This window comes from Bombus vancouverensis, chromosome 6 (genome assembly GCF_051014615.1).
Source record: "Bombus vancouverensis nearcticus chromosome 6, iyBomVanc1_principal, whole genome shotgun sequence".
Taxonomy (NCBI): Eukaryota; Metazoa; Arthropoda; class Insecta; order Hymenoptera; family Apidae; genus Bombus; species Bombus vancouverensis.
In genome coordinates, this window is record NC_134916.1 from 9,805,471 (window position 1) to 10,080,613 (window position 275,143).

A 275,143-nucleotide genomic window follows, 5' to 3' on the forward strand; every position below is an offset into this window, starting at 1 on the left:
GCCGTAAAATCGAACGGCGGATCGGTATCCCAACACCTTAAGGTGTATTCGTCGTTGCAAACTGTCGGCTCTGATCTGCAAACATTAGACCGATCGACTAAAGACGCTGCTGTATCGATTATTCTAACGATTATTAAGACAAAGATGTAGCAGCTGGTATACATAGCCAGACAAAATAAAAGAGTAAAAGATAACAGAACACACGCCACAGTGTCCACTTGCTAATCAGAAGTAATCGTTAGAACCCTGTTGCTTAATATAATATTATAATTTTATATTTAGAGGAATGTTTGATCAGTGAGATTTATTAAACGTTATCGCTTGTTGTTGAGACCGTCGAATATATTTAAAATAATGAATTAGTATAGTATAGTATAGCGTATAAGTCGTAAAATAGGATCGCTAATGACTCGTTAATTAGATCGCTGATAATTCGTTGATAACTGATCGACAACTGACCGTAACTCCTCTAATAACTATTTATACCATTTACTATTAAGCATATTGTAACTTTTAGCCTAAATTTTCGATCGAGACATTTCACACTCTAATGAAGACACGCGAGATATGTTGCCCATAGCGTCGCATAAGCGACATTGCAACGCAGGATATTTCGTCCGTAGCGTTGCACAATCGGCGTTGTGGCAGCGAGATATTTCGTTCGTGATGTCGCATAAACGACGTACGTATCTCGAAGTAGCGAGGCATCCCGTTCGTGGTCACGAAACAATTAAATATCGTACATCGATGGAATCGCATTTCGAGTTTTAATACACCGTCGATCAGTTCTTCGACAGGTAGTTAAAATGTACGATTTGCCGATTGCCTAAGAAGACGATAAGTACGCGGGTGACTTTCGCGCGTTAGTTGAATATTCCTTTGTTTCTACAAATCGGTTGGAGCGTGCACGTACGTACGAACGACATATACATACACGTGATCGCTGGTTTCCGCGAACGTGACAATTTCTGTTCGTGGTCGCGTTGTTAATGGCTTATTTGCCTGCGATAAACGTATCGATGGAATAAGAAGGTGTCGCGGTAGTCTCGACGTGTGCAGGAATTTTTCATAGGTCTAGCGACGTCGAGACGTCGGTAGGACGGTTTCTCCGCTTTTGTGGCGCCTTCTAAGTTCTAAACCCTTTTCATTTATCTTCGCCTAGCGCAGCTTAAGCAGCAATTTTGTTGCGCCCTTTGCATATAGTTGTTTCAGCTGCTCCGAGCAATCCCCTTAATGTATACTTTTTCTCACTGTCATAATTGAAGACCTGGAGTGTGGGGTCGAGCACTTTCCACGAATGTTCTTCGCTCGTAAATTTTCCACTCACGGGAGAACGCTCGACGAGAGGCCACGTGGCCATCGAATCCAGCGGCACATCGTGCATCGAATCCAGCCAGCTTTCGTAACGAAGCGGATCTCTTGTTCCTCGGAGATGCTCCGTATCGTGAACGACACTCTGTTACAGTGCGTTACGCTCGAACGCGATTTGCTCTTTCACGGTTTCCCAGACACGGTTTGTCGATTATACTGCACGGTTTTTACTCTTTCCACGGTTTTTAAAAACCGGATTGTTTACCTTGGCGTAAAACATCTGGTGATTGGCAAATATGACGTTTGCCGCTCCTCTGAACGTATTCGGCCATGCAAGGTGTAGCGTCACAAACGAAACGGAAAAACCGACGGTGAACGCTTATTTTTCTACTAATATTTGCTGGCCATTAACGGAATCCTGGCTTATACAAAATAAAAACAAAATAAATGTTATTTCGTACAAAATAAATGTTATTTCATAAGTTGGGCACGTGGAAAGTCAACTTCGCTCGGTCCACTGGAAAAATTCCACCCCAAGAGTTTTTGGTTATACGTTCGGTTCACGATGGGGGTGGGGGTTGGTAATCGAGATCACGGGAATCTTTCGAAATACGATTTCGGAAGAACGTATCGAAAGCGGAAGTGGGCGCAGGCGCGAACAATATAGTGTCGGTTGCTTCGATCCCGAGGCTCCTCCTCCCCATTACGGTTTTTTTCCTTCTTTGACATCGCGATCAACGTTTAGACTCTTTTCTCGTTTACGGGTCGTCAAGCGATCGAACGTCAGAAAGCGCGAAGCTTCGTGGACCGCGGAACGCTTTTCGACCAACGAGCGGCAAACTCGTGCCGCGATATCGTTTCGGTCTCGAACGATTTCTTCCGAAAATCCCGCTTTTCTCTCTCGCCCTTTATTTTCCCGTGGTCCACGCTGGCCGTTCACTCGCGCTCTACCTCCGCTTCCTGTTCTTCCCTCTTCGGCGACGACGTTCCGCGTGCATCAAAGCTACATAATAAATTGAATATTATATCCAAGGGTGGTGCGTGGTGTGGCGTGGACGGAGCGAGCGAAAGAAGGAGGAAGAGGCGGAGGAAAGAAAGAGCGAAAAGAGGGAAAGAGGAAAGTGGAAAGAGAGAAGAGGGAAGAGGAAAGAAGGGACAGGAGGTCCTGGACCTGCGCTATGCGAGGCAAGCGTTCCGTGACGGAGCGTTCCGACGCTCGACTCGCTCGACGGCTAGCTCGACGCTGTCAGTACACGCGTCTCGACGCCCGGGGATGCGTCCCTTGCCAGAAGCATAGCGTGACGCTTGGTTCAAAGGTTCGAGCTCGATCGGACGAACGCGTTTTACCTTTTCTCGTACACCAGTTAACAAGAAGTGTGTCGTATCGAAAAGAAAACAGATACATATCGATCATCCATCTATGACGCGCCGCGTACATTTACGAATATAATGCTACACCTTTCCCACGAGGTAATGTCAGAACGGCGACGTACATAAGTTTGGAACCAATTGGTTGACCAAGTTGCACGGCTATCGTTAAGCGCGTACGAATCGGTTGGGCCAATAAGGACGAACAAAAGTAGAACGTGAAACGCGAGTGTCCATCGATCGTCAGGATCGTTCGATAGATCACCGTTCGAGGCATTCGATTCGCAAATTCCCAGAGGATTTAGCAGCGTTCGGCTGGTGGTTACCAACGATCACATAGCGTTACGAGCGGTGATTTTCCGCCGGGGCCATACATCAACGTGATATTTTCCAACGGAATTCCCTGGTGAATTCCAAGTGAATTATAAGGATCATAGGTACGCGTGGACGGGCTTCTAGCTGGCCAGAATCGAACGGACGTCGATTAATTTTGCGATAACAATTTGCGAATATAACGGGACGATAATCCGAGCTGGGAAATTCAATTTTCGATATCGGAGAAAAAACTAACGACTACCGTCGATTCCGCGATGTATACCCGAAACGATCGGAAATCGTTGCCGCTCGGCCGATCAACGACGATCGACGGCCACGGGATCCCTCCTAGAGACGAGTAAAAACAACCGGCGATATTCGCATATGACGCGTTTTTATCGAACCGGTCACCGTAGATGGTCATAGCTAATGGCCTTGTCGTTGACTTTGATAAATTCGTCTCCCGAAGGAGATTCATTACGCGGTAATATCGGACGAGTATGAATTTTAATATTGTCCCGAACCTACTCTCGCGTCCGAGCGTTCAATTTGTTTAGCCGCCAAGAATTCGTCTGATTCGTCCGAGCAATCGTTACGTAGAAGCCGAAATTACGTTTCGATATTTACTTGGAACAGGTTTCATGGTCTTTTCGCGAGTAAGATTAATCGATTGGATATGTGCGCGCGAAAGCCAACTTGCCGTAACGATCTCTCGTTACAACGGTAACCGTTCGTCTTCGATGGAACGTCTGTTCGAAGGGAATGGTATAACGATCGTGAGACCCGAAACCCCAAGGACACGTTAATTTCGCGTCTAATCGGTTAATCCTGGATGAGGTAGGTACGATCGTAATCGTCGGTCGGCCAAGGCAGAGGCGAAGTCTTTCGCAAAAACGGATACTCACTGCTTTCAACGGCATCCTAGATAATTAATCTGTTTCTCCGCAGAATAGTCTCGTATTTGCATAGTTACGCGTATGCAAATGATATATGTACCTTTCTGCCATCCTGTTCCAAAATTATTCTTCGGATTGCGAAACGGCGAGAGTAAACGGTCGAGTCGAGTCGAGTCGATGCGATTCAACGATCGCGATCGCGCGAATAAATCTTCCCGAAAGCGTATAATCGCGTACACGGTGAAACTGTGTCGACGGTCGACACAGGATTTCACCGGGAAGACAGGTGGAGAAAGGAGGAAGGGAAAGAAATTAAATCCGCGCGACATTCGTTGAGATACGTTCTCGCAAGGAAAGGGAAACGTTCGTGGAATAAAATTTCCGGTCGTCCGACAACTTTTGCAGGAAAGTACGCGCGCCTCGGTCCTTTCCGTGAATCCGTGATTAAGAAACGATCGGTCTCGGCGCCGATCGATCGCGATAATACGCGTCCTTCTCTTTGATGCGAGTAATTAACGATCAACGAGGATCCTCGATCCTCGATAAAGCTCGGTAATAAAAATTACAAGTTCGCATTTTCCTTGATTATACGATCGTACTTGCAGCAAGAGAACGGAGCAAAGTCGTTCGAGTTGCTTGGCCGTACGAAATTTAAGCCGCGCTTAACGCCGTTTCACCGTAATGAAGACAAAACGAGGATTCCCAATTTTTCGGGATTACTAAATTGCTAAAGAAAGACATCCCCCGGGGAACTCACGCGCGCGGGATAGCCATCGTCGAATCGAGATCAACTTATTTCCAGTACAATGCCAAGCGAGCCATTAAGGTTTTTTCCTTCCTTCGTATCCTTCGTGCGAGCGAGCGCTCGCAAAGACATTTCCGACCATTTCGCCGACGAGGCTTTTAAATCGATCATAACGTTTGCACGATTCTTTTCTCAACGGACTATGTTTGCGGACAAACAGCTCATCATGGTAAACACACGGAAGACGCTCGGAAATGGAATTTTGCTTCGAAAAGTGAAATCTCTTTCGCCCGGATCCTTGTATTATCAATCTGTTCGAAGAAGCTTTTAACGACGACGAAAATCGAATTTTCTTCTGCTTCGTGTACCTTCGTACAAACGTTCGATTCTATCAAGTGACTAGCTGGAATCGATGCTTGGAAATTAGTATCTCGCGGGTAAATACAGCGATATCATCGGCGTGCTTATCTCGTCCAATTAAAAATCGTTTCTCGCCGAATTAAAATCGTTTCTCGTCCATCGTCCGGTCTTCTACGCGACGTTTGTTAATTCCGCTAGGAAATCGTCGGATTCGCCGTCTCGTTGCTACGCATAGATTCAGACGTGCATTCTCGCGAAATACCGCGTGTAGAATTTTCCTTTGCCGCGGATATCCCCGAGGATCGGGAACGAAGGTCTCTGCTGGATTTTCATCGAACCGGCGGATCTTTCGCCCGCTTCGCTGAAAGCATCGATCACGCGTCAACGAGATAAAACAAAGAACGTATAATCTGACATCGGTTCGAACGAAAAAGATACGACAGGCTGTGTCGATGTGTAAAAGTGCGGGCGTGCGAGAGTCGTTGTTTACCGTGAAAAGAAACAAGAACCGTATCGCGGTAGAATAGGTGGGCCGCCGGTGGTACACGCGACAGGAAAGGAGAAACTTTTCATTTAGTCCTGCCGTAAATAAGAAGGGGCGGTCGTGCCGTTCGCACTCATACCATGTGTATACGAATTTTTCGTCGGACGGTGGTAAATTCTGCTCGCACGCCGGCTGAAATCTGTGCTCGTAAATGGTCGAAATAGTTATTTACGGGATAGCGTGGAAAAGATAATTGCGTCCTGCCTTGGACAGAGAAGAAATCGAGGATGTACGAGTAATACCCTGATACCGTTTCCCCGATTTCTTCTCCACCAAATGTGCATTACGTGAAATTGCGCGAACTTGCAGCTCGTACCATCGCCTGACAAATGTATCGATTGAAAAATGGGAAGAATGAAAGGAATAATAAAAAAAAAGAAAAGAAAAATAAACAGGAGGCCGGTGTACGAAGAAAAGAAACAAGTAGTAAAAGGAGTTTGGGGTAAAGAACGGGGCAATGGGTACGAGTTAGGCGAAACAGAGAAAGCAGAGATTGGAGAGAGGGAAAGATAGATAGAGAGAAAGATAGTCATTATTATTGTTCAGGTTTCTTTTTCTTCCACTTTCAGAATGAGGGTGGCACGGCTATTACTGTGCTACGTACTTCTCGAAGACTACAGTACCAATCTCGGCGGGGCTGCAATTACTAGCGACGCCGCGCGCCAGGACGCCTCTGCGACGAATCCTACGCTACCAGGTATATATTTGTCGGTATATGCTCGTTCCCGTATATCGAAAAGCATTGTTTTCTTTTTCGAACGCGTGCCACCGACTGACAGAAAACCGACAGAAAGCCGACAGAAAACCGACAGAGAACCGAACGAATCTTGGCGTTGATGCCGCGGATATAGCACGGTGCACGCGACGCGACGTCTTCAACGCGGCTCGCCTTCGTTCCCGACGTTAATTACGAGGCCGGAAACGAATCAACTTTCGCCTCTGCGTGGTTACGCAGTGACCGTAATCGTCCTGACGATTAAGCTCGAGAACGTCCTTGAAAACTTTTTCATCTCGATTTCCTGCTCCGCGGAGCGGTACGGCGTTTACGCCGTACGGAGCGCGAAATTAATTTTGCGCCCCTAACGGATCGAAACGAATTACAACTATTACGGCAGGTAACAACGAGCGAAACTGTACAAACGATTTCGCGGCTCTGGCTCGCGTGTACATCGGTGATAACTAACTTGGACCAAATTCCCAAAGCCGATGACTCTGTCGTCCGACCGCGTATTATTCCCGAGAGTCTCGTCGTTTCCACGACGCCTCTCTCATCCGCTCCAATATTTTTTTTTCTCTTTCTTCCTGTTTTTTTTTGTCCTTGTTTCCTTTGTCTCCTCTTGTCCCCCCTCCCCCTTTCTCTTCTCTCCTTCTCTTTTTTCGAATTCAGGACGGTGACAGAGGTGCTCGAACTCGTCGAACTACGCACGTCAAAGGGTTTAATTACTGCGGTGACTTCGCGTGGACAGTGCCCAGTTCGAATCACCTAATCGCGGTTTTCATCGGTAGCTTCTGTGTCGTTCTATCGCATTCGTTCTGTGCCGCGTAGCTTTTATTTCCGTGCACGAAAAGACGCATCAGGATTTTTGCCATGAAAAACCCGGTTACGTGCATCGTTATCAGCCACGCTCGTTCTCGGCTCGTACTTTACATGGCTAATCGTCGACTATATACGCAAATATATTCGCAAGCGTGGAAATGAACGCGTATTTTTGGCAAATGTGTCTCTTCTTCCGCCGGGATATAACGCTGTAGCAGGTTTACTCCTATCGTTAGATAACAAAGAGAACAGTGGATCTATAGAGCTTCAAAGCGGAGAAATCAAAGTATACGTGGTGAAATCTCGTTACCAAGAACGAATGAATTCGCGAGAAACAACATCGAAGAATAGATGAATTCCCAGTGGAAGAATGATTCGTCCCCTGCTGTGCAGATTTCGTGGATTCGACGTTCGGATACATCTGTATTAGTAGCTTCGCGATGATGGCCGTCGATGGTTATCCGATCTTTTGTTTCCCGGAAATCGTTTGTTCGCGACAGAAATTATACAGAGTGTAGCAATCTTTCTAAACGAGTCTTCGGGTTATTTTATGGATATGAATAAAAACGAACGTTACACGAACGTAAGTTTGTTTAAAGCTCTATTAACTCTCGCCTGGCGGAAACTTGCCCGTCGTTGTTACGAGTCTCGAACGTTTTACAGCGAAGAGTCCGACAAAAAGAATCTTTTCCTCCGTGTGGTACTAAAATTCGCTTGAAACTTGAAATTATTTATATCGTTTGATATTTGAATAATAACTCGTTGATGAAGTTTGGAAAGTAATAAACGTGAAATACCGGTATGTGCCACATGCAATTCAGCTTTCATCGTTTGAACGTTAAAAGATGACAATAAAAATAGGAAATACGAATCGCATCGTGACTTGTAGTTACTATATTATTCAAAAAAAATAGAATAGATTTCATAGATATTTAATTAATGCAACCAATTAGCTTCGTTAACTGTCACTCTTCCATTTCGGCTGCATCTCAAAATTCCTATCGATGCGAAACTGACGATGATAAATAATTCGCTTTACTACTCTGCGAATTTAATTTCGATCCTTTATCTCGATAAACCAATCAACCGTTTTATCGATTCAATATGACCATTAATATTTATTAGAATTGTTCATAAACAAAAGTTCGACGATGTAAGTACTTAAACTCGCACTATATCGGACAGCAAAGCATTATTCTCTCCGCGTTTGTGTATTTTTATTGCTATTTTCAATGAAAGCTTCAATAGCTCAGGAATTTCAATAGCTGAGAATGTAACGCAACGTGTAAAATTTATTCGTTTCGATACAAAACGACAGACTTTGAAAGTTCGTCTTAAAATATACGTGAAATATATTATCTTCTTATCGTTGTTACGAGTTGCAAATTTGCCGTAAATATAAAAAAAAACCGGTTAATAATCGAATCAGATAAAGGATCCTATCGATGGTACTACGAGTTAACGCGTTTTAAATAAATGGCAAATAAATGGTAAATAGTTTAGAAGACATTAGAGGAGATAAATTATCACCTCGCTGATATCTGTTATAAAACAAATAAAAAATGGCACCTATTGGTATCTATGGGAACCGAAGGATTAAACGACCTATCTTCGTGTAACGTTTGTTCGTTGTTTATGCTCGTAAAACATCCTGACAAAGTTTGACCAGAAAAACCTACAACTATACCCTGTACATAAATACTATATATTTTGCATACACGTATACCGTGTGCATTATATATACAGAATGTTCACGATATATCGGGGTGGCGTTTTTCTCGAAAACGGCTTTCGAAAAAACACGACGGCGGGAAAATTTTTAATGTCCTTTATCGCGAATATGATAGCGTACGGGAATTTGTCATATCCGCAGTATTGACCTTGAGGGTCACAATACGCTGCGTGTTTGAATTCTTCTCGATGCAGGTTTTTGTACGATATAAACAAATTTATAGCATTCCATTTAGAAAAACTAAAGTTCGTCATCAACGTTCACCCGAATAACACGGTACAACACATATGAAAAATTGGCGTACGCTATCACACGTTCGCCGTAAAAAGCATTAAAACCTCTGTCATTTTTCCCTAAAAACTTACCATTTTCGAGAAAAACGCTGGTCGACTATACCGCCAATGTTACGTGTATTTCTGTACATGTTTTGCCCGCTGGCAAATCGCTTTTGATCGAACAATGTTCGTTCAACGATTCGATGATTTCCAATTACGTGGCACGATTGATTCCCTTCTTTGGAGAGCTTGGAACGCTCGACAGTGCCAGGGATACCTTAAGTTTAATTTAAAGTTTGCCTAAGTTTAATTTAAAGCTTTAACTATATCGCGTTCATCGTGTTTAAGAGAAAGTTGTGCCGGCGCGCGAGAACCATCGGCGTTCGATGTGTCGAGAGAAAGCAGTTAACGCGTTTTAATTTCATCGCAAGCCGCATCGAGCTTTGTTAGTTCTCTCACTGTGGCAAGCCACCAATCGTCCCAAATCTATTTGCGACGTTAACAATGCGACGTTTCGTTGATTACTCATTAGGGAGGGTGTAACAGCACGAGATCAGATAAGGGGTTACCGCAGTGGTTAGCGATTATACATAGCCATGATGGAACTAGGTAACGCCTTACCGGAGGCCTGCACGCCGTTACACGAGCATAATGTCCTTCGAGAGCTGCTAAGTTGGCCGTGGTATGTCGCTTAAACGGATAGATAACGGGAAAGCGGGGTGACTGATAACGGTCGCCGACAGGCCAAGAATAAACAAAAGGATATGATTATCACGGAATGCAAAAAGAGAAGATCCGAAAGCTGTTCGACGAACGATCAAGGCCACCTGTTCGTAATTAACGCTGCAACTACCAAGACGACGTTTAAACCATAAATTTTCTATCAAATAGATGAAAACGAGAGGTATATGAAGGTGATATAGATATTAAGGTTCGTAAGTATGGCCGAATACTTTATCCAATTTGTAACAACGGTACACGAATGTTGGTAAAATGTATAAATTAACGAGAAGAAGGTCCGAGACTGAAGATCAAAAGCGATACTTACACAATCTTCTTATGTTAAACTGACGTAGAATCAACAGATAATACGATATAATTATTTCCTTTAACGATTTGGCGAGGCTGTATTAAAATACGTTTATGGTTAAGGTAAAATTACCTGCAACTACACGCGCGTTGTTTGTAATTAACGGGAGGAAGATGTTGTATAAAAAGCTATAGAATAAACAACAAAATATGTTGCAGGCAAAAGTAATACTGAATTATAATTACGACTAAAAATATTAACGTTAGTCGAACAAAACCTCTTATCTTTTAACCATGGTAGAAGTTCGATGCTGGCAGAAAAGTACGGCCGTCGAGCTGTCATTGTGCGTTTCGCTTTTCGTTTATTACGTCCACAATGACGTGAAACAGCAAAGTGCTACTAACGAGTCAAATAGGCCGTTTGGAAACATAAATCGGCGAAAAATTGTTTATAACTGAATTTGACGAATTAGGCTGTAAATCGTTCAACTCGTGTCAAATATTCTGTATCGATAGAACCGAGTGATATTACGTGTATTTGTCTGACATTTAGAACGTTAATGTGTATTTGTCTATTCGTGTTTCAAATATTTGCGTAGATTTTGCAAAGTGTGGAGCATTTATCAGAGATAAATATAAAACTTGGACGATAATATGGAAATATGGAAGATGTCTGGTATTAAATTCAGCAACGTCGAATCCAGTTACAGCAAGAGCTAAAGAACTAACGGCAGAGACAGCTTGATCGAATTAAATCAGATTTCCAAACACTTATGCACGGTGGCGTACTAGCGAACGAGGCTGTACGTATATAATGCAAAATAAACTTTTATGCATATATCTCGCAAGAAATTATTCAAATTCCCAAAAGCGCACCGTGGTAAATCTAATCTGGAACTTGCGTGAAAAATGATAAATTTCCACTACTGCGACAGTTTCGACGTTAACCATGAAGGCTGCTTACGTAATTGAAATTGATAACGCGATACAGCGAGAACGTAGGGAGAATAAGACGCGATAAGAAAGAAGATTCATCGGTGAATACAAAGAAGGTCTGACTAACTCTCGGGGATCTTCCGCAAGATCTACCCAGAGTGTGCAAAACGGTTGTCGAGTTCCCTTTCGTTGGCACGAAACTGCCCGAGTTTCGTGTCCCGGAGCCGCCTCGCGTTGGGCTCATTGACGCGCGAGACCATCGAAAATAGCGGAAAACGACAAAGTTTGTTCCCAAGGCTGGCGCGTAAAGCGACGAAAGCTCGCTGGAAGAAGAAAAGGAGGGGCGGTTGCGAACGACGACGACGACGACGACGACGACAACGATGGTGGTGAATGTCCCTGAAGTTGAAGTAGCTCCACTCGGCTTGCCTCGACTACCCCACTAGCTCTTTTCTCTCTCTCTCTGGCCGGGCCCGTGCCGGTTACTTCACCAAGTTTTTCCTTTGAGGATGAAAGATATTAATTAAACTGTCACAGACACGGTAGCAGAGAGCTTCTAACTTTATTTCGCCACTTACAAGTTTACCGCTTAAGCGGTTGCCGCGCGTGCGCGCTCCTTTGCTGCCGATCTTATCCCGCAAGCATCAGAACGCCATGGTTCTGGTTATGAATGCGAAGTGACCCCCAGGGCGCAGCGTGCAACGCGTGACTAACGCGTTCATTTCCCTGACATAGTGCCGCTTCCTCCTTGGCTCGTCTGGCCTCGGCTGGATCCGAAACGATTCGACTCGGTTTCCCGTTAGATACTTTTACCCTCCAACGGAATCGATCACCGCCGCGGTAGGATCGTTCCGACGATTTGTCAAATTGTCCATCGAAACCGAACGACCATTTCACCAGCGTGATCGTAATGGAATCGATGTCGAAGTTCGCGTAAGAACAATGGCACGGCGAGGTAAAAACGGTATCTACGAAAGCTCGAAACCGACGTAGGTCCTTTTTTCCGGGTCAAACCGCTCGTTTCCGAAGACCCACAGGCTCCTCGGTAAATTCCTGACAAATGAATCGATCGGGGACACCGAGCTCTCGGGGTTCCAGCATATCTGGCGGTCGCTTTGAAAAATATCGTTCCGTCGAGTCATCCTAATGATATTTATTATCAGCAACTAAGTTGATTGGCGAGAAAGCGCGCAGACAGGCTTTAACTTGTTCGCGATGTATATCGACGCGAGTAAACGCTTTTCCAGCAGTTCCCGAGACCCGCCGCGAAAACTTAAACTCGCTTCTTCGGAAAGATAAATTGTGAGAGGTTAACCGATTAATAAAGCTCTCCGTTAATCCATCGTAACGTCGCTCCTCTGAAATTTCACGGTTCTATCGTCGCCACCGTCTACAACCTCTCTTCTCCAACTTGTCGTAACTCCGCTACAAAGTCAAGTTCGCCGTTTCCAAGAATCGGCTACTTCACTGACGAGGTACGCTGGTTATTAAAAAATATTCGGTCGGAGCGAGGCCCGGCAACGAACCAACGAACGAATGATCGAGCCGGAGGTCACCGGTCAATCGTTCTTTCTCGATTATCGTCGACGACGATGGGCCGCTTATCTCGCTCGAAACTCCTAATTAAACCGTCAAAGTATAAGCAGCGCGCTCTCGTCCCCATACCTAACGCAGCCTAATATCGCAAACATCCGCGTGGTTTGCGTTAGGATGGCGCCTAGGAGGTGGAGGTTACAACGCCCGGAGAAACGCGCTGCAAGAGCACGAGATTGACGTTAATTACCAGCCGGTAATGCAGACGCACGTGACCACGCGCGCCAGGTATGCGCACGGTGGGAGTCACGATACTCGCGAGCCTTCATCGAGGAAAGGATAGTTTGGCAGACAAGGTTCCGACGCTTGGCTCGCATATTAGATGTAATCTCCTCGCGCCTCCAGCTTTAAGGACACGCGCCGCTGCGGTCATACGTGCGGCACGCAGGCTCGTATCAGAGGACGAAGAAGGCGTGAATGGAATAATCGTGCTACGCGTACGATGACGCGTGTGAAATGCACGCTATTCCGGTGAACATGCGGGAGTAAGGGGGCCAAAGTTTTAAACGCAATTTCGTGTTTGCGCGTGAGCGCTGCGGCTGATCTTACTCGGTGTACCGCGTTCGTCGCTAAAATAGTTTCGAAAGTTGGCGCAACAACCTGGAAACCTTAAGCACGCCCTAACGTAACACGCGCCAGTTCCGCTTCTTTTGTTTTCTCAACGGCTTCTTCGTTCGACTTGGTTAATTGCAAATTGCACGGCTCCCGCGGTTATTTTTCGAAGCGACTCGAACGTCCGAAAACTTGAGGACAACTTAGCGGAAGTGGAATACGCCGAAATTAGATTTTCGGATGAGCGCCTTCGCGAAGGCTGCCTGTTCCCACACCTTCCACTTCGTTCAACCACCCCCTAGGCATCATTCTTCGCTCCACCCCATTTTCGTTCCATTGAAAACGATTCAACGGCTCGGAACGCGCTAATATTTCCGTGGTTCCGATCCCTGGTAAAACCGGTCGCGATATTTCAATCTGCTAAAGTTGAATCACGTTTGTCGTGCGACGTACATACGTACATTATATATATGTATATATATATATATATATATAACATATATATATACGGTATTTAGTTGCAAATTTCCCTGGCTCGACTTTAATAAACCTTTTTTCCGCTGGCAAGGATGGAGAGCATCTAGCTGCGACATATTAAGGGAGCGTGACGCGAATCGCGAGCGCATAATGCGCGTCCCCAGCTGCTCTGGTCCGCGCCTGTGAGCGCGCGTGCAAGCTTAAAGTATGTGCACGTATACGAGGCGCGAGTGGTCGGGCGGTTGAGTGGATGTGCAGCGTGCAGTTAGGAAACCTTCGTGTTCCGCATGTGCGATCTTACTAATTTCCGGGATCGAAACTTGTCCTAGAAGGAGGAAGGGTTGCGAAAGGTGGCGGAGGGTAGTTGGTTGGCAGCCGCGGTGGGGCGGACAGGTCCCAGGGACATGGGCGCGAATTCGATTAATTAAAGTACGAATTCGCGCCGCTTCGTGGAAATGGAATTATCGCGGCGTAGTCGGTGACGACAGAGGCGACGGTGGTGGCGGCGGCGACTCCACGCCATCGACGTTTCTACGCGACCGAGAGGGTCGAACGGAGCTTCCCGGTTCGTTCTGTCGCTCGCCTCGGCCCACTACCTCCTCCTCTTACGGTCGAGGTGAGAGCAAGTCCGCCGACAGGGCGGCGATTCCAGAGAGGGAAAGGGACAGCTGGGTGCAGGTGGGTGCCGGTGGGTGCCGGTGGGTGCCGCGCGGTGTAACAGCTTGCGACTTTGAACGCGTTGAAGCGAGAGCAGGGAAGGGGGTTATATATTTACGGTGCTCCATCGCGGAGAAAAGTTTCGGCAAGGATTCGAGCCGTGAGAATTTAAAGTCCCTGGAATCTGGGTAAAAGAGCGACCAACTTTTCCTTCGACTTGCACTGGCGTTTCGATAATCCGCTTTGGTATCGTTCCGTTTGGTCCACCGAGAATACCCGAAATCGCTCGGTCGGGCGTTCCGGCAACGCTCCGTCAGGATTGATCAAATATTTATTAAGTGGCCGTCGAGTTTGCGTCGTTTACGTCCTTTTTTTGCTGCGGTGACTTTAACGCCTTTTTACCCTCCTGATAAATGCCGCGCACCTACCCATTATCCCATCCACCAGCCGCCTCGATATTTACGTGGCGTACTCCTTGCATAATAATCGTTAGGAAAATAAGACGAAGAGCGTAATCGTTGAGGTTGTTACAAGGCGTGTATATGCAGATTAACGCGAGACGATGAAAAAGTTGAAAGACATCTTCGTTGTTTTTCGTTGGCCGATATTTTGCTTGCATTGGCGACAAATTTTAACGATTTCCACTAGCTGAGAGCTGACGTAATATTCGAAGAGCTATACGAAGCCGCGAATGAACTCGTTCGGGTGAATCTCGTGCGCTCTCCTTCTAAACTCGACTGTTATTTTAGTAATCGGCTTTAGTTTTGCCTGTTACGATCCGACGCACAATGAAGTTTCAGAGAAGCGTTTCTTGAACAACGAAATTCATCGATTGGTTGAGGTGGTCGGAATTCGAGCTCAGCTGCAACATCTAGACACGGAGGAGTAGGGCGATCGTTCGATAACGCGGAATTGTCTACGAGTACGCGGATAAGATTAAACGAAAGGCCAGCCGGTGAAGATTACAACGGTGGTTACAAAGCACGGGAAAAATTACTGCGATTAAGATACGCAAAGGAAATTTACGACGTAGCGAAGCCGGAGCGTAGCTGCGCAACACGTAAAATCTGAGATTAACATCGACGTTGAAGGCAGAGAACTAATTTCCGTTCTCTTTGAAATTTTGTACAATTCCAGAGGCGCCGTTTGCTTTTCCGCATACGTCGTCGGCGAAATACGGTTTTGGTTCCTGTTCGCGATAACCGCTGGTGCAACGAAACGCGAGTTCAGTGGATCAAGAGCAATCTCGGATCTCGTGACTACGCGCGATGCAAAGAGGCATCCTTAATGTATTTCTACGCCGCGGTGCTTTAATCCGCGATTTGCGGTCCACTTAGTTTCTGCAACCCAATTGTTTCAAGCCGCGCGATCTCTCGAATCGTCTCCGTTCGAGCGGCGCTCCAGCCTTTCGGCTGGCTTATGCCGGCGGCAACGCGTCACAGACGCGGACAGACGACAGAGAACACTCGTGTCATACAACTTGTATACCTTCTTTTCCCCTCCACGACAAGGACAGCTACGATGATAAAAATCTTTTTGCATCTGCATAATATCATAATAACTATGTAAATCAGAGCGACGAACCAGTCCACAAACACAATTGGGCATTCGTATGCTAACTTTCCATCCCCCGTTTCCCACCTCCTGGCCTCCATTTCACTTTGCTAGGTACTATATATACACGTGTATAATATATATATATGTATGTATGTATGTACGTAGCTGGTTACCTAACTCCGATAACGAGTTCAGTGCTCGAGAAAAAAAAAAAGAAAGAACCGCTCCAGCATCCACTTTTTAACTATTATTCACGCGTATAACAAATCTTTTGTCGGAAAAACTTTCTTCCCGAATGAGTCGTGTCACTCGCGTACGTGAGACTGGCCTTGTGTTTCCTACAGGTGAGATCCAAGTTGGCGATAATCGAAGACAACTCGCGAAAGTTGGACACAGCCGGTTGGACGTGGCGAGAACGAGAAACAACGAAAGTATTCCTTGAGATTTTTATTTGGCTGTTGGACTACACCGGCAAAGGACGTGCATTACGAACGAAACGATTGGAATAAAAGAAACGGCGACGATTCGTGTTTGAACGAGTACGTGGAGCAACTCGCGCGTCTAATGAATTTAATAAGCATCGTAAACGCGTTGCAACGAGGTCGATTGCGACTTTAAACGGGCGGTACGCAGATGGTGCCCCACCTTTCGCGAGCCGATGCCGCATTTATTAATCGTAATGGTTATATAATTGCGCCTTGTGTATCCATCGTCGCGGTAATAGCTTTTATTATTCGTTGGCTCGCACTGATCCATTTTACACGTCGATTCCTACTTTTCGCGATATTAACGCATCAAATATTATCTATCGCGTGGCACGCTGAATTTATATTGTATCACGGGAAATGTAATTAAATTGATCGAATTACATCGCGAATCGTGATTAAAAATTGTATTATGAAAGCGGCCGACTGGTCGAACTGATGCGCGATTAATTAAAACGGCAGTCGAGTACGAGATTGATTTTCTATAGATGTAATACGTAATCTTTTACTCGACCGGAATACATCAACGGCCATCCACGTTGTCGCTGTGTTTTACTTTTCTCCATCTATGTAACTAGCTCAAACATTGATACCGTTCCTTTAATAAATGAATGGTTCTGCCCTTTCGTTTCCTTCTCTTTTTCTCTCTTGCTCATTCTTCGGATACCCCCTCGTCTCGATTTTCTTTTTTTTTCATCCTTCACTTCGGACGAAAGGAGAACGACGACAGTGACACGACAATTCTCAGATTTGCTCGTCAAATATGCCGGAGGATTTAATAAATGCAGCGTCTCGCTAAAGTTTCGCGATGAAACTTAAATATCCCTGAAATGCGAGCTAGAGCAAGGGGAGGCCGCGACCGTGCCGCGAAATTCCTATACTTGGCTCTTCTCTTTTTTCTTCTTTCACTATCTTTTTTTTTTTCTCTCTTTTTTTCACAAATTAATGCTTTCGCCGGGATAAAAATTTGCCGAGCTCTGCCTCGAGAAAAAGGAACAGAGAGATGTTTGCTCTTTTGGAAGCGAAGTTGCCTTCCCTTGAAAGTCAAGCTTCCTTCTGTACTCCCTCTTATATTCAAAGTTCGCTGTTCTATCGTAATAACATGGAACTTTGTTAAACTCTCGTTTGAGGAAAATCTTCGTTGCCGTGGATCCTCAACGTTAATGGCCGATTCAATCTACTCTTACCGATTTCACGCGAAATACATCGATTTCGCAACTTTTCGTTATCATTGGGATCCCCCGCTTGGAAAATGAAGCATTATTGCCATCGATAAGGACCGATCGAAGCAGAAATTCCAAACAGTTGCCAACTTTCGGATCTTCCATTGGAAGCGACCGTGTCTCCGATAAGATGACAGGAAAATACAATATTCATTTTCGAAGGTCGCGTAACTCGCGATAGCGGCACGTTACCGCGATATCGCGTGGAAACGTAAAGTATCGACGTACGATGTTCGCGAAGGTTTTTGTACGAGAACCGGGGCCTTCCGCGGCGAAAGGAAAAAGAAAAACACGGGCCTGCGCTTCTTCGTTTGAGCGTTGCTCATATTTTCGTTCCGGCGGTGTCGACCATTTCTCAGACTGTCTTTCCACCGGAGAACGATTACGGTGTACCCTCCGGCAAAGGTAGCAAGCCCCGGCTCGAAATAAGAGAGTAATTTGTCGAAGGTGGAAAACGTATCGTGATACGCCCGGTGATATGTATTTTTATGATAGGTGCGGAAGACGCGTCGACGAGAAATACGTCGAAGGAACATCTGTACGGTTCCACGATTCTTTATTCACGGTAAGCGATGCGAGGGCACCGGCGACACGTAAAAACATTCTTCTTTCGGCCGCGTCGATTCGTCGTGACGGGCACCATGGCCGGCACAAAGCTCCACAGGCCATGGTATCGTCGAGTGCCGCTACCAATTGCAGTCCAATGTTCGTCGACCAAGTCCCTAAGATCTCTGAAATACGTCGAGCGATATTTTATCCTGTCGCTGCCGATGCTTCCCATCCCCACGCGCTACGCGATAGATCCGATTCGACCTTAAAGCTCATTCTCTTCTATTTCGCTACTCCTTCGTCGCTTCCACTTCCAAGTATCATAGAAAAATTTCCAAATTTACGACGGCACGAGAAAACTGCTTCATGGATATTATTGTCGGACGGGAATTCCGCCTTTTTTTTTTCCTCTCGACATCTCTTTTCCATTCTTTCTTTATTTGCGAATATCCGCCTATCGATCCTGTCGTGTTTACTCCCGACGTTGTACTTGTGCTCGACAAAATATAAAAATAACGACCGTATCGATGGTATATAAACGTTAAAATCAAACGGAGCGGAGCGCTTCGCCTCGTTCCGCCCTCATTAATTTTATTTCGTTGCGTCCATTCGTTTCCGCGATACGAGATCGCCGATTCCACGCACTCCAAGGTACTTAGCGATTGAAATCGGAAAACATTTTTGACATCGATGAGCCGGAGCAAGATTGGCTCCGTAACGTATCGCGCGTACACTGCCAACGGCAGATCCGAATATGCATTTACCAAGTATTCGTATCGCCGTCGCCTCTAATTATCCTCCTGTTGGCGCGTGTATTGAAATCGCAAAGTAGAATTCCATTCGCGACAGCTGGACCATGCTATCGCGGCTATTCGGCGGTAGCTTCACTCGATAAGATGCTACGGTAATCTGTACAGCGGCGGAGATTGAATTATTTTTCTGCCAGAATAATTTTGCCATAAAATAAAAGCGGCGGCAGCGAAACTGGCCTGGGTGAAGTCGCTGTAGACGCACCCACGCCACCGACTCCGAATACGACTCCAGTTCCGACTCCAGCTCCGACTCCAGCTCCGACTGCGACTCCCACTTCGAAGCGATCCGCTCTCCCCGCGCCGCTCCATTCTCTTTCCGCCGTTTCCTCCCGGTTCCTTGGAACCCCCTTTTTCTTCCTTTTCCTTTCAGCCTCGCAGCTCACCGGTCGCCCGTTCACCGTTCGTCGTTCGCTGTTCGCATGGCCACTCAGCTCCGTTGCCTCCGCTATTTTCCTCCACGTTTCCTTATATTACATTCTAGATACGGCTGCGAAGACTACGCTGCAACTTGAAAATTCCTTCCCTCTCCTGTTTCTGTCAGTGAATATCTTATCATAATAGCTACCGAGCTGTTTTCTTAGGTCCGCCGGGCCCAAACTCTTTCCTCTATCGTGCCCGCACTGCCAGTTGCTTACTGCCACCCCCGTTCGCTCGACCCTTGCTCTTCGAGTAGCAAAAACCTCGCAAAGCTACAGCGTTCTCTCTTCAACTTCCATAAGCAGTTACGACCCCGTATCTTCGAGTATCGCGCACACGTCCACACACAGCTGCAGCGCAGCGTTTTTCCGTTCGATGCACACGATGCACACCGGTCGAATGCAACGCTGGAGCGTCTTCCGGTCTCATCGGGCAGACTGGTCCACGGGTACGCGTACCGTTCATGCCATTTCCAAACTTTGACTCGTTGGGTACGCGATATCGCGCCATGTGGCCACCGTCCGATAGCACCGCCACCGCTTCATTTTCACCGAACCGTTCGGCTCGTTCTCCGTATCGAAGAATCTTTCTCTTTTTTCCTCTACCTTCCCCCTGCCCCTTGCCCTCCGCCTCAGCTCGTTTCCAGCTTCGGATTATTCCAACTTTTTTAAAACGGCGCCAGAAAAGTTCGCCCGGCCAGAGCGCGCGCAGACACATCGCGAGATTACCGCGATCTACGCTCGATTCAGTTTAGATAACTTTATACGGAATTTTTAATTTTAGGATCTATTCGGTCGCATTGTAGGAACCGTGATTGGTATACACGCAAGAAATTTGATGAATCGGAATAATCGTTAAAAAATTATTAGATGAATCGGCGACGTTAACATCTGGTTTTAAATCTCAGAGTATCGGAAACTCGTATCCGCGATCCGATCCAGAAATAACGAGTAAATGTAGAAACAAGAAACAGCATATTTTGTTCATTGTCGATGTGAAACTAGCCGGCTGGAAACTTGTAACGTTAAGATCATTTCTTATCTTGGTGAACAAGAAGAACCGCGGCACCGAGGTCTGCAGAATAAAGGAGTTGCAGCACTGGGTCGTGCAATTTTCTTTGCTACGAAAACTTCGTCGGGCGATAATACTACGAGAGCAGGTGCAACGTCGTGATGCAGCATTTTCATGACATGCTCACCAAACACGTAATTACTTATCTGGTAATTATTCTATATTAACGAAAGCAATTAAAGTGTACATAATCCGCTACTTTAATAAGGTTCGCGGATCGCAACAGTTTATTTGTTTTTTGTCAGAACTACCAATTTGAGTTATGTAGGAAGCATTCTCGTTATTTCTGAACCAGATCATGCATATTAAAGTGATAATTGCATAATGTTATAACGATAACCTCGTTGAATATAATTAAATTTCTTTCTCGTATATTCGACGGGTCTCTGTTTCAGCCAATCTCGATACTCGTATCGTTGATTTTCTTTCTTTCTCTGTTGTTCGCTATTTAATTTCACGAATCAGATGCGAGTTTTAGCCAGATCTGCCTACCTAATCTCGTTGCTAAACGCTTCAAACGAGTTTCAGCCACAGTAGACTGTGGAGTTGACGAACGATTGATAAGCCGTTAGTTTTCTTTACCGCGAGCAGACAGTTTCTGTCAGTTCTTCTCGTTGCACGTTTCGGGATGTTATTTCGTATTCGCGAACAGTTTATACCCTACCTTTACGAAAGAAAATTCTTTCCAATGGTAGTTATCGTTGCGCGTATCGTATTTCTAAAAAAAAGCATGTTTTTCGAAAGAGATTTTTAATTTTCGGATTGAAAACTTGCTACTATATCCTTTACATGTAGAAGATAAAATAACGGTGACGTATTTCTGTGTTCTAATTAACGAATTTTCTGATCGCTTTGGTTACCTTTTACATCAAAATGTGATAATTGGAAAGGGAGATGTTATAAACGCAAGCATATCGTTTCTGCCTTTCCGAGTCCTGAAATCTCTTCTTTCGCATTTTATGCATTAAAATCATAATTATTTTGTTTCCATGGAACAGTGCGGTGTCTTTCGTCAAGAGACGCCGCAAGTTTCTACTTCCCTGTGCTATTTTGAAGATAATTTATTCCGACACAGAACCATTCCATAGATTCCCCTTAACGTATAACAAAAGTTAGATTATGAGAAACTATGAAACTTCGATTAATATGACTGTAGAAACGGACGAAGTATTTAATTATACAGACAGAACTCGAACGCGACAGACTTGCAATTATTATTCATAAAAGTGTTCGCATATCCTAGAAAACAAATTCTCATCTACTATATTTATTTATCAAAGCACAAAGTAACGCATGCTAATTATCTTTTATGGCAAAACGTGATATTATATGAAAACATTCAAACAGGTAAGAAGCAAAACGTATTGCGTTTGTACAGTGTTGCCATATCCCGTTACAAATCTGTCAACGGCCTGCTCTTCGGAAACAACGAAAGAATCTCTCTCTCTCTCTCTCACACACACACACACACACTTTCGATTAACGTGAAAGGAATACACAACGCTAACAAAAGCGACAGAGTCCTCGTCTTTCCGTCCCAATCTTTAAAATATCGATACAGCATCTCGATTACCGTGTCTGTAAACAAGAGCGAGTATACGCGTGTTGTCGATTTCCGCGATATAGACAAATACCAAATTGAAGTATCGAGTAATATGATCGATACGGGATCGTTGTAACGTCTCAATCTTTGCTTCAATGGCGACTAGTCCAACGGGTGAGGTATGCTCGGTTGGCAGCCCTGACTAAGGCTTAGGGACCTTATCTTTTCACGTTTCCGTCAATTCGCTCGTTCGGCATACTATTCAGCGCATTTTTCACAGCGAAACGTCGGTGTCCTTTTCATCGGTGATAAACGTTCGTTCCCGAGGAATGTTTACGGGGGAAAATTCTCTCTCTCTCTCTCCCTCTCTCTCTCCTTTCTCGATCCATCGGCTTAACATAATGCACACCAGGCCGGCGTATCATCTTTGGCCATTAGCCAGTGACAGTGCATCCGTTGACAGGAAATTGAAACTATGCTTCACCAGCGACTGTTCGATATTATATGCGCCAACAAGCTGTTAATCGCTGTCATTGCGCCATCACGTACGCTTTAACGAGGGCTACGAATCACTGCTATCGAATCCGCACCCGTTGTAAACGATGTGAAATATGTTTCCAGCTACACGAAATATACGCACCTTTCTATTTTACCGGGCTGTCGCGATTTTTCCATACCTTCCCTATAAATCCGTCGCTGTTTTTCCTCGATAGAGGATACATTCGAGTAAAACACTCACGAGAGACAGAGAGACAGAGAGAGAGAGAGAAACTAATTCTAAACGCAGTTTCGTTACAAATTTCGTTACAAAAGACTCGTTGTGGCGAACGTCGCGTATGCGACGGGTAGAAGCGTTGCGTGTAACGAGACCGCCTTTGACCGAAATTAGAACGAGAAGCACGCGAAACGCGAGAACAACGAACGAAACGATATGACAGTCGGAAGTTGGAAACGGCTAGTTTCGTTCGTTGCAGGTATCGGCCGTCGTAACTCCTTTTTGAAAATGTGCGATCGTCGCGGTACGTTTGACAATAACCAAACGATATCATACGTTATACGAGGATGAAACGCAGGATACTGGTTTTTTGCAGATCTGCCGAGTTTTGTGCAGCCGATCGGTAATGTGACAGCGGCTATTGGTAAAGAAGCCGTTCTACCGTGCACGATCCGGAAACTAGGAAATCACAAGGTAAGGGATTTGACGATGGTTTTATGGGAGGAAAAAAGGAGGGGTGGGAGGAGTTGGCGTGGCTGTGGAACGTTAATTAGCCAGGCCGGCAGCGTAAGAATATAAACGGGTTCGTTGGTTCACGAGTCGGCGAGCTCGAGTTGTTCACGGGTCACGAGGCGATAAAGGAATTGGAGATTTTCGGTAATCTCGTCGCAACAAATGGGTCGCGTGGATGCTCGTGGCACATGTCAGCGGCTCGCGTCTTTTTGCCATTTCTCGTCCCACCACTGTTTCGCTATTCACCACATACACCATCGTCACCTCTCCTACTCTCTAGCTCCTTCTTCCAGAATAACTTTCCAACGGTTTTCCGCGTGGAGAAGGTCGCGCCCCGCTCATTCACCAGGTGGAGATAAACCGAAACTTCGTCATCCGGTCGTACAGGGTTCGTCCAACGCGCAACAAAGTCCCGCGGAACTTCTCGCCAGGTACACAATTCATTAAGCTTGGCACTGGCTAACGAGGGGAAATTAAGCGGCGTTCTGTCGCGAGTGATTAACTCTTTGCGTGGCCGATGTACGTGTATTCGTATTTGAGCTTCTTTCGCCGTGGTATTTCAATTTCATGCGAATTAACGACAATGTGGCCGGTAACTATGCGCGGCCATCGACGCTTCCTGTGACAGATTAAACTTTAATCGACGCAAAATTTGAAATACCGTTAAACCTCGAAGCGGCGAGTGGTTCGTTTCGACCGGTTCTCGTTTCTCACCGTAGCCTCGTACCCCTTCTATCCATCTGTACTCGGCCGCGTTTATATTAATACCGGCTGTTCCTTTATCTTACGGTAAGGAATATTCCGATTGTCGGTTAGAGAAAAACGGGATTAGCCGGAAAGAAGGGCGCTCGTGAAAAGTTTTCGGTGCTTCGATGTGGGCGGCTGCCGTCGCTTTACGCTTTTTGCACAGCAACAACGCAAAATATCGGAGAAATTTTCGAAAGTTTATTCGCCGACGAGACTGGTGCCGGCGTCGGCGCCTAAAGCAAGTCTACCGATAAAAACTACGGAAAACAGTTAAAACAACGGTACCGCGATGAAATTAATATTCAACGGTTGGTACGGAAAGCGTCGTGAAAATTTCAAGCCGATTTGTCAACGGGAATGGGCGAATTTCGCGGCGAATCGCCGAAGGAGGGAAATTGCCACGAATACAACGTGGATCGTACACTTTCATCGCAAACGTTTAAACGGGGAATTTGCGGCACGGCGACGATTCTGCTGGTTGCCCGGGGCTGTTTCGCCAACGAACGCAAAATAAGACGGCGTTTCATCCCGCGGCCCGAAAGCAAGCTATTAATCGACCACGAAGTTTTAGTCAGTTTATATCAACGAGATGAAAAACGTCGACGAACGGCGCCCCGCGACCAACCTCGAAATATCATTGCACGGAACGTCCGATAACTTTTCTAACCCGATTTGTTTTCGACGTATTCGATACACGTTCATCGGTATTCGATGTTACATAATCGAATTTCTGGCAGTGACGCGCGCACGAATGTTTGCATCAGCCGGAACATCGAGCTCCGTTTCGCCATCGAATCCTTTTTACTTCTCCGCTCTCTGTGACAAACGTCGCTCGAACGACCCAGTAATTAGAAACTAAAGTCGAGTAACGACGATGTTTTGCGCGCTGCTGGCCGTTTCGCTCTTAGCGTGGAGATTTTCCCAGCAAACTCTCAACGTACGATCGAACACGCGTTAAAATCCGTTTTTGCCCGCGCGTGGTATGAGCCGCATCGCGTCGTGTCGCGTCGCGTTCCTGTTATTTTACATTATTTTCAGAGGGTACGCTTTTAACGCGTTCGTTCCACCTACGTGGTACGTTCGCACAACGTCGCGGACACCAACGCACCAGTACACCAACTACCGAATAATACTCGACAACCGCAGGTTTGTATTCACGCGAATCCATTCTGCGAAACTACCGTCCTGGAACCGTAGTCGCGTTACCCTTCGACGAAACGACCCTGTACCATTTGGCCTTTAACCCAGTCCGATCGGTGCTTTGCAACCAGATCCACCCGCCAAGTAATATCGACTCTATTGTATACGCGACTTATTTGCCTCCACCTGTTTCACACCGCGTTATGGTTAATTTTTCGATGGTCGGCGACCATATTTCGAAATTAGAAGCAACGATTCGCTAAATAAGTTTAGGCGGTGGCGATCGAGCCGGAAACCACGGATCCCGACGTACTCCGATGAACCGCGTAAATGAATTCGTTTCGCAAACGACTCTGCTCCGCGCACGATTTTTACCAACATTTACTTTGGCTGTCGTCCACCACGCGCCCATCACGAGCGTTTCCTTTTGCCTGTGCGGCGGCGTCGCTTCGTCGGTGACGCGAAATAAAATAATTAAAGGAATTTCTCTTCATTGTTTCGTTGAACGCGAAAATTCTAATTTGTGAAACACGGTGTCGACGGCGACGCGTTATTGAAAACACGACGGATAAACAAGCGCGTCGATGAGATGAAAAGCATTGTTCGTTCAGAGGGAAAAAGAAGATGACGGAACAAGGTCGCTGTAGATTGTTAAAAGGCTGGCGAACGCTATATGCGAAAGAAAATTTTCACATATTTTCATTTTTAGAGGCAACGGTCGACCGACTTCTCCCGGAAACGTATTCTTCTCATGCAAATACACGGGCACATTGTGTCGCTGAGTTTTCACGCGCGCGTTAACTCGCGAAATATCGCCGTACGTCGGCAGGCAAATAAACAAACTTGCGGGATCGGAGAACAATCTTCTCGCAAAGAGTCGCATGCATCGCGACTTTGCCGGGGCGACACAAAAGCCCGCACGTAGTCGCAGTTACCTCGAAGAAATCCAATTCGCAGGAATGCTGGCAAGTTTGCCCGAGCAACGCGTCGCCTCTGATCAAAACTTCACACGCGGCGCGCCGTTGCACGCCTTCCCTTGTAACGCGTTTCCCGCGGAATTCCTTTGATCCATTGTTGTGCTAACACGCGCGAATTTAAGGCGCCCCTATTTTCCCAAGAACGTTCCCTCTTTCTATTTCTTTCATGCTGCAGCTTCCTCCTGCTAAACCCCAGTTAACCGTTCATGAATATATAACGCGGATTTGCCGTGGGCCACGCTTTCCAGGATTCGCGAGAGAATTTTCTTGCGGCTTCGAGTCGAAAACCAAACAGGTCCGGAAGAAAAAAGAAAAGTCGACCGATCAATCCGTTAAACGAAATGGACGACTGGTTTCGTCGCGAGCAGAATAACAGGGGTGGAGGGGGTGAATCGAAATTCGCCGCGGGGAAAACGTTTATTTCTAATTTGTATTCCGTAACACGCGGCGAAATAAAAGGAGAACGTAACGAATGAAATCGATAAAGGTTGGTTCGCCAGCTGGTCGGCAAGTTGTTCTTCTATTTACTTCGTGCAGAGTTCCTCCGCCGTGTTTTCTTATCCCTGTCGCGCTAGTTGCCGTCGATTTTTCTAAAGTCCCGCTCTGTCTGGAAGAGGAAGGAGCCTCGAGACGAGTCCGAAAGCTTTTAGTTTTACGCGACACTGTTTCGACCAAGTAAAACGAGGCGAATCGGCGAGACGCAACCAGCCAAACCTTTCTTTCCCTCTTTATTCCGGCTTTCTGAAAGCTGGATCAAGGAAAAAAATGGAAGGGGATGTTCCCTCTGAAGACCGAGGCAACGTCGCGCGAGGATACCGATCGTCGAACGCAGTCGTTTACACCACCACCACCATCGCCACCGACGAATTTGAAACGCGTGTGCGCGACTTCAAAGCGATTCTCTTCTACTCTGCCAGTGGGAAAGACGTCTGACGAAAGTAGAAGATTTATGGCTTCTGAAACTTCATCGGACATATTTGGATAGAGTTTCTCGCGTCGTGAATTCATAAAGGAGAGCGAAACATCTTTCTACGACCGTCTTTTGTCGACCAACAAATATTATGCAGCTTCTAACGCGAGATATAGTACCTGTATAAATGAGAATCGTCCGAGGCACAAGGAAATGGTAAGATGGTAAGCCGATTGTGGCTGCTGCCTATATATATTCGGCAGTTCGTCCAAGTTGCTATAAATTGGACACGTTCGGATCGGGACTCGCTGGATATTTCCTGTTTGGCGGATCTTTCGCGTGCGAGCAGCACGGCCAGAAAAGGGAAAAGCGAAGGAAACGACTGTGACGTCTACGAGCGAAGATGAAAACAAAGAAAGGAAAAAAGAAAAAAAAGAAAAGAAAAAAGACGAGGAAGATCGAAGGTCGAGGCATTTCGTCGACGTGATTGTAATCGGAATCGTTCTTATTCCCTTATTTATAGGCGACAAAATCCTCTCGCCGTCTATAACGTTTGCGCATAAAAAGCTCGTAAAAAAGGGAAAAAATACGACAGGCCGGTGGAGGTTCCCGGGGGAAATAGAATTGGTCGTGGCGCAACGAGAATCGAAAAGTGACCGATCGCGTGGAGATCCTCGGCGTCAATAAAAAATAAAGTTATCGTCTGTAGACGTTTGGCGCGGAAAGATTTTCAATTCAGCTGGCGATTCTGTCGAAACGGTTATCGCGCATGTTCCTCACGTTCGATTGACGCATCGTACGAGCCGTGTAATGATTCGAGTTTCAAGCAACGTAAACTGACAATGACGGGCGAAAAATAAATTAGCATTTAAAATGCAGAAAGCGACGGCTGGTTTCGACGCAACGACTAATACGCGTACACGTTTAACGCGCCACGCCACGACCGATCGTTCAACGCGCACTCGTTTCAACGTTGATTCAATTTCCGCGATGGAACGCGAAATGACGATTCCGATGACGATCGATCTTCCGGCGGAACGAGCGACGGAACGTTTGCCGCTCGAATAAAATAAATTACCATAGGAAAAGCCGCGAGAAGAATCGTGCGATTCGGTGAAGCTTGGTGGGCTGGTCGAGGATCTCGCTGGAAAGATGCTGCAAGTTTAATTGCCGTCGCGTCAGTTGACTCGTCGTCGTTTTGTACGAATCGGTCTTTCACGTTATGAAAGAACCGCGAGAACGATCGACTCGGTTCCGTTTCATTCACGGATACGGAACTTTCACTTCCATAGGTCTGTCCTTTTATATCGTTGGATCTATCTCCGGATAATTCCGGGCCAAAGTAGATTCCTCCTCGGTGCTCGTTTTCTCTCCGCCCCCCCCTCTTTTTTCTTTTTCATTTAATTACGTTCCACCGCCGCGTCACGTTTTCGATGACTCGCAATTAGATCGTCGCGAGATCTCGACGCGTATCGGTTGCTCGTGGATCAACGAACCGCGCGAACGCGATTTCCTTCTCGCTTTCTGCGCCGCGTATTTCTCGAACGGCCAGATAAAATATATCTACTTTAGATCGATTTCGTCGTAGGTTTTCACGGCCGATTTGCCCCGCAACTCGCCGTACATCTTAGTCGCGCGAAACGCGAGTGCGCGGAGCGATACGACTCGACGCGACTCGATGGATCGTCGAACCGGTGCAGCGATCGGCCGTCTCTCGTTTATCCGATCGTTTCGTGTGGATTCACTTACACCTTACTTGCCATCCATGACGTTCCATTTCTGATTAACACCGAAGTCTCGTCGACGGCGCGACGACTTTGGCAACTCCGTTTCTCCCTTTCCCTTCCTCTAGCCGCCGGTTTGCCGAAGCCTCTTCCTCCGCAGCCTGGTTCCCATCAAGCATCGATGAACCGGAGTATTTTCGGGTATGGAGTCGCTGCCAGACCGATCGAGGGTGTAGGAAGCAGAATGAAGAGAGGCAGAGAGTACAGGGGGTTGCTGTTGAGGGAATGCAGTCGGGTGGGGGCGACGGCGGTGAGAGAGACGATGGGTGTGAGTTGGCCGGAGTGGTGTTTCCCCGGGGTAAGCACGAGCATATACTTGCCCGGGGCTTATTCAGACAAATCGGTGATTGCTGCGGAGGCGAGCGAAAGGGTAGCTCGCCACACCACCAGCATCGCTACTACCACCAGAGTTGTCGGCGGAACCGCACGCCACCTTGCTGGAGCAACGAAGACAGGGGTTTTAGCCCGAAATTCGCGATGGAGCCGAAAAGAGAACGAGAAAGATGAACGGATATAGATAGGCAGAGCGGTAGAGGGCGGGAGAACGGACCGAGTTTTGGGAGACGGACGGAGAAGAGTATATATCTATATATATATATATACTGTGTGTGTGTATATATATATATATATATATATATATATACAGAGAGAGAGAGAGAGAGAGAGAGAGAGAGAGAGAAAGAGACGTAGACGGAACGAGATCGTCGAGGTTAGAACGAAGAAGCATCGGAGGGAAGGAGAGCGAAGAATGATTGTTTCCATGATTACAATGGAACGGAAGAGGAAAAGGGACGGAGGTTGGCCTAGGAAGAGGGTATGGGGAGCAATCTCTTAGCGCTAACGTAGATTCGTGGCCCAGGGTCTCTGGAAATATTACACCGGAGGGGTACGAGAGTCCCGGCCGTACCCACCGGGGAATTTCGTAACTCCAAGGATAATGTGTGTCAGCTCCGTCGAACCAGTTCCGCAATTTTCCAAAGAAATCTCGCGGTTTGTTTGCCGACAGGGCAAAACGCAAAGGGCAAAGGGAGAAACGCGTACGGCCTACCAGCAGGCCCGTACGTCTCCGCGGATGCAATTTGAACACAGAGAAGACGATCTTCGATGATCGCGCGCGGCGTATTACGCGCGAAACAAAGGGATGATCGTGGCTGGTGGTGGATCGCGTACGAAGATCGAGCAACTTTTCGTCGGATAAGAAGTCGCGTTTCCTCGTGGGATGGTCGAACGTTATCCTGAATTAGCGAATCGAACGAATCGTTATCTTTGTCGTGGAGATAACGATTCTGCCGGCGACGTAATAGTTTCCGTTCTCGTTCTGCGCGGCGCAAACTGTTGTTCCCCAGTGACAAAGTACTTAAGACATTATCGATTGTCCTCGCAGAAGGAAGGAATTCAAACTTTTGCCCCGTTCTTCCCCGTCTATTCTTTTCTCGTCCGAAACGGTCGAAAGCACGACGATAGGTTACCTTCGTTCGCAGATTACCTCCGACAAAGACCACGTTCGATTCTACCGGTTACATTGCACGAAAAACGTGTTTCGAGGAACGCCGTGCCGAGCTATCCTAATTAGACTCGCAATTGCCGCTGAAAGCAGCGACGATGGTCCGGCTCGTGCGACTCCTCTCGATCTCCCGTTCGTTTTCCCATGTATCTTCCTGCCTTCCTTCGAGCTGAATAATTTCGAGGAACCGATCTTGTTACCCGAACGAGAGGATATCGACCATCGAAGATATCGTGTCGCGACCGTACATCCAGACGAGGTGTATAAGGCCAGAGGCGGAGGAAGGCGAAGAACGCAAGTGGAATTCCGCGAAATTGGCGCGCACGCCTTCCAAGGTAAACGCATTAGCTGATTCGTAGATTGAACGAGCTAGTCGGGTTAGTCGGTTCCTCGAGCAAGGTACACGGTCGGATCGCGCGCGTACGAATGGTCGGTGTCGCATGACATCGTGTAACCCGACGCATACGGGCGCATAGGTAGACATACGGGATGTGCACGACAGTCACTTCGGATTAATTACCAAGTGCAGCGTTATAGATAACGCGTAGGAGATGCGGGAGTGGGCCGCGGGGCAAAGGGGTGCGCGATACGACGTTAAATTGAACCTTTCGTCAGGTTGATTCCCGCGGTGCCAATGGCACACCGGGTCGAGCTCGCCTAAAAGCAATTACCGCTACCGGCCATACGTGCGAACACGTATCGGTCGTGGATATACGTCGGTGCACATAAACACACGGCAAGACAGCAGGCTGCTACGCGCGATATAATATTGACTCGAGCTGTCCTCTATTCCGCGGCTGATCGCTGCCTGACTCTGTCGCGTTCCCACGTCGCTGCTTTCCGATCCTTGCCGCCAGATGTTAATCTCCTTCGTTATCCTGACGCGGTAATCTCGACGGAGATTCACGTTTTTCCTTAAAAAAAAAAAAAAAAAGAACAAAAAGAACGCGAACCCGTCAAAAGGAGAACGACTCCTGCGTCTGTCAGCGATTCAGTGGCGCGTGTGCCGTCGGATAAACGATTTTTGAATCGGCTCGGCAATTGTTTACGTCGTTGGATGCCCACCAGTCTGTTTGTCCGCTTTGTCGTCGCTTATTTAACCATCCCTGCCTACCCCTTCCGCGCAACGTTCTACGTATTTGAATAGAAACGTCGATATAATTAACTACATTTACGTTAGGGGTCGTGCAAGTGTACGTTTATTCGGGATGCGGAATATTATACGCACATATACGTGCAGATCCGTTGGTGGTAATATCGAAGCAATTAGGATGATAGAGAGGGATAGCGGATTATCTTGGTCGCGCGGTGCAACGTTTCGCGAATGTATAGACTCGTTCCGAAACGGGCTTTCCATTCGACTTTTGATTTAAAGGCACATCCGCAGACGGATGGGGTTGCGGGAGGATCCGCTTTTCATAAAAAATTGTGTGTTCGCTGTCTCAGGTGGGATGGATTCGTGTGGAGGATAAAACGATATTGTCGATGGGTCAACGAACGGTGACTCACTCGCCCCGATTTCTCGTCACGCTGGAGAACGCAAAGTCGAAGAATCAAAGCCAATCGAGAGACGAGGAGGAAGCCACTTCGCGGCTTCATATTCGCCAGCTTCGGGAAGCTGACCGAGGCTGCTACATGTGCCAACTGAATACGAAGCCCATGTTGAGCCAGCTGGGATGCGTGGATGTCCTAGGTATGCCTAATTGCGCGTTATACCGCATTCCTACGGCTAGATACAGTTGGGTGTTTGCGGTCGGTCGTAGAGACGTCACGTACGCACGCACCGGTTTCGATTAGCCTACCTCGAGAAGGGGTGGAAAATATGCGCGCCTCGCCGCTAGAATACGTTTCAATGGGACCCCGACACAGAACACGGGCCGTAACGTTACGTTGCTGCTCACCCGCCTTCTATTCGTTCCACCCGCTAACCCTCCCTTCCCATTACTATTTCCCTCTACTTCCTCCCCCGTACGCCATACATGCGAGCGCGTATATTACCAAGCGTCGTCCGCGTCTGGCAGACGCGTGTACGGTACTACGTGTAAGCGCGTACGCTCGCGGTACGTTGTATCGTGCGTATACGTGGACACCGAGGGAGAAAGAGAATTCATGGAGAGTGTGCGTGTTTGCCTCGGCATTCAACTCGAAAGAGCGATCGGCCCGAATGGAATGAAATTCCTTTGTGGCCAAACACAGGAAAGGTCCCGTTTCCTTTTTTCTCGCCCTACCTCGACCAAACCTCGGCCCTATCTCGCGCTGAATCTCCTCCAGCCGAAGCTTGCCTGCCGCCCGCCCGCCCGCCCGTTCGCTCGCTCGCTCGTTCCACTCCGCTCGACGTACAGAATATTTGTCCAAGCTGAACGCGTGTAATTGAAATGGCCCCGTGCTCCTTCAAAAGAAACGAGATTTCATTGCGAAAATGTTCCTTCTCTGTTACCCAGGGATAGATGGTATTTAATTTTCCTCGGGAGCGAAGCGTTTTAACCTGATTTTGCCCAGTCAGACCCGCCGACAGACGAGTCGGTCCAATTTCCATGCCGGCTTTAGTACCGTCCCGTTACATCGTGCTCGATCTTTACGGCGGTCCGTAATTTCTACCGGTGCCACCCTCCACGTTTCCACGCGCGTCTCTGCAAATACGCGACTCGCAAACCCCGTCGTTACGACTATGCACCTCAAAACTTCGACTTCGCTTCGCTTCGATTCAATCTTCGATTTATGCTCCCATATGGAAACGTCTTGGAAATTTCAATCGACGCGATCTTGTTCTCGAACTGTCTCGTTTAACGGCTTTCTAATTATCAACCGCAGCCGATCTACAGAGCCACGCGAATCCAATTTTGTTCTTTCAGTACCGCCGGATATACTTAGCACCGGCACATCGGAGGGCGAGGTCTCCGTTCTAGAGGGTGAGAACGCCACCCTCTCGTGCAAGGCCTCCGGAAGACCGACACCTCGTGTGCTCTGGCGACGCGAGAAAAGTGGTTTCATACTTATGAGGGGTCTTCACGATCCGCTGATACCAGGTAAGATATTACATTTTTATCTCGACTCGAGCACCCTCGCCACCGTCGTTCCCGATGACAAATAACCTTCGATTCTCTTCTTCGTTTTATTAATTCTTCGCTGCCCGAAACGTCCGCCGTGCGCTTCTCGAATATCGCTCTTTAAATATTGGCCATTCTCTTTCTTTCCGTTATTTCCAAAAAATTCCAAGCTTCGAAGAAATTCGAGAATAAGACGAAGTAACAAAGACGATCGGTTAAACCGGCATGACGGTAATTAAAATTTCGATCGCAGATTCGTCGTAGTTGCATCACTTTCGACGACTAATTATCCAAGGTGTCTACGCGACTCGATTCGCCATCACGATCCGCTTAGCGGAACATGAAGACATCGTAAATTCGCAAACCTACGTGATGCCGATCGAAAGCAATTACGGTGGAACACGTCTCATCGAATGGAGATTAGTCTGTTCGGAACGACTTTCGATATATTTCCGTATACGTGCCTGTGCTCGTCGATTCTCCGAGTATCGTAGAATTTGGCGGTTTCACGCCTCCCTCGCTGTCGACGGTCGCGGTGAATACACCGGATGCCAAATGGTTCGCGTCGGACGCATTTTTCGCTCGGACGCGCGGCAAATTCGTTGATCGGTCGAGAGATATTAATGGGAACAAATTGTCGAGCGGTGTTGATAAATCGATACGCGATATTTTGAGTACGATCGACGCGACGCCGCCTGCGACGAAAATATTCGTAGACCGAACGATAGGTGGATCACGCAAGCTGCATCTCGTTAGGAGACTGACGCGCTTTATCGGAATAGCGAAACGGCGCGTTTGCTCGATAATAATCTAATCCGACGCGGTTCATTGATTTCGAAAGCGTTGAAAACGTAACTTGAAAACGCGTAATTAAACGATAATACGATGTACGTATAATAACGTCGTAACCGATAAACGATTAGAAAGTTTCTCGGCCATTTTCCCGTAATTTGCCCAGGAATTTTACGATACGACTTTCGCGGTTCGGCCCTATCGATCATGAAATTCGCGACAGTAGTTGGCGAATAGTTGTCGACTATGTTTCGAGTTACCACGCCTTCGTTCGATACGAACATCATACGGCACGGGGTACAGGTCGCGTTTCACGATACCTCGTCATTCCTTAAATCTTTCGTCCCGCTGTTCGTTAACGAATAATCGTGTAAACGATTTTCGAACGCGAGATTTAGCGTTGTAGTAGGCGGTGGTCTGGTTGTTTTAACGCGAACGACGTATTTCGCGTGTAATTTGGTATGCGTGCGAACGTTGGCACGCGGCCAGCGATATGTATACGAGACCTTTCAACGAGATATTCATACGACGCGAGATTTTATAGTGGACAACCAGTCCGGTGAGAAGCTGGAATTAACCAGGGTAGACAGGAGGCAAATGGGAGCTTATCTTTGTATAGCCAAAAACGAAGTGCCCCCGGCAGTCAGCAAGAGAGTCTATCTAAGGGTAAACTGTGAGTATATACTTACAAATTCCGGCTAATCGATTATGCTTTAGCGAGTATCGTTGGCCCGCGCTTCGGTAAACGGTTACACTCTGCTTCTTTCGATTTATTCGACCAACGACATAAACGATATTTCTTGTCGCCGGAAAATTCAACCACGTTTCGCCGAGCTAACCGTCTTTCTGCCCGCGCGATGTTTACGGCATTCGAAACTCGATAAAGCCAACGTGGTTATAGATTTCTGCGCGACTCGATAATTCGTTTCTTTATTCGTTTGCATAGGTTGGCAAACTTGTTACGTATTAATCGACTTTTATCATCCGTTCGAATTTCAGTTCCACCTAGCGCCAAGGTTCCCAATCAATTACTGAGTTCCCCTTTGGACACGGACGTATCGTTGATCTGTTTGATCGAGGCATATCCAAAGACGATTAACTTGTGGACTAGAAAGGAGCAAGTTATTATGAGCGGGTATGTATGTACACACGTCGAGCTGCCGATCGTTCGTGTTTCTTTTTCATTAACGCGCGTCGCGTTATCCCTCGGAGCTCGTCTAGATATCGTACGATCGCAAAATGAAATCGATTGTACGCGCACGCCGGATGGTAAAGTTAAGCAACGTGTCAACAGTGGTAGATACGAGATCGACGAAAGGGGACATCCGGACGAGGAATGGAAGACAACGAGCGAGCTGAAGATAAGACGTTTAGAGAAAACGGATTTAGGAGAGTACACGTGTTCAGCGTCCTCAAGCATGGGGAAAGCCGAGGCTACCCTCAGGGTGTACGGTGAGTCGACATATGCTATCGAACGTGTCATTTTTCCACGCTCGCTAGATTTCGCCTTCCATTCCAGTTATATACGTGAACATTTTCTTTGACATCCGTCACTCGATGTTTCTCGTCCCAGCCAGTGTTTGCGTTCTTGCGTTCGCCTATACCAGTCACGGACAACACCGATTTCGTCGGCCACGATTTGTCTCTGTCGACCGTAAGATCGTTCACGCTGGCCGACGAGGTAGTTGAACCGGTGGCTGATTTTCCTCGTAAAAAATTGATACAAAGCTAGGTCTTACACGGTATTCTCTTAGATTAACGAAGTCGGATTCTTCCGCCTGTTTTCGCTATACGACTCAAGGGAATTGTTTTCAGAAATTGAACGAGCAACTCCACCCACCCGGACTACCTTGGCGAACTCGAACAAATCGAGCAATCGAGGGAAATCAAAGTTCGCTCAGGTCACGACGATAAATCGAATTTTTCATCAGATGAGCACACCGGCGATGCAGAAGAGTACCGCGAGAATCGTTTACAACAAGCACATGACGACCTCGACGACGGTGGATCCACGGGCGCCTTTCATCAAAGACAAGAACTTGTTTAAGAATCACGACACCCCGAACGTGAGAAATTGTGCCAACGCGAAGAAACTCAGCGATACGCGGATTTACGCGGTCTGCTTGCTGTTCTTCCTGACCCTACGGTAAACGTTCGCAACGAACGTATACGCGGCGAAAGCTCTGTTAACGGATTGAGCGAGCGAAAAGCTACTGCAAGTTGTTCGCTCGCGGTTCACGCGTGATGGCACGCAAGGGAAACGAACGAACGAATCGGAAATCTTGCGGCTAGACAAACACCGTGATCTGACCACGATATCTCTGAACAAACGATAGAGAGAAGAAATCGTGACTCCCAAGTATTAATCGAACGGAAGCAAGTTCTTATTGCGTTTGAAACGAGCACGAATTGCTAGTAAATAGACGATACAGCGAACAAATCGATCTCTCTCTTGTCGCGGACAAACACCGCGGTGAATACTGTTGCGAATTTTAAAAGATAAATGCTTACGAATGTATTTTTTATGACCCTTTTATCCGTTTTGGAATGCGGGGAAAAGAGTAAAGTCGTGAGCGAAGTGTGTTCTTTAGTTGAACTAAATGTAACATTGTCGAGTATTTTTTTAACAACGAACGAAGCAAAAGGAATACAAGGTTTCCCATTGGAATTATTATTTCCGATTTGTGGAGTTATTAGGAGTAACGATGTAATTTTTATAACGTTAGCGTCGAAAGCCTTACACAAGCAGGGTGTCTATCTCAAGTGGGCCACCAGTGTCATTCACGAGATCATCGTTCGACAAAATACGACTAAAAATTGATACTTTCAATCGATTACCCACACTTCGAAATTATTTCAACAATGGCATTGGCGATCCAATTAAAATGAACATCCCTTATGATATCTTTACGCCGTAATAATTATTATCAACGATTAATTGTATCTCCACGTTCTGCGAGACTCGCGGTTTGTCGTGAATCACCGCTCCTTAATCAACTATTCGATTATACTCGAACACAGACAAATAATTAGCATACTAATTTGTACGTAAGGGGTAATAAGATAATATCTTTATTTATCGGTACGATAACAGAGTGAACTGAGATCGTAAGTGGCATCTTAACGAACGTTACACACGTCATATCTAAGATTCATATCCGTAGGGCGTATAGTACCGTACTATATATTTTAGAAAGATACTAGACCTTACTTTTCTTATTTTGCGTATTTTTTTAATTACCCGTAGGCAAGTAACGTACCTCATATGCCAACGATTAAACAAGACCACAATTATAAATATAATCGATGTGGTTAACTGCGAGGAATCAACTGACGCGATCATCGAATACATTTCTGAACGTTCTACGTTATCTATCGGATAACGATTATTCGTTGCATTATTTAGCGTCTCTTCGTTTTCTTTTCTTTTCTTTCCTTTTATGCAAACGTGTATATAAACGAACAACGCAGTCTCTCTTTAGCGTAACGGTCGTTTGCGATAATATCGAAGAAATATTTTTCTTTCAAGGAATCGACAATAATCGTTCCTAATAAGTTGTGTGTGCTTTGCATCATTTCTTTAATGTTCCTCGCAAAACCGCAAATCATATGTTACTCTGTAATTACAATCTGTGTACGAAATGGTGCGACTAGAAAGGCTCGATGTTCTTTAGCACATAAAATTTTCAAACCGAGAGTGTCGGAGCTTTCTTCTGGTACTATTACTGTCATAAATGTCTTCTATTACAGAGTACAAATTTTAGTCACGATGCGTGGTTTATTGTCATTGAAATAGTAGCATATCCGCGAAATAAACAGAACGACACACGTGTTAAATATATCTATTTAACAAATATTGTATATCGTAAAACACTGCTCAATATAACGACTCTACAATAACTATAATAAAAGAATGTTGTTGTTTATAGAAAAAAAAAGTATATTATGAAAATATGGTGAGAAAATGTGCTCAAATTGGATAATTATATAGCTTTGGAGAAACCAACATGTTGACAAATAAAACATACCGTGCAAGTAGCCAAAATATTAATTATTTCCTTTCATTTTAGGTTAAACTTAAGCTTATTTACATTAAAATCCATTACATCTGTAATTAGTATAAAATTATATGCAATTGATTGGAATAATTTTTGATAGTTTGTAATCCCTATGTAAATATTAAGACCAAAATAAGATATTGAAAGCCATAAAAAGGCAACCCACTGCCACGTATGGACTTTTTCTCTCACCAATCCTGGCACACTTCCAAAGAGTACCTTGAAAACTAATTATTACACTTTAGTATCAATGCATATATACATCATATTTTTTAAAGTCGACAAAATATACATACCCAACTTTTCCTAATCGACTGTCCAATAAACTGGGTACGATAGATCTAACGTAAGTACAGGTACATATCAATAGCAAAATAACTGTCAGCAAACTCTGGAAATTAAATAGGGCAGACTGCATGTCCAACCCCGTAAATAAACTTTAGAAAAAATCGATTTAGAGAACTCTGTATAAGTATCAAAGAGGTTATGACAAAAGTCACCGGTTGTTTATAGTCATGTATTCGACTATTCACAATATATACATTTTATATTTTACGAATCCACGATCTTACCATTACGATTTATGAACGGTGATAAATTGTTATATAAAATTGTTATACAAAGTCACTTTCCATACGAATGACATTTACTTTAACTACTGACTAAATGCAGACCAAAACTACGATCAAAACTACAACACAAAAATTTGCTATGATAAAAGGCGAATACGCAACAAACGAAAAAGATTCAAGAAGGAACTAGTAGCTGTTTGGTGAACAAATGTAAAAAGATCTACCAAAATTTATTCTAAATTAAATTGTCTTCATGTTACGATTTACAGAAAAATTGACATTTATTACGAGAATAGTGTTATATTTAATATAATACGAACAATTCTTATTATCGAGACATTGGCTATCTATATCAGCGTATTGTCAATGGTATATTATTTATAAAAGTGCTTTTAAGAGATTCGTACCGTGTCCGATATATAAAGTTATCATCCAATTAGACGATAAACGGATAACTGTAAAAACATGTTGCCGGTATTTAAAAATATTTAAAAACTTCATACGGTAAAAAGTACTCGCTTCATATCTCTATATTCCGCGATCAACGCGTGCAGTAGTAAAATGGCTGCCGAGAAACGTCAATACATTTTATATCAATAACAGCTTACTTTTGTAAATAATCGTGGTAAGGAGAATCGCAATAAAACGGATGCCGTTCAATTAATATTATTAGTTTCTTTTTCATAATCGTGTGTATGAAGGAGTGCATGTGAACCGAAAATGGCAGAATTTGTGCGAGGAGGTCCAAGCGTGTCCAACAGTGCTAAGGTACTTACGGGTATTATTCATCATAGATTATTCATCCGTCATCGTATTATCGCTGAAAATACCAATAGTTAAATAAGAAGAAATAAATTGTAATTGTATGTTTGGAAATCTGTAATAGCTTGCAGAGTATTGCAAGTTTTCATAGATTAATGATTATTTTTTAAATTTTTCGACGGAAAGGTGCTTAAGGTATTATTTATAGACAATGTTTTCGATAAGTATCTGCACGTATTAAAGGAAGATATAAAAAGCCATAGATATGGGGGGAATTATAAGTAAATATTTGCATATGATATTTATGCCTTGTTGACAGAAATATATGCTATGTTTAGAGTAGTGTGATGTATAATGTGACACTGTAATAGAAACAAAGATATTGTCGTACTATTAAGTTATGATTATTATGAAAAATAATTATTAAATATTCTTATTATAGAATTGATAAAAGGAAAGAAATGCTTATAAGTTTTTGCATGAAATATTTAATATTTATTTATATATAATTATGTTTTTAGATGGATCATAATAGCAAAGGTGGTTCTCCTAGCACTGGTAGCGAAGATGGTGGACAAAATGAATCAATGAATGCAGAAAATGAATTTGATCCTTTTCTTGAAAATATACCAGATGATATTCAAGACACTGAAGAGCCGGATAGTGCGAATGCAACGCTATTAACAGCTCCACCAGAGAATCAGTAAGATTTAATATCAATAAAAGATTTTAATTTCTAATGAAAACATTATTTTTTAAATTATGTTTAAGATACAAAGAATAGAAAGTTTAATACACGAATAATTTGCAGATGGTATCACGGTAGATTAGATAGATTTACTGCAGAAGAAAGACTGTGGGATGCAAGTAAAATGGGTAGTTATTTAGTACGTGAAAGCGATAGGAAGCCTGGAAGTTATGTATTGTCCTATCTGGGCAGAACTGGCATTAATCATTTTAGAATTACAGCTGTGTGTGGAGATTATTATATTGGTATGGTAAACATGTAATTGAAATGAATAATCATAATCGTAACTGATTTGTAAAATAATATGTATCTTGTTATAGGAGGCAGACAGTTCAATAGCTTGTCAGATCTTGTCGCATATTATACTCATTGCTCTGATCTTCTAAAGAGAGAAAGACTTATACATCCTACTCCACCTCCTGAACCAGTGAACGATAAAAAACGAATAGTCGCAATACTGCCATATACAAAAATGCCTGACACAGATGAGTTAAGCTTCCAGAAGGGTGACATATTTTTTGTGCATAATGATATGGGAGATGGTTGGTTATGGGTTACTGCGCACAGAACTGGTGAACAGGGCTTGATTTTTCGCGAATTAGTGGAAGATTTAGATGACTCCATTGATCCCAATACTGTATTTTCCTGGTTTCATCCTAATGTCACTAAAAGCGAAGCTGTTGACATGTTGGTGAAGGCAGGACCTGGTAGTTTCTTGGTAAGTTATATAGCTTCTTATAAATATTTAATGTTTAAAAATAATAATTCTTTATTTCACACTATTCAGGTCAGGCCTTCAGACAATAGCCCTGGTGATTATTCCCTTTTCTTTCATATAAACAATCAAATTCAAAGATTTAGAATTGAGAAGAAAGGTGTACGTTATCTTATGGGTGGTAGAACTTTTGAATGTCTTGATGCTGTTATAAACAGGTATGTCTGTTATAAATCTTTAGGATTTTGAAATTCTTAGATTATTACGAAAATGTTGTTTCTAGATATCGGAAGGAGCAAATAGTTGAGGGTCACACTTTAGTTCAAGCAATGGTGACCGAGCCTGATGGTAGTGTAAGAGTCAACAGAGAGGTGCAACACGCGGAAAAGATATATGCAACTCTCAGAGAATGTCGTGAACAATCTGGAGCAAAGAAAAATAAAGGGATAAAAATGCAAGGATATCTAGAAAAAAAATCAGAGAAGAATAAAAAGTGGAAAGCATTGTATTTTGTACTTTTAGTAGATGCAACTGATACTCATTTGTATTTATATGACAATCCAAAAAGAACCAAACCTAAAGGTCTTATCGACTTAAGCTGTGCTTATTTATACCAGGTAAATCGAGTTTTATAATTAAAATAAATTTCATTTTTCTACATTATCATGTCAGTTTTCAGACTGTCTTATCTTTGAAATATATATGTTCTATGTATGTAATTGTACTAACATTAACAGCAAATCACCTTAAAAATTATATATTATGTAAGAGTTATAATAACTAAATTGTTGTTAAAGTTCATTTCTGAGATGTAGATTTTTTAGGTTCACGAAAGCGTCTTCGATAGACCTCATTGCTTTCAATTAGTCGAACGTGCTTTACCATGTTTGGCCACAATAACATATTTGGCTGCTCCAAATTCAGAGAATGCTTTAGACTGGATTAATGCCTTGAAACCATTATGTGTATCACAACTTACTCGTGCTCCAAAGGTTGCTCGTCTTCGTGAATTGCGTTCATTACATTTGCATATTTTAGACGCTCATAGACTTCCATATAAGCTAGTACCGAATCCATTCATCATAGTGGCTCTAAATAATGTAAAAGTCGCCCGCACAAAAGTTAAGACTGGGTTACATCCAATTTGGGATGAAGAATTCATTTTAGAGTATGTATATGATCTGCCATTTTAAATATTTATATGTTTGAATGACATTTACCATAAATTACTCTACAGGGATGTACCACCGGATGTTATGTCATTTTCTTTAACATTGTACAATAAAGGAAAACGAAGCAAAGATACGGAAGTTGCAGAATTGACAGTTGAATTGGCGAGCTTGACGAATGGGGAAGAAATGGACGAATGGTATCCGTTGTCAGGACTTACCCCGATCGGTGAATGGGGTGTACTTCGCCTACGAATAAGGTAGAAATATAATCAAAATATTTATCAACTGTTTTATGTATTACGTATGTTATGTATTATGTATAAAACGTACGTTTTATGTATTTGTTACTTTGCAGGTATCGACACGATTTAGCGATGCCTCCTGAGGAATATAGTCCATTACAACAGCTATTATTGGATCCAGAATTGCATGTTGTTAGGGCATTAGCAGATGTGTGTCACTTGGATAGAGTACCATTGGCAAATAGTTTACTTAGAATATTTAGGTATAAACAAAAATGTACAACGTATTAAATATTTCGCTTCCCATTTAATGGATAACATTATAATTTAAAATGTATGTCTTTAGGCATGAAAGAAAAGAAGCAGACCTCCTGAGATCGTTAAACCAAGCAGAAGTATGTTCACCTATATTTATACTTCATTGAAAAGGTGTCTTTCTTATTAAAGGTGTTTTATTTAGGTGGACAAAGAAGATGAAACGCCAACACTTTTTAGAGCTGCTAGCCTTACGACTACTTTAATGGATTTATATATGAAATCTGTGTGCACCTCCTTTTTGAAAGCCGCGCTACGTGACACCATCGTAAAATTGATCGAAAGTAAACAGAGCTGTGAATTAAATCCAACAAAAATGGATTCTCCTGAGGATGCTTGCAGTAATGCCGAATTTTTACTACAGGTATATATATGTATATATAAATAAATATAATTTAATATAATATTACAATATAAATATAAATTATTCCAAGTGATTATGAAATTTGCAATCAATATTATTTTAGGTTTTAGATGAAGTGACGTTAAGCATTTTTACAAGTCCTGATGCATGTCCAAGGACCTTGAGATATATTTGTGGATGTTTGCAAAGAGCAGTTGTTGCCAAATGGCCACATGAAAGACTAGTCAGAACGCGAGTAGTCAGTGGATTTATATTTTTACGTCTACTTTGCCCTGCCATATTGAATCCTAGGTCATTTAATTTAATAGCTGAACCACCACCTCCAGCTGCTGCAAGGTAGGGTAGGTCTATATTAAACGTAAGAAATTTTATAACTGAATAAATTGCTCTTTAATTCTCATTAAATAATTTTACAGATCACTTGTGATGGTTGCAAAATGTTTACAAAACCTGGCTAATTTGGTAGAATTTGGTGGAAAAGAACCATACATGGAGGTAGTTAATCCGTTTATTCTTAAAAACAAAGAGAGAATGGTTGTTTTCCTGGATCAGTTATCTGTAAGTATGCATTTAAATGTTGCATAATATATAAGTAAATATGAATTTAAAATAATTTGAGTTTATATTGTAGAATGTAACCGAAAAACCAGAATCTGAAGGTGCAGATCCAAGAAATAGGAGTTGCGTTTCAGATACAGCAAGAGATTTGGCAACCTTGCATCATATTTGTGTTTCTCATTTAAAAGAACTTCAAGTTTTATCGAAAACCCAGGTGTGTTTTATGATTTATATGTTTAGACGCTTTAGACGCTTACGATTATATCAATATTCATTTGTAAATGAACAATGCTTCCTTTTTCCAGCCAACAATAAAGCAATTAGTGACCGTGACTGAAATGTTAAGCAAACATAAACAAAAATACATGGAAATGATACGGTAGTGCTAAAGCCATCCGCCATGAATAATGCCAAACGTAACAAAACAATTCATAAGATTTGTCGACAGATACATGGTAGTATTTAATAATTACTCATAAGTGGTTTAAGTAAACGTACAGACTGATGTGCCATATATATATATGTATACATACACACATCCAAACACACGTTCATTCATACATATACATGTATATGTATATATATATATATTACTGTATACACACAAGCCTATATTTACCATTTCGTATGTAATTAGAAGATAGCTTTTACGTATAGTAAACAGTACCATGACAGTGATATAGTTACATACAAAATCATATAGGCGTATAACGATTTTATATTTACTTAGGTGCTCGAAAATAAATGCAAATTAAACCAAAAATATTGTGTTCTACATATAGTTTCCCAATTTCTTAAAATAAATGCTATCTTGATAAATTTTCTAATAATTAATGGTAATTGAAGCAGGTTAAGAAACTATATTTCTTATACGTATAAATGATTTTTTATTAATTTTAATTATTTTATAAACTAATTATTACATTTGTATCGTTGCAATAGTTTTACCATGCCATTAAATGACGAATATTGTGTTAAATTTAAGACCCTAATCAGTTAATACAAAAATTCTTAGAAAATCTGTTAACAAAAATATATATTAAATATCAAGTTAAAAAACTAAGATGTATATCCACAATGACATTGACACATTAAAATGTGTTTTAACATTCGATTAATGTATAAATGGTGGTATTATGTTACGATTATGAAGTATATGTTTTTGAATAAGGCTATTTTAAATAATGGGTGAAATATATCGAACCATTATAAATTTATTTTCTGCCCTAACTTTAAAAGTGAATATCATACCGAATCCGTGAACATTGGAGTTCAATCATACTCTTTTACGTTTACGTTCCTATCCACAGATATATGCGGTCTGTTGAATTAGTACACTTTAGTGTATGTATTAAATAAGAAAGAAACATTGCTTTTTATAATTTGTACTTATTGTGTATACTTATATGATATTTTTTTCATTGGACAATGTGTTTTGAATAAAAGAATAAAAAAATATTAAACAGTGTTACGCGTTTAATGTTTCCCAATACGCGTGAGCATCAAAATTGACACTAAACATGCTACATATGATAAAGACGCATGAATTTTGATTTAGAAATTTAATTTTTCAATATTAGTACCATTTGATTTGAATAACATTATTCGATATATATACACATCGTAAGAATAAAATTGATCAAACAACGATTTGTCGATTGCTCTTTCAATGTTATAAAACCAAACAGCATAGATGACTTATAATAATTAATATTTAATGACAATCATTCAAGATAGAATGAATATAAAGAACACGTTTTGTACAAAGTTTTATTACGAATTTGAACTACATAATAACACCTATGCTGTGCAATTTTATATATTCATATGTTCGACATTTGAAAAAGCTAGTATTACAAATTTGCGCGTTTACATATATATAAGAATATTTGCAAATTGTACTATTTAAATCATTCAGCAAAGTATTTAACCCTTGATTGTTCAAAATTCAGTTAGACCCGAGACACGATCGTACAAGTATGATCTTAAATATTCCATTAAATATTTCGATATAGATTTTATAGAAAAAATGGATCCTTTATGTTATACATACATGTCTCGTTGAAATGTGATGGCATTATTGTCTGAACAAATATTAAAGTTTATGATTACAATAAAAGTTTACAATTGATATTTATAATGCCTTAAAATTATACGTTTCTCGTAATACAATCGTGACTAAGATAACATGAAAATGATAAGATGAAGAGATAAAAAGATGTGGCAAAATGCGATATCTCATTACTATTACATACAGGCGATAATAGACATTCAAATATCAATGGAAACTTTCACTCTGGTTTGCAATATAATCCCTAAAAAAAATTATAGTTTTTATAGGTTTTTTTTATTATACATGGAAACAACAATGATAGATAAAAATGACGCTTATATTTATACAATAATCAGAATAACTTCATATCTACCAATCATTCCCTACTGCAAACGTATAAAAACATTGCTATAGAAATTAACAACTTATCCTGTTAGTTTCTATAGATATAAGAAATCTCAAGTATACGTTTTTAATTGCACTAAAAAAAGAAAACGCCAACCATCTACTATTAAAATAGTAAATAGGCGTTTTTGTGAAAATTGCATACTTAATTACAGTAATATCTAACTAGCATGGCATGCTTAAAATTACTTCATCACAGCACAAAATGAGTTATCCACGTTTTAGTTTTTTGAGTTTTATGGCTTGTATCTTTTTGTTTAGGAAAGTGTAATCTTTTATTATGCACACTAAAATGAAAAAATACACAATAAAAACATATTTAATTAATAAGTTAAAAAATTATGAACTATCTGAATAAAATATATAAAATGGAATTTGTTAAATTTAACAAATAAAATATTTTTTCCACCCATAATAGTAATAGAATTCTTTGATTAGATAATACTTTTTTCATGTCTAATATAATAAAAGAAGTGGATGGCCTAGAAAATATTTTTTTGATACTGACTATTCTACGCAATCAAGGGTTAAAATTTTTCTGCTAATGGAATATTAAGAGTTATATGGCAGACTGTTGAACAAATAATGTATTTTATGAAATTTATCTTCAAGAGTAAAAATGTATGCGATATAATACAATACTATTATATATTTTGTTCTTTATCCCTCCCAATGTATAGAAAAAATTGTGCCTGTAATTTATTACAATATTCTATAGAGGAAGCTGCAAAAATGTGCGTAAAGTGAACATAATCTAATGTTTTTTACGTTCTATTTCCATATTAACGTACCAAATGAGAGAATTAACATTATTCAGTGATTTAAAGCAAACAGCACCGATGTTTCCTACGGCTTGAGTTACCTGTCTTCATCCGTTTCTTTTTTTCTTTACCTCTATGTTCTTTATCTTTCCGTATTTCTCTCACCTATAATTTATTAGTAGCAACCCAATAAAAGCATAGATATAGTATAAATTTTTGTTTATTATATTTGTTTGCTGTATTTATCACAAATACTGTTTCTTTTTATTTTGCTCGTAAAATATGTAATTAATCATGTAACATTACTTACCAAGGTATAAAAAGCATCATCTACTCCCATTCTAGTCTTAGCTGAAGTTTCAACAAAAGGCACACCATACTGACGGGCAACTTCTCTTGCTTGTGTCATATTTACTGCCCAAGATTGCTGAAGATCACATTTATTCCCCACTAACACCATTGGTACTTCTTCTGCATCTTTAACTCTTTTTATCTGTTCCCTATACGTTCCTATATCCTGTAACATCAAACATACGCAAGCATTTTTTCATAATTTTCATAAAAAAAAACATAACAATTTTAAGAAAGCAGATCAACATACTTCGAAACTTTTAGCCGAATTTACAGCAAAGACTAATAAAAATCCTTCTCCAGTCCTCATATACTGGTCTCTCATTGCACTGTATTCTTCTTGACCAGCTGTATCTAATATGTCTAAAAGGCATGTCTCTCCATCTATAACTACCTGTAGGTCACAAAATATTTTATATAAATATATTCTCAGATAACTATTTCCATTGCTTATAATAAAAACTTACTTGTTTTCTATAAGAGTCTTCTATAGTAGGATCATATTCGTCTACAAAATGATTTTGTATTAGTTGGATTGTAAGCGCGGATTTGCCAACACCTCCAGCTCCCACAACTACAAGCTTATACTCTGTCATTATGTAATTTCTATTCCAATGAAGGTTGAAGCTTTTAACTTAAAGCTGCAATCTCTTTTCCTCTACAAAATAAAAGTTTGCTTTTAAATCAACCGCATAATGAGTGCAAAACAAAGTGCATAGCCAATTAAACAAACAAAATACTAAATGTGGGGTTAACAAGTATTAATTTTTAGCAGAAGATGCAAACTACTTCTTACAACAGACATAAAAGAAAAGTTCGCATATTTTCAGGAATTTCGCGCGATGATTCTTTGTTGAGTCATTCATCAGCATCGTTTTGATAGATTAATTCTCTGACTAGATCGTTACGAGTAATACGTACTTTGTGAGCAATAATTTTGTGCTAAGTTTGTATGCACTCTAGCACGATCGTTCCTTAAATCATCTATATTTTTAATTCACCGATCAATATCGTAAGTTCGAGTGTAATGCACTTAACTTAAGTGACTTAATAACTTAAAAACAGAATGAGTGTGTCAAACAAGCACACCCATAACAATATCATAGACATGTGAGTGGATGTGTAACTGATGACCAAACACAATTGTAATACATTCTACACACACACTGGATGCATTTTTTCGAATGCAATTTAATTAGAAGAGAGAGTGTTTAACAATTTTTGCTTTAAATTCTTCGAATTATTGATGCTTAACGGGAGGTGTGTTTTCAAGTAAACATCGGATAAACGAGTAATATTATCGATGTGAAAATGAACATTGTTCAAGTACAAAATCTCTTCCGTTTTCAATCATACCCTTACCAAAGTTTAAAAATTCATTTCAGGAACATGCACCGGCTTAAAACCACTCTTTTCCAACTTTGACTATTACGAATTAGTCACTGGAGAAACCATCTGGAAAGAAGCATCAGTGATGCCAATATATAAAGATATAATGTCATATCTGTAGGGTGTGGATCAAGGGATAATCAAACTTTTATTATATCGAGAAAGATAAAGAGTTCAATCATTCGCATTAGATCTTGGTTTTTGTTACGAATATGCTATCAAATGTAAAATTTGGATTCAACGAACTCGATTTTGAGAAAAGAAGTACGATCGGCTTCCTTACAAAGTAGACTCGATAGAAAAATTAAAGTTTCTCCTTCGCCCAATCAAAAAACAGCTGTAGACTTGCGATTCTGCCTTGTGCGTCCTCTATTTAGTCGCTTCGAAAAGCAGGGTAGATGAATTTATTGAAAAGTTTTAATAGTTCCAAACACGAAACCTGAATTGAAATATTTTTGTGATCTTATTCTTTTCGGAGTGTTTTAAATTAGTTTAGTCAAATGCCGCGTAATAATTGGTTTTATAATTCTCGTAGCTCTTAGTTGCAAATATAGTTTTATAATGGACCATTTGAATTTTAGAAGTCGCTATTATTGCGCTTGATTTGTGAAAGTAAAACGTGTAAAATGATAACAATCAGTTGTGCAACCAGTATTATTATGGTAATTTGTAAAAATTGTGCGTATTATGTATTGTGACAATTTTACAGTGTAACTGAGAACTGAAGGAAAGAAATATATGCTACTTACCGTTCGTAGGTAACCTTAGAGATGAAGTACAGAAATTTTTAATTCAAATTCAAATTTTCGAATTCAAATCCAAATTTATATTTCACTATTGAAAAATCTTGTTTTAAATTTTCACAATTTTGTATTGTTATATTATTTGACATTGCATCATATTATATATTCATATTATATAGATAATATAACCACAGTTATATAATATTATTATAATATTTGCTGGAACACTTGACTTTTCCAAATAATCGTTTATTCGTGTACGTCTTGTGTCGAGCAAGAAACAAAACACTACAAATTTCTTACGGCTATTTGATCCGAGGTTGCCATATTTCGTTAATCGAGGAAGTTTTCACGGCGTACAATATTTTGAATTTGCGCGCTGCTTCAATCAAACGAGAAACCATTCTGTTTCAACCAATAGGAAAGCAGCTAGACGACGCTACGGCGCGAGACACACTCTGCTGTCGAAAATCGAGACGTCAAGAAGTATCACTTTTTGAAGTCATTTCTACTACGAAATACTGGATAGTATTCTCCGTGCAATTCTATTTTTGTTTGCAATCTAGTATTAGGTTTGTTTCATTATCACGTATTTATTTAATCATTTGTTAAATACTATTATAAAAAAACTGTCTAATTGCTATCGTACATTTTTGTGTTTGGATTTCGTCGGTCTCTTATTGAATAATTCAGTACTACCAATAGTTTTGTATTATTATGAGTTTTTGAGACAGAATTTTAGTTCAGTTATTGCTTTATTTTAATACAATTGGTTTTAATTTTACATATTTATTTTAAATGTTTGGTTTTCTTTTGTACAGATCATTGGCTGATTGCACTAATGGCTTCGAAAGAATGGGGGTTTGCAGTATACACATTACGAACGATGAATAGTTAATTTGACCATTTTGAATACAGATTTCACAACGCTTGATTTATTACAACAAAGGCAGACGTAAGTACGCTTTTATATTAGTTTTTTATTGGACCATGAGCAACAAGTACATACTTAGAGAATATGCAATATATATGCTATACATATATAAATTATTCATATACAAATAGTCTATATGTAATACAATTAAATTATAAAATATAAATTATTTCAAATTTTAATAAAGCTCGGTCAAAACACCAAGGTGAAAATGAAAACGATTACATAAATCACTCTATTAGGTCGAATATATTTATTAGGTATACTATTTGTGTAACTTTGTTTTAATCTATTCTTATAATCATTTTTACTATAATCTTTTATGATTATCTACATATGTAAATTCAATTTATATACGATAATTTAGGTCTTTAAATTTAAATCTAATCTCAAATAATTACGCACACAATTTAAATAATATTATCTGCAGCACTTTAAAATTTTATTCTCAATTATAACTTCAGTGATTGGATTAAATATATTACACCCATTGCATTCGCTTAAAACACCTTACATGAAATCTTATAAAATATCAGTACCAACGAAGTACAGGAATAATAATAATTCGTTGTTCCATATCGTATCTTATTCGAAGTGCAAGTAAAATAGATCTTCCGTGATCTGTACTTATCTCCTAAGGATATGGAAGGAACTATCGGTCGATAACTTAGTTCCCACTTTGCTCGTTACGTTATACCTGGATAAATATCTTTTATCCTTTTTACCGCAATATGGTGTTAACACGATGGTTAACTAAATGTAATAGCTTTTGACTGTGTTAATATTTGTGTTCGAAAATTATATTTCACAAGTTTAGTGTACGCAAATATTCCATTAAATTATCTCGTATATCTTTGGAAATTCTATCAAAGAAAAACTAACATAACAGTATTATTACGTGTTAATAAAGCGAAGCTTTCCTCGAATTCCTGGGTTGGAGGTAATAAACTTTAACACGGAACGTAATAGCGTAAATGTTCTGGTTGAAACATTTTGTGTCACCATTATTCGAGATATCTCGGCGTTAAATGAGCTACTCGGTAAGTTCATATACGCGTAAAACGTGCATCATACCATTGTCCAAAACGGTCCTATTTCGCGTTCGTTTCCGCGAGACTTGATTCTTGCAGGTTTCCTTAATCTTTGTTACAACGTCGATAATAGTACGTTTAACACGAACTTTTTCAAGTGCATAAACTCGTATTAGATATTCTATATCTATACGTGTGTATGTATTTACGATATATTATAGAGCACTTGGGAGGATATCTCGAAAATTAAAAGTAACAATATTGTATTTATAATCTGTTGTATTCACCGTTGTAACAAAGCGATTTTTGTTTTCCCGTATGTTATTTAGTCAATTTCATTTAATTTAATTAAAAATCTCGAATCTTTTCCGGAAAATCAGTTAACCGAGTCGTATGTTCGAAAATTATAACTGCGTTAATATTATAAATTAATAACAAATTCGTTAGAAACGAACGTTATCCCGTTCTATCTTTTTTTAAAAACATTGTACATCACACGCGGAAAAATTATTTATATTTCACAGTTTTCTCGTATTTCGAAATTTAACGAAACCCGATAGCATATTCTCGTATCATTGTTTTATCTTTCATCGTTTCAACGTTATTTGATAAATCGGAACTGCATAACGAATGTTATCACGCATTTGCTTTTGATGAAAAACTACGCATTTAATATGCTATATATATTGGTTTTATCGTTACGTAGGATTCCGTTGGTTACAACTTGTGCAATATTGTTAATGAGTTTTACGTCTGCATCGCGTAGTTTAATTAAGCGGTGATCAAATATCATGGTTCCTTGCATCGCGGCTATCAATTAGCTAACGTCGAAATACGAAGATCGAATTTACAAATGGACGGTTGAACGCGAATCCTCGACGCGTGGTTCTGCAATTTCGTTTTAATATCAAACGATAGCCATTAACAGCGGATTCGCAAACGACGATCGTCATCTATCGTCAGACGATAATCGTGGAATCACTTTCCTGGAAAGATGGTAGACACCGTGGCCTAGATAGGCAAGGATCAAAGGCGTGCAAGTTATACGAGACTTTATTGCGGAAAAGCTCGGTAATTTTACGAGTTTTCTAGTGAGGCGAATTAAGATTTGCATAACGTCGGTGCGCCGCTCGGACCTAAGTGTCGAGAAATGCAAATGTAGCCTCGTGCTTAGAACTTTCCTCTCCCTCTGTTTCACCGTACCGTCTTTTCGGCCCTGTTTCCCTAGCCGTTAGAAGCGACGACGAAATCGTAAAGGATGTGGAGAAGACGAAGGACGAGAGGCGAAAATAGGAGCCACTATAACATTGTGCGAACGTAGGATCCTAGATCCTACACCTTCTTCTGGCAAATTTTCAACCAAAATTTCACCAGACGATGCTTGGTCCCGATAGAACGAAAGAACCTTCTTCCATCTGCTTACATCTCTGCTGCGATTCTTTTACAATTTTCATCGAATTTCCGTTCTTTTCGGTTTGTGCGCGAACGATGGAAAATTGGAACGAGATTCGATCCTTTCCACGACTCTGTACAATCTTAGTATCGTCGTTGGTAGACTACTTTGCGGAGGATCGAGGCTCGTCCCTTTTTGCTTTCACGGGGAAATTACGGTAATGGAGCGTGCGAATCATCGCGTTGGTTCGCGCTCGTTCCCAACGATATCGATACCTTTCGCAACCGTTAGCGTAAACTGGTCGCGTTGCAACGTATTCATGCGCGGCTCAGGTGCACCTGATTACGTTAATAATGAACGCAATTGGTGCTCACCTGCGTGACTCGTCGGACGCGCGTTTAATCTGTTTACCGAAGCTCGTTGCTGCTATCGCGTAGTCTCGCGTTTGGCCGGCAAAATTGCCGATGTTGGCCCGGTGCTGATTTCAGCAGCTGGATAATATCATCGCTAGATTCGAAGATAGTCTTCACACTCGAATTAAATGGCAATTTGTCCGTCATAGTACACCAGTATACACGTGTACCTACGTATAACAAGATTTTTAGCATCGACAGATGAAAAGAATAGATTAGAGGAAAATTAGGGGTAAATCAGGAAGAGCTTAGGGAGAAATCAGGGTTTCTGTAGGTTGTTGATAATTATAGCGTGTTTAACCATAGGGCGGAGATTTGATCGGAAAAGACGGGTCACGCAATGCGGTAACGTTTTTCCAAGGCACGTAGCGAACTCGGTGTATAGCGGAAGGTGGAAAAAAGGAAGAAAGAAATAAAATAGAGGAAGTAGAGGGTTGGTGTTGGGAGGGTAAGAGTGGAGCGTATTTACGGTATATTTTCGTATCGCCTACGGGCTGGTCAAACGTCAATTCAGCCCCGGTTCAACGTATTCCCGGCACGCCGCAGAATCAGTGGGTCGTGTATTTTCCGCGAGAAATCTCGTGTCCGGATAAAGTTGGTTATCGCGCGACCCGACGAATACAACGGATCGGATATTCTTTCGTTTCTCTCTATTCTCGACGTTCCAACCTTCGCAAATCTTTGCTTTTCGTCCACGTGTAGCTACCGATCTTTCATTTCGATCGGCATCTTTTTTCGTGTATCGATTAAGTTTCGAGTGATCGTGTTCGTCGCTGATAACGAAAGATCGAGACTACAAGAACCTTTTGCTTCCTAGTTCGGGCCGCGTGAAATGCAGCGTTAACGATAAATTCAAATTTTATCGAATTATACGGTATACCGAGGAAGATCGTTTAAAGTACAAGCAAATGCTTTCACGATCGAATTCGGTGCGTGGTTTCTACCAGGATTCCTCGTTCTTGTTTGCGCATAATAAATATTTATAAAGGGGAACACGGACAGAGAGACGGATTTTGAGACGAAGGAGAATCCTAGCTGGTTTTTCAATCGGTTGCTCCGTAAATTACTCTAATTTTCCTTTCCAACGTTGCCCGTGGATTCTCAATCGCTGTTGCGCGAGAAGTTGTCTTTGCAAAGAATCGTATTCGTTCACTCGCAATTTGGTAGAGGACAACCATTCTGGGGTATCATTTGACACTCGTTGATGCGTAATTAAGCTGTTTAACCGGGATACAAAGCGCAAAGGAAACGCGATTTCGGTTTAATTTCGAAGGATAATCGGGAGCCGTAGCGGAGGAAAATTGGCTGGAATCGGAGCGTCGGGCGTCGGAATAACGAGACCATCGAAACGCAAGATCGTTATGTCGCTGTTCCTTAGTAAGACCGCTAGTAAACAGCGATACATCTGCTCCGGTTTAACATCGATACGTTGGCCGTGTAAATTGCAATCTCACGAGATTTGCCGAACGAGTAGGTTCGATGATAAGCTAGTTACGCGACGATCGAGGAGGTCTCGTTAAACGCGATAACGAATTTTCTAGCCCGAAATTGCTGATAATTTGGAATTAATCGGGAACGGCGTAGATTAAGAGTTCGTTTGGATATAGGTTTTTCAAGGACATAATAATTATCGACATCGATCTCGCGTGTTTGTTCCTCGATGGAGAATATATTACGGCATTGGGAACATTTTCATTAAGCGGAACACGGGACTCGTGGAGGAGCGTGCAAACATTTTTATTTCGGTTCTCGTTGATGCACTCTGAAAAGAGCGTATTTTATTCACGCGCTGCATGACGTAGATACGTTCGATACGTGCCACGATGAAATTTTACTTCCGTCAACTGTGCGTATATTTCGTAGATCTCTCTTTTGAAATTCGTTGGAAATTTGTATAGCAACACGTGGATGCATGCAAAAAACAGCGTACGTATGCACTCGGGCACGCACTATTGTATCTGTCGTTGCCAACTTTTACAAGGGTTCGATTCGCTTTGTTCTCGGAGTATATTTCGAATCCATTGAGAAACGTCGTGTTCCGACATCGTAATCGCTGAATTTCCATGAAACTTTCGTCGAACGCGATTGTTCCATTTCCCCTGCATCTGCATTGTTCCTTGCCCGCCGATGTTACATCCGCATGTTCCACGCAAATATACGTCCCCGTAAAAACAAGCATCCGTGCTGGTACTTCGTTTACCCGTGGATCGTAGATAAACTTTAACGACCTATTATCGCGAATCTTCTGTGTTAAGGTTGTTAATCAAACCGAATTCCAGCGAACAGGCAAGACGCTCTCTATCTCGTAATGGTTTCGCCGTGGCCATTATCGTAATTGAAACGAACTTCCCTCGAAATTCAACGCCTGCCACCGAGATTTACAGGTTTTTCGTTGCTCTCGCGTGCGCAGTTAGCGTTACGCTGATTTGCTTTTAGCTTGTACACCGGTGTCGTCCGCAGCTTAAAGTCGAAGCGGTACTGTTTAATCGTGGATACCTGTGATTCATTGAAGCGGATGAGACGCAATGCAGGACTTAAAAAGATCCCCGTTGCCAGCAGGCAAGACAATGGCTGCGAAAACGTTTAATACCGGCGCGTCCGTATGCCTTCGGTGCGCCGTATGATTTATCGTTTCCCAAGATGCGCAAGAATATAATGCTAGTGATTTATCGTTCCATTATTCGGTCTCCCGGTTCTGGCCTTGCGCTTACGACAAAGTGGCGAACGCTTTAGTTTCGTGTCACTCGTAAATCCCTAAAGAGGGCCGATTTTCTGCCAAACGTATCCCACCATCGAGGTAAACCTCGTTTACCTAAAAAAAAACCAGGCACGATCGAGGCATATCTTGTTTCATTCGGTGCGTCGAACCTAATAGACCAAATGTCTACCTACGTTACTCATCCCTTTACACCTACATATATCTATATACATACACGTACATGTATATACAGGGTGGTTGGTAACTGGTGGTACAAGCGGAAAAGGGGTGATTCTACGCGAAAAAAGAAGACGAAAATATGGAATAAAAATTTTTCGTTCGAGGCTTTGTTTTCGAGAAAATCGACTTTGATTTTTCGCTCGGTACGCGTGCACTTTATCGCGTCTCGTTATAACGGATCTCACTGTAGATCGTTGTCTCGATGGAAAAATTAAAAAAAAATTTTATTCTATATTTTCGACTTCTTTTTTCGCGTAGAATCACCCCCTTTCCGTTTGTACCACCAGTTACCAACCACCCTGTATATATGCACTTATGTACCTTTGTCTTACTTTTTCCTACTCGAGCTGCAAACGTTCTCGGGCGACTCCAAGTAGCGCACGAAGCGTAATTGCGTTCTCTCATGGCGAATCTTACTTGTTCCTTTTGCGCTTGGCCTTACCCCTTCTCCGTATAGGCTGCTTCGGTACAATTATGGGAGGAGTTGGTCCGAGTTCTGGCAGAGGAATGTAATTTCGCGGCGCCTTAAATTCAATTTCGAGAGTGTTCTTTAGGTTGTCGTTTGGCATAATGTGCCTTATAGCCTTCAACGAAAGTATCTCCTCCTCGGGTTTTCTCGCCGGTGGATTCTGATCCGGTATCACGTGCACTTTCGTACAGCCTGGCTTGCATTTTTCACCTGTGCAACACACGCTCTACTATCCAACACGTATCCGTACGAGTGTACCTCTGAATAGATATTGGACGAAATAAAGGAAGAAAAGGACAAAGGACAGCCGCAGTGTACCTTCGGAATCCGCGCAATTAAAGTCGAAGCTCGATTTGTCTTGTTGCTGCCGTGTACCTTCGGGTTCGAATTTCCCTCTGTTTTTCGGTATTTTCACGGATATGAAGTTGTTGTCGATTTCGTGCGCCACTTCGTCGTACGGCGGTTCCGCGTACGGTAGAGGACACGATGGATGAAGGCATCGCGGACAGACGCATCGGTTATCCGTCATGTTATTTTCGATTTATCGATTATTTTTCGGCGTCGTGCTCGAACGCGCCGCGCCTTTTGCCTTCTATAATCTCGAGGTTTGTTGGTCGGTCGCCATTCTGCCCAGACGACTGAAGCAAGTTGCGATCGGTAATTGAGATACGTACACATACACGTGCGTTTCACGTCAGCGAACGTCTGTTATTCGTTTCGCGTTGACGTTCGATTATTAAGTTTGACAATTGAAATTTCCGATCGATCGAAAATTGCGAAAGAAAAGCGATGAAATTCTCCAGTTGGACTTTGACTTTTCGAGTTTAGAATTCTAATTGGGAAATTAATCGTTAAACAGAGAGCGAAATCGCTCGTTGCTGCAAATGACTTCCTGTCTTTCGACGCGAATTACCAACTCGTATAATATTTCCGGCGAGACTGGCAACGTGATCGAAGCGAATATGTTGCGTGAAGGCTAATCGAGATAGAAGGTCGTATCGATCGATCTCAAACGTACGGAATCAGTCCGGCGTGCAGCCAAATTACGTGCCACGCTAGCTTTCGACGTACTAATCTGCGCGAATGTACTACTGTATAATACTCGTTTCAAAGCAGGCTGTATCCTTTTTGCGATAATTTCCCGTGCTCGGTTTTCGCGGTCAACTTGCAACGTATATAAAGTATTAATTAAATTAGCTTTACTGGAATATCTCTGAAGCTCCTCCATATTAAGAGGCGTGTTTAATTAAAATTTATATCATAGGATATAGTTGGTTTTATTTTTGTTTAGCTGGTTTTGGGTCACCCCCACCCGCCTCGCGACGAAACTAATTTTTAATCGCGCTACCTTTCCACGGACTTAAAGAACGAACGATATCTGTTAGTGAAATCCACTTTGTTACACTTTTTACCGTGCGATCAAAGTTCGGGGCACCGACTACAATCGAATTATCGGTTTTTAAATGAAATTCTTCGCGAGGGTCTCGCCACTCTTCTCGGAAACTTTTCAAGCTAACGCAATTTCTCGTATAATTGGCCGATTAATTTGATGAATTAAACGGTCTGCTTGGAGTTCGTTTAAGTCGTTACACCGAGTACGCGTATAATCGCTTCAGCTTCACTACCTTCTCCCTCTTTTTCTTTCGTCTCGTGCTTTTTTTTCTAGTGTCTGAAGCGACGCGTTTATTCCAACGACACGCCACTCCAAAGTATCGCGACTGTTAGTTTGCGCGTCTACCCTTTCAACTCATTAACATAAGAACGTCTACTCGGGAAAATTGCATGCAATTTTCTTTAGGAACATGCTTCGCGATTCTGGTAACGCCGGGTTTTCACTTTGTCCTTTAAACTACATTCTGCCATAACATGTAATGTACGAGCAAGGAATTCAGCTGGCACGCGAACCCCGAGGCGGGCAAACAACACGGTCCGCTTAATATTTTTCATTCCCTACTGCTGAAAATAGAAGACGCGACTCGGAGATAAGGGCAAAGAAAGTAGGGAAAGCAGCATGTAGATGAGCAAGAACTGTTACTATTTCTGAAGAGGGGATTGGGAAGTTTAAACGAGACAAGGGTCGACGGGACAGGATCGTTGCTTTTCTCTGGAAAATTTCTTCTGGACACGAAGGCTGCAATGTCGGGAAAGCTCTTCGAACGCTGGCGGTTTCATTGTTTCCCGTTCGTGGCTCTTTTCTTTCCCGATTCCTCGCGAAGTGTTTGCGTCATCGTGTTGAGTGCACGGATTCATATTTTACAGGCAAATATACAAGAATTACTTTCGTTCAACGACCTAACGCGTCGCGTTTTTCGATACCAGGACCTTCCTTCGTCGATTTTTCACCCAAACACCCAACATCTCGTTTCTTTCTCTTGCATTTTGTCGTAAAAAAAAAAAAGAAAGAGAAAAGAGAATGAGAGCTTCCATTTCTTCTATCAGTTCTCGATAAATATGATTGATTTCACGATTTTATATTTTCTTTCGATTCGCATTAATGTTTTCCCTCGAACGGTCACTCGATTAACTAGTTTAAACGAAAGTTTCGCCAATACGTAACGAACGATCTTTATCGGTTCTCGTATCGGACATTTTAATCTCGAGTTTAAAGTGGTTTCTAGAAAGAGAGACTCGAAGTAAAAGAGATTCGAAAATTCCATCAATCTCGTCGCGTCGGCCGACCGATATTTGATGCGCTCTATCATGGAGATATACCGCGCGCAAGGCCGATGATATGCTAATGCCATGCGCCCCTTTCATAACGACGGCAAGTCGTGTTTTACTTTCATGAACTTCTTCGAGCTGTTAATAGTTCCTACAAAAAAAAAAAAAAAAAAGAAAAGGAGAAGAAAGAATCGACCACGTTCTTGCAATGGCCGACTCGTTTTCCTCTACGTCTAATTTCAGTTAACGCTTAATTTCGTTTATATATATGTAGGATCTTCACTACAATTAGTTTATTTAAAATGAAGTAAAGAGATGTTCGTTAAACAGGAAATGATGGTTGTTTAACGTCAAGTAAATACAACGAGATACTATAATTAAGACAACTAAATAATTAATTTGCAATTCTCGTCACCACGGTTCCAACGCTCTCTCTCTCTCTCTCTCGACAACGCAATTCGCACTCTTTGACTTATCGATTCACACTCTCTGACTTCTCAACTAACGCTGACCATTAATTCGTCTTTCTCCCTTAGCATCCTCTTGTCTTTTCTCTTAGCCTAGTAACTATTCGATCGAAGGACCATTGTTGGGCCTGTCGGCACTTGGGCTTTTTCGCGACATTGTTTATGGTTCGTCCGATATCTCTTACGCCCTTCGTCTACGATACTACATATACATATATATAAATCACGAGTATAATTATCGGCCACTCTTATATTCGTGTAAGTTCGCAAATTTCTACTATTTTTTGCCTTTTCTAATTTATTCACGAAATAATCATTTTGTGGCAACTTCAAATTTGCGTAATGTAATCCTCGGATGACGCAGGATACATAGAACAGTGTGTGAAACGTGTACAAAAATTACCATCTCTCGAAAGTTCACTTGAAATTTCTGAAAAAATGTTAGAATATAAAGTAGTCTGAAACAAGAAAAGTTTTTATCGCGTGCATATAATGAAATTTACTTTGTATAGTCAAATATGGTATCTCCGAGAATTGGAATCGTCTCGTACTACCATGGAAATTTTCAAGGTAACGGTATTTATAAATTCTTGACAGGTTCCAAGCCACCGTAAGTGCCACTGTAAAGTATCGTCAGATCAAAGACGGTTGAGCGGCAGAAAGTTAAAATACGTTGCGAACAAGTTTTTTCGCTGCCGGAATAGCGCAAGGAAAATTGATTTCTCGAATGTTCGACGGGGTCGGAGGATTGTTGGCGAATGTTCGTACATGGAAAAAGAAAAGGTTTTAATCAAAGATTGCCAGATTAAAATTAATTTCAGCTTTCTATTCGACAACGTTTTTAGAAAGTATGACATTTTTGCGCCAACTCGCAACTTTGTTCGTTTTAATTTCTCGCCGCTTATTCATTTCGAGTACTTGAGTTTGTCAAAACATAAGCGAGCTTTATTTAACAGGCCTGTGGTTCTCCGGGGTATAATGTCATTGTACATCGACGTAGCTATCCATTCTACCGGCTAACGAGGTGGCCGTAATATCGTTGCGAGAGTTGGCAAGCACTAAACAATTTTAATGAGATATCCGAAAGAGAAGAAAGTTACCAGTCTAATTTCGTCCGGCCTTGCTAATTTCGCGTCAACTTTTTCACCAGCCGCCCAATTAACGTTATTTCACCCGCGTCAAAATAATTCGTTTCACCGTTACGCTGTAACTTAGTATCGGGAAATCCGGCCAAGTTGTCGGTACCAGGCATTTTCCAGGAACGCGGAGAAAAATGCCAACTTGGGTTAGAATCGACGTTAACTCTGTTACCGTAGGTTAAATAGCAACCTACACTCGATGCTGCTTATTCCATTTGGCTAATAACTCGAAGGCTAATGTTTCAAGTTGAACGCGTAACGGTTCGATGGCTTACGTACATTGGACGGTTCGCACTCTGAAATCATCGAATGATGTATCGTGGGATTAATGGGTAATCAGAATATCGATGCTGCATAATGTTGAGTAACATATCGCGGAGTAATGTATCGGCCGCGATCTACCTATTAGGTTGATGCACGTGAAATATCGTTTTCTCAAATAGGACTTCAATCACGTACAAAGTAGAACCGTACGATACAAAGGAATATCTTTCGCTAATTCTTTATTTTCATATTCGCAAGAGACGCTATTTATTCGACGATGGAATCGCATAAATCTTTTCATATCGTTCGAAAGGATGGATTACTAGGGTGGCAAAAATAATCTAAAAAGATGCTATCGATTGGATTGGTTTCGGAGCTAGGTATGTTTTTGTGAAAATCAGCCAGCGCCAGATGCGAGTTTTCGTTACACTGTCTCCTAAAATATTTGTCAAATCGAAGGAAATGTAACGGAAAGTAACTACATCGTATTTCCACATCTCGGAACAATAATTTATATAACAAAAGAAATCGTGTACACGCGTAGACAGAAGATCGGTTGAGTAGGCGAAATATGTCAAAATTTCATGTAGGTATTTCAAATTTGATTTCCGGATAAAGGAAATACAGCGTATAGCAGAGGAAATGGAGGAAGGATAGACCATCGACGATCGTTACATCATCGCTCGCATAGATTAACGTAAATGCGATCCAGATTATCGTACTGGCTGGCGTCAATAAAATCTCAATTTCAACTGTCGTTATGCGAGCGTGCGCGCAATTGGTATTTGGACAATTTGCCTTTGCTAAACTTCAATTCCATTGCGTCGTAATGGCCGAGATAAATAAATCAACGGAGAACAAATAATAACTAATAAAAGGGAGGATGTACCGTGAGTAACGTGTACGATAATCGATTCATAAATCTCGATATAGTTTAATGCCATGCATTGTTTACAATCGATAATAATGTGGCATAATCGTGCTGTAAACGCGTCACTCTTTATAATCGCATTATCGATTCTATCGTTTTAATTGCGGTGATCTTTGTTCCGTTGATTACTTCGATATGCATGTTTATTATCGTAAATCGAAATAACGCCTCACTCGTCCTTATTTCCTACAGCAAATATTTAACGCAGTCAAAATCCCACCAATTAAATTATGTTTTCCACAGTGGCTTAATCCATTAAGTGAATTTTCAGTTTTTATTTAACACTTAATCGTATTTCCGAAGTGTCACGTGGCTGTATGCATGTTTTTGTAACGATTCGCTTGTTTTGTGCTATTATTATTATTACATTTTCAGTTATTCGGTCAATTTATTTAATGATACTTTACAATGCACAGTGTACGTTAGCTATTTATCGCAAAAGGTCGCTACGTGCTATATTTAAATGGTGTCGTTTATATTACACGCAATTTTATTGAATTTTGCAGAAATCTGAAATATTCGTCCTTTTTTTATTGGATATATCTGCCGGTCAAAAGTTTTGCTAATTTTATTATTAATTCGAAATTAGTTCTAAACAGTATAGTGACAATAGCTTTTAACGAATCGTTTGTTCTTCTTATATTTACAAAGCAAACAAAAGCTTTGTAATAATTCGAATATTTGGCTAGAAAATACACTCGGTGTCGGATCTTCGGATCGGATCGGATCGGAAACGTACAGGAACCTCGAAAATCCCACAATGCGATCGTTCTATTTAATATTCATTTCTGCAATATTGATAGATGGAAACCAATCTTGCCCTACGGTATTACGCGCATAAACAAACAATCGAGGATCAATCTTGAAACAACTATATACGTTTACATATAGCAAGATTTCCTTTAAAGTTGCAGCGATGCTGCGGTTTCAATCCGCTCAAGGGTTAATTATCATTTATAGCGATCGATAATAATTCCACGATTCGACAGATTCATCTGGTTCGGACGAAAGTTGGACACTTGAAAAATACACTCGTCCTGGTATTATTACCGACGTTTGTCACTCCCGTCGTTCATTTATGGATCGAAGTTATTGTGGCTGGCTTACCACAAACGAGATTGCGTTTGAAATATGTTTGCCGACCAATCGAATCAATTTAATTAAGAACCTAATACATTATCGCCGTCTATCGTCGATTTGGTGGCGTGGCATCGTTTATAGAAATTTCAGGGCATCGATCAGTCGGCCACGCTCGTCTACCTCCTACGTTTGATTTCCAAATCTATATTATCGATAGACATTTTAGTTGAAATTGACGTTTAATGACGCCTCAAGGTACATACTACGAGGAAATTGCTTGTAAACGAAACGCCTTTACGTTCGCTGTCGGTTTATGTCGCTCACTTAAGCAGACGATATCGAAGATTTAAGCAGGTTTAAGCATATTCCGGCTCGAAGAACGCACTTTTTATCCGTTCGTTCAATTCAACCATTCAATAAGTGTCACACAGTATCGACTATTTTAATATTACGTAGTATCGATTTTAGCAACCATATATCAGACTTAACGTACCAACAACTAGCAATAGCAAAATACTGACATTTGCGGACGACACAGCTGTACTAGTCAGGCACACTAACCCTGTAACAGCAGTCACATTACTGCAAGAACATATCACAAAAATAGAAAGTGGCTACAAGTTAAACGAATTAAAGCAAACCCCAATAAATGCAACCACATTACATTCACACCGCGGAAACAGATACCACCAAACATTATACTGAACGGCACGTACATAATACAAACAAGGCAAGTCAAATATCTAGGACTCCGCTTAGATACACGATTTACATGGAAACAGCATATTAAATCAATAATAGACAAAATACAAACAGCAAGGAGACAAATGCATTGGTTAACAAGTCCAAAATCCAAACCAAGCATAGAAAATAAATTAAAAATATATAAAACGATCATAAAACCAATCTGGACGCACGGAATACCACTATGGGGAACAGCAGCAATGAGCCATATAAGCAAAATAGAGACAATTCAAGCAAAAGTTCTCAGAACAATAATAAACGAAGGACATACATAGAAACGAGGACATACGGAAAGATCTTGGAATACCAACGGTCAAGGAGGAGATTAGCAGATCCGCAAGAAGGTACAGAGAAAGAATAGCAACGCATCCGAACCGACTGGCAGCGGAAACGATCAACACATCAAGCATAGAAAGAAGACTAAAAAGGAAACACCCAGCCGATCTCATAAAGGATATAACCTAACAAACACGAAGATGGTACCTCGCTGGGGGTAGCCACCCACGTGATAATCAAACAGCTAAAAAATTCTACCGAATGTCCAAATTGGACAAATTGTGAATGTAAAATATTAAATAAAAAAAAATATATTAGATTGTCCGAAAAGTTTCTTTTGTTTCATAAGGTGATAATAGATGAACAATAATTTCTGTTTTATATTATTTTATTGAATTAAGTATGAATTAAGTATGAATTAAGTATTTCGTTTTATTTCTACTATCATATTCGTGCATAATTCGATAAACTAATATAAACCAAAAAACACTGTGCGTCTATAATTTCCTTATAGAACGAAAGAAACATTTCGGACAACTTAATAATAGATGATCGACTTTAACCGGGTTCTCGTATATGTTCTCGATCGGTGCATAGATTTTTGGAAACATTTGTTTCGCGCAGTTTCTATTCTATTTGCGATATTTCGAGTTGCAAGGCAAGCTGGAATAGTTCTCTGCGTAATGTAAATTACAAGCGAGTTATCGGGTTGCCAGATAAAACGGTCGTCCATTCTGTACATTTACGATAGGTGGTACAAGCTATGCAGAGTTATTTTAATTTCCGGTTGGTCAGTGTCTCGGAAAAGCGAGTTGGTGATAGAGCATTATCGCCGAACCGCTTTTCTACCCTGACGAAAGTTTCCACGAGTGTGCAGGTTTACAAATGAATTCGTTGGCGTTTCAGTCGATAGCACGGATGAATCTCGAGTTCGATGAATAGCAACTTTGACGACTTGGCGACGGTATTTAACGTAATATCGTTATTGGCTGCTAGGCGAGTTCCAGTTTAATTGGAATATTCCTCGGAGCTTAAGAAATTACTTCCTTGTAATTGTTCGATACGAACTGTTCGTTAAAATGGGACCAAGGCTTGCTTCTCTAGACAGGCTACATTTATATTGAACGAGCCATTAGGAATTTTTTTTTAATCGCTCGATTCAATAAAAGCGAAACCGAAATCGAGCGGAAAATCAAGAGAGCCGGACGAAATTAAAAGTTGTTTTCTATCTGGAGAACACGACCGTATCTCCGTATTCCACTACGGTTCTCTTCTCTCGAAAGGGGATTCACAGGGATTCGCGAACATACACAGGAACGAAATTATTCTCCGCGAAAGCTCGGCAAAAGCAGAGACGGTTGCCAGGCACGTGCCGGTATCAAACCACTTTTACCATTTCCTTCTTTAACGATCCTCGTTTTTTCCCGTTTCATCGCATCGTCATTTTCTACAGTAGGATATTGCTATCTTTGCTTCTGGTTTTCAAATAACGCACGAACTATCAGCCAATAACGCGATGTCGTGATAGACGTTTCTTTCTAAGCGTTGACAGGACAGCGAATTTTTGACTCGTTGTAGATCGATCAAGTTCAATAGTCAAGAAACGAAGAACAGCTAAACCGAGTGATTTGTAAACATTTTGTCAATGTCTTCCAAGGAATCCCAATCACCAGGAATTTTCCAGAATTCGTTTCAGTTTCAGGAATTCTGTCGATACATCTTCTTAAGCGATAGAAGTCTCGCCTCGCGTTTCGTTTTCGCTTCGAACACAAGAATTGAAAAGGTTTTTTCGACGCGTAGACAGCAGAGACCGAGGGATGAAATTAGCAAGCGTCAAGGTCCGGGGTTTTTGGTTGGCTGACGTTTCGGCTGACTGGATTGTCAGTAACGCACAGGCGAGGCAAGAGACGGCGAGAAGAGACGAGAAAGGAATATAGGAGAGAAGAAGAGAAGAGAGAGAGAGAGAGAGAGAGAGAGCGAGTGGAGTTGGGTAAGGGAAAGGAAGGGAAGAGAATGGAAGGGAAGAGAAAGGGTGGAAAGGAGGAAGGTCGGCGGGGAGGTCAGCGCGTGACAAATGAGGCTGTTTGTCTGAACCTCGTACACACGGATAACGAGCCCCCTCAGAGGTCTCCATAGGTCCTCTTTGCCCGTCGAGTCTCGAGCTGCATCTCTTGGTATTTCGTCGCGCCTTCCCCCTCGGCTAGCCGAGAAAATTGCGTACTTTAAACACACCTGGCTGCCTCTGATTCTCGAGGATGTCGTTGCATCTAATTGATGCAGTAATTAGCGATGAGACGGACGGTTTCGCAATCAGGAACAACGGCAGGAAACTGGGCTGCCGCGTATCGCATCGGTAAAACGCGAGGCCAAATACGATTCCGGAAAGAAATTCGCTGACGGTCGATGCTGGTGTAGCTGGCTGGTCGTGTTTTCGGGATCGGTAAAGTGTACGTGAAACGCAGCCGAACCATCCACTACACGAACGTGTCTAGCATCGAGGAAGCTCCGTTAATTAGCAGTTGTTTCGCCGGTAGATCCTCCTCTAATTACCTATTATGTGGTCGTCTGATCGAACCGGTGACTTAGTCGCGCGTCAACGCTATCTCGCGACCCTTAATTAGCCTATCGATAAACGGAATCGGGATAAGGCAACTACTCCGTTGCTGCTCCGTCCTTCGCGTCAATGTTATGAAAAGTAGCGGAACCAGTTAGACGCGGAAAATGAGCTGTCAGTCGGACGCCGCAGTATGCTTCGCGTCTGTCGATTAATTTCTCCTTTCGCCAATCATCGTGAAAATTCTTCCTTCGTCCTGTCAAACTGAACTTGTTTTCGATCGACGTAAAATTCGTGGGCCACAGAAACCGATGGTGCAATATGCCTGTACCTTCCAATTTTCTCAAAGATTCGCGTTTAAGTCTCTTACTCTCAGTGTTCATTCTGATATTTAAATATTCGAAGTACGTGTATCCGAGTATGTCTGTAAAAACTATGGCGATTAAAATCGCTACGATCGCGTACGAATTTTTATACGAAATAAACGATGGTCGAACATCGAGGGGACAGAATCGCTGACGACAAAAATCACACAGTGGTGGTCGATAGCATCAAGTTTTAAGACTATCCTACAGACTGCAGAGGCATTTAAACGAGTAGCTTTCCGGAGCTTCGTGTCGTTCCCCGTTTTAGAACATCCACTGACTTCCACTGACATTCCAGCGAAATGTGAAAAACGGTGCAGATGTGGGATGAATGGACGACGAAGGAGGCTAACGGCGGTCGGTCGGTCGAACGATAGATACGAGTCACGAACGATCTGTCGTCGGGAAATTGAATGTGCATACTGCGGCCGATTCGATTCTCTTCGATCCTTAAATTCCACGTCCTTTTCCCTCTTGCCATTCGCCGACAAATTTTAATAATAGCACGTCTTTATCTAAAAACCGGACTCAGAGAGGCGAACTGAAACAATGGACCGACTAGGAAAATGATGCTCGAAAGGAACTTGACGATAATCCGGGAATAAATTCAAGCGGTTCGCGATCTTCTTGGCTTCAGGGTAATTTATTGCCCAGGCTCCGATTCGCGGGCTGCACGCCGCAATTTTCTCGACCATCGTAGTACCAGTTTTACCCGGTGTTCGCTAATATCTCTTTCCCTTTCTCTCCTCCCGTTAGAAATTCGTCTCAGTTGATTTACACGCGACCAATTCTCGTCAAACCATGCTGAATTTCATCGTTGATACCGCACATGAATCATCACCGGGCTTACCTCATTACTATCGCCAAATGTCGAACACAGCGCAGCGCTCGTCAGCCTTTGAACTTCATTGCGATAATTATTTTCCGAATATCGTACGGTGACACGATATTAATTACGTTATAAATTACCGCCGCTGATATAAAATACATAATGCGCGTATTGTCGCGGGAGTTAGGATCAGGCTCGCGGTGGACGCGCGGCGTATAGTAGCCTATTTGAATTGCAGATAGAAACGAGGCTGGTATCGGTGAAATTAGCGTCAAATCTATCGGCATTAATAAAGTGCAAATAGACCAACTCCGAGGCCGTTAGGTCATCGTTGTATGCTCTCGTTCGATGTAACGCGTCGATTAATTAACCGCTGGCTGTTATTTCATCCAAAAGGGAAAACAAATTATCGATGATACGTAAACGTGGATTTTTTCTGAAAGTGAAACGATCCGATCGTATCACGTGGCAATTGTTCTCCGCCAGTGCGCGTTCCTTTATTCGATCCATAAAATACGAACGAAAGCGACGAGAAGGTAAATCGATCGAAAAAAAGAAAAAAAAAAGGAAAATAGGAGAGAAATTAGGAAGGTAACGGTATAAGCAATAATCGATATCGGTGAAGGATAAAAATGGTACTGATCGTAACATATGGCGCGATATCGTAACGGTGGTGGCAGAAAGGAAATTCGAGATCGTAACTGGATCGGGTCTCTTTTTTTACTTTCGCGTCCCTTTGTCTTTCCCAGCCGAGACAGATAAGAAGATGAACTCTGATAACGATATCTGGGACTTACGATTACGATACTTTGAGTGACTGTATCTCGTTGGTTGTTCGATCTCTCGCAAACCCCGGAGTTCGGTATCCGATTCTGCCTGATTCTCCTCGTACATTTTCTTCTCTTCATTTAATTTTCACGAGCACTCGAACCGCCGTGATTTAAAGCGGCACGAAAAGGAAGCGGATCGATATTTACTCCGAGTTCGATTAACGTTGCTCCGTAAAATTTTTATGTCTCATTGAGAAGCTAAAGTAAGAAGGTACAGTGGCAAATGTTTCACGACTCTTTGCAGGAAAAATCCACTTTTCCTTCGTTTATCACATTTTGACTAGATTCTCGGGTGCGCGTATCACGCGTATAGACGCTGGGATATGCAAATTGGATCGTGGTGTCTCGGTTCGAGCTGCATATGCAGACGGTGGATATTGAAAGAAAAGGTAGTGCGGCGGCGTAGTTGGTTGAGAAAACGAGGAAAGTTTCGCGAGAAACGAATTTTCTCTTGTACCCTTTAAAACGTTTCTCTTCGATATCTCGAACTGTCGTTCCAATAACCGCGAGAATACGCTGAGTAACGATTTTGATGCAGCGTCTAAACAGCACCGGTGGATTAGTTTCCGTTTCCTCGAGGAAAAATTTGCATCGTCGATCAAAGGATATTCTCGTGAACGTTGCGAAAGGTGCGAGCCATCATAGAGAATTCATAAATATAACGGTCGCGTCGATAGGGAGTTGGCTCGAAATGGATGAACCCGAAGACAGTGTGTGCCCTAAAGGACGAGGGACATCGTATTATGGTGGCCGATCGAAACCAATAAATCACTCGGTGGTCGGTCCCCGATGACGTTCGCCATCGATCATTCGCAATTCGCAAGAAGGGATCGTTGACCCACCACGAAGGGGCGTACCAGACCTAGACTGATCGATATTCGACCATTAAGTAGAGACACTTAATTAAGATCAATAAGGCTTTTGATACGACATTAACGTTATATGACGCTTCTGCTTTGACACACCGACAGTGCACAATCGTAGGACACGTTGCACGATCCAATCGTGTTTGCTTTAACGAGTTTCCGCCTGACCAACAACGACCATCGATTTGGATTACCTTATCGTCCAACTATCCAATGACTTTATTTCAATTCGCGTTACTAAACGTGTCCCGTATGGAGATACGTGCAGCGAACGAACGTAACATTTGACAAGCCATGCTTGAAACTCATTCGCGTTAGTTGCACGCGTATCCCGTAGAGCTTTTAATGTTTCACGCGCAAGTTACTTTTATATGACTCTCGTCTGCCGGTGAAAATACGTTTATACAGGTACGTACATTGATATGCGTGTGTGCGCGCGCGCGTGTGTGTAGGATTTCCGGAAGGGAGACATTACTTTGAAGAAGTAAGACGTCAAGCCGATATTCTTGAAATAATGCGCAGACGGTGCGCTAGTTTATCTTGATATTCGTGGCGTTTTCTCGATACATAAAATAGTAGCGACTACTTATGGCCACGGTAGGCGGGCATTTCGAATGTATTCGCTTTGGATGATAAATCTCGAATAAACAAAGTTACGTTTCGCTGTAAGTATTTTCGACAAATGCGACGGAAACGTAGTTTGCGTGAAATTCTCGTAGGATAATTTAAGCTCTTCAAAGGAGCGTGTTTGCTAAGGTACTTTCGGTCGAGGACATTAATCACACAGAGGCATTAATCATTACAACTTAAGCCACTTATCGACGTATCCGAGAGAAATTACATGGATCTCTGGACGAGTTATATTCGAGTTTATCCGCGGCAGATGGAACGACAAATTGTTCGCTCGACAGAGATTAAATTTTATTTCAATGTGTTTTCGATTTTTCGTTGAAACTAACACATTCGTAAATCCAGGTCACTGATTCGTAGCTTTGATTTTTGCACCAGTTAACGGGCTACGATCTCGCCGGCCCGTGGATTTCACGTCGAAACGAAATAACGCCGAACGGTAAACGGTGATGCATTAAAACATGATCTTCGGATTTAATGTTCTACCATGAGCTAACGATACCGAGTAAAAGCTAATAGATACTAACGTACTACCGGTCCGAGTTAATCGATACGTTTACGTTGCCGCAGCTAGTAACTCGTTCGTATATTTTCGCTAGGAAGTGTCTGCTATCCTCCGTCGTATTTCAAATCACCTTCGACTGATATCGCGTAGCGTGATCTAACGAAACAGTTCTTGCATTCACAACGGTGAATATGGAGAGGGTCGTTAAACGGTAGGATCGTTGTAAGTCTGCGAAAAAAGGTTCTTATCTCGAACGTGCCGCAACTGTAACTCATCCCCAAAACGAGAATATTATCTCAAGTATAAATTCGAGAAACGCGGCAATTTCATTGATTTATCGAGCTACAGTCGAGATGGGTTGCTCGAGGGGTGGAGAAGAAGGTAGAAGAACGCGTGCCGGACAGCCGCATCTCTGAACTTTATTTATTCGCGGTGAATCGAGGCTAGCCACGGGCTCGTTACAACGGCACATTACCCAAATTGCGGGCATTTCATAGGGCCATTTGCTGGCAACCCCTTTCGCCACCGAGCCACGCAATTTATAGCGTTCTTGCATGAGATCACTCGCGAACATAATCCTTACCTCCTAAGACGAATGTTTCTTCCTGAAAGTGTGTTTCTCGTGCACGTTTCCCATTCCCCTTTGCTCTCTCGTTTCGTCGTTTCGCTCGTGCTTTACTCGGTTTTCCGCTCGCTCGATCGTCCTATCCTTTTGCCGTGTTCGCAAATCATTTGTGCGTCGTTACGGTCGTGGATCCGCAACCGGGCAATCGGCCAGAAACTCCAAGTTTCGGCAGCCATGGTTTTTGCCCTATGATCCTGTTGAAACAGACTGCCAGCCACGCAACGCGTTTAGGTATTTGTTCTACGGCCGAACGAACGAAAGGGGTTGTTTTCCTTTTCCAGGGAAAATATCCACTACATAGCCAGACTGTCGATCAGGTGGCGAAGTCGAGTCGAAAGAGTCGTTGATCCGCGAATGTTTACCGATCGGATTAAAAGAGCAGGCGTCGGTTGGATGATCATCGCGGCCGGAGCCATCGAAACCGGCGCTTGTGTCGCAAGTATCGACGCGGCGATTTAAGCGACGTCCAAACTATCGAGACGTACGGGCGTGACCTATATGAACGCACCGGTGCAACTAAAGTTACGGCCATGGAAATAAATCCGGTTTAGTCCCACGGGAAGAGACAGATTTATTTGCAGAGAAACATTGTACCATTCGCGGTCGGCGAAACCTCTTTCCTTCGCGCGTTCATGATAAAAGTACCGATTACGAGAGGGTGGGACGCGAATCACGCCCTTATTTTCACGAACAGATAGCGTCGACTAGTTCTTATCGGCGACGGACGAAGCGAGCACCGATATCCGAAGAGAAACGTTTTCCTCTGCGTTCTATGCATACGTACGTATAAATTCGATCCTCTTTTCTCTCAAATTCGGAGCAATGCTCGTCTTTGTTTGAAACGCACCGAAGATAGCCTTTGTGGATAGCGGATCATGGAATCACCGCGAATCGAAGTATCGTTTGCTTTGTCGAGGTCGCTTTGAAGGCCTCTCGTGGAAATCTCTTCGATACAGTGTCCTCCTGTGAACTTTTTTGTATCGAGAGTACCGAAACATTGGAGATGCTCCAGCTAACGTGCCTTTAGAGATCGCTTAAAGGGATGAGGACCGCACTCGATATCCCTCGACTTGTTCGTTTGCTTTTCTTTGGGATCGTATGAAGACGTAAAGGTAGCGACACTTCCGAGATAGTTGCAGGCGGTATACGTGTATTCGGTAGGGAACGCGATTGTTCCGCGATAATCGTTGCCCCGAAATCTTCCTTTACCTTGGCTGGAATAACGAATCTACGAGGTGAAATCCTACGTGATCTTGGGATGACGCCGGCAAACCTCATAGATACACAAAGCAAATACATATGTACAGGGTTATGTCTGAGCAGGAGAGGCCGCGAGGCGTAAGAGGACGAGACACGGAGAAACGGAAGGAGGTGCGGCTATGTAGACACGATTATCCAGCCACTGGTTATAGGGAGAGCTAACAAGAGCAATGGTATGGGAAGTTTGGTAAGCGCGAGCTTTCCTCTGACGCTGCTTTACCGGACGATCTCCGCTCGGTTCGGCTCGGTCCGAGCAGGCTACGTGTGATTGAAGTTCATCCGGTGAGTGAAGCAAGTCCGCGAAAGAGGAGGCGGAAGGAGGCGGAATCCTCCACCATCTTAAGCCATCCACAGTCTATGCTCGAAGATAAATCCCTCGACGTGCTACTCCTGCTAACTAACTGGATTGCTCAAAATAGCGCGCTTAGTTAGGAGAGGGGTGTTCGTTGCTCTCCGGTTATCCTCGCGTACTCCTCCATTCGTTCTTCCATTTTTGCTAAAATGCTCCCACGGCGATACCAAAAGGTTTAGCAACTGTACCGAAGCGAGACTGTCTTACCTCGTAGCGCAACCGGGCAATTCATTTTCGTTGGATAGTCCGTCGAGCTTGACGAGTCGGACGCACATATTTTATCGTTCTGGCCCGACGTTCCGCTGCCACGAGGGTGTAATTAATTATTTCAATCTCGTTGAATGGGAATTTTCCTTGGGACTGAAAGAGGTAAAGTGGAGGAGCTACAAGTTTTACAGAATACGCGTTGCGAAGATACTTTCAGACGATTGCTCTCTGTTTAACCGTGGGAGAAGTTAAGTGGTAAGGCCAGGCGACCTCTCCAGGAAACATCGAAGCAAATTTGCCGTTCTAAAAGCCCAACCGGTAATTACGTCATACCATCTCGCCATAGCAATCTCTTCGAACAACAAAATGCTTTTGGGACGAAGCGCCCTGTCTTGCTGGGTTTTCGCATTCTGGCCAAAGTAACATTACGTCTCATGAAATATCCAATGTTCGTGTTTAACTCTTGATATTGGTCGGTCTTCTAACGATAACCGGTACGTCGTTAAAAGCGACGATCGTCACGTATAGGCGTGGAAACGCACGTTAACCGGTTGATAAAGCAAACGAGCGAACGACCAACTATCCGACTAGCCGTTTCGGCTGCTTGTTTTATTTTTAATCCGCCGTTCCGTGACAAGCGAAAACGCTCGTAAAAATGTAAATTTTAACGGGCGATTAAGTTCGCGTGGCTACGATTAACGCGATGAACGTCGCCACGTGAATTTATTCCCTCGTAATTGCGATTTATTTTCACGTGGGGACGGCTTTCGTGTTCTTCGCTTTGAGCATCGAGTCGGTTCTCGATTGGAGCACGTGCGACCACTGGAAAGAATTACGAACACTTACGCGATGGCACGATTTAACGTTAAACTGGCAATTAGTTGAAGAAGTCGTTCTTAAACCATCGGTAACTTTACGAGAGAGTTGCCGGCTAGCCGGGTTAGTATAATACGCGTTGTTTAATGGATCGTTTAATCGGATATCGGAACTTGCGACTTTGAGAACTTCTGTCTGTCAGAAAATTTCCTATTGCAATTTCCAAAGCAGCTGCATCTTTACGCGCGTCGATGTCGATGTTTTCGTTTCTCGTCTATAACCTTCTCCAAGAATATTTCCCAGCGTGCCAAGAATTCCTACACGAGCGGCCGATCTCTGAGAAGTTTGCAAGGTGCGCTGACTAGTCGAACCGAATTGCGTCAAATCTAGCGGATATTTTCATTCAGATGTCTGATCCTTCGGCAACTCGTAGGATGACGGATTATCTACTGGATAATTAGATCCAGGAATTTGTAATTTTTCATACACGTTTCAAGAGGATACAGCGTGATTTGTATGTAATCATCTCTGTTACTATCCGAGTTTGTTGGACGTTCTTTGCAGTCTGTTATTTTGAATGATTTTCATAATTCAAGTCGTTTTATTCGTTCGATGTAAAAAAGCCAAAGATAATTCTGAGACTGATTTTCTTCTAACAATGGTTACGAAAGTATAATGTACTACGGTCTATAATTCACTCAAAGAAGAAAATAGATTAAGCATAATTTTAAAGATGAGATATGCAGTTCCATTTATTATAGAACCCTATATCTGAATAGATTCCGGCGTCAGAAAAATTATAACAATTTAGTAGTCTTTCTAAAAGTTATCTTTGATATATTATGCCATTAGTTCTCGAAAGAGTTAAATCGAGTCGCACGTGCTTCTCGTTTCTCCTCGCACCGCAAGAATCTCGCGAATAAAACGTATGGAACCGAAAATCCGAAACTATCTGGTCGTATTTAAACGCAAGACAAGCGTGAAACAAACAGCGCGAAACGATGACTCACCGATTAAAGAGGAACAACGAACGTTTAAACCGCGGAAGGTTCATCCGTGGCGCCATCGTAAAAGCGAAGTCGTTGCTACGTTTTACGGTGGAATGTCTGTTTTTACATACGGCGTGCTTTCGCGTTTCTCATCCACAGTGTGGATATAGTCCGTTGCGATCGTACGAGCCACCCAGCCAAAGGTAAACCGAGCCGAATCGAGTCGAATCGATGCGATGCACGACTTTTATAGATATTCTGAGCGTATATTTCTCGGTTATGGTCGGTTACGATTTCGTCGTGCATGTAAACTATCTGGTAAATCAGTGAACGCGCCGCGTAACTTGCTGCACAGACGGAGATTTCTCTGTCGAAACGTTATTGTTTCGTTGAAAGCCGTAAAATCGCACAGACATTGTCGCCACTGTAGGTAGATGCGACGTCGTAGACACGAACGGGTTACTGTCAGCGTTTAATTATTCTGTTCGGTTAAAGCACGCTGTTCATCTCCAGTTGCGATGGTTGCGCAAGATTCGGACGGTCTGCTGGGTTCTACGTCCATACGCTGTGACCTCCCGCAACGTAATTATTTACGCAGAGCGCGCAATGTGTCGCGACCTACGTGTAATTCCCTTGGCCATTTTTCTGCTCTCTTTCGGGGCAGTGCGCGCGACACAGACGACGCGTCGAGTCGCACCAGGGAGGATTGCTCCGCCGGGAGGGTTCCACTGACCACATATGCAAATGTAAGCTGAGTTAAGCGCGTTTTAATTATATGCAGCTGTGGAAAGGCGCACGACCCAATGGTACTGACACACTCATGGGCCAAAGCGAGCTGCGTGTCGCTCCGCCGGTGTTAATTGCTTTAAGATTTATCACCGATACTATCTTGCACGTGTCGCCAGTCAGCCTATTGTTCGACTATACCACACCTATAGCAAATATTACACGATAGAACGTCCATCTTGTTTGCCAATTCGATCGTATCGAGAAACATCGAAAATAAAATTCCTAATGGAAAGTTGACGTTAGAAAATACGCTAGGAGGGACAAGAGTTAGCGAAATCTTGGACACAACGGAACAGACAAAGTTTTAATAAGACATCGGTAGTTTTCAAATATACAGTCAGAGAGAGAGAGAGAAAGAGTTTCAAGCCATCGAGCAGAATTCTAACGATATACCGGAACACAAAGTTACGATCAAACAATCAGAGTTGCAACCAACAATCAGAAAGTTTGGATAGAATCGCAGAATATAGTTTCGATAAACTATCTAACATCTATTGACTACAATACTCGTTATTTTTTCATGCTTCGAATTCTCTGAAATTGGGTGGTTTTTCGAAGGACCTAGAGATTTTTAGACGTCATCCTGCGATGTTCAGGAACGATAGTCGAACCTATCGTAACGTAGAAATCCAGCCGTATCGACTTCTCTCATTTCTGAAAGGAAATTAAATACATTTTGTGAAATGCGAGAAAACGTTTGAATTCAGAAATCGAGCGAAGAATGGCCAGTGCCTTCAGGGACGTTACCATGTGCTGCGCAATATATTTGGTAAAGACACCATTTCTTTTCGTCGAACCAGGACACAGAACTCGACCAATTTAATCGCGTAATTTAATTACCAAACTGGTAGAAGTTATTCCTATTGCTGCTTTCCACTACCTTTCTCGATAGAAATAAAACTCATCAAACTTGACTTTAATGAAGATCGTCTTTCGAAAGTCGATATGTATCAGACGTAATGTCTGTTGTTCAGAAAATGGCATTTAAGTCGGCACGGGGATAGGAACAGCGTTCAATTCGCTTGCTCAGCGTCGCATGATTCTACACAACTTGTAACTTCCAAACTAATGATATTTTCGACCCACGTTTATCGAAATTGTTTTGTTTCTTTTGATAAATACTACACGCTCCTGAAATTTGATCTCAATTTTTTGAAATACTCTCTACGGTAATAATTATTTGTAGATACGAAACTTTCGGCCAGTACAAAGTACGCGTTACAAAGTAACTCGGTATCCTTAAATTTTATCTTTATCCGACTTCCATCTCCTTTTATTTACTTCATCCGGCGGTTTATTTTTCTTTCGTTGTTCTTGTTGTTCCACCTGGTTGTTTGTCTGTCGTCAAGCGACACGACGGTGATTCCACTTTCCTCCGCTTCCTATTTCATTTTAACATCGCCGGGGGAAAAATTATACGATTCTTTTGCTCATTTCTCACCATCGTTCCATGGCTACAGACGGCAGCGTGGCGTGGCGTTGCTTTGCTTCTCTGTATCTCACGTTGTAATCGTGTCTCGTCGTCTTTTCACCTGTTCTCACTGACAAAACACGTCATAGCTGGGATCTACGCGACTATCGTCGCAAACGCGGCTAAGCTAGCGTTCGTTGCATGTATGCATAATTTTACTCCATTTTCGTGTAAACAGGAAAACTTTCCCCCGAGGAATCTTTGAGAACACGGAGCTGCTCCGGTTTCCCAGCTCCTGTATAACCGTGTAAAGGTGCTTTATTACTCGCGAAAGTCTCGCGAACAAGCGCGGATATAATGGATAATAATGGATATTTCGCGTTGAGCTCGGTAACGGTCAAACGTTGCTTTGTTTGAGTTTACGACGCGACGTAGGAAACAGAAGCGTGCATCCTTCAACTTCCAACAGCAAGAGTGAAATCGATGAAAATACCACTTGAAGGAAATCTCTTCCGTCGCTATACAATTTCGTCGTTAGCGTCCAGTTAGATTCGCGCGACCATGGAAACGGCGAACGTTATGCCTTCTTGCATCGCTACATTACATCGTTTTTCTTAGTTAAAATGTCTTATCTGTTGTTTCGAAACATCTCAGAGAACTGAAGTTTTATTGTTTCCCTATGCAGTCTTTGTATTCCTTCGTTCGATTCTAGGTAAGAGAGAATCAAACAGGAGAATCTTAATATGACATAACTGAAAATGGAAATCAACCTGTTAGGCTCAAAGATTTAAGCTTACATTCTAAGAAGAAAAGAATCATCGCCCTGATCACGGACGTAAAATTCTATAGACGCAGCTGTAGCTGGTTCTACGCAATGCAACGTAGCGCTGCGTAAGACTTATCGTCATGTTTACGCATTTGATGCATTTCTGTTATTTATTTGTTGCTTTTTTCTCTCGGCACTGCTCGACAAGTTCGAGTTGATTCCAGTTTTTCCTCGCGAGAAACGCTTTACACGGCTGTATGTATGGAGCACGCGTATATCCTCGTTGGTCGAAATTCACACGCGAGAAAACGTTCCGCGGGAAATCTTGGAAAGCGATGTCCAGACTCACGTGCCCCGGCACGTTCTCGATGCTTCTCTTTAAAAATGTTCAAGATCACGCAAATAAACGTAAAACTGGTATATTGGCCGTGTCCTGTCACGACCTTATTATACTTTTAATAAATTTTCTCCCGTGTTCTTTCGGTCGAGTGTATAACGCTTTTAGCAGCGCGTGAACGGCCTTTTCACTCAGCATCCATTTTTTGACTTTCAGATGAGCGCGGCCCATGAATATTTTCCGTGGAACTACGTTATTGAACGCGTACAGCTTTCGCTGTCCGCGCATAAACTCCTCCAATGATTTGCCGCTGGTGAAAAAAAAAAAAAAAGAAGAGAAAGAGCAATGGCAAAGGTGGAATCACGTGTACGCCGACACCGGTGAGTCGATTTTTAATTTAACGCGTTTTTTCTGCCAATTGTAAATTTCGGTATCGATAATTCATCGACGAAACGATATTTTCGATAGGAATAATTTCAGTGAATTTGTTACGGGGAAACGTCGTGCATTCGAATTCGATCGTCGGATACTTCGCACCATCTGACGATAATCGACGGTGATAATATGAAAGATAAAACGGGCGGCTTGAAAAGTACAAACAGAGAATGTCGATTATCTTGAATTTCTATAGAAGCCTGATACAAATGTGGCTGTTTTCATTCGTTTGCGGTTGAACCGCGAACGAACGAAGAGCTACAAGTGGAGTATCGATATGAAGAAAGTTGCTGCGTATTCCAAGCTCGTTTTCGCAGAGAGTTTATTAGACGCGTAAAAAACGAGCGAACGGTAAGGAAAAGCCGGACAATTACGGAAATTTTAGTGTCGCAATAAAATCGCGCGCCGTTAACGGTAAAACTCTCTGGCGTCGCGTTCGCTTTCGAAACCACCGGAGCACAGCAAAGATAAACGCGGAAAGTTTCCGCGTAATGTTCAATGGGAACTTTACTACCGGCTGGATACTTTTCTTCTCGCTGTTCGTTCGTTCGCTGCCGGGTGTTTAATGTGCTCGGCTCCAGAGGTTAGGAGAGTAGGTTGTCGGTTGCTCTCGGTTCTCGGAACAATATATCTTATCGATTATACGGCCTGCGCATACGGAGAAGCGTTAATGAACCGCTGCAACCACCCTTTTGCAAATGGAACCATATATTATCAATGACTCGTCGAGGCGGTGGTTGCGGTCGAATAATCCAAACCGCGCCGATTGATCAGGTTGCACTGTAATGCCGTGGTTACTGCATCAACGTTGTAAAGTATCGCGAGCAGCACGACTATGTGGCACTAGCGGGTGACTTTTCCTGACTGAAAACTTCCGGGAATGCACGCGTCTTGGGTCAAAAGTGGTTTGTGCGTACGTACAAGCCAGTCGAGAGCAAGCTCAAGTTCGTACAAGTGGAGTTGATGTAGGGCAAGTCGATCGATACTCTTCGCTGATGATCTTTCGTTCGTACGATGGAAGTTCGTACGCGGATAAGGCAGAAAGTTCATTCGAATCACGTGCGAATAATAGCTTAGGCGTAGAATACGTTCTGAAGGGTTGTGTCTAATGTTTGAAAGAATGAAAAATCAACACAGCGCCCTGTTGTTATTAATTTCCATCGAGACTTTTCTTGACAAAGCCACTCTGAAACTGTCCCGAAGACGAATAACATCGTCACTCCTTTCGTAAGAGTAATGCACAGCCTCCATCGCTCCTTCCGACTCCTTGCTAGTATCTTGACACGGAATTCTCGAGGTGAAACTACCCTGTAACCTCGATTCCACCGTTTCCTCCTCTCGGCTGTTCCATCTGACCGTTTCCGCTTCCAGCTTCGTATTTCATTCGTCGACCTCGACGCGTCTCGGTGTGTGTAAACGCGTTCTAGTACGCGTCTGCGGTCATAATTCGGTTTAAGAGGATCTCTCGGGTAGCGACAAAAGGAGGCCGATGAGCCGAGAACGACGACTGTATCCACCGCGGAGCAACCAAAATCTCGAATACGGCGCCTCCGGAGGTCGAAGCTCGTTTCGACGTTCGAGCGGTCGAAAGAAGCGAAGAAAAAGATAATTGTATTTTATGAATTCAAGATAAGCCGAAAACTGTTTTCAACTTGAACCTCGATGAGGGCCGCTGGTAGAAAGGGAGAAGGAGAGAAAAAGTCGAGGAGGTCGCGGAAGCGATGGTCGAGAGGAATGTACGAAGAAGGGGTGTCCCGCATAACATCAACATAATTTTCAAGAGCCGCGAGAGGTCGCATTTCCATAATGGGATGCATCGAAAGCTGGGAGCTTGGCTGGTTTGCTTCCATTCTACCCTTTCTCCATCGTTCCTTGGTTATACCGCCTACACCTATCTACCTTTCTCCCCTTCCCTGCCTTTTCTCTTCCTCCCTTTCTCGTTTCCTGCGATTCTCCGTTTCTCTTTATCACCATAATCCGCTTTCAACCTTGCATCTGGGAGCAAAACGCCGAAAAAGGGTTGCTGGAGCAACGGCCGACACCGCAAAATGCTATCCATGCGATTCCTCGTGTTTCGCATGTGATGGATGAGACTCGTCTCTATTCTATCTTTGTGCGTTCCTCGTTCTTGGTTTGTCTCCTTCTTTTCCCCGACTTTGTCTCTCGTCCTGTTCGTTGAGTCTTCGTTTCGAAATGCGCGGCAGTCAGACACCCAGCCAGTCAACGTAGCTTTTCTTGGTCCAGTGACTCAACGGCTCGTGTTTAGCTCGCGTTTCGGCGACCGCTGGTCGAAATTAAGTTCCGTGCAAAAATTGCTCGATCGGTGTCGATACGAACGATATGAATGTGCCATATGGCGGTGCGCTTTACAGATGTCCGTTCGCTGCCGGTCGGACCAGGTAAAGTCCAGTGCAGTTGCCGCGTCAGCGCGACCACCGTTTTTATGTGCAGATTAAATTTATTTCGCGCGTACGTTTATTACTCTGGACGTTTGCACGCCCGGAATTTTACCGCTCTGTTTGTTTTTCTCATTTTAATTCGCTAGTAATTGCCAGAAAAAAGACAGAGAGAGCGAGAGAGAGAGAGAATCGAATTTCATCTTGATAGCCTGTAGTAGATACATCAATGTCAAAGTGGACGGGTACTCGATCGAAGAGCCTGTCGCCTCTCTGTAGCTTGCATTAAACTAAGTTCCGTCTACATAGACTACTAACTACTTCCAGACAAGAATGACGAGCTTGAACTTTGACAGTGATAACTAGCTTTCTGAAACAATGTCCGAGATAAGCGAATACATAGCGTGATTTGCGATAGCGTTGGGCAACGTTGAATTTCACCACGCACGAAGTATTATACTTGCTAAGTTCGAAACAAGGTTACAGAAACGAAAGAACTTTCGCAGAAGATTTTCGCTCTGTGGTTATCGCATTGGCATTCCGCGTTAACCCTGTTACGTTCTGTCCGTCATTTTTCACCGTATCGTATCTCTGTATCGTTAGAAAATTTCTTGAATTTCTGGAAAATAAGAAAGAATCGTTACCGATATCCGTTATTCATCGTTTCGGCTCTTCGCTAAAAATTGTCTTCTTTACCTGCAAGCTGTTTATCGGATCAAAAACGAAGGTGAGAGTAAAATACAATATGTATACATAGAGAATACGAGGCGGAGTTAAACGCGCGCGTACGTATATTACTGACGCGTAGTACCGCTGGTCTGGTTTGTGTCGTCACATTTCACTGCCATGCGAGGCTCGCGCACGACCGTTTACGCGCGTAACGATTAACTTTGCAAATGGCTGAGCCGGTATACGGATGGCCGAATGCGAGCACTCGTTTATCTTTCGAAGCTGCAAGTACGGTTGTTCGGAATCAGCGACGATCTCTCTTCGGGAGGCTGAAAAACCGATTGGTTTTTTCAAAGCAAACAAAAACTTTCTCTCTGTACGAAGTACGAGCAGAGAAATTCGCGGAATTTTAATTGTAGAAATTGTATGCGCGCCGGTGTAAAGGTATTAGAATTTGTGAGAATGAAACAACTGGTAAAGGCAAATCTATACATTCGGATCTTGGATGTTCAGGGCGGATGATTCATCCGCAGAGAATGAATGAGAAAAATGAGAGAATGAATGAGAATGAGAAAAATGAAAGTCAAAGTATCTGTGTCGGTTCAATGGATGAATTCATTTTACTAGCTTCAAAGTATCGGTGATCGAAACATCGAGTATCGGTATTGAGTTAATATATTTATTTCTTGCGGAAAAATATCATGAACGCTTGTTTACTCGTTAGCAGATCAGTTTCACTCCGCTACGAATGAATCGTCTTTTCAGTTCATCGACGGTACAGTCTCGTTCTATCTTATTCGCTGATCGTTTCGAACGTTCACTTTGGATATAAACCGGCACGATCGGACGAGTTATCTACTTTATCGATAAATAGTTTGCCATGCAAATGCAATACGTGAAATCTAAATTCGTTTTAAGAGAGCATCGCAGGGCAAACGCGATTCGTGGTGGCTAGCGAGAGATCAGCGACGATCATGAAAGGGATCGTGTGTTTGCACTCTCGATTACGAAAGGGTCATGGAAAACGATCGATTGATAAATCTCTTTCGATTCGCGGTTAGTGTTCCAACGACTGGGATCCATTGTAGAGGTATCCCTTTAAAGGGGATCGCATAGAGGTAACAGAGCCAATTGCCGAGATCGTATACGACTGCGGTCTCGATATCACGTACACCATTGAAATCGGACCTACCTATTGTAGTCTTTCAAACGATGGAATCATCATTTTGGAAGACGAACAGGTTCCCTTATACCTGCTGTTTCGGTTGTGATATCCGACACGATGCGGGCGCGAGTACCGCGACGGGGAGAAGATAAGGCACGAAATGCAAATATATGGAGAGAGACGCGTTTGTGCGAATGAAATGTTCGATTTGATCGAAGTTTATACCACGATCGTGGTAAATCCCAGAATGTACACTCCGTTCGTTTAGGTAGGACAAGAAAGACGAATTTTCTTTCGACTTAAATGGCGAACAGTCTCGTCGAATAAACCAAAGACGGCAACGACAAGGACGATCCTTGAAATGCTCGATCATCGAATGGAGTCTCAGCAGAGCCATAATAACGGTTAAGTTCTATCGAGGTTCAATTACTTTGTTTCACGTCAAAATCTGTCGAACACAGTTGATGCTACGTTGACTGGAAAATACTAGTCCTGCGATTACTCCGGTATTCGCTTTAAACGAGATTGCGACTCATTATTCTTGTACAAACAAGAGACCGGGAGAACCGGAGCAAAAGCGGATAGGGAGACAGAGAGAGGCAGGCGAATGGAAGAGGACGATGAGCATCGAAGCTTTAACAACGTAGCCGCGCGTACTCTGTGGAATTTTAGAGAGGCGGAATATATATAGGGTGTAGCCGAAGCAAGAACGACGATGGAAGGACGGTGAATTCTCGCGGCGCAAAAGTAACTGGAAGTTTTAAAAGGAATTTTCTTGGCTCAGGGAACCGCGTGTTTTCGAGAGGAGAAAGGAACTTATCCTTACGTATGCGAGAAAGGTGGAAGACAGAAGGGGAAAACTCATTTTGCGCGCACGTATGTTCGTTCGACGGCTGATGGTGCTCGATCTCAGAGACATTGGAGAGTCTTCTCCGCTTTCTACGTCGAACCGCAGCCGAGCAAATAAACTGTCGCACTTAAAAGCCTTTAGAGAACGGGTTGACCCAGCAAGGGACTTACAGTTTGCCCAAGGCGACAGATAGGACGAAGATGAAAGAGAACTGAAGTAATTACGTTCGGGTCGTGGTGAGACTTTAATCTTCGATCCTGCGACAGCGAACCGAAGGTGTTTCGACAAGAAAAAATTGGCCAGAGGAATCGAGAGTTTGGCATCCTGCGCATTTCCCTTCTCACGCCTTCGTCCTCTGTTCGTTGCACTTGCCTCCTCCATTTTCTCGCTTTGAATTTTGCCAACTTTTACGCAGAAAATCTTAACCTTCGTTTGCTATTTCTTCCACTGTCTCGGTTTCGTCGACTCACCACGCATCACCGCTCTCGCATATTTTTCCTCGCAATGAGCACGGATCCATTCTTTCCGTTTCTTATTCATGACCCCTGTCGACCCGAGGCGAACATACTCCATAGGCGGTGTAATACGTTGCGTTTGCGTGCATCCGAGGGAACAATATTCCTGTTGAGTTTCGAAGGACGACTGAAAAAGTAAGCTGGCAATCAAGAAATAAAGAGAGAGAGAGAGAGAGAGAGAAAAGGAGAAGAAGAAGAAGAGATACGTCGGTTTTTGTCGCGTCATCGTAAGACAGGAAAATTTCAACGGTATTAAATGGAAGGAAATTCTGGAAAAAGAAGTCGGCAGCTTGAAGGAGGACGATACAGCGGAATGTTCGTTTTTTGCGTAGCGCGCTTTGCGTGGCGAATGCTTGGAGTTCTTTTAAACTATAGGTCTGCCGAGAATCGTCGAAGGTATTCGCAGTTGGACCGCCTAAGAACGTGGAATAGAGGGATTCGTTTGCTCGATCGGTTCGTTTAATCCGGCAGAAGGGAATTTCTCGCGGCGGAGCGTTGCGCTGCTGTGTTCGAACGGTTTCGACGATCGGTCTGGAAACTCGGGGAAATTCCGACGTGTGTAGGTGTAGAAGTTGTTAGCCGAACGTATCGCGCTTTCACGAACAGTCGCAAATGCAGTCGAGGGACCGTAAAAGCGAACCGGTAGCGTGGACAATAGCGTAACGGGGTTCGATTCGCTTCAAAGCAATTAGTTCCGTGCACGTGCACGTATATTAATAACGAATGGTGACTGGATTTGTTAACCTGTTGGGAACGCGCGCGATAACACGAGCAACCGGGAAAGCCCGAGATTACACGGTCTGTTCCGTACTCAGAGACTCGAAAGGGTTTGCGCGGGCATGAAAATTAGTCGTGGCTTCTTGGTCAATTTACGGGCTAAGATAGCATGTCGAAGTTAGTCAAGTTTATGACTTACCGGAGGATTCACGAGCCTGCCTATGATAACGTTCGCTGTAGCGCTTCGGTGCTCCAGCATGACCGAGAAGCCGAGCACGACGAGTAGGAGGTGAGGTGCTTAGGTAGCCGGCTTCATTAACAGCCGCGGATATTATCAAATAATAACACGAGTCTCGTCATAGAAACGCGTTCGTTGTTCCTAAGGGCTAGAGTCGTTAAAGTCCATGCCACTTTTGACTAAGATTCTCGATAGAGTCGCGTCAAGTACGCATATACGAATAAAACGTGAAATACTTTTCCTCTGTTCTCTAAAGTTGTAAGATTAATACTACGCGACGTGTGTTCGTAATCGTAACAATCTTTTCTTGAAAATAGGTTTAGCTATATCGACTGGATGAAACGCTCTTGTGAAATTACCTCGACCAGGTTGATTCACGCTGAAACGGGATCTCGATCGCTGCGCTAGATTATCTACCGAAGCAAGAAAATCAGAGGAAGAACGTACAACGGACGTTTTTACGTAACAGCGAGTCTCGATCCTCGAGGCGGTCGACGTACACGAGGAGATATGAAATTAACATGTAGCCCGGTGGGAACGGGCGTGTTTTTTCGCTGTTCGATAGATCGATGAAACAGATCGCTTTGACGCGTGAACATTTGTCCAAACATTGGACAAACGTATGTTCATAAATTGATATTTTGTCAACATCATCGGCTATTTTTATTTTATCGGTGTTTCGAAAGACGAGCGGAACGGGAAATTTTCATCGCGGCAGAATCCTCGATGAGACGAGGTCGAGATGCTCGCGCCACGAGGCAAAGGATCGCTAAGCTCGTTTAATACTCGACGCTGAACAGGTTCAGAGTAGGCTCGGCGAAACGTGAAAACGTTCCCTAAAGTCGTCTTCTGTCGAGTCACGAATACGCTCGTTTGCATAGCTCGGAAACATCGAGAAAAAGGCCGGCAAAGAGGCAAGAAAAGAGGATGAAAATAGAGAACGAACTGGATGGATAGGGAGCGGAGGGGAGGAGGGTAGAAGGCCACTCGCAAGATTTGCCAAGATTTACGTGCTCGGAATTTCTCGCATGAATGCTTCGAGTGTAAGAAATTCCTCGTGCCTTCGAACGAGCTGCGACGACACTGGAAACCCTCTTTCGTGCCGGGTCGCATGGTGTCGAATCGTATCGCGTCGTATCGCGTCGTATCGCGTCAAGTCGTTTCATCCTCGCCATCTCACACTCACTCCGTGTATCGCGCGTACTGTTTGGCGCGGATCGGTAACTGCCTGCTCTGTACTTGTGTCCGGAAGCTATTTCGTACAATGGCGCGACGAAACGCAGAATCCCTGAAAGCATCGAGAAATACGATTTTACGTTGTTCGCCTTTTCAATGCAACGACCAAACCAATGCAACGATCAGTTCGCGATATCAGTCGATTTACAATCTGAATCGCGCAAACATTGTCTTCTTCGCATGATTTACATTTGAATGCGGGAACTGTACACTAACGGCGTCTAAAAATACGTAAAATTTGGAAATTTTTGTTACACGTAATTACAAAATGAAAAGACGATCGATGCTTTTTACGACGATGTTAACGTAGCTTTTCGTATTACTTTACAATCGAAGATCACAGATGAAAAATATGATAAGTCGCATTCCTTGTCTTTTCTTTTTCTCTTTTCTATGTAGAAGCATAGTTCTAAAATTCAGCTTATAATCCGTCGAGATTCTCAGGATGGCGTATTTTCTTGAAATCTCGGCACCCTTTCCTTCAACAGAGAAATGCGATGGCAAACCATAAAATTAGCTGAAATTGAGCGATAATGGTTCAAGTAGAACGGCATTCGACGTCTGGAATTAGCAAGATCGTTAGCCTAAATACGCTCTCGTAACTCGATCAATTTATACAGACTGACCCAGGATCGAGACGCAACACTTCTCGTCCTTAGCTTTAATTTATTCTCGTCGTACATATTCCTGGACGTTCCTCTACGACGAAACGAAGACTCGTATTACGTTCGTCCAGCGTATCCATTCTGATAATTTTCGTCGAACGTGTATATTGTTGTTCGTGAGTGAGTAATTATCGCGGGACAAAGTACTCCCTGGCGAGGAGCGAATCAAATCGACGCGGCGACGTGGGCATAGCCGAGGGCAGTTATTCGAGCATGGCGCACCATTAGTTGCGAAGTAACTTGGCGCACGTAATAAGGATCGGTTAATTGCGAGGGTAATCTCTTCTGCTTGTCGTTATCTGCTGCCCGTTATGCATTGCTCGCTAGAAGGGAAACGATAAGTTTTCAAGCGAACTCGGCTAGCTATAGTTATCGGTCAGTGCGCGATATTCGGTTTGTATCGCAGGGCAAGGTGCGCGTTTCCCCCAAGTTCCGTGCAATTTCCCTCGATCGTTCGATGAGTTAGCACCACCGATTTCCTCGATCGTTCGAACGACCCTTCTAATCGTCACACTCTGTCAATGACCTTGTGCAACGAGAACGGCCAATAATGGAATAATTGCTGTAAATCCATTCGTAATTGGATAATATCCGATGGTATGGACTAGAATCTATCGTTTGGGCGATAATTGTTGGATGGACGATGAAACAATGGATGGGAAGCGGAGAGGGGATAAAATATCCTCGTTATTCGAGATATTTGCTAGAAATTGGCAAACAATGTCGGCTCGCGGTCGTTGCTTCGTGTATCCGTCCATACGTACGGGAATCTTCGAGGCAAATGGTGATTGGGACGAATTCGAGAGGACGATGTTGCGTTAGCGTTGGCTTACGACGAAAACGTTTACCGATTACGCTTATTTATCGATACAGTTGCGCTGAGATCTCTCGAGAAGGTTTTATACGTTGTTCTTGTTTAACAAGGAGCAGGAAAAAAGGTAAAGAGACAACGAGTTCGCGGAATACACGATTCTTTGGATAGCTAACCTTCTTGCTTCAACGTGGGCTAGATAAATAGGTTTTAATTTGAAGCTCATGGCTGAAGTTAAATTAAACCACACCACGGAACGTTTCTTCTTTCTTTTTTTTTTTTTCTTCGTAATATCATTTCGTTGTCACGGATAAACTTTCCAAGCTCAATTTATAGTTAAGGTAATGTGAAATGTCGGAGGAAATGTCGACACTTGGCAGGTTCATTTTTGTCTCCATATTAGAAGCCTAATATATTCTCGTTACGTTTCCGACCCCTTTGTAACGTCTCCCCTGTTAACTAACTTTGGTTTAATGCGTTAGCCGGCAAACGTTTCCGACAAATTGAGTTCGTCGTCGGAGCGCCAATGAGTTTCGAGCTACCGACGATTAAGTGGCACGACGCGACGGGACGAGTCAAGGTTGAAGTTAAACCCCTCGTTTCTGACGTAGAAACATGAATTGCTTGTGTTCGCCGGTTGCTCGATAATCGTCGAAATCTAGGAAATGACGTGGTCGCTGCAAACAAATCGTTTGAAGCTGGAAAGTTACGTCAGAGAATTATATTAAACTTTTGCTGCGTAAATTTAACTTTCATATTGGCAACCGAATACACGAGTACCCGTTCCCGCTTTTCCTCCGTCAATTTGGCATATTTTTCTTGTTACGTAATTATGATTTTATATTTTTAAAATAGAATTGTTTGGCACGAATCGTTTTTTACTGTACCTGCAGGATTATAGAAGTGGAAAACTGAAAATTTCGGGAAAATAAAGTATGCTTCTTCGATCATAATGTTAGAAACAAAAATATCATCCTTTCGCTCGAAATGCATTAGGTGTTCAGATATTTATACGCTCCAATGTACGTCATTTAATGGTCAGAACTTTTGTTTCATTGAGCGAATATGTTAAATGCGACAAAAAAAAAAAAAAAAGGGAAGCGTATCATTCGAACACGGAGAAGGTACCCAGGTGTCCATCGGAGGCTCTCGTCGACTGTAAAATGAAAATTCAAGCATGACGTGAAAACACCAAACCGCATGTCAACGAAATAAAACAAAAAGAAAGACGAAGAGTATTTCGATTCGATTAATATTCCATTTTGAAACGCGATTTGAATTAATATTCGTTCCGTGCAGATGGATGTGATCTTCGCCGCGGGCTTGTCACGTTCCTCGTCGAATCGCTCTTCGTTTTATTTGACGAAATTGAGGAACGAGCGAACGAACAATTTAAAGAAAAAAGAAAAAAAATGCGGAAAATCAAAAAAAAATTGATAAAAATTTTGCAGCGTGTAATAAAAGTTGGAGCGAGACGTGCGAGCAGAAATGGAAGTTCGTTGGCTGCGCCCTAACGATCTATCAACGGCTAATTCGTCTCGCTTTGATTTTTTCCCCAGCTTGTTACGCACGGCCCATCGGTTGTTGATCGTAGATGAAATTTTTTCCCGGAATCGTGGCAGGCTATAATTTTAATCGGCCACTACATACATCGATATTCCTCCGCGAAAGGGAGAACGAATTTTCCGATTCAATTAATATTCTGTTCTGCGGTGCGATTTGAATTAAATTCACTTGGACGTTCGCCGATGTGGCCTTCGATCTCGAGTCGTCACGTTCGCTGTGAATCGCTTCTCGTTACTCCGCACCCCTCTCCCCGATAGTTAGAGGGCGATAAATTAGAATTGTAAAGGTTCCCATGCCTCGATAAATCGCGCAAGTATAGACATTACGGGAAGAGCAGCCATTAAAATTACATGGCAATCGATCGTATCGATCGTCGCGTAATAAAAACGCAATATATAAACGCAGTGTCTTCTTTCTCTCTTTCGTACGCGTCAGTCTTTTCACTTGAACCACCCGAGTCGCTCGAACGCGTTTAAACGCACGTGTTTTTCGGCGCGAAGCAGCCACGCATGGTCGATCGATATCGATAATTGTTACCAGGAACCTTCTCCTTATTATTAAATCATAGCTTCGAGGATATGTATCAGCAAGCATCCTAACGAAATAGAACTTCGTTTATACGAACAGGCACACGCGTCCACACGCACAGTGGAGTAAATAGGCTCAGAGCGCATGGTAAACAATTTTTCGGTACTAGTACACGGGTTTATAGCGTTAAAAGACGACGTAATTTTATCTTTACCATAAATCCGACTGCAACGGACAAGTTAATCGAGGAGCAAGCGAAAAGCAACGTTTTGTCTGACGTTTCATCGAGCGATTCCGCGATGGTCGATGAGCGAGATTCTGTATCATGGTGTCGACGCGTATACGAGAATCTCGGTCGAATGGAGGCAGATCAGAGTACGGATCGGTCATCCGTCGTTAGTTCACGACGTGTGAACTGTAAATTGTGGCGATGTAGCCGTTCGAGAGCGGCATTCCGCTCGAGTTCCTAATGCAAACGTAATCTAACTAAGGTCAGCGCGCGCTGCTTTGTAAGCCGTCGGTCGTTCGGAATTAATGGCGAGCCCGCGTGATCCGTCGTCCTTTAGGCATTGTGTTACGAACCCTCTCGTCCGTGTTTCGTTTACTCTCGTATCCCACAGAGTGGAAGAAAATGAAATTTCGCCAGCATCGCGTGCTAAAGACTCTGGCGCTTGCGCGTTTCCGTGGAATCAGTTTTACCAGATTTATAGGAAATTTGCTCCGCTCGATTCGTCGTTAAACGTTTTGCAAGCAATGTCACTCGATTTGGTAGCACGCAGTCGAATATCTATCGATTCCAACCGGTGAATCGCGAATCTAGCGCATGCTCCTCGCGAACCTCTTCTGGATCGTCACCCCTAGATTCGCCATGAATCGTGTAATTTCATAGTGCAACGACAAGATTGGAATTAAACGCCCTATGTTGCTCGAATTCAAGTCACTTAACGATCAAGGGTACTTTACGAAGACTAAACAGGAAGCAATGCGTGAATGTAAAATGTCAATTACCACGTATGACTGTACGCATGGCAGAGATATTACATATACGAGATATGATAAGACGTAAAGCTTAAAGAAAGTCATGTCGATTTAGGGCGTCGATTTCGGTAACTACGAAACAAGCAACTGCTAGGTCATTTAACACTTTGACTGCCACGTGGGTCATATATGACCGGCCACGGTTTCTCCTGTGACGCCACGGTGGTCATTAGTTGACCTTGCTACAGCTTGAACTTCCTACAATTGTAAAAATTGTATAAAAATTGACAGTTAGGGCATTTTGAACACAACCGATAAATAGAAGATACTTTGAAATAAAAAGTGTCCCATTGAACGATTAAACATTTTTATTAGAACATCGATAAAAAGAAAATGAGAACAAATCTTGCATCTAACGGTGCACTGTGTTAGCATCCATATCTTTGAGGGGTAATCTACGAATATTATTATAAACACAGCTTAGAAAATAATCGTAAATGCTGCTTTATAATCATATAATTGAAGTTAGAAGCGTGAACATACCTTACTATTACATATAGAACGAGCAAATACCGTTTACCAATATCTTCTACACGTTTCAACAATATATTCTACACGTTTTGCTTACGACGAAATAACGAACGCTAATGGTTTGTTGAAATAAACGAAGCCTTGTTATAATATGTCGCTATCAACTGTTACCAAGGCACCACGGTGGTGACCCGTGACCACCAATAAGATAAATGGCCCATTGGGGAAGAATGTTGTCTTACATCGTCAATTTAATATTATTTCGCCATTATATGCTTTGAATAATAAAAATACTCCCGTGGCGTCCTGAGCGAAACATGTGATTTCGGTGTGGCAGTATCAATTGCCAACAGTTTCACTGATTTAAGCGAAGCTCGAGCTGCCTTTAATCGTAGAAACTTGAAAGAATATTTCGATTCGAGTAAAAATGACAATCTAATACTCAAATATTAATATGTTGTTGCTCAATTTTGCTTGCTTGCTGCTCAAATTTTAATTGCTTGAATTCAGCCAACTTGACTAATCTGAGCAAAGCTCTATATTCGATAATATATCGTAAGCCTAAAGAATGGAGAAGAAAGGATGGCTCGTTACAGTTTGCGCAGAAATCGTAAGCTGTAAACCGTGCAAATAGACACACAGAATTATCCTAAGCTTTATTTGCTTACGTCTGCCGCTTGTTTTCTCCGCTTCTCGTGACGTCTCCCCTCATGGTAGCTTCAACGACGTTTATCTCGACGGCCGTAAAACCGTTGAAACGGTGGCGCGGTTGTTTATAAAAAAAAAATGTTTATCAGGCAGAAACAAAGGTCTGTTCTCGTGGCCCGCAACGTCGCTTTAATGTTCAGTCGAATTCACTGCCTCGGTTTCATCCTCGTATCTCGTTAAGTAGTTCGAATTCGACTGATTCACGGCAGATTTCTCGACTGTGAAATTCCGGGCAACATTGAAACATACTAGAATGCTGGGAGCAGTGCGGTAAGATGCCTCTCGACTTTGCGGTTTCGCGTTGCAGAGAAACGCGGGTTCTGCCATTACATCCGGCATGGAATTACCGTAAGCTGGTCGGTGATGTTTATAACTGTTACGGATTTAAGCCGGCGTTATATCCGACATCCTGAAGGGTTTCGAAGTTCCACGAGATAGCCGTATATCTTTTGACCGTATCAGGAGTTTATACAGCGATAGCGGTACTATCCTTTTCAGTTTTAATACGCGATCGAGCGACGTTTTAGGAAGAAAATTAACGAATAGCTTCCAGCGTGTTTTGTTCTTCACACATGATATGTAATTCAAATTTCAATCGCTATGCAGTAGACTCGTGAAAGCGAAAATTTAGGACCCTAATCGCGTCGTTGGAAGATGCGTGTATAATTTTTGGTTGCCGAGAATGAACTAGATTAGATTACCGTTGACTGGAAAAATTATTTTCTATCATTCTGGAAAATCTTTATGCCGTTTGTCAGAGCAAAATTATATCTTTCATTATGTTTCTGCTAGCGATGTTTTAATAGTTGTTGTTGTAAACGACGGTTCTATCTCCGACAGTTAATACCATTGCGGTCAATTCAAAATTTTGAAAGAGAAAAATCCGCGTTACAATCGCATTGTTTAAAATGGCCATCTATACACGCCTGGATACGTAAATCGAATGCCACGCGAGGTCCTTTTTATTTAATTTTTTCGTAAATCGCACGGTGACTTTGAAAGTTGGCTGGTTAGCAAATATGTGCGGGGCTTTGTTCCAGTGGCAAATCGTTTCGATCATACAAGCGCGTTAAAAAATCCAACGATCGTGCGAAGCGACAGAAGTTAACGAAACGTAATGTTGGCTCTGAAAATTCCATATCACTCGAATCAAACCGATTTAAATATCGGTTGATCCACAGCTATTATACTATAAACGCGAACGCGAACCAATCCACCGCGAGTCGATATATTTTGGATATTTTCGACTTGCCAACGTTCACGCTGTCGCTCCCTTTCCACGATTGTTACCGATTTCCAGCGAATGAAAAGTTTCGTCCCGTTTCCGGATTCCGTTCACGTTGCTTCCAACTAAATCGAACCTCTAATCGAACAGCAAAATCTCGAACCACCTCTTCGAAGTTTCACCTTCTATTTTACCTACCACGTCTCTGTAGTTTCCTTTTCACCAGAACTTACCAAGGCTTAAATTCGCTCGAAAGTCGTCATATACCGCCTCGAGATCGTTCGTGTTTCGCTAAAGTTCCTTTCAAGAATATCGATCATCGTTAACCATTGCGTTGGTATTATCCGAATAAATTCGATACGCCACTTTTCTCTATAAATCTCTTACAAACTTTAACCCGTCGACTGGATAGGGCGAGTTAGTTCGTCATCTCGATAATAATAATAATCTCGTTTATTTAGAAATTTCCTATCATTTTATGGATAGTTTCCTACCCTTCGTCGTGCTGTCATTAGTTCAAGGTGATTCGTTTCCTACTGCCAGGATTTTCGTCTCTCCCTTGCACCGTCATTCGCTTCGACACTCGCCGCCGTTGATTCGATAGTCGCCCCGCTACAATTGTTATATTACGACGACGTAAATTATTCGACGGTTGTACGGCGAAGTTGTCACGAAGGGGCCAATTAAAACTTCCGTATTATTATTCGCTAGATTATTTCTACTTTAAGAAGAGGATTACCTTTCTCGACCGACCAAATGCTTTCGATTAATCCTCTGCGGACAAACTTCGATCGTAGGAGAAAGTTAGTTGGCAAAAAGTTAACGAGGTATTAACTCTCGACGAAATCCGGCTGCCCCAGATAGGTCTATTTCTTTCCTCGACTTCTCGGTTTGCTCGACGTTCGCGCCGCTCGAAACTTGTTTGAGAAATAGTCGGTCGTCCGATCGAACGTTCGATATCGAAACAGAAAGCGAACGTATTTCTCCAGATGCGTTAAATCGCGTCGCGTTTCACGCGGCCTGGCATGGCGCGAGAAAATTCGATCGCGTTGAAGGCAAGTAGGTTTCGACTACGGCACAATATATCGTTTCCGGCGATCCTTGTTCATTTTCAAACGCAATCTGCTAATGGAAGCCGCGAAAAAAAGTTAATTCCGGCTGTGTATCGAACGAATGCGAAAGGTACGTTCGCGAAGCTGGAATTCGTTACGCGCGATTCTTGTAGCGTAGCCACAAACTTTTACGAGCTACATACGCATCGGTTAGCTCGGAAATCTTCTTTTTTCTTTTTTCTTTGTTTTAGTCGCGCGCAGGAAACTGGCACACGTTTTTCATTAGCATAAAAGCGTTTGCGTGGATGGAGCGCGGTGTAGATAGGTGTAGCGATTAAATCACACCGTCGACGCTTATTTCGACGTTGTTCGTCTTTCGGCCAGAGAAAGGTATTCAATTAGAATGCGAGCAAGGATTTTCAGGTGAGACTTATTCGACTTGAAATACAATCGGCTAATGGAAAAGAAGCGAGTAGATCGGTGGCGGGGATTGGTGGCGCGAGGTAACGAAAATAGAATTGGAAGCGGGTCGAAAGGCGGCATTTTCTTCCTGCTCGTTTCTTCTCCTTCGACAAAGCTTCGAGTATATATACCTACTTACCGGCGTTGTGTTGTCGGACTAAAAACGAATGGCTGGATTTTCGAAGATTCCAAAGGCGGACGAGTATAGCGGTGCCTCGTTTAAACTATCTTTCTCTCTCCTCCACCTCGTTCCTTCCTCGCTTGGATTAAATTCTACCTGGCTCGAAGCACTTGGCGATAAAGTGCGATCGTTTTTTCTTCGATCGACCGCCGCGATTATCGTACAGTTTCGCAACGCCGTCTTCTCCCTTTAAGAGCGGTCGGTCTGTTTGTTGGGATCGGCTCGGTCGACCGGTCGACGAAATTGTAATTGCAATTCTTTTAGTAAGCTGTAACGAGCAAGCGAATTAAAAATACTAGTCAGGGTAGACTCGCATCGAAGATACCGATCCGACTTTGCGATACGATTTCATAGAAACTATTACGGTTACAAAAGTTCTATACGTGGCAATCTGACTTTATCGAAATCGTAACGCTGGAAGAGAGAAAACGCTAAAATTATTTTTTTCCTCGGGTAGCTCTAAAAAAACATCCGAGAAAGATGTGTTTGTACATACAGGCCGGAATTAAAATTGTATAAATTATATCACACATATAGAAAAAACGAATGGTTCAGAAAATTAATAGAAAGAAACGGTTATATGATGACGGTTTAAAAATATTTAACTTGTTAGTTTTGTTATGCAAGACTTATATCGTCATAGATAAAAATGGGCTTGATCGGAGTAATGCGTAACGAATCGTTTGAATGTAATTTTGCAATTTGTTCCTACAGCACTGGAATCGTACGAAACAAGCAGCAATCAACGTTTTTCCTTCACACGGGTTTCGCGTTCCGTGTTCCGTGTTTCTCGGTGATGGAGGACCTCGCGTAAACAACCGTAAAGGACACGCTGGCGCCGCGCGTATACACGATAGGCAATCAGAAAGCCGAATTTAGGCCTGGATTTGCCTAGTTTCAGAGGCTTAAACGAGGTTTACCGAATCCAGTTGGCTTACACAAGTTAGAAACGATCTCGTCTTAGACGTATCATGGGTTTCATCGTGACAGTTTCTCACAGTTTCAAACGTATCTTTCGCCTGCTAAACGCTGCTCGATAACGCCGCACGTTATTCGAATACTTAGCGTGAATATGGCGAAATCTCGTGGCATGCACTTAGGAGTGTAACGCGAGCATAGCAGACTGCACGAACTGCTACCAAGAATACTTGATGCATTTCGAGAAAACCATATACAACTACAAGGCACGTTAAACTGAGAAAGTCCCAAGCGGTTAACTAGCAACTAAATAATTTAAATTGCGAAACCAACGAGCAGAATTGAGCACTTAGCAGCGCATTTTGCGTTCTCCGCATCTTCGACTATTGTACGGCATAATCGCGCCAATTGCGCTTCCTGTATTCGGTGAACAGCACGCGCGCCGGTTATAGATTGACTCCGAGGCTGCTGCTAGTGCTTCGACGCACGCGAACTAGTTACGCGAATACGCTCATGCACGTTTATGAAAATTTCCGTGCGGTTGGATTTTTCGCTGCTACGAACTGCGTTCGAACAATGGGGCGGATGAAACGCGATAGCCCGCAGAGACGAGGCGACATCGATCCTCGATGATAACGTAGGATTCGATCCGGTGTGTCAAGGCATGCTGATGATTGCGAGGGATAGAGGAAGAGAGAAAATGTAACGCGTGACGTACGTACGATGCTGAAACTCGGAAAAGGTACGAGATAGGGACGCGTTGTCGAACTGTGGCGGAGCTTGCTCATTTGGGACGAGGACAGCGTTGCTGTGTGGCAGGCAGAGCGAGAACGAGAACGCTACATCGACGAATCTTTTTCGTATTCAAAAGCGTTTCTCTGTCCCGTCTGTAGTCGCTATTTCTATCCCAGAGAGACGCTTAAATTCGATTCAAGAGACAGTTCCAAAATTGATTTACAAGGTGGTAGAAGGCTCGCGCTAATGTATAAAATATCAGCCGGGTCTGTCTGGACGGATACGGATATGTCGTGGCCCTTGCCAGACTTTATAGGATTCGGATAAACTCATGAGCGCAAGCTGTACGCCATTAGCCAACCGATGCGAAATTGCCGATCGAATCGATTTGTCGGTTGATCCTGCGGTGTTTCGCTGTGAATCATCGTAAAAGTAAATAATACGAACGGTTCGAATCGAATCTGCTTACATTAGCAGGCCTATTGTTGTCTGTAATTGCGATAGGAACCGGTCCTCGCACCGGTACGACCATAGTTAGACGATCAGACGATCAGACGATCGCCTCCAGTATATGTCGGTTTATTACGCAGCTACCGAATGCATAATGTCGGCATATAATCGACGTGATGTTCCTCTATGCCGGCCACGTACATCTGTTGGAACAGGGAAATACCGTGTCCGCATGACTCGGAACTCGGTACCGTTCCTGGTAATTCATCGCCCATTTGCTTACTAATACATCTTTCAAACTCCTATTCGTCTTTCAAAAGACTATTGGTATTTCCCCAAACACGAAGCAAATTATTTTCTAGCTAACAAAACTTAGTTGGTCGTACGTGTTTTCGTTATGTAGCCGAATCAGTTCAGCACCGATTGCAAAATGTCTCGCGACGCTCGTTTATTATACGCTGTTTGTTCTGTTAAAAATGACAACGTGAGTTCGCGTTTGCCATTCATATGCAGATTCGTTAGTTACAATAAATAGTAACTAGAAGATAGTACTAGATACAATCGATAGATTTAATCGATAGGTTTAAGATGTTCTTTTGTTTTTTATCCCTAGTCCATGTAAGAAAGTGCAATAAAGGTTTTTCGGCTCAGAACGGTGTGATAGGTTTATCCAAAGAATAAAATACTAGCTAATATGATCCTACCTCTGAATACAGAAATAATCTTAAATATCTTAATATCTTAATCGAAATTATCTTAAAATCAAAATGCAAAATCCTACAATCATTTATTTATCATTATATTATCTATTACATCTTTCAAACTCCTATTCGTCTTTCAAAAGACTATTGGTATTTCCCCAAACACGAAGCAAATTATTTTCTCGCTAACGAAGCTTAATTGGTCATACGTGTTTTCGTTATGTAGCCGAATCAGTTCAGCACCGATTGCAAGATGTTTCACGACGCGCGTTCATTATACGCTGTTTGTTCATTACGAATAATTTATCATTCTTAATGCAAAATATACCAATTTTAATCGAAATTATCATAAAATCAAAATGCAAGATCCTGGAATCATTTATTTATCATTATATTATCTATTATCGATTACTAGTAACTTTAGATCGCGCGTTCAAAATATCTCAGACGATATTTAGGGAAACGATTACGTAGCTTCGATATTAATTGCCTGCAGTAATTTTGCATAAAATAGCATCCCTTGACTCGTTAATAAAGCAATACGTGAAGTCACGGTAGCATCGATATTAGACGCTATAAACGCTTTATCGTCTTAACCAAGTTTCTCCTGCTACGAAATTCATAAATCATGTTTGTTAAGAATTCTTCTCTTATAATTCTCCTGTATATAATCCTAAATAATAAATCGTAATAAATCCTATATGAATCTCGTGTACAGTTAGAAAAATTGGAAAAGGTATAAAATGCTCGTACTAATTGTTTACCTCGTCCGTTTTCACCGTTTCGCTACTATTCGCATGGAATTTCGTTGTTTTCGACGGGATGCAGAGAAAGCTGACACTTTCGCACGTCGGTACTGTGTCACGTGCAAAAATCACTGACTCGTTTCGCGAGCGTAGCCGCAGTCACGTTCGCGTACATGTTGCCCCGTTTTGCATTTTGATCCATTCGCCAACGATGCTAGTCCTCTCAGTTTTTTTTCCCAGACTAGTTGGATCAAGTTGAGTCGAGCCGCGTAGCTACGAATCCACGCGAATCTGCGTTACATAGCAACTCGGTTGTGTACGGAAGACTTGGCTATACGAGCCGAAACTATGGTCATCCTGTTTTCGTAACTACATTATCGTGCACCTTGTCCGGTCTTTCTCGACTCAGCCACGGACAATAATAGCCTTGTGCCGTGAACGAAGAAATACCGCGTCTCGTTTGTTCGCTCATTACTGTTTCAAGAATCGTTTACGTTATACGATCGAAATTGTTGAGACGCAAGGTTATATCCGAAACGATCGTCAGAATTCTTTGATGTTGCAGCAACGATCGCTCGAGACTGTTACATTACCATAGATAATTTTTCATTGTCAGTTCTTTATCACTCGTTATCCAAATAGATTCTCACTACCATAATGTTATCTCGCTCAGTATGACCAAAGCAACCGCCGAAAATGTAACAAATTTGGAAAACGTTCGTACAGCATCGACGGTCGTGGAATAAATTAGGGCGGCAAGATGGCACGGTCGTTCTAATTTCTCAACGTCGCGTCGGGTAGGTCGCTAGGTTTCCTCTCGTTTCCTCTGGCGAGTATCGCTGTACGTGATCTTCTCTCTGCGGACGTTGGTTCCGGAAGTTGCCACAAAAGCCTGACGAACGTACAGTGCCAAGTCGTGGCGAAACGCAAGGGGAAAAAGAGTTGCCAGGAAATACGTGTTCTTGGACCGCTTGTCCTCCAACCGTCCCTATCGAGCTTTCAACGTTAAACACTCTGCCGGTGAATCGAAAGTTGGAGGGCTTTCGAACAACTATTGTCGATTTGCGTTCGTTAAAGGTGCGAAAGGATCGAGCGGCAGGAATGGTGATTTTTCCATGGTGGAAAATGGGTTTCGTGCTACAATGAAAGCAGGAAAGTAGTCGAAGGGGAAAAAGGAAACCGCGGAGCCCGCGGCAGTGCGCGGGTAACCTGGCGCGGACAGTTGGACGAATTGCGAGTGTGTTGCGGTACGGTGCTGCTGGATATCACGGTCGAAAGGTCAGTCGGTGATAAACGAGGTCGTTTGTCTACGCCCCGGATGTAAGAAAATGAAGTTTCCTTCCCGTAAGCATCGCGGTGCTTTGTTTCACCGGACACGAGCTTTATCCCCGGTAAATTACCCCGACTGGAAACGTGCGTAGAGGTAAAGTGGTTACAGCGACCCGTACACCACCCCGTGTGATTTATCCGACATCGTTAAACTCGATAGCAGGCCATCGGACGAAATTGATATCGGCCTCGTAAACCGCGTACAACCGCGATTTCGCCGCGATCTCGCCGCGATCTCACCGTCAGTTCCGCTCCATCTTCGTATCGTTGCAATTTACGTTGTTTCGATCGCATCCATCGCGAGGTTGATCGATCCACGTCGAATTCCATCGAATCACGAAGCTCGAGATTCTTGCTGGTAGAATCTGTTAACGACGATATATTCTCAACTCTTCCTTCGCATGGTCGCGACCGTCTTTCTCCCATACTCTCTACGCTATACTTCACTTTGCGTACAAAAAGAATCGAATAAAAATGTAACCTCAAAGATCGAAGGAACGAACAGAACCACAACGAGGACGTCGTCTAACAATAGCTGGTGGCTTCGAGTCACGTAGTTGTCGAGTATCAAGAGTGCGATTGTTTGGAACGAGACAATTTGGGCACGACAAACGACCTATTCTTGCGTTGCCTTAAAAAAGGGAATATTGTTCCTAGAAAGTACTTATCGTGGAATAGGAAAAGAAATGGCACCTTCTGGCAAGAGAACTGCGAGCAACTGCTAGTCGCTTAACTCGCAACTTCCAAAACGAATGCGTACTCGAATAATTCGTACGAGTAGTGCTTCGTATTTTGTTATAAAAATTGTTAACAATTACGCGAATTACGATGCAACCACACCGCTACGTATCGCGAGTCCATATTATTTCAGATTACTCTGCCATGTGACATTGTTACGACCTGATAGATTTGTCCTCTGTGGGTCCTTCTTCTTCCGATTGCGACGATTTTGCGATTTTACTTTGCTACTCGAGGTGACGATCGAATGCTTCGTCACACGATATCAACGTATTCCCAACGAATCGATAGAGAAATGGGAATGCTACGTTTTTTTAGAGAGAACGAAGAACCAGCGCGATTCGTTAGTCGATGGTTGGTTTCTGGCACTGGACGAAAAAGAGAAGCAGTTTGAGTATGCAAAAGCGAGAAATTATGTAAAGCAGTGGCAGGATTTGACGCGACTAGTCGTATAGAAGCAAACTGGGGTGGTTAGCATGGTGGCGGCAGAAGGGACGGTGCAGACGGAAAGTGAAGAACAGCTAGAGGGTGGTTAAAGAGAAAGAGAGAGAGAGAGAGAGAGAGAGAGGGAGGGCCAGCGTCGGAGGATTGTTTTTGCACGGCGGCTTATTCGGCGCGAAACTCTGACGCCACCTTCGTCGCAAGAGCCTTGAATTATCGAGCCACGAACCAGGATTCCGAGGTTGAAACACGTTAAATCTTAAGCTCGCTTAATTCCAGTCGCAGACGCGGAAGCGTTCCGATTCTGACCCGACTGCCGACGCCGGACTATGTAAATTCTTGCCCGAAAATTTTCCTCCACCGATAGCTCGTTCCGCTACGCGAAATGAAATTCCAATTTACGGACATACGAATACTTGTCTCGCGATTAAGTCTTGCGTCGGCATTCCACTTTTTCTTTAATAATCGCTCACCCAAGAGATAGAACATCGCGCATCTGTTTTGTATTTCCATTTTCTTACGGGTTTACGTCGATCTCTGTCAATGGACAAATCGCTTGAACAATACATATTTACGATGCGTACAATGTCTAATTAATAATAGGATGAAAGTATTCAACTAGTATCGAAGAACGTTAACGAGGAATTTTTACTTAGATTTTATGATAAAGGCAGAAAGGTCGTTAGGAGTGCAACGACGTATCATAAAATCGAAGCTTTCGATCACAAATTCCAAATGGCTTATAACCGTTATTTTTTTGAAAGACAAATTTTCTTTTATATATGCAACAAATTCTGTTTTGACGAGAATTTGTTTAATAACAGTTTTACAGTTAATTTTTACACGATCTAATTCAATTTAATACGGTTGAAACGTCGCTTTTTACGATAAAGGTAGAAAGAAGCGTGGCATGAAACGCGCGTCGTCCGAATAATTACGAACAATACTATACGTAAACTGAATTCTTTGAAATTTTAGAAAAGCTACTGTGTGGCAATTCTGTACTTGAGTTTTTTAAACGAAGTCAAATTCCAGCGCAGCAGAATCTTTACGACGTGACACTTTTCCGAAACGATTAATCGGCTGATGAGATCTTGACGAGAATTGACCATCGGGACATTAATCGCGTTAGCGCACTGCAATACGTAAGTTTAAGCAGTTTATTTCGGAACTCGGCTACACAGAAAAAGGAACGTAGGCATTGCCAGTAGCAGAATCCGGTTCGACCATTTGTAATTTTCCGCTCAATGTAGCATAAGCTTCCTGGCATGATTCAGAGCACTTTTAGTTATTTGCCGAAGCCCGCCAAGAGATGTTTCATTTCGTAGCGAAAGGAAAGTTCTGTGAACGGTTGAAAGCGATATCGAGGAGGCGGACAAAGAAACTCCGAGGAAAATTATAATTCACCCCCTTCGATTTCTTCCTACGTAATTCTTTTATCGAAACTTTTCCTAATATAATTCTATCTAACTGTACCTATTGCAATCCGATATTGGAATCTTACATTATTTTTTTCTTTTTTTTTTAATTTTGTTTCCTTCGGTGTCGTTGTAACCATAGTTCCATTTGTCATCGTTAGGAGCGCAACGATGTATCATAAAATCGAAGCTTTCAAACACAAATTCCAAATGGCTTATAACCGTTATTCTTTAGAAAGACAATTTTTTTTTTTTTAGATATGCAACAAATTCTGTTTTGACGAGAATTTTTTTAATAAGTTTATTTAACGTCTTTCTAACGCAAGCTAATTTTCACAGATGACTTTTACACGATCTAATTTGATTTAATGTGGTTGAAACGTCGCTTTTCTAAAAATGTTCATTTGAATTCAAGTCTTTCCACTCAGAACTCTTGGATATTTCCCCTGGAATTTAATTACCAGCTGTCGGTTGCCTTCTCTACTTTATTCTCTATTTGTGGAGAAATTGTACAAAATTAAAATGTACTCTGTTCGGAATAAAACGGTAACATTGAGTTTCAGGAATTCCTGGCAATAGATTGAATTACGCAAAATTCCCCTCAATTCCATTTTCAGTAAATCTCTCGATCCCTCATTTCGTTCCCCAACTTAATATTTATACGTTTAATATAAGAAGTCGACAAAGCTTTTCTTACGTTTCTCTTAACGATACTTGCGTAACATCGATTCGTTAAATTTCACTGGTTAACGATCAAATAAAAAATTTGATAAAGATCCTGATACTTTTCGTATCCAAACGCTTTATCGTTTGTAGTTAGAGTTTTCCCATCTGGAACCGATGCTCGTATCGCGAAGGAACGTGTGGTTGCGAACCGCAACTCTAAACGAAGCTTTTGATTCCGTGCCTCAAGAAGTTTTTCAAATTACCTGCTTCTCGCAAACTTCGCCTTCCGATCGACTTTAAAACGTTACTATCTCGTTTTTACCGACGACACCGCCGCACGTTTCGATGTTTCGATATAGAAAATTCACGAAGGATCGAGCCGTATCGTAACCTTGGTCATTCCGGTTCGGAATCAAATATAATCGGAGACAAAATCGGAGCGTAGTTTGGTCGAACGGAACGTTATGGTAAAGCGTAACTCGTCGGAACTCGTGGTCGTTCCGTTTGCATTTCAAAATTTTTCAATCCTCCGGACGCGAAACTCGTTTTGGGTCCATCAACGTGATCGCGCTACCGATCGCGAATAGAAAACGGGATCGGTTGTTTACCGTGTAATTTGCATTGTAAAAGGAAAAGCGGTCAGACGATTTCTCATGAAAACGTCCCATACGAACAACGAAAGGTCGTCTGTGGCACACCATGCCCTCCCGATCCTGCATAATTCAGGTCTCTGTCCCTCGACCGGTCTTCTCTTTCCCTGGTCTGTTTTCCGTGCCTGCCGCGATCTGCAGCCTGGCAGATAAACTCGAGCCAGTATTTTATTGGCTAGTTGACTCACGCCGTTGAAAGTAATTTATGTTTTGAATATGCTAAAACTCCTCTCATAAATATGAAACAAGCGTCACGGTTAGCCTCCGCGAAGATAACGAATTTTACAAACGGTCTCGTCTCCAATAATACCGTTTTTTTCTTCGGCTTCGTTTTGTTTCTTCTTCCATGGTTCTACCGCCGTTGCAGAGTCGTTCGCGCTCGTCCGACGATATAAATTTCGCCGGTGGATCGAGCGGCGATTATTCATGCTCTGATCGATCACGCGTTCGTCGTGAATTTTGCAACGCTCGGTCGGCTCTCGAGCTTCGAATAGCTGTGGTACTTGTGTTTCCGTTAATTTTGAGAATAAGTAAAGTAGAGAGGGACGAGAAAGAGGTAACGAAACGAAGCGACGATTCATCGGTGCGTAGATGGAGAAAACGAAGAAAGATGAATGGCCGTAGTTGGCCTCGCAGGCTGAGGTAATAATTTTTGCTTAGGATCAATGCTCTCTCCGATTTGCGATGTCGGGATACAATCGATGACGAATGCAGGATACGGGTAATCGGATTAAATAAATTGATGGATGGAGTCTGCGGTGGTTTCTAAATCCCAACGGTACGCCTCTGTGATGTACGTTGTAAAATAAATCCGCGAGACGGATTACATTGTGTGCTGCGGTGCCGCGTTACGCGGCACCCGCGGTCTTCCGGTTTGCGTTAATTCTTGGCCGGATCCTGTTTACGATCATCTCCCTGCGATGCTTCCGATTCTATCTATCGCAATTCGATGTAAACGCCGTTTAGAAACTTCTCTTTTCATAGCCGGTTTCTCGCAAAACGTTCGGATGATGTGACAATTTATTGCGTGGTATACGTACAAATGACTGATCGATGAAGAAAATTGCCTATTTCGTTGATCAATTTCAAGAAAAACGCTACGTTGTGTTAGCGACTTTGCTGTTGTTACGTAAAATTAATGATCAAAAAAAAAGGAGTAGCTGAGCAATAATTTAACTTGACTGTGCTTTTATAATTTTGTAGGCTTTTATTCACGAAAATGATTAAATATGATATTAGAATGAAGTAGCGAAGTTAAAATAATTGTTCAAATCATGGCCAAGACTGTACACAAGACTAGTCTCGTGATCGAATGCTTGTAGTTTGTAGGTGTTGAGGGGCAAGGAGAGGATCCTGATTGCCCTACGTAATGAGGAAAATGTAATGTTGGACCATGTGCAAAGGTCAGGTCAAAGCCAGCGGTTCACTGTCAGGTAGTATGGAATGACGTGAATTTGTGTATGGTCGTTGTCACACTGTAACGTTCGCGTCTTGGTAACGCATTCGTTTAAAAAATGGCTTAATTTAGGAAACCATGACAAACCGGCACCAAAAGTTGCGCCGTGTGTGAATTTCCCCATGATATAAATACACGTAGTTGCTGCAAGGATGCAACGTAAAATTGACGCAATTGCAAAAATAACACGTACGGGCTATGTGCAACGTGTCTAAATCGCTGAGATTGTTTCGAGTTACACCTCGTGTGTGTTGCAGTACTATAACATAGCAAAAGAATTTTGATCGCGATCGACTCATGTACGTTTTGGTGATAAATGAAATTTGAAAAACCAAGGTTTCGCAATTTCGTATTTCATGCTTGCGGTCTACTAAATCAAAAGTAGGCGCAGCTGGCTGTTACGCGCATGTGTCGTTGACAAAGTCGAAACTCTACAAAATTTATAAATTATCGTTCTTTCGATTTTCTCTCTCGGTGGATAATTGACACGAATACGGCAGACTAATCTGACACAGAAAGATCGTTTGTAGGAAAACAGAAGCACGTTTCAGTGCATCGATATAAACGCGTTTTATAGAAAATTGTTTTCATCAGAACAAACTTGTCTCCACGAAGATGTTACCATCTAAACCTTATGGATAAATTTCTAAAATGTTATCGTTCAACCGGTGCGCTTCATCGAACAAGCAAATCTGCGTTGTCAGGGGAACGTAACTCTGGTGTAATAAGCCCGTATAATATTCGGAATAAACGCAACCGCGTATTTCGCCCGTTTTCATTGCTCCATAAAACACCACTAGGTTGTAAGTGCAGTTGCACCGCTAACACGATGCATCCCCACGATAGAACACGTATTATTTCGTTGCGTGGGAAAAGAATTTATCCGCAGCGTAGCATACGCTGTAACATTCCCTGTGACGTATCGTGGAACAATGAAAAGAGTAAACAAAGAAAATTACGAAACAAATAACGACGTCGGTGAGTTTGTTGTTTAATTTATCAGTTGCTCGGTTTATCGCGCGAAATGATAAGAAAAGACGATCGGATAATTCCTGTTGGAAATATTTCTAACGCGACATATTACAAAAGACGAAATAAAAAATGAAGAACAGAAAGAGAGAAATAAAAGATTGAAGGTATCAAGGGATAATCCATTAGATGTTTTTTACGATCGCGCTGGATGTCGAATCGATTCATCACGCGTGTCCAATGGAATATCGGTGCACATGTTATTCCATACAATACTTGCTGCGTGTTCATCAGAGCGCAGTGAAAAGCCGAGGTAACTATAGATTTATACGCCTTACACGAATATCCATCATTGGTCTTTTTTAATATATCCGTCGGATGTTCGACGGGTCTACATATCGTTGTTCGTGATACGAATTCCGCACCTGTGTAACGACCCTCGTTGGTTGACCGCGACTATGCAGTCCGTGATAATCCAACGTCCTCCGCAACATTGTTTTCCACTGTATACGTTTACCATTATACGAAATGTTCAAAGCGGGCTATAACCCGAAAAGAGATGAATCTGCGTGAAAAGATAAGCCGGTTTTGCTATCAAACTCTACTTCCAAATAAATTGACGTTGAAGGTTGAACAAATCGTAATAAAACGAATCTTGTTCGTTTTTGTCTTTTTCCATCGAATGGATAGCCTTCGTTTCTGCTTTTTAATCTTTTCTAACGCATCAACGACGCATTGGACGACGAAGGTTATCTTCGTAGGAGGATTTAACTCGTCGGATTAGAAAATTTTTTTTTCTCAACGGAAAGGCGCTGTCTCTGCAAAGTTGTACGTATAATCCCGCAGACGAGTAGCCGGCGATGTTTTTCGTAAGACGGTTACGAAGATCTACGAACGTTGTAAATCTTCGTCCATTTTAGCCTCTCGACTTTCTTTTCCACGCTTGTACATTGTTACCGAGAAGAAACGGCGTGTTGATAAGATTGCGAGACTGGCGAAAGTTCTTGCAGTTGGCAAAATTCGCCTGTTCGTCCAGTGTCCTGGCGTTTGCCATTTTCGATGTTTGCCATATTTCCGCATCTGCTTTAAATTATTTTCGACAGCGGATGTTGCTGGCCGTCCTTTTTATAATTTCGTCACGCACTCCATGCTTGTGTCACGTAGGAGACGCAAGAAATCACGAAATTGACAGATCATGGATGATCTCGCGTCACGCTTCGAACGTTTCACAAATAAGTTAAAGAGTTGAACTTTAAATATAGTAACAAAATTTATTGTACGAATTCAACAGAGTGACGGTTCAGAATGTTAGAACAGAGAGTGTCGAGAGCTAATTTTAGGAAGGTTTATATACTAGGTCGTCCGAAAAGTTTCTTTCGTTTTATAAGGAAATACACTGCTTCATCGTTGAATCTTGTATCTTGATACGACTCTAAGTGCTTTAATCGGTTTAGTTCATCGTGAAACTGAATCTTCCGTTACGACTGGATTGCACGTCACGGGCGTAAACGCCGATACAATAATAAGCGTTCGAGAACTATTGAAAGTATTTCTTCCCATTGGCATCTCTTCCGCAACTTATGCAAACTTATGCGTTTCCAGCACGTAATCCTCTCGTATGAAATCCTTCGTTTTATCTCACTTTACTAAATAATTACGCGGTATAACTTACTTCTATTCCGTGCAAGTAAACTACCAGTCACAAGTATTTGAACAACTAATGCAGTTTAATCGGGCGATTTATATTTTTGCTACATTTTCCAAGTTATAATAAACGGACGGCTCTGTGCTGTTAATACCAGAACTGCGAACAAATGTCCTGCCAAGTTCAAACTAAAACAAGAAGCATTTCCGTGCATCGCTGCAACTTCGTGTTTATCTATAATGAATGGTTGACGCTTCGCAAAATCTATGTACATAAACCAGAATGTAGCTACAAACATTGAACAGACGTAGTTTTAGAACGGTTAAAGTCATTGAACTCGGATGTCTGCGCGGGATCAATTTTCAGCTAACTTCAGATATACATATGTCGAGTTCTCGTTGGATTTACGGGTGTGTAACGTTGTTGTCATATAATATAGATGATATTTACTGGTACATCTTCCCAAAAATTCCAAAAAAAGGCCCCGATATCCTTTCATCTCCGATATATATGTGTTATGACAAGAGAAAAGTATATAAGTGCAGTTCCATTTAGACTGAGATTCAGTCCGATAAATTCTACTTGTACAGTAGACAAATACGTTGAGTCACACCAGAATCATGGATCAAATTTTGCATTCGTCATCCCGTTGATTGTGGATTCGTTATCGAACCTAAATTCATTTGTCATCGACATCTCGATTATCCAATCGCCGCTATTACTTGTTAAACTCTGTAATAGTCACATTTGCAGCAACAAATATCATCTATAGTACATAACAACGATGGTCAATTCACGCGAAGATTCGTTATACGCCCCTAACTCCAATGATAACCCGACATATATACAGGGTGGTTGGTAACTGGTGGTACAAGCGACAATATTTTCGACTTCTTTTTTCGCGTAGAATCACCCCCTTTCCGTTTGTACCACCAGTTACCAACCACCCTGTAAATAGGTATATAGGTATATTTCATTTGTATAAAACCTACTATTTAGTAGACACCATTTAGTATGCGTGTACGATTACTTGAGACGAAATCGGAGGTGAAAATTCAAGTTGTCTCGATTTACACGACATATAGCTGCGCAAACCACACATTAGCAAAATCAATTTACAAATCACAAATTATAAAGCTTCGACGGAGGTACAAAATGATGGAAGATAATTCGATAGAGAATTGTTTTGACGAATGTCGTACAAGGCGATCATTTTAACGGAATATTTTCTCGAGAGCCTATCCGCCGCGTTTATACGTGGGTTATCTACAATCCATTCTGATAGCGAACGTTTCCCCTGGACCGTAGCTTAATAATAATCGAAGAGCGCACGATTTCGGACGTACGAGTCGCTCGATGAAATAAACAAAATCGTTCTTTAGTCGACTACAGGCTTAATTCGTACGGTTTAATTATCCGGCATAGATCGTACGTTGTTGAAATATCGTCGTTTCGCCGTGAGCGATTTTCATTTCGTGTTAATCACAAGCTCGGCCAGTCTTTGCTTTAGTTGAATCGTTATTCAGGGGAATCGATAAACGTCGGTTATTGAGCGACGAGCAATTTCGCTTAGCAAACCAACAAGTGAATCCGCGAACGATGAAATAGAAGTCTGAGTAGATTGATTTTTCCCTGGAGCGTAGTCGGACGAATCGGCGGAATCATTTTTACATTCAAGACGGTTTCATCGATGCGAGAAACTATCGATTCTTATTCGAAATATACCGAGATGAAATTAAACAAGCCGTATGCGTGTACGTATATGAGTTCGAACAATACAACGTGTACGTGGAGCGATTCTTACGGTTGTTGTACGACGTATCGGAATAAGCCATCTGGTGAAAATATATAGAGTGGCGTATTACGCTAGAATATCCTTTCTCCCGACGAATCTGTCTTTGCCACGACGACCGTGTAGTACAATGGCAAACGCGACGTCACTGCGACGTCAGGTGCACTCTCTGGATTTTATCTGTTTTTCAGATCACCCATTGTTCTTTCTTTCTCTGATCATAAGGAAAGAAGAAAGATAAAAAGATATTAAATTCGATGTAAAGCACGGACGAGTTCTGTTTTCGACGTCAAATTAGCCCAAATAAACCGGTTCACAGAACGAAGTAAATCGTACTCATTAGCGGTAAATAGTTTAACGTAACAAATTCGTGTAATGCAACCTCGGCTGTGATTTTATTAGAAAATGATACTATTTTAATGACTGTGCGTGGTTAAATGCAAATCAATGGAATAGGTTCGTTAATGAACACAGCTCGTTTCAAATTTGCTTCGTTACTTTGATGTTTGGAGAGCGACCAAGCGAAGAGCGATTTCGGGCAGAATTTTATTGACAAACTCGAACCAGATGAATGCCGGTTGCGGCAAGTCGACGTGAAACGATTTCGCGTATTGTAAAAATGTATATACCACGCTTGTGATTACTTTGTGCATTCATTTATTAACTTGAATGGGCTATTCTTCGGCGTTGATGGGTTTACGGATACGCTTGTAGCGGATGAAAGATTAAAAACGAAAGCCCGGTTCGTGAAACGATTTCATCGTACCGCCAGTACAGCGTATAAAATTCAACCGAGCTTATTGCGATCGTTTGAACGGTTGAATAGGCTTTTCAGTCATTCGTACGCAATCCGTAATTGAGTTCGTACATTTCAACGAAGAATATGTAGATACGTGGGATATACGCGGTGTAGCTCGTATCGAATTCAGTTCTGATTAATTTTAGGACCGGCCGTCTGTCTATCAGTTTTCACACCACGGCACCTACAACTCCCATCGTCTCCTCTAGGTATAGATCCGCTAAATATTTGGTTTAGCAGCCGGTGACGGTTTCGACGAAGGCAACCTGTACATTTATCGATTCCCGCTCGGCGCCTAGATGTCAACTCAGATTAATTGATCAACCGGGCAAAGAGGAGGGCCACGCCGTTTGCTAGAGACGTTGTTAGGGTCTTCTAAATTCGACCTCGTCTCCTAACCACCTTCTCTCCCTCTCTCATTCTCTCTCTCTCTCTCTCTCTCCTTCATCCCTTCGGACCTCGACGTCGTTGACCGAACGTCGTTCACCGACGAGAACGCTGCAACATTGTAGCAACTTCCGGCGAATTTGCACATTGCCAGGACGGTTCGGTCGGTGAATAGCAGTTTGCGAACATCGCAACGCGGAGATTCGCGACTGTCGAGCTAATGTATTGGATTTTCTCGGTGCGCTTGGAAATCGAAAGCATTTCTCGCTCTCGAAAAGCAGAAAGTAATTAACTTTGATAGATGTCACGAACTGAGAGGCTGACGTGTGAAGCAGGACATGCATCTTGTATCCAATCTACCTGGCGCACTCCTCAGGGATCGTGTAATATATATTGCAGAATTTAATTAAAGCTGTCGTACCTGCGCGCCTTGGTTAACTGGCATCAACGTCAGTTTTAGGCATTAATCGAGTGTCGCGAGTGCATTAGAACGTATCGGTAGACCGATTAATTTATGGATGAAAGAAACGGAAAATTGCCGGATAGGGGATCGATCTCGATTCTAATATTGCGATAGCGGCACTTGTTTCTGACGTTGATAGCGGTTAATAGGGGGGTTGTCTCTCTAACGTTGAAATCCTCTCATTCTTTGTGTGTCTCGTTTAAAAGTGGACGTCTAGAGACAAAGAGTTTGTATTTTAACAATTTCGAAAATCCTAACAAACTTGATTTTTCGTTACTTCATAAATGAAAAATCAAACATTTCAACGGAGAGCGTGATCGTTCCGCACCAATTGCAAATCGTAATTCGCAATGTGTTTAACGTTTCGTACTCCTGCAATGTACAGAATAAATTATTCGTCGAATCGGTGGAGATGTGTGAAAAAATTGACTTTGGGCAGGATCTTTGAGGTTGAATTTTTTTTTATTGCATCGTATAGTACTCGTCACGAGAAACAAAAGCCGCGAAAGAACCGTAAGAGATGTGTCGTTAGTTCTTAAACTGATTTTATTTATTATATTGCAACGATATATTACAAATAGAAAACAATATCGTGACTTCGCCTCCATCTTTCTCGAAATCATGATAGATATTTTTTTCACGCCTTGTACATACACATAATCGAGTAACAAGTATCGTTCCGTGGAAACTGTTTACCAATGCAAATTGTCAAGTTCGACGACAAGGGTTCGGTCTTTTGTCTTGGCCAGCTCTTTCGCAATATCTTTTATCGCTTTCCAGATACTCGACGAGAAAGAAAATTTTAAATGTTGTTAAAGGCGTGATTTCACCCTTTGAAGCTCACCACAGCACGGAGAAAAAGATAAGATTGCGCGAACTATCCCGCTTGTACACAAAGTTTGCCAGTTTCTAAAATTTCCCGGTTACCTAACTTTCCTTGACAGTTATCGAATTTCGTCTCAAACTATCCTCTACTTTTCACTAAAAATTTTATTGCGCTAACTTTTTCCTTTTTCTCTCTTCCGTTGCTGCTCGGTAGGTAATTTAATTCTCAGTTTCGAACCTCTACCCTTTCATCGCGATATTTTGGCTTACCTCGGCTAAGCGAATGGTCGCAAACGTCTTGCTTAGCTTTTTCAGAATATTCGACGCGTTGAACAAATTCTCTTCGCAGAAATATTTTCGCGATATCCTATCGACGAATGCATTTTCGTTCGGAAGCTGTTGGAATTCCACGAGCGACACTTTCGAGACCTTCCTCTTCCGTTTGTTCCATTTTCTCGATAATTCGCCGGTATCGTGAGGTAGTTGGCGCCGATGGTTTTCCCTATTTACCCTTTTTATCGTCACAAATCGACCAACGTTCGTCCTTTTTTAATCGTGTTTTATCACGTTAATACACACAGATAGCTGATAATCGCGAGCTAGCTAACGTGTATCGACGGTCAATTTTCAAGCAATGCAGCTCTCGTCGAAGAATAATATTTATCGGCGGATATTGAATCACGGCCGACACATACATTCCGCATTAATGCACGGTGCCCGGTGAAAATATTTCGACGATGTAATCGGATTGCCTGATAAATTGCGCCGACAGATCCGTTTCGAGTTGGTGCTTCCAAGGTATTATTTACTTTCGCACAACGACTCCTACAACCATTTATTAAATCCTTGTTTCCGTATCGCGTAGCACTCGAATTCGTTGTATCGTAAACACTCGTTTTGGTTACCATTCTGTAATTGACTTTGCGATTAAGGCTGTATCGTTAGAAAATAATAATAAGCAAAAGAAACACAGCGAAATAACAACGATGATCATAATAATAATAATAATAATAATAATAATAATAATAATAATAATAATAATATCAATGCAGTTCACGATTACACGTAGAAAAGATGATATCGCTATTTTCCGAAAGAAGATACGTAATGCACATCGACGTGCTTTAGATAAAAAAAAAAAAAAAAAGAGAGTGAGACGCGCAACGGTCGCTCTTGTTTTTCGCGTTCCATTTTCGTCTCGGTGGTAACGAACCCTTAACGGAGTATTCCACGGGATTCGGGCAATAGATGGGCTGGTGTTGCTGGCGCGATAAAAGTAATGCCCAAACGCGTTGTAAACAGCGCGTAAATGAAAAAGATACGAGACGGTAGTTGGATAGTTAGAGGAGCCTCTTACTTTGCTCTCTGTTCCAACCTCGGTGCCGCGTAAACTCTCATAAACTCATAAAGTTTTCCTCGTACGTCTCGCCCTCTCCGTTTCTCCTATCTGTCGGTGGTCTGTTTCCTTTCTCTCCGCTCGTCCGCTTATCCTCGTGCCCTTGCTCTTGCTCTTCGTCAAGCCGCTTTCGTCCATCCTGTTCCCTCGTTTATACGGCGGTTTGGTTTGGCTCGTAGCAAGGGGCAGTTTGTTCGACTAGAAATAAAGGTTGCGAGGCAAAAGGATAGTCGTAGAATGCAGCAGCGACTACTGGCCTCGTCTGTCAGCTCGATCGGCATCGAAAAGCCCCGTTCGCTCGTTTATCGATGAAATGCACGCGTAAATACCACGATCGGCAATCGTGGCACGACACAGCGGTGGAAATATTCTTGAAATATCAGTCGTACGAAACAGAGGGCCACTGGAGAATAGAAATTGCTGGGAAAAGGGGGCATTAAATTGGAAGCCAATAAATCGGACGGTCGTGTTCGAAGTGGAAAAATCCAGCAGCTAGGTCGGAAGCTCGTTAATTCGGAATGCCGTTGTTCGACGGTGAGCACGAAGAAGGAAGAAAACGCAGCCTGGCTACGTCCGACCTAATGAAAAAGTTAATTGGCTTGTGTTCGCGAAATGGCCGATCGCGACGCGATACCCAACTATTACGTTGCATCGTTTTGTAGGTATCTGGTAAAGCTTCTTCGTAATCGAGTACATCGAGGTCGATTATGTCGAAAGAGCCTGTTCTGTTCGTCGACGTTCGACGATGAAGAAGAAGTCTTGCGCTATCATCCACTGCGATCAATTTGCCTGACCTACTTCGAAAGTCAGTCGGTTCGAAGATCTATTCGAACGTATTTACCAAACGCCGTTCGAATTGATCGCTTCAAGACGAAATATTTCGGAAAATGTACGAAGCCAAGAGCCGGGGCGATCTCTTTGCTTGGCTAGCGTCAGCGATAAAGATTAATCGTAGCTAGTAGCGTTTTTAAACGACGCGACGTTAAACCTCCGCTTTTGGTATCGTCCTCCAAATTATCGACGCAATTTCGTGGCGGACGAGAGAGATTCATAAAAATATACGAGCCCTATTTGCGATACCATTCCCTGATTAAGCTCGTTAATTCGGCACTGGTTAGAGGATTTTGCCTGGCACGGAAAGTTCTGGCAAAAGTCAGAGAGTCGGGGATGCTATGGAGGGCCACGTTCACCAGAATGGGAACGAAAACGTTAATTGAGCCACGAAGCTTGCCAGATGAGAGACGAGGAAAGGATGAGCATAGCGTGGCGAATTAAGATCGCGTGTAATTCTGTCGATTGTTTTGGATCCATTTGATAGACCGTTTTTTCATTTTTAGATCGCCTACTCTTCTGTTTCTCATCGACACGTACTGTAAACGCGTGCATTCTATCAGCTCTCTCTCTCTCTCTCTCTCTTTGTTCTTTCGTGAAACGTGATTTCAATCCGTTTACCCGTGTTACGATTCGCACGCAAAGTAGATCTGTCGTGTTCGAAGGATGTCCAGGGAAAGCTGGAGCTTCGAGCGACTAGTAACTGTTTTCTGATCAATTTCGAGACGCGCTGTTCAGCATAGAAATGGGTAACAGTATGCATTGTTAGACCTCGATGGTATTCACGTTCTATAGTGCACCACGGTTCGTCGCGAGGCTCTTTGTCCGGCGACAAAAACCACGATTGGAAATCGAAATCGAGAGGGCTATCGGTAAAACGGAAAAGAGCGAAGCAGCCAAGTAGCGAGAACGTCACGAGGTAATATCCGCCAACTAACGGGAAAATATAACGGTGTATAGCGATCGGTCATCGATGTCTTTCAAAGAGAAGCGACTTCTACCTCGTAACGCTCGCAATTTTTTATCTACGATTTGTGATTTTCGTCTCGTTTGTTTTTCCCTTTCATCCGATGGTGTCATTCGATCCACGAGTTTCTTTCTCTAGCGCGTCAATCGTCGCCACGCCCTGTTTCCTTCGCAACGCGATTATTACAGGTGTTACAAATATTCGAGATCTAGCGATCGTCGAACGTTTCGAACGATTTGCCTCGCTCTTTTCACTGATGTTGTTTTACCGGTTTATCGCTATGCAAAGCTATCAATTTGAACGTAAAAATCGTCGATCGTAGGTTGGCTTTTAAATCAACTCCGACGTCGTCGAAAAAAAGGAGACGAATTTTTTTGCCGCGTACCTTTCGCGCGCAATCGCAAACAATGCTTTGTTTCGAATATCCGGTGCTTGGCCCTTTTTGTTATCGAGTGTACTTACATACGCGGCCGGCGAGCGCCGCACGCCGTACGATAGAAATGGAATCAGGGAATTTTTCTGTTTGACGAGCGCAACGATCGGAAATCGATGTGGAAGGATGGATCGTCGATATCGCAGAAAGTAGCATAGTCGAGTACAATAAACGCTATATCGTTCTCGAATAGTAACGATTGCGAGTCGAACGTAGGACGTTGATCGATGTAGATGGTGTTGTACAGCGTTCGATACAGATTTCGGTTAAAGTACGTCGTAGAAATTGCTGGTTCACACTTTGCTACGTGAGTCATATATGACCGGCCACGGTTTCTCCTGTGACGCCACGGTGGTCATTAGTTGACCTTCCTACAGCTTGAACTTCCTACAATTGTAAAAATTGTATGAAAATTGACAGTTAGGGCATTTTGAATATAACCGACAAACAGAAGATACTTTGAAATAAAAAGTGCCCCATTGAACGATTACACATTTTTATTAGAACATCGATAAAAAGAAAATGAGAACAAATCTTGCATCTAACGGTGCACTGTGTTTGCATCCATATCTTTGAGGGGTAATCTACGAATATTATTATAAACACAGTTTAGAAAATAATCGTAAATGCTGCTTTATAATCATATAATTGAAGTTGGAAGCGTGAGCATACCTAACTATTACATATAGAACGAGCAAATACCGTTTACCAATATCTTCTACACGTTTCAACAATATATTCTGCACGTTTTGCTTACGACGAAATAACGAACGCTAATGGTTTGTTGAAATAAACGAAGCCTTGTTATAATATGTCGCTATCAACTGTTACCAAGGCGCCACCGTGGTGACCCGTGACCACCAATAAGATAAACGGTCCATTGGAGAAGAATGTTGTCTTACATCGTCAATTTATTATTATTTTGCCATTATATGCTTTGAATAATAAAAATACTCCCGTGACGTCCTCAGCGAAACATGTGATTTCGGCGTAGCAGTGAAAGTGTTAAGTATCGCGTTCATCGAAAGTGCAACGAGTTTCCGGACCTATCTCACGTTCGTTTTTATTGTATATTTTACCGTACCACGAATTACAATCTATGACGCGCGATGCTTTGGAAAGGAAAAAATCTTCTCGAACGATCCGATACTCGCGAAGCGTATAGGAGCGTGTCTCGCAAATAACGAACTTGAATACGATCCGATCAACGATTGTCATTACCGTCGTGATTAGAGCGGAAAGTTGTAACTTTGTTACAACGGTATTTATCCTTAATTGGTGTAAATCGGTAGAGAAATATTCATTGAGACGTACGCGTGTTCGCAGCTATATAGGTAATTAAAATTACAGACAGTGGAGGCGCGAACGCGAACAGAGTCGGCATTTCGCACGCGCGAATCGTCACGGTTTTCGCTCGAGGGGTTGCCGAGTGTCTGTTACATTGTGCGAAGCCAGTGTCTCGGGCGCCATCACGTGGCAAACGAAGGAAGAAAGGAAGGAAGGAAGGAAGTCTATCGGCATTCCATTTGGCAGAATCAAGCTCAAAGTAGTAGAATCGCGCATACGCTCGTACCGTCCGTTTAAATAAAGAAAAAGGAAAAAGAGGAAAGGAAATGTGGCGATTCGAGCGGATAGAAAGAAAGGGAAGAATGGCGCGGAGAGAATAGCACGGAGCGTTTCCAAAATGTCAAAGGAAAGCGAAGACACGCCAGAAAGAGCTTTTCATTCTGTTTGCTCGCTCGTGAGCAGTGTCACTCGCATGCTCGTGCAACATGCAGTGCCGCTAGTCGCTTACCCGTCCGTCTGACCGAACCTCTCGTTCCTGCCTTTCATTTCCACCGACGCGGCGTCTTCTCGGCTTTGGAACGACCGCGTTTCACCCAGCAATCATGCATAAAATAAGCGTTTGCGTTTCTACCTCGAGCTTGACATCCAAGAACCGTTTCATGGCCGTGTATAGTCGGTCGTTAGTACGATCATTTTCATTCGCGCGAAATGCATTCTCATGCTTTGGTTGTTAATACTTTAAATGGGTTATACTCTCAGGTGGTGTAAGATTCGTACGGTTGTCCTCAATTTCTAAGTGCAGTTTCAATTTAATATGTTGTCGGATTTCTAGAGCTACATTTGTACACCGACTTATTCGTTTCATTTTTTATACACGAGTTTCTTTAAAATACCGAGAAGATATTTACGTCGTTATTATATCTTCATATATTATAATCATATTTGTAATTGTCGAGGTTGACTGATAGAGGAACGAGTGGATGAATTTGCAATAGAAAAATATATTAAAATAAGTAAAGGTATAAGTACAGGTATAGTGAGATCTCCACACTTACAGTATTGTTACGATACAATAGGGAGAAGTTATGATAGGGAGCACGTCCATATATTTATATTGTAGCAAAGGACATTATCAGAAAGTTAAGCCTGTAGCTCTTTTGTTTCTAGACCTTGTAACCTAAAACAAAATTTATATTTAAGGGCACAATAATATGAACCCCTCATTATTTCGAACTAAATTCTCTTCTCTTCGTAACAACGGTGTCAGCGTAACAATGGATATACAAAAGAAAAGATGTAGAGTTTTTCTTGAAGTAATTACTTCAACAATAACGAAGACATAAAGATAAATAACGTAAAGTACATGACTGTTTTTTATTCCAAACAGCTATCGTTTATTTTTCAATGTTCCTCACATACATTTCCATTGCATTTTCCAGCAAATTTAAAATATTGGTGATTTCGTAAATAGCAAGTCGAACCTTTGATTCTTTACTCTTGCTGTTTCATAGACAGCTTTCCGATAACACACCTTCTTTTTCTTGCAATTGGCACGGATGTTGCTTTCTTTATTTCGTTTATAAATTTTATCAATGCAACAAGTATAAGCTTTCTTACGTGGCTTTGTTAATTCCTTAATTAATTCTCGCGGTAAAATACGATTAAATCATTTGGGAAATTCACGGCACGCTTCATTGTGTATCTAAATTTACTTCGAAATTCCCAGAGATATACGTAGATTTCTTTAGTAATATCTAAATTGCGAAAACAGTTTTCACGCTGCGAGCTGAATACACAATGAAACCGCAGTAGCCTGGAAAGTTCAACTACGTAATTGTTTTATTTAACGTGTTTCACAAAATTTGCAGATGGTACTTGATTCTGCGTCACTATGTGAAAAACATAATGAGATGATACAAAATTACGTAAATCTTCAAATATTAAACAAAGTTGAATTTCAGTGACCATTGCTTTAGCATCTTTCGTTAAGGAAGAAGGCAAGTACACGAGATTCTCTAAATATATTCCCTTTAGCGCGTACCCTGGCAAACTACGAGATCGCAAGTCTGTGTACAACTATTTGGTACCCGCAGTGTGTTAGTTTAAGGTTTGGGAGAAATATCGTCTCGATATAGCTGCAATATTTATTACGATGCAAGCAGCGACACAGCAGAGCTACGCAAACACGACGATAGTCGAACTGCTGCATGTGTCCCCTCTCGAACCGTTCTCCAGCTCGTGAAGTCTCTCGAGGGAGATCTCTTCGATAATTCCGGTGATTCGAGGGTCAACGGAGCTTACAAGAAGACGCGATAAGTGAAGTCGCTCTCAACCCAGTTGGGAAGTTTCTGCGACCGTGGCACACGCGCAGCTGACTTACAATTTGCGCGAGACCCGTTTAAGGAGCGTGAGATATCCGCTTCCGCGAAAGTGAATTGATTAATTAATCCTGTGATAAAACGGCGCCGAGTTACTGTTCGCGAATTATTTCTCCAACCGCAGTTCTCTCTCTGCGATAATTCGTCGCGACACGTCCTGCGAGTTTTTGCGAAACGACGATCTCCAACGCAATACGTTCGTTCTACGAGCTGCTCGGAACTCGTACGCGCTTCTCTATACAAGACGCGATCCTCCGTACGCGAATTGATTGCACAAACGAATTCATCCGGCGTTTCAGTGCTCGAGAACGTTTGTCCTTCTCGTGCTCATGCGTTCCTTCTTGCCTGGTTAGTTTGCTCATCGAAATTGGCTCGATGACCCGGTTTCGCGACACAGAAACAGAATTCGCGTTAATGCGAACGTTTGACCTTTGCCTTGCCCCTAAATAAATAGGAGCAAATAGTTTGAGAAGTATGCGAGGCAAAGACGCTTGGATACAAGGGACAAAACGTCGTTCTAATTTCCGCGTGCTGTGTTAGCGGTTAAACGCACGATTTGTTTGCCAATTATCGTAGGAATCTGGTGATGGAGGAATCGACGTGGGTACGTCTGTGTGCACCTGCGGTGTCTGCAACAGGACACCACGGCTAGCTAAGCTAGCTCTTTGGCGTCCGAAAGGCCGAATTGAACGGGCGCGCGAGGGAGTGCCGGTCGTGGAAAGAGGAGCTTGAACCGGGAAATTAGCTGTTCCCACGATAAATTGGAGTTTCTGATTTTCGTTTTGCGGTCGTCAACGTCACGTCCCCAGTGGCCATCTCTTCCAACCACCCCGTTCCTCCCTTTCTCTCTCTCTCTCTCTCTCTCTTCTGTCTATCCTCTTACACGCTCTCTGCACCCTCCGCTATCCTCCAGTGCCCTCTCCACCTTCCAAAGCGAGCACTGCACGCTCCACCACCGACCTATTTACCAATTTCTGATAAATTGAGTTTCGTCCTCCGTATTCCCTTTCTCTCCGTATCAGATCCGCTTTCTCTGTATATCCGTGGCAGCGGACCCGTGGCTGTTTGGATCGACCAGCCGAACGGACATCCACACTGCTAGAGAATCAAACCCGTTGCCGGATGACGCACGCTCCTCTCTCCACCTCTCTGTCACTGCAGCAAATGCCTGCCGTTTTCCATTTATGCTGGAATAACGTGCTTTAAACGAATCTTTCCCGAGCGATATTTAGCCGCTCCGCCGAGTAATATTATTAGTTGACACGATAACCTTTCATTGGTTTCGGGCTCGAGTTGCGAGCAAAATAGGATTCCATTTTTTGCTCAAGTTTATTCGATTCGATGCGAGACAAGGGCTCATCCTGATCTCGTTCGTTCCCCCTGTTTCACCGTTACGACGTATCGGTTAGAAAATTCAATTTTGCCTTGTACGGCGATCGTATTACTGGAAATAAAACGCTGTCCAACCGTTTTGTATCTGATTTGTTCTCTTATCGTTTCTTCGTAGCTGGCCCGAGTCTCGAACAAACAATCGTTCGTAGTTTTTGGTGTCCGAACGTAACACGTTTTCGTTGAAAACCATCGAAACTCTCGTTCGCGAAATTTTCGAATGTCACGCTTGACAGAACGATATATCGTTTCAGTTCGTGTCCGGAGGGAAGAGACGCAGAAAGTGGCGGGATTAGTAAAGAGAGCGGTGAGTTTACCTTTCACAGAGAATCCAATTTTCGTGATGCCTGCTGGAGTAAAAAAAAATCGCGCGGCACGTGCAACATACGCGAACAACGTCACGCGCGCCATTCCTTTCTCACCGATTGGCGCGATCTCGGCGAAAATATCGACGGTTTCGAAACGATCGAACTCGTCAGTCGGAGATTTTTGCTGGCTCGACGATTCTCGTCGTTGAAAAAGAGGTAGCGGCTGGTGAATATTCACGGTATACAACTTATTGGCAATATCGGCGAATTGGTTATTGGTGCCGACGAAAATGCAATTTTAGGCACAAGCTTGGATAGGTAGTTGGCGATTTTATCCAAGTCCGTGATCGCACCAGCATGCTTATCCGTTCCACGCATTCGATCGGTATCTTTTGTCGGAACAGACTCCCGCCGCGTGTCGGTTTAATTTCGCGCGATCTTGATAAGCTCGCCGCTGCATGTTTTACGCCCGCCGTCCCAACAGCTTCATAATTTATACGACTTGGTAAAATTACTCGCGCTTGAAATTTGCCGACGTTCGGAAAAATTCGATCGCAAACCGTATTTTCATCAAAATCTTGGAGTTACGGGACCTCTGCGGTATTTACGATAAAAAAATGGATAGAAATTTCGTCTATCGTACAGGGGCTACAAAAATGATTGGCACGTCGTTTTATCTATTTATTAGAAAATCTACGTGCTAGTTAATTAGATATACGAAATTTTGGTATAATTTAGCAGCACTCCCGTATGACAGCAAAAAGAATAAAAGTATAGAAATAGAAAAGAACGAATACTAAAGGTGTAGAATATAAAAGAATATTATAGAAGAATGAAATGTAGAAGAATCTGATAGAAAAGGAAAGGAAAAAAGATTGGCTGGAAAACAAAGGCACGCTTTAATAATTTTTCCAGTCATTGTACGAGTTTTTGCTCCTGGGTCCACTATCTGTCGACGTTTCATTAACGCAATATTGCCACTCGCTGTTGATAACAATGATCGACTAGACTAGATTTTTCCCTTATACTTTCCAGAAATTACTAGCCTCCATTCGGAAGCCATACTCGAATATAGGGAAACTCGATGCAGCAAATTCAATGCGGGAAACCTTTGAAATAGCCGGTGTACATACGCGAAACGCGAAATTCCTGCAGGACCGCATCATTCAATTTAACGCGGTATATCAGGACCCGATGATTTAATGTGCCCCAATACATTAATATATTGACAACCAGCTCGATTAAGGAAAATTGAATTCCCCCGGCGCTAGCTTAATTTCACGTCAACGGTTACAATGAATGCGACTCAGAGATTATGCAGCCGACAATTTCTATCGGTGATAAAATTCAAATTCGCGGTAATTCCACGCCAGAAAACTGTGTGAAATTTGCTAGGCAGATCGATCTTCCCCTTTTAAACGACGTTTAATAAAACGACAAAAGCTGTGTTTTATCGGTTGATATAGGGCGAATTTGCGAAAAAACGCAATTGTTTTTTTTTTCTTTTTTTTTGGTTGACAAATTATCACGTGCATCGTATCCAACGTGTACAGTACCGATTATCGTAAATTGGTACAACAAAGTTGCCGCTACCAGTTCGGTGCGTCGAGATCGCTATCGTTGAAGAATCGATCGATAGTCGGGCCTCTAACTGAGTAGCGAGTCGATGTACAGCAGGTAATACGATGTAAATAAATGCTCTGTTTGCACACAGTATGTTTGTATCGGGTATTTTGAAGATATCGAGAAAATTTCGATTATTTGCACAAAATATCTCGTACGCTTATACACTCGTAAGATGTCTTCTTCTATCATAGAATAGTCTGCCTTGGCGATATGAAATAATTCCATTCGTTGCAACCGCCTGAAGGAGTAGCACAAACATTTCCAAAGACGCATAATGCGTCTAATAGGCAATCTTGAAATACCTGTCGAGGCATAGTATTGCTGTCGGTAGAAACGCGGTATCGAGCTGGAAATATTGAAACTTTCAGAGCACCAAGACGTTTCGCTGTTTTACGGGCGATGTTCTCTGCCTTTGTGGAAGCTCCGACCGAGATTCTTGAAGGATAGGAACGCATTCGCGAGTTATTTCGTCTGATCCGGCAGCGGAACGAGCGGAATTCTACGACCGAAGCCTGGATAGATCGCGGTCATAATCGTAGCTGGAAATCGAGCTACTTTATCGAATCGTATTTTCAGTCGAGTAACGTTCTCGGCAGCGTAAACGGAACTAGGATCGTTAAAATCATCGTGGTGGTGAGAATTTGCAAGAAATACAGAGAGATCGCGCCACCTCGAGACCGCACAGAAGCTTATCCGTCGAGGCCAAAGGATTTAGCGAAGGGACGTTAAATCCAAAGACGCGTGTAGAACCGCTGAAACGGTACGTTGTTGAGAAAACTGAGAGAGCCGCGGTTACTTTGGGTCGTAGGTCGGCCAAAAGAAAAAATGATAACTCGCAAGCTTCTTTCGTTGGAACTTTTAACGAGAGGTTTTATTCGATGAATCCTTACTTCGCTCTTTGAGAACGTAGCTGTGAAAACGCGCGAGCGGCCACGAAAATCTGCCTGAAAGATATCGTAGAACGTTCATCGACGTGTTTCACAAAGCTAAATACCTGCAATATCATTATTAACAAATTATATTATTACGTATAATTAACATTGTTCTTGCTGGTAATAGCGTTTCGGTTTTGATGCCTCTTTGCCGCGTAATCTATTAGATCGTCCGAAAAGTGATTTTCTTTTACAGACACGTCTTTTACAACAACGCATCTTTGTACAAACATGAAAGCTAATCTGTCGAACGTTGTGATCTTTATCTTGTTATTTCCTTATAAAACGAAAGAAACTTTTCGGACGACCTAATATATTTGCTCGAGGTATGAGAAACGAAATGAAAAATAAAAAGAGGAGCACGCGAGGAAATAGGAAGGAAAGGAAGTTTGACGGGGGAATCTTAAGACGTACTATCGAGAAATCTCAACTTTTTCGCGTTTCTTAATTACAGATCTAAACGTAGGTAATTGAAAAAGGTGACTCGCCTGTCTTTCGTATTTATTCGACGTTTTTTTTAGTCGTTTGTAAACGACCAGAGAACGGCGCAGGGTGCAATGTTTCCTCAAGAGACTCTTTGATCCAAGAAGTTACGTAGCGAGCGACTTTTATATTTAAAGTCTGCACAGCTATGGCCTGAATATTATTTGCTACTTTATGGCCCGAATATTATTCGCTGTTTCGCGCAATGTAATTAGATTTCCTTCAGTAATTTCCTAAACGATTTTCCACTCTAGAAATCCGCCGCTGCTGCATTTAAATATTCGATGGAAAATAAATAAATAGCGAAAATATGCAAATACCTGACGCTAGATTAAACATTCGGTTTACTTTGCTGAAAAGTTTTCGACGTCGCGTTGCAGATGTTTCGCTCGCATCCTCGCAGGCTAATCGACTCGTGAAAGTATTCACAAAATTTTATATCCCGTACAAAAGATTTTGAAACCTCATTTGCATCGTAACGAAACGCGTCTCGTAAACGAACCAAAAATGTATATAGCAGGTACAAGGTATCTATTGCAAACGTACATTTGAATATTCTCTTTTTTCATCTCTGAGAGATATACAGGGTGGTTGGTAACTGGTGGTACAAGCGGAAAGGGTGTGATTCTACGCGAAAAAAGAAGTCGAAAATATAGAATACAAATTTTTCGTTTGAGGTTTTGTTTTCGAGAAAATCGACTTTGAATTTTCGCTCGGTACGCGTGCGGTACGTTAGTGCGGATCTCACTGTAGATCGTTGTCTCGATGGAAAAATTAAAAAAAGAAATTAAAAAACAAAATTTTTATTCTATATTTTCGACTTCTTTTTTCGCGTAGAATCACCCCCTTTCCGCTTGTATCACCAGTTACCAATGACCCTGTATATCGAGCGTTCCAGCGAACGTTATTTTGTGCTTCAAAATATATTCTACGTTTAACAAATAGTTACCCCGTTCACCGTGGATTTGCTATTGAACCTAAGATCATTGTCATTAACATCTCGAGTGTCTAATCACCGCGGTTATTTGTCAAATTCTGTAAAAAACCATATTTATACCAGTAAATATAATTTCTACTGTATAACAACGATGGCTAGTCCAAATGAAGATTCGTTACACGCCCCTAAGCCTAATGATAACTCGACATATATTTGCGCTGAGTATCTCGTAGTTTCTCTTCGTATTTCCAGATTTATTTCTAGCCGTAACGATACGATCACGGCGGCCGTAGTTTGTTACAGCGTTAACGAAGTAACGGAAATACCGCGCTATTAAGAAAATGGTTTCATCGTTTAACGCAAGGACTCCGAAAACAGAGGAAAATCGTGTAAAACGGGAGAACTGGAGAACAAGGGCGAGGGGAAAAAGTGGTATGATAGATGGAAAACGAGGTAGGTAAGGGTATGGTATAATTTTATAAGTGTTCAGGAGGTGCGGCTCGCAGAATAGCGGATGTAAGGCGGTTACGGGGAATGGAGTGAAACCGAGCTGGTATTGCGTTAAAATTTACATAATAGCCGACTCTAACTCCTGTTGCATTACCCGGCCGACCTCCCGCTGTACAGAGCGCAAATACAGATATATAATATATTTCCATCGTTTATTCTCATCGCTCGACCTACGAATATCGAAAACTTATTTTCTCCTTCTTCTCTCTCATCTTCCGCTTTCTTCTCCAACGTATCTCGTGCACGATTAAGTTCGAAGGACGAAAGCAAATATTAAATTCCTGCTTGCGAACACAGAATGTTTGAGCGTAAAAGAGGCAAAGCGAGGAAGAGAGAAGAGAGAGAGAGAGAGAGAGAGAGAGAGAGATAAGGAAAAGGGAAGAACAGAGGAAGAAGAAGGGATGGAGGAAAAAAGACGATTAAAAGTACGTTACGCGTGCTGCAAAATTGACTGGCGCTGTAAATCGTAGTCGTTAAATTTGTCCTTAGTTTCGCTGAAAGCGGACTCGCAAGGAATAGCCAGGCGCGTGGATTAACATGATCATAAATGATTAACGACAGAGTTCCGCTTTGGCTTCAAGCCGTCTTAACAATAAGGCATCAGCTAGAGGAAAGTTTCCACGACGATGCTGCTGTACTTTGCAAACGTCTGCTACTCTCTGCCGTGTCTTGGCTGGTTTCTATTCCCAACTGCTTTGATAGTAGTCGCGTTGCGAGGGTGCGCGCAGCAAACTGTCTCCACCGAGGGACGAACAGAGTTCTTCGTCTAACTACTTATCGTCAATTACGAAAATCCGGGGGAAAACTTGCTAGCCGGTATTTTAATATGAAAATGTACAAGGCTCCTAATTTGCATCGGAGGTCGAAGTAGCCGCTTAATGAAACAGTGTCTGGCCAAATTACAGGGCGTTACGGGGGCGTTTCTCCAGGAACATCTTTGTTCGAATTTCGTTCTGTTTCTCCGTTGCTTTCTCCTGCTTATTTACACGCAATTCTCCGACTTATTTGCAACGTCATAGTATCAAAAGGCAAGTAGATTTGCCGACGTTTCAGCTTAGCATACGCCGAGATTATCCTCCGTTTCCCAGCAAAGATCCAGTCGCTTTTAGTTCATTAAGGAGCGTCCCTAGCGATGTCGAGCGAGAGTCGCGAAAGTCTACAACGAGCGGCGTAAAAATATCTCTAACGAGCAATCGTTCCCGCGCGGGTTTACCGGCTACGAAAACGCGCCATATCAAATTGTGTTCCCGTTCGATGTTTCGTCAGAACGATATTACGATTTCTCTCTTCTCCGTTTCCCTCTCAGCTTCCTTTTGCTTCTCTTCGCTTCTTCGCGATTCTCTGTCCGGCAATACGGCGCGTTTCGAATAAACGAGATTGCCATCCGACGCTGCTTGGTCGGCGTCGAGCCCGCAACTGTCGCCGTAATTTACTTACCGTCGTTCGATCTTTGGAAATCAAACGGGCGCGGTAACGAGCAAAGATACGCGGAAATATCGTCGCTAACCGGACCGAACGGGACTTCTTTCGAAAAAAATGTCCGCCGCTGTTTACTCGACGTGGAAAAAAAGGCAACGTGGAAAGGAATCGGTAAACGCCAGACGTGGCGGCATAAATCGTCGATACGTTTCGTGACCGATCTCCGCTTTCGTGAAAACTCGGGTTCGAGGTTCGAGCGGAGAAATTTGTTGGTATCGATAAAGCTCGCTTCTTATCGCGCTCGCGTGGCACGGCCAACGCGTTGCTCCTCGTACCAGCTTTTCGGTACTCGACCAATAACGGAAGTGCTCGTACAAAACTGTCAGTCGCACCAGACGAGATGCGCGCCATGAGTTGCATCTGTCAGCCGGCGGCTGCATTTACCGCATGCTGCCTTGACGCGCGGTGCATGCTCTCCTGCCCGTGAACTCGTCCACACGCGAATATACGAGCACCAGCTGGCTCGACTCGACGCGAACCTACCTCCAATTTTTCTAATTCTCCTCGTAGATGCTATTCTTCCAGCTACTGCTATCCACTGACGAAGAATAGCTGCTTCTTTACGAGGCGCGTCGGAACGCAAAGAAGCTTCAGAGTCGCGCGATTCCAGTTCGGTTGAATGGCAATGATTCGGAGATCGTTGGAGAAGCAAGCAATGGCGGAAGCTATAGGAACCGGATGAAAATAGAGAAGCAAACGGCTGCGTGAAGTGATCGTTGGGTGAAACACGATGCACGTATTCCTACGTGCAATGCTTCTCCATTCTGGACACTCCTCTGACAAATATCGTCGATATCGGAAGGGAAAGCGTACATGACGTAAACAAGATTCGTGCTCGGCGTACGAAAACGAACAAAGACACGGCCGCTCGTATTTTTTCGACTTTGCTTTATTTTTCGTGGACAGATTACAATGTCGAGCAAAATATACCGCGACACGGTCTTTCGATTTTCTTCTGTGAGCCTGCCCTTATCCTTTCCGAACGCTCTTAGGACTTTGCATCCTGAATGTATCCAAGCCTGACGATACGTTTCGTAGGGGTGAAAAAATGGAATGGATCTTGCCCGTATTATAGAATCGTAGCGCCGCGCGTAAGATAGCAAAGGTGCACGGAAACGAATGCCAGGTTCTTCGAGGCGTGGCGCTTTCTACAGAGTGTTTCAGAAAATTACGTTCGAATTTCAGCAACACGTATGAAATTAAATGCCGCGATCGCATCGTTGGCAACATCCAAAGCTAACTATATTTCGATCCGTGTTTATAAAAGTCTTATTGCTTGTTCTGGCGCGTACTACGCGCTCCTAAACTCTGACCCAAACTTGTTGAAACATCTTGTAGAAGAAATCTCGGTCGAACATCGGTCGAATGTCCGTCGAACGAGTGTATTCGTAACGACGTTGAAATAAACAGGAAAGGGTCGCGAGTGTGAATAGAACGTAATAACGCGTAACGTTCGGCGTTGTTACCGCTTTATTGCCGGTGCCGTAGTTACAAGAGCAACCGGTCGACGTTTTACGAGGGATGCCCATACAGTGTTCCACCACCTTGCAACGCGAAGCGAAACGAAAGTTATTGGCATTTTCTTTCTTCCCTCCTTTTTTCCGGCACACCGTGCTTTCTCTGTCTTAGCAACCGGAGATTCTCGATAAGAGCATCCCATGTTGCTTCGAATCGCACTCCGCGTCGAGAATTACCGTCGTCGGACAGTCAATAAGCGTCTGCCACAGCTACTTTACGTCAGCTTTCGAATCGAAAGATTCACAAACTCGAGAATGTCTCCTCTAAATTTGTGCAACACTGTACGTCGATTTAGCAATTGCTTCGTAACATATTGAAGCGCTCGTTGGCAGAAATTTCTTATAACCTACCTGTTATATTCCTGCGTTTTCAGCTAATTTTATCTTCAATTACCTTCTGCCGTATGATAGTGTGGGAAAGCATAGTGCTAGTAGGTTTGATAATATCGTTCACGCCAACACAAAATCAAGTATGATGCTCCGTCAATCTGTACGCACGCAGTCACCATTCGTCACTCACTCCTCTCGTCACAGCGGTTCCAACGCTCTTTTTTCACACTGACCATCCTCCACGACAACGCTGGCAACACTGACTTCTCAACTCACGACTGCTTGTTAATTCGTCTTTCTCCCTTAAGCATCCTTTTGTCTTTTCTCATAGCCCCACCACGTAGGCCTTTTTCCCGCGTAACTTTTTGACCGAAGGATCCACGACACATCGATGAGCCACTCGATCCATCGAAGTTTCCACACTCTTTTGGCCTGTCTGCACTTAGGCTCTCTCGCAACATTGTTTATGGTTCACCCTATATTTCTTAGGCATTCAGTCCACGATACTACAATAGTATATCGATTTCTGAATTTATCAAATACTGTTCCGACTACGAAATTTATTTCACGAACGAAAGGATCGTAGACTTATAATGCAAAGTACACGTTACCCAAGTGGTACGTTGGTAAATACCTTAAATATTTGGCACGGGTTTTCTCTACTCTCGATTTTATCGTGTTTTTCTCCATTTTTACCAATAATATATCGGCTTAAATATTAAATTTCCTTTCGTGTGCTTTGTCCGCATTGTCAGGGCCAAATTACCTCGAAGGGATCTGTGTCTGCGTAGAAACGGGATCGTAGAAAGTGCAGCGGGTGGATGGCGTTAACCCGGTGGGAGTTGATCTGTCGCCAACGAAACATATTCATGCGGCGAATTCGAGCAATGAATCGAGCTCTCCTTCCGCGTCGTTGACTTCTACCGATTCGGGGATATTTTTCTACAGCGAGCCCGCGGCGAATATCCCCAGGGTTATGATGTCTACTTAATATTTTACGATCTCCTAGGTGTCTCCATATAGGGAGCGTATGAAACGAAAGCTTTACGATCATTCTAATACATTTCCTGATACATAGCGCTTCGCCATACACGGTACTCGGCGAACCTTGCAATCGTAGTTTCCCAAGATGCGTTTCGCTGCAAGCTGGAAAATATACACTGCAAAGTATATCCGAACCAACAACATGCAAATTTCTTATAAAAATCATGTTTTATCGTTACGTTAATCGACGGTAACTAGAAACGCACATTAGGAAATGTGAATAGATTTTGTTAATATTCGCAAAGGTTGACGATGGAAAACGCAAATCCACGTTTTCCCTTTCATTTTGTTCGACACGTTTGACATATTTTCTAGAAATTTTCATCAACTGGGGTAAAATTTACGTCATAGCATGTCGTTAACTATGCGCGAAAATCCTAGACGCAGAAATATCGAACAAGTTACGTCTGTATCGTAAACTTGGCGTAACGTTAATTATTTTCAATGGATTCGGAGAGGCGCGAGAGTCATTAGCAGGAGGAAAAGTTGGCAGGCGCGTTGTTGAACGTTATCGCGGTCGATGAGTATTCGCCAGAATCAGAATTTACAGAGCGAGCTTTTGTCAACGCGGGAAGCTACCCGAGAAAAAATGGCTCGCGAACGGTTAAACTGCAGACCGGCGCGTTTTATAGCCACGTAATGCATTTAGCCCGGCTGCAATTGCCAGGGAGAAGTGCTACAATCAGCAGGGGCATTGACTCGCCGCTACTAAGTTTCGTTCACGGGATTGCAGAACAAGCCAAGCGGGTTTCAGCACGGACACGCGCCTGCACGCGCGTACACGCTCGTGTTACATCCGTTACGAGTACACGCGGGTCTCCACTCGGTTGAACGCGCACCGCTGACAGCGGGTCATTTGCAACCGCGCAATACACCTTCGATGTCCCGATTAGCAACAACCTTCGTCTCATCACAAATTCTATCCACCGTGTATTTCACGGCAATAATAATAATTATTGAGAAAATTATACAATTTTATGTGCTAGACTAGGTTAGCTGCGTAGTAGTAATATTTGTGTGTGAATATCAGTGTGTGGAAGTATGTATGTGCGCGGCGTCTCGGAATCAAAGGAATAAATTGTTCAATCGGTTAACTGTCTGGTAAGGAAGAAAGTGCTGAGACGCGTGCAAGTGTGTATCGATGAATATCTTTGAAATCGATTATCAAATAAATATATAATTATCCTAATATAAATTCTAAGTGCAAATTTGGTGTTCTTATACCATTATTTCGGCTATTAAGACTCAAAATTCTCAACAATAATAATTTGCTGCATTACGGGGAAAAACGATATCTGTTAAAGAACCGATCTAATATAAATTACTATTCTATTCTAATATAAATTCTAAGTGTAAATTTGGTGTTCTTATACCATTATTTCGGCTATTAAGACTCAAAATTCTCAACAATAATTAATTTGCTGCATTACGGGGAAAAACGATATCTGTTAAAGAACCGATCTAATGTAAATTACTATTCTATTCTAATATAGATTCTAAGTATACGTTTAGTGTTTCTATACCATTATTTCGGCTATTAAGATCCAAAATTCTCAACAATAATAATTTGCTGCATTACGGGGAAAAACGATATCCGTTAAAGAACCGATCTGCGACAAATAAAGTTTTACAATTTACAAAGGTTGGCTATCAGAATTTTATACCGTAACAGCTTGATGACGATTGCCTGTAAAATTGGAAACGCGATTAACAACAACCTTCGTCTGATCCCGCAGATTCTATCCACCGTGTATTTCATGGCAATAATAATAATTTGCTGAATTACGGGGAAACGCGATATCCGTTAAAGAACCGATCTGCGACAAATAAAGTTTTACAATTTACAAAGGTTGGCTACCAGAATTTTATACCGTAACAGTTTGATGACGATTGCCTGTAAAATTGGAAACGTCGACAAAGGAGTATGTGGAAGTAAAATACCTCATTTTGTAGAAGTATTCAGTTTCATAATCGTAACACAAATCGGTGAACTTTTCAGAAACGAGCTTCTTTTTTCTTCTCTTTCTTTTTACAGATTTTCACGTCACACCAACGGAGAGATTTACTAGTTAGATTTTGCCGAATAACGATGTGTCTGTCGGAAAAGAGAAATCGTGTGAAATTTGATCTTTATCGCAGAGATTTTCACTAAATTTTCCTTTTATCCTAGTACTTGTTGCGAGAGTAATTGTATTTGAGGTGATTTAAAACGACAGTTTGGATGTGTTTGACGCTAACTTGACGATTGCGGATGTCGCAGATTAGTGGGTTGGATTTTGAGATTAAATGCGCACGTGTGTGTCTGGTGTAACCAATTCCAGATCTGTTTGAAACAATTCGAGCTTTCTGTGAAGTAACTAGGTCTTTGTTAAAAAATTCTTCGTTGATTTCGAGGGTGTACGAGGTCGCAGAGTTTTTCCATATGTTGTTCCAGCCGAGTTAGAGATTTTTCTTGAGAATATTGGAAAAGTCGCTCGAAGGAATTTTGTTCGAGTCTTTCGTTGAAGGTAATCCGTCAGTTCGTTACCAGGTAGGTCAACATGAGATGGAATCCGCGCACGAGTATTTGTCGTTTAAAACAAAAATAACGCTATTTGGTTAGACTCGAATATGCTGTCATGAAATCGCGCGATATCGACGTACAAATTAATTTTACCGATTAACTGAAACTAGTATCAAACGATATCGGAAATCTCAGAAACATGTAACGCGCAATATATTCATAAAGTTTGTCAGTAGAGTACAAACATTTGCGTTCAAATATTTTCGCGAGTCTATCGGTAATATGTATCAATAATATGATTATTGTGTAAATATTTAACGTATACTGACGCAATCGTTTGGTAAAATAATTTACTGTGTGCGATGTGTCGTATCTGTTTGTCGTCGATCAACGGAAATTACCAAAATTCGTACGATCCGCTATTTGCACAATGTACAAAATAATAAAAAACAGTGGCAGTGAATGTACTACACGTAAGAATCGTGATACGCTTAGAGCCATCGCTAATCATTGAGCGAACGATGCAGTCGACAGCTCGGCACAGGAGTGCAATTTTCGCGATAGCAGAGGTCGAGATGCAAGAAATTCGCGAAACTAATGCGGCAGTTTGTCATTTTCACCCGTGGCATCCGTCTCTGTGATCCAGACGTAGCCGGTACGTTCGTGTTCTTAATCCATCGCGTCAGCTACTGGAATTTTTTGCCTCTGACAACTACTCTGCCCGTATTTTCCATCGATGCGACGCGAATTTACGTTTCTGTCGTTAGGCGGACACGTAGGAAACGCGCGAGGATTCGCGAGGACATGCCACTGTCGCCGCGTCCCTTTCGTTTTGCCTGTCCCGTCTCGACAAATCCGAAGCGAGGACGTGTAACTTGCTCGCGCGATAACCGTACCGTGAAACGAGCATTTTTAACAGAGCTGCCAGTGCTTGCCGCGGTTGATACGAACATGAGACGTATGAAAATGCACGCTCTCGTTCTCCTTTCTATTTGTCTCTCTGTCGACGACAAAATATTTATACGTATAGCGATACAACGAGCACCGTACACGCGCCAATTATCGATTCTCGTTGTCAAATCCAAAGTTCCGTTTATAGCACGAATGATTTTTCAAAAATTTAAGTCTCACCGACTGTGGCTCAAGTTGCGATGAAAAAGCGAGGAAGATACTGTACAAGATTCCTCTTTTTGATGATATGCTTTTATCTCCATTTTCTGTCGAGCACGGCATATCATTTTTTACTCGAGCCTTATCGATCTTTGATCGTTGCAGTACCATTAACCGCTTTCTCGAAGCTATTTTTTAACGTTACATGGTGTTTTTACGTTATTACAAGCTCGAACGCGAGTCCAACTCACGAGCCGGCAATAAAAAGAAGTTGAAAAGAAAGGAAAACTTCTGACTATCCTAGAAATCGTTTCTGCCGCGCAACTTAGTCCCAGGTTTTGCTGCTTTTATTCCCGGGTCAACTTAAATTTGAGAGTTCTTTGATAACACTGTGAAGTAGCCGGTTCTTTGTCCGCCGTCGGAAGAGAATTCTCCAAGAATGGAAGAGGAGACGAAGAAAAGAAAATGGAACAGGGAGAAATTCCGTGTCGCTGTCTGTTACCAATTGTATTCCGTCCGTCTCTGCTGTTTCGCGTTCGATTCATATCCCGAGACGGTGTTCGACGTCGCGTAACATCGTTCCGGGGAAAAAGTTGGATGGAAAGTCTCGAAAGTTTGAAGACCGTGCGCGGAAGAAACGTTAGCGACCGGTTCGATTCTCGCGAGCCGGTTTCGATCACGTGGATTCGTTTACGCGCGATTATGCTCTCGTATCAACGATTACACGGCGCTCGGCGAATTTTTCATCGGCAATTTCCCTTACGCCATCAGTTTCCTTATCAGTGATTTCCCATGCACCATCAATTTTCCCGGCGCCGATTTCCCTGGCAACATAAATCTTCTTAACGTCGATTTTGCCGTCGCGCATTTTTCCTCGGCCGCGGTATTTCTTAATTCTCGATTTCCCGCATCGGTTTTCCATTTTCCCCGTCTCTCGTCTTCGCCTCTTCTGACTCCTCTTCTTCCTTTCACATAGGAAGCTCCTTTTTTTTTCGCGAAAGACGGAAGCTTCTCAAAGGACACCGCACGCCGTTAGTCTGGTCACCTATCGATCTACTCGCTTTTCCTGCATAGTTGCCTTTCTTCTCGTTTCACAGCCTTCGATTCTGATCTACGCGTAACGGATAGTCGACAGTCTTAATACTGGAGTTGTATTCGCGTGCGAATTTACCGAGCAGGTTACAGCCGCGACTACGAAATTCCACGTCTCAGTCGGCGAAATTGAATCCAACCTCCGGGGAAATGTTCGTCGCATTCGCAAGGTCCAGTTCCTTCGATCGAGCTATCGCCTTGGGAAACTTGACTATCGAATACTTGGTCCAAACGTGGACGTCTAGTCCGTTCGAGCGCGACGCGACGGCTGCAACGGTTTATTCTACTCCGAGCTCCATGTTTTTTCTTTTTTTCAATGACGATGCATACCTGTTACCTGGCTCGTTAGTTACGAATAATTAAGCATAACATTTTCGTCTCTCTTGCTACTCGCATTTGTCCGTAAAATGCGCGCAACGTGATATCGTTTCGCGTGTAATCTGAAAACGTGGCGAGAAAAAAGACAGCGAGCCCTACCTCGTTACTTTTGTACGCGAGCCTGATGTGCATGTTCGTGAAATTACACTCGTTTTACGCTACGTACCGTTCTGTCCCTGAATAAATATCGACGCTTCCGGCATAAAGACGGCCTCGTGTTAATGACGTTTTGCATCCACTGCGCGATATAGTAGCAACGATCGCCAAAACTATACCGTCACCCACCACCTGCTTTTTCCTATAACACGTTTTTTTCTACCCGTGCCCTATAACACATGGACGAGTATATTCAATGGACACAAAAATCGCGACAATCGTACGACAGTCTGGCTGCAACGATAATGCCGACGCGATGGGTATAAACCACTCTGCGCCATCGTCTGACTATGTATGATCTTTACTACTGCCGGAAACAATATGCGGCTACGAAAGTATATCTAGCAGCGGCAATTTCTATATCTTTTCCGCGACGACGTTCGATCAAATCCTCTGGCAAATTGCAGCGAAACGGATTCTACGACCGCTCGCTATTCTCCTTGTGTTGTGGCTGTTACACAGATCGTAGAGTCGGGTATTTAGCAAACAAGTACACGGCAACTTGCGACGACTCTCTCCGCAATGAAACACAGCTATTCAAACTAAAGTGAATATTCGGGAACTAAATTATTCGAAAGGTGGCAAATAATTTTGTAACTTTATAATTTCCTATTTTAAACACGTTGGATAAATTAAGATGAAAAGCGGGCAAATCAAAGTGCGATTCGTAGAGAAACGATGCACCTCGAGGTGGATTTCTTGGTTATTCAAATTATAAGATAAGAGTTTTAAGAAGGTTTCGCGGAGGATGAAAAATTCGCTTGAACCGTAAAGAATTTTAGCCGGAACGGCTTTGCCGAGGAGAAAGAACTCGGAAACGTCCGAGACGATCCCTGGAAAGCACGAGGAGAATTCCGAGGCTCTTGGGAGGCAAAGTTGTACTTTTGTTACGTCAAAAATCAACCTTTCCGAGACCGGTCTTTACTTTTGTTCTCCGACTAAAAAATTCAACCAGTCGTCCTCGATCCCGAGACCGGCGAACGATTCTCGACGAATTTTTACGCTGGTACTTGTTCGTCTTCTCTCATTACCCTTTATTCTCTGTGGGGGGGAGGAGGGGGAACTCTGCGAGCGTGCTATACGAATTAATCGAGTTGCGGAGAACGTAAAAATTTCCGTCTAATCGGGGTCAGAGAAGAGGAAACGCGCTGTAAGAACGTACCCTGCAATAAACCGTTAATTGCGTTGTTCGAGAAATTTGTGCAAGAAATGGACGTAGGGGAGAGTAGCGCGGTAGCAACCAAAATTAAAGTACCTACCTCTCGCCTTCGTCGTTAAATATTAACGTCGTGGTTGCATAAACTAGCTGATGATACAGTAGTTTCGTTTAATATGCATATCCCTGGATAATACCGTTTATTTAATGTTAATTTACGTTCTAGGTTGTTAAACATGCACGTTTATGCTATACTCTTCACGCTATACTCTCCTAAAAAAATTACGTTACTGTTAAGGTATAGAGAGGATTTGGAAAAACAAATAGTTTAACATTTATTTACAAATTATTCAGCTCTACATGTATGTTACTCTCTGAAGTACTCGATAACCTACTCGCTTGGTTCTTTGTTTTCTCCTGATTGCTTCTAGTCGCTTCCAACCGCTTTCAATCGCTTTTGTCTCAACTGAGACGTGCACGTCTTTCAACGCTCACATACGCTCTCACACAGTATACAGCATAAATGTACCATCTATTTAACAGTTACGTTACCGATTTCTCGCTTTCCAAGTAGCGGCATTTTCATTTTTTTCCGAATAATCGATCCGTATCGTTAATTTACGATAACAACGAGCTTCGTCGAGTTGCTCGGTTTCCGTAAATAGGCGTTTTAAAATGTCAGTCTTACGAAATCTTGTCCGAGTTACGGTAAAACGATTTAAAGTGACGTTGTACCGCACGATCTCCTCTTGCACATCGCTGGATGAAGTTCGCAGCGAACAGGAGGCAAATGTAAACTTAATCGACCGTTGTCGTTTTTCTCTAAAAGTACGAGATCTTGCTTTTTTTCCGAGTACAGACGAGCCTCTCTTGTAAGATTCCGCAAGAAGGGGCGGCGCAAAAGTTTGATAGGAAAAAGGGGCATGAGAGGGGAGAAGAAGGGAAAAGAAGATAGAGAGTCTGGCAGGAGGAAACCGATATTTCCATCGGATATCGGCGCTACCGACTTTCCAATCGCATAAGGGATTCCTTTGAATGCAAGCAACAGAAGCCGTGCTAGAAGAAAAATTACAATCCTCGTTTCTTTCTTGGGATCTCGAGCTCAAAGGCACATGGAATATCCGTTGGATGTCTGGCTGGTCCGACCGGTCGAACTGGTAGCAGAATCCTAATACGATTTCGAAACCCATTTCGTACAGAACCAGTGGAGGGCTAAAGGTTGCGCGAACACTACTCGAGGGAAGTTCCCTCGTAAATCAATTGAATCGCGCCGATCTCTTGCCAACGTCCCGGTAAAAAAGATTACGCTGTTCGTTTCTGTTCGGCCGATGGATCGAACGGAGAGCCAGCGATCTCCAGCAATGTTTGCTTGTTGCTAAAGAGGCCACGCCACGCCCGGATCCAGCTTTCATTTTTAATGCAAACATCGCAACAGGTGCGAGCTTTTCGTCGCGCGATTTCATCCGACGAGATCGGCCGATCGTTTCATCGAAGAAACGATTTGTCAGTTTGAATCTTTTAGTCTCAGATTACACAAACGTTTCCAAATCAGAACGATTCCACAGCGTTCCACACGCAACGGGGCACTTCACTCGCCCGATGTTTGCCTAAAATGAAATCCTAGTCGATCTCGTTTAGAATCGTAACGATAATTAGCGAGCGTGTGTGTTCGCAATTGATAAATTGATAGATAACTTAATAATCACTTGTCGAATATATTCGTCGTAGCAAACGTATCATTCCGTATGGACGAAACCGGATCGCGAAATTTTTCCCAGTGGATTTATCCGCTCGCGCGATTCTAAAGATCTAATTTTGCAATTTTCACGAGGCTTTTGAATTTCATAAATCTCGAAACGCAATCCGAAATTAAAAGTTTGGTATCGTTCTAAAAAAAGCGAGTTTGTCGATTTTAGAGTTGAAAATTGAAATTAAAAATATTTGAGTTTCTGTACTTTAAACTGTTCCGGCTGTTAAATTTATTAGATTTAGCGTGAGAGCTCGAGAGTAAGACACTTGACGGCCGCAACCGGGATCTTGTGTGATTTCATCATCTCGACCGGTCTGGTATCGATCACGGCGTTTTTCTCGCGATGCAACGCGAGGAAAAAGTCGATTGCCTCGGAAAACCCCTTCCGATTCGTTTTCCGTTCTGACGAGCAATTTGGATCGGGAAGAATCGGGATCGCGAGTTCTCCTGTCGTCTTCCGAACTCTTCGAACAAAGTTAATTTCAAGAATGTCGGGCTGTGATGTTTCCGCAAACGAAACTTGCGCGAGGCAAAGGCTGTGCGTCGGGGGAAGAAAAGACGCTGGCAGGAAATGAAAGACGAATGGGTGAAACGGGTTGGAAAAAGGCGAGGCGAAAGAATCGTGCGACGTTTCGTGAAAATCGGCCTTCCTGCGTTTTCCCATTGTTCACACTTAGGGCTATAAGCAAGTTTGTTTTCCTGTGTTGTTTCACCCTCTCCGACGATATCGTGTGCACCTGTTGGAACGTAAACTCAGCAATGTTAATAGTAAGTCGAGTCAATCGTTTCGACGATCCAATATTATTGTCGATATTTATGGTAAGGTTCTCGACAATCGGCTACAGAGATTTTTTTACGTTCGATAATGTTGAGAACTTTAAATATTGACAACAATGTTAAGGGTAATATCGATCGTGCGAACGCACCTCAACATTGTGGCTCAACAACGTCACTGTACGTGAGTTTCATCTGAAAATACCGGAAAATAAAAGATGTAATTAATTCAGAATTTTCTGTTGATTCCCTTTAATTTCAGTTAGTTATCCGTGCGCATTTCAGTTCACAGAATGCATTACAAATTTTATGCAAATTTAATTCCAGCCGCGTATTATTCTTATTCCGCAAACTTTTCCCTTTAAAGTTTCCTACAGATAGAAAGTCCAGTGATATAATATCTAGCGATCCTCGGGGTCAAGGAATTGATACTCCTCGACCATAGCCGAGGATAATACTTCTTCAACTATTAGCTACGTTTAAATGAAGAACACTCCACCGGCATTGGGTATTTTTATCCTAATTTTCCAACGAGATATTTATCTTTACTCGTACAACACGTTGATATCGTTTTGCGTCTACGTGCAATATATTTCGTACAGTATACATTGAAAAACAGCTACATCACCTGAAACAGAACGGCAAAATCCATCGGAAGCAGAAATTGCTTCAACTTATTTTCGAACGATCGTGTTAATCGGCTTGGAAATCGCGATCTATCGAATGCAAGAATTTTTTTATCGTTCATTACTTATACGTACGATGAAATGCTCAACGAGCTAGGAACCGTTTGCATGGGGAAACGCAGGGAAATCTATGGTTGATCGACAGACGGAACGAAAAGGATTCGATATCTTCTCCCTTTCACTCGGAACAAGCCGTTCGTTTTATTAAAATTCTCGAGATCGAAAAGCAGGCGGCCGTTATTCTTTCCGCTAGAAATTTTCCTACTTTGAAAAACTCGACAGCTTCCCGTACGAAAACGAAGCTTTCGCGAAGCCACTTCATTGGTTATACATATATCGTGATTTTTCTCTTGAAATTAAGAACCGGAGATCTTGAAACGTAAAAGATTCGTAGTTTCTCGACGATCGTCGAAGCGAAAAGCAAAAAAAAAAAAAAAAGAAAAAAAATGGAGGGAAATGTAGAAGAAAGACGAACGCGGTGCTGTGAGATCGATCGCGAAAAAGAAGAAAGGGAAGAATCGTCGGAACAGCCTCCTCTTTGCGTTACGCGTTAACCCGTTTCCGACACTCGAAGTAATTACAACGAGATATATCGCTCGTTCCGCTGGGAGCGGGAAAAATTCAACTTCTTTCGCGCTCGTGGCACGATTAACCGACTTCAAAGGAGGTTTTTTTTCGCCAGACCATTCAAAGCTACGCTCTCGCCTCTTGCGACTAATTACAGAGACAAAGAGGAACCGGAGAATTTCGAACAGAACGAATTCACTGGCATAGATTTCTTGCTGGCTGTCATCGGTCGTCTCGATGAAACGCGGTTGAAAGAACGAGTTGATCACCTTGCAACTAAAAGACGAAATTCTTCCCGATAAATTAGAAAATGCTCGATCGATACACGAGCCGTTTCACGTTGCGAGAGTGGCTGATTAACGTGGAATTTCCTATACGTCCTAACGTCAGACGCGTTATTGACAGAGAATTTAGATTTTTGTAGCCCGCTAATTCCACGAAAACGTAGTAAATATCACTTTTAATTCGTTTCTAGCGTGTACGCTTTTGGATCAAAGTTCGAATATCCTCAAGTACGGTTCATTGGAAATATTTGTACAGTTATTTGTATGGCTTTGTCATCAGTTGTCGAAAAACACGTCCATTATTCGTATAAAAAAGTGTAGCAACAAATTACGTATTAAGTTACATGTCATTAGCGATAAACAAAAGCTAACGCTTAATACCGTGTACAGTTCAAATATTTCCCCTGACAAAATCCACCGAAACGCGGCACTGCACGTCCAAACTTGAAACATTCGCGTCTGATTTCCTGGAAATCCCACACCTTCGCTCGTCCCTGTTTCGAGAATAAAGATGCACAAGTCCCAGCATCAAGTTGAAGCTCGTCTGAAACTTGCAAGAGCGACAATTCAATCCTGGGAAATGAGATCCTCTCGCTTTCCCGTAGGAAAATCCGAGCTCGTGAAACATTTCGCTTTACGATAGACTCGGGAGCATTAAAAATTTCAACGATCATCGGCGTTACGACGTATTTCACCAGATCCTCGTGCCATTCTGCATCAGCAACGTATCAAGTTCTACAGCTATTTGCCACGTACACTCGAGCTACTCGTCCGTGAACATCGGCTTACCGATATTATGTTTTACGATGATGACCGACTAACGTAGCATAGTTTGACTGACGGCAAATCCGCGGAGAACGCGCCAGTTTCTCCAACCCTATCACCAGCGTCTAGCGCTCTGTCGCCCGAAGCATCTCCGTTGAACATTGACGCTGTTAAAAGCCGAGAGAAAAATTCGTCCGTAAAAGTTCTCTGCACGCTCGCGATCGTTCTAACGAAACTACTCCGTGTCCTAAAGCGTCCTCGGGGTTTTACGTTATACTCTCGAAAATTTCTCGATTAAAATTTCCCTCGTTTTGCGCAGAATAAAGAGATTACGTTGCTTCGGCGCGCTACTTGAAAACTTTGATATTCAACGTTTTCGCGAGATAAACGGGATCGGCCGCAATTGCTTTCTGTTACATTTGACAAGCAACGACTATTTTGTGTTTAACTCGTATACGTCGGCTCGGTTAGCGAATTTACCGCCGGACAACGACGAAAAATCGCGATTCTAAACTACAGGGACACGGACGAAGGAAGAGATAAATTTCTAACGAACCGGACGACGGAAAGGCGCGAAGGCCTGTGCGCTCTCCGCGAACACTCGCATGAAAAAAGTCGGTGTGACATGAATATTCAGCATGGACGATGAAGTTTTAACTATCTGGCAGTCTATTAATCTTCCGGCGCCATCGGCTGCCTGCGGCGTGATTCATAATGATGGCAGTTCGTCGATTATGCTCCGTTGACGTGTAACGACGTTCATTGCTCGAGTTCACACGAGCTACCGCTTGGAAACTCATCTTTCGCGAGAACTCGTCAGCCTCGCTCTGTGTTTTCGATAATATCGATTTCTGACCGTTGTCCTTCACTTTCCTCGATGGTTCGTTTCCCTCCTGGCACCGATGATACTTTTTCACCAGGCGAGAATCGACGCGAACCGATCGCCGACGATCACGATGCCATTAATTCTTCTCCAGGATCGTAATAGCGCTAGCTTTAGCGTCGCCTGTCCAGAACTATACGAGCCTCTCAGAAGCCACTTTTTATTCATTTCCGAATCTCATTGTATAAGTACACGATCGATATTCGATTCTCGAGAGACGAATGCCGCGCAACCGGCCCACTCTAACAAGTTCGTACGAGTCTCGTTCGTCGCAACAAGATCACGCGTGTCTATAATGGCCAATTCCGAAGTAAATTTAGCCCTTGACAGTCGATAATTTCTTTTACGATACTCGTCTCCAGGAGGACGATAAACAAATAGAAATACAAACGAGATTCCGAGGAACCAAAATCGTGAGTTGGATATCCAAGGCAAGCAACGAGCACAGCTGACCGTGAGACCTCGCTTCCAAAGATCAGTGGGGATATCTCGAAACTGAACAAAGATCCGGAACGCTGAAGCTCGTTTGCGAGTGCAACGCGTCTATCTACAAACGTACTTTTGTCGCCGCACGCGTTAGCAAACACGGCTGCGTGTACCCGCAGGATTCACGGAAAGACCGACGCGGTTAGTCAAAGGGAACAACGTCGTCGACGACGAGCGGAGATTTCCCTCGTGGGTGCAATCTGCAAAATCGCCACCGGCCAAGACGTAGCTCGAGATATCTGTCGGTTGGTCTGTTTGGAAGTTGAAAAAGGTCGTGGCTGGTGGCGTCGAGTTCCAGTTAAGGTAAAACTAGAGGCAACAAGGCAGAGAAAGGGAGAGAGAAAATTCGAACAAGAGGCAGGCAGAAACGAAGCAGCTCGGGGATCGCAAAAAGGAAAAAGAAAGAGTGGAAGATAGAGAGTGACCAACGGACGATTCGGTAAAGTCGAGGAAAAAGAAATGGACGAAACAAAGGAAAGATTTAACGAGATCGATGAAGCTACCTCCGACGAGACCACCGTATCCTTCGTTCCGCAAGCTTTGCTTACCGATGGCGAAGGAAAATCGACGACGTTGTCTCGATCGTTCGCCTCGGCGTCGTGGAAATCTCTGTACCGCGTGGCCGGGCCAGCTTCAGTCATGTTAACATTGGTTTAATGGTAACCCGTTAAGAGGCTAGGTGCGCTTTAAGCGACGAAATAAACCATCTTAATGCTTGGTCACGGGGTGTCCTTCGCCGCTAAAACACCGTATTCTTCTTCGACGAGAGCACGTTGTTTCTCCCGGAGAAAAAAATGCCGAGCGCTTGCGACACCCACATCGACGCTCGATCCGCTGTAGCCTGTTTTTTCCAAGGGAGGAAAATACGGTGATCCTTGACGCTACACCACATCGTGCCACACAACGGAGAATGGCTTTACAGCCGTCCAAAGTGACTTTTATTTTTGTTCCAAATATCCCCGTTGCCCTGTGACCTCGAGCGTCCCGGCCACCACCCGGCGACGCTTGTGTACACACGGACGATGACAGGGATTTCTACTGTAAGCACAACCCGCTCGAGAGGATTTGACTCGGCGAACTGCTTTTTCGTCCTCTGCGCACCAACTGAACGATCTACGAAACGAAATTTAATCCGCGCCGTTCGAAATAAAGTAACTGGAAGCGAAATAAAGAACCGCGCGAGCAATTTGCAAGTTCTAGGGTCGAGTTATTTTCAGCGTGACGTTTCGTAGCTCGGTAAAAGGAGGAAGTGGTTTTGGTAGAACATTCTACGAACAGTAGCTCCGCGTATCGTGAGATTCCACGAAATAAAGCGATCCGTTCGAAAGAACCGAGCGTGTTAACATTCGTTTAATGGCGCGACGTTTGTAAACGATTCGCAGCTTTATAAAGTAGAGCGCTGTCGGTTGCTTCTTCCTGTTCGCGCCACTCATTCCCCTCGTTCTTTTCCTCCTGGTGCCGAGATACTTTCCGACACATTGACTTTTATCGTGGTAGATTTTTCTCTCGGTCACGTTCCTCTTCCACCCACGCAGACTCGTCTGCAGGATCTCGATGGAGGTTCCATCGCGAATTTGATTAAGTTTCGGCCAGCAGTGAAGCGGGATACACAATTGTGCCGTCGCGTCCGACCGTCGCACTTAAATTCCCATGACGCGTGGCTTGAATTTAAACGGCGTATTTAATCATTTCGTACTTCGCTCTTCGCAAATATATCGTTGATTTCACTTTTGCGTGTTTATTGGGAGTGGAATCGTCGCTCGGTAAAAAATTTAACCGAAATTATAAATCGCTTGGAGAATATCTTTTCCAACCGTTGCTCCGTCGATCTCGCAACGTTTGAAGGTAGCAGCTACGAACGTTTCAAGTTAATACACGTAACATCGAATTAAGAATATTACAGGTAAGTTTTCATTTTGTAATTACGGTGAACATTTGCAAACTTTACTCATTTCGGAAGCCTCTTTCGGTACAGATATATTTGATATTCGTCAAAACTTTGCTATGTATACTTTGCATGTAACGATACCTCTTAACGGACCAAGGGATGCGACGATGCAAAGCAGCTGGAAAACTCTGGACAAACATCGCCACGAAGCGTTATCCGGTTTTCGAGTTGCGACAAACTAAGTTTCGCGTCCCCTATGAGCAGTTTTAATCTAACTCAGTGAAACGTCCTCTCTGCTGGATAATTCGATTCGCAAGCTAATGGGATTATCGAGTAATCTCGATTAATTTCTTATTCGCCGATTTAAGCCGACCAGGCGCAAATCGCGAAACCTTTAAATCGATACGGCGTACAAAGAAAGATTCGGAGTAAAATCGTCGCACATCCCGACCAGCTTAATCGACAGCTCGACGAATTAAAATCGAAGCAGCAATAAAACGCTAATCGTCTCGTTTCCAAATAAATACGTCGCTGTTTCAGAGAGGTCGATGACCGGTTTTTCAAAAGCACGGTGTACGTTTGTTACCCGGTCTTTGCCTTTTCGCGCGTGTTTCGTTAGCCGATAGATTCTTCGTTAATTTGGAATAAAAAGTAGAAACGCCTGGGATTTCCTGGCTCTCGTTAAACTCGCCGAGTGCTCCACGGGAATAGGAATTTTATTAGCCAGTCGCTGATCAAGAATTCGTAATGGCATTATCTTGGCTACGTTCGAGCGTTAATATCGAACGGCTCGATCGTTATAATTGCTTTCTGCTGGATTTTGTCAGCTACGAATTAATTCGCGGTAAACTTTGCTAAGTCTATCGCTAATCTCCTTATAATTGATTTCATTATCCGATTAAATACCATTATGTCATCAGCGATTGCAGCTACGCGAAAAATACCTAAACACATTCCTCGCGTAGTTTCGATTTTAGTACGTTTCCATCGATTTCCATCACTCGAATTCTACAAACAGAGATCTATGGAATATTTTGTAAACCCCTAAAATGCGTCGTACGTATAGTATAAAAGGACGAACACGTCCAAACATGTAGATTCGTCAAACGCACGTTTCATAGGTTTCTTTTCTTCCTGATAACAGTTTGTAAAGGTACTTTGCACGAGGTTTTCATAGTTTGCACGCACGTTTGCATCGTATACTTTACGACAAGATCATCTTTCCACCCGACCGAGACGTTAGTCCTTCGAGAAGGGCTTTTCGATAGTCGGCGCACCATCGGCGTAAAATCGAGCCTCGTCTTCACAACCATGAGCGCCGAAAAGAAGCACTTTGATCGCTCACGAAGGCTAAAACACTGTGTTAATCAGCGCGTAAAAGAATATTTCCACATAAAAAGAAATCGTCGATAACATGGGAATTTTGAAAGAATATCATCGAGCCGAACTATTTCATCATCTTTCTATCATTTTTCAGCCAACTAACTTTCTCCCGACGAGAGATGTTTCCCACCAAGAAGACAAAACGGATTTAAAAACATAATTGAGATTTCAAGACGTACTCTCACGCTATAAAATGTGGGAAGAAAAGCGCAAATAGAATCTAAACTGTTGCATCGGGGCTTCTTTGTTTCTTGAAAGCATTGTCGCCGGTCTTTTATAGCTTCTACGACGTTTAACGTTTACTTTAAAACACGACAAGCTGCGATGTATTTCTGCTGCAGCGTACGCTGCGATCGCTCTAGCGTCATTCTCTTCCGTCTGCGCTTCCTAGGGCGGTCGATTTCGATGGCTTTCGAAGCTCGATGAAACGGCCGCGCGCTTTCCTGTAGCTATTCCTGGTGCAATTCGCAGCTACAGTCTTACGAGCGAAGTTAATCAACTCCAAATTCCCCGATACAACGATCAAAGTCTCTTCCACCTTTCCTTTCTTCCGTCCGTCCTCCATTTATCGCAACGCGCGTCGCCGGTGCTTACTTCGACAAGTTTCCCTTCCTCTCTCTCTCTCTCTCTCTCTCTCTCTCTCTCTCTCTTTTGCTGTCTCTTTCGAAGGGAAAATTTAGCGAATCGGAGAGACGAAGGAAGCCAAGACGAGCGAAGCAAGTGGCAGTTACTCTGTGCGAGAATCATTTGTACATACTATTTTTCCAAAAGTATCCCCGTTTCGACAAGCTATCCTTCCCCGTCGATTCTTTATCCTTTTCTTCGTGCTTGGTCGAAATATCGTTTGTCTTTCAAGTAGAACGAGAAACGTTTTAAGAGCAAGTTTCGTGGATTTATGACTTTGCACGAACATGGACCCCGAGCTTCATCGAATCACTTTCAGGTTGTTGATTTTCTCCGCCTGTAGTCCATTCGTCGATCGATCTCACACACTTCTAATCATCTAATTTTCTATTATTTGATTATTTCTATTGAGATATGTATAACTTTCTGTGCTGGACTGGATTAAATGTAGTAGTAGAGATACTTGAACGTGGGTGTCAGTGTGTGGAGGTATGCGTGTGCGCGGCGTCTCGAAAACAGATGAATGTAAACTGTTCAGTCGGTTAACAGTCGGGTATAGAAGAAAGTGCCGAGACGCGTGCAAGTGTGTATCGATGAATATCTTAGAGATCGTCCATAAAATAAATATATAACTATTCTAATATTAATTCCAAGTGTAAATTTGATGTTCCTATAACATTATTTCGGCTATCAAGATCCATAATGCTCAACAATTTCCTTTCCTGTAAATCGATGTTGTCGAAGTAATTAATTCAAGAAAAACTTTACATCTTGACTTTTGTATATCCGTGACCTGGGGACTGCTGTTGCGCAGAGAATAGAATTTGGTGAAAGGAAAAATATTCTAAATAAGGGGAGGTCCATATTATTGTGCCTTTGAATATAAATCATGTTTTCGGTTACGAGGTCTAGAAACAAAGGAGCTATAAATAGATTTCTATTTTATGTTTCTTGTAGCTTTTAGCTAGAGCTACAAGGTTAACCTTTTTGGTAAAATCCTTCGATGTAAATATATGGACGTACTCCCTATCGATTCTATTGTATTGTAACACTATGAGAGTGAGGATTAGCATACATTATACTTATACCTTTATTTATTTCAACATATTTTTCTATTACGAATTCATCCACTCGTTCTTCTATCGGTCAACCTCAACAGATATTAACCCGGTGGTGATCGTGCGACGAGAAGAAAATGAGGCGCGACTCGGTCGACGAGGTATCCGAAATCGATTCGATACGTTCTCGATACCGACGCGACACTGTGAATATTCATATTTCGTATTTGACGGACTTGGCACAGAGCCGTTATAACTGGACGAAAGCGGAAAGTTTCGGGAATCGAACGAAGACTCTGTCGAGGCAGCCTAACGATCGGAACTTTTTCGAGGGAAGAAAAGGAGGCCGATTCGAAGAGTCACCGGTAAGACGGAAGACGCGTTAAATCGAATGAAAGATCGGTATAAGACGCAGAGGGTGATGATCGGCGAAACGGTTGGTAGCAAAGCCGCGGACGAAAAGTTTGCGACGAAAATTTTCCTTCGTAGTGGCGAGATGAATTTGCGAGCGACGCGAGCAAGCCCTCTCGACTAGATCGAACGAGCGGCGTAGTCGGGCGAGTATTCCTCGCGCGTTTTTTGACGTTTCGCGATGGCAGAACGCGAGCTGAGCCGGCTTAAGCGGCCATCTCGCTTAATAAGACGGCCAAAGTTGGAGGAGGATCTTGTTGGCAATGTTTCGCTTCTATCGGTAGTTGGTAGTTGGTGGAAAGTTTGTGGGAAGTTTGGTATCTCTTTCGGTTTACCCGGTTTCCGCCGGGCTCGCCTAGCCGTGATTTATATAGCCGCGCTGGAGGTGTCGTGTCTGCAGTTTACTCGCCTCTGCGACCTCTCTTTACTCGTTTCACCGATTTATGCACGCGGAATCCATCATGCACCCGAAGCGCAAACGTTTGTTCCTCGATAATTAAGCGGCGGCAACTCTTTACTGCCGCGGAATCGATCCGCGCTTCTCGTTCTTGCTCGAACGCGTCCCCCTCGATTATCGATTCAGAAGGCGCAGCTTGACGGCGAGCTTACGATGAAACAGCTTACGAGGATCGAAGAGAGCGTACAACGTTTCGTCAAACCGGCAAGTAAAGGGATGGAGGAAACGACGAAAGTTCATCGCGGACAATAAAGTGTAATAAGTTTGCTATCGCGGGCGATAGAGTCGATGTTTGGAAAGTTGGTACTCGCCCCGGTTGCGTAACACGCGATCGCGGAATAGTTAGCGGGAGTTTGCGTCGGAGTAATTCCGCAGGATACGACCGCAGCGTAAATTCGCGACTAATCCGATTAGCAGACTTCCGAAAGAATGGTTAATCGTTATCAATCCGAATATCAATTAACCGCTAACGGGTGTTTCGCTGTCCTACGTTTTGTGCTCCAGTTGACAACTCGTTCGATACGAGGTGTATTGTGTAGGATGTGTACGGTGCCAAAGAAATACTCGGCGTTGTTTAACATTTATTCAACGATTCTTAACAATTCTCGCTTTCGACTGATCAGTCTCGCTTAACTCTTTGAGCGCTGCGTTGTCCGACGTTAAGCCTGCGCCATGGACTGGCCATTCTTTACGAAGAAGCACGCCGTGGGCTGCGTATTTTTTACGAAAATAATGCTTGTGTGAGAACGCATATATAAAGGGTTAACGGTCACAACTCGACTATTCTGTTAATCCGATTTGTTTCTTTCTGTCGCCTCTCAATATCCCTACTACGCACGCGTTCGTTAAGCGTCCGCGAACGTTGCCACTGTAACGTCAATTCACATCAGAGACCAGGCCACACACCGCAGACAGGATGGCACCCAGATGTGTGCACATCCTTGGCGCGTACCCTCAATAGTCTTAAGTACCCACCAGGGGTGTTGGAATTTTCATAGTTAAGGTCCTTCGGACCAAGCGAGTATTTCTTGTCTTAGATTTCCCTTTACGTTTATTGTCTACCACGTGTTAGCATAGAAAGTTGGATTTCTTCGCATCTGGTATGTTCTGTTAGCAACTTTCTCGCGAGGGCGGCTAAAACCCTTCCTGGTCCACCAACTGTCTTACTATCCAATCGGAGACGGTGTCTACTGCCCTCACTTCCTTAACCAGAATTGTCATCGACAAATCCGATAGTCCCGTGTCCTCGGACACAACCACCCCTAGCTTTCCTCAGACACGATATCGTCAGTAAGACTTACTTATTCTGTATCCTTAGAATAGTCAACATATCTTTTACCGGTCTCTACCCTTATAACAGTCGCGTACTTAACGTATCGTTGTAACTAAGTTTTACATAACGTGGTTGGAGTGAATTGTAATTTATGTTAATTCAGTGTGTGTTACATTGTGATTGGTGAATTCATAATAAAGTTTAATTAAAACAAAATTAATAGTTGTGTTACGACCCAGCTATTTTATTTCATCAACCAACCCTTAAGTTTACGTGACACCACGTACGCCTTCTTCCAAATATTCGACGAAAGGATCGTAGGAATATCGATGGTTCATTAAAGTTTCGTTGTCGAGTGCCGCTACAGATGCATCCGTTGTTATTGTGGATTGTGTTGCATAGGTACAATTGTAATTTGGCCAAGGCATCTCGCTGGTAGCGTTATAGCGAAGTCGTAAATTAAAGGTCGTCGTCCATCGGTGCAACGCACCAATGACACCTGGATCATCAGATCGATACTGTTGCCACTCGTGTATCGTGCTATTACTTAGGCCTCGACGACCTTTCATTTACGCCTTCGCTATATTACTTCCACCCATCTTGGTACACCTAGCTCGCTGTCTTGCAATTCCATTAACGCAGCCGTAATAACAGAAATACGAAACGAGCTCTCATTCGGACGCAGTGCGGAAGAAAATCTGACTGGGATTGCGAGTTGTTGTCGTCGTACGATCTTAAACGAGGTTGCAGATCCTTCAAAACCTCATAAATCGTAATCTCTAACTCGTGGCTGACTTTACGACCCGACTCTATCGCTCCCACTATCCATAGCAACGATTCTTCGCCTTCTGCAGCGTGTCGTTAGTTCTGTTTCGCGTTCAAACGCGTCCGGACATTGCGATGCCAACGACGCGGAACGTAACTCGGACGAATACCTAGAATCGGAAGTTTTGCAGCTTATCGGAAAACGAACGGTCAGAAGGGCGCCGCGCCGTAAAGAAATTGTTTGGAGTTTGCACGAACACGAGAAAGCAGGACAGCCGTGTCGGTACCTGAGCGCGTTGTTGCTCGAAGAAACAGTAGACGAACTTTCGGACGGTTGTGAGAGTTGCGTCGAATCCGGAAGAAAGATACAACGCGGAACGAGGTACACTGCACGCCAGCTTCCGCTTCTACGTCCTGTTAGTTCTTTTCTTCTCTTCCTTTTTGATTTTCTTCCGTCGAGAATTGGTCGCTCGATTCGAAGTCTCCAATAGCTCGGAACTAGATATTACGCGATAACTTTTCGATTATCCGCGAAGCGGTGGATATTTTACGGAGAATTCTCTCTAGTCAATTTCGGAAGTAAAGCACAAGGTTCGCAAATGTTGCGCCCGACGACGATGATACACCGCTCCGCGAAATTCAACGATTGCTAAATTTTTCTCGAAGAATCGTCGTTTTCCAACTATCGTGACTCTGCGAAGAAAAATCGTACAAAAGTCTACTTGGGCTTGTTCTACGCGGCGAAGCCTCTACTTTTCCCAGCTCCGATTTGTATTTTTTTTCAAAGACACCATTTATTTTATCATAAAACGGAGTTGAAAGCCGAACTTGCTTCTTTCCTTCTCAAACTTTCTCTTTTATCGCGCTTTAAACGAAAAGTGTGTCCCGGCATTGGAATAACTCAAGAAGAATGTTGTGGCGTCTAATATCCTGATTAAAAGATAGTACTCAATCTTCGACTCTTGCATTCGATCACGCGTATCGTAAAATTACCAACGAAGATCTTCGCTCAGATTTTGTTCCTTTGGACGGAACACGATCGCTTGAGCAGAAATTAGTCGAGCGTAGGGGTAGCCGCATAGATCGCATCGCGGAAGATCGTTCGTCTTTCCAGCCGACGACGTTTCTTTCGTTTAAGACCTATAATTGCGTTTCATCTTCGACCGTGCGCATAAATCATCGCGCTTGCACGCAGAGAACGCCTGTTCTCGAGAATCGCGAACTTGCAGAAATCTTTATCTTCGCGCGAATCACGCGGTAAGGGTTCCTACGACGATTCCAAGTGCCGATGAATCACCGTGCCGTGCAATCGGCAGCCTGCTGGCGATACGACGGATGTTCGCTGACTATGCGAGGGAAAATCTGTTACATGGTAAAAAAGATCTATAACCTATAGGGTCGCAACGAGTTGATGGACAACGCCAATCCGCGGATGGTCGACGTGTCTTTTTTTTCGCTGTCCTTCCCGTCTGTCCCAGATTTCACAGCAAAAATGTATATAAACACCGATGGCAATCGGAAATGCGGCCGACTGTGCCGGAAAAAAAAACGAGCTGGTCCACGGAAGCTTCGTATTTCACCTTGTGACATTTTCCATCCGCGCTCTCTCGTTTCGCTATAATAAAAACGTCGAAACAATGGCGAGCGAACACTGGCTTGATTTTTATCTCATCCAAAGTCTCTTCGATCTGTCCGAGCTGTCTTCCGTCCGCGAGTTTACCAGCCTACACACGTGTATCCGTATCGTTGCTTGGATTAATCTCGCCATGGGAGTTTAATCTGCTCGCAAGATCGTATTTACGATCGGTAATGCGCGAAAGAAACATTTTGCTGCAAACGTTTTGTTGGACATCAGCAGCTTCTCGTAATATCATATGACACGATGTATTTATTGCGAACGCCACTGCATTGTTCTCAATATTCCGTAGATGAATCGTTCGTTGTTCAGGACCTTCCACTGTTTTTCTTTCGCGTTAGCCCTTCTCCTTCTACGTCGTTCCTTCTCTATGAACCTGTATGTACAGTGGAGGGTATAACTAAACCAATCCTATCGAGTATCTGTGGAGATGTCTAAAACGAAAAGTACCGGTTTTATGAGTCCCCGGCGATATTGATCCTCGAACTGCAGGAAAGAATCGAAGAGGAGTGTAATGAAATTCGTGTCGATCATAGCGGAAGTCTTACTCAAAACGATTAAAACTACAAAATTCGCCATCATCGCACGATCTTTCCATAAAACTCGACCAACGTTTATTCGCAATATTGAATTATTAATGAAAATTAATTAGAAATTTTTATTGAAAACTTCGTGACAGCCTGTAGCAAACTTTTAAACATCTTTAAATATACCGAACTGTACAACGCAAAATTCGAGAGTTCGTTGCAGGCAACCAGCTAACCACATCAAAACTGTTTGCGCAAGCGGCGAACGAACTCGCATACCTTTCAAACGATCATGTCGCCGTTAGAACTTGATTGGCTAGAGCTAGACCATGAAATTCCATTAGGAAATTAACGCACAAGCCTCTTATTAGCCGATCCTACTGATAATGCATTCGGAAAGGCTTGTCAGATCGCCTGGCACGTGTGCATACGATGCTCGTGTTTATCGACAATGCCGATGCCTCGTCTTCTCGTTGTTCGTATTGCACGCAAACAGTTGACATCGAACAGATATGTATCCTTTCGTTTATGCAGCCACGCATATGTGTGTATGCGTATTATTGAGATATGTCTAATTTTCTGTGCTGGACTGGGTTAAATGCGTAGAAGAGATACTTGTACGTGGGTGTCAGTGTGTGGAGGTATGTGCGTGCGTGGCGTCTCGAAAACAAATGAATGTAAACTGTTCAGTCGGCTAACAGTCGGGTATGGAAGAAAGTGCCGAGACGCGTGTCAGTGTGTATCGATGAATATCTCTTAGAAATCGTCCTGCCTTTCTGCCCATCTCGGATTAGTCCTTTTGATAAAAAGTACATACAGCTATCGGCTGATGTCTCCGCCGATACCGATTTTTGTTCCTCGTTCTCGCGTCTCCATTTGTTCTCTCATCGGCGCAAGATTTGACACACCTACGCGTACACGTGCACGTTCAAATCGCTTAACCTCGCACGGAAAATAAAAGTGGCAGGAAACGGAGAAGACATTAAGCTCGTAATTCGCCAAAAACGAAGAAAGAAAGTTGAGAAATTCGCGTTTACTAGTTGGAAGTAGCTCTCGTAAGGAGCAAAGCAAAGCTTATAGCGGTCGGTTGCCAGTGGCGACCATTAATTTTTTTCAAGAAGATCGCGGAAGGCCTGGAGCTACGCGAGCGAACAAAGTCGAGATACGAAACGACAAGTGGAAAAAGAATTTGCAATGGCAGGGAAACCACCGGAACGAGATAACACGGTCGCAACATTGCCGGTAGCTTAATACGGCCTTTCGAACGAGAGGCAGGAAACACGAAGGTAGAAGTGGTGGAAAAGAGAAAAATATCTGAAGAGAGACAAATAAGAAAGCCCCGACGAAGTAGCGCGGAGAGAACGAAGAGTCCAGCCGAGTAGCGGATGAAGTGGAAAGAAATGTAATTACAAATAGTTATTTTACCTTTCGTTCGCAGTCGAAGCAGTTTTCCTACGCTTTCGCTACGCCGTTCGGCTTCTCGTTCTTTCGCCTTTGCCGAATGAAAACCGCGACGGCTTGACTGCTGGATTCTCGTTCAATTTGACAAATGGCCACGCGGATCGCTCGGCTATCCCGGACAATGGGTAATTTCTGAGTTTGCCACGGGATCACCAACAAAGGAACCCTTCTTTTCGCTGCTTCTTTTTTCCGCTTCCCGGAATGACATCGTCATCGCGCGATTTATTTTATTATCGAAATACTATGACGGCGAGAATTTTCGCCGATTGTTTCTGACACCGAGCAACGAACGTTAGAGATCGCTTGAAATTAGCACGCGAAAGAGAAATACGTATATCGGTGTTGCAGGTTTAGAACGATATCAGTGTAATTACTCAGATGTGAATCTAATTGTTACATTCGATATCTACTCGCAAAGTCAGTTTAGCTTTTGTACTTACAACCGTTGATCGCCAAGGATACAATACGTTAATCGTTGTCTGATAAAGTTGAGCTGTGTTGTACCGTCCATTGTCTTAATAATTGTAATTTCACTTTGAAACAGTCTCCTATTTTCGCTTTTTCATACAGTATTGCTAAATGTTGCTAAAAATGACGATAACGTCATAATCTCATCTTTCGCCAAATGAATTTCCATCATTTTGCGAATATTAAGGCAGCAACGATTATTAAACCGGCCCGTGTATGTCGAGCGGATATATGCGAATGAATTTCCTCTCGCGTTAATTTGAACCAATCGTATATACGGCAGAGAGCTAAACGAATATTTGTTGGAACGTTGAACATACATAATAGTCGGCCGTCGAAAATAATTTTCGGAAACCGGCGATACGAAATTAACGTTCGAATCACAACGGACATTCCAAACTAGGCCAGTGCACCAACATTCAGCATCGTTTGGATCGGTGGACTCGAAACAACGGTAGAAAAGTCGAGAACACAGGGTATTGACGCATAAACGCGGAATTATTCCGTCGGTCGTCAAACGACCAGCTGCTGTTAAATACAAAGCAAATTGCAGCGTCGTTTTAAATAACGACGAAACTAATCATTCGTTGTTCGTTATCAAATTCCAATGCATTACCCGAATTCCCGTCGTTGTAATCACGAAATCAAAAGCCCTTTGTTGCTTGGTATTTTTCTCCCGATTTTCCTTTTTTTTTTTTTTTTTTTTTTTTTATCAAACGAATATTCGCTCGCGTGCCGTCAACATGGCCCTAAAATTTCAAATTTGCATCAATGTCGATATTTTGTACGGCGCAACGCGGCATATCCGGTGCAGCGAGAGGGAGAGTTTTATTGACCGGACGAAAACTGGGCGAAATAATGGCACGATGAACGTACTGTTAACCTGTCTGTTCTGTATCGTCGATACTCGCGGTTATCGCGTTCGAATGATCGGTGCGTGGATCGACTTTAGATTCTCGCGTCTCCGGAATCTACGCGTAACACCGATATCTTCGCAACAAACGTTTCGTGAAACATTTGCTAATAGTTCGCAGCTAGGTTGGAATCTTCGTACAAAAGCTCGCTGTATGTATTCGCAGCTTTCGACCGGGCTCAGCTTCCGTACGCAAATAGGATTTTCCATAATTGCAGCAATAATTTATATCGTACGTATCCAAAAATCGCAGAATTATAATGATGCACATCGTTCGTAATGATTCTATTAAATTTTCTTCCGAAACAAAAGAGATTGAGTCGGTATTTTTGATGAACATGATCGATATTTGCGATATTGCGTTTGCTCTTGATGCAAGCGATCGTCGGAAGCGTACATCGTCGCTCAAAAGTATTATTTTTGACATAACGTAATTTAGTTGCAAAAATATAGAGATAAAAACTTGGATAAAAAGGCAATGTTCGGAATTTTGAGTGGCCGTCCGTTCATGGCACGGACAGGTCCATTCCCTTGTTTTGGAAATTCCGAATTACATATCCTGCCCGAGTTGTAAACCTAATGACCCCGGGAAAAAGCCCAGCCGAAATGGCACGATGGACGGACGAAACCCAACGGCTGGTAAGGAGAATCAGCAACGTAGGAGGACAGTTCGTCATCAGACATCGTACCGTGTGGATGAAATACTTCACTCCCAACAAGATCCTACCACCGCCGTGTTCATAACATCGCACTTTACTTGTATACAACAAGTGCAAATACAGTGCTAGATCACTCTAACACTCGATCTATTAAACCTCCTCCACCTTGAGCGTTAACTCATTCGAGGTACGCGATATCGACCGATCGGTTTGACCTAACCGGTTGCTCTTTAGTCGATAATTCGCAACAGGCAAATTTATACTTCACCTTAATACGATCAGACGTTCCACGCATTTCTATTCGAGTGTTTCAGTATTTCATATCTGGTCTATCTGTAACGATCGTTCCGATGCATTCGTCGAAATGCACATCCACCGTAACGATAGCTTAGAGGAAATCTCTGCTTTATCGAATACGTCCGATCGAAGACGGGAACACGACGGAAGATTATTTTACTGAGATTCGCAGGGATGCGAGGTCAGCTTGGAACGTGGATGACAGTGTCCGGTTAGGCGACGGCCTGACAAGCGTAAACCGTATAACGGGAATCGTGAGATCGACGCAGTCATCCTGCTGGCCTGTGCGCAAACTGAAACTTGGTCGAGTGGAATCAAAGAGGCAGCTGGGGCGGAAGCTGCGCGAGGTAGAAACGTACGGGCAGCGCGACGCCGCTGTATTTGCTGATTGCGCGGCTCGACTGATCGAGTTAGATGCAAACCGAGCTTACAGCGGCTTCCTGTCGCCCGTACCGTTCCTCGTTACTTTCTGCTTGACCTTCGGATAGAATGTATACATAAAATTAGCGGTAGCAGCAGTCCTCTGAACCTGGTCCGCTCCTGTCTGGCGAAAGTGTGCACCGCTTCGTTAACTCGCGGATGCACTGCAAGACGTGCCCAGCCTGCGAACCAAGAAATGACCGCTGCTTCTGGTCGTTTGCTATGACACCACGTATCCGACTCTCGTCCAGAATATCGCCAACCAAACTGCAAACGATCGCCGTTCTTCGTCTCGCGACAACCGTTAGGAAAGTTACATCGATATCGCAAGCGTATCGGAGATGGTACGTTTTAGGAGTCGAATTATTTTGTGGAAATCGGAGTTCGTAAAATTTTCATCCATCGAATTACTTTCCTTTTTATCGCCGATCTAGGTATCAATCTGCTATCATCTGCAACTTGCTATCGATCGTCAGGCGTCGTTTATTTAACGATCTACATTTTGTACGAGATCGGTAGGCATCCTGGTATTTATGGATGGAGATACGCGTTACCTTATTGATTTTTCTTTTATAGATTATAAAGTTCTCACACACTCACACACACATTCCTCTCAATTTTATTAAAAACGTATAAGACATGGAAAATGTTGAGCTTGCTGTTAACGTTATACAGTGTCCAACAGCTGTACGATAATCAGGATCGCGAATCGATCTGCAGGTAATCGCTGGTTTCCACCGATCTATTCGCTTAATATTTTTCGTACTTTTCTTCGATCTTTCTTATTTACTCGAAGAAGGCGCAAGCAGGTGGAAATTCGATTTCGCTACGAAGCTAATGAAACCAAGTGTCGATTGGGAACATCGGCGAAGTAGAGTATCCTGGCTGTTTCTCGCTAAAGAGCGACAGCTTCCTCGTAGGAGCTCGATTATCCGCACTGCAAGCGGTGAAATTCGCTGACGTACGAAATTCGAAGTATATTCAGCAACGGAGATAGCAACGTGGCCAGATGGAAACGGATATACGTCACTGGCAAGCTAACTCGAAGCAGCGAAATTAGGGAAAATTACAGGAAGATCCAAGGTCAGGTGGATACTGTGTCAGATACACGCCATGTGCAAACACTCGTACGTGTAACTCGAAATGAAACGACGCTTTTGCGTCACCGGACACGGTCGACTTCTAAACAACGGATGGATAAATACACAAAAATAAAGAACCGCGTAGCTGAAGCGTAAAACGCTGTAGTCGCGCAGTAGTCGAAATCAGAAACGGTTACTTGATTCGACTTCGAAAAAAAGATTAAAAAGGTTGCTGCAATGCGTAAAGTTCGTCCGAGTAACGTGATTTGCTAACTTTTTAATTAGCACTGAAGCGGATCTCCGGTTTTAACACGATAGGCGTATTTCTGGTCCTGGGTGGTATTGCACGTGTATTTGCACGACTTTTTCGCTCCATTTCATGGAAACAGTGAGTATTTTATAAAATAAGGAATATGTTATAATATAATTATTGTCATCGACAGTATCACGCTTTCGATACTTTCATATATAAATATGCGAGCATTGAAAATTCAAGTGATAACGACTGGCAAATTATTTTAATTTATGCACATTTTTATTACATTTTTCACACGTTTGTAATATCCAATTTTTTGTTGATGCGAGGTAATAACTTGAATGTTTGATTTTTTTTTTTTTTTTTTTTGGTAACTGCGAACGGAGCAAAAATACAATTTCCTTTTTTAACGCGAATGTTGAGAAGCTCACAGCGCGAGATTCGAAGATTAAGTATTATACGTATTATCTCAGTTAGTATTGGAGCTTGTTGAAAAATTCCAAGAGATAAACCGAGTTAACTTTTTAATTAGCTTGATAGAAGTTAAATCGTAAAGACAGTTTCTGTACTACAAACTAAATATACCTGCGTACAATAGGATTGCAATGATCTCGGAAATCCGATTCGGTTATTAAATTAGTAGATAGAGATCAAGTTTGCTTTATGGTATTAGAAACACAATGAGATGATACGGAATTAATAACGATAATATGGAGCTACATCAACATCGATAATCCATTGGAGGATCAACGCTGCGTCATTGGAAACGTTTACCATACAGAATCAATAGCTTGTACGAAAGAAGGTGGAATTTAAATCGTTCAAATGTAACTTCGCTTCGCAAACCTGTTTTCTGCCTGCAACATATCGAATCTGTAAACAGAATGTATAGATACTGCGGAAGATCGATATAGTTCGATGCAATTGCAAGCACGATACAAACTCGGAATAGAAAGAAGCACGATGCCGTGCAAAAATTTCACGATCTTTTCGTTGCCGTGGAAACTCGGAGAAACGTTCGAAGGAGTCGCGAAAAGAAAGAAGTTGATTCGAACGAGGAACGAGTGCAATTAACGGAATGTACGAGTTCTCTTCGCTCTTCTCCTCCCTCGCTCGGCGACGCGTTGCCTGGCTTTCAGCCTTTGCGTTCCTTTCTACCCTTCGATACTTAAATCTGGTAATCATTATCTACCTCTCCAACTTCTCCATTTTCCCTACTTGTGCGCCACTTTCATTACCCTCGTTTCTTCCCCGAGGTCGTTCGATTTGTTACGCAAACGTTGTCGAACAATTTGCGAAACGTACGCATTCCGCCTCCTTCTTCTTTCTTTCTCTTCTTTTCTCCATTGGTTTGTCCGGTCTTGAAAAGCGGAACTTCCTATAGCACGGTTCTTCCGCGGTAACGATTATTAGCTGTTTGATCGAATGTTTCGCCGAACGGTGGAAAGAGAGAAGCAAAGCAAACAGCGTTTCGATCGAACTGCTGATCTCCGTAAAAAGCTTCCACGAACAACAATCCTCTTTCCTATGGATTACTACGTTGCTTTTTTCACATAACGTGTACACCTCCTAAATGAAAATTCGTCCGCGCTTTATCGAATTTACTTACTTAATCCATTTGCAAAGAACGATAGAAACCCTTGTAAATAGAAGCTTTGGTTCATTTTTTCGAGGGAACGGAATACCTTAGAATACAGTAACAATCATTTTGGAACGATCGATCGCTAAAAAGGGCGAGAATTTTAAATTCTCATTGAATTTCGCTATCAACTTTTCCAACGATCAACTATCTTCCCGTATAATTCAATGTACGATATATTAGGTTGTCCGGAAAGTGTCTTTCTTTCGCAAACGTGTTCTTTACAACCCTCGTGCACCCTGGTAGAAACGTGAAAGCAAGTCTGTGAAACGTCGCGGTGTTTATCTCAACAGAACAAAATGGATCGTGCGTAATTTGACAAAATAATATAAAAGAAAAAAACAAAAGAACGTTGTGCGTCTATTATTTCCTCATAAAGCGAAAGAAACTTCTCGGACAACCTAATATGTATTCTGTATGCCGTTGAAATACGCGCGTGAAATACTCGCATGGCGAAACTCGCTGTATCAATCCCTTCGATTATCAACGGTATCAATCATGCACGTGGATCGACCGAAATTAGAGATTATTGAAATAGAGATTATGGAAGGCGCAGCGATGGCGTGCTTTTATCTGGAAATGCTTGGCACATTCGGAACGCGGTGGACGAAGGATGGGGAAAATGAACCGGTTTGTTATCGAAGAGCCGGGTTGATCGCTTTATTCGCTCGATGAGCGAGTCGCAGGGCAGACGGTGCGGCTAGAGGAACGATTCTAATTGGACTGCGAATTGACGTGCGTCCAGGCTTATTAGATTTCGGTTTCAGGCGAAAGAAAAAGAAATTGAATCCACCGGAACCGGTGTAGTCCGACGCGATTTTCGAATTCAGTCTGTATCCATCTCACCCCGTTGCTTTCCACGCGAACAAACTTGAATTATATTTGCCTGTAGCGTGCACGTTTGCCGGATGTCACTCGAAATAATCTAATAAGTATCGTCGCAGTCGCAGACTTTCTAATTTTGGTGGCGAATCCTCGCGTGTACAATTTCAAAAGGACCTCTCGTTCTCTCTACTCTGCCTTTCTCGTTGCTCGTTAAATCCCAGACGACTTTCATCGTTCGTCTCAAAGTGTATTTAATACATTTAACGAGAATGTGTATGTAATAAAAAAAAGTATATATATATTTATGGCACAATGAGAGGTTCATCGTTCGCTTGTATCGCGCGTAGAATGAAAAAGTAGAGTATTCGAGGTTAGTTCGGCGAAGAACGGTTTATTAAGAGAATCAAGGATTAGGAAGCGGATTATACGATCACCTTTCAACTGAAACACGACGATAACCATTATCGTAACCGATATCGCGGACGAAACTCCGTTGTAATATCCGATTAAAGTGGGACGGCCACTCGAGATGATAAAACGATAGGAAACGAGGCTGGTCCGATTTACGAGCCGGTAGGAGTTACGAGACCGCTTGTAAAGCATGTAAAACGATTTACGATCGTATCAAAGTTTTCATCGATATCTCGTATCTGCGATAATTCTTGGTATCCGGAAGAAAATCTTTCGAGCAAGCGAAGTTCTTAGAGAACGCGACGAATAAATCGCGATCACTGGCGAAATTACCACGGAACATGACGCGGAACATCCGGATCACCGGAGAGAACATGGAAATTAACGCTCCGCCAACGAATTTTATCCGCTTGATCCGCTACATCGTGCAAATGAGCGATTCTCGTCGTACGAACAGTTTCACTGGTATCACGAACGCGTATGGCTATGTGCCATAGACTGTAGATTTTTCGGGAAATTCGTAGGTCGAAAAATTCGTAGAACGTAAATACTCGTAGCGATTTATCTCCGATCGTCGTATTACCCGATTCGAACTTACGATCTCTCTAGAAACGAGGACACAAAACATATACGGTCCATAGTGTAGGATCTTACTACAATTAGTTTATTTAGAATGGATTAAACAGGTGTTGGTTAAACAGGAAACGATGGTTTAACGTGAACTAAATACAATAACGTGCTAGTGGTCCGGAGCTACTCAGGGATGCTTGCGAAAGAAAAAATGTCCCTTCAAAGAAGGTTTCAATTTCAAGGCTCTGTGATTATCCTTTCCTGTTTGAGCACCACCACTTGTACCTGACTCCCACCAACCTCTGTTTTCAGACGACAAGGGGAGAATGCGAGGGTGAAAATGCCCGAAACGTAAAAGATGTCCAGCTAGTATATTCTTCGAGCACTTCTGAAATTGGTGCAGCAGGAAACGCTCGTAGGTCGAGTCTATATAACCAATAACGTACTATAATATTACAAGTAAATTATTAATTTGCAACTCTCGTCAACACGGTTCCAATGCTCTCTCTCTCTCTCTCTCTCTCACGCGGACCATACTTTCTCGACAACGCAATTCGCACTCTCTGACTTCTCAACTAACATTGCCTGTTGATTCGTCTTTCTCCCTTAGCATCCCTTTGTCTTTTCTCTTATACCCATCAGTCCAGCGAATCAGCGTGACAATTAGTATCGGTATCGAGTATCCCCGTAACGAATAGCATCGAGCGAGCAACGCTTATGATTAACTCTGTATTCTACATTCAAAAAATATCTGTAAATATATTTGACGAAATCAACACGTCTGGATATTAATTTAACCAACAACACGTCTCACCGTCCACCACAGTACGACGAGTAAAAAGCTTTCGTTACCATCTCGAAGATCTCGAGTGTGGTTAATTCGACGCTCATGGCATTCGATGATCGTACACGAACGACAACGTTGTTCTCAGATTTATTGTCGCGTACTTGGCAAGTATTCGCGTATTCTCTCGAATCGTAAACTTCCTTCCCGTTTTTCGAGAAGGAAAAATTACGTTGCCCCTGGAACGAAAGGCAAAAGGGATTGTTTCGAGCGACGAAGACGAGTCGAATCGTCGGTCGAAACACTATGAATTAGTCATCTTGCTGGTAGCTGACGAAAGTCGAGGAATTTGCGAGGGTAATAAGGTGGCTGAATTCGTTACAACGGCGCGTACAATCGGAATGTTTTCTAAGGGTACACACGCAAACGCATAAACGAGTCGCAAAATCAACAAAGCTCGTCACTCGTTTTCCACCGCTGAAAGATATGCAAATTATGAGAGATTCGCGGCTGCGAATAGACGAAAAGCGTGGGACGGGGAGAGGAAACGGTAAGAAATGGGGAATGGGATCGGCTGCTCGGAGGTACACTTGATCTAAATACGCGTGTGCCCTTAGTCCGAGAACAATTGAAAGAGGCGCATAATGGGGTTGGCTCGTCCTGCCTCTCTTCTCCGTTTCGCCGCTCCACCGCTGCAAACCCTGCTTTGCATCCTTGTTGTTTATATTCAACTCGAATAATTGCTTTTTAAATTAACCCTCGTCGCGTGGAATTAACACAACAAATGTTTATCCCCCTGGCACCGTCTCGAAATCTCTCGATGATTCTCTCTCTCTCTCTCTCTTTCTTTGTCTGTTTTCTCTCTGTAAATCTCTCCCTTTGACTTTTTGTCGGTCGCGCGTCAAAAGAATGGCGCGGTCTCGTTAGATGGCTCGTAATAAAATTCCCTAAAGCTTTTCGATCGTCCTATTTTTCATTCCTCCCATCTACGTGTATGATTCGGTTTACTCGACTTTATCGTATGGAAAATTCTGCGCGTTTGATGCCGGCCGATTCTGGGTCGACAAACCCGACTTGGAATACGTTTGTTACAAATTTAGCGGAACGGGGTGGAATTTGATCAAAGCGAAGGAAGAAAGGCAATGGAAATTCGTGTATCTTTTTGACAGACGCTCTTCTGCCTCTTGTCGTACGAACAAAAGCAGACGGCATGTTTAAGGCGATGAAGTTACGCGAAAACGTTCGAGAGAATGCGACTTCGGTGCTTTTCTTCCTCTCATCCAATCGGCTTCCGGGAAGAATCAGAAAAGCATACAAGTTTCATACGATGTAAGTGTCCAAATTCACGGAATAACGAAGATGCCTATTTCCAACGACGAAAATGTCGATAAAATTCCTCTCGGGAGTGAAAGTCGGATATGCGTAAGACGAAATAACGAGGAGGCTCGTTTCATCGTCTAGCAAGAAAAAGCGATCGCGATCGAAGAATATCACAGTCTCTTCGACATCGTTGCCAAGAGTCTCTTCCTTGCGTTAACGAGCGAGTGAATTATGATTTACGCCGAAACGAGTATTTTCTTTTCTCCTCTTTTTTTTTTCTTTTTTGTTCATGAAACTCGCGGTGGTCGAGTGGCGTGGAGAAGAAAGAAGAAACTCATCGTAACCTAGAAATTTTTCGCTTCCGCGAGTTCAAATGCGTTCAATCGGCATCTCGTTCGATGAAAATTAACGAGGCAGGCTCGTAGTTGGTATGGATTTCGCGCGAACCGTGTTCGCTCGGCATGGCCGATCCACGCGCAACCTAAAGCGACTCGAGTTCCAAGCCTTTCATAGGGATTCGTGTTTATAACGAGACAGAACATTGGAGAGAAGCGGGTTACTAATTCCTCGATTCGCGAAACTTGACAAATTAGAGACAAGACGGAGAGAAACACGAGGAGCAGCGGGCGAAACGAGAATAGAAAGGGAGAGAGCGAGGAAAACGGGAGAAGAAAGTTGAACCCGAAGACGGTTAAAGAATCAAATTACTCTCAGACTAGTTTTATTTCGGTTAGCCGACGGCAGGGATTATTTTCTTGAATTAAAGATGATCCGCTATTCTAATTAGACCTCCTGGCGAGTTCGTGCGCCTCGTGCAAGATTTCTCGTCCATTATTCTCGTTGTTCCATCGTTTCGTTCGAATCGATTTCGATCTGTAGCAAAGATGTCTTTTACACGATCATACTCTCGCGTTTTTTAACGAAAATTCCACATATTCCGAGAAAGTCTACCTGTACATAAGACAGCTACTAAACGTAGTAAAAAAGTATCTTCTTGCAGCAGAAGATAAAAATCTAGAACCGTATCGTAAAATCAGTATGCATGGAGCTAAGTAATTAAGTAGTCCGATAAGTTTCATTCGTTTTATAAGGAAATAATGGACGCACAATATTTTTCCTTGTATATTATTTTATCGAATTACCTATGATCCATTTTGTTCTATCAAAATCAAGATCACAACGTTCGACAGATTAGCATCGTTGTAAAAGACGGGTCTGTAAAAGAAAAACAACCTAATAACAATGCGTCCTTGATATAAACGACGATGTATCAAATCGACGACGAGATTACTATTACGCTATCGAATATATGGCTCTTTCATGATCTAACGTTTCTAAGGATTATTCGCGCGTTCGCTTAGGCTTCCACGAAAACCATCGTGCGTCTATTGTTGTACACGCTGGCAGGTAAAAGAGCTGGAAACACCCGATATATGCGAGAAATTCAATCGATAGGTGAACGAGTCGCGCGCGGAGAAGACGCACGTTTCGGTGCACGTAGCGGTAAATCGAGACACAGCGGTAAGTCCAATCGTCGGTAAATTAACGTCCCTCGGCACGACCGCGCGTACTATTATTATTTAATTCGAAGTAAACTGGAATCTTGCTGCTCAGCTTGCCAGATGAATTTACTTCGCGCCGGCCACGGAAGCCAGGATTAAAAGGAATCCGATTTGGATGGGTCCTGGCGTGGAGGCGGCCGATTCGGCGAGGATTAAATCCCCGACTCTTCTTAAAGAATAAACCAAGACGCTTCCAGCGTCGCGCGCCAGCCAGCGACCAACTTTAATTAAACTAAATTTCAAAGTCCTCGGAATCTCGCTTACGCGTTCAAACGGCTGGGGGTTGTTTTATTAAAATCACGGCACCGACCTCTCATCGAGGCTGGTCGATGTTCCAGATTCTCCTCGAATCGCGCGTAATACGTGCGTTAACGCTCACTGTTGCGATATCGTGTTTAATGATTCGAGGATTGCAGAAATTCGCATAATGCTCTATACTATACGCTGGTTATATCAACGCGCGTTATGCGATCGATATCGAATAAAGAACACATATTTATAATCTTCCAATTGCTTTCCCAACCCTTAACGATCGCCGGTTCGTATCGCGGTACGCGTCTTTCGGACGACAGCACGTTGGCTAAACTATGGCAACGATGAATGAACAGAAGCGAAAACGGAATTCTTCACGCGTTCCTGCGGTAGATACCTTCCGTTCTTACAATTACGACATTTTCACAGCGGCTTTTAATACCCTTCCTATCGTTAAACGTTGAAAACTAAAGCCAAATTTCTATCAAATTTTCGTTCCTCTACTCGCGTTCCAGAAAAATATAAACTTGCGTAAATATCCGCAGTCTGGTCGTTGCTATTGAAAGTTCGGAGACGAGGTGCCAGCAACTCGTTCGAATATGCCAGTGATGGAGAAACAGGATAAGCAAATTACTCTGCGATCGAATAGATTTCGTAAAAGTAACAGCACATCCACGTGCTTCTTCCGAGAAAACGCGAACGAAGCTGTTCGGTGGAAATCGGCGAAAAATCGAACGAACCAGATCCAGCAACGTGGAAGGGATCGAGGGCCCGAAATTCGCGATCGCCAGGGGTTGCAGCGCTAGGCTACAACCCCTTGTCGTGGCATTAAACGATGGAAAGTATCCGGCGTCGCGGTTGATTTCGTGTAAACACTCGCGCCTCCTGCAGCTTTCAGCGTTGAAGGCTCCGGGCCTGAAAAGATGCTGTAAAGCGTCCGTGCGAATGGCTGATGGCTCGCCGTCTGTTCTTTATTGCGACAGTTAAACAAGCGGCTTGAATATTTGATTGGCAATTTCACGCTGCCACAAAAGATCAGCCCCAGACTGACTGGCTCTCGGGGACCGAGGGCTCCTCTAAGCGAGCACAATCAACCACGTATAATCAAACGTAAGCCGTCGGTCGGCTGACGCTCTCAGTTGCGAAACTCCCTCGCGTAACGTCTTCCAGACTCAAGCAGCCCTCCTGTGGGAATAATCTCCGACTCGTCGACCTTGAAATCGCTATCTATCCGGCTGCTCGTTACGCCGACGAAATCCGCGCCAGGCTTTCATCCAGCAGCACCATTTTGTTGGATGGAATTAATTTCTAACCGAGTTCGCCGTTGTCGAGAATGTCGCCGCGTTAAGCCTTCATTTGCATATTCCTTTGCCAACTCGCCACGGAAACCGCGGTATTACGATCCTGTAATATTTTCGTCCCGATTGCCGTGACTTTTCCGATGACCGTGACACGCGTCGCAACATCGCACGCTTGTGGAATAAATTAGCGATTTATGGGTTTCAATCAAGGCAGTGATTAATGGTGGTTTCGCCGATAAAGCACACCTTTATATGGGGATTAGGATAATTTGTTACAAAGTTTATCGATGAAGTTACCTGGCTTATAATCGGTTACGCCTTCTTTTTCTTCGATCGAGTTTCTGCGAAACTGTACAAAGATTCGTCGGTTCCAGAAGGCTAAGCTTCGGATAATAAAGCCTGACTAGGCGAGATTCGCAAGTTACCCTTCTAACGTAAAATGTAGATTGTTTACAGCTTGAAAAGTAAATCTCTCTTCCTAACCTTCTTTATAAATTTTGTTATACCGTCACTGGCGGATTCAGGGAAGAAATTGCGATAAGTAGGATACAGTGGATACAGAGAAATCCGATATCACGAGCTGTCTTGCGTTTTGCAAAGAACAGCTGTTCGGCTTAACATTCGAACACGAGACGTAGGAAAATCAAATTCTGCGTAGAGCGTTAAAAATCGAAGAACAAAGATGACGCCGGTCTTCGTCCATCTTTTGGTATCGTCGCTACCGAAGCGTATCGTACTATCGGGAAACGAGGAAATGAAAAGTCGGGAAGAGGGAGGTGGGTGGAAAGAACGAAAATCTTGAGTCTCGCGGTACGTGCACCGAGGATACAATAAAAGAATATCGAACGAAGACGTATCAAAAGAGGCACTCTATTACTAGCCAGGAGGAAAGAAAAATGTGAAACGGATACGACCGAGAACGAGCCGCTTGATCTCTGAGACGTTGCAGATGGTTTTCTACCTTTTCGCGGTGAGACGTACAAACGACAAAGGACATAGGAAAAGGTCGCGGACTAGTCGAGGATATTTTTCGTTTGCGTCGTTAGCGTGTCCGAATAAGGAATGTGATATGGAAGCAAAGCGAAGCGGAAAATCCCGTTTGCCCGATACGTTGTTTCGATATGAAACGCTGCCCCGTCGATCGTGGCAACGTGACGCGACGATCGATGAAACGCCGTCGGTAAATCGGCCGGAAAAGTCGAAAGAAGTTTTCGCCGGAATAAACCTGAAAATCCGAAAGCTATTCGACGATGGGAAGACAGATAGAGAGGAAAGAAGTAGCCACTGGAAATTTCACGCGGGATAGATTAAAAATTGATTTACCTTACAGTCAATTTGCATGAGTGGATCGTGTAATCGAATTCTAGGAAAAGCGAAGCTCGCCTTGGAAAGCTGATTCGAATCGTGGCGCTGGTGGTTTCTCTCCACGTGTACGTACATATACACGGTGTCCCCGATTTAGGTGTCAAAACTTTTGGAGCGTGTAGAGAGAACCGATAAACTACGAAAAAAGTGTCAGAGATCTGGTCGTGTTTGCTCCGTTTTAGGAAAAAGTCGAAAGGAGCGAAAAAAATTTCGTCTGACACTGACCGCTCTAATTGCAGCTACGATTCGATCGTAAACACGATTTTCTTCTAAACGGAGCAAATTTCCCAAGGACTTTTTTCCTAGTCCATGCACACTGCCAAAGCTCCGACATTAAAATTAGAGACACCCGGTACAAGTACAATGGGAAAATTGCTATCGCGCCTTCCTATAACGCGATTATAAAATTGCTTAAAAAGGACAAATGTACGTGCACGTGGCAGCAAACGCGGAAAGTGCGAAAGCGAATGTACATCTCGTTGCTTTGACGCGTTTTTCTCTTGCGGTTTGTTGCAAACTCGACTCATTCGCCGCGCGCGAACCTATGCATTTTTTAATTAACTTGGATATCAAAGCTATGCATTGACCTTTGCACGACAAGAAACGCATTAGGTATGTAGTATCGTGGAAAAAAGGCCTGTGGCGACACTCGATAGCAAATGCCACCACTCGACACTAATTCCTGTCGGACGACGGCAGCGCAGTGGTTAGCGCCTTAGGTTGCAAACGTTTCGGAATGCGGGTTCGAATCCCGGCGACCGGAGTTCCGATTTTTCTTCCACGATACAAAGAATGAGAAGAAAAGCGGCCGTACCCAGCAGCGACATCTACAGTCCTAAGCAACAGCTCACGATACTGCTCATATTTCCGTACAAAATTAATCGTATCGTTTTAAAAAAAAGCTGGTTCTACCCCTTGCACGGTTGGTAACGTAACGAAATTCGTCTAACTGGAAATCTATCCTCCGCGTTATAGAACGATTCTACCGTACTCTACAGATACGATGTATCGTTCTAGCTGTTGGAACTCGGCACTCGAGAGTACGGCCGGAGATATCCCATTAACGTTTCGCGCCCTTTCAATGAGAGAATTAGATCTTCCACGGATGTTCCGTCACTTTCTACGGCCTTGTCTGATCCCTCGAGAACTCGAGCCTGGATCGAAGAAAACCGTTAAGACGACGCATCCGCGTTTAATCGAGAACCTCCGTTCTACGATCGTCGCCTCGGTGGCACGTTACCACCGGGTTAAGTAAGAGCCGATGTGCAGCCTCGAATGATTTAACGTCGATCGGGAACAGGGTAAAAGCGGCGCAGACCTCGCGCTGGCAATTGCCGAGCAACGAATGGCCTGGCTGACGGCGAAATGATCGGTTAAACGTCGCTCTAATGCGCCACCTGCTTTTTACTCGGCAACTGATGATCGTTTCTCCCACGATTAATGTCTTCGCGGAGTGGAATAATCGTAGAAATTGGCGTGCACGGGAGGTCGAGCCACGGTTGGTAGTTACTTACCCACGCTTCGGTTACGCGCGGCAACGTCGTTGCACCGAATCCGATCGTTTCGTTCTGAAGCTCGTTAAAATCGCACGTGAATGCTCCCTCCTCGTTAATTCACGGCGAACGTAGCGACATGTTTAACTGTGGAATAAACGTTGCTCGTGCCGATACCTAGTAACGTCGAAAGTAATTAACTCGAGTGAATTAATCAACAGAAATTTTCATTCGCCGATTGTTTGTCTTCGGAATCGTTAATGGCGCGGCAGATGGGATCCTATTTTATACTCCATCGTTTCCAACGCTTTGTCTCGCCAACTTTTATTTGCAATTATGCGAATCGTAGCTGGCAAGAGTGTAGTTTGTCGAAAGATTCTTTCGTTGCTCTCTAATTCGTTCGAAACTTCTTTAATATCGAGAATCTTTCGCCAGTTGCAAAATTTGCTTCGATTCTACAATTTTTCAGCGAATAAACGAAACTTTTAATTTCGTTGTATTAAGAAAGAGCGCACAGCGTGTTCTTTAACGAGCAACGGTAGAAAATCGCGGCACTCTGCTTCTAGCATTTCCTCCGAGGTTTTCTCCTCTCCACGAGAATTACGCTCTCTGTCGAAGAAACTAGAAGAAACAGAGAAGAAGAAAAAACGAAAGAGGCACGCGTATATTCGATTTTTTAAATCACACGTGAATTTGACAAATATAAAAGAATAGTTTCGTCCAGCTGACACGCGCAACCAACGCATCGTCCAGTGGCGTGAAAGAAATCGAAATGAAAAAATCCATGCCCATGTCTTTCGTGATTTCGTTAGCAACGCTCGTGGCGATCGGAGTTTCCGGTCTGGAAATTCTTCAAAAACAGCCGAGCGTCTGAGCGCAAACCAATTGGAAACGGGCGAAAGACAGTTTAATTTGGCTGCCCTGGCCGTGACGCGTTTATACGCGAACCACCTCCTATAAACCGCGTTACTTGCCGCACGTGTTCCCGGAATCCGAAGTAGCAAGTTCCTCGGGAATTTTCGCGAAGGGCATACGCGGTAGGATCGATGCAAACGACTGGCTGATTAACGGGGACGTGGTTGCCCGTTCGCTTGGAACGATGAGTCGCACCTGGCGAGCAAAGTTTCCAGTCGTTTTGAATATTGTTCGCGGTAGGGAGTTGGCGAAAGTCTCCAGGGGAACGTCTCGTCCAAAGTCTCTCAAACACCGTGAACGTCACTCAATGTCGACTGGAACGTACCGCATAAGATTACAGGGAGCAAAGTCGAAAGGTTCGGAAGACAATTTTAATCGGTAACCAGCAGCTTCGCCTTGGATAATACCTTCCTTGGAACTTTCGATATGTACTTGGTTGGAGAACTGGCGAGGCATTCGAGATTTCCAAGAACCTCCAATATCAAAGAATGTTGGCGCGGGATTGGATGTTGGCGCGATCGTGCCGTTGAAAAATTGTCGGTACCCTGGAATCCGACCGAGTGGAAGAGAAAAGATTTCGATCTTCGGCTAGAAAAAGATTTAATTTCCCTCTCGATCGGCCGATCCTATCGTTTCGTTGCCTGCATCTGTGGTAAACCGTGAGCAGTGGGTACATTTTCGCGCGTCGATCGGGCGGCGTTTCTTTTTCTCGCGAATATTCCGCTTAGTAGGACAGGGAATAATACGACGAGGCACTATGTACGTGCACGATCCCTGCCGAGTCAGCGATAACGAGTCGATGGCATATGGCACGACGATCGACGAGGCGCACACTGTTCGTAAAATGACCGAGCATCGACAACGAGAAAAATCGCGACGAAACTTTTTTCCTTCCGGAGACGATCGCGCGATAACGACGGGCTCTTTCTAATGGATCAAACAGGGAAGGTGGAAGAAAACGAGACGAAAGTTGCCGGTTCGATATCGGTTCGTCCGGGACAGATTGGCTCGTTTGTCGGACAGTTTAAAGACGATCCGAGCAGACGGTTGCAATTCGGTCTTGGCCGTTTCCGTTATACGGATCTGGTGCGATTCAGCGACGTCGTTGAATAATTAACGAGCAGCCGGTACACAGAGAGCGGAGAGAAATCGGCGACAACGTCGCGACGATGTCAGAGTCTGACGTTGACGCGTTCGGGTCAAAGAACCGGAGCCTCCTCTTCGATCTCCGGCTTCCCGTTTCTATTTTCGAGCAATTACATTTCGCCGATTATAAATTCCACCCGTTGAATCTTTAATATCCGGTGGTTGTCGGTGGAGCCGGAAATGACGGAGGAGAGCATCGACCGCGCTAACACCTTCGCCGAATTAATCCCTTCCGCCGCGAATTTTCCAACGACAACGCATCCACCGATCGTTGAACGCCAGTGTACTCTTGAATTTCCTCGACGGGAAACGAGGTTCGAACGATATTGGCCGTTGTCGGAATGGAATTCGAGCCAACGAAGCAACTAGCACGATTCTTCGTCTCGGTTTTATCTGCTTTTAGCGATTCGTACGGTGACGGGTGTAGGTACGTTAAGTCGACGACCGTCGATTAAGATCGGACGATCGTCTCGATAGGTCGCGACGACGAGACGCGTAGCTCGTCGACGAACGAAATTCGAAGCGAAAATACCTCGCCCGTATCGAGGAACCGGTTCCTTTTTGATCGTGCAATAACGCGAGATTTCCGTCATCGATGTCGATGACTTATCGTCCATGTCGCACGATCGCGGAGGCGGCAGTGTCTCCCGGGAGATCGAGGAACGGAAAAGACGGGCGTTTCTTTTTCTGGGAAACGGCAGACTGTCCACGATTTATCTTGAACGCGTCGGCGTTTTCCACGTCGACGGCCGCGGGGAACGCGAGGCAGAAAATGTTGGAGTTCCTGGGGCATACCGAGCGGAAAATTACAAATAGTTCGCGGATTCTGTCCGCCAGGATCCGGCACGGAACCAAAACCGACAAGAAAGTCGAAGGCGAAACAAAAAAATCGCGTTGGCCAGCGATGCGTGCAACGATAAATAACAGTCGATGCTGCTATAAACGGGTTTCCTTCTATTTGCAAAAGGCGTCTTGTACATGGAATTATCAGCCTGGAATAAACAGTAGGCGATCGTTTTGTAGGGCAAGTCTGGCAGAGATGGATATTTCTACATAACGTGAACCATCTATACATTTTCATTTGTCCTTAGATTAATTGACATCGTCTTCCATCATTTACGATCCAATTACATATTTGCAACGTTGAAAAATATTTTCAGCTTCGAAACAATATCCCTATAGTTACGTTTATTGGTGTCAATTTTGTGTCCAACATTTTCTTAAATCATCAATTCTTTTTCTTCGTGACAATGAGAATTTGATCGAAATATGAAAATTGGAGCGTCGTAGAGACGCTAGAATACAACGAAAGAATTGTGATGTGACCGGTGGTTTAAACGAAAACAGCATAGAAATCGTTCTAGTTATCACAGCGGGAAAGATCACATTCCAAGCAAAAGATAAACCCTCGATACAATAAATATAGAAGTATGTTTTTATTAAAAACGGCTATGAATATATACACATATACCGTCTTTCCACTTGCTTCGACTAAATCAATTTATATTTTACTTGGTCAATTGTTACAATTTTTTATATATCGTACTTATCTTTCACGACAGTATTACAGTTTTCTTTTTTTTTTTAATTGGATATCGTTGTTACAAATTCGTATAACGAGCCAAGAGTCCCTAGATTTATTCCATTCTCAAGAGCACTTTTGGAATCGTATTTAGAAAATATATATTTTCAACTGTTTACAAGCGAGGAACGAAGGCTGTAGGAAATGAATACGATACGTCGTAATTTCCATTTTTACAGAACGATGGCTTTAAAATTCAGCACGTCCGTCGATATTACGTTTACCTCGTCGAAAAATTGTCTTTTTATTTAATTCGAGAGTAGAACATGTATTTTTCCATCCTCTTTGTATCAACTAAAATATCGCTCGTCGTAATGCTATCGAAAGACGTTAAAACATCGGAGATTTTAAAATAAAATAATAATCATCGGCAATCACGAAGCAACGTAAAAATAGAAAATTGGCAAAAATGTACTTGCTTCTCATAATTTTCGATTATTAACCGTTGCACTTAGTACAACGGTAATTAAGACGTGAAATTTACGATATTGGATATCTTGGCCGAGTTTCTCGCGAGAAACACTGTTCATACAGCTATGCTGCTAAAGGATTAATCGTAGACCTAATTAGACTTTGGAAAAGCGCGATCTCTGACCTGCTTGTCTCGCTCGGTTCTTTCGTTATCCGGTTTCTCGTCTGTCATTTCGGTTAACCCTTAACGTTCGAAATGTGCCTTTCAAACACCATCGATTTTTATTTTTGCGTATTTTTGGATCGTTATCGGTAATTGTTTACAAATAAAAAATAATACTCCTCAGCGAGTGCTGTGAGACCTGTGAACGCAAACCCGGCTTGCATCCCAATGAATGTTTTAAAAAAATTCCACACGTTACTCAATTATAATTAATATAGATATCGTAATCAAAATTATATTACTTCCGAGATGAATAAAGATTGTTTCGAATAACTTTAATATTATTATTTACACGTCGTTGTGGCGTTTAAAATCTGACACTTAAAAACTTGCAAGTCGAAGTTTGATGAGAATAAGTTGGAGTCGTCGATCGATATTCGCAATTTTAAAAACCGAAGCGTTAAGGGTTAAAATCAGCTCGATTCGAAGAGAAAAAACCGGGCGAGAGAAATTCAGACGCTGCTAATTCGTTGATAAAGCAACGGAGGCGCAGCTCCGCGTTCGTAATAAGTTAGCTTGGCGAAAAGGGAATGAAACGTCGGCAAAGTTGTCGATAGCGGTTCCCGGAACGGGTCTGCAGGTTGGACGCGGAGGCACAAAGCGAGCGGAATAGAAATTTAATATTTCACAAAGAAATTGGCTGGCCGGGCAAAGTGGATGAGCTCGATCGGTGTTTATTCTAGCGCGATTACCAGGAATTTAGCGTCGCGCTTGGATGGCTTTTGTTTCGCGAGAGAGAACTTGCTCGTCCGGTACACGAGCTTCCGGCGCGCAAACTTTCCGGACGACGCACGCCGCTGATGTACATAGGGGGAGAGAAAACGATCGCGACGCTGGAATCGACTGGACGTAAAACACGGCTTCTTCTTGCGCCGTTTTCTTCCTTCTTTTCTCATCGCCGGTGGCTCTCGTGACGTCTCGTCTAGCACCTGGAACACGGCCAAATAAGACATCGTCGTCGCAGGTAGAGGCGAGAACGGGCGCGGCTACTTGCTAACCATTTGCGTAACGTTAAAAAAGGAGCAAGCTGGTTGGTACGAGAATCCGACGAACGTTTGAAAGATAAAGGGTCGCGGAAGTCGTCGGTCGAGCACGATGGCAAACCATGGTGGAAAAAGGAAGCGAGAAATATGATGGTCGTTGAGGCGAGCGGAAGACCGGCTAAGGAGAAATTCGCGGTGTCAAAAGGAAATATTCGAAGAAAGGAAATCGTAACGAGTTTGCCCAAGTTCTCGAGAAAGTTACCTCGATAAAGCAAGTCGAGGCGTTTCAGACTCCGAGCAAAAAGCACTCGCCGGTTGGAATTTCAACCGTGACATACCGCCAAGTCTTCGCGATCTTATCCTATCCGACGAAAGTCCCGAGTGCGTGCCTCTCTCGACCGACGTCTCTCGCAATCGGAAAAGCATAGGCAGATAAGTATCGTCCTGGCAAGTCGTACGCTCGACTCGACGCGGGACTCTGGATATTTTAACGCTCGTCACCTGTCATCCACTTGTCTGTATGTCTGTAGCAACTTTACAAGGCTCGTCTTCGAAGCTTTGATTCTTCGAGTACGGCTGAGTCAGTACGGTGACTTCTAGGCGCGTAATCAGCGAGACGTAGAGATCTATCTTATCACCGATCGAACAGAACACGGTGAAACTAAAGTGAAATAAAGTAACTCGGCGAAAGAAGTTAGGTATCAAAGCGAGTATCGTGCCGATGCGACACTGCAAGCTGGAGGGTTAACTACGTCGAGGACAGGAGATGAAATCTAGGGATTCTGGGATACTACATCTTCTACAGAGACAAGCGAGAGATTACTCGATGAAGGGACTCGATTAGACGGTCGTTAAACGGACGCAGCCGACCCGTAGCGTGCTTCTCCGCTCAAAGAGACAGAAATTCCGCTGATTTTCGTTTCACGATTTCTGCTGTTGCGTGTCATTTTCGTTTCCACGGGACACGGACAAGCTGGTTCTCTCGAATCACTGTACTTTGTACACGAAAAAACTCCCATCCCGATCCAAGTCCACCATCAATCTTATCTTTCGTATTCGAATTCGTAAATCAAAATTACTCGACCGTACCTTCGTAACCTACTCGACGATCGTTCTAACCCTTGCAACCTTCAGCCATACGTGGCGTGGTCTCGCAGCAAGCAGAGCTACTATACGCATACATAATACGATTCTACCTCGTAACAGGATTGTGGATTTTTGTGCCTTTATGGGAAATTTGGCGGCCAAAGAATGCACAGAATGCACGGAATGCACGTAATAGGCAAAAGTATACGAAAGGTTCGAGGCGTATTTAATATTAGAAGCATTTAAACGGCACTCGAGGAGCGCATGTAGACTTCTGCGACTGACTGTATATCGTTCGGATAGCTTCGAGTGACGCGCGGCTATTTATGCAAATTCCTATTTCCACGGATATAATTGAAAAAATGAAATTTACGTAAGCGAACGCTACTTGCTAAATATCACAACCAGCACTATATTCTAGATATTTTACATAGGTGTGCGTAGCGAGCGCATTCTGCATTTCTCCGTCTCTCCCGTAATGTAAATTTCTCACGAATAGGAAATTCCCCTATCAATAATATCGTTTCAGTGAAACAAGAAGATCGTAAAATGTTTAATGCGTCGTAACAACGTTCGATTCACAATTTTATTCATCTTTCTCGTCATTCGCGATATTTCCAAAATGAGCAAAATCGTACGGCTAATCGTGCAATCGATCCGTTGTTCGTGTACCACTTTATTCGCGTATGTCAGCTCGACGCACTATCATAATCGATACTCGAAGGTATCTCGCTCGAAAATCGAGTTCGATTTCACGAAGGCACTTTGTATTCCGCACGAGTCGCTCTGGAAACGCTGGCTCGGCTCTCTGGAGCGTCGCTCGACCGTCGTCTAATTTGCCGGGGAATTTTCCAAAACGCGAGCATGATCGCGCGATGATGGAATGGAAATGAGCAACGCCGGTGGGCTCGGGAAAGCGTGCATCGCGGCGGCGTACAGCCAACTCCGAAAGGCAGATGAGAGAACGTTGCCGAGAGGAAGGGAAAAAGGACAAACGAGCGCGACAGAGACGAAGCTTTTAGGGGCGGACTGTCGAGGGGCCAAAGACATGTCCTGCGGGATTAAAGCAAAGCTCTGCGAAATTGCACGAAAGCCACGGAGTTTCAATAAACCGGACCCGCAGCACGGTTAAGGGTGGCTCGTGATGGATATTGATTTTAATTTGAAATAAATCCGGCCTCTTTCGCGCGTCGGTTAACGCGACGAGGACGCGACGTGAACGAGACGGCAGCCGGGCTACGGGATCGTAGAAAAGAGAGAAAAAACTGTCGTTGGTGGCCGATTGGAAACGGTTCTGTCGAATAAACCGCCGAATCTCGCGGCGGCAGCGAGAAAAAGAAACCAACAAGTGGAACGAATCGATTTCACACGCGATATATGAAAATAAACGAGCGGCTGATACGAGGCAAGTTTTAGCGGGATTTTCGACCTCGAGAGAATTTCCAGAGATACCGCACCACGTCCGCCTCTACCTAATTGATCCATCGAACGGACATTCCGCCTCGGAACGAGCTGATCCACGCGCTTCTCTAGGAAAGGAAAAGCTGACCGTCTGGCGTCTGGATTTACGAAGGAATTCTTGTTAGCTATGGCCGTAGCGGTGGTAGATAATTTAACGGGAAAAGAGGGAGAACAAACAGAGCCGTAGCTCACGAACGTGGAAAATATAATTTGTGTTCGAAAATGAAGGAATGCTGTGAGCTTGGCGAGAGGAGGATGGGACTTTCGAAAAAACATCATCAGCTTATCCGTATTTGCACGTTGATTGGTTGGCTGCGTCGGCCCAACGCAATGCAAATCCTGCGGCTGGAAATTGGTTAGGAAATCGCCTTCGTGAACGATTGGAGCGCGTGTGAAAGGTCGGATGGAAGGAAGGTAGCGAGGGGAGAACGTACGAATCCGAAGATATCTGTATGATTTTCGGAAGGCGTCGAACAACGATCTCGTGCGGAATGGCGCGTTAGAATGTCGACAATGTGGACGAGAGGGAGGAAAGAATTCTACCTGTTGGACCGTTGGTCGTTCCCAAGCATCGAATTCAAATTTTCCCGATGGAATTCGAGCGGATAGCAGGCGATCGTTTCACCGATTCCTTTGTGGACGCCGGGTCGTCACGCGCCGCCGCGTGTTCTCCATTCGCGCGCCGCGCTCTGTCCGCTTTCGCTTGCCGCGCAATTCGTAATTCTCGGTATGCTTTTATTAAAAAAATCTCTCTCGCCGGTTGTAGCTTGTCTCCTTTGAAAATTTTTCTCTCTCTCTCTCTCTGCTCGAAGCTGGACGAGGGAAAATTCTGGCGGCGAAAGGTGAAAGAATTCGCGTAATTGCCGAGGATAGCAGTGGCAAAGCACGCGAGCAAAGGAGACATTAGCGAGTGTCGGTGCCGGGAGAAACGCGAGGACGTGGCTCGTATCTGTTCGTTCGCGGCGTTCAACGTTCCCGTTGCTTGCATCAAAATCCCATTAATCATACTCTCGCCTTGACTCGACGCGACGCCCCGCCAGCCAGCGAGACGTTTTTACTCGCGCCGATCCTCTCCCCATTGAAAGCAACCTTCGGTTTCGGCTTGTCGTCTTAAAGACCGAATTAGCAATCCGTCTCCGTCGAAGAGGCGGTGGAAAGTCGTGAAAAACTTTTACTTATCGCGACTTTCTCCGTCAAGTCGAAAGCAAAGTTTAATTGTTCCTTCCAGGTGGGCAGATCGAATCGATTGGGTCGTTCGACCCGAGCTTTCCAAGCGGACGATATCCTTCCCTTTTTCGAATATATGGAAAGAACGCGTCAGGTCTTCGTCGCCAAACTTCGTAACACAATCCCGAGCAAAGAGTATTTTTCAGAAGAAACTTTAGGATATTAGCGCCAATGACCATTAGACAGCGGGTTCTCGCGCAATTTCCTATTCTTTCATTGGTTACAACGAGTACTCTACTTTCGATATTTTATGCAGTTTGCATTTTCCATCGTTAATTCGACAGAATCATTCGTAATTTATAAATTAGGTTGTCCAAAAAGTTTCTTTTGTTCCATAAGGTGATAACAGACGAGCAACGATTTCTGTTTTATATTATTTTATTGAATTTGGTATGATCCATTTCGTTCTATTTCTATTACTATATTCGTGCATAATTCAATAAATTAATATAAAACAAGAAACATTGTGCGTGTATTATTTCCTTATAAAACCTAAGGTCTCGGACAACCTAATACCAACATCCGCCATACGGTAGGTTACTCGTGGATCGTTGCGATCGCAGAAAACTTCAGCAAGTCGTAGACCACCTTTTGCTATCTTAGCCCTTTGCACTGCTATGCCGAGTGTGACTCGACATCAGTTTTTATCTCAGGAGCTCCTTTGTCGTGTCCCACCTTTTTTTGTGAAACGCGCGAAAGAAAAGCAGCGTTGCATCCTGGAAATTCTTTCAACATATATCATACACTTCAAATAAAACACTTAAAAGCGTTGATAGCTGTTGGTAATGAAATCGAAAGAAAATTTGGAGCGCAAAGGGTTAAAGATCGCGAGCTATTCGCGCCAGCCATACAACGTGCTTCTCGGCTACCTGTAACCGTACAAAACTCTAGCAACGATACGGTGTATTTTTCGCTATTTTAGAAATTGCCAATATATATATATATATATATATATATATATATATATATATATATAACATATATAATAATACCTATTCGAGTTCATATCGTCGTAAAAAAGGTATCGGAGACAGACGCGACAGATATTACCAGTGGAAGCGGCGTATCTCGTAGCGTGTAAGTGTGCAGTCTGTTGGAGCTCGTCGGCACAGTTACTACGCTCTCCGTATGCTACGAGATAAAGCTCTTTGGATGCGAGTCGTAAGCGATATTGCGTCAATTCGAGTCCGCGGCCAACCGGACGGCTCGAACGAAAGAGCTTAAATTCCGTCGCGACGACGGAGCAATTTTCCTCGTCGCCCGATGGAAGACGATGCGACAAAGACGATCGAGTGTTTACAGACTGGCGTTCCATTCGATTCGACGCAATCCGATTCGATACATAGCGGCACACGTTGCAACGCGTTTCTGTCCCTCGCCTTCCTTTTCGCACAATCTTCTTCGCATCACGTTGCCTGCTCCTCCTACAACTTAGTTTCCTTCGCTGCTGTTGCCGCAGTCACTAATTATTCTTGGAGCGCTCCGGCCAACCAGTTACATGAACTACTTGGAAAGCGGTTCGACGAGGTTACGCTAAAGCCTCGACGAACGATCTCCAATTCGGACCAACTGGAGGCCCGTGCTCGTCTTCGGATCACCGCTGGACTTTGGCCATTCCTCTAACTCTGCTTCGTGTTCTCGTCGTCATCGATGCCTGAAGTTGGTGGGATTCAAACGTTGTCGAAAACGTTGCGTTCGGAAAAGTTCGAAGAAGTACGCGCGAGTCGGTGTACGACCAAAACAGCGGCAGGTTAACACAAGGGAGAATCGAGTAAATTGAACGGCACTGTGAATTCAGTGCGAACGAAACAATTTGTTGTTACGTTTCGCCGGTCGATTCTATGAAACATCAGTCGTTGGTGATCGATAAATCTAAAATACGTAAAACGAGTACCGCGGCACTTTGTTTCGAGGAAATCGATGTATAAATGCTTCTATAGGCAACACGTACATGTACGATCGATGTTCGTTATAGATTTGAAAATTCTCTTTTCGAATTTCCCATCGAGTAGGATAGAATCGATTAATGTACAATTCACGGTAAGTACTTGCAAAATTTCGTTCGTCTGAACTTGTTAATATCGCGCAAGGTTACTTCGTAGTTCGCGACTTGGAAAATTCGAGGTGGCCCATCGGTGGAAAAGCTGAAAAGTAATCGTCTCGAAGCGTATCATAAATCCTCGTACGAGGCCGAACGCAAGATTCCAAGAGTTCGATGAAATTTTCATCGTCTCTGTCGAAATCCTACTCGACCGCGGCGACAGTGTTCGCCTTCTCTCGGTGAAAACTATCAATACCGTTGTTCGACTATGCGAAACAAAACGGGAAGGGAACGGGTCGAGTTCCGTTTCGCGTTTCACCTTCTCGATTCGCAAGTTCACCGACCGATTTCGCCTACCCATGGCCAGCCATCCGGTCGAGGCGAACTTGCCGAGTTTCCGGAAGCTTGGAAACGATTTCTGCTCGGCGAGTTACTCGACTTGCTCGTCGTTACGTTAGTAATTATTCTTGGAAACGCAATAGCTGTTACGAGGCGGAGTGCGGTCCACCGCTATTAGGATGCACCGCCGCTAGGATAAGAGGAAAGGGACAGGCCAGGAAGGCTGGAAGAAGGGTGGAGGCGGAGGTGGGTGACGCGGCGAGGAGAAGGAGCTAGACAAAGTAGCTTCTCCGGGGTTTCCTTCCTATTATCTGTGCTTGGCGGTCCGCTCAGCCAGCATGCATACAAAACAGTATTTATAGCCAACATAGAGGCGCACGGTCCGCAGCCACAGAGGGGCGAGTTCAACAAATATTCATCCTCCGGAGTCTAAAGTCAAAACACTATCGCCGAGGTTACAGGATCTCGTCGCTACAGGGTTTCGCCTTTCGAGCGACGTATCCTCGTGATTTTTCTTCGGTCAATCGGACGCTTCTGCCACCTGCTTCTACTCTTTTCACTCTTAGCGACGGGATCGAGCTGAGTACGTGCGTGTACTTATGTAAATCCGTATCAAGCGCAACATATTGCTGTAATATCAAAAAAAGTATACGCTTTGTCTATCATATATTTAAGCTCGAGTTTTCTCGGGATAGTATAAATTGTAAATTTAAGGTATAAACTAAGAATCGTAACAGTGCTGGGGAAGAGAGAAAGAGAGAGAGAGAGAGAGAGTATGTAAGAGTGTATGCCTTGGTCACGTCAAAGCTAAATGAGTAGGTGGGAGAAGGGTGCGAGGGTTGAGGGTCAGCATTTTTTGACCTGGGAAGACAGACGTTGTGAACCGAGTGGGAAAATAAGACGTACGAAGATATTTTTTTTTTATTTAATTCTTTACATTCACAATTTGTCCAGTTTGGACATTTGGTAGAATTTTTTAGCTGTTTGATTATCATGTGGGTGGCTACCCCCCGTGGGATACCATCTTCGTGTTTGTTAGGTTGAGTCCTTTGTGAGGTCTGCTGGGTGTTTTCTTTTTCAGTCTTCTATCCATTTTTGAGGTGTGTACGAAGATATTGCAGTCAGTTTTTGCTTTGGGTATTGCTTATTAAAATAAAACTAAACTTCTCTTCAAATAGAACATCCTTTCTTGTCCTTACTCTAGACTATTTAAGATACTACATTGCGTTGCCAAGGTTCGCTTCATAAATTAGAAATTAAAAATTGTAAAAACGCAAATACCCTGGAAAAATGTACAAAATATTCAAAGCACGGGGTAGTACTTGTTACGATATTCGTTGGATGAATCCAATAACTTCGATTCCATTTGATCAATTAGCTTGGTAGAAATAGCAATTTTTGATGAAAAATAGCAAATAATAGTTCTTTCGTTGCAATCTACTTACACGTACTTTTCGATGTTGGAACGAATCGCTATCTGTACACCAGCTTGCCAAGTACTCGAGTCTATACAACTACACTTGGTAACGGGAAATTGCCGTGCTTCCCGCACCTGCTTTACAAATTATGTCATCGTTCGGAAGATTCTACCACGCGACGGATATTCCAGACGATTTTGACGGATAGGTGCTATAGAGATATGATGGATATGTGTAGAGAACTTTCGGAAACTGGTGACGAGAGCCATATATCGATGCAAGACGTAGGTATTTATTCGAGATACGTATATGGTTGGTGCTAGAACAACGCCCATTGTTAGATCAACGACAACATTTTTTCCTACTACTGGTAATTAAATCCAACAAAATTAAACGCCAGCTATTGAAAAAGCTGTCTATTTCTCTCTTTCTTTCTCTAAGGATATTACATAAAACTACAAAGCGAGAGTTATGTATATCCCGTTCTACGGTCAAAGGAAGCCTTCCAAGCCCAACTTGCCTTGTTTAACCTGGTTCAAAGGATAACGCAACCTACCTGCTTTCTCGATGTCTTCAAGAAACCATCGTGTTTGCTCGCTTCCTTCTTTACCAGAACGAGAAGCATTTCGACTGTTTCCAAGGTAGACGCGAGAGATTCGACAGCGGAAGAGATTTTCCTGACCTGGTTCACCAACTTACCGGCAAGTGTTTTTCTTGTTCAAGTGCGTCGCTTTCACCATGTTTGGCAGCTACGTAGTTTATGGCAAGCTGTAGCTATTAAACTGCCGAGATCGCTAAGACTCGAGCTCTCGAGAGCCATAATTCTAGTTCTAACTTCTAACAGGCTTGCAGGACACTTATCGTTTTCAGAAACATCCGAGCTTCGCGATTCCCGTCCAGACATTTGCGATTCTAATTAATTTTACTCGAATTCTGCGCCTGACGTTTTTCCTCCCTTTTAATTCCCTTAACTCTAGTCCGTAAGCAACGCAATTTAGTACACACCACGGCGATTAAGGAAAGACTCGGCCGAGGGTTGTTTAATTTCTAGTCTGTTTTTACGGTTTCTCGAGCAAAGAACTACGCGTTATCGCGTATCCGCGATTCGTTTACGTCGGACGAGATCATAAAACCACTTGACTTCGTTTAATGACGACTTTCTCGTTTTCTAGCTACGGAGATCTACAACTCGTTTCGAAGCTGTAACTTGTCCCAGTCGCGTGAAGCAGCGTGTATAATTCCTTTAGGCTAAACTTTGTAAACAGTTGAATTTTATTCGTCCGAAAGTTCCATTGGAACGTTGCCGCGTGACATAGCGCAACTACTCGATACAAAGAGTCGAACGCGAGCATCGTTCCGTTATACAACGTTGCAAACAGTTACAAAACGCTGAAAAACGCTACAAAACGTTAGAAAAAGTTGCAAAAAGTTACGGTACACATTATAAAACAGTTACGTGATCTCGTAGTGTATTTGCAAAGAGATCGAGTGGCGCGTGAATAGCGGAATTGCGATAACAGACGTAACGAGACATTGGGACGATCTCGGGAACCGGATAAAGGCGGCTGTACACCGTTGCTGTTCCGGTTTCATTCAGCGACAGAAAGGGCGAAAGCGATAGTTTCGATCGCTCCAGCCGATCGCAAATCTCCTGTTTCTCGTTATATCCTCGCGGACGAAACTTTTACGATAGTGACAACAGCGAATGCAATTCCATTTGTACGACGCGCTATCGCAAATTTTTTTACGGCTCTATGCATGTGAAACGCACCTTTCGCTAGCCGCTGTCCGTTAAGGTTTTCCGTTTAAATTCAATTAACTTAAAGTTTAAATTAAATGCATTAAACAACGCGAAACCAAAACGGGAAAAATTTGATTAATTCACGTTGAAGTTTACGTCCCATTTGCCTGTCGACGAATAAAAATAAATATTTTACCGCGTTAAATTTCGGTTTTAGCGAAATTGTTTCTCGGCTAATTTCCGATTCTGGCGTTATACTTTGCATTTTTGAAACAACAACACGCAAAACGCGAGATAACAAGCGAAAGAAAACAAACGTTTTTACGCCGTACAACAAATGATTCATCGAGCGCGCCTGTGTCTCGCAAAGTTCAACGTCAATTTTATCATTTTCCATTTGGCGCGTTAAAACGACGCGATAGTTAGCTCGTAGTTTGAAACATATCTGTGCATTCGGCAGCCTAGTACTCGAGAAACAAATATCAGGAACTCGCGGTGCGTTCGTTCGATCGGAACGTAGAATATTTTATTGGATACGGAGACTATTCGAAAGGCTGGTGGGACGACGTGCAGTGGAATCGGACCAAGAGATACGGGAAAGGGTTGTTTCTGGGTTATTCGTCTAGCGAAGACACGAAGAGCGAAGAAATTGCTTCTCCGAAGATTGATTTACGTCTCGATATTCGCGCTCCGTTTTCCAATTGATTCGTAGGTCGTTAACAGGCTATTTGTCAGTTGACTCACGGATTAAAGCGGTTTCATCGAGCAGAGAGCTTAAATTCGAGCGCAAACAGAAACCAGATAAATCAAGCAACTGGACTGGATTTCCATCGGCGACGGGAGGTAGAGGGACGCGTCTCGATGACTTAGCAAATCCTACCATCAAAGCAACATCGTAAAACCTTGGTATAGGATGGACGTGGCTTCGTGTACAGCGAAACAATATCTGCAAGAACGGGGAAAAAATACGGTTGAAGCGAGTTGCTGCTCTGCTGGCGGCCTGGTTATCATATTTCATCAGCAGCCGACGTAAATCCCCGTAATTTAAATTTTAAAGTGCGAAACAGTTACTTCGCCGTTTTATTTCGTCCAATGCTACTGCGTTATATCCTGCTGCCGATCTGCCTGCCTGTCGTCGGTCACTCGTTTTCGCCAAACGACTCGCCACGCGCACAGATTTCATTACGACAAACTGAGAGGAGAAAGCGGACAAAGAAACGGCCGAATCAAAAGGAGAATGGAAAAAGCAGAAGAGAAAACTGGGAGGAAGTGGGGAGAGAAAGAAAGGGACGCACGAAGTACAAAGCGAATGAAAAGGGGTGAAGAGGGGGAACACTGAGAAGGATGAAAGCAGATTGAAACGCAAACGAAAAGGGTGAGAAGATAAGAAGGGATGGGTGGAAGAGAAAGAGTGGAAAAGGACGAGGGAGGGACTAGATCTCGAACGACAAGTGCTACTTCGCACGTAGATTCCAGCTCGGAATCTCCTTAGCGATGCAACGTGGGATCGGCCCGGGAGGTGCGGTACGGTCGTCGAGCTTCCGCTTTGCATCGGCCGATTTCGCCACCGGGATTCGCCGCTTTGCATCGTTTTACGGTACATGAGAGCTTGGCCGCATCGCGGCTCGCTTCCTCGGCCTCTAAATGGAATTTATCGGTCCCGCGGCGAGAGCAAGAAAAGACGACTAAAACGCTCTCTTGCAGGTTTTCCTGCGACGTTTTCGGTAGGTTTACGAGAGCCTTGCTAGTCGAGAAAGCGGAGACTGGTCACGGAAACGGAATACCAAGTGACCGCGATCTTGACGATTTACAGCTAAGTGGCCTGACGGACTGACTGTCTTGTTGCACGATAAAAGTCCATCTCGCGTTGGAAAGTGACCAAGATCAACAGGAAGACTGCGACAGATTTATTCAACCCGCGGGAAAAGGGATAGGGAGTGTCCTGTATTTGCAAGTTAGGATACTGAGTGGTACGTTAGGTGCAAGAGATATACCGCGATGGTAAATGAATTTTAACGTTTCAACGTTTACGACGTGAAATTACGTAGATTTGAATTCAATTGGTTTGACGATGGTAACGTTTTGTTGGGATAAAATTACAAAATATTTCGTACGATACGACGTACTCGGGAAATTTGTTATCTCGTCGGCGAGTGGATATTAAAGAATGTTCTTTTCTTCTAAAATTAAAACTACTTCAAAGTAATCGAGAAACTTAATCGCGTAGAGCGAGCTTAAGGGAGTCTAAAAATAAGCGAAGTTTGGCAACTTTTTTCATAAGTACATAATCACAAAATGAAAAGTTCGGACATTTTCGTGCGATATTAATGCAGATAAGAGTCTTACCTTTCATCCCTTTCGAGGGAAAAATTGTTTCAAAATGGAAATGTTGTTCGTTACTGCGAAACCTATCTGCCGGTCGTTACTCTCAGAGCAAGCTTTCAAATAGAAAATTCTTTTTCTTCAGTGAACTACAATCTGGTGTTTACGATATAGCGTAGAATTTTTCACGAATATTAACAATCCTAAGAATGACATCGGTTTAAAGATAACGAAACCGCGTATAATAAAATATTCAACTTTGAAATGTTTCTAGAAAATTGGAAAATGGAAAAATCCTACGGTATATTCTACAATTAGGATATCACCTTACGCGGAATATTGCTTCAAAATTTCAAGAAAATCGTACGCGTAGTTCCGAAGATTTCCCTGGTGGCCAGATCAAAATCATACGAGAGGTTATAACGTTCTTCCCTGATGAAGAAAGAACTTTAAATTTTGCATTCAATCAACTATTTCTCGTCGGACCGTAATATCGCTATCAATTTTTCTTATCGGAAAGAAGAGATTGCATTAAATGTTATTTGTGTCAAATAACTTGTGTTTTGGTAAAAAAGTATAGGCTCGATACAGCTTTATTTCTCCTCGTTATTGATAATCTTTTTCCATTTACACCACCATTTGTCAATGTCTTGCGTATATGTAACGTATATGTTGCGTGTATGTGATAAACTTCGATCGCAGAATATTTTCAACCATCTGCCGCACCTTTGCTCGTTATCGAGATCCTTCGGATTTCGATCGTGTTTTTACTAGCACGTTGCGCGTTGCTTCGACGTTTCGCGAACATTCCAATTCGCTCGTTCTTCAGGACAGACTTGTCACGGAACATACGTTTCGTTCATTCGCCTTGCCAGCGGCAACCGTAGCAATCGGCAGCAAGAGGCGTTTAATTTTTGAGAGTCGTCTCGAGATTCCTCGAAATCGACACATGGCCACCGACGAATCGCATTCTCTCGCCGGAAGTCTGGCAGACGTTGCACCCCGTTAGCCGAGACCATTTCAGGACATCGAGACGATTTCAGAAGATTTCCTTGGATTCCAGGAAATTTCAGGATTCAAGCAGAAAACCAGTTTTCCAGCGTTGGCGTTTAACGAACGGTTCACCGCATTGACCGGGCGATCGGCGATACGTGCAGGTTGGGAAATTTACACCGAAGTTGGCAAGTCGAGCACGTTCTTGATGACCTCCGCGCTAGATCTTCGTTCTCTCCTATATTTCTCGCTGTGTCGCTACGCTTGCTCATTGAATCACGACCATCCGATAATTTGGACATTTTTCACTTTTTTAGAAAAAACCAAAGGCACGAGCGAATTTTACGACACAGTTCTTCGTCCATTAAGGACCAAACAGTGGAAAACCTGGTAAAGTAGTAAACGTAGTAACGTGGATGTTATTCAAAAATTATTATTAATCGCAAGAAACGTATTAAGATGAATTTCCTACTTGATCAAACCCACGTAGCCAAACGGGCACATAGTCATTTTAATTGCATGAAGATGTAACTATATATTTTGTTATTGACGAAGAACGCGAGATATAGGAAAAAGGTCATTTATTTCTAACAATTCATAAATTGCCATTTCCAATAGCCATTATCAATACCGTAAACTAGGAACATTTCGAGTTTACTAGGAGTTCGAAAGTTCTAAAGAACATTACACGAGTCAGAGATACAGGGAAGCTTTCTACGATTTGAAAAATATTATTTATCGTATTGGCGTTAAATATTTCAATTTCTTCGAGTTTCGAGAAATCTAAATATCGAGGACGTAGCTTCGCGTTAGAACAATTGATATTTCTGCGTCTATTGGGTTGGCAACTAAGTGATTGCGGATTTTATCATTAGGTGGTATTGACAAAATCCGCGATCACTTAGCTGCCAATCCAATAACTCGATGATCGAGAACTGTACGTCCAATTACCTTCTCGATACTGCGCTTCTCCCTCGCTATTCTTCTCGCGTCTCGATCTTATCGGTAGAAAGAATCATAAATAAATGGAAACGCCCAAGGAAAGCTTAAAGCGGTAGAGCTGCCTCGGAAGAGGATCAAAGAGGAAAGTAGTGGCGCGGCTTGGTTCTCAGACGGCTCTATTTGAATAGGAAAAAAAACACACACAAACACGCGAGGAGCGTAGGACGAGTGTGTGAGTAGATAACACGGGTAAACCGAGCGAGAAGAACAAAACTGAGAAAGCTAGCTGCTAAACAGGCGACGCGCTATCAACGAAACTGCTCTTCAGGAACTATGAACGATGAAAACTGTGGTAGAACCTGTACGGTTGTTGCAGGTAGTTGCAGATAGTTGCAGATAGTTGCGAATCGTTCCAGGCCGTTGCGCAAACTTAGACAGAATAAAGTAGAGATACCGGATTGTCCTGACGGGTCTCGATATCGACGTTGGTCGATGCTCGTCCCGTCCTTCGCTAAAACCCGTGTTTCGACTGTTAGTTCCCTGATAATGCGAATATCGTGTATAGTCGCGTGGAAGAAGTTACCTTGGACACCGATAGCTCTGCAGCCACGCCTGTTTCCCTCATAATCCACGTCGATCGATAAATATCTCGCGAAACTAATCGTTGAGAAATAGAAATCAGATAGCAAGGTAAATTAAGTTGTACTCCGGTCGTCGAATCTGACGACCGGAACCTCCGCTTTGCTTCTTTGTGCAACAGCAGTTCGACCGGAACGTTGATATCTTCTATTAATTCATATTTGATTAAGCTCGTTAATCTATCGAGAATCGAGCGGTGAAACGATGCGTTAAGGTTGCTTAAATGCGAGATTATACAGAAACGTAAGCAGAGAAAATTATCGTTTTATGAAGTTACGGAAAGCGTATTGGAATAATAAAAACGATACGGTAGCAGGCTATTGCATAAATCAGAGGTGGAAAAAGAATTTGTACGTGCAACTGGTAGAAAAATAGCATCGTCGCAGAATCGTAAGATACCTCGATCTCGTCAAATTTCATGAAACTGTAGGATTTAGACGGATTATAACGGAGAGAATATCGAACGAATCCTTGGAATCCTTTTTCATAATTGCGACGGGAATCCAGCAGAATTCAATAATATAATATGAATTGATTTTATACAGCGGGAAAGGAAATACCTCGCAACTATTCCACCAAAGGTGGAATCGTACAAAGTGAATTCAATAATATAAATTAATTTTAATAAATTATCGTAGAATTCGATCATCCTAATTGATTAAAAGCACCTAATGTAAATTCATTTCCAAAAAATTACAGAGTCAGACGAATTATTTCCTGTTGGTCTTGCTGTTTAACACTATGACTGCCACGTGGGTCAGATATGACCGGCCACGGTTTCTCCTGTGACGCCACGGTGGTCATTGGTGACCGGAGCGCTCGAACTTCTTACAATTGTAAAAATTGTATGAAAACTGACAGTTAGGGCATATTGAATATAACCGACAAACAGAAGATACTTTGAAATAAAAAGTGCCCCACTGAACGATTACACATTTTTATTAGAACATCGATAAAAAGAAAATGAGAACAAATCTTGCATCTAACGGTGCACTGTGTTAGCATCCATATCTTTGAGGGGTAATCTACGAATATTATTATAAACACAGTTTAGAAAATAATCGTAAATGCTGCTTTATAATCATATAATTGAAGTTAGAAGCGTGAACATACCTTACTATTACATATAGAACGAGCAAATACCGTTTACCAATATCTTCTACGCGTTTCAACAATATATTCTGCACGTTTTGCTTACGACGAAATAACGAACGCGAATGGTTTGTTGAAATAAACGAAGCCTTGTTATAATACGTCGCTATCAACTGTTACCAAGGCGCCACCGTGGTCACCCGTGACCACCAATGAGATAAACGGTCCATTGGGGAAGAATGTTGTCTTACATCGTCAATTTATTATTATTTTGCCATTATATGCTTTGAACAATAAAAATACTCCCGTGGCGTCCTCAGCGAAACATGTGATTTCGGCGTGTCAGTCAAAGTGTTAATGTGGTAACCCTGCCCCTAATTGGCAACGATAGCCAAAATCGCGTAGATCGGTCGCGTTTTTATTACGAGGAAAATCTTTGCCGAGGAGGTAGCCATCGGATCGGCTGGTAATCCATGTCCGTCTGCGCTCGCTCGCCTCTTCATCCACGTCATCCTTTCTCCCCGACCTAGCTGCTTCTTATCGTGGTAGCAATTTTTTGAATGTATCGCCGCACGTCAGCCCGTTCTTTCGTTCGACGCGCTTTTTCCATGCCTGCCGCCGGGAGAAATTTATCGTCGGGCCAAAAGGAGAGCCCCGCCCGCCGATATCTCGCGACGGCAACCACACCGCGTTCGACCCTCCAAGACGGAAGCCGTAGCCCCAAGCCGAATATCAGAGACCGACGCTACCTCAGTACGAAGATGAGAAGGTGGTTAGTGGCAGAATGTGAGTTTGATTGGTTATGGCGTCGTAAACGTACAACTGCTCGCATTAATATTCCGACACGGCACTATCTTTCGTTGCTTTGTGCAACACTCGTGGAAATATCGCGTTGCTTATTCTATGAAAATACCAGGCTTTGTTCCAGGCTTGAAGGTAAACAATTTCTGCAGACGAATAACGTTTAATTGTACGGTACGTTTCGAAGGAAAAATCGTCGGAACATCGCATTAGTGTGCTTGTGAAATCTGGCAATTCTTAGCAATTGTCCGAACTGTTCGAAATAGATTTACTTTGTATACGAACGGTTCCATCGCAGTACAAAGTTGCATTTCGAAGCATCAACGCTGGTAGCTTGACACGCGACGAGAAGGAAAAAACTCGTAGCCGGAATGTTTCATTTGCAAATTGCTTGTAGATAAGATGCACAAATTTTGCTCGCTTCTAGGCAGCGAAAGAGGAGGTTTCGCGAGCGTCGAAGGTGGAGCGGACGGAGAACACTTCTTGCTCCGACACGTCCTTCGCTAGCTGTATTTTTAACGATCTGCGCGACGCTTGTTTTTGTCGAGTATGATCGGACGAAGATACTTACGGTGTCGATTGTGAATAACGGGACAACGCGTATCGTATCGACGACTGGAAATGACGAAATACAGTCGCCATTCTTTTCCAGCCAACCGAGAAACGTCCCGCGTCTACTAAAGGTCGAAATATACGGTGGAAACCGGACGGGATGATTTACATCGCGATTAATAAAACAGATTTCCCAGCGTTCGCGTTTATCCGTGTTTTCTCGTGGCGTACGCGTGAAATTGCATAAATTTTCGCGCAAACGAAACGAAACAGAGAACAGGACACGCATAATGTAAAAATATAGGTAAAATCGGTTGGCAGGGATATACGAGACGAAAATCGTCGCGGGAGAAGAAATCGTCGACAAGGAGGATCGTAAATACGCTCGCGAATGGAGTAGGACAAAGGCTTCCCCTTCGAGGATACTTTCCAAGTGTTCGAGTATTCACAAAGGGAGCGAAGAAGAGCGGCCAAGGAGCTTCCCCCTGTGGAAACCGTGGAGAGTCCATTCGGAGGTAACTCGAAGAAGAATCTCGAGTTGGAAATCCCGTTTCTCTCTTCCATTCTCTTTTTCTATCCGTCTGGAACAACCGGGTCCCCACGCGGCTCTCGAAAGCCGCGTTAAACGCGTACCGATCGGCCGCTATTCTTGCGATCGTTTTTGTTCGACGACCACGGTCAGATTTAACGCCGCTGCCGAAAAATCGGATCGCACGTTCGGATTACCGATTGCAAAGTTGGTTCTCGCGCGAAAAAACGCGTTCGTTTGTCCACCATGTTTGCGCCGTCCATTGAATGCAACGCGTCGAGGACGGATTCCAATTAAACGCGCATCGAGAATGAAAAAAAAAAGAAAAAAGGAAAAATAGAGAGAGAAAAGGAGGAAGAGGAGAGAAAAGAGGGGGCGATGACCGCGATTCAACGAAATAATAGTTGCTCTCGATCCGAGCCGATCAATGGGAAACTCTTCTCGGCGAATTTCGAAGACAATGGCTCCGACAAATGGAAAAAGTACTGGTTTTCGTGGAAACTCGCGTTAACTGGACCCTGGCTATCGGTGTGACGACGCGGCAGCCAATTAATTTCTCCCGGTTTCGAATCGAATACCTTTTGTTTCGAACGCGAACGACGCATTGTCGCGAATTAACAGCGTCTCGATCCCGTTCGATTCGTGTCGAACGCGCTTCACCGCGTTCTCGTTCGTTGCGGTCAGAAGCCGTTGACTTGGGCCAAGGCGCCGGGCCGACCTTGCCGCTAATTAATTCATTTCTCGGCAATTAACGATACTGGCTCGCTTCACCGAGGCTCAATCGTTCCACGTATTCGAAATTAAGCGACGATTTCAAAAAAATCGTTATTTAGGGTTTAGACCTTAGAACTATATTGGAAGAATAGGATTTTCTCGCGCGTTAAATCTGTTCGTACCTTCGATTTCTGCAATTTTTACTACACCGATACCCGTATATTGTTTGACCCGCACTCCTGGTTACGCGGCTTTGCTTAAGAATTAAAAACACATTTTCCTTCGGACGAAAACGGTTGAAATCATCGACACGCTCTGCCATAATTCCTTGATAATACCTGTGATAAGTCTTCACTCGTCTACGTTTAAGGTAAGCGTGACTTAGAAATTGTCTGTATTCTTTCAATAAAATTGTCGATATACAGGCTGGTTGGTAACTGGTGGTACAAGCGGGAAGGGGGTGATTCTACGCGAAAAAAAGAAGTCGAAAATATAGAATAAAATTTTTTTTTTCTTTTTTAAATTCTTCCATCGAGACAACGATCTACAGTGAGATCCGTTATAACGAGACGCGATAAAGTGCACGCGTACCGAGCGAAAATTCAAAGTCGATTTTCTCGAAAACAAAGCCTCAAACGAAAAATTTTTATTGTGTATCTACGACTTCTTTTTTCGCGTAGAATCACCCCCTTTCCGCTTGTACCACCAGTTACCAACCACCCTGTATATATTTCAGCGTCGTATATCTTCGTCAGCGTATGGAATTATTGAGATATGTATAATTTTATGCGCTAGACTAGATTAGCTGCGTAGTAGTGATACACGTATGTGAATATCAGTGTGCGGAAGTACGTGTGTGCGCGGCGTCTCGAAAACAAAGGAATGTAAACTGTTCAGTCGGTTAACAGTCGGGTAGGGAAGGAGGTGCTGAGACGCGTGCAAATGTGTATCGATGAATATCTTAGAAATCGTCCATAAAATAAATATATAACTATTCTAATATTAACTCCAAGAGTAAATTTAGTATTCCTATAACATTATTTCGGCAATTAAGATCCAAAATTCCCAACAGGAATATTAAACCGCGGATAAATATTTCTTCGTATATTTTCGTATTCGTCGTAGTTCCGTTGTGTATGTAAGACTTTTGAAGGAAGACGCACTTCATAGGGGCAAAGAAAACACAAACAGACGTTCGTTTATTCCAGTTTTATTATAAAATATAATAATACGTAACATTTACGCCATATCGAATATTCACGTACTATATGCATATGTATAGTATGTACAATAAGTAAAGTGCTACGCGATTCGCATTCGCGAAGATTTCGACGGGCTGTCGTCAAAGAAGATGAATTTTCACCCCCTTGGAATACAGGGTGATGACGATTACTAGCGCCTCGTCGTACAGTTACGCAGGCCACAACTTTCAACTTCCGCGTATTATGATTCTACGAATCTCCGAATATTTTCGTCGTTCAAACGCATTTGCGAGCTACGATAAAACTCGTGAAAACGTCGAACGTAGACCGTGCAGCGCGCCAGGAGCAAGTGGAAAGGGTGCGGTCGATTAAAGAACGTTTTCACGTCGGAACGTTTGACTTTTCCCGAAAAAATATCGCTATGTTTCACGCGTCGATGATGCCTGGTCTTCGTTTTCCTCGGTCGACGGCACATCAAATGGAATTTATATCTGCGTCTGAGCAACGCGGTCGCGTTATCGTTATTTACACGTACACTTTTTCTCCACGGTTTCCTCGATTGATCGTGGGACGTTCTTCCTCTCGAGTTTGTCAAGTCGAGTTTGTTCGAATGGCTGAATATGCAAGAGACACAAGGTGATTCTCTTATTGCTTACACCTGCCGCGTTCTTTGACTCGTCTTCTACCTGATCGTGTTTTTCTCGAGTGTTACAAATTTTCGCTTTCGACACAGCATCCAAGATAGGAGGACATCGACGGTTGGAAAAATACAGGCAATCGGGTTGAGATCGAATCTGTGCTGGATTTTCGTGCCATTAAACCCTAACGATCAAAAGATTCCGCCGTTGCATTTGCAAACATAAATTGCCCACCATAAGCTAGTACTTACGCACAGGACAGCCGTGAAGTTGACACGTGCGTGTTAACACAGCAGCTGATATTTAATGCAAATTGTACGCTTTCCACCGTTTCAATTTTCAAAGTAATTTGTCATTAGATCGCGGTATTACGCGCGTCTTGTAGCGTAAAACGCTAGGGAAAGTAAAATGTAACGCGTAGGTATTGGAATACTTGTGGCCGGCGGTGTATAAATTATTTCATCTTCGTTTCTATCTGTTTACGATGGCTGTGGTTTAGCCAATTTTCCGTCGTCTTCGTGAAAACCGTGAAACAAACTATCCATCGTTAAGGGTCAATTAATGGAAGTTAATAGAAGAGAAATTAGCATTCTACCGTCGCTATCGTTCTTCTTTCGAGTAACTCGACGAGAGTTAACCAGCAAGAAGATCATCCTGCATTTTCGTACCACGCGAGGACACGCTGCTTGCTTTCGCAGGCGCTTGCGATGCTATTTTCTTCGCCTTTTTCCCTCTGTCTTTTTATCGTGTCTGTGAAAGGCTGGCAATTTGCATGCAAATAAGCAGCAAGGGGTCTGGGGAACGGTTACAAATCCGTCGCGATCGAGTTACCGTTTACTCGGCTCATCAAAGGGAGGCACGAGTTTGCGAAAACGATTGTGCTTTGAACAGAGTCGATCGTGATTTCGCGTTGCTGCCAACCGAAGCTAGAGCCAATGACCCTGCTGTTCTTTCCTACCTTGTCCTTTTACATCCAGCAGAGCTTTGCAAGTTACGCAATCGCTAGGAACTCGCTTTTCTACTTCGATCCACCCCCGACCCAACTAATTGAACATCGTTTCGTCTTCGACTCTTGCTGCTGCCTCTCGTCCGAACCGACGAATCCAGAGCCAGAGGATTCGCTTTAATTATTTCACGAATCGTTAAAGCGCTTTCAGGCACATCGACGATTACGCGTAACCTCTTATCCAGCGGATTCACGAATTGTCGAAGTACATTGGGCGAAAATCGAACGCGACGAGTGTTGCTTTGACGTGGAGTTATCAAGCTGTTGGAAAAGTTCGTAGCGTAGTTGATGATATATCCCGTTCTGATCTGGATTATTTCAGGAAAATACACAAAAATATACGTATTCGTATATATCGTTTTAATTCGTGTCCTCCTGGTTTAGTGACTTTCTAGTTTCCAACGATCATTCCGTATCCTTCAACGAATCTACGACAATCGTAACATTACGTGTCCGACTGTGCTTCACGACTCGATTCGAAGCTCTAATGTCAAATATAGACCACGTCGTACAGTTGCGATTTTGAGTGGTTGGCTAAGCGTAGGACATGGTTTATGTTTCGAATTATTACGGAATAGTTTGGTTTAATTAAACTCATCGCGTCATTACCCGCGACGCGAATCGTACGAGAAGCCAACGCGCCACGAGTTTTCTCAAATTCTGCTAAAAACGAATATTTCAAAAAATCACCGGGTAATATATTTTACGAGGAAACATGGTCGCTTAACGAGCGGAAATTTGAGCAGAGTATTGCCGAATATCTTGCTAAATATCCCATCATTCAGATGACATTTAATATATAAAAAGTACAGCCAACATATATCGCCAACATACTTTGCATATTTTCCACCCACATTTGCATATTTCGGCCTGCGTAAATATTCCCGGTTTATACCAACGATACCTTCAAATTTCTTCAAAATCTCGCTCTTAAACTCTTCCAACAGTTCCATCTTTCTGCGTCAGAATTATCTGTTTGGAGGAAATGTTTCGGCGCGTAGAAAATAGCAGCGATGCTTCGCGCGCGTTTCCGAAAGGCCGCAAAGTTAAAGTACACGCCTAGGGTAGTCGATCTAATTGCTGGTATGGGTGAAAGCACGGCGAACAGTCGGCTTGGCCGAGAAACGCGGCAATGGGAGGCGAAGCGAGGCGAGACGAGACGAGACGAACGCGGCCCGACTCCATAACGCGAACAAAGGAAAATTTAATCCGCGCGCCGAGGGAAACTATTCCGAAATTGCGTTTAGTTGGCACGCGATATACGTATATCCCGATGAGGATGGTTCCACTTGCGTCTGGTTCGTACTTCGCGCGTGCTACGCGCGGCACCGCGCGGAAAAACGAGGTCGCAAAATACCCCTCAGGAATTCCGATTATCGCAAGCCTTTTTGGGCCGCGTTTCGTTCCCTCGTTGGAAGTTCCGTGTCGTGCGATAGGAAGGAAACGCGACTTAAACCGCTGCTTTGAACCTCGAGTACGCAGGGAAAGAAGATTTCAGCTCTTCCCTTCAGATTCCATTTATCGACGTTCGATTCTGTTTTATATTTCATGGAAATTTCTTTGCGTTATCGGTGATTGTGAAAATATCGTTTGGTAACGTTTTACAGGGATTGCACGGAATAATAGAAACACCTCTTATATCTTGTATTATACAAGGTGGTTGGTAACCGGTGGTACAAGCGGAAAGGGGGTGAAGTCGAAAATATAGAATAAAAATTTTTCGTTTGAGGCTTTGTTTTCGAGAAAATCGACTTTGAGTTTTCGCTCGGTACGCGTGCACTTTATCACGTCTCGTTATGACGGATCTCACTGTAGATCGTTGTCTCGATGGAAAAATTGAAAAAAAAAATTTTTCACCTCCCTTTTCGATTGTAGCACCAGTTACCAACCACCCTGTATATGTCGGAGATGAAAGGACATCGGGGCCTTTCTTTTGGAATTTTTAGGAAGATCCCCAATACTTTAGTCTAGACTTTTTAAAATAGCTGTACATAGATAACAAAACTTAGAAGTAGTTGTTTATAATTTAATCTGATTATGTTTGCCCGAAAATTATGACAATAGGCTTGGACTCGAAGTGACACAACTGGTCGCTGAACGTAGCCACGGTCACGGGATGGACGTTTTTGCCAAACAGAGATATGGAGTAGTTGTATAGTTCTTTTTAAAGATATAGTTGATCCGAGAGATACAAATAGGTACACAGCGTTTAAGTGCAGTTCCACTTGGACTGACAGAGTTAGTTGAGTTCTATTTGTACTGTGAACAAGTAAGTTGAGTGACACTTGAATTGTGGACAAGTAAATTCAGTTCGACTTAGCCTTTGGAAGAAAACGCATTTGCTGTCCCGTTGACCGTGGATTCGTTATTGAACTTAAGATCATTGTTATTAACATCTCGAGTATCTAATCGCCACTAATTATATTTGTACCAGTAAATATCATCCATATCGTATGAGGACAATGGATGATCCAAATGAAGATTCGTTACACGCCCCTAACCGCAATGAGAGGTCGACATATATATATGACGTATAAGGGGTGTTTCAATTATTTTGTTCAAACCCCGTACGTAGTATCAACACGTTGACTGCGGCGCGAATATAATGACAGACAGAAGGAAGTTCACGAAATAAGAAACACGAGAAGACGCTGTAATTTTAGGCAGCGGACCTATGGATTTAGTAAGAGCAACGAATAAATTTAATATGACTGCTACCGCCGCTATAAACAATTTCTAATACAATGTTACTAAAATCCATAGGGTGAGACAACTTTCTGTTATCCGTTACTGTTATCCGTTCTGTTATCCGTTTTTTCTGACAATGCTGTCTAAAAGTCCAGAAGTTTATCATAGCTTGATCGTTCGAGAAAATTTGATAAAACGTGGAACCTCGATAGCCACTGTCGCAGTCAACGTTTTAATTAATGTTTTTTCCCTGAAGGAGACCAGAGCGCAACAAAGTACAAAACACGACAAAATTAACGTTTCTTCGAATAATTCCACTTGCGTTTCAGTCTGCCTGAATAGAGGACAAGCAATGTGGATCGAGAAACGTGGAACAAGGAGAAACACAAGCTTGCGTTCTCGCAACAGGTCGCGGATCGTTGGAAATCGAAGGGAAAATTCGATCGCGAGCGTACGAACAAGGATCGAGGATCGGTAAGCCGCGACGTATCGCGGCATCCTCGAGGCGTAAACTCTTAAGCGAACGAGTCGCCCAACTTTTGTTTCATCCGACTTGCATCGATAACTCGCCGCGGGATATCCGGGCTTTGGCTACTCTCGTTTTTCCCCGTGTATCCCGCGTTCCAATGCACGTCGTGGCATACACGTCGCGAATAGTAACGGTAATCTTCTCTGTTTCCTCGTCTCGCGCTTTTGGTTTATTCACGTAGCCGCTACCGGAGATCGTTCGATGGAAAAGTCAATAGGTACGTCGGCACACACCGACGTCGACCCTGTGCATCGGACTGGAACGAAAGTCGCGCTCGTTTCTCTCTTAATGGAACTCCGCCCGATGCGGTGGCTTTATATAAACGCAAACTCGTACCTTTTCGCTAGCAGCCGCGGCTCCTTTTTCCGTTGCACGCTCGCAGAGATCCGAACGATGGCTGAACTTTAGTCGCCGATCGATACGCTGATCGATCGGACTCTTCGGGCGAGATTTCCTACGGGCGTCACACGTTTACGTCCGATGCTTACGGTTAGAGCGAATTCGTGTTCCGACAGATCGTCGTTCCATCAAGCACGTACACGGAGAAATTAAATACGTAGACTGTTGCAAACAGACCGCGAATGTTCCTGCGAATGTATTTTAAAAAATGGACCGATAAACTGTTTTGTAACATTTGTAATTATAAATTGCAAAGAGTATCGTACTTTCGCTATTTCGCATGTTTTCCTATATTATACGCGCTATATGTACCGTGTGCGTTTGCGCGAAATTAAATCTTCGAAAAATGTATAAAAATCCACGGTCTACCTGTGCGCGCATAACGCAGCATCTTACTTCATCGTTCTAAAAAATGTAGTAACCGAGGAAAATTTGGGTCATGGACGTGCACGTTGACGTGGCGGTCAACGCGTTAAACACTCACACGTTCGACGCTTATCCGTAGAACATCTAACCTTTCGACCCTCGTTTCTCGTGTCACGATAGCTCGATCGGTCAGGAGAACAGACTCTCTGCCTCTCGCCGCTTTCGTGTCCCTAGCTCGCGACTAAGCACTGTGCGAGGTGTTCTTCGGTGATTCGTTCGCGGAGCAAAGAGAAACGATTCTGTGCGAGAATGCCGAAAGTCGATAAGAGGCAAAAAGGGGATGGTGAGAAGAAAGATAGCAAGAAGAGGAAATCGTGCGAGAGACACAGCCTCGTGGACAAGTCTGGATTTAGAAGGGAAGTTTGCCTGGATCCTGGGCCCTGATTCGGACAGCTCGAACCGAACATGTCGATCGATCGCTCAGCGGTCCTCCTTGTTCCTGGCGAAGAGGCAACCGTGTTCAGCCCACCGAAAGAAACTGTCCTCGAGAAAATGGCGGGGAAGGGTGAACCGAAAGAGGGCGGCGAAAGGGACGTTAAAAATGGGAAATCGAGCGTAATAATTTCCACGGGGTGTAACGGCGTAATGCCGAGGACACGTTACGACGTATGTTGGTCGAACGGCTGGAGGACGAAGAAAGCGCAAAGTCGAGGACAAGGAGCGAAAAGAGAAAAACTCGAGGCGGGCTAACGCCACGTGTACCTCGTTCGATTGTTTCACTTTGTCACTTTTCTTTTACACCGGTTCCTCGCGCGGTAAATCTTTCGTCGGCGGTCCCTCTTCTTCGCTGTTTCCGCGCGAACAACTTTCGCGTTAACGCGACGAGGAAACACCGCAATTGATTCCTCCGACGATAGGAACGAGAAGCGCGCAAGTTTTGACGTTTTAAATTTAGGTTAGAATGGCCGCGCGATACCGTCTGCCTCGATTACCATTTAAATTACCGTTCGTTTAAACCGCTCCGCCGAGTTTCATATACTTTCCGCGATACGCTAAGGAAATACAGATTCGCGTTCGAAACACTCCGTGGCAAGTTTGCGCGCTTCCACGACCGTTTCTTGCGAATACAATCTTCTCGATGTTATTTTAATAAGAAGACGGTAGTCTCTGTGGATTCGTCGTGAAAAGAACGTCGCGCGAGTATACAGGGTATTCCAAAAAGTTGCGGTTGAATTTCGAGAGCTCTTATGAAAACAGGTAAGAAGATCTTAAGAAACATAGATACGAATTGTAACCGGTTTCGAAGTTGCAGGGCGTATTTTCAATTATAAAATTCACGACGTTTCGAATAAAACGGTAGTTTCTGGAAAAGTTGCGCGTTGCCGAGCTCGCGGGCGCGCTTGTGGGCGCGGTGGTAGTCCGCTTTGCAATTAGTCCACGCCTGTCGTTAACGAGGCTAAGGAATGGTAGGAAAAAGCACGGACGAGCGAGTCACGGTTTTACAGTTACGTTTTCCGTCTAGCGGTGCACTCGAAAATTTCGTGTCTCGTTTCGCACAAAGCGGAACAGAGAGAAAGAAACAAGGCGCGGATGGGGCGAGAGACGACCAGGGGAGGTGAAAAAGCGGACAGAAACAGAGACCGTGGCTTTTAGCGATTTTATGACATTTTTCAAAGGCGCCGTTGTTTTTGCCGCGGCCGGAAAATCGCGTAACACGTGACCTCCCATCGAGTTCTCTTTTTCCGCTCTCTTTACGTCACTTTTCCCTTTCTCGTGGCCTCCACTGTTTTGCAAGGACCAACGCATAATATACGTTTTAGCCCTGTCGTACGGTTTTGTACGAGTTTCGTGTGCACGGAAAAGTCAAAACGTCCGTGAAATTCAAAGATTTGGAAACTGAGCGTTGATTTGGCCACGCGTTCGGCTCGCCGAACCGCGACGAATCCAATGTTCCGTGGTCCCGGATCGACCACGGACGAAGCTTACGCGAGAGCGCGACCGCGAGAAACCGACGATGCGTGGAACCAGAACGAGCCGGCCCCCACGCCTCTTCGAGCATCGCGGATTTAATCCACACAATGCGAGCCGGCTTCGTGAAACGCCGCGTTCGAGGGTACCTGCTCGAAAATCCGCCAGGAAAATCAAACTCCCAACAGCTGTCCTCCCCCTGGTTCCCGTCGTTTCTTCTCTCTCCCCTCTTCCCGCCTTTTTTCCTTTTCGGTCGCATAATTTTAATTGCGGCGAACCGCAATTCGACGGGCGCCTTCCATGCAAATTAGGAAAGAGGTCGATGGCGCGTCGTGATTCGTTCTTTTCACTGGACCGGCTGAATCGAGCCACCTAACCCTTTTGTTGGCGCACAGCTAACGAGCTCCGGCATAGAATTTCGAGCGCGGTTCGAGTATCGTCGACGTATCAGCCGTCGTTCGATTTTTCCAATTTTCCCATATGCTCCTCACCGATAATCGGTGACGGCGAAACGCGCCATCGCTCGACCAAATTTACTTACCGCGATCGCTCGAAACAACGAGGATTAAACGTGGAAAGTTTAGTCTTTCGAATGGCGAACTCGCGAACAAAGGCGGAGTGAAAAAGGCAACGCAGCGTGACTGTAGCCTTATCCAGCTCCGAGAACAGTGAATTCGCTAGAGAAACAATCGAAAGCTGGATACAGAGGTGGATACGGAACTCCCTGAAGCAAACTCCGAGCTGGTAGCGCTCGAATACCAAATATCAAATGCTGGTCATAAAGAACATAGGCGAGAGGAGTTTGTTTTCGACAACGAACAGGTGTCTAGAGTTCGCGTTACCTGTCTAAAGTATTCTTGCTACCCGGAACGACCCCTTTTTCGTCGGAGCCTGGCTAAACTCCGATACGGATCAGCGACCTTTCATCGCGCGTAGATGCAACGGGTATCGTAGTAAACGACACGTAAAAAGACAGAGAATTTCCAATTAAAGCGTCGTGGTAGGACGAAAATTGTCTATCGTCTATGGTCTCCTGCGCGAGAGAGCAACGCTCCGATGGCCCGATCGATAATTTCCCTATTTTTGTATAAAACCTACGAAACAAAACTGTTTCGTATAAAGTTGCGCTACAACTCGCTACTAACCGTCGACGTAAAGGAACCAAATTACGTGGAATTGGCAATTCGAGTTAACTCGTCTCTTCCGAAGGAGAGGAACAGCCGTGCCATCGGATCCAGAAAGCAAAGTCGTTTCACGCGACCGCGTTGTCACTGATTCTAGCTAGGGTTTGACTTCCCTGATGGAAATTAATCGCTGTCTGCGACGCCGAGGAGCGCTGCAAAGTCAGGTCGTGCGCGCGTAATTTAATTTAGCCGCGACGGCTGGATCGTAACGCGAAACGATTCGTTCAAATACGCGAGAATCTCGCGTGGTCTAACGCTGCCAGAAGCTTCGCATCGATTAGCAAACTAGGCTCGCTGCCTGCTGCATTCGCTTCTTCAGTCGCGTCCAGTTTTATTCCTCGATGAATCTTCCTGGAATTTCTCTTCCTTGAAACATACCGTAGACGATTTTCTTGCATTCCACGCATCTACGTTTTTTCTTCTTTTCTTTTTTTTTTACGGCGGAACTTTTTTTAACGGTGGGAGGGGGGCGGTATCGATAGGGTGTCGAGGCGAACCGTCTAACACGGAACGAAAACACCGTCCGGTGGAGCAAACGCTATGCTATACACATAAAAATTACCTTTAGATGACCAAAGATCATTCACGAATTTTTCATTGACGAATATCTCGACACTGAGCTTCAGCGATGCTACGCACGCGTTAATCGGATTGAAATCGTCACCAGTGTTTTCGTCGACTTTGGATTTTGTCAACGGTGTGCATTCGCCGACGCGAGATCGTCGACTATATTCTTCTTACAAACGACGCAGTCTCTGATAAAAAATTTGTTGGAGAAATTATCACGAGACGAAGCGTTACGAAAGAAGCAAAAATAAGACACTGTCGTATTATTCGAGAGCTGACTAACGACGACGCTAGCGTTGATGATTTGTATACCGTTGACGAAACTCAGTGTCGATGGCTTCGACTTATCGGTAAGTGCACATCGTTTACGAAGTTTGATGCAGGCGAAATACCATCGATAAAAAAACGTTGTCGATCGACCAGACGATCGGTGGTCGTTTCAAGGTAATTCCGTAACGATTCGTTCGTAAGTAAAGTGCGAGACGCGTTAAGATAGGATTTCCTATAAGCGTCCATCGTTTCTAATGCAAATGCAACGGTTGAAAATTATTTAGAAGCACAGTAGAAGCTCGTTTCTCAACAGGGGAACACGTTAGTTCGGGTAACCGAGCAATTCTAGCGATAAAGTTTGAGAAAAGACACCTCGTCTGACTAGTTCGAACGATACAAGTTGATATTCGGGAATTGTGGCGAAACAGTGGTTTCGGTATCCTGTTCAACTATTTCTTCTTCGACATTGGGAATTTAGTTTGCAACACAAATGATCGCGTACAGTCGTTGTAAGAATACGCGTACGATTAAAATTATATTCGACCGAATAACAGAGTGTGACTTTAAAAACGCTACTTTTTAAATTTACTCCAGAATTTATCCTATTATTTATCTTCTGACAACGAACGAATGAATTCACAAAAATTACTTGTTCCTTGAGAATCGAATAATAAAGATACCTAATAACAGGATCGATCGTTTAGCTTGCGAGAGGCTCGTACGTGAAGCTGAGCGTTAACTCGTTCGTACAAACGAAATTCTACTGTACGTTACTCTTCTGTCTGTCATACTCTTCTTCATTGTATTATAATACAAGTATTTTACACCGATAGGAAATCTGTGTGCGTGTAAATGTTGCGTTCGACCGAAAGACGCGTAAATGCGTCCGACGCTAATAAGAAATCCCAGCTTTAGACAGACGCCGAGATCGACGCAGTCGCGCACAAGCGTGTGACGTGTGACGTGTGACGTGTGGTGTGCGGTGTGTGACGTGTGGTGGCGTACCCAGGTGAACGCAGAGGCTCGTGGTGGTTTCTCGATGCTCGTCCGGTTCACGATCAACAGACCGTGACGAAAGAGAGGGTGGTCGTCTTCGGTGAGGCATAGGCGTGAATCGATTGGGAATATCTCGATTGTCAAATGCGCAGAGGATCGGTGTGTGGGTTGGATGACTTGTGTCGTGCGGCGCAGAAGCTCAACCCGAAGCACAGCATTAATAGCGCCACCGAGCCTACCAGCAAGTGGCTCGACCATGACACGGAACACTTTCCTGAAACAGATGCGATACGTCTGTCAGCGGAATCGCGTGTACCACGAACTTCTCACCTGTCATATCGATCTGTGACTCGATATCGCGCAGCATCTCGTCGTTATCGGATCCACGATTTCTGCTAAATTATTCCATCGATCATCGTGCGTACGATTTTCGTGCGCGCTGCGATCCACTACACGAACGTCGTACGCCGCTTCTTCTTTCGGACAGATTCAAAGCTTGCTTGAACGAGGCTGAGCAAAATTTGGAAAGCAATTGGCTACGAAATTTGTCGGTGTAACGTTCGTAAAATAACAGAAATTGTTCGCTACGAACTGGTCTCTTTAACGTAGAGTCGATGCTCTCCGAGAAATTGCTCGGTCGACCGGATGATTTCATCCGGTCGACCGATCGATCGCAACGATCGTCCCCTATTTCTTCTCCTTTTCCAGAATCGAAGTTCTCCTAAACAAGAGGGAGTGAATTTGAAGCGGGAAACGATTTGCTTGGTCCGAAAGAAGAAGAAGCCGAGTCTGATGGTTTTTCGAGCGGCGTACAATCGACGAGTTAACCAGCGCGGAAATTTTCTCGGCGAGCGTCGATCGCAGGTAGCTTAAATCAAGAGAAAATCAAGAGTTACTCGTTGTAGACGTGGCTCGTAGTTTCGCGAGGTTACAGACGCCATAAGTCTGCGGCAGCTTACGTAAGCTGGTCCAGGAATGGCTGCGGGTCAGCGCCGCGCCGACTCGCCACCTAAATGTGCAAACTTCCAAGAATCTCGTTACATTCGTAAGAGTAATAATCCCGAGATGTAGCGCAGTGTGACGTTGCTCTTTCTATACCTCGTTACAGGTAGAATCGCGCCTAACGACACCGCTCTAACGTTCGCAGCCGCGTTTTCAACAATGGAGCTTGTTGCTGGAAATCGGGTCGAGATCGGCGACGTCGATCGACGACGAGTCGAACAGCGTGCGATTCCTTGGAAAAAAGTTTGACGTCGCTACTCACCGAGATTGTATACATTGGCGCTCTTCCCGCAGGACTCCTGTACCTCCCGATTGTCCCATCCTATAGGATACATCACCAGACCGCCGCATATCATCACTGCTGTAACGAGAAAATGGTACAAGATGCATGATAATAAGTTAACCCTTGCCACTAAACGATTTAGCGTGTGGAAAGTGTGGGAAATTAATTCGGTGGAGTTACAGATTCGATCGATCAGTAGCGAGCTATCAGGCAAGCATATTCCACTAAATTTTGGTGCCCGCACACTAATTTACCGAATTACTCGCCACTCGACTAAATTACTCGACGTGTCTGTGCGAGGCTTCGCTGGATTCGCTGGATCTTCAATTTTAATTTAACTCTTAATTACAGGCCATTTGTCTGGGAGAGGAAGGAATGAGAGGAATTCGAAGTAGTATGATACAGTGTATTATTGGGTTCGACCCCTTAACGCACAGATGTTTCTACATTTACCAAAAATCCACGATTAATAGATGGAAATTAATATTGTTTCGCGGTAGCAGAAACCGAGTGAGAGACATGGCAGTAGCGGATCAGCTAAATAAATCATTAAATTTATACATATTTAAAACGTTGGACGGCCGCTATAAATCGAGCATTCCACGAGGTGAAAATTCGTAGTCGCTATAGGTCATCGAATAACGGCATGCTTGAGTGGACGGTAACAATTCTGTTTTCTTTCTCCTAATTCAAACACAGTTAACATTGTTTTACAAACAATTGTTAAATTGAAACCGTTGCAATTACTAGTACTGCAAACAGCCATTGTTGGTTAATGTAGTATAGACGTGCATTATTTCTATCGTAATTACGCATATCGTTTCTTAAATAATCGAAACATCGATATATCAAATCTTGGGAAACTTTTAATTATCGTGTCGGTAAAATGGTAGCTCTGTTGTTAATAGGCGAATAGGTGAAATTCGCAATTTACATGAAAAAACAATCAGACCGACACGGTACGTTTCTTATATTTTATATTTTCACCACCACAGTGGTTGTACACTCGTCCATTAACTAACCGGAAACTAGCCAGGTACATATATTTTCATATCGGCGGCAAATTTTCCAACTCAATTTTCTCCGGAACGAAGCGTCGCACGACAGATTTTCTACGTATTTTCGGTTCGCCTTTTCACCACTGGAACACTCCGCGTATTTATTCATCGATTATTTCTTTTTAACGAAACGTATTTCGGCCAGAAAATTTCATATGAAACCGAACTATCGTGACTCTATTCGTCATAATTAACCGCGTTTACGTATAACGAAATATTACGACCGTATCGAAGTTAACTGGGTAATCGTATCGATTGAAAAGTTTGAAACAAAGTTTGGAAAGCTCAGGATGATAAAATAGGTCTCAAAGCGGCGGTAAAAATTAATAAACCGCATTTGCAACGTCAATTCGAACAAATATAAATTTCACGATTCTCGAATAGACTGTCAACCCGATATCTACTCAAGAGTTGAACCCGGTACTTTTTCGTACTCGGTGGGTACATCAACTGGTAGATGGTTGGAATTTCAGGTATCCTCAGCATCCCAGCTTTCTGTTACCGCGAAATCGAGCCGGTAATTCGAGCCTCGTTTCGGTTTACGTGATTCGAGTAAATAAAGCCTGCGATCCGCGGTCAACCACGCGATTCCCTTTTAATCTCTTTCCTTCCCTGTTCCCTGCCCTTTGACCTCGCCGTGGTTGCGTTCTCGTTTCGTCGCGAGCGAGACGCCCAAGCTGGCGATATTTCGAACGGCCGGCCAATCGTCCTCGGTATCGACGAACCTTTCCCCGAGAGGAACGATAAAATTGCAAATTTAGGCAGCAACGCGGCCGAAATTTACAATTCGATAGCGAGAGAACGTTGGAAATCGATGGAGATTAAAATCGGATGATATGGCTGCCGGCGAGCTAATAAATAATATTACTGTTCGTGCGTATTACGGTTTTCCGCGAGTTTGTTAATAATAACAAGCGAGGTCGGTGATACGCGATGGAAAGGCGTTTTAAAGGCAACGAGACGAGAGAGCAGCGTACGATGCACGGCGCATGACGCATGCTGCGCGACCAACGAGAAAATGAAACGTGTCAACGTTTCAAAGAAGAATGATATTCGAGTAATATCCGTTTTCTTTGTGGACAGTTCGTTGTCTAGATGTTCCTGGTGAAACGTTGTGTTTTCCCGTTGCCTCGCAGACAGTAGACGTTCCTCTATTAACTTTTTTTTCTACGTGCTGTCGTTCTATCTCTCTCGCCTTGTCATTCTCTTTTCATTCATCGAATAGCTGTTACGACTGGTGATTAATCTGCAAGGATCGCTGGACGATCTAGAAACGTTGACGGTGTACATCGATCGAAACTATACGCTCGAGATGCGCGGAACGAAGTTGAAACGCGTTCGGTTAAGAATTAGCCCGATTAATCGTCAAATTTTCAAAGCGAATCTTCTCAAACACGAGGCGTCGAGCGAAAAAATCTCGTTCCCACTTATTTCGTCATATAACAGGAAAAACTTGCTGCCAACTTTCCACTCCTATACATAACCGACAATTAGACGAATAAGCGTGTACCTACACGACGACTTTCCAAGCACGATTTTCACGAAAATGAAGCTCCCGACGCAACTGCGTTATTCTTGATTTTCATCGTATTTTAAGCTATAGAATTTCCCGGACACGGCTTGTACCACGAATTTAGTTGTATAAACCGTAGTAGCACACGGTACGCCTGCGTATGAATTTTAAACCTTACCAGGCATTATGAGATCTATTATAACGTTGAACGCGATTCATCTAGCTTCAAAGTTTGTGAAACTGAAAGATAGACATCTCTGCGTATCCGAGGTAAAACTCGCCACAAAATCTAGCGTAAATCCGCGAATCAATTTACCCGTAAGGAGTAGCACGGAGCGCGGGTCCGTCGGGGATGCTGGCACAAAACCTATTGTGCAGTCTATTACGCAAGCTATTCTGCAAGCCTGTGTCGAACTTATTACGAAACTTGTTACGAATCGTGTTACAAAGCTCATTGTCGAGAAACGACGCGAGACGCCGTGCGTTATCACGAACCCAACGCGAGATGATTGTCTGGCTAATGTTAATTACAGGCTACGTTCGCCTAAGGATATCGAGCTGAGTTCGCCGTGCGTCAATTTGCTCGGTCAGATTTTTCTCGCGATACCGCGCGCCACGATCGCGGTTATTGTTTTCAGTTTTTCATCGGACGGTGGGAGACCGCGAAGCGAGGAGCACGAGAAAAAGGAATGGGACATAGCCTGATAAAGAGAAAGGGAGAGAGGAAACGGAAGATGAAGTTGGATAGTAGATTCGCACCGTGGTCTCAGCCGTATGTTATTAAAGCTTCGCCTTACGTTTATTGCCGATCGATGGGACGCAACGGAGCTCGCCATTGCTCTTGTTAAGGACACGTACCGGATGTACGATGGCGGTCGAGGACAATGCTGCTCTTGAGAAGAATCGTAGCAATGTCTGCTTCGCATTGTAGTCAGCGCTAGATTCATCGTTTCTTGCAACTGTCTTCAAGGATCGGATATACAGCGATATACGGAGTCTCGTTTACAAGGATTAGAACGATTTTATACAAGATGCGATAGTTGAGCCATATTATCGAAGACAAATTTTTACCCTTTCGCTTCGAGTGCCGCTTATAGGCGGCGACCACGCGACGAATGCTGGGTTCGGCAGCGCATCATCGGCAGGACATTTTCTGTTGATTTTATTGATATATTGGATTAATCACTTCTTAAAATTACTCATTGTTGAAATAACATCAAAACGTTCCACGCAATATATTTCAAACATCCAAACGATCGTATATTGTTTCGCGCTAAAAAATCTGTTAAATTCATTGACAGTGAAACGATATTTCATATACGGTCCTTACAAAAATTATCGTTATTTAAGACTTAGGAAAACATATATACAGCAACCACGCACACTGTGCGCATTTCTGGCGCGCGCTTCCGTTCAGTGACAATACTTCGGCGGACTGGACTGCCGAAGCGAAAGGGTTAATCGATCAAAACTTTGCACAGGTGCGACGAAAGAAGGTTTTACGAAAGTGCAAGATATCTTTGTAAAAGTGGAAGAGGGACGCGATTCGTTAACACGTTGACTGCCACAAAGTTTCTGGTCAGGCCACGTAACCCATATTCGGGTTTCGCTTATTTGACTACTTGCGAAGGATCGTCGTAGGCATTTGAAAAGATATTCCATAATAATAAATTGTTAGTTAATAATTAATTGTAATAATAGTTGAACTGTTATAAAATAAAAATACGAAAATGGTTTATTAAAAAAATTATTTAGAATATAAAACTTTAAAGCATTCTATACATAACTGAGGTTGGCCGGGACAATTTGGACAACAAGTTGTTGCTTTCTTCAAATTCTTTTGTGCCTTTGTTCCGTCCATTCGGCGTCTTTTATTTGCATAACATAGTTTGCATGCGCGTCTAATGCTTTTTCCGGAATCATTTTCCCGATCGGCGATATTATGCTGACTCCGTCGAAGACAAGGATTTTTTGTATTTTCAGACAACCCTAATAATTTTGCAACTAATAATTGTCTAAATATTCTAATATTTATATTTTTTCTCGTTGCAATTTTGTAAACCGACAAAGCGTTTACAACAGAAATTCCCAGAAAGAATCGAATGCCAAATTCTCTGTACCATTTGATTCCTCTTCTAATTGTGGTGGCATAAGAAACCATTTGGTCGGAATAATCTATACCACACTTTCCTTCGTTCTATTCGACAACAGCTAGTGCTTTTAATGTTGCGAACAAACGAAACGAAAGATCATTCTTGAGACCACCACTTGAGCGATTCGCATCACTAAAATATCGATGGGAGCACCCAGCAGAGAACGCTTGGTACTGCTGTACGCGTGGCCTGACGGAGACTTCTTTGAAAACACGCGTGGCAGTCAACGTGTTAAGGATTACGTACATATATCGTCCTCGACGATCATTTGCAGAAACTTGAAGAATTTTCCGATACCATTTAGAACCAGCAAGCGTCTCGATACCTACGTAAACCTCAATTACGTACAATTATCGTAATTAGAATCAAGTGGAATCTCGATGCTTGGAATATTGGGAACATCTCCAACTAAATATTTCAAACCTCGTATACTTCTGATCTTCTGTTTTCTCACTTTCCGTTACGTGCTCCATTTTTCAAGCTCGCTTATAGCGATTGTTGTAAGTGGAGCCTTATTGCTACATAAAACTAGACGGACCATGTTGCAGGCAACAGCTCTACTATTCTTTGCCTCTTCGCCGAAAATTCGACTTGTCTAGTTGCTCGTGACGTGCGCGCGCTTCATCGAGGAAACTCATTTACCCGTGGCAGCATCGCAAGATTCACGCTCTCGAAACGCAGCAGATATTTGACGCGCGGCGAAAAGATATTTGCTCGGTTTCCCTCGGAAAGAGCTTCCTCCGCAGCGTCGAGCCCGATACTCCTGGCAATAAAGTCCGCGGGAAAGAACGCCGTTCATTGTTCGTTGCGGTGGTGCTCGAGATTAAAAACCAGCATCCGGTCGACTGGCGGTGGCCGCGCGAGTTTTACGATAATGAAAGCGAACCGGCCGCGCTACAACCGCCCCTGAACGTGTTACACGCGCCTGCAACCGTTCGAAACGATCGTCCACGAGACGACTCGGCTCTCGGCCGTTTCCATCGCTCGACACGTTGCTTTCAATTTCACGCGAATACTTTCCAGCTTCCATTGATCCGCGAAAACGGCGAACGGCCGACTCGAGCAAGCTTTATCCGCCGCTTCAAGAGCGCGGAACGTAATCGTCCGATGCGACCACCGCTCGCGTACCGCTTCCAACGACGCGTTCCGCTCGATAGTCGGCTAAACGAAAGCGAAGATGCTTCACGAGAGGGAATAAATGTGGAATTGTTTCGAGAAACTGGAGCGAACGGGACACGGGTTTCGTTCAACCGTAACTGCTAGAGCTACATATCTATCACGAATTGCACGGTTGCACAGTGTTTGCCTGCTTTATTTTCGCTTACCTCTCGTTGATTTCAAGGACTGTCTAGGTGCGAATGATTCTGCAACAGCGTAGAACGATTGGCTGTGGATGATAGATTCTTTTGCGTTCACTTCGTATCGGTATAATAAATACGAAATTCCAGGCATCTCCATTTATGGGAACGTTCGAACGATCAATATCGTTGTCAGTATTTAAGGTCGTCAACGTCATCGAAGGTAAGAGGCCTTCTAGACCATCTATATATATTATCCGTGCGATAAACTTAGGAGGAGATGTCACAATCGTTGGGTCATCGATTTTGATAAACCTTTTTCTGATTGAATTTAGAGGAAAAACAAGCCGACCCGTATTCTGTCGTTCTTTCTTTTTTTTTTTTTTTTTTTTGGAAAATTCTAGTTATTTAACAAAGATATTAAATATATTCAGTCTATGTTGTAGGAACAACATAAATTCCTAGTAATTCCGATTACAAACAGATCTTGGTTACTTTAATAGAATTTTTATAAATCACGATGGAAATTGTACATCGACGTTGAACGTTATTCCGCCATATTGTACTGGCTATTGGTAAACCTGTGACGCTTACTTTCACCGCCAAGTAAAGATACATTCTTTAATTCATCATCGGTTATTTGCAGAATTTTTTAAAGACACGATTAAATATTCTTGGTACGCGACAAAATTCAATTGAAATTTCCCAGATAGCGCTCTTATAACGCGTCCGCTTTCATCGAATGTTCGTTTTGTTGAAAATACTAGTATTTTTCGTATTTTTACGATATGTAGCACTCTATATATCGTAAATTATATAACGCAATTACAGCAGATTAAAAAAAAAATAGACAAAGGGGAAAAATTAATGAAAGCAATGAAAAAATGATTGAAAAAAATATTCTATAAATATATACAGATGGATCTATAAAAAAACAAATAAAACGAGAAAATACAAAACAACACACAGTTATCGATCACGAAGGGCATTTGAAATTTAGAGATCAAAAAATGTTAAATATTTTACCAAATAACGAATATTCACAAAAACCACCGAATATGGGACAGCTTATTTGTTGCTTTACATTCGGCAGGAAAAGTTTTATCAAAACCGATGACCCAACGACCGTGGCGTCTCCTTATTGGTCGTTGTAACGAAATAATTTCTCTTCGTGGAAATTTCATAAATCTTTACGATTTACCCTAAACGTAATTTCTACGTAACTCTATGTTCTCCGGTGGGAAGGTTCCCGGTTTAAGCGACGACCTAGTTTTAAAGATTAATGTCAATGCTGCGTCCATGTCTCGACTGTGACAGAGAGCAAAATGGTAGAAGGTAGAACGAGACGCAAGAAAAGTCGCGGATCGTACTCACCAGCGAGCAACTGCAGGGAGCCCAGGACTCTGGTGTGCTTAGGCGTTTTCAGTATGTGCGGCAGGAAGCTGGTGACAGCGGCTAGCAGGGTGAGCGCGCCGATCAGCGCGATCGCGACACCGATTCCCATGGTGACGGTGCTCGCCTGCCACCAGGCGCTCGGAATGTCCCAAAAGCTAAAATCAAATATTGTCTCTATTGTAGCGTTGCACAGCGTTCTCGTTAAACTGCATTGTTGACAAAATTCCGAGAAAATTGAATTTCAAGTTGTAAATTAACGGGCCGAGCACCGGGGGCGTAACTTTGATTTAAAGCTAAACTCGATTTTCCCGCCGGTTTCCCCTTCTTCACCCTCACCACCCCCCTTCCCTAACGCTAGTATGCACGGTTGCGGTCATTCATTTGTCGTCGCGTTAATTGCAATTGTCGGATCAAATCTGACCTCAGGATACGAAGATCGCTGGCTGAAACGAGTTCAATTATTTTTTTACCGTTACCTAACGTTCGTGAAATTGGCCGGTCAAAGCGAACGGATGTTAAAATTTCGAAACCGGACGAGATAAAAAGCTTATCCAGCCAACCACGCCAAAGTCGACGAACTATCGCGAGAATTTCTGCCCGCGTGCGTTACGTCGCAAGCTCGCACTGATTTCCGCTCTGTTTTGCGTTCGCGCTGCAAGACATGGGTTCCGACAAAAGCGACGATTGACTGTAGACGAGTAGACTGGTTCGAAATATCCGCCATAATTTTGTTTCTTGTTCATTCACACGACATATTTCATGGTACGGTAGTGTTGTAGACATTTGTTATAAATATTAACTGTCTGCTATAGACCGTAAGTCGATGGTAGAAATACTTTAAAATACATTTTTTCCTATCTTTTTGATAAAAAAAGACACGATACTGTAAGATCAGGATTGGTAAAATAAAATTTGAATTTTTCGATAAATTGACCGAAGTGTAATCGAGATGCAATTACCGGGCTAAAGGGAAAGACTATTCCGTTGGGTGGGAAATTGATTCACGGATATTCGTGAATCTGATTGTAATATAATCTCTATAGATGCTATAAACATGTATCGTATAATAATAATCACAGTATTTAGCTAAGTAGACAAATAAAAACTGTTGATCAACATCGTACGGTGCAGTACACGGTACATTGCAGCGAGACCTTTCTTCCACTTTCAGGCATTTTCACTGTGTTTTTATGTTTTGCACGTACCTTGCACCTGTTTTTCACGCGTTTGTTTACCTTTTGTAGGTAGAATACTCGTAGAAAAATATCCCACTCGTTCCGAACCAGTTACTGCTAAGCGAGTGCTACCATATTTACTTATTTCAAAATCAGTCAACGTGCTATGCACGTCACTCGCGCCCTAGAAGCATATTAAAACTGACGTGCATAATTTCTCTTCTCGGTGCAAGAGTGTAAGAAGAACGCACCGGCACACGGTGCTTTAAAACGTTTATCTAAAACGGAACAAACGTCTGTCCAGGTCTCATCCTTTTAATTACTTTACTTTCGCAGCAATACGAACTCGCATAAATAATCGCCGCATCCTGGAAGTAAAAAATGATAAAAATTACGACTTCTTTTAGGTGGAGAAACCGTCTTAAAACGCAATGCTTCGGGCTAATGTCTTCTTTCATCGACTCGAGCGAACGAACGACCGTGCTATCGCCGATGAAGGAAAACGAGTTCCGTGTGCTTCCGGCATTGTGCACGATGCACTGGGTCGCGTTAAAGCCTACTGAACGTGCAGCATTCCGCTTGAATTGACTGACCTGAAACGCAGGACGCGCGGTTTTCCCGATAAAATGTAAACAGTAGGTGAAAAACGCGTCAAAATGCGGCACCGCCTACTAACTCTTCCCCTCTGCTCGCGCAGCTTTTAATTAACGATCTCGAACTCGAAAAATTTCCGAAGCGGCACGAGCTTTCGTTCGATCGCGATGCAAAATTCGCTCGTGATTTTTCTCCCCATCCTCTCTGCCGCTTGAAAACGAGATTGCAGGAAACTAGCACGGATTGTACGCTATGCGCATTTGTAATTCGCAAACCTCTCTAAAAAGTGTTTCGAAAGGATGCGGTTGAACTTTAGAAGCGCGCAATAACAGCAAAACAAGCAAAACAGCCGTAATAAACGCGGATGCAAACATTATTAGTTTCGAAGTTGTAAGATGTTTTCATCGGTGAGGCGTTGCTTCCGTTTAGGGCAAACGATATCTGTCACAAATCTACGTGCACTTTCATCGATTTATTAACACGTTGACCGCCACGACACCCGTATTCGCGTGCCAGCAAAGTTTCTGGTCAGGCCACGTAACCCATATTCGGGTGTCGCTTATTTGACTACTTGCGAAGGATCGTCGTGGGTATTTGAACAGATATTCCATAATAATAAATTGTTAGTTAATAATTAATTGTATTAATAGTTGAATTGTTATAAAATAAAAATACGAAAATGGTTTATTAAAAAAATTATTTAGAATGTAAAACTTTAAAGCATTATATACATAACTGAAGTTGGCCGGGACAATTTGGACAAGTTGTTGCTTTCTTCAAATTCTTTTGTGCCTTTGTTCCGTCCATTCGGCGTCTTTTATTTGCATAACATAGTTTGCATGCGCGTCTAATGCTTCTTCCGGAATCATTTTCCCGATCGGCGATATTATGCTGACTCCGTCGAAGACAAGGATTTTTTGTATTTTCAGACAACCCTAATAATTTTGCAACTAATAATTGTCTAAATATTCTAATATTTATATTTTTTCTCGTTGCAATTTTGTAAACCGACAAAGCGTTTACAGCAGAAATTCCCAGAAAGAATCGAATGCCAAGTTCTCTGTACCATTTGATTCCTCTTCTAATTGTGGTGGCATAAGAAACCATTTGGTCGGAACAATCTATACCACACTTTCCTTCGTTCTATTCGACAACAGCTAGTGCTTTTAATGTTGCGAACAAACGAAACGAAAGATCATTCTTGAGACCACCACTTGAGCGATTCGCATCACTAAAATATCGATGGGAGCACCCAGCAGAGAACGCTTGGTACTGCTGTACGCGTGGCCTGACGGAGATTTCTTTGAAAACACGCGTGGCAGTCAACGTGTTAAAGGCATTTGTTGAAAATGACAACGTGAATTCGCAAATCCATATGCAGATGCGCTAATTACAATAAATAGTAACTAAGAAACACGTTAACGGGAGCGTAAATTTCCGTTACGATTGTAATAATCGACGCCGCGAATAAATCGATCCCCTGATTTCCGTTGACATAATAGGAGTGGTTGAGGTGATATAACGCTGCGATTAACAGAGTTATAAAATTTATATTTCCAACTCTTAAGAGTTACACTGATGCGTATGTGTAAGTTAAGTTAGTGATTGATTTAAGGATAGAAACCCGGTAATGACACGTTGACTATTCTAACGATGAAGAATAAGTGAAGTTCAGTGACGATGCTGTGTCGGAGGAAAGCCAATGATGGGTATGTCTAGCGCACGGGACCATCGGATTTGTTGATGACAATTTTGGTTAGGAAAGTGAGGGCGACAGACATTGCTTCTGACTGGATAATAAGAAAGTTGGTGGACTAGGCAGGGTCTTAGCCGCCCTCGATAGAAAGTTGCTAGTGGGTAGCATCGTACGCGAGAAAAACTAACTTCCCGTGTCAAGCCGTAGTAGACAATAATCTTTAGAAAAAAGATATTTGTTCCGTCTGAAGGACCTTAGCTAGAAAATTCCCGAGATTTACGATGGGTCCCTAAGACTATTGAGGGTACGCAGTGAGACTTAACAAAGATAGTTCTAGATACAATCGATAGATTTAATCGATAGGTTTAAGACGTTTTTTTGTTTTTATCCTTGTAAAAAGGTGCAATAAAGGTTTTTCGGCTGAGAACAGTGTGATAGATTTATCCAAAGAATAAAATAATATGATCCTATCTCTAAATAAAGAAATAACAACGGCATTTCTCGTGAAAAGAATGTGCAGTTGCAGGAATGAGATAGGTAAATACAGATATATTTTATTAGCATCAAACGTATTAATATTTGGAATAGTTTTTACAGATTGGACGTCCTTTTCCATCGAACTTCTCATTTGCTCTGATGTATTAGGTTGTCCGGAAAGTGTCTTCCTTTTGCAAACGTGTTTTCTACAACAATGCACCTTCGTACAAACGTGAAACCAAATCTGTGAAATATCACGGTGTTTGTCTCAACAGAACAAAATGGATCGTACGTAGTTCGACAAAATAATATAAAATAAAAAGGTTGCGCGTCTACCGTATCCTCATAAAACGAAAGAAACTTTTCGATATTATAACAGCATGCGGATTTTCCCATAGAACATTCAAATTAACGATGAATCGTTAATTACCACGTTGGAAATCCGAATGATCTAGTCAAAATACGGGTAGCAAAATGTTTTACTATTTGTCAAGTATGATACGTACGTATACACGTTGGATATTTTTAAATATCACTGATTCTATCGACACCGAGGATCTTCCTCTGGATTTCGAGAATTCTACTTAATCTGCGTTATGATATAAAAACTAAACAATCTGAAGATGCTGTTACACGCTGAAGAAGTTTGACCTTTTGAAACAGCCACGTGTATTCGGATCACGAACGAACAAAAATATCGGATTGAAGTGGAGCACGATATTTATACCGATTTGGATTTCGACGTTTAGCTGGCTCGTTGCGGCAACGAATCCGCCAAAAATCCCATGAGAAATGATTATTTTTGACATCGTCGAGAGCTACAGATCCTCGTCATGTTCTCCATCAAACGCGTACCACTCGATAATGAAAATATGACAAACTAGTTTCAAGGGCGTCGATCTGTATCTAGCGATTGTTACGCTACCGAGTTAGCTTCGTAGCGAACCATAAAAAAACAGCGAGTTAGATGAATTCGACGTTGAGAAAATTTGGTAAATAGCATAGCAACAATTCCGCTGTGTATTTGAAAAACAAATTTCGCTGGCAAATTCGAGGAAAATAACGAAAGCAACGCTCCGCAACAAGCGCAACCATATTTACAGGAAATTACGTTTTAATCCCAGTTTCGTAACCGATCGACCGCAAAACGCGTCGAGAACGATTCGTTGAAGAACGTGGCAATTGATCGCGCAATATAAATAATTTATACATATAAGTAAATAAAAACGAGCGGGCTACGCGTTATAACGACGAAAGCACACAAACATTTTCAATTTCCACAACTGTTTATCGCTCGTATCACGAGCGACGAAGCACGTCGTTATCTGATATAGTAACTAAGAAACGACTTATGTTATTTTTTCGAAAAAAAGAAAAGAAAAAAAAAAGGATTATACTCAGTGGAAAAAGAAACGATACAAAGCAAGTTTATTCTTCTTTCGTACTTACGGAACCAGCATAACGGAGTATTTCATTCTAGAAAAATTACAAACGGAAGAATTGAGCTGCAGTGAAACGAAATCGTAAGAATAAGAGTACACGTAAGATTTCGTACTTTGTAAATTTATGCAAAAGTGCTTGTCGACAATCCTCTTTTCACATCTGTAAATAGCGTTATATTCCTTCTTCAAACAACTGACACTTCTACTACTGAATTTTAATAGCGTTTTAGCGATGTTCGAGCGTTGTGATATCGCGCCAGTGTTCAGCTCAGACCAGCGAATAAAATATATTTCGTATTAAATTAATTGGCAAATATTTCGCCAGGAGTAAAAATAATTCTCAGGGTGTGTTGGTTGTTTCGGTACGCAGGGTATAAAGAGTTAAATCTTAAATTCCTAAATTACCACGATTTGGCGGATCGGCTTCGCCTATAATTTTCCTCTCCTCAATAACGAACCGCGTTGCGTCTCCGTGAGCTGTCAGGGTCAACGATTTAGCCGAAAGGCGGCGAGCAGGAGGCTAAGCTCCTAACGCTCTAGCGAACAAAGTTTTTCCAAGTTGTCGCCCCGCGGAATTATTCCAACCCTCTGGTGCGAATTATACGACCTCTTACGTCTTCGCCAAGCGAAATTAACTCGCCGATTGTTGGCCGGTGTCTGCGAGCTGGCGAGATGCCGGGGATATCGGGTGACACCTTCGAACTCGCGAGGAAATTGAAGTTTTCCGCGTGGCTGGCTTCGAATAATCCGCGGCGCGACACCTCGAAAGAGACTCGAACGAGGTCGACGAGCGAAGGGTCGCGAAGACCGACGTCGGAGAATTCATATCGCCCGTGCTCCCGAGCGCCTCTTAATAAACACAACTCCGCCAAGTTCTTGTTTCCAAGATATGGCCACTTGAAGTTTCACCGGTCTCGTTTCGTCGAAAAGTAGCTCGTTGCGAATGAGAACACGCGAAATTCCGGCTATTCCTTAAGCGGCTCCGGGAATTTATATCGCGCACTTCAGAAGCAATAAAAAAGGCTTAATAATCGCGGGCCAGCCAACTTCTTGTTTCAGAGATACGGCCGCTCTAAATTCCCTCTAAACTTACCTCGAAAAGCGCTTATACGAGGCACAACTCGTTCTCTACGTTTATCTCGTCCGTTATGGGCTATTCGTGCGAAACCGTGTATCGTACTTAACTCTGTGACTAATTAAGAAAAACATCGACCCACGTTTGACGGTTACTTTTCATCGTGTCCTAGTGTCCGTCAATAGGTCGTTACGCTGTAAAACATCTGCACTCGGCAGTGAATTATCGTTCTCGGGAAGACCGAATAATTCTGCCAATATGTTTGGCTAGTCATTATGAATGCAAAACTATTATTTATACAGGGTGGTTGGTAACTGGTGGTACAAGCGGAAAGGGGGTGATTCTGCGCGAAGAAAGAAGTCGAAAATATAGAATAAAAATTTCTTTTTTAATTTTTCCATCGAGACAACGATCTACAGTGAGATCCGTTATAACGTACCGCACGCGTACCGAGTGAAAATTCAAAGTCGATTTTCTCGAAAACAAAGCCTCGAACGAAAAATTTTTATTCTATATTTTCGATTTCTTTTTTCGCTTAGAATCACCCCCTTTCGTTTCGTACGACGAACGTTTCACAGAACATCAACAGTCTGCGAAAGATTTTCGTAAGCGTGGGTTTCTTCGAGGAAGAATCAAGTATACATATATACATACCTGGAGTATCTGGCGCACTCGTAAACTATTTCGGGAGGGGCGTTCGTCGTCCTGAGCCGTGGATAGTTGCAGCGTCGAAAGGAACTAAAGTACGCGTCTGCCTTTCCTAGCAGTCGTCCCTGAAATGCGGAACACACGCGTACAAACAGACAGGCCGAGCAAGAGTTTGAACGCGAGGCGCTTCAACTATGTTAAAGCATCTCGTGATTCGTTGCAGACCCTTTTACGATCTTCGCGAATTTCCACGAGTACCAAAGAGGCGAGGTCGACGCAATGGCGTCAAGGTTAAACGTTCTCGCACAAATATATTACTAATTTCGCGGAGAACACTGTTTGCGTGTTCTGCCACACGCGTATTTCCAACTATTTTCGTCTCCAGAAGACTTTACTCGCGCGGAAGCTCGTTTAAGAGTTGGCTCGACGACCGATTTCGAGTCAAAGTGGAGGCAACGTGGCGCGTTTGAATTTCACGAGAAAATCGCGTACTTCGAATCGGTTACTTTCGCGCTTGCATTTTCCAGTGGATCTTGGCCGGGTTAATGGTGCTCGGCGCTGAAGGAAAACAACTCGCCGAGACAAGGGAGAAGGAGCGCAGAAGAGATCGTTACTCTTACACTTATACCCTCTTACTCTTTACACGAGATTCGCCATGGTTTTGTATTAGAACTCGATTCACGAGCGAAATCGTTGACCCGGTGCCAAGTAGTTTCTTCGGCGAGAGATTAAGTTTTGCAGCGGTGTCCTGCGCGTCGTATCTTGGACGTTTTTCTTGCCTCGCGAAGCATCGTAAAACCGCGCGCCGTTTCGCTTCGCAGTGGAACAAGCGGCTAAAAGTCGGACAGCATTTCCTGGGATATTATTCTTGGTCGAAGCAGTGGGAAATTCGATTGTTCGCCGTGAAGCGGCTCTTCGAACCGACTTCTCCCTTCGACCTTACGCCCTTCGTTCAATGTCCACAACGATACAGAGAAAGCTTCTAGAGATCCTCGCACCAAAGATAATTCGCGCCATCGAAAACGACCGACGTGTACGAATTGTCTCGTCAGATCGTGTTTTCTGCAGCTACAGAAAAACGCAAAAAGCGGAGCGAAGCGCCAGATCCGTCTTCTAATCGCACGCGCTTCGCCACGCTTCGTCTAGCGAGATTTCTGCTGAAACGAACAGATCCGACTGCTTCTTCGACTGCGTGCGAAGACGCGAGCGCAGCAAAGCAAATGTAAATTCACTTATGCATTTATTCATCTCGCTACTCGAGTATTTTCTAAGCCATTTAGAGCCTCCTTCTGCGTTTCGCTGCTCAAGGAGGATATATACGTTTCGAAGGGACACTCGTGCACGGCATGTTGACGTCGAAATTATTCATCGACTGCTTTTTCCGGCCGTTCCTCGTGTCGGCTTAACAACGAGTCCCTTCGAGAAGAACGTCTCGGACCTAGCGCAGCTCCGCCAATTTCACGAACAATTTGCTCCAATTTCGCCCTGTACTTTCCATTCATTCATACACCGAATGGGTACACTGGAACGTCGATTAAAACTGGCTTCGAGATAAATCCAGAGCTACAGTTAATCACGCGACGTTAGCTGAAACTTGTAACTCGTTGCTGTCTGGTGTACATTCTGCGTGCAGGGTAAGTCGCGTCTTTTGTTTCTCGTGTTCGACGAGGGCGATTTTAGAATCCAAAATTGCCTTTTAGTTCGAGACACAGCTCGGTTGCCTTGAAAGATTTTCACAGGAAATAGATTTTGAAAATCTTAGCTCACCGTAGAAGAACCAAAGATATAAATGCTAGAAAAAAGAATGTTTTAATACCTTCGATATTTCTACACGTATATGTGGTAAAACAAGCAACGTATTTAAAATTACGAGGAGGGTGGACAAGCACATGCTTGGCTTGGAAATCAAAGAGAAAAACAATGTTGATAACACGCAGTTGATTGGCAATATATTGAACTTTAAAGTTATTCCTTTGTAAAATATGGAAATACCGACGTATTTAACCTTAAAAAGCGAACAATTTTGTTAACGCGAAACTGTTCAACGTAATGGATTTTGAAATTTCCCCTATAAAACATGGAAAATGCGACTTATCCGGTTCTTTGTCCGTACTCTGTCGTACGTTCAAAAACTATCGCCGACGCTTCAGGAACTAACCAGGTGACTCAAAAAAGGATTGTATCGCGTATGGCATCTACGTCGGACGATCAAAGATCCGGATAACCGAGATCGGTGGAAACCGCGGATAATCGGTGGAAACTTCGGTTGATCGAAGCCACGAACTGTACTTGGACACTTTCAGCCGAAAGGAACGCCGTAACGTTAATCTGTTGTAAGAACCGGCAAGAGAAATACGAGGTGGATACGATCGTTTCCGATGAAGTCCGTGTATCAGAGAAGAAAGAGAGGGAAAGGGTGCGGTTCACGCGGCAAGTTTGTACGGCAGCTCGGAAAATGCTTTATTACTTCACTTATTGCACGGTTCACAAAGCAATCTTTCTCGTAATTTTGTTCCGAAGCATCGGCGAGGCAAGTTGTACGCGTCTCGACTGTTTCTTCGCTGGGGCGAAAGAATTGCACGGGATATCCACGAACGGAATAATTGGCAGCAAAGAAGAAGGAGAAGATAGAAACTCGGCGAGAAATTCGAGAAACGGAGAGGGGAGACTCGCAGGAGCGTTAAAAGAGAAACGTCGACGCGAACGAGTTTTTCTGGAAAGTTGGGCGAATCCGGGCCACGGGGAGCCTGCAAGAATATCCCTAGCTCCTTTCAAGAGCCAGTACTCGAGCCCAATTTGCGAAACAAGCGTCGTTCCTCCGTCCGTAGCCGAGTTAAGTGGAGTCGGTCTACGTCCCATTGGGACGCGATCGCGAGATCCCGGTGACGTCGCATGACCCTCTGACAAGGGGAGTTCGTTTGCAATCTAATTCAGTCGTCTTGAAAGGAGCCTGGCATTGGCCAGGTAACGCCCAACAATTCCTACGAGTTGCAAAGTTCCGGTACCTACAGTCAACCCGTGGCCTCGTCACCGACCCGAATCCCATTTCTCCCGTAACGAACCGTGCCTCGCGAGTTTTCATCCCTCTTTGGTCTTTGCGGGTTAGTTTGTCGGTTTTAGTACACGAACGCGTGACACAGTATCTCCGAGCAACATAGAAACTTTATGATTTAACCCATTTGACCCTGCAGAACATATATGTCCCAGCAAACATTTCTGATTTCTCTGTTTGCTTGATCCTTCCGAGTAGTTTTATTATTTTTATGGCCAGCACACGCATCGACGCTTCAATCGATTACAGTAACTGCGCGTGGATGTTAATAGAATACGTGTAAATTAAGGAGAAACTAATGTCTTAAATCATCGAGTAACGGATGTGAATCGTTTCTTTAAAAATTGGCGATTTCGTCGACCTGTATATTTGGTGGTTTTTTATTTAAAAATGTTAGGACCATTTTTGCCTGACCTGTGTCTTAGACACTGACGCAGAACGACTTATCTCACTTTTGCAGATGCCAATATCTCCAGCTAATGAATATTTCATACGTAGAGTAGTCTCTTTAAAATCAATGGCGCTTATGTTCGTGTAACTGTAAAGTTTGCGTAATGTTTTACTTTTACCAGCATAACCGAACGTATAACCAACGAAATAGATTCTGGGTAGAAATTTGTTTCGTCCGTTACATGCTATCGCGATAAATGTTGCACGATTCATTAGACAAGATGTAATAAAATTACACGACACGGAGCGCTCGCATCAAACATTCCATCCACGCTGCATTTACATTTCTTTCGGCCGAATAAATTCCATCGTTCGAGTAGGAATCTGGTGCACTTGTTGAACTCGTTTGTTGTCAACCCATCCACACGGTTCGTTACATCTCGTAATCACGTTGCCCGGGAACAGCATTTTCCTCCCACGCGTAACGTCGCCGCTAAACAATTTCGTGCAAAATCTGTAATTCGCCAATTTCGGAGCTCATCGGTATGCTAATGCACCGCTGGCACACGTATCCCCCAGCTTTTGGCTTTCGGTCCAGCCAAGACTCTCAATTGAAAATACTTGCTTGAGAATTCAGCATCGACTGCAGCAACCATCTTCCCTCGTCCAGATTAATCTTCTAAAGGAGGAGATCGGTTTTATTCGCAAATTTTCATCGAGCAAATTTACGTGTTCCGTTTACTATGCATCTCAAGGCTGCAGGAGTATTACCGCTACGAACTATGTACGAGGAATAACGTTAAACGAAAGCAAATTGCCGCTGTTTTTCGCTAGACAATTTGACAGACACGTGGAAGGCTGCCGGTGAGAGACGAAAGCTCGCGCGTGTCGAATAAAGAAAGCAACGAACAGAAAACTGTCAAACTTCGAATAAATAAAAATGACTTGGAAAAGTGGACTTGTCACGTTTATCTCTAGCGAGTTTTATTTGCTAAGCGTTTCACGGTAAGAATTATTATTATCTAACACCGATGAATGCGGTTTTGTCGAAGCTTTCTCGCCAGAGAATCGTCCGACTCGTGTCAGTTCGTCGAAATTTATATCGACTGGCATATAATTGCATCGCACTTCGTTATACCGGCAGAATCAACAGCTAATGAAGAGAATTAGCGAACCGTTTACCGTAGAAGGGACGGGCCGAGGTTAACGAGGTTCGACGGGAAGTCTTGAATTTCGCGTTTCCAAGTTTCGTCGTTTCGTTTGGCGCGCCCGAGTCGGAAAGCGGAAAGTTGCTCGCTATTTAACAGCGACGTAATATCGAGAAAGTTTCGGTCGCGTTACACGTGTAATCCCCGCCTCCATCCGTATCCGCGTTTATCGTATTTGTTCAAAAGGGCAAATAACGTAATAATTTAATCGCTATCGCAACTTTGCCAAAGCGATCGTTGCCAACACGCTGTATTTGCCTGGTACGTTCGATTTATCCAACTGTTTTTCAACATCATACGATGGACAAACACTCGGAACGCGCGCGTAAATCGGATCAAACGCGTGTCTTCAAATAAACGTAAACGCGATTAAACGAATATTCAAAGAATAAGATCGTTTTAATTGCATTGATCCTAAACGTTCGATGTACCGGCTACTATTTGCACCACACGAAGCCCAGTGGGTCGCGACGAACAATCGTCGAAAACTGTCACAACTTTTTAGTAGACCATCCGATGGACAAGTCGAGGACCGTTAATGCGCGACGAAAGCTCGCGTGTCTAACTCGAGAACACCACAGAGCAGCGAAGAGAAAAGTTGCGAACCTACTACGGTTTCTTTGGATCTTTGTTTTCCGAGCAACGTCTTCGCATCCCCGGAGACATTAATATGGCTTGTCGCTAGCGATAGAGTTCCCAAGCAAGTTGGACGGGTAGTTCGACGTGTCGCGTGCTGCAGGTTTCGCAGCTCGAAATTGTCAGAGCTACGCGGCAATTTAATGCCCCCGCGATCGACAGAATGATTTTCGTTTCCTAACTTCCACCGGTTACGTCTTCTGAGCCGTTCGGCGTACTTTCTCGTACGTGAAAACACGCGACTAATCCTTCTCTGATGTATTTGTGATTGTTCGGCTTACCGATCAGGTTTCGAGGTATTCGTAGAGCGACGATATCGCGCGAAAGCAAGACACGATACTCGAAAGCTACGTCCCTCGCGCGTGTCTGAGATTCGCTTACCAGGAAGATATTTCTTGGCTGTTCGCATCTTTTACGTTATCAACCGATTCACGAGCAGACTTTCTTCGGTAAAATGGTTGGAATTAAAAAAACAACACGCGAAAATTAAAAATGCGAAAAGTCATTTCTGCAGCGGCTCGTAACGAGGATTACGCGTTGAGATTTCAACGTTAAAGGTGAATATCTTCACCACGGTAGGACTAGGCTTGTCAAACATTGAATGGCGTAAAGATAACACAGCAAACAACGTATCGTGAAAATAGTAAACAAACTGTGAGAAAGTCAACCTACGCTACGAGTACTTCAACGGTACGTTGCAGTGTTCGCGAGAAGAAGGCGCAACGTACTATCGAAAACAGGATGAAGAGAAGCCGAAGAACCACAAATATGTCATCCAACGTCCGGCATCGTGGAACATTAAAATCTAACGTTCTCTTTCTCTGTTCGTTGAGACGCGTTCGTCGTTGAACAAAAACGACGTTGTACGCTTTCGTGACTATGTAGCAAAGCTAACGGTCCGATGAAAGCTCGATAGTATCAAAGAACATCGGCAAACGTCGACGTCTTTTTAACGACTTCTTTCACCAGAGACAGAAAGCTCGTATCCTCCGCCCAGGTGCTTTAAATAGGCGTTCTTCTTCTTTTTTCCAGGCGGCGTTCTTCGCACACCGCCTGCTACCAACCGACAGAGAGAAAAAACGAGCAAGACGACAGGATGCGGCGGACGTCCTTCCTGCAACTGTTTTCGACGATCAACCGTGAGGAACGATAACAATAATAAATATAAACGCGATGTTTACAAGTAGGTACGTATTTATTTACCGTCACCCGTTAGAGTCTCGGTGATGGAATTCGACGAGGGTTTTATTCTAAGTCGTCTGCGTGTACGATGTTTAACAAGTACTTATTCGTCAAGAGTTGTCACCTTCCGGATCATGGAATTCGATGTAACGCTGGAGAAATTTCTACCAAGATTTATTCTATGTCGATAACGAGGTAGAGTGTCGCGGTTCTTACTATAAAATATCGGGGCAAGTGATTCATTCGCGTCTCCAATAAATAGTTACAATCGCGTTGCGTCGTATCACGACGAACCGACACCTAACGAAACCGTGGGTCGTCGAAAACCCAAGTTTATCAACATCGGATTATAGAGATGCGTGTGAAAACGAAGCTGGTTGCTCGATAACTGGCGACGCAACGTTATGAATCGGAATTACGCTCGTTTCACTTTGCGCTCGGCGGGACAATCTACCGGGCCGGTATTTATTAATTCAACGACGATGTTTAATTTACGAAACCCGTTGTCAGCGATACGAATCGATCGATGTCGAACGCAACTGTCGAACTCGCCGACTCGATAACCTATCAGAGACAAAATTGTGACCGATCCTCTGGTCGTTCTTTCGCTCGACGCTGCAATTACGTGTTTATTTGCTTCGGACGATCGCGACGACGTTCAATCGACGATCGCGTAAATCTCGCAACGGCTGAGAAAGAAGAATTTGGAACGTTGACTTGCAGCATTGACGGACACTGTTCGGCTCTTAGCCGGTGAGTTACGAGGCGACGAAACGATTCCGTGGACTCGGTTCGTTCCGAAAGGCGATAAATTTGCGAAAATGATCGATCCGTCATCGCGTTACGAGTCGCTGGCCACCTCGTAGCCGGTCTGTCGCCGCAGCGAGCAGTAAGACGCGAATCGCGAGGGAATGGAACCGCGAGAAGCCTATTTGGAATATTAATTTGTAGAAATATCCGCGATCCAACCGTCGCAGAGCTGGAAGAAAGGAGATTATCGTCGACTCTTTTCAGTGCTGCGACACGGAACAAAGAGCTAAAAGTGGATCTTTCTGTAAGCGTAAGTCCGAACAAACGTATAGATTTGCTGTCGTTGTGAGACGCTTACGTTATAATACATGGAACGAGCATACGCGTAAACGATCTTCAACTAGCGCATTTGCATCAGACGTACTTACGCGTCTGACGCTTATAGGAAATTCTACATTAACGGCTCTGCGAATTTATAACTGCGACGAAAAAGACATTCGTCCTTTGTAGGATCGTAAAAACGAGCAAACGTCCAAAGCATACATCGCGACATCTCGTAAATAAAATGAACAGCTATGTGCATTAGGTAAGAAATAAACGACTGTTCGTTTCTAATTAATCAGAGGCATGCTTTCTTTCGTTTCTACGATTATTTATCATCTGTCCATCGACAGTTTGTTATTCTCTTCTCGATAAAAGTCTCATCGTTACGACTTTAAACTCAACTGTCAGACAAACCGCGTTACGTATGGAACGACTCGACATATTTCACGAGATTTTACGAAACTAATTTCAAACATGAACTAACTTCAGTTCGTAAATTGACATGAACAAACATTTCGCAAGTTATAACGTTGTAATTCTTTGCGTTGACACGCGTTCGTCTATCACGCGAACTATATGAACACGGTTAAGCGAGATTGGCGATTGAAACACAGTTAGGTTTTTCCTCGCGACTCGTGGAAAACTCTCAAAGACGGAGGTGGAAAAGGCGTCGACTCACCTGAATCCAGTAAGGCAGGTAAAATCCGGAGCAGGCGAGAATCGATGCCACGGTGGACAGAGTCGCCCACAACACGCACAGCACTGTCATCTCATCAGTTTAAAAGCGTCTCTCCTCTGTCTTCGCCGCTGGTTCCTCGCTGTCTCTCTCCGTCTCTCGGCCGCTCTCTTCTCCTCTATCCTACTCGCGCATCGCCAACGAAACTGCTATTCGAAACGTGGCAGCCGTCGCGATCCGGGAGAGGATTCCGCTTCACACACCGACGTCTTCGAAGCTCGTTCTTTCTCGACACTCGCGAAATCCACTTGTCACGGTTGTTCGAAACCTCGCCAGTTCTTCCAGCCGCTCTCTTTCCTGGTGTACACTGGCAACAGAATTGTCGAGCCTGATCGCAGAAAGGCTGGGCGAAGATCTTCCCGATGCCGCGCGAACTCACTTTTTACACTGAGAGACGCGAACGCGGAGAAACGTCGCGTTTGGAAGGCGGTCGCGCGTCGAGTACGCCGCCAGAGATGAGAATAGATCGGTTAATAGGTCGGTCGTTCCACGGAAAGACCTGAACAGAGACTCACGGTCAAGGTTCGCGGTGGCCGTGTTTGCTCGCGTTCGCGTGCCCTGGACACAGTCTCGCCTCTCTTCCCAGCTTCTAACGACGATCCATCTGTTCGGCTACTGTCTCTCACCACCTACGATACACTGTTGATCGATTTGTCGTCGGATCGGTGGAAAGTAAAAACGATTAAAGCACAGGTTCGTCGGGAGGCGGCATGATCGCGAGCGTCAGCACGTTACAAGGGAACAGTTTCTCTCGGCAGTACGAGAGCGGTTTTGTTAATTATAGCCGGAGCGAGGCGCGGCGAAGCGCATGCAGCCACGCCGTGCGTTCGTCGGCTCTCGAGAGAAATTCATCGCGTCGTTAGGTCGCGCGCGCGCGCGCGAGATCCGCCTTCGGGTATCAGGATGAAAGAAGAACGGGACGTGACGAGAGAAAAATAGGAAAGAGAGGATCGACGGAGAGGAAAAAAGGGAGTAACGTTTCTTGCGGACACTTTGGTCGATGCAATCGTTTAATTATAAACACGCGACAGGCTCTTGGTGTTTTTTTTTCTCCACGTTGGAGAAATTATCGAGGGAAGCCGACACGAAACAGAGAGAAAGAGAGACAGGAAAGAGGCGGATAGCGAGGGACGACTGGCCAACCGAGTGGAGGTGCTCGGCGCCGCTTCGTGACTGCGACTGAGCCTCGACTCGCTTCAGCCGAGCTCCGCTTTCCACCGCTTCTGTCGGTCTGTCGCGGTGCGCGCCGCCTCGCCGAGTGCCAAGGCGCGCGCTCCGCTCTCCCACTCGTCCACCCTCTGCCCCCATGCCGACTGGCGAACATGTGTGCGCGTGCTGTGACCGCAGCGGCTCCTCCGACCCCCGCCAAACCCTACCGATACCCGTTCTTCGCCGTACTTTCGTCTTCCTTTCGGCTTTCGCCTTTCCTTAACACTTTCCAAAGTAGAAAAAAAAAAAAAAAGAAGAAATTTGTAATTAAGGTGGCCAACTAGTTCCATCTAGCCTTCTGCTTCTGGCTACCTGTTGATGGCTTTCTTGCATTATCACCGCGACAAACTTTTCGTTTGTTATCCACCGGTTCATTTGCACCAGCCTGAAATCCCGTGAGACCACCGGCGGATTTTGTTCGTTCGACTTCCTCAGGGCAGTGTCGCTCGGTGCCTGCGAACGTCGATCTTCGCTCTAATTACGTTGTTAGGAAAGTTTAATTTATTTGTGAGGTTGGAGGGTTCAGTTTCTCGCGATCCATACGTCGTAGGTCTAAATTCGTACGAGCAAAGTCAGGGAGAGCGTGTGGTTCGAAACAGGGGAGAATGAAAAATAAGGAAATTGAGTCGGAGATTTCATTTCTGAGAAAAAGTTAGCCAGCGTGTTTAAGTTTAATTGCGAACTCGACAGAAGAAAAGGATCGATAGCGAGTTATTCTCGTCCGCGTTTCTTTTTAGAAAAGAACTATTTATAATCAATGATGTGTACGCGTTATTTTGTTCTATTCTTCTGTGGAAACGAATCAAGTAATTTTTACGTCGTTCCAAAGGCTGTGATCATCTTGTCAGAAAATTTCAATTTGTGTACTTGACTTTCTCTCATATTCTTTGCACGATGTTTAGTAACCGATGTTTCGATATCGATGGTGCAGATAATATTCCAATAATCTTCAATGTCGTAAACTCGAATGAAATTGCAATAATTTCTGGCCTGTTACGAAAGAAATCTGCAAGTTAATTTATTGGGTACCGAAGGACGATTCTTTTATGAAATACTCGCGATATTCGCTCCGCCTCTCCGGTTGTCGTCAAATTATTCAATTGCAAACGATATTTTCCGTAACAGAATATCTCTATAATACTTCCAGAACGTAACGCCGAGATGAACGAACTTATTACACGACGCAGTGGATTCGAAAGCAAGTCCAAAACGTACAATAAAATCTTGCAGTTTAAAACTTCATTTTGAAGAAACTAGAGGTTAAATATGTTTAATCGAGAATTAGGTCGGTGATACACGTGTACATGACAAACTTTGAAAGTGGATTTTCTGAAAAAACGAGACTCGAAAGGAGAAAATGTTATATTACGTTTCACGACTTATTTTCACGTGTGAAGTTCACAGGAAGATGACAAAAGCGCGTCTTTGTTGAATCTTTTATTTTAATCGTACTTTATGACTAAAAGGGAATATTTAAACACAAAGAATATAAAACTGCTAAAAGTAGCAAAGACATAGCCAACCAAGCTTAACCCGACATTTTAATATTTTTTAATACTTTCGTGTTACGAGAAGCAACGTTATGTTTTTCACGTTTCGCAGAATTTTTCCCCAAAATCGAATAAACGGACATGGGATTAATTAACAACGTGCTGAATTTTAAATATATTTTCTTGTGAAAAGGAAACACGAAATGCGAGTTATCATGTTTTTCCTTTATATATTCGTACACAATAACGTATCGATTGTCCGTTATTCAATGGAGAATTAATCAAATCCACGGCCATATATTCCATCACTGTACAAATTTTTAGACTGCGTTTCCTTAAAAAACGAGAAACCTTCGATGTAGTTTCGTTATACTTTATTTTCGACTTGCATCGAACCGTAGAATCTCGCCGATTTTACTCGCACGATAAATTTAGATGAATTTACAACGGTGCACGGTCAAAAGGCTAGCAACGGCTATTAACAAAATTCGGTGAAACAACTCGTTAACGTTGATTCGCAGTCGTTCGTTCGCTACATAATTTGCAATCGTTCATGCGAGAGGGGTGCAGAGTGCAGCGGTGTAATCTAAACAGCCACTCGGAGCGTACTTTCGGCACATTCGTTGCACCAGGTTGGATGAAAAAGCCGAAATTGTGGCGAATAATTAGCGTCAACGTTACAGTTGCTAATGACTGTATTGTTTAACGATGGTGGGATGCGCTACGTTAAACGCGACACGTCACGCCCTCGCTATTTCCGACCAGGCGAATGTCACGCATCGTTCAGATTCAGAAATAATACGGTTAACTGAATTTCCCGCGTCTGTGCGTGATGTGCTAAAAATGTAATAGATGCGTTTACGGCTGAAACATTGACGAACTAACTTCTTTACTGGGAAAAACGTGTAAATTTTATTAGCGATACAGGAAATAACTTATAAGTGACAGAATAATTTATCCCAGTTTTTAGTATTCGGTTGTCCGTAAAGCGTCTTTCTTTCACAAACGTGTTCTTTACAACAGTGCGACAAACGTGAAACCAAGTCTGTGAAACGTCGCGGTATTTATCTCAACAGAACAAAATGGATCGTACACGTAATTCGACGAAATAATATAAAACAAAGAACGTTGCGCGTTTATTATTTCTTCATAAAACGAAAGACTCTTTTCGGACAACCTAATACTATTGCGGTATAGAGCTGTGATTGTAAGATAAATATCAACTTAACTGTGGTTCAAGAAGATTTTTTTTTTATTTAGTTGTTTACATTCATAATTTGTCCGATTTGGACATTTGGTAGAATTTTTCAAGAAGAAACTATAACGTGTAAACGTTAAGCTGAAACATACGAAACGGTAGCGTCGTTCTTTTCCGGATGAATTTTTAACTGCGCGTAGTTTGTTGGAAAGGTATATTTGATAAAATACGTTTCGCGCGGTGTATATAATTTTACAATTATCAAACAACTTTGTTGTTCCAGACTCGTAACGATTATTTCGTTTTAATTCGTGTAGATTTTAGAATTAAAAAATTCTTGGAGCTAAGTTAGTACAGTCGTGTTTCATTTGCAGACTCTTTTGAAATAGCTTGCGCATCGAGAAATTACCTAAGGCGACAGAGAATATGTTAATCTCCTGCAAACGTTAAATATTCGCAACAATTTTCACGACACTTCTCCGATATTCGTCAATAGTCTAATTGTCGGTGACGATCAGTAACGAAATGTCGATACCTTCGTCATGAATCTCCTTAAAAATGTAGACGCGACAAATGCAATGTACAGCTTCATTCCTCTTCAGTGTAATTGATAATCGAGTGACAGGATTTTAACAGTTGGCAACGTCCCATAAAATCAAACCTTCCGAGAAATATTTCATACGTATAAACCGATTAATTCGGCACGTTTCTATCGGTTTGTCCGAATCTGTTGTCAAGCTGTTAAGACTTAAATTGCACAAAGGTGACAAAATCAAATTACACAAAAGAGACGCATTTGCTTTGACAATTCACAACAACAATTTCGTAACAGAAGTTCGGTTAAAAAGCTGAAATACGTTAACGCGAGTCTAAAATACGTTAAGTTTCCACAAACGTCTCGATCCCATATAGCATTCGTATTTGTATTTGTTGGCTGTATACGTATAACGTCTGAACTTCTAAACTGTTTGCGTAGAAGTAAAGGGCACGAGGATGGAACAAATGGAGCAGCATCTTATTTTCCTACTATCCCCTGGCAATATCCTTGTTCCCAACACTCGGAGACTACGATAATATTTATCAACAAGCAGACGTGCATTTTTCTCTCCCGCTGTGTTCGCCTCGAGTCATCTGGAAGGCACGTGCGCCAAAAACTTTCTTTTTAACGACAAAGACCGAACGCGTTGGTTTCACGATCAGAAATCGGCTTCCAACAAACGCCCCGTCGTCCTCTGTCGGAGTTAAAAATTTCGTACGATGTCGACCTGCTTGCTGCACGCGCAACGTGTCCTTGAAGATGTGTAAAATGAAGCGGTGGCCCAACGGAGAAGTATATTCGTCGAGCATACAGGGAAGATGAAATTGAATTTTCTCGGTGTACGTCGTCGGTGCGATGCAGCGAGACGACACACGCTCCACTAGATCGGGTCATGTGAAACGTTGCGACGTGGCTCGAGGAATTGAGAGCAATTCGGAGCAATCACGCTATACGCCGGAATGAATAAGAAATAAGTAAATAAACAGGGCAAACGTTTCACTAACGCAAACAGTGTCGTATTCGCGAGATGGAGAATCGCGTAACTAGCATCGCGAATGAACATTTTTTATAAACAAATATTTCATCTCTGTGTAACGTGACACGTGAAACGTTTTACCTAACATTCGTAAACGTTTTTGTGAACAAACATCTCTTCTGTTCTATCGTGTAAAAAGTAAAGTGGCGTTCTTTCTACGCTCGTTGAAATTCGCCAAAATTCATTTACGGTTCGCATTGGTAAATATTATCGCTCGCGTAAAGTGTTACGAATTTTGCGCAAACTTCTTTGCTCCGCGACGAAATTCCACGCGACTAGCGACCAAAGGCAAAGTAACGAGGAAAATATTCCGTGCAATTCGATCCGCTGGAATCGGAAAATCACAAGGCACGTGGACGATGGTTCGTGTAGACAAAACAGAAATACGAAGTGCAACCCCTACGCCCCTTGACGATGAACTGAAGTTTTCGTGGAACACCGATTCCTACCAGAGGCGCAACCTATTCTGCGAGTCCAAGTTGGTCGGCTGTGTATTTTTTTTTCTTCTCTTTTACGCGGGATTTTCGAAACACAGGGGGTTCGAGTTCCACGCGCGGCCAACAGCGTCACAGCTTTTTCGCCTGGCGATTGGAGTGTCGAAATTCGGCGTGGAAACGGTGTCGACGTAATTGGTAGAGAACTGGCTGCTGTGCAGGTGCTGATGAAAAACCAAACAAGAAAGCGCGAAACGAAACGTTTTCAGAGGGCAAGTGAAAAAAGAGGAGGGGAAGAGAGTAGACGAAAGCAGAAAGAGAGAGAGAGAGAGAGAGAAAGAAAGAAAAAAGCGAAACGTTTAACGATACATGTGTGCGAGATACGTTAGCGATAATGGTCAACAAAGTTCGATAGTTGAGATCGATTAATCAGAGAATTTTTACAGTTTGTACTTTTTGGTGACAAATTTCGATAAAAGGGAGAGAGAGAGAGACAAATTTCACGAGACTTGCGAGGGATTATTTACGAGCGACGCGGTAGCTGGCTGGTTCGCGGTGAGCTAAATGTTTCCGAAACAAAAGGAAACGTGAGTTACGATCCAACGAACGACGCATTATTTTCAGAGTCGCGGCACGCCACCGATGTTTCGACAAAGCGACTTGTCCGAAACAATATTTTGACGTTGTAACGCGCCAGCGAACAACGTGACCGATTGAAAAGCTGACAAGCTCCGAATTTTTTTCCGCCAAATCCGTAGACGTATATTTCCCGTTTCTCTCTCTTTCTCTCTCTCTCTCTCTCTCTCTCTCTCCTCCCTCGCACCGACCGCTCTCCGTTTTTTTCCTATTTTCCCTTTCTCTTTTTTCGACACCGTTGCCCGGTACATCTAACTCGCTGAAAGGGACATAGTCACCGTTATCGCCGTCCGGTGCACACTTTCCACGCAACGGTTTCCGCCTTTATACCGTATACTTCTCCATTACTGCAAATTAAATCTCGTTCCAGATGAAGCATCCGGCGGGTTTTGAGCTCGCTACCGCGGAAACTTTTACTCGGCGAACAGGAAATAATGCTTTCGCCGGCGAAATATCCCGAACTAATACGATACGATGTAAATTCTTTTTCTCCAGGAAAAAGACCTGCATAACCTATACTAGACGCTATACTAAACTATATGAATAATATTCCTAGGTTCTTTGTTTTGTTTTTCATTACGTACACAGCTGGTCCTCGAACAGCGCACGATTTTACTCACTATACGTATTCTATTCTATGTACGTATTATTATTAACGTATTATTACATAATACTCTGTTGGCAATTAGTTTCGTATTATTAATCAACTATTACGATTAATTATTGCATCAATTCTTTTTTCTACGAAAAAAGAACGTTGTACGTTGTTCGATTAGCTACTCGATATTTTATTTTTTTTAGGAAGTACATGCATTTAACATTGTATCTGGAAACAAACATCTGATGCATGTTGTTTTATATCGATAGAGAAGGAAATGAACGAAATTCTCGATATTTCACCGTTACACGAACCATGAGAATTGAGGGTTTAAATTCGCATTGTTCAACAGCCAACAGCGTACGTGTACGGTGCATATCCAAAACGTATTATCCAGTAGAAGAACCGTGGTCCGTCGACGATACGTTATCGCGCTATGCAACGTAGAGAAAGTATGTACGTCATGATAGCGCTATCGCGTCGAAGCGATAACGTTACTCGAATCCAGTTCTCAGTGGGAAGTTTTCGCGCGGACGTGAAGATGGGACGAGGTGGACGCAGAAGAAGATCAAAGCTCGAAGGAGAGGGAAGAGAAGGCCGAGAAGAGATTAAAATTGAAAGAGGAGAAAAAGAGAAGCTGGATCAAAGCGTGGAAAAGCGTGGAACCGGCAGAACTCGACAAACGGGAAGGGGGCATAGGAAGAGGAAAGTTTGGAGACCGCGAGAGAAGGTCAGGAAGCGGACGTAGGCGGAAGAAAATAGGCCCGGGGGTGGTCCAGTGGGAGAACCGGATGAGAAGAGAGACGACGAAGAAGCGACGCGACGTTACGTTCCATTTCTTAGCACCGAATAAAACTTTCCATTCTGTCGGCTGGTTTACGAATGCGAGAACCGTGAGCGCTCTTTTCTCCTGCACCTTTTCCTCTCTTTTCCGAGCTGTCGTAGGCGAGGTTTGACCGCGACGCTGTACGAGCGTCGGGCTACTGGTCCAACCAAAGGAAACACTCTCGTTTCTCTCTGTAAATTCCATCGTGTTTTATTGTCTCTGAATACAGTGCAGGAGTGGCCACCGTTGGGTCAGAACCTCGTTTTTCGTAAGCGCATTTTTACGCGAACGCGACTCTACGTCCGATGCATAAATTAGTCCAGGGACATAAAGAAAGACACTAACTGTGACGCGGCGTGTATTATTATACTTCGACCCATCGGTGGTGGCGATTAACCTTGACAGACTGCGAGAGATCTTCTTACAAATGCGTTTAAACAGGCAGATGATAAGGTTCGAAAAAGATGAGTAAAGAACGTAGAAATTATCGACCAAATCGTAATATTACGTGTCTTTCGCGTTATTCGCGTTCGTCTAGTTTTTATCTAAAAATTCGCGTACGAGATAAAATACTAGCTTCTCTGTTCTTACGATTTCCTGTATTTCTGGGAAAGATACGTGCTTTCTACTTTTCGTAAAAAATAAAAATTGACGATAACATTTAAGATGCGAAATATATATAAAACATTGCATTTTACCTACGTTTCTCTCTCTCTCTCTCTCTCTTTTCAAGCTACAGAATATCGAACTACGAGACAAAGATCTCATCCAACATATCCGGAGAAAATATAAAAATGGAAAATATAAAAATGGAAAATTTTTGAAATAGCCTGTTCTTGTTAACTCGTTGTGGAAAATTTGCAACGGTCGATACTCTCCTCGCTCGTCGGTGAGAAACGCGAGTGTACCTTTCCTCCCTTCGTTCCTTTTTCCTGTCCCGGCCGACTGAAATAGACTCCCGCAAAGTCGGCTGCTTTATCGCGTGCCAAGGTGCCGCCAGGAATCGCCATCTTCCGAAACAGATTACAGCCGGCGGATTTACTTTTACGACCGGTCGAATATCTAGGGTTGGCTCGCGACCGCTTTCTCCGCGGGAGGTGAACCGATAACGTTCCTCTATCATTCGTTCGATAGCCGCGATTATCTCGACAAAGAAACACTTTATTGCACGCGATTCCTCGCCGTGAGCATCGAGGATAAGAATAACCATCTCGATGGCCGTATCCAACAGGCAATTGCAAATGGCAGAGTTACAGCGATTTCAAGACGTCGGATTGTAAAGACGTATTTTTTTTTTTCTTCTAGAAAGGATGACTTGTTCGTAACGCGTTCGACAATTTCTTTCGCTCGATACAACAACGAGGTTATCGGATAAGTAGAAATTATATGTTGAGGTTATTAGATGTATGAACAGAGGAACGCGTGGATAAATTGTAAAGCAGAAAATATATTTTAATACAGAAGTGTAAGTACAAGTAGGAATATAATTTGAACTGGTCCAGATCCACACGCTAGCAGTGTTACCCTATAACCGAAAACCCCAAAGCCATCGTCGCCTGTCTACTGTCTATGGTCTGCCATCGTCGCCTGTCTACTGTCTATGGTGTGCCTTCATCCCAGTCTATGGCTTCGGTGCTTGAGAAAACTAAAAAGACCAGATGTAGAGTTTTCTTAGAAGCGGTGCCCATTTCAACGTTATACAACCAAACTTATTTATTTACAACACGATGTACAGAAAATGCGATCGACGCCATTCCTTTCCTTACGTTTAATGTTCGTTTCATCGAAAATCGATACATCTTTGACAAATTTTAAGTAATATTTACTTATTTATAATACTTACGTACAAATTATACTTATCTATAATAAGTAATAACTTATTATAAATAATTAGCCATGTTACTGCGCCACGCCAGAGAAATTACTGAAAATTCTCAACGCGAGAATTGATTGTAATTTTAATAAATATAAAAAAAAGAAAATCTTTGACAAATTGGCATCTTGAAATCGCTATCATTTCCTCACTTTATCCAATTCAGATATACAAATTTAGAAACATATTTCCAACATATAATTAATAATTAACCAACGTGAAAAATACGACAGAAATGAAAAATCGATATTACTAATGTCATATACGATAACAATGCAATGAGAATACTTAAAGATCGAGTGACCACGATATCAGAACATCCATCGGAAGGATCCGGGTCACGAAAGTTGCCAGTACTAAAAGAAGAACCTGGTCGAGATAAGGGACGACTCGGTTTCGACTCTGACAAGGAGTTGGGCAGAGGATCGCGTCGGCTCTGTTGGCCATCCATTATTCATAATTCGGAGGGTTGGAGAAAGGCGACGTCAACAAGTAGCGGTCGTTCCTCTTCCGGTTAAATGAGCCAGATCGAAGCTCGCGATCGGCAACATCTGCTCGACTGCCTGTAAACGTCGGTACTCGTTATCCTCGGGATGAAACGCGTCGACCTAGAATATCAGTTTTTCGATCGGTTGGCCGAACGAGTCGACCGGCCGCTACCCAGCCGAATAAAAAGAAATTTTATTGCTCGTAGGTCCAACTACCGGCCAGTCTGGCCATCGATGGACTCAACATCGACTGGTAATCGATTAGAAAGCACGGTTAATGCCTTTGAAATTCGTGTTTCGTCCATTCCATGGCGGGACTAGATGGTCTTATCGACTACTTTGGATTTCTTTTACGTGTTACTTTTCTCGCCAACTCGAGCGCGGCTCTCTGACCCGAGAAACGATCTCAGCTCACGTTTGCTCTTCCACTGTATCTATCGGGGTGTCTTGAAAAGGCTATGCCTCGAAACAGACAAAAGAATACGCCAGCCCTTTATCGATAAAGCGTTGAATGCAGTCTCGAGGCAAACTTTCTTTTGATTAAAAGTTTCAGAACGTTAGGGACAGCGAATATATAAATATACTTGTTCGGAATTTTTACTTCGTTTCTTTAGGCTCGACGGTGGACGTGTTACGAACTCGGTACCTTCGAACGATAATTTAGAACTTGCACGCAGAACGCGACGATTGCGACGCAGATTATTAGAAAAACGATCGGTCGGTGGAAATCTTGTATTCGCGTAAGATGGAAAAGTGCAGGTCAAGTAAGAATTGTACGAAAGGAAAACGATAGAAATAGAATGTACGATGACGTTGATCTACACGCGGAAGAAATTCGCGATGAATTAAATTAAAAGATGTGAGAAACTCGTCTAACGAAATAACGGATACAAGAGAAAATGTAAATGATCAGGTGGTGACGACAATATACGTGAAAGGTGGTTTTGCTTGCACGCGTTTTATGGCCAGCGTATAAATTGAAAAGCCGGCTTAGCGTATGTATATGCGAATTTTCTCTATGGAAATGCGTATTTCGTTGAAAAACGCGTTTCCTCTTTATTCCGTTGAATCGTTTTGTCCGTCGTAGGGCGAAAAATAGAAGCTCGACAGAGTGTCGCTTTCGGACATTCGTCGCATCCCGTTTGTGGTTAGACGTCGCATGGTCGGAAATGACAAGCTGGCAACGGTTTCCCCCGTGTTTCCGGATATTTGCGAAGCTTTTAGCTTTACCGTGACGAAACGATTCCGCCGAGCAAAAGCAAGGGGATACGAGGGCTAACTTTCAGCGGATGCGTTTTTGTAAACTGTGCAAACTGAAAGCGATCAAGAATCAAGAGTTCGATTGCGAGTAGATGGCAAACTATTCCAGTTACCTCTGTAATTCTTTCGGTGGATACGGACCAACCATGTGTTTATTTTTCAGGATTCCAGTATTTCATTTATTTTAAACTAGCTCGGTACCTTTATACTATTTTTTTATACCACTAGTAAATGGTAGTTTCGTCCTATCCCGGTTATAAATTTCCTTGCTCTATCGTGCATGGACAGTTAACAGGATTTTTTAATCGGTTATCTACGCTATACGATACCAAACGTTATTGCAAGAAAAGACGAACGTTCTATAGCGGCATATGCGTCTTAGGACGTTTCGATACGAAGATGCCTCACATAGTTGTTTTGCCACGGAGGATTAACACTGTACGACGCACATAATGTAATAAACAAACTCTGGATAAAGCAATTTCGCTGCTACGTGCAACCTACAACCGGAGAGACAATTTCAAACCTTTTGGTACCCCCCTCGACCAGTATCGATAGACGATCATGTCCTCCAGACACAGTCAGTCGCACGAATCAATATCAGTCAGTCAGTCGATCGAGCGAATAAGTATAACGAATCTGTTTAACGATTCAGCATAATAATTAGTGTAGTATCCTGGACAAAAGGCCTAAGAGATATCGAGTAAACTATAGACAATGTCGCGAGAGAATGGCAAAACTGGTCCATCAACGTGTCGTCGCTCCTTCAATTGAATAATTGCGTAGAAAAGGCCTGGCCACATATCTATACTGAATATCTATTACTGAATTTGGATATTTCTTCTTTAACTGTAGGTATCTTAAGGTGGCGATGTATTGTTTCGTTGGTAACATTCCAAGGTGCATCTATCAAGGATCTTAGAGTTTTTGATTGGAATCGTTGAAGAATTTCTATGTTGGAATTATTCGCAGTTCCCCATAGTTGGATCCCATAGGTCCAAACAGGTTTTAATATGACTTTATATGGCATTATTTTACTCTGCACGCTTAAGTTGGAAGCTGGAAAGACGACGTTAAGTTGTGAAGGACAGGTGGAAAAATCATCGAATCTCAGACGTTCGACTCCCCAAGACAGAAAGACAGACCATCGCTTCCGATTCATAGAATCCAAATGTATGTCGATTAATCTATACGTCAGGTATCAGAGTCTGTTTTTCCCTTAATGTCGTCGACTTAACCCACATTTCCACTAGCTATTTCGGATCCTAAGCAGCGTGGCATTGTCGAGGCGAAGAATGGCCAGGAAAGTCTAGTTTTATTGCCGGTTTCTCGGGACCTCGAGACGGAACTAGCGGGCCGAACCGCTCCAGATAAGAAGGAGTTTATTAGAAGAGAGAAAACGGACTAAGGATACAGCCAGCTCTCGTCTGCCAACCGGTGCGCTCGGTGAACCAGCAAAAGACCCTTATCACGGGACGAAAAGCCGGTGAATAAATACAGTCTCACCGAGTTCCTGGCACCGTTGAACTTTCCGATTCTCCGGAGCATCGGGAGAAGCATCATCAGGAGGAAAAGCGGCTTTCTCGGAAGGAGAAGCAAGGAAAGAACGTTTAACTCGACTGTAACGTGCAGTTTCACCTTTTTCTTCTCCCTCGATGTTGGTCTTTTTTCTCTCAACTCGCAACCTTCCGTACAGGTTTTCAACTTCTGCGAACGACTGGCCCGATTCAACGATTTGGTAAATCGAACCTCTTTTTCACCTTTACCTTGGCTGGATTTCGATACCCGGCCGCGGTGTTGGTAACGCGAGCAAAAGCAACCAAGATACTATCGTTGCTGGCAATACAGGATGTCTGAGACAGTTGGTAGCAAAGTTGAGAAGCACGTAGTACTTGTTAAACTGAGCGAAAATGTCTTGGTAAACACGCGGACATGTAAATATTATTAGTTTTGCAATTACGAGATGTTAGCGAAGTTTTGAACGATAAGATGCTCAGCAGTGACACACGCCTAACGACACACGAGACTTTGTTGCGTCAACTGTCTATAAGTTATCGACCGCTGTGTACACGACACCTGTAAACGTGAACGTATCACGCGAAGCAATTTGCAATTTCATTAGCGCTGCTGTTACGATTATATTGCCAAAGTTCATTTCGATTCGATAAATTCGCAAAAGCTGCAAGAAGATCTTCTGCGAATATCCGGAAAGATCGGGACAAAACTTATACCACGTGTTAGTGAGGTCGAGTAAAGTAAAAAGAACGGTCGTACAAACTCGTGTCTGAAAATGCTCTATTGAAAAGTTATAAGCGTTCAAAGATTTCCGGTAGAGTTGTCCTTAAGACTCGTACAGAATCGCAGACAGATGCAAATGCACTCGATACTATGCATTTCTACGACAGCAGGAATATTCGAAAGAGTTCGACAATCGTTAGTTGGACGAATAGAAGCCTGGATTTTCGCAGAAGGAAGGAATTTCGAACGTTTATTACGATCGCCAAACCGATACAAGTTTTTCAACGATTTTACAACTTGTCGATACAACGTTTTCGGATGTAAGCTTGTGCGAACTTCCCTCTACCTACTTGACCTCGTTAACACGCAGTACAACTTTTGTCGCGACCTTTTCTGACACCCTGTATATTCGGCAGTACAGCTAGCACAGTAACTTGTACATACATTTTCGGATCAGTTACAAATTTTGCAAATATCGTAAATAACGCGTTCATAGAAGCTTGACAAGCTTTTCGGTGTTTTTAATTTTCCAATTATAAGACGGACGAAGAAGCGTCTTCTAAATTGCTAGATACTTAAATAGTAGACAGTAAAGTGTATTGTTGTAGTATCGGCGGAAAACCCCGAGTAATTAACGCTAGAATTACCGATAGTTACCACGAAACTATTTCTACCAAAACCAGTGAAAATGACGGGTCTTTAAAAAATACGTAATAATAGAATATTGTTACATTTATTGATTTATTACTTTCTCACAGAAGCAATTCCATGTTATGTAGTACATTTTTGGTATTATTAATCCATCCGGGACTATATGATCCGTAAAAGAGGGTTGACACATTTATAAAATTGTAGAACCAGTCATTTTGACTGCTGTGATATTTCTAGTATTAACATCTAGCGATCTAGCGATCGATCCGGAATTTGATATCGTCATATTGAATGATACGCGGTAAAAATGTTAAAAACGTGTGGAAAGTTGTACAAAACGAGGAAATTGGTTAATTGGGGTTCGATAAACAGATTGCAGGATCCTTTTACACTTTGACAAGCACCAGTCGTTTTGGCTTGATACAAAATTACTTTGAGTTTGAATACATAAAAAACAAAATAAAATTCATTATATTGTAGTATCATGGACGAGGGGCCTGGAACGGTTGGGGTTAGGTTACGACAAAAGGGGTTGCTAAGTGATAAACGAATTAACAGCAGTATGAGTTGAGAAGCCAGAGAGTGCGAATTGCGTTGTCGAGATAGTGTTGTTGGCGTTGTTGAGAGAGAGTTGAATCTGTGGTGACGAGAGTTGTTAACTAATTATCTAGATGTTTTAATTATAATACGTTGTTGCGATTAGTTCATGTTAAATAACCATCGTTTTCTGTTTAATTAACATCTGTTTAATCCATTTATTATTAATAGACTAATTATAATAATTTACGATACTACAATATTATTCTTTTAGTTATCGTTGCGAAAGTCATTACATCATTGCGGAAAAAGATATAACATGAAGTAAGAATCTTAAAATAAAATTGTAAAACCAGTCAATTTGACTGGTCTCGGCTAAAAAATTCTACCAAATGTCCAAACTGGGCAAATTGTGAATGTAAAGAATTAAATAAAAAAAAAAATTTGACTGGTGATAGTTCCAGTGTTAAGAAGGTTTATTTTAAGTAATATTTACTTATTTACAACACTTGCTTATAAATTATACTTATCTATAATAAGTATTAACTTATTAATTTATAATAAGCCACGCCAGAAAAAATTACTGAAAATTCTCAATGCGAGAATTGATTGTAAATAATAAAAAATAAAAAAAAAAAAGAATGAAGGTTTATTTGACCATGGGACATGTACCTGCCAGGTATACAGCGTAGTATCGGGGAAATACCCTGGCTAATTAGGAACTTGATCATGGGCGGGCCAGGTATACCGGAGCCAGGGTATAAAAGGTAGCCGTGAGTGAGTTCGATGGCTTTAGTGTTGCCAGTGCCACCCTCTCAGAAACAGTAATAGGATAAGCTACACATCCTGCATACCACAGCCATCGAAACAATAAGCAAATAGTAACGGAATAGGCGCCTCTGAGATACGTCAGACGACAATCCTTCCAGAGGGAGGACTAAAACCTCAGTATAAAAATCCTCGAAAATAAGCGCTCGCTCCAGTCTCTTGTAACACTTTGAATCATTCTGTTGAATTTGCATAATAAATTCTATTATCATATACAAAGTTCAATTTCTTCACCTTATTCGTGAAACGTTCGAACTGCGACGCGAGATCACCGGCGATCTATCGGTTTCGTGATTTCTTGTGTCTTCTGCGTGGCACCAGCGTGGTCGGAGAGTGATGTTCGCGTTGGGGGTGGTGTTGTCAGCGTTGCGAAGAAGTGTGATCGATGTGAAACAGAGCCGTTGTGACGAGACGAGTTAGTGACGAATGATGACTGCGTGCATATAGACTGACGGAGCATCATGCTTGATTTTGTGTTGGCGTAAACGATATTGAAATAAATCATACCGTTACCAAACTTACTAGCCCACTTAGTATCTTATTATTTCCTATATTATCGTCGCGTTTCTTGATAGATTCCTTCGATCTACAGTCTAGTAATTCCATAAAACATTAGCTAACAGTAGCTTCTAATTACCAACGTATCATTAATTTAAATAATTTGGTAAGATTCCACGTACGTCTTATTAGAAATTGCTATAAATCGACCGAAGCGACCAGATTCTTCCAACTTATGTTTGGTAGATAATACTATACCGGGGCTAATTCTATTTGAAGCTACGTTAATCAAGAGCTTTTTGCTTGTCCCGGCGAGTATTACGTGACGCTATAGCTCGCCACCAACTTTCTAAGATTCTCTTGTACGTAGAAGCGGAATCAGAGTCGAGATGCGAAAAATGTGGGCGATTCGAGAGGAAAGGACGATAAACAAGATACAGGTAAACGAATAATCCCGTCGTAATGGTCGTTAACGTGAAAAGCACGGTAGACGTTAGGGTAACATATTGTCGATAAAAATACAACTACTCGTTGGGTGACGTCGATTCCAGCTTTTTGTTCCTCGCGACTAATTGGTCCAGACGGAAGAGTTCATTCCCGCCGGACGTTTAATTACCTACTTTTTCCTCGTGTGTCTCGGCCAGCTAGCTGCCCACGGGGAAGAAGGGAACACGTGTTTCCGAAAGCTAACAAACGATCACCGGATTAGACACGAAACGGGTCGATCGTATTGGGAACGCTGGTGCTTGGCAGCTGCTCGAGACGACAGTTACCGAAGAAGATGAAAAGAACAAAAATTGTGTGTTACGCAGCTGTATAGAAATAAAGACGCGCTAGCGTGAAAAAGCATGAGGAAGGCAACGACGAGATAATTAAAATCGTGCAGCCAGCGAGAACATCGAAGAGACGAAGGAAACAAATGGACGCGCGTCCAGCGCAGAACATCGCCAGAAAGACTTTTCCAATGAAATGAAAATTCTATTCGCCGAGGAATCCTGCAGTGCAGGCGATTGATAGGATCACGGAGAAGCGAGGAAAATCGATAGGTAACGGAGGATAGGTTTATTTGAGTCAGCCAAGGTTCCATATCTTGCAATTCGAATTTCAACTTTCCATAGAACGATCGAATTTACGTATCGTGAGACGCTATTAGCGTTTCAGATGTAATAACCAGCGAACCAGAAATATACCAGTTGTCATACGCGTGTATAAGAAATAATAACATAAATGGCAATCAGCGAGAGAGAATTCAACGAGAAAGTATCGATTGATTTGAAATATCTAATATTTCGTGTCATCCTTTTTTAGAAGATTTCCATCATTAAGGATGATTAATCGTTATCCTTATCGTTCGGGTTTTGCGCGCATCCAGATGCCAAGAAAATGACGCGAAAAGAGAAGAAACGAAACGAAAGGAGAAGCTCGAAATTGAGGATCTGACGTCGTTAGAAAATATTTAGGGAATTTAATCGGTTGCGATTACCGGGGATGAATCTTGTAGCAGGGATAGGTTCGCGTTACAACGATCAGGCGGCAGGCGGCGACGAAGATTAGATGGGTGGCGTGGAACGACGTCGGCGACTGTTCTCCGACGCCGGACCAGGCATGCTAATCAACCCTTCGCCCACGCAGTTTACCCTACACGCTTTAATCAAACGACAACTAGCAATTACAATTATCTGGAGGATTTGTTGCGATTTCTCAGGCGTGAGCCACCCTCTGAGACGAACAAACGAACCAACATAGACGTCAATCGTTCTCGTTAAATTTTTATTCGCAAGGCTTTCCACCTCGTTTGCTGGAATCACCCTCGTTACTTTCCGCACTTTTACGCAGAAGCAATCTTCAAAGTGTTCTCTCCTCTATTTCGCAAAGTCTTTAGTTTGCGCTGAATTTTTCCGAATAATTACTTTTCGAGAAAAAAAAGAAAAAAGAAAAGGCAAAGAAGAAACTTTCGCGCTCATAGTCGACGACGATCGGTTAAAATTTTAGACAAATAACTAGACTGCAGGATCGAGTCGGCGCGTGACGTTCTATCGCACGGTGTTTTGACCTTTTCGTGACGAGCTTCTCTTTTCGTTCATCTTGAACCCCTTGAGCTGTTTACTAAGCTGTTTATTATACCAAAAACCACTAGATTCTTTCATTCTTTATTTGTAGATGTAAAATGTAAGGAGTAAGAAGCAAAATGTAACCGAAAGCCACGCTCAAGCCGTAAAGCAAGAGGATTATGATTTATTATATGTGCAACATGTGTAAATTGCTATCAGAGTATTTAGCAGATTCGTGGGACGATGCAAAGTAATTTCTGCCTTTCGTGTTAGCTGGACGAGTAATTCTCCAGCGAGTAACTACCGGGTAGACCGTTAGTTTAAGAGTACACATTACCCTATTTAAATAATTTTTATAAGTAAGTTTAATTAAAGATCCGGCAGGTCGTTCGCGTCATGGAAGACGTTTCGCAAGTAAATCGTCCAACAGGAGGTTTTTTCACTGAAACGTTTTCTCAGCGTGTTTGCGCGTCCCCTCGCTTTTCTCTCCGGCTTCGCGATGAAAAATAAGAACACACGAAAACGGTAGAGAGGAATGCAACGAGTTGGATTTCATTATTAAAGAATTGCTCAGGTCGAGGCACGTTCTCAGAAGATACTTTCTCTCAACGATGGAAGAGAACCTCCTTTGATATAACTCGCTGGCAGGCGCTTTACTTTGAAAAAAATCTTATATCGCGGCGTCGGGTCTCGCGCAGACTGAGAATTTCACCAGCAGTTCCAGTGACACTCTACCCTTTACTGCCCTCTAAACTCTATGTGCCGTTGAATCACGCTACTACTGACATCGCAAGGCCAGGATGGATCCCAGTCATTCCACGACTGCGTCCTTTTTTCCATCCTTGCTTCTTCGTAAACTAGATCCTCTTTACAACGAATCGAATCTTCTCTACCGTACGCTAAGCTCTACCCGTCAACGAAGCGATCGCCCATTATCGATACGAAAAAACGAAAATGACTTTGGTTGAGTCAACGACAGTATCGAAGAAATAGGAAGAAAGAGAGTGTTATTATTAATAATAATTTAGAAATTATACAATTTCAGAATTTACTTTCGTAGCTAAGTTACTTTTATAATTAGAACACAGGGTACGTGATAAATGATAAGTTGTCTCTAGCTGTTCAAATTATTGTTAAACGTGTAAACGATAACGAAACCGCGGTTATTTGTAACTACGTACCTATATCGTGTATCTGTCAATCGTAAACACCAACTAGCCAGATATTTATGGAAATTCATATTTTTATGGTATATATTTTTATATATTATGCGCATTCTGTGTAACATTTTTCATAAATGCAGGTATCCGCGGATTCGTAGTACAGAGAAAGATATTGGAATGTTTTTCTCACCGGCAACCGCTCACATTTAAACGATGAAAACAACCTTTGAAGCGGATAGTCAAAAACATGTTTTTTGAAAAATCTCGGATATTACTAGACATGGAAGAATTGTATCAATCGACGAATTTCATGTTTTCCAGTACCAATGAAATTCCAAAGTTATTTCTAAAAAGTTCTTTCTTGGAGTGCTCCAATACTTTCGCGAGCCACTGTAATCTCGAAAGTCGAGCAGATTGCTAAGCAGGAAATTTTAACTAAGAAGAGCAGAATTGACCAGCTGCGGGTGATCCGACGCAAAGACTAAACAGTTTTCCAACCATTCGAATATATCCAACTAATCGAGCAAGCGTCGGGACGAACCGGGCTACGCTGTATCCACGTCATCCGCGTCGATTGTGGTCGATTCCCGATAACTAGCTCCAACTTGCCTGGGATACGTGAGCGAAATTTCTCGATGCAACGAGCCAAACTTTCTCAGAGATTGACGCTTGAACGTCGCCACCGATGCTGCCGCGTCTATTTCGGCCCCGGTACAAGATGCAACCCTATAAACTGCAGCCCTTGTATCCGACACCGTTTCAGCCAGCATTAAACTTGGTCCATGGCACACAGCAATGCGCGCCCCAACGCCACGTATTTATCGGCCGGATACCAAGTTTCCGATTAAGCGACTGCTCTATACACGTGAATTACCATCTTTCAGGATAGATAGCTCTCGTCGCCAAGAATCTCAGCTCAGCGGATTTTCGCAACGATATCCATCAAAATGGACATTGAACCACGCTATCCAATCGCCGTAAGGACATACGATAACTGGTCGTGCGGATACCCAAGTGGAAAGAATAAAAAGAAAAATGAAAACGTTTCCCTGAGAACGAAACGTTTCCCTTGTTGTCCGCAGAGCGCAAGCAATGGGAATCGAATTATTATTCGTTCAACTACCGTCTATGACATATGTATATGGCTATTGTGTGTCGTAGAGGTATATTTTACACAAATGTTATTGAACGAATGTGCGATCAGAGGCCGAAGAAACTATAATTCGTGGCTATATTTATGGCAATTTCGTTTTTCGTCTATAAACCATCGAGTTATTCCGCGTCAAGATTGATCTCTCTCATAGGAAGAAGACTAAAAAGAAAACACCCCACTGATTTCGCTAAAGAAATAAAATAGTCAAACTGGAAGATGGTATCCCGCTGGGGATAGCCATCAACATTTTATTTAACGATTAAGTTAGAAAAATTTGGTAAATGTCCAGCTGGACCAATTGCAAAGTACAAATTAAATAATAATAATAAAAAAAGATTGATCTCGAATTGTTGTAATTACGCGGGATTCCAAACGTGCCTATGCTAGAAAATAATTTTAATTCGAAATACAAGGTAGTTGGTAATTGATGGTACAAGCAGAAAGGGGGTGATTCTACGCGAAAAAAGAAGTCGAAAATATAGAATAAAAATTTTTCGTTTGAGGCTTTGTTTTCGAGAAAATCGACTTTGAATTTTCGCTCGGTACGCGTGCACTTTATCACGTCTCGTTATAACGGATCTCACTGTAGATCGTTGTCTCGATGGAAAAATTTAAAAAAGAAAAAAAAAATTTTAGTCTATATTTTCGACTTCTTTTTTCGCATAGAATCACCCCCTTTCCGCTTTTACCACCAGTTACCAACCACCCTGTATATCGGACGAGAATACTCGCAAGACACCGTGGAAACGCATGCGCGAATATGCAAGCAATTACACGCGGGAACATAGGAGGAAATTTGAAATAAACGAGGTAAGAGCATTTACGTGCAACAATACATGGAAATATCCTATGGGAAAACGTGTAAGATATAACGTTCGGAAACTCGTAAATTAGCTTAGCAGCTAATTTAGTATCGAATTTGATTAAAATTTATTACGAATGCGTAAAGAATAGCGTGCAAGAATTCACGTATCATGCATCGTAACGTAGTAACTGTCACTCGCGGAAGCAATTGCGTATCCTATGCGCAAAAGCATGCGACTAACATCGCGATACCTGCGGGAATACTGTGTGCAATCAAACGCGAAATCATGCAAATACACGCGAACACATACGATAATCCATGCTTAAATACTCGCGAACACACGCGCTAATACTCTACAGCAGCAACCACACGAGGCCAATCCTTGGACACACAAGGAAGTATACTAGTGACTATCCACGCAAATCCACGATCGTACATCGTAACGTGTGCTAACAAGTGAGTATTCGCTTACAACCATTCAAATCCGCGAATATGTATACGACCGAAGTACGAAAGTACGTTTAGCAATAATTCGATAGTTTCATATGTTTCGTATGGTTCGAAACGAACTGAACTATCTGTGTTGAAGTGATTCTCACTTTTAGAAAAATTCTACATCTTCCCCAGTTCAAACAGACGATAATCACCTATTATAGGTGATATAGTACCACGCCAGAATAATTTACTTATAATTCTCAATGAGAATTGATTGTAAAATTCTTCCAAATAATAAAAAAAAGAAAAAATATCTTCTCTAGTTTTTAGTTTTCTTAGTCCTCGAAGCTATCGAGTATCGTTTAGCTGTAAATCAATTTGAAGGGTCTCTCAGCCTCATAATCTTCTCCAGGAACGTGTCATGCACAGATGGCGCAGCGGAGTATCGACGGACCAATTTTCGTAATTATATAAATAGAAATTCTACTGTAAAGTAATCTGGAATGGCATACACTGTACTTATACTTATACTTACTTAAATATATTTCCATTATACATTCATCCTGTCTATTCTATACCGAGATAAAACGTCAACAATGTGTCACGAGGTACGCGAATTTCAAGGTAAGAGAAATACATCGTACCGCGTTTGTTAAACGCAAGTAAGAATTTCAGACGATCCAAATGAGCTGACGGTAGAACTATACGTATAATACTCGTACCATGGCGAGGCTAAGTATAAAACACCTGCTACCTTATCGTCGCGACGACGATCTGAGATAAATCTAACTTTGGTAATCCATTGTTCATTAATGTGTTCGAGTTTATTAACATTGACTAAGACGCATTTACCTTTAACGAGAACGAGTAGAGACAAGGACGAATATGAATGTAAATTTCGTTGCTACGAGTTGCAGCGTTCCCATCTCGATCCTATTTCTATTTCATCAAATGCAAATACGAAACAAGTTTGGTAAAGTAATTTCTTCTCGATAAAAAGGCTTACTCGCGTATAATACGTTAACGATCGAACGAACGACAAGCGGAATTGCGTTAATAGTTCCGTTCATTTTGCACGAAATACACGTAGAAATGGCAGAGAATGCCGGTGTAATTTGGCTAGCACGTAATTTAACCAGGTCGTAGAGAAGGTTATTTTAGTGGACATGGAATATGATAATTCAAGCTTCACGATTTGCATAGAAACCAGAAACAGTAATGTTTGCTCATACCTAAGCAACCGCTTCGTTAAGATGAAAAGAACGTATCCTTGTACGATACAAAGACCGCGTTAAAAGGATTTCCTCGAATAAAGTAGATTTAAGATTCATAAAACTGAAGCTGCCGAGCTACGACTTAATTTCCGCCATTTATATTCACATCGTTCTTCGTTTTTCTTCTAAAGGGTCACGTCATTTTTGATAGTGTGTCAGTAAAATTGCCAGTCACGGGGATGATGCACGCGTGACTGATCTCCAGGCGAACCAGCCGAACTAGGAATTAACTTACCTCGTTTATTGATCAATTTACATCGATCCACACAGACTTTTCATTGTTCGCGCCGATGACCGATGACCGACGGATTTGTTAACGCGTTGATCATCGTTCAATATTTACGGCTCTGCATGCTGGTTGAAACTCGTAAGGTAGTATCAATTTAAACTTCATCCTTTCAGAAAAATCGTCCGTCGACTCGCTTCCCATTGATTTATAGCCGGAAAAATATAAAACTTTTAGGAGCAGCAAACGTTAGCCAAGCAAAAATAAATCTTCTCTCGACACTGTATTCTTTATTCTGTGACATACAGTGCTACTTTTAAGTTAAAAAAATGTACCAAATGTCCAGCTGGACAAATTGTAAATTACAAATTAAATAGTAATAAAAAAAAAAATACGGAGCTACTCACAAGCTGCGCGAGCCGATTCGTAACAATAGCGTACGAATGTTACCAAAGTACAAAATCGGTAAGAAATTAATAACGTTGCTTGGTACGACTCGATGAAGAAAGAAGGATGATACCTGTGTTATCAACAAAATTTCATTTTATTAATTACAGTAATCGTTTTATTTCGGAGTCGTATCCTTTGAAAAATTAGAAAAAGGAATTAGCGTACGAGATTAATCCGACGTCGCGATACGCGTTTCAGTTTCGATGCGAGCATACACTGCCGGTAACAAGTGGCACCAATAATTCACAGACAACGTTATGGATTTACGACTAACGTATGGGACCGGTACGATGATAAAAGTGCGGCGAGTTCCCGCGATACCTCGAAAACGCTAAAGGGCTATGAATATTTAATGAAACGCGGATACTCGCGGGAAAACGTGGACCAGCGGTTCTCGTCTATTGCTTATTTCACGACAAAACTTCCGACTTTCCCGGATACATTAATATCGCGCCTCTATCAAATACGTCGGGGGAACAGCAGTCCGGATATGACTGTCCGTTTTTACGCCGGATACCCGGCCATCGTCCACGAAATCCCGTTGAAAACGCGATCACGCGACTGCCTGTGACTGCAGCGCGTAATACTAGCTTTGTCCAGGACACGCTATCCATCCGTTGCTACCACCTTTTGTTCCAACGCGTTTCTTTTCTCCTTTTGTGTTCGCCAATAGAAACTTAATATTCTTCGCGGATAGAAAGGCCGAGCATTTTATCGTTCGAAGATTAATTTCGACAGACAAGACGACAAATCGTTGATCGTCTTAGTCTTAGTTAATTTAGTAGTCGACAACGTTCGAAATACCTACGCTGTTCAAAATAATTCGAAGATCGTGTGATTCTGATTTCTACACTCTTTATATCTGCACAGTTTCCTTCAACGATCATCTTAGTATCGATCGCCATCACGCTACCGAATAACGTATTAATTTATATTTAGAGCTTAGGATCCTTTTCCTTTGCTCTAACTAACTATTCACAGTGATTCGCGATCGTCTAATTATTTAACAGACATTTAAACCGTCATTTTTCGACATTCGCATTACGGTGATACGTATGCGTACACCGTGGATTTTCTAGAATATTTGAAGATGCGAAAATTCATAGAACGCGCAAAAATATGAATTTCCATAAATATCCGCGATCTATCTACGATAAAGGTCGTAGCAGCGATCCGGCAATTGTCTCGAGCAGCGTAGCGAAGAAGGTCCGCGACCACCTTTCAAGCCACGGAATAGAATGTATATGGACCACGGCTCTATTTATGACAAGTATCGATCAATTTTTTACCATAAATATCGATAAATTTTCCTTTTAGTAAGCTGGACAACTTTGGTAGTCTAGACCGTCTGAAGATATATAGGCGTTAAAATGACTTCTAAAGCTTCTTGATGTACGATGGTCCAGCATTGAAATACCACAGCGGCGGGTGAAAACGTCGGCCCTGCAAAAACTTGGAGACACGAAGCTTTATGAATGTTTAATGAAATTGGAATATTCACGGACACCCGGTTCGGTCCGTGGGCTTTCCACAATACTTATTTCGCAATAAAACTTTGCTAGTCCGTGGCCGAATCCCCAGGCACCGGTGTCGCGGCACCAGAAACCACCAACTTTCCCAGGTACATTCGTCTCGCGCTTTCCTCGGTTACTCGGCCGAAAATTGCAATGCGCTTTTAACGCGTCCTATCATCGTAGGATGATGCCAGTAAAAGTAATACCTAGCCGCTGACGTAGCACGGAAAAAGGAGACTTCTTACGCGCAGGTTTACGACTGATTCGCGGATTTCGTCAACTATAGGGCCACGTTTGCGAGCTTTTAATTTCGAGAGAAATACGCTCGCATGAAAAAAAAGCTAGATAAAGTAAACCGTAAAGTTTTTTTGATGCTCTGCTCGATTACAATTGATTTTTTGATGAATATTTGCACGGACAGCAGGCGGATAGAATGCAGGCTTTTCCTTTATGGATGTTATTCTTGCTCTTTAAAGAACTGGGATCGTTTGGATTCCATTATAAAGGTCGCCGACTGTTGAGGAATTTGAAATTTCCTGAAGCGAGTGCTTTCCACGGGACATTAAAATTCTAGCCCTTGCAGCATTTTTTCATCCTACGTTGTACGATACCTTTGGAAATTCACATAAATTTGAATATTATGCCTGGACGCTCGATGTCGATTAAACGACCACATAAGTCGTATTAATGATACCTCGAAATCCTCGATTTGTCGTCTCTCGACGATCCATCAAAGGGTCTAAAAGCCTGGAAATCCGTAGAATTAATCCTTTAAAAGGACGGGTCCGACGAAAGTGTATTTTTTTACGGAACAATTTTTACTACTCGGACGATGAATCCGATTTCAGAAGAAAGTACCGAGGGAATGTGGTGATTCCATCGACCGATCGGAAATGTTAACGAATCGGGTCGCTCTGAATGCCGTTTCGCCAGCACCTACGTAAAAGCCCTTCCGTAAGACGTATGATTCCTGTGGAGTGTCTTTCCTTGCTAGAAGTCGTCGTTCAGTTCGGATGAAATCGACCGAACGATGGGAAATGATCAGATATTGACGCGTTCAATTCGAAACCTTCGATCCTCATAGTATTACGACTCGTGTAAAGATTATTGCGTATTTTTCCTTCGTATTATTTATGACATTTCGCAGTTCATTATTAACGATGTACTCGACAAAATTCCAGGTGAAAAATAGATGTAACCGGATAAAGCTGGAGATGAAAAATTGTACTACATTCGTTAGTTGACGTACTTAGAGTTATATCGCGCATGAATAATGATAATTTTATAGAAATTAATTTGCTTCTGCTGGTCGAACGATATATTTTAATATACAAACCCGCGCGTTAAATTAAACGATTCCTAGCGTAAATGAAAAACATGTAAATGAGAAATGTGCACGAAATGGTTTGTTAAAAAAAGGACTCTGCTCGTAATTATTTTAGTTTATAATCCATTTGCTGTCAGAATCTTTTGTTTTCAAGCCATCGATCTCGGGTAGAATGTCTTTTGCAAGCTGTGATATTCCTGACGCTAATTGTAATATCTTTTTCCTTCTTGTTGAGGTTATTAGATGTATAAAGAGAGAAACGCGTGGATAAATTGTAAAGCAGAAAATATATTTTAATACAGAAGCGTAAGTACAAGTAGGAATATAATTTGAACTGGTCCAGATCCACACGCTAGCAGTGTTACCCTATAACCGAAAACCCCAAAGCCATCATCGCCTGTCTACTGTCTATGGTCTGCCTTCGTCCCAGTCTATTGTCTATGGCTTCAGTGCTTGAGAAAACTAAAAAGACCGGATGTAGAGTTTTCTTAGAAGTGGTGACCACTTCAACACCCTCCCTAAAACTCTACATCCCTACAAACAATTATCTCTTAATATTTTTCTAACTCTTGTCGTAAATATCTGAAAATTAATTTGTCAATTCCTTCACAAATACATTTGCCAGCCGTCTTTTTCTTTTCCATTCAAATTAATTTATTAAAAAAAAAAAAAAAACTACGAGAAGACTGAACAGATCATGTAGTTTTCTTTTTTAGATCCTCGCAAGATTTGCTGGTATTAATTTTCCGAAATTCTCCAAAATTATCCGATACACGAAAGTGCAGAATTTATAATCTCTGAACAATGTAGCGATGATTCACGGAACGAAAATGCGCACAAAGAGTGAAAAATAATACTTGGTAAACTCATTTGCATTTCGTAATTACATTTCATATTCGTAATTTTCTATTGTGGTGTGATATTCTATGGAATTATTTATAACTGTATAGTAAAATCGCTGAGTTGGCATTACAAGATTATAAAAGTTTTATCACATGCCGCGAACGAGTAGCGTTAAGCAAAAGATGAAAAATGAAAAAATGAAATATTTCGACCTACGCCACCTTTCGGCACCTATTTATCACGTTTTGCAGGCAATGAATCATTCAATACATTGCTGTAAGATAAAACACCATCCGCATGTTAGATCACGCGGCACATTTACATAAAGTTGGAATACTTCAACATCATTCGCAAATCCTTCCTGCAAATATAAGTTACTGTAAAACATATTTGTTACAAAATAACTGAATACCTTTTTAATAAACTCTGAAATATTGAATACTTTTCGATAAATTACACGAAACAATACTACGAAACGCGCTATTTTTTTTACAATGCTAAAGTGAAACAGATCCACGGAAACGTTGTTACGTTTGTTACGTTGTTACGTTGTTACGTTGTTGTGAATTAGGATGTTCTAAAACAGCGTCTCTTTGCGATTTTTTTTTAGAAGGGAAAGAAAGAAACGAAGTTATCGAATTTTAAGGTATGGTTTTATATATATTTAACGAATACAAAAAAATTTTTTTTCGAAGTAAAAAAAGTTATAACAGATTTCTAAGCCTATTTCATGGGCTGCAGTTTTCAGTCGGCGTGAAAGATTTACCTCGTAATTCTTGACTGAAATAAAAAACCAAAAAAGGATTAAATTATTATATATTTTTCTTCTGGGTGAACTAAAAAAGTTCGTCAAAAAGTTTATTCAAATAATTGTTGTTATAGCACCTTAAAGTTTTTTTTTTAAATACATTTTTTTTAAACCCGCCAAAATTTTTAATTCCACATTTTTCTCTGCCGTTGTTTAGTTCACCCAGAAGAAAAATATATAATAATTTAATCCTCTTTTGGTTTTTTATTTCAGTCAAGAATTACGAGATGGATCTTTTACGTTGATTGGAAACTGCAGCCCATAAAATAGACTTGGAAATCTGTTATAATCTTTCTTTTACTTTAAAAAAAATTTTTTTGCATTCGTTAAATATATATAAAATCATACCTCAAAATTCAATAACTTCATTTCTTTCTTTCCCTTGTAAAAAAAATCACAAAAGGACGCTGTTTTAGAACATCCTAATTCAGGACACGCCCTTAAACAATCTTCGTAAAGTAGATAACGTTTTAGTTGAAGATCGTCGAACATTGGATCGCTCGAAGAAACTAAATTATTAAACGACAAATGAGTGAAAATTATAATTTCTTGGCGATCAGACAGCCATATTAAAGCACCGTGACTCGTCGATGTCGCATCGATGACCATTTTGTTGGCTGGAGATTTCTCGCATTGTACGACAACGGAATACCATTTGACCCGTCTATCCGTTAGATTTTGCGTCCCATAAATTATGGATCATGGCAAATTCGCGGAGGCACGATACGCGTTAGAATTAATTGAAAAGTTCGTGAAGTTGGAACGAAAAAGGTTTTATTGCCAGACGGCCGACGTTTTTCCCTACCGTTTCGGCAAGCTGAAGCGAACATAATTTACGATTATCGTACGCGACCGAGCTTAATGTTCTTCGCGAAATATCGAGGAAGCTCTGGCTTTTCCGCGCCGAGAAGCGACGATGGCTGAAAGTTTCGTAGATAGATGTTCGATCCTCCCTTTGAATGCGAAACAAACGGAACGATAAAATTATCGATCAAATATTCATCCGGTAAGGGAATCCTGATGGCAGTTTACCAACAACGGCGCGTCAAAGGGACGAATTTAAATTTTAAAGCGGCTTCTTTGCAAACAGTTTTCGTTCTTTGATATATACTCGCTTTATAAGCCTTTACGTTTGTTCCTTGTTTCGTACATTCCCATAAACCGATACCGCGAAACTTCGTTCCGTCTGTAGCATCGTAATAAATTGACTTAGAGCGAAGACTTTACCTAAACTGACAATTCGTACAAAATCGTTCTTTATTGTCGTTAAACTTTTCATGACAAAACTTTCTTTTAGCCCCTGAGGAAATTCCCTTTTTTCTTTCATTTAATTATTAACGATGGAGGCACATTTTTTTGGATAATTTCATAAAGGAGGTAGAATACGTTAAAATTTAAAATCGTTTCAGTTTCAATCGTTGCTGTTGTATTTATTTTGCCCGGCGAATTCGTTAGTTTACGTTGCAACGTTAACTTCGTGTAATCGTGTCGTCAAATCCCAACTAGAAATTCTATTAAACGCCAACTCCTGTTGTCTAAATCTCATCGTTAGAACCAAATCACACGACCTCCTACAAAATCGTGCAATTCTCTCTCTTCTCGTGATTCCAAAAAGTTACCAATTAACGCTTCTTCTTTCGTTCTCCGCCACTTTTATTTCTTTTCGTCCTAGATCCTTCAGGATAAAACCGATTGGACGATCTCCACAGTGATACGTCTCCACACTCTTCATTTCTCTCGCGGATACGAAGCGTCTGACTCACCTAAAGGCGCATACATATCGGCCACTCGAAGATGGTATCCCGCTGGGGGTAGCCATCCACATGTTATTTAACAATTAAGTTAGAAAAAATTACCAAATGTCCAACTGGACAAATTGTAAAGTACAAATTAAATAATTAGAAGAAAAAAAATATCAGCCAACGTGTTCTTTGCTTGTAGCAAGCTCACGAACGCTTCTTGAAATCTACATGACTATTATTGCGATATGTGTAATTTTGTGTGCTACACTTAATTAACCGCATAGTAGTGACACACGTATATGAGTAGCAGTGTGTAGGAGTATGTGCGTGTACAGCGTCTCGTAAAACAGATGAATGTAACTGGTCCATTGGTAGTTTGGTATAGAAAATGGCGAGACAAAGAGAGTGCTGAGACGCGTGCAAATGTATATCGACGAATATCTTGTACATCGCATATTAAATAAATCTGAAACTATTTTTATATCGATTCTAAGTGTAATCTAAGTGCCCCTATACATTTATTTCCGCAATTAAGGGAGTGTCCTGAATTAGAATGTTCTAAAACAACGTCTTTTTGTGATTTTTTTAAGAAGAGAAAGAAAGAAACGAAGTTACTGAATTTTGAGGTATGGTTTTATATATATTTAACGAAAACAAAAGAAATTTTTTTTAAAGTAAAAAAAGAAATTATTACAGATTTCTAAGCCTATTTCATGGGCTGCAGTTTTCAATCGGTGTGAAAGATCCACCTTGTAATTCTTGACTGAAACAAAAAACCAAAAAAGGATTAAATTATTATGTACTTTTCTTCTCGATGGACTAAAAAAGTTCGTCAAAAAGTTTATTTAAATAATTGTTATAACACCTTAGAGTTTATTTTTTCTTTTTAAAAAACACATTTTTTCTTGAAACCCGCCAAAATTTTTAATTTCACACTATTCTCTTAAGATTCGCAATTCTCAACAAATATAAGTCTGTTCTTCGCTTTCTTACAACGATCGCGCATACTCGTCTTAGGAGCCGCGATCGATGCCGTAATTGTCTTTAACCGTAGAAAATTATGTTCCATTAAAAAAATTAAAACAAAGAACCTCGTTTTTTTTCACAAGTTCACACAATGTGCTAGAATGAAAGTTGGTCCGTGTCGATGCTCTAGTCAATGTGAACTAGAACGAAACGAAGCGACGCGACAACGAACAACGTACAATCGATTAGGTGGCAAGATTACGTTTGACAAACGTGTTATCGAGCAGTATGCGAACGAATGTCAAAGGAACTGTCCGCCAACACCAGTGAGGACGCACCTTTACTTCCAACTTGAAGACTGTCGAGGAAGACGATCCAGAGTGGTGAATGGCACACGCTCGTCAAAGTCGTCGTCGTGGATTTTCAAGTGGTTGGCCGATCGACTTCTCGGGCACAAAGGAACGAACGAGAGTCGAGGTTCGAGGTGTATAGCGACAATAACTGTCGAGTGGAGCGTTGTTCGAAGCACAGAGGGATCGGCGTTCGATTATTCGAGGAGTTCGCGAGACGAAGAAATGCAGGAACGCGGATAAATAGAGCGCGACAGGTTTTAACGACCATATCTTCTCCGCGACTCGATTCGTTAACGGCCGGCGAAAATAAGAGCCGATAATTAATACGGCGAATCCTTGATGCGAAAAGTTTACGAAACGAGCAGGAAAGCTGCGTGTTCTCCGGCCTCGTGCGCGGTCGGGAGGGGCAGTCGCCGGCAAGAACGAAACAACGCGAAGAAATTGGGTGAAACTTCGAGCAACTTGCGGCGAACTTTACGAAAGAAGTTACCAGGCACCGTTGTATCTTTTTCTCGGTTGAATATTATCGTCGAGCTACGATCGGGCTTTCTTGTGCTTAAACGCGTTCTAAATTCCTTTTCCAACGATCGTCATACCGTACGTACACAGAGCGCCAAGGAACGAACGTTAAATAAACTTTATTCCCGAGGAAGATTTATTAGCCGATTAATCTCGAGGGGCGACGTCCAAATCTTTCGAGCATTCGCCGATGTTGGACGAGAGAAATTTTCATCGGTGTCGTACCCGTGGCCGTTTGCCGCCGTGGAATTGATCAATACTTCGAAAAGCAGCCCAACCGTGTCCTGGAGGCTGCACTGGCAGAAAAAAAGCCATCCAACCGCGGTAGAGGCGGTGGGTGGCGAAAAAGAGCAGAAAGGAGCGGGTTGCCGGTGGCGTCGCGGCAAGCAAGCCTGGAATGGGAAAAAAATGAATTATGCGACGAATCGAAAATGCTGGTCACGATGGAACTCAAGGGTATTGTCCCATCTTGTCTCTTGCTCTCGTTCTTTCCTTCTCTTTCCATTTTTCACTCTCTTCCGCGTTCTCCGGATTCTGGTTCCGTTCCCGAGCACCGAGTCCACCCGGGAGAAGACAGAAAACGCCAACGACGAAAAGTAGAAGAACGAACGAACCCGGCCGAGCTATGATTTGTAGCGGTGCCGTCATATCGTTCCTTCTTCTGATGGATCGCCTATCCCTCCGGCTTACTTTCGTCGCTGAGACGCACCATGTTTTCAGCAACGCGCCATGTTTTCAACAACGCACCATGGCCATCGGTTTAGTCGACGAAACGAGCCGCTTTCGCCAGCGAAATTCCCTTTAACGAGACACAACGAGTCGACCCAGCCGACGTAGCCAATAAGGCGAGAAACTGTTCACCGAGCAATTTAATATTCTCTGGCGGGCACAGTGCGCGTAGACGATGCAAGAGAAAAAGAATAATCGCGACGAGGAATATTATTATTCGGTATTGTACGCAGATACCGGTAGCAGGTTATGCATAAAAGAGGAGCTAGTTGTTTCGGCTAGAATTACCTTCACGGGAATTTAATAAATGGAAACCGGCTACATACGTACAAAGGGTCGATTAATGGATGATAATTCGTCCCTTCGTACGAATAGTCGCGATGTATCAGTTTTCCCTTTATCTTGTTTCGTTACATCGAATATACCTGTGGATTTTACGTTTTATTTAAACATAATATTCAGATATGTATAATTTTACGTGCTAGACTAGGTTAGCTGCGTAGTGGTAATACTTGTATGCGAGTATCAGCGTGTGGAATTATGTGTGTGCGCGGCGTCTCGAAAACAAAGGAATGTAAATTGTTCAGTCGGTCAACAGTCGGGTATGGAAGAAAATGCTGAGACGCGTGCAAGTGTGTATCGATGAATATCTTTGAAATCGTTTATCAAATAAATATATAATTATTCTAATATAAATTCTAAGTGTAGATTTAATGTTCCTATACCATTATTTCGGCTATTAAGATCCAAAATTCTCAACAAATAAATTACATTTGCGGCCTCTTGCACGGTGATTTACGGACTAATAATGTTACGATTAAATCGATAAGTCAGGACTTTTACGATTTTGCAATTCTTCGTCAAATTGGATGATCAGCGTTCAACGGGACAATCGATTTACGACTTGTAAATTCGCCGATATTAGTAGCCGTTGCCTTATTCGTTCGAAAAGGGTCCGGATAACCTGCAATTTGTATAATTTTATTTCTTATCAGTCAAACTCGTATCTTCTGACATAAAATTTCGCAAATAATATTCAACTGCGCTAGTTCTAATATTCTTCTACTGTCGTACGCAAAGTTTATATCCGACAAATGCGCAGCAGAACCTTCCAGCTCGATACAATGTTACACCGACGTTGTATCGACGATTCGCACGATTGACAAATTTAATAGCAACTACGATACTAGTTGGTTGAGCGTAGCGTGTGGCGGACTATTTAAAAGGAGTAAAAATCCCGAGCTTGTGAATAATCTACGGGGTGATTCTTCCGTCTGCAGTTGAAAGAGCTTGAAAACTTTCGACCGAACTCTGGCCGTTTTTATTCGAAACTCTTCTGGTCTTAGTCGCTTTAACAGGATACCGATGACCCGACAACTTTGTTTCAAACGTTCGAAGATCGATGAGCCGGTGAAACGTAGCTATTCGTTAATAGAGAGGAAAGTGGAATCCTCTGGAATCTATGGTAGCCGCGATTCATTAAAAAAATATAACGCGAGCCATTATTTCTAAAAACAATGGCAAATTCAGCGGAATATCCTCGCGGAACGACGAGTTTCATCCCGAAAAGTTGTTCGTCAAACAATAGCCGGCTCGCGTTACGCCCGCGACACTGATCGCTTTGATTTACCACCAACTTTAAATGCTGTCCCGTGACGTTCCATCGAAATCGTTCTGTTGTGCAATATGCAGCAAAAACGCTTAATCACTTTCCCGCGGTGATATTAAGCGGGGCTAGTTAACGCTTGTATCTGTCGATTCGTGTTCGACAAAAACTACGTTCGATGACTAAGTATAATAGCTTTTTGCTCATCGATAACCTCTGACAAAACATCGGCCAGGTCAAAATCGAAATTAAAGCAGCTGCTACTTGATTCAATGATACGCGAACGTTTCGGTAAATCTCGAGATCGGTGATCGACTACGTCGTAGACGATACAGTCATGTAACGAGCGATGTGCAGAGTCTGGCTGAAAAATGTCGAGATTCATTGATAGAAGAACGAGTGGATGAATTTGTAATAGAAAAATATATTAAAATAAATAAAAGTATAGGTATAACATATGCTGAACCAGATCATCACTCTTACAATGTCACAATACAGTAGAAGCGATAGGGAGCACGTCCATATACAGGGTGGTTAGTAATTGGTGGTACAAGCGGAAAGGGGGTGATTCTACGCGAAAAAAGAAGTCGAAAATATAGAATAAAAATTTTCCGTTTGAGGCTTTGTTTTCGAGAAAATCGACTTTGAATTTTCGCTCGGTACGCGCGCGGAACGTTATAACGGATCTCAATGTAGATCGTTGTCTCGATGGAAAAATTAAAAAAAAATTTTTATTCTATATCTTCGACTTCTTTTTTCGCGTAGAATCACCCCCTTTCCGCTTGTACCACCAGTTACCAATCACCCTGTATTTCTAGCAAAGGACATTACCAAAAAGGTTAACCTTGTAGCTCTAGCTGAAGCTCTAGCTACAAGAAACAACAATAGAAATCAACTTATAGGTCTTTTGTTTCTTTGTAACCCCAAACATAATTTATATTCAATGGCACAATGATATGGACCTCTCCTTGTTTCGAATTTTTATTTCACTAAATTCTATTCTCTTCGTAACAGCGGTCTCCAGGTCACTCCAGGTATAATAAGGAAAAGGTGTAGAATTTTTCTTGAAGTAATTACTTCAACAAAAAATAACAAAGTTATCGATATATTAATTCAAACGCTCGTCTCCTCTACCTTCGCGAGAGCCGTAAATTCGACGATCCCTCCAATCTTGGTAAACGCGAATCGTTGCTGGGATCCCGCTTAATTCGATGAACGATTTCCCGACGGTTCTCGCAAAGGAGCAAAAGGGAGAGATCGGGTGACCGACTACCGCCGAGAAGACAATTAACCGAGAGAAAAGGGATTAATAGAAAAGGCTGATTAAGGGAAGAAAGACGGCGAGGCGTCTCCAAGTTCCTTCGTGTTTTCATTTGGTCGAATCGCTCGTCATTCCGCAGTTAATCTTGGCGAAGGGACGAACAGAGGATGAACTAGAGGGCGCAACGGGATCGTTAGTTTTAATCGTTTGACTGCTATTAGATCGTGTCGGTCTTTTCCTTTGCTTCGTCCCTTGCTTCCTTCTTTTTCCTCTTCCGCTTCCTTTGCTCTTCTTTCCTCCGTGGGATTGTCCTTTTGCTTCGTGTTCGCTCGCACCAGCTTCCTAGAGCTCCCTTAAGAGCCTACTCCCTGGTGGTCAGGCTCAGACGGTATTATCGATGGCAAGCATTAAACGTCTTTCGTTCCGTAACAGCTCGTGCTCGTATCGAGCGCCAGGAGCCTCAATGACACCCTGTGGTATCGCGTTTCGTAGCAACGCGAAAAACCAGCGTATCGCGTTGATTTAGATCGCGTAACTGTAGAACAAACGAGCGTCGTTCAATTTTCATTCGTTACGCGTAGTTCGAATCTAATCGGTCACTATTCGATCCTGTTAGCTGCAGCCTGTCGCTATTGGTTAGTGTAGTAATACCGACAATAAAAATCACTCGAAGCATTCGGCGATGGCGTCTCGCAAAATGCCCTAAAACGCGATATCTGATCATCAGTCGGTGGTCTCTTTTTTCCCCTAGTCTTGTTTCCTGTCGAAAAGTCAATTTCGCTTGCTATCGATGAAATAGCTCGGAATAACCTAGATATGAATGCGACGCTGATGGGAAAACGCTATCAATACATTGCAATGAACGAACGACGCTGACCGGCAACAATAGCAGTAAAACGTACGGATCGTTTGTTGCTCTCGTTCTCGTTTTCCACTCTTCCCCTATTTCTCTTTCTCTGTCTCTGATGAAAATTCCGCGCGCGACCAGACAAGGGTAGACAGACAACGCTGAAATAGTTGTGTTCCGAGTATATACGGAAATCGAGAAAATATAGCGACGGTGAAAGCTGCGTCGCGGATCGCTGCGAAATTGCCAGCTTAACAATTTCCATCGATCAACCAACCGTTTGGAGGTAGAACGTCAGAAAGCGCGTCTCTCCGCCTCTCTCCTTCGCGTCTGAACGAGAACAAAATCAAGATTTCCAAAGTCAACCGAGGCAAGAAACACTTGTGGTAGTTTTATTCGCCCGCGAGCCACGGAAGCTGTAGCCCTTGGCACTCGAGAAGCGACGAGAAATTGGAAAGCAAACTGTTATTTCTGTCAAAGATCTTCTAAGTACGAATATCGAGAACTTTATTGTACGGTACTTCGCTCGAGCCAACAATCTTACTCAGATTTATGCAAACGTTTCGAGTCAGCTAGTAACCCGCTGATGTCGCAAAAAGATTTGAATTTACCCTGCAATTCTCATGGACCAGATCACGATGCAGCTTGAGAAATTTTGTCATTTCCATCGATACGAAACGATAGGTTCCGGGAATTTCATGTCAACTACATGTAGAATATGTTCTTTTTTCGTCCTATTTTTATTATGTATCAAAGATCGCCACCTGAAAAGTGGAAAAACGTGTAGAAAGAAATATACTATGTCAGTCGGCGGTTTGACCTGACCACTCCGGTTGAGGATCGATAATCGCGGCTCTCAAAGATGTAGGATTTCTCAACGGGAAAAACTAGGTTGAACCTTAGAGTCTCAATTTAATCGTTCCACCTCGTTTACTATTAAATCGTATTAAGGTCAGCCACGGAAAGAAGGAGAGGAACCACTGTTAATTACATAATCTACGTTTTAGAATTGCACGATAGCGTTGCTAGCTACCATTTATACGGATCTAAGTGAATCCGTTCCCACGATGCTCTTTACTGTTCACTTTCATCCCGACTGCAACAGAATATTCGCGTATTAAATTAAACGATTATTTTCCCAATTTGTGGAAACAACAACGCCGCGCCGTTAAAAAGTGTTGCCAGTATCCCGACTATCCCAGAGGGAGAGAACGCGCAAGTGAATAAAAAACATCTCGCGAGAAGGAAATGGTCGAGGCGAGAAACTTTCGCTAAATAGCTTTTTCGTCTTTTATTCAGACAGAGACCAGTCGTTTTGCAAGAGCAACGAATTCCGTGTGAACGCAGAAGGCAATAGTATCCGGCGTGTCTTTTTCGAAACTCTGATGAAAATTATACACGTGGAGAGGGTCGTATCAGTCGTCTAAGCCGCTCTAAGCTTCGACTTGTCGCGTATGAAACACCATTAGTCTTGATATAACAACGAAATGGCGAGGAAATATCGTGTAATTTACAAGCAGCGAGAGAAAATATAAAAACCGGGGAAACGATTCGAATAATCCTACGGTAGAATTATTTGAGTCAGCGAGGGTGTATCACGTAAGAACTGATGAGACAAACGATAAAATAGCTTTGAGAATTGAGAAATATGCTACATTTTACCATTTCTCGGGCTACCAATGACAGTTTAAGTGATCTGGTGTCAAACGTAGATCGGTTTAAAATTGTTCATACTCGGATTACGTTAAGAAATTACTCAGCTTCGTTCGAATATTCTCCCGAGCCAAATAACCCTATTAAATTGATCTTTGAAAGCAAACACGCAATAACGAGGTATTTCCAATGGTCAAATCTCGTGGAAGAAGGATATTGGATGCGAGAAAGTAACGCGTACGCGGAAAATGGTGAACACGAGACGCTTCCGCTAAATATCATCTTTGTTTCTTAGTCGCGCAGAGTCCAGCCGTTTTACAAGATCACCGAATCCTGTGCAAACGCGGGAACGAGAATCCGGTGAGACCATTGAAAGAAGGTACCTGGTTCAGCAGTTAGAAGCATTTTAATGCAAATGCATGAACATCTGGATTCTCGTTCCGCCGCCGCGACTGAATCACGCGCAAACGGAAGATAACATTCTCGAGGTAAGTCCTTCCTGTAGCTACAGTTTCACGCAAATGCGACTCGCTGAAATTCCGCTAGGAGCCAACCACACGACCGAAACGTTTCGTCCTCCCGAGGATGAAACGTTTAACGGACTGCATGAAAAATTCATGCACCTTCATCTAGCCCGGGATTACGCCTCTGACCACTGTCTTGCTCCCTGAAAACCTACACGGCGACGTTTTTAACCTCGTCTAGAGCTGTCTTTCAAAATTGAAACGTTTAATTAAATGTAGCCGACGGCCGTACGGTGCCAACGAAAACTGGTCCAATGACCGTTTAACCGTCTGAGCACCGCGGAAGCTCGTACCGGGTCAATATTGACCTATACGTATCTTCTCGTTTCTATCACATAGAAAATTTTATATATACATGTTTCAAACACTTTGAAACTTGGTTAGTACTATTTTATTTCTTTTTAAAAATGCGAAATCAATTTGGAATTGTATAAAGAAGTCGCAAGATGTTCAGTAGGAGTCTGTGTATGTACTTGGGAAAAAGTTGACAGCTTCGTTGAATATTGGGGCTTGTTAGTAATTAGTTATTAACGCTTAGTTAGTAACGAGTAATTAATTGTACTTTATCATCTGCGTTTAAATTCTTAACGAACTTGAAAACTCGAGGAATCGATCTTCAACAGAAAGGGATCAAAGATGATCAAGTGAAAATCTTCTCTCGAAATTAACTTTGTCCTACGATCTTTTCGGCGCAAGTTTCTGGCGAATCTAAACTAAACGAAACGCTCTATACATCGACCAAAGAATTCGCGTATTTAACAACTGGATCGTTTTGCCCGCGCTAACATGAACGATCGCTAGACTTAGGGCCGTCGTCGTGAAATGAAATATCCAAGGTGGGTCAAAACTAACGCAACACGACCCACGGTTGATCCCTCAATTTATTCGAGCTGGGAAAGTAACACGACGATATTTCTAGCTAATGTACGATGGCATCCTCGAGATTTCTCGACGAACACCCTCGTTGAACGTCTTCTAGCCCCGGTACCTGGGAGAAATTAAGCCAGCGTTAACGCGAAAACTATGAGGCTGTTCGCTTGAAAATTTAATCATAATCTCAAAGTAAGAATATTGGCGAGCTAATAACGTGGCCAGACAGCTCGAACAGAAAAAGCAGAGTCAAGAGCTGCTGGCTAATGTACGGTAAGAGAATCTTAATCACTGGTCGGGTCGAGAAAAGACGTTCGCGAGATGTTTCGATTCAAAGTAAAATATAAGGGAGAGAGAGAGAGAGAGAGAGAGAGAAAGAGAAAGAGAAAATGACAAGACGATGGAATGAAAAAACGTAAAAGTTGAAGAATCAATTTGACTCGTAGATTTTTTAGTTTAATCACTGGGAATATTCCAGCTTGGGTATAATTTTAGTAATTAATCCGTCGGCTTTTAATGGGAGAGGCCGACCACGAGCAAGAGGCTAAATAGGCAGGAATGCAAAGAAGCAGGAAGAGAACTTGACCGTGATTTATTGCTCTTTGGCGAGGGAATTTCGTCGATGGTATGAAGTCGAGGTGAACGGGCGTTTCTGAACAAACCGAAACGCGTCATTGTAATCACCAGAAGGGAATGCGAGGCTGCTTTTCCTTTCCAAGTATTTACTTCTATCCACGCTAAATTCTATTATAATTTTGAATGGTGCCTGAGCGTATTTAACGGTCGCGCGGCATCGCCAATGAAAGAGAATTCCATTAATTATTTCTTCTCTTGTGTTCGTTCCGGGAAAGAACGAACATACGTGGAACGCGTGTCGTCGAGTTATAAATTACTTCGCTGCAAATAAGTATAACAAGCCGACGGACGGATTGTCGGTTTTATTCTCGTGCAACGATCCGTCAACCTTAACGATCGTGGAAAAGAACAGTAGCCGCCCTGCCGGATTTCGTTAATGACTTCGAGTTGCCACCGGTAATTCTCACCTCGCGGCGAAAGAATGGCCGCGAAATATAATCAATGGGAACCCGTATATTAAGGAAGTATCCTTTTTCCATTGCTACTTCTCGACTTAATGAAGCTTTCGATATAACTGTGCTATTTTTCCCTCGTCCTTTCAATCTTCCAGCGTTCGCTGACATTCAGACTCGTGAAACTGTTGGGAAATTGGGCGAGAGAATTCAAAGGCTCGTAACAAAAATCAAGCACGTACGTGTTTCTCTGTCTCCTTCGAGAATAAAAGAATACACCAACGACTGTCTTCGATTCCCATTCGATGAATTGCAATCTATTTTAATAAAATATCGACCGCATCGTCGTACGTTGCGTATACGCATTTAGCGTACGCGTGTTTGTAATTACCTCGCAGGACACTCGTGTCCAATTAAATCACCAAGTTTTTGTAGAACGACTAACGAGCGGACGATAGCATCAAGTAGCAGGGAATAGCAGGTTGTTGGATTTCTAGCGCTTGACGGTACGTGAATTTTACCAAAGTGTTTCAATTAACGACGAACCTTTTACGGAATAGCCAGACTATAAAATACGAATTACCTATTAAAAGCACATGTCGTGTCATAAACCGTGCCATGCGCCGTGCAGACCGAGTGCTTAACGCGGTCGAAAGAAGAAACGTTGAATCTTGATATCGCGCCGATGCGACGCGGCGCGTTATTCGAATTTCGCGTTATTGCGAAATGCCAGGTAGTTCGTACTGATAATCTGCGTTAGGAATCAAAAAGAACAGGGAATATTTCTTTATTCCACGGTAGCCAGCGGCGATAGTCGCGGGCAGAGACCCATGCAGAGACAGGAAGCGCCACGCGTGTTGGTTAATCCGGTTTTCTCCGATTTACTGCTCTCGCATGCGGCACACAGGAAACGGCGTTGTTGGGACAATACGTGCAGAGCTTACTATCAAAGCATGACCACGAAGGTTCACCGTTCGGACGGGATTAGCCTACTGGCGACGAGCCCGTGCTAATTATCTCGTCCGGTAGACCTCACTATGAAATACCCTCGCAGGTTTTTCCGCTTTTTATTTAACAAGAAATTCAGTTGGTTGCCTGTACACGGTAGATTATCGTCGGCGAGTCGACCGAATTAACGAAACAGAGAAAAAACGTGAAAATTGTAACGCGTAGCATTCGGCCAACGTTTAGATTTCGACGAGAATTTAATCGAAGTTGGATAACGAGTGAAGCAACGCTATTACCGGGGAATTATTAAGTGGACTTTTTGCACGGCATACGGTTTGCAGAAAAACAAGTTTCGGTCACCGTGTTCTGTCTGTAATACCCACCCTGTAATCCACGTTCTCGAACTTCAAATCCTTCTAAATACGACCTCTGCGCAACTTTTCAAACTCGAATTTTCTAGAAACAAGGCATTTATATTAGCTTCATGATATTACGTGCATCATGAGCATTTTTTACGAAAGTTCATAGATTCGAACTTGATGCATCTAATCTGATTTCCATTATTTCATATTAAAATAGAATTTTTACTGACGAGCGACGTGAAAGCCAGAAGACCAACAAAAACAGACTTATCGTGTCGTTCGTACCTCGTATCATGTTGTTTTTTCACGGTCTTCGTATAGAATAACTTTCTATTCAGTCTGCCACTCGTCCCGCTACACCCTGCATATCGTAACTCAATAACTATCGACAAATATTCACTCGCGAGCTCGTATCATGATAGAGGAAATAACAGACACGACATAATAACAGTTCAACAACAACGCTGTACGATAACTGAATTTCATTTAACTATAATTTAATCTTGTTTGCACGTAAAATACTGCACAATGCGAAATAAAATTGGTTCGAAACCAGAGTAATATTAGGTAGCGTTATACAAAGTTCAAACAAGTGTACGCAAAGAGACAAATAAACATAATTAACCAGTATATGCAGAGGATTATTTATTCATTTATATTTATTATTCACAGCACTACGTATTCTGACCGATTCTTGAGTTAAAAACCGGCACACGAAATAAGGGCACGTGTCTGTTAGAGCGGAAGAACAGATTAAAGTTAATAAAACCTGACAAACCGGGGCTGCTGATTTTATTATTTATAATACTGCAACGTAGGAAAAATTCACTAATAACTCTAATAACTGCTCCGAAGGTTTTCTGTTAAAAGCAATCGTAATTGGAACATAATTACGATCGTCGTTAGCAAGAGCCTCGAAAAAGCAACGTTGGACTCACTAAAAGATTACAAAATTTCTTAGCGTTAGATGATCGGATATTTCAAGCGAGGTAGCATCGATGAGAGTGTACGAATTTTACAACCGTTGGCTAAATTCAAGGACAAAGCCGAGAGCCTCGTTTGCTGTTGCAACAGCTTGCAAATAACGACCATTAAAGGAAAGTGCGCTATCGTAGGATGCACCAAGGTCGCGAACAGTCCCCAAAGAGCAGAAACCCGTGTTACTGAATTGATAATTGAAAATCATATTGGTGCGGTAAACTTCCTCGAAGATCTGGTGACGCGACGCTTAATATCGTTTAATTACAGACAACAGCTGGCTGAGCACCAGTTCTCCTTTCGAGGTGAATCGCCTTGCAGTCAATCGACTTCTAAGATACACGTGAAAATTCTAAAGAACTCGAAGTCATCCGCATAGAGCAAGAATCTGCTACGAGTAAAAGTTGCATTCCCTACGTCGTTTATAATGAGAACGAATGGTAGAAGCCCTAAATTAGAAGTCCGTGAAACTCGAGAACTGACAGGGAAGCACAAGGACGTCTACTGACGTAGTAGTCTCGGTCAATTGGAGCAAATTGCCTGATAAATCTAAGGCTACGAGCTTGGTAATCGATAGATTGGCAAGACGATCAACTCTATCAAATAATATCATCGATAGAAATTTTTGATCGTAAACGAAAACGGTGAACGATTAAATTTCGACGGAAACAAGTTGGCTAGGGGCGAAATTCTTGAGTGGATTTTTCGCGCGGGTTACGGTTTGCGGGATACGACAAACGCGATCGGCGAACACGTTCGATGAACGCTTTCGGCAGAGACAAGCGTTTACGCTCGATGTTCCATGTCCTCTGGCATTAGCCCGCAACGATACAATCTTGCCGTTAGAATAATAACATCGAACGATACGAGACGAAGCGGAAGTGGCACATACTCGCCGAATATTGCGCTATTATCGCGAGCTGCCACGGGAATCGATCACGAATATCTACGGTGCTCGAGGTGCAGCTGCATAAATCGCATTCCAGCCGCGTTTGCGTTCAACGTGGCCCGTTGATTTCGCGTTCTGCAGCCGCAACTCGACAACGCGTTCACCGCTCTGTGGCTCGACCATTATTATTAAGCGACACAAACTGCAACGATGCCCGTAACTCGACGTTGTCACACGATCGAGATCTCTTTGTATGTAGAAACGCGCTGACGCGGCCAGACCATCCGACCGCTACCTCCACTTCTCGATCATCGACCAACCGACCGATACTTATCAATATTCACTTTCCGGAAACGACGATTAAACGATCGGGATTTCGTATTGCCTGCAACGTGTGTCAGAAAATAAGGATACTAGTTCTCTAAGAATATTTTATAAGTATCGCAATTATAAATAAATTTTGCCGCCTTCGAACCAGCGTCCTTGTTCTCATCGCTTGCAGATTTGCACACTTGTAGACTCGCACTTGTAGATTTCAATAGCGGAATTCTACAAGTGAAACTTCTTTCGCTTGGTCTGCCACGATCTGTCTGATATCGCCTGTATCACCCTCCTTACTTTAATAATTCGTAATTTATAAAAATGCGAAATATAGTTCAAGTAACGCTGGTAGCGAAACTGTTCTTTGTCCCGACAAAGAAAAAAGAAAAAGAAAGAAAGACGGTTTATGAGGGTGAAACTACTGCCACTACTTTTCGTTTCGCGATTTCACATACGTCTATCGATCTTTCTTCAACGAAACTTTGGCATACTTCGGTGTGCAACTTCGCAGAAGAATAAACAGAAACATTGCACTTGATTAGCAGCAACACAGTCAACAAACGGGAACCAAATCATCTGTCAATTATTCGATATTTCACGCACGGCAAAAGCGTAAAATCTGGATGATATGGACATTGGGTACATTTTCAAGCGGACCGTAATAAGCTAAAAATCATGAGAATTTAATTATCATTGTATAAAATATGACAGAGAATTGCAGATATCCAATATTTATCGAAGTAATTTGTTGCTACGCCCGATGTTTTATGCTGTCCGTTTAATTTCATTCGGCTTCCTGTTATTATTGCTAAATAAATCGAATGGCTAATTAAATATTTGTATAATATAATTCAGTCGTACGTACACGTACACGCTGCGACGATGTTGCACGTACGAACGAGTGCAGATCGATATTGACAATACGTTCAATCTCTGAATCGGTCGTGCTATTACCATGCGTAGACTGCCTTTTATTGCCTTCGAAAACAGAATCACGATCCAATTCACGATTCTATTACATCTGTCGACAGTTTGATTAACAAAGTAACCGAATAATTTCAATATTGTCTCGTCAAAGGCCGATCAGACTGGCTCATTTTTACGAATTATTCGACGGAAACGCGTACGAACGACTAGCGAAATTTTTAAAACCGATCCAAAATGTTCAAACCGAGAGCTGGAGCGTTGGGACGCTAATTTTCTCTCGACTAATCTCGGTACACGATACGTGTAGGATACGATACACGGCCGTGTATAAAGCGAATACGCAGCATGCGGCTATCAGGTACATCCTGGCCGGGAGAGATCCTCGGCAGCCAGCACGTAGCGGCCATTAGACGAGATCGGGAGACACAGTGAATGCTCGACGAGCTGTAAACGTTTAGTAGAATGGTCAGTCGGCCAATATTATCTTGAATCATCCTTAACGAGCTGCGAGTCCTCCTGCCCGATAATGGTATCAGACCGGTCCCTTTCGACCTGTACCACGTGCGATACTTCGCTAGTCGATCGAGTATTCGCCAGGACCACACATGCATTACTACGGATTTCGCTCGAACGACGACGGTTAGGAACCGATAGGCCAATCTAGCCTTTGAATTTGCTTTCAATTTGATTACCGTGAGGATCTCCATGGAATAACCATTTCTCAGGATGAAGGTTTTCTTTCTAACACGTTGAATGTCGGGAAAATTTCGTATAGCTTCGCTTATTTCAACAGGGAACATTGTTACACGTAGTTATAAACTTTCGTTCGGAAGTTTCAACACTCTTCTCATCTTTAACAAAGCTTCGGTGTTTAACGTGGATTATGAATCTTTAATTAGATCCACTCATTAGGGAACTTATTTTAATGTTGACAAGTTAGTTTCAGCTGCATCTTCTGCCTCGTAAACTGCCACGCTCGATGATATTCTTTCGTCCCTTTCACGGAACATTGTTTAATTCGTATTTATAAATTAAAACTGGATACACACGGTGTATCTCGTGCTGTTTGTTCCAATTTTTCATTTCTATTTACTTTACGTCCTTTACTTCGACTACTGTGTTAACATTGATTACCGGACACGCGTGATTCATTTGCTCAACAAGCGTTTCGAGGTAGTTACCTCGACAAACAAGCAGATTGTGATACCGCGCGAGCAATGAGCCGCGATCACATGACGACCGAAACACGTCCACGTTTTGGCCAGCCGCGTACCTCAGATCTGGTTATGTAATTCCCAAATGACGCACCAACTTCGATATTCTCCGCGCGACGTTAATATGAATGCAAATTCTACTGTTTGTTTGCATGTTTTCTTTTTCCAGGATCCGAG

The 275,143-nt window shown here is 43.0% G+C and overlaps 5 protein-coding genes and 1 long non-coding RNA gene across 13 annotated transcripts; 3 read left to right on the forward strand and 3 right to left on the reverse strand.

Annotated features, from left to right (window-relative positions):
• Nucleotides 1-2,559: 2,559 nt before the first annotated feature.
• On the forward strand, nt 2,560-38,158 carry LOC117158145 (lachesin). Of its 2 annotated transcripts, XM_033336763.2 has the most exons (9): nt 2,560-2,781; nt 6,109-6,236; nt 23,076-23,173; nt 31,721-31,967; nt 33,127-33,300; nt 34,658-34,786; nt 35,113-35,248; nt 35,408-35,565; nt 35,929-38,158. In XM_033336763.2, exons 2-9 carry the CDS (start codon nt 6,110-6,112, stop codon nt 36,261-36,263), a joined length of 1,404 nt encoding a protein of 467 aa, XP_033192654.1. In that variant the 5' UTR covers nt 2,560-2,781; nt 6,109; the 3' UTR covers nt 36,264-38,158. The 2 variants fall into 2 exon arrangements, with proteins under 2 accessions (XP_033192654.1, XP_076475556.1); XM_076619441.1 differs by lacking the exons at nt 2,560-2,781; nt 6,109-6,236; nt 23,076-23,173 and adding an exon at nt 29,468-30,609.
• ksh (transmembrane protein 167A-like protein ksh) lies at nt 38,146-38,889 on the reverse strand. The gene is made up of 3 exons (XM_033336766.2): nt 38,744-38,889; nt 38,468-38,583; nt 38,146-38,398 (listed from the first exon to the last, which is right to left on the reverse strand). Exons 1-3 carry the CDS (start codon nt 38,744-38,746, stop codon nt 38,293-38,295), a joined length of 225 nt encoding a protein of 74 aa, XP_033192657.1. The 5' UTR covers nt 38,747-38,889; the 3' UTR covers nt 38,146-38,292.
• A 227-nt stretch (nt 38,890-39,116) lies between these two features.
• Nucleotides 39,117-45,082, forward strand: vap (RAS p21 protein activator vap). Of its 2 annotated transcripts, XM_076619438.1 has the most exons (16): nt 39,118-39,368; nt 39,445-39,511; nt 40,027-40,208; nt 40,317-40,498; nt 40,574-40,971; nt 41,041-41,186; nt 41,252-41,585; nt 41,793-42,136; nt 42,206-42,397; nt 42,496-42,645; nt 42,729-42,777; nt 42,843-43,061; nt 43,165-43,397; nt 43,478-43,619; nt 43,693-43,833; nt 43,925-45,082. In XM_076619438.1, exons 2-16 carry the CDS (start codon nt 39,464-39,466, stop codon nt 44,000-44,002), a joined length of 2,838 nt encoding a protein of 945 aa, XP_076475553.1. In that variant the 5' UTR covers nt 39,118-39,368; nt 39,445-39,463; the 3' UTR covers nt 44,003-45,082. The 2 variants fall into 2 exon arrangements, with proteins under 2 accessions (XP_033192649.1, XP_076475553.1); XM_033336758.2 differs by lacking the exons at nt 43,693-43,833; nt 43,925-45,082 and having other exon boundaries at nt 39,117-39,511; nt 43,165-43,402; nt 43,478-43,615.
• Ras85D (ras-like protein 1) lies at nt 41,040-48,683 on the reverse strand. Of its 3 annotated transcripts, XM_076619442.1 has the most exons (6): nt 48,552-48,683; nt 47,657-47,847; nt 47,440-47,583; nt 47,149-47,355; nt 42,471-43,617; nt 41,040-42,386 (listed from the first exon to the last, which is right to left on the reverse strand). In XM_076619442.1, the coding sequence occupies exons 2-5, from the start codon at nt 47,783-47,785 to the stop codon at nt 43,576-43,578; spliced, it is 522 nt and encodes a 173-aa protein (XP_076475557.1). In that variant the 5' UTR covers nt 47,786-47,847; nt 48,552-48,683; the 3' UTR covers nt 41,040-42,386; nt 42,471-43,575. The 3 variants fall into 3 exon arrangements, with proteins under 3 accessions (XP_076475557.1, XP_033192655.1, XP_033192656.1); XM_033336764.2 differs by lacking the exons at nt 41,040-42,386; nt 42,471-43,617 and adding an exon at nt 46,833-47,003 and having other exon boundaries at nt 48,552-48,682; XM_033336765.2 differs by lacking the exons at nt 41,040-42,386; nt 42,471-43,617; nt 48,552-48,683 and adding exons at nt 46,833-47,003; nt 48,111-48,443.
• Nucleotides 48,684-49,618: 935 nt separating this feature from the next.
• On the forward strand, nt 49,619-228,124 carry LOC143302847 (uncharacterized). Of its 2 annotated transcripts, none has more exons than XR_013058663.1 (4): nt 49,619-49,893; nt 50,143-50,276; nt 78,409-78,572; nt 226,883-228,124. It is a non-coding gene; the product is annotated as an uncharacterized LOC143302847 (long non-coding RNA). The 2 variants fall into 2 exon arrangements; XR_013058664.1 differs by lacking the exon at nt 226,883-228,124 and adding an exon at nt 192,021-192,192.
• On the reverse strand, nt 194,137-230,108 carry LOC117158005 (LHFPL tetraspan subfamily member 6 protein). Of its 3 annotated transcripts, XR_013058662.1 has the most exons (6): nt 228,786-230,107; nt 220,571-220,689; nt 213,437-213,612; nt 206,020-206,118; nt 204,765-205,029; nt 194,137-203,465 (listed from the first exon to the last, which is right to left on the reverse strand). XR_013058662.1 is itself a non-coding variant. In XM_033336428.2 (5 exons), exons 1-5 carry the CDS (start codon nt 228,873-228,875, stop codon nt 204,896-204,898), a joined length of 615 nt encoding a protein of 204 aa, XP_033192319.1. In that variant the 5' UTR covers nt 228,876-230,108; the 3' UTR covers nt 194,137-204,895. The 3 variants fall into 3 exon arrangements, 2 of the variants coding, with proteins under 2 accessions (XP_033192319.1, XP_033192318.1); XM_033336428.2 differs by having other exon boundaries at nt 194,137-205,029; nt 206,020-206,115; nt 228,786-230,108; XM_033336427.2 differs by having other exon boundaries at nt 194,137-205,029.
• Between the last annotated feature and the right edge of the window lie 45,035 nt (nt 230,109-275,143).

Excerpts from the sequence above, each read along its gene's own strand:
- LOC117158145 (XM_033336763.2), top strand. The coding sequence starts at position 6,110 with ATGAGGGTGGCACGGCTATTACTGTGCTACGTACTTCTCGAAGACTAC. Across the intron at positions 34,787-35,112 it reads AGTCTATCTAAGGGTAAACT|TTCCACCTAGCGCCAAGGTT; the intron begins GTGAGTATATAC and ends TTCGAATTTCAG. Across the intron at positions 35,249-35,407 it reads GAGCAAGTTATTATGAGCGG|TGGTAGATACGAGATCGACG; the intron begins GTATGTATGTAC and ends ACGTGTCAACAG.
- ksh (XM_033336766.2), bottom strand. Across the intron at positions 38,399-38,467 it reads AGTCGATTAGGAAAAGTTGG|TTTTCAAGGTACTCTTTGGA; the intron begins GTATGTATATTT and ends TGTAATAATTAG.
- vap (XM_076619438.1), top strand. The coding sequence starts at position 39,464 with ATGGCAGAATTTGTGCGAGGAGGTCCAAGCGTGTCCAACAGTGCTAAG. Across the intron at positions 40,972-41,040 it reads CAGGACCTGGTAGTTTCTTG|GTCAGGCCTTCAGACAATAG; the intron begins GTAAGTTATATA and ends CACACTATTCAG. Across the intron at positions 42,778-42,842 it reads GATCGTTAAACCAAGCAGAA|GTGGACAAAGAAGATGAAAC; the intron begins GTATGTTCACCT and ends TGTTTTATTTAG.
- Ras85D (XM_033336764.2), bottom strand. The coding sequence starts at position 47,785 with ATGACAGAGTATAAGCTTGTAGTTGTGGGAGCTGGAGGTGTTGGCAAA. Across the intron at positions 47,584-47,656 it reads AAGACTCTTATAGAAAACAA|GTAGTTATAGATGGAGAGAC; the intron begins GTAAGTTTTTAT and ends TGTGACCTACAG. Across the intron at positions 47,356-47,439 it reads ATTCGGCTAAAAGTTTCGAA|GATATAGGAACGTATAGGGA; the intron begins GTATGTTGATCT and ends TTGATGTTACAG.
- LOC117158005 (XM_033336427.2), bottom strand. The coding sequence starts at position 228,875 with ATGACAGTGCTGTGCGTGTTGTGGGCGACTCTGTCCACCGTGGCATCG. Across the intron at positions 220,690-228,785 it reads ACCTGCCTTACTGGATTCAG|GGACGACTGCTAGGAAAGGC; the intron begins GTGAGTCGACGC and ends TCCGCATTTCAG. Across the intron at positions 213,613-220,570 it reads GAGTGCGCCAGATACTCCAG|CTTTTGGGACATTCCGAGCG; the intron begins GTATGTATATAT and ends ATTTGATTTTAG.